Raw genomic sequence first — 288358 nt, 5'->3', positions numbered from 1 at the left:
CAGTCTTTTTTAAACCAACTTCGGTAAATGGAAGGAAGGAGTTAGTTACGAGACGGCGAGCTGGATGGCTGCGCCGGCCGCTGCCGCCCTGACGCTGACTAAACACGGACAAGGTAATGAACGCACGCGATGCCGCATTTTTGAGCGCATATGGCTTCACTCAGAACTGCATAAGTCTCATCTGTTACATCCACTTTTTGCGTAATACTAGTGTCGATCGTAAATTAAAGCTAGTGGTGTTCACATTTGCCACTTGAAGTAAAAATCTGAAACGCGATGATTTCTCTGTTATATAATTATTGAGAAGCCACATCAGCCACTGTAATTTACAAGTTAGATAAGTAATTAAAGATAACTGAGGGTCACTGTAGACCATTTTGATAGTTCTCCCTTTTGTGAAACTTAATTTAAACCTAGATTATACATCTGATATGGCATAGGTCATCCTTCGATCCATTGTAGAACTTGGAAACCCACTTAGGGAATATTCGTTCACATTTTTGTTGAACGCAGTTGGTTTTTACCATCCTGTATTAAAACACTTCTTTTTATCAATAGTGCAATTTATAAACGATGTTTTGTGAGTAGAATAAAATTTCCAATGGTAAACATAACTGCTTTTTCGGCGTTATTTTACCGGCTAACTAAAAATAGGAAAGCCTTAAACCCTTTCCACTAAATTTAGTTAGTATTAAGATTCTTTCACAGGGAGTGCTGTGGAGCTGACGCCGAAACCATTAAGTATTTGGTTACATCATCGCTAGTCTCACTGAACTCTTCTGAATTCTACATGTCATGTGTGGTCTGGCGTCTCCTTACCAGCAACAGGTCTCAGGTTCAAACTAGTCAATTCCCTAAAAAACACGCTCAGAGCGTCAATGCGCGAAAGTGGTAGGGAGACACGATATAGAACAATCAGAAACCACCATGAATGTTTAGATGTTAATCGCTAATTCCGTTTGTGCTGCTCCTCATCACTTCCGTGTTGCTTCAGTTGACTCTGGGTCCATCCAGCACACCCTGTTTATTTTCCTCAGTTTCTCTCAGGAAAGCAATGTCGCCATCGAATCCTTTAATTAATACCCTTCCATTGTAGGAGCTGAATAAAATACTGAACTTTTCTTTTGCTTACATCATAGCTTTTTCGGTATTCGGATTCAAAAGCAGAGCGGAAAAACTGCATCCTTGCCTTGCGCCCTTTTTAAACAAAGCACTCTCCCTCGTGGTCGTCTTATCGCTCCCTTCTGGTTTTTATTCATATTGTGTATCATCCGTCCGTCGTTGTACCTATACCTGTTCTTATGAAGATTTGAGTCGAGTTCGGTGGTTCAGTGGTAAAGTGTGAGCTTGAAGACCGTAAGATTGTGGAATCGAATCACGGTCAGACCCTGGAATTTTTCAGTCAGATTTTAGACTAGCTTCCAACACTGTGGTGTGAAGGTATGCCAGGATTTCGTGATTTGGATTCCACGTTAAGTTGTAGGTTCTGTTTCCCCGATAGTATTACTACCGCAGTTTAATTGTGCTCAAGACACCGAAGTGGGGTCCAGCAGCAAGAACTTCAAACAGGCATCTGAACATCCCTGTTGAGGCATCAAACATGCGATACAAATGTACTATTACTTGTGATGTTTTCAAAACAGTTTGTGCTGCTTTACATTGTCGAATGCTTTTTCTAGACCAACAGCTCCGCTTAAAGACTGCTGATTGATCTTGAATGTCTCTTTCGTTAAAACAGGAAGCATATGATCACGTGACGATACATCGTAGGTATATGACGGAATGTAAATTTACCACTTAGTTCTGGATAGGTATTTGGTTGTGAGGAACAAAAGTGCGTTGGATGCCGTGGAGACAAACCCAAGCACCAGCACACACGCCTTTACCTTTGGCTTAAGCATCTCGTAGAATATTCATGTTGTACACCATTTGTACTCTTTACGTCCAATAAATATTTCAAGTGACTTGCTCTCTTGTTTCCTTTCGGATATTCGATCCGTGTTACCATTTACCACTTACGTTTTTGGCCATGGGTTGCTATGCAATACCCAATCCATACGAAGTTCCCCATTTCTACAAAAAGTTTGTCTCAACGGTGTGTAGATGCGAGTGAGCTGTGAATTGATTTAACGTCTCTTCTAACAGTACAAAACACGGATCAACAAGACACATGGGATGCAGAACTGAAGGATAAAAAAATTGCTGTTATCTAAACTGTTAATGGATGTGACGAGACCGATCATACCCACAATATAGTTTATTCTGCAGTCCAAAGATAATTATTTAATGGCATATGCTGACGTAAATGTGAACTATATTAAGCAATTCGCCTTTCGTTCCCTTACGAATCGTTTAATGGTACTCCACGAAGATGATATATAATTGAGTACATATCAAAATAAGAACTCTCAGAAATCATTAAAGGCAAAATCTGGATACTAATGCTTTCTATCTTCACAAATATTTTCACTTTTCACTTTCATATTTTTCTTAAGCTATCAGTAGTTAATCAGCACCGAAACTACTCCTTGGGAACCACAGTCCGAGGAACCGCGGGTAGCACTCAAAGTTTGTCTGCCATGACCCCACGAGAAAACTGGCTCGGACGAAGTTTAATGACTGCAGAAGCCTGACTCGAGGAGAAAGGCGCAGTATCCAAGCCTCACCGCACTCACCAGAGAAGAGCGAATTCGCGGTGAGTGTCAGAGCTGTTACCAGGAGGTAACTTGAACCCGTACTCAGTGAAAAGAACGTGATGATGAATCCACGCAAACTGTTATCGCAAGAGTTGGTCTAAAGTGCTTCTTAAGTGTTACTTCGAAGGGCTTCATTCGACTTTGCTAATAGCAGTATTCTTGTCAGGAAATGAGCAGGTAGAAACAAAAAAAAAAAAGTTCGTCCGAGTAAGCGGTTCGAAAGCTAAGTAAGAGAAATACAGTGCTGAGATCAGTGTAAAGTATCATTTGTGAAAGCTGTATTTTCAGCTGCGATGAGAAAGAGATTATATCCAGTCACTGTGACAGTTCATTCGGTAGTCCGAAGATAACTTCCATTTGGCATCCACGTTACGAGTAACAGCGAAAACGTTTTAACAGCAGAGTTCTTACACATGCATATAATAAAAAAGAAAGCCGCATGTAACTGAATGAGTCATCAGGACAGTAAAACAGAGTGGCGGAACGAGATGCGAATCTGAAGCTAAATCTGTCGCTAGAATATTTGTTTGTTTTAATGCTTTCGTCAGGGTTTTTTTCTTCTTCAGTATTCCGACTGGTTTGATCCGGCCCGCCACGAATTCCTCTCCAGTGCTAACCTCTTCATCTCAGAGTAGCACTTGCAACCTACGTCCTCAATTATTTGCTGTATATATTGCAATCTCTGTCTTCCTTTACAGTTTTTGCCCTCTACAGCTCCCTCTAGAACCATAGAAGTCATTCCCTCATGCCGTAACAGGTGTCCTATCATCATGTCCGTTCTCCTTATCAGTGTTTTCCACAATTCCTTTCCTTGACGATTCTGCACAGAACCACCTCATTACTTACCTTATCAGTCCACCTGATGTTCAACATTCATTCGTCTGTAGCACCACATCACGTTTCGATTATCCAATGTTCCGGTTTTCCCACAGTCCATGTTTCACTACCATACAATGCTGTACTCCAGATTTACTATCATGCGCAAAAGTATCCAAACGACCCGAATTGTAATCCGCCTGATTTGCATGCAACCAACATAACGTAGCTGTCTAGCGGGTCCTCGAATCGCTTTGCGGTACAGTCATTCGACTATACAAAATGGATACCACGAGATACCATTAGACAACACTGTTTATTAAGGCAATGAGTGCGATACAACATCGTACCATGATACTGCAAAAACTAGAAAAACACGTAATTAGAGATGAGTTAGTCCCTAACGCTTGTACAGGTTAGAGTGATTTTCAAAAACGTTACCATTGCATTAAATCTGAAACAAAGAACTGCGGCACATAAACTATGTAGCAATTCTTAAACAATGAAAATGTTTGCTTGAACAAGATATTCTGAGACAATGTCTGAACTAAGAAACGTCTATGACAGTTGGAAGTATTTTTTTCTCTGTATAAGGTTTTCCTGCACCTACTAAATGTCCCAGTGACGACAGATTTTTGCATAAACTGGTCGTTAAAAGAACTAGTTATAGAAAACGCGATAAACAGCGGTAAATGCTCTATAGAAACCACATTATTAATGGAGTATAATAAGTAACGTCAATGCAGTAATTATGCAAGAAGAATTATTTGCCCACATGTTTGAACTATAAATGACATGACAAAATTTTTTGTTCTGGATCTGGACAGAAACCAGCAGTCGCAGCCACTACTAACTAAAATACGTTTTTGCATCTGCCAGGGACTTCATCAAGGCAACGATCACCAATGCTGACTAGCCGTAGAGAGGCGTGAAAGATAAAGATTTTCACCATTTTAGTTAACACGTCAGAACTTGGAATGACGAAATTATTTTTACTACATCAAAACGATTATCGCCCTGTTAACTAATCACGAAAGACGTTTAATATACTCTCATTCACAACTAACCAAGTATGCATGTGCTGAAAATTGGAATGTTATGACTCAAAATGTTATGACGGGATTTTCTACCCAACACGTTATCAGATTGTTAAGTAAGTAAAATCAGATGTTAGAAATCAAATTTGTTTACCACCAGCGACTGTATCAATATGAGATGAGGGTACAATTCATTTTGCTTGCCCGGGAATCGAACTCGGCGCGTACTGTCGCTGTTTCCCATCCATAAATGAACGTTTAGTATCAACTGCTTGCTCACCAGTGGTGACACACTCGCATGTTTCACTAGAAATAACAGTACCTATCTTTATTGTTTACTATTCATGAACAGACATTAAATATGCACATTTTTCGGTGGTAGGTCAGTGTGCACATGCTAGGGATATGTGCAATCATGAATATGTTTGTGCTGGACCAGGATTACAACCCTTGCAACCCAGATACGTTCCATTTCTAGAGATCCGAATTCGAATTCCAGTCAAGGACCAAAAATTGTACCGTCTCAATTTCAGATTAAACATGAACTCTGAACGAAATAACCATTCCTACATTAAATGAAATAAACTTTTTAGTGCTAGTTTACTGGCGACAACGTTAGTGCCTTCGGCTGCTGCAGCGTTTTTTATGGCGCCATTTAAACGGGCTCTGACGCTGTTGGACTTGGCGTTACCATAGATCTTTCCGTGAATGTTAAAAATGGACACCATGAGTGAGAATCGAACCTATACCAAGCAATTATCAAACTACGGTGAACCCAGCAGACGACTGCAACTCAACAGTTGGCAACGTCCTGATTGTGTTGTTGTTTTCCGACGATGCGCCTAGAATCTGTGAAAATATCCGGCTCTCTCGATTAACTGGTTAATTACCTGCTAGTTTCTAATGCGGGTATTATTCTAATCTCACGACTGCGTGAAGTAAGGACCATTCTAGTCTACATAGGTTCGATTTGATACCAATATGAAATTTTTCTCTATGACAACTAATGTTTTAGTTCGAGAAATAAAACTGCAGCGTGTGAGGTTACCAGATAATTCGATGATCACTGTCATGATTCCTATTATTATCTTCATTATGCTGCTACTACACATGTTATTTAAGGAAGGCATATGCTCGTTGATCTTTTTTAGAACCATCTGCCCAAGTATAGTAATTATGTAGTTCCCTCCATGTATAGGGAATACTTTTCGAGTTCATGTCAAAAATCTCCAATTCTTCATTAGTCACTTTAAAATTAAATTAATTGATGAAACTTTTGACAGCAAAAATCGTGTTGCTTTTCTTTATTTATTTGCGCTTAGCAACGATGCTTGCAAAATGCGGAATCTGGAGGTAAAACACTATTCAGAATGCAGGGATGTTAATGTCTGCCGTTAATGTCAAGTGTAGGATTTACAGATGATTTGGTGTGACTGTTATGATTCATATGGAAGCTACACTGCTGCTGATTAATATCTCTCCCATTTTTGTGTGTCGTGTTTAATAAACTACCGAAACGATCATATGCAATACAGTAATAAAACTTGATTACAACTTATGATAACGGTACAAAAAAGTCTGCCTTCTTAAGTTAAAACACTGCAAATCATTACGAATTTGCAAGAGAAAGTTAAAAAATCATTCAGTGCCACATTTAAATCAATATTATTGACAGAAGCAGAATAAAAGGGATTAACTTGTGTGCAATTCTGTAAATATTGTGTCTATACATCCACGGACTAGAGAATAGAGGTAGCGATATAATGGTTGAGAGGTTTTCATACGATGTCTCTATTGATTGTTGATCTGCCTTCGAGACTCTATTTTACAGAGGAGGAAAAAGCAATGCCGCCACCAATATTTGAACCGACAGCAAGCGCAGTAGACCATTTCATGTCCAAACACTTTACCCATACGCTAGCAGCCATCTGCAACAAACCTTGGCTCTTTGTCGCCTCAATCGGAGATCGGTCAGCTAAACAGCGCCGTAAATAGCCAAACAAGCTGCAGTTTCTGTTGAAACAAGCTTCCTGGAATCCTCACCGGATTTGACGTCATTTGGCATGAAAAAAAAATTGTTTCCCGTCTTGATCTTCTTGATCAACGATCACAAAACAATTTAAAGTTAATAGTCCTTTGAATTACTGGAAAAGAGTAATTGAGACTAATTGAGTTATGTGTATATTATGGTCTTCTTCTTTCAATTAAATGTCTTAGCTGGTGATAAGTCGTTTTCGATTTATTTATATTAGACCTTCATTTGAAAGAAGTTTAAGACAAACGCATTTTCTTTTTGTTCATAGTTACTTAAATGCTCAATAACAGTAATAAAACGGTAAACAAAACGTTCTTTTGTCATAAAGTTTCCTCCCTGATGACACAATGGATTCAAAATCGTGTCCTCTACAACAGTATTTAATCGCCGGGGAACAGAGGCAACAAGTTTCCGGATGAATCTGTTATTCTGCGACAGCTCTTCCCATGAATCACGAACTGCTTCGGACAGCGTTGCCTTTGTTGTTGGTGTAGGTCTTCTACACCTAATAATTTTATCCATCTCTGCCCATTTCTGCTCTACAGGATTGAGGTCAGCACCTTTTGGGACCAGTCCAGGAGATAGATGTCTCCATTCATTTGAAACCATTGTTTTACACTATTCGCTCTATGGACTGGGGAACGGTGATGTTGGAATATTGTACTGCCTCCCGAAAACCTCTGACGAACAGAAGGAAGCATTATGTTCTCCAGTATTTGGCAGTAGTAATGACTAGCAAGCGGACGGTCGAGTTCCCACAAAACGCCACAACCATCTGCTGATATCCATCCCCAAACTGTGACAGAAGCTCAGCCACACTTCTGCCTCTGATGAGCATAGGTTCTGTCAAATCCTGCTCCGCGTGGACGATATACAATGACAGAACTATTTGGCGCAGTAGAAAACACCTTATTGCTGTAACTACAACCGTATCTCGTCATTCCTTAGTATCCCACTTCTTTGCGTACTGATTCTTCCTGACTAATGTCTTGTACTTCAGCCTACTGTTAATCATTACTATATTGTGATCTGAGTCTATATCTTCTCCTGGGTACGCGCTGCAATCAAGTATCTGATTTCGAAATCACTGTCTGACGATGTAATCTAACTGAAATCCTCCCGTATCACCCATATGTTGATGAACAAATCATATTTTGACAGCAGGGGTGAAATTGAATAATTCCTGCACACATAAGATGCCATAGTATGCTGATCGATCTACGAAGTTCTCCACATGACAAGCGATCATGGTAACCTGTCAACTGATAAACCTTGGTCGGGAGTGGACTTTGATAATATGTCTGGAACGTAAATTTTCATCCATGAGAAGCAGCGCTGCACCTCACAAGGACCGAATGTAAGATTCTGCCAATAAATACTTTCGAGGAGATTACTCTCCTAGGTCTCAGATTTTTAACTTTAGGAAGCAAGCGGAGGAGAACTGTGTTAGCCACCACTAAGTTAAGTGTGTGTGTGTGTGTGTGTGTGTGTGTGTGTGTGTGTGTGTGTGTGTGTGAGAGAGAGGAGTCCATCCGCTAGGCTGAAGATATGGATCAAGTTAAAACTTTGCATAGGGTCGACACACTACATCGGAGCGCTTCCTTTGAGCAGCAATAGTCATTCACAGAAGTTCCAGATTAATTGGTGGATGGTTTTGAATAACTCAGTAGATCGTTTTCAGCGTAACACATCGCTGTAAAATTTCAGGATTACCGATTTACTGGGTTTGTGTCCAGCGGCAGCCGAACCGCCCTGGGTTCGGTGTGGGGCGGGTGAGTGGACTCTTGTAGCCTGTTGTGGGGTTTTAGACCACTGAGGGCTACGGCGGCAATGAAGCCTCTCCGTCGTTTATAGGTTCCCAGTTCAATAAAATACGATACAATACCGCATCTAGATTTTCGTTTGCTGTCATCCAGTAGTGGTGATCAGACCGCATATTTCACGTAGATGATCTCGAACATTTCTTTTGCACAGTGTTATTTGTCTTCGTCATGAAACCTTTCCAGCTGTCAGTCATGAGGGGAGAGGACGGTGACCATATAATGGATATTTATCGTAGGTAGATACCACACGCCGTTCCCTGCAGCCAGATATCCGTCATCTTGATTCGTGATTTTCTATCAGAACGGTCACAGTTCGTAGTAACTGACGGAAAGTCGTCAAGTAAAACAGAAGTAATTTTTGGCATTCCCTAACGTAGCGTCATAGGCACTCTGTCATTCCGTATCTACATAAACTATTTGGGAGACAATCTGAACAGCTGCCTTTGGCTGTTCGTAGATGACACTACCGATTATCGTCTGATAAAGTCGTCAGAAGATCAAAAGCATTTGCAAAACGATTTAGAAAAGATACCTGTATGGAGCGAAAATTGGCAGTTGACTCTAAATGAAGAAAAGTGTGAGATTATCCACATGAGTGCTAAAAGGAGTCCGTTAAATTTCGGTTACACGATAAAGCAGTCAAACCTAACGGCTGTAAATAAATTCAATACTTAGGAATTACAACAACGAAAAACTTAAATTGAAAAGAACGCTTAAAAAATGTTGAGGGGGGGAAAGCGAACCGAAGACTGGGTTTTGTTGGCAGAACACTTAGGAGACGCAACAAATCTAGTAGAGAGATTGCGTGCACTACATTTTTCGGTCCTCTTCTTTGAGTACTGCTGCGTGGTGTGGCATCTTTGAACTTTCACTATGTACTCGGTTAAGCCTATCTTGTAAAGAAAAGCAGCACGTTTTGTATTATCGAGAAATAGGGGAGACATTGTCACGGACATGTTACGAGATATGCGGTACACATAATTAAAACAAAGGCTTTCCTCGTTACGGTGGGATCTTCTCATAAAATTTCAATCACAACTTTGTCCTCCGAATGCGAAAATATTTTGTTGACGCCGACCTAGGTGGGAAGAAACGATCAGCATAATGAAATAGGCGAAATCGGAGCTCGCACGGAAGGATTTAAGAAGAGTTTTTTCCTTTTTTCCTTTTTTTCTTTTTTTTGCGAGCTGTGCGAGGCTGGGATAATAGAGAAGATGTTTAATTCGCAGAGTATCGACGTAAATGTCTGGAGCGGCAATTCCAGCTACATAGTAGAGTTTATCCCGCTGTGTAGGTCTCAAACACCCACTAATTTGTCAACACGATTCAGGGCAATGAGCATGTTTAGCATGGACAGATTTACACCAGGCAGGGCTGGTATAGTCACCTACAGCGTAACACAAACATGAAGCTGCTGTTTCTACTGCTGCACCCCAGGATGTTGCCGTAATTTTGCTCAATATGTTGCTTCTTGCAGAAACTTCCTAATTTACATTTAGGCAGTGCAGCTTAAAAGTGAATGTGCGGTCAAGAGTCACCCAAAGATGTTCGAGATGGAAACTGTTTCACCTGCAGTAATTTCAAAGCTACTCAAAGTTTCCCAAGGGCCTATCTGGTTCTTATATTCAAGACGCATTCTCGTGTTTTGCTCGGTTTTAGTTTTAACTGGTTCGTAGTATTCATCTAATTCCTTCAGAGCAGTTTTAGATTTAATTCCACCTGCTCAAAGGGCACACTCTGTAAACAGAAGGCGAGATCATTAGATATTATCATGGTTGAACTAATTTAGTATATTATTTCCCCTGTATATAAACCAGCACGTAACACATAATTGCGTAGGCTTCCGCGGCCAGAGTCAATCGACACAAAAGTTTTCTGGGTTTGGTACCGCGTCATAATGTATAAACTACTGCTGCTATAGAAAAGCCAACGTTTCGGCCACGATTGCAGCGGCCTTCTTCTGGGTCTAATGGTGCGTTCTAGCTATGCAGTGTCCTTTATATTTTGTTGTTAGTGTTCACTGCGCATGCCATTACGTCATAATTTTAAAAAGGTAGTTAGTTTATTGGTCACTTAAGGAAGAAGAAGAAGAAGAAGAAGAAGAAGAAGAAGAAGAAGAAGAAGGAACTTTATTTTAATAGGTTGTTAAGGTGGAGGGAGAACGTGACCTATGTTACCCATTGGCTCTTGTGTTATGTACCATGATTGGTGGCCACCGTCGTATGACAAGTTTGCTGCTGTCTACCAACTGCTGGACGTCGGCCGCGCGGCGGCTGTTACTCGCCGGTAGTGCTAGAGCCTCGTGTTGGCCGTGCGGTATGTTGGGCTCTGATTGCTGGCAGCCAAGATGGGGCAAGCCTGAATCCATCCTCCCTGTTCATGTTGTTAGGGTGTTTAAGTATTTCGGTGGCCTCCTTGATTTTGAGTTTCGTCATAATTGGCTGCTTGGCCAACGCACAGGCTTCGCTGAATTTTATTTCTTTTCCGCAGTAGTGGTGATGTTCTGCCACTGCGGATTTGTTGTGTTGCCGTAGACGAATATAACGCTCGTGCTCCCGAATGCGCATTTCTGTTGGCCTACCAGTCTAGCCGATTTATGTCTCTCCACATTCGCATTCCATCTTGTAAACGCCTGCAGTGTGTAATGCACCCACCTTGTCCTTGGTGGAACCTAACACGTCCTGGATCCTACGACCACTATAGAATACAGGCTGCACCCCAACGTGGCGAAGGTGTTTGCTATTCGGTCAGTAACGTTTTTCACATAGGGTAAGCGTACTGTTGGCTGCAGTTTGGATGTTTCCTGCTTGTGTTTCTTGCTTGTGTTCGTCGACAAGGCTGTGTTTATCGACTTATGGCTGTAGCCATTGGCTACAAATGTTGTGCGTGACCTTTTAAGCTCAGGTGTGAAGTTTTGAGCATCACTCAGGTGCTGATCACGGATTGCCAAAGAGCGGATGACAGAGTTGTTCTGCGCTGGGTGGTGGTAGGATTGGACGTGCAGATACCAGTCTGTATGTGTAGGCTTACGATATATTCTGTGCCCCAGTGTGCCCTCCGTTCTCCTGTACGCTTCGACGTCTAGAAATGGGTTAGTACCATTCTTTTCTACTTCCAGCGTGAACTGTATCTTCCCATGCATACTGTTCAAATATTCACCATGAGGCCATATAGCGAACGTGTCGTCCACGTATCTAAACCAGCAACGTGGTCGTAAAGGAGCGTTTGAAGCAACGGCCCTCGGTTCAGCTATTTTACGACCAGCTCCTTTACGCTATTGGTGGTTGTTAAAGCTTTGAGGGTCAGTTTCCTACCCTCAGGCCAAGAGGGTGCCCTCAACATCTGTCAGATAGTCCACAGTCGACGAGAAGGTCGGTGGCAGAATAGGATGACTCCTTCTATAGAAAGACTGAGCAAATGTTTTTACTTTAGTCCAGTATCCGCCATTGTTGTGATAAGTTATTTCTTTGTGGCAATTAATTTAGGACCATCAAGTCCACTTTCTAACCATAGCCTAGAAAAGATTTTATGGAGTTAACAAAGGTAAATATTACAATGTACTTCTACAGTTGAGCGTAAAAGCTGAACGTTACGTAAAGAATTATGACATACTTCATCCGTGCAATACATGTTTCTACATACCTTAAACGTAAGTGTAAACATATATAGTCCACCGATATACGTACGAGGTAAAAAAAATTAGAATCATGTTACATTGTTACATATTACATTATAAAACGTGATGTATAAAATTATGTATGTAAAGCTATGTAAATGACTGAAATTAATTCTAACAATTCTAACGAAGGTTTGTGGTGTTAAAGGCGGGTTGATGACGTTGACTAAAAAGGCTGTCGCATATGACTACTAGCGACCTTTACGATGGTTACGAGGAGACTACGACAGCGCAGTGTTTAAGTTCACTGAGTTCGATTGGAAGGAAACCATGTTATGTACTCTTACGAAGTCTAATATTTTGTATTCATGTAATGGTTTCTGATTCTCATTTCCCACTTGTACATTGGCGGACTGTATGATGACACGTTCGTTTAAGGAGTTGTAAGGTGGACACGTCATTCTGAGTTTTGTATGTTGTCAATGTGTACGTCACACACACACACACACACACACACACACACACACACACACCGATGCTCGAGGGAGGACTCGAACCTCCGACGGGAGGAGCCGCGCGACCCGTGGCAAGACGTCTAGACCGCGAGGCTACCCTGTGCAGCCACATCAGAGAGAGAGAGAGAGAGAGAGAGAGAGAGGGGGGGGGGAGAGGGGGAGACGCTCCTGTTAAACAATCTTGTCTTGTCGTGCCACAGTCATTGCCTATGCGCAATCTCATACCATTCTTAGTAGCAGAGTGGTAGGTGAAGGACGTATTCAGTAGTGCTGTGTTGACTTTTAATTGTATGTGTTAGATGAAGAAAGATTTACTTTAAAGGATAGCAAGGATGAATGTTGTTGTTGTTGTTGTTGTTGTTGTCTTCAGTCCTGAGACTGGTTTGATGCAGCTCTCCATGCTACTCAATCCTGTACAAGCTTCTTCATCTCCCAGTACCTACTGCAACCCACATCCTTCTGAATCTGCTTGGTGTATTCATCTCTTGGTCTCCCTCTACGATTTTTACCCTCCACACTGCCCTACAGTACCAAGTTGGTGATCCCTTGATGCCTCAGAACATGTCCTACCAACCGATACCTTCTTCTAGTCAAGTTGTGCCACAAACTCATCTTCTCCCCAATTCAATTCAATACCTCCTCATTAGTTATGTGATCTACCCATCTAATGTTCAGCATTCTTCTGTAGCATCACATTTCGAAAGCTTCTATTCTCTTCTTGTCCAAACTATTTATCGTCGACGTTTCACTTCCATACATGGCTACACTCCATACAAATACTTTCAGAAATGACTTCCTGAAACTTAAATCAATACTCGATGTTAACAAATTTCTCCTCTTCAGAAACGCTTTCTTTGCCATTGCCAGTCTACATTTTATATCCTCTCTACTTCGACCATCATGAATTATTTTGCTCCCCAAATAGCAAAACTCCATGATGTATATATTGAAAGGTGGAATGAATATAAATTTTGAGTAATTTTTTATTTATTTTTTTATTTTTAAAGGAGTTGGTTGAGTCGAGACTGCAAAACTACGCACCTAATTTGTAGAAATGATTATTGCCAGCCATTTAACTTCATTCACTTGCTCAGAGCCCAGAGAGAAACCACCCCACTTCTCTGAATCATGGATTAAAATGTCAGCTGATATATTTGTTCGGTTTTTACAGTAATTCTCTGTTAACACAGTACTTTGTTTAAATCAATGTTCACCTTATTAACCATAGTACTGTTCAGACCAATGTTACGTTTTTGAAGATCAAGCGAAGTTTTACTCTGCCTTTTTGAATGCGTACTTCATTCTAAAATCGTTGACTTGGAATATCATTTCATGGAACAGTTAATCTCCACACCCCCACTATTTATCATAACGCATTACCACATTGCACCATTGGTTTGCAACAGTTTGAATATTTATTTAGAAATAGATAACTAGTTTAACCGCTATCTGCTTGTTATTTGCTGTTGTGTTTTCGAGAAATCTGCAACAAAGTTTCAAGACGGAATGTAAGAGCAAATTTTGATTAGGGCCAGCTAATTGTTTTTTGTTATTTGCGCTTTTAATGTGAAGACAAGTTATATTGAGACCAGTTACAGTTCACTTCAAATTAGGTTCTGTTTAATCAAAGTTTAGCATACGAGTCTAAGTTGGATAACAGTTTGTGGGGACGGAGTTTGGCTAACGTGTAGACTTTTATGGATAGAGAGGTAAAGTGGGGCAAAATTTCACCGATGAATATTTTATTATGCTTTATGTAACTTTCAACACTTACGTACAATTATGGAAGTACATTGCAACTTTTACCTATGTTAACACCATAAAATCTTTCCTAGGCTATGGTTTGAAAATGGAAGTGTTGGTTCAAAACTAGTCGACACAAGGAGATGACTATTACCGCAACTGTGACTGATACTGGAAGAAAAATATCCAGTTATTTGTGTAATAAAACGGTCCCAACGGCATAACGATGTTTCTGAATTTTACTGGTAACCGGTTTCGACCATTGTTTTGGTTATAATCAGACCGCTTGCTCCATGGCAGTCTGCTGAAGATGGCGAGGAGCAGGCGCCACTCTAGGAAGCATATAACAATATAGGTAACGTTTACTGGTAGACGGGTATCAGTTATCGTCATACTACACTTGTAAAACCGTGCTCAAAGGGTCGCCATCTTTGCATTGACCTGAGACAAATGTAAACCATGTCAAATAGTTAATTATGTTATTTTACGTCCATAAAATACTTTTATCCTCACGAATTTCAGTATTTAAAACCATCGGAAATGAAACTGCAATAATTTGAAAGCCCGCTAAAAAGCCGAGTCACTCTGTCACGTCACTGTCTAGCACACTGCCTTCCTGTTGTAAAGCTCACTCATAGTGATATTCCGGAATTAACTTCTCGGAAGATGGCTTATAAGTGGTGTGCAGTGTCACATCGCTCAAAACTATCTATAAAAAGCTCTGGAAAAGCTTATTTTATTGTTCCAAAGAACGAGGAGATGAGTAAATGTGGTTGCAACTCACTAGAACAGATCCAGATGAGATAGTGGTCAGTACACGTACTTATTTCTGTGAGGATTAGCTTGATGTAGGCGAAGGCTCCATATGATCGCGCTGTCGCTTATGGCACAGCAGGTGGCGTGCTGGACGCTTTTCTTCCTATTCTCTTCGCTTAATACCAATGCCTTCTTAAGTTTACTTCATTCGTAATACAGTTATGTATGAGCTTTTAGTTCTACGTTATGTCACATTTTAATGGTCTATGTATTTTCATTTATTAGCTTCATTTTATATCCGATAAGTTTGAAATGTATCCCAAGGATGGTGTTCAGAAACTACATTTCATTTCTGGTGTAACACTTACTCTGAAAAATCAGAGAAACCATTTAACATTTCCCACCACATTACTCTTCCCAAACAAATCTGTGAAGGCAATAATTTGCCACTTTCAGCTGCCCCCATTGAGGCTGTCTAGAAGCTGTATAATTTTGACAAAGAGAAGAATTGAAGACTGCTGGGAACCTACGAGGAAATGTAAGTCCAGAGCATTACTATAAAATTAAACTTTGTCCTGCTTAAGCAGCTTTAAATCAGTGTTGTTCTAGCGCATAACTGCTGCTGAAACAGATACCTTAAGGGTCTGTTGCGTCAATTTAATGTTTTATGGACATACATTTCCGGTGGTTTAGCTTAATGAACTGAAAAAACAGAAAAATGGTTCAAATTGCTCTAAGCACTATGGGACTTAACTTCTCAGATCATCAGTCCCCTAGACCTTATAACTACTTAAACCTAACTAACCTAAGGACATTACACACATCCATGCCCGAGGCAGGATTTGAACCTGCGACCGTAGCGGTCGCGCGGTTCCAGACCGTAGCGCCTAAAACTGCTGGGCGACAGAAACCGGCTGTACAGTAAAATTGCCATGTATAAAGCTCTAGAAGACTAATCTGATGATACTCTGCAACCCTCCACAAATGTGTTACTAAGTTGTATGAGAATTTTAAAATTGTGAAAAGAGTTACCTGGAAAACAGTATTAATTCTGGCAACAACCATACCAAATAACAAACAGAATTACCCAAATTATACAGTAAATTCCGGAGTTAAAGTTCCAATACTAATTTCATTTAATTACTTGATGACTCGTTTCGGGCCTCAGCTAATCACAAAATCATCCTAAAAGCAGAAAACAAATAACAAGCACTTTGAACATTAAAAACAGTACCACAGTACAAAGATAACTGATAACAATTCGTACATGGAAATTAGCTGTAAAATAACGTAAGACGGCCAGATTAATTTTCATTGTAATTAAATATATCTTTAGCATAAAGCTGCACAAGGCTAAACTTTATTTACCGAACTGGGAAACCGAAATGTGGAAAATATTAGGAAGACTAGGGGGCGCTTGTCGGAACTTTCGCATCTAAGAACAACTGTATATTATACATTTTTCATTTTTCAGTTTTTTTATAAAGTGGTTGAGCGCACATGTGGTAAAAAGCATTACAAACTAAATATTTCAAATACAAGCAAAAGTTTTTATAGGAAGACACCTAAGTTTCAATTTGTGACAGAAGTAAAGAGGCATCTATACGTCGTAATGCATCATAATTGGTAAATCGATTAAATAAATCTTGTATGTCTCGACGAAGCTCGTAATAGAAAAAAAAGTTTGATATTACCAACAAACAGAATCATAGACGAATTTAAAAGAAAACTTAGTACGACATGAGAAGATATGAAAGTCTAAGATATAAAAATCGGACATTAAATAGCGGCGAAACCACACAGTCTGATATAAAATCAGTACAAAGAATCGGACATAAAATAGAGGTACGTTTGTCTTTAACATCATGGTAACTAAGACATAGTCACAGAAAAGAGCATACATTAATATACGTTGTGAATAATCGTACGTACTGTGAATGTCAGTTATTTTTCACAGCATAAAACTCCATTCTTTTATGTCTAAAAAAAATTAGTGTGGAGCAGAATCAATAATAAGAGATTTAATTTTTTAATGTAGCAGCATATTTCTAACAGAACGTTGAAACAGAATTTCACCCTTAAAAGATAGCTTCGTGGATATAAAAGCTGAGGACGTCAAATGTTGTAGAACTAAGTTTCTACCTGACCAGGAATCCAATGTACACTTCTCTCAAGTTGGTTACCTACCTTCAGAAGAAAAATTGACAATTTTTCTCTTGTGGGAAGCCTAGTATAGACAGGTAAATTAAGATAACCAAACAAATTAATGTACCACAGGAATGGGTATGTCTCATATTACGGAACCCATTGAAGATTAGTACTATTAAGTGCAACGGTAATCTGCTTTGTCATCATATACTCGACACCGGGACGTATGGAAAGTGCATGTGGGTTGCGGGGTGGGAAGGGAGGGAGGGAGGGAGGGAGGGAAGGTAGGTGGGATGTAGAGCAGGGGGGATAGAAAGGGGGCAGATGGGAGATGAGGGGGGGGGGGGGGGGGAAACGAGGTTATGAATGTATTAAGAGCTACACGGAAGTAACCAATCCATTGGCTCACAGAAGCACAGAGCGATAACATACGTGACCAGCCAATAAGATAGATGCCCTAAAGCAGTGGAAAATTTAAGAGCAACCAGCTCCATGAAACTTGCATCTAAACAACACAAAGCAAAGAACCTAATACATCGAAATTCAGCATGCTCGTTTAGTATTTGAAGAGGCACCTTCAGTTTTTTACAGTAGATCTCAATTCTTCCAATGTGTCAAGTGGCAACATTTTAGTTACAATACTTACAATTTCCATTGACTCCTTCATATCCCCTATCACATAACAAGCATCCCACACATGTTTATTTCCATGGCTTACGTGCTTTTTGAAACGCGTAAGGAACGTCTTCCTCATCTGACCCACATTAAAAGCGGCACATGAACAACACTTCAATTTATAAACTCTAAAAGAATTGTACTTAATATTATAAGTCCCCCCTCCCATGAACCATGGACCTTTCGGTTGGTGGGGAGGCTTGCATGCCTCAAAGATACAGATGGCCGTACCGTAGGTGCAACCACAACGGAGAGGTATCTGTTGAGAGGCCAGACAAACGTGTGGTTCCTGAAGAGGGGTTGCAGCGATTTCAGTAGTTGCAGGGGCAACAGTCTGGATGATTGACTGATCTGGCCTTGCAACATTAACCAAAATGGCCTTGCTGTGCTGGTACTGCGAACGGCTCAAAGCAAGGGGAAACTACGGCCGTAATTTTTCCCGAGGGCATGCAGCTTTACTGTATGGTTAAATGATGATGGCGTCCTCTTGGGTAAAATATTCCGGAGGTAAAATAGTCCCCCATTCGGATCTCCGGGCGGGGACTACTCAGGAGGACGTCGTTATCAGGAGAAAGAAAACTGGCATTCTACGGATCGGAGCGTGGAATGTCAGATCCCTTAATCGGGCAGGTAGGTTAGAAAATTTAAAAAGAGAAATGGATTGGTTAAAGTTAGATATAGTGGGAATTAGTGAAGTTCGGTGGCAGGAGGGACAAGACTTCTGGTCAGGTGAATACAGTGTTGTAAATACAAAGTCAAATAAGGGTAATGCATGAATAAAAAAAAATAGCAGTGCGGGTTAGCTACTACCAACAGCATAGTAAACGTTTTATAGTGGCCAAGATACACACGAAGCCCATGCCTACTACAGTAGTACAAGTTTGTGTGTCAACTAGCTCTGCAGATGATGAAGAAATTGATGAAATGTATGATGAGATGAAAGAAATTATTCAGGTAGTGAAGGGAGACGAAAATTTAATAGTCATGGGTGACTGGAATTTGGCAGTAGGAAAAGGGAGAGAAGGAAACATAGGCGAATATGGATTGGGGCTAAGAAATGAAAGAGGAAGGTGTGTGGTAGAATTTTGCACAGTGCATAACTTAATCATAGCTAACACTTGGTTCAAGAATCATAAAAGAAGGTTGTATACATAGAAGAATCCTGGAGATACTAAAAGGTATCAGATAGTTTCTATAATGGTAAGACAGAGATTTAGGAATCAGGTTTTAAATTGTAGGACATTTCCAGGGGCAGATGTGGACTCTGACCACAATCTATTGGTTATGACCTGTAGATTAAAACTGAAGAAACTGCAAAAAGGTGGGAATTTATGGACATGGGATCTGGATAAGCTGAAAGAACCAGAGGTTGTAGAGTTTCAAGGAGAGCATAAGGGAACAATTGACAGGAATGGGGGAAAGAAACACAGTAGAAAAAGAATGGGTAGCTCTGAGGGATGAAGTAGTGAAGGCAGCAGAGGATAAAGTAGGTAAAAAGACGAGGGCTGCTAGAAATCCTTTGGTAACAGAAGAAATATTGAATTTAATTGATGAAAGGAGAAAATATAAAAATGCAGTAAATGAAGCAGGCAAAAAGGAATACAAATGTCACAAAAATAAGATCGACAGGAAGTGCAAAATGGCTAAGCAGGAATGGCTAGAGGACAAATGTAAGTATGTAGAAGCTTATCACTACATACAGCCTACAGGAAAATGAAAGAGACCTTTGGAGATAAGAGAACAACTTGTATGAATATCAAGAGCTCAGATGGCAACCCAGTTCTAAGCAAAGAAGGGAAGGCAGAAAGGTGGAAGGAGTATATAGAGGGTTTATACAAGGGCGATGTACTTCAGGACAATATTATGGAAATGGAAGAGGATGTAGATGAAGACGAAATGGTAGATAAGATACTGCGTGAAGAGTTTGACAGAGCACTGAAAGACCTGAGTCGAAACAAGGCCCCGGGAGTAGACAACATTCCATTAGAACTACTGACCGCTTTGGGAGAGCCAATCATGACTAAACTCTACCAGCTGGTGAGCAAGATGTACGAGACAGGCGAAATACCGTCAGACTTCAAGAAGAATATAATAATTTCAATCCCAAAGAAAGCAGGTGTTGAAAGATGTGAAAATTACCGAACTATCAGTTTAATAAGTCACTGCTGCAAAATACTAACGCGAATTATTTACAGGCGAATGGAAAAACTGGTAGAAGCCGACCTCGGGGAAGATCAGTTTGGATTCCACAGAAATGTTGGAACACGAGAGGCAATAATGACATTACGACTTATCTTAGAAGCTAGATTAAGGAAAGGCAAACCTACGTTTCAAGCATTTGTAGACTTAAAGAAAGCTTTTGACAATGTTGACTGGAATACTCTCTTTCAAATTCTGAAGATGGCAGGGGTAAAATACAGGGAGCGAAACGCTATTTACAAATTGTACCGAAACCAGATGGCAGTTATAAGAGTCGAAGGACAAGAAAGGGAAGCAGTGGTTGGTAAGGGAGTGAGACAGGGTTGTAGTCTCTCCCCGATGTTACTCATTCTGTACATTGAGGAAGCAGTAAAAGAAACAAAAGAAAAATTTGGAATAGGTATTAAAATCCAGGGAGAAGAAATAAAAACTTTGAGGTTCGCCGACGACATTGTAATACTGTCACAGACAGCAAAGGACTTGGTAGAGCAGTTGAACGGAATGGATATGTCTTGAAGGGAGGATATAAGATAAACATCAACAAAAGCAAAACGAGAATAATGGAATGTAGTCGAATTATGTCGGGTGAGGCTGAGGGAATTAATTAGGAAATGAGACATTTAAAGTAGTAAAGGAGTTTTGCTATTTGGGGAGCAAAATAACTGATGATGGTCGAAGTAGAGAGGATATAAAATGTAGACTGGCAATGGCAAGGAAAGCGTTTCTCAAGAAGAGAAATTTGTTAACATCGGATATAGATTTATGTATCAGGAAGTCGTTTCTGAAAGTATTTGTATGGAGTGTAGCCATGTATGGAAGTGAAAAAATAGTTTGGACAAGAAGAGAATAGAAGCTTTTGAAATGTGGTGCTACAGAAGAATGTTGAAGATTAGGTGGGTAGATCACGTAACTAATGAGGAGGTATTGAATAGGATTGGGAAGAAGTGAAGTTTGTGCCACAACTTGACTAGAAGAAGGGACCGGTTGGTAGGACATGTTCTGAGGCATCAAGGAAGCACAAATTCAGCATTGGAGGGCAGCGTGGAGGGTAAAAATGGTAGAGGGAAACGAAGAGATGCCTACACTAAGCAGATTCTGAAGGATGTAAGCTGCAGTAGGTACTGGGAGATGAAGGAGCTTGCACAGGATAGAGTAGCATTGAGAGCTGCATCAAACCAGTCTCAGGACTGAAGACGACGAGAACAACAACAACAACATTATAAGTCCAGACAGTTTACCTTATAGACTATGTCTCGTCATATATCTAAGCTTGTTTTCTGCTCGGGAAGCAACGTTGAATCTTCCGGGGATGGAAGAAGTCAATCTAGAAGACATAGGACCTCGCTATTGTATGGTTGAAAACAATTGTCATCTCTGACAGCTTTTGGAGTCGACTACGTGAAATTTTGTTACACATTACAATGACAAGCGAAGCTTTGTACCCATTTCCAACAGCTACTTGTTCCAGTACCCTAATTCCCTGTCAACTACATTGTTACTAAGAGGCAAACTAATAAGTCAAGTAACCATTGAAAGAAAATTTGTGGTTGGAATATACTCCGTCGATGACATCGGACTGTGTTGGGGTCTGGAAAACAGAGAAATTTAAACAATCATCACGCCTCGTGACGAGTACATCAGTAAACTTAACTTTTTATCTTGTTCTGTGGCAAGACTACATTTAATGTTCAAATGCTTCATACTGAAAATATTAGAATTAGCATCAACTTTATCTACGCAACCTTTGACAATGAGAAAAATATATCAACACACAGACTATAAAATACGATTATATCGGTTATTCCAGGATTAATAGTTAACACTACGTTTCTTACGATATTTATGGAAATGTCGGCTAGCAAGCCGGACAGACAATTTCCCATCGCAAGAACATCAGATTGCTGATAACTTTACCATTAAATTCGAAAAAAATATAACCAGGACTGACTCCCAACAGATGAAGAAATTCATACAGCTCCTCTCTGTTAATAGTTACGAGACTTAGCAAGTTTTTTCTAAATTATCTCTAATGTCACTTCGAAAGGAATAAGCTTATATAAATTAGTTATGCCAAAGGAAGACATCCTCATCCCTCTCGTCTAAACAGTGTCTCTACATTCATTAGGAAATATAGTGCTATTTGCCGCACTATAACTTTTGCATGTCTATAAGCCCCTTTAAGTTTTTTGAACAACCATCTACATTGACGAATAAAGAACGCGCCATCAAGAATTCGTGCGACATAAACGGAAGTTGGTAGGCGTGTTTCTACATCTGAAAGATGTTGTCTACTTAGACTTCACGCCAGTCGCATAAGACTGGCGCCAGTAGTGCCACTGTGAGAATATAAATCAATTTTGCTGTAAATACGAGTTGTTACGGTCATGAACGTTACTTACGTTTGAGATTGGACGTGATGAGTCAATGTTAGTCAAGGTTGTAGCTAAGGCGACAAAGGTGCCGCTAGTAGCACCTCACCGAGTTTGAACGAGTCGTGCAATTGGGCTGTGGCTTCTGCGGCACTGCAGAAAGACTTGGCAAGAATGTAGCCAATGACATCGCTGGTGGCAGCAGTCGGTCACCAGAATGTATGGTCGCAAGAAGTACCGGCTCCAGATGGCACTTAGCACCGCCGAGAGGAAAGACCGTCGTGTTCGATGTATAGCTCTGGTGCATAACACTGCATCTGCAGCAGCAGTCTGAGCAGCAACTGAGCAACTGGTACCACAGTAACACAGCGAACTGTTACAAATCGGTTACTTCAAGTACCGCTCCGAGCCAGACGCCTTGTAGCGTGGATTCCTTGGACCCTAAACCACCGCCATTTACAACTCCACTGGTCTCAAGCAAAAGCTCGAGGGCTGGATGGAGGTTGCATGGGGGCTTAATTAAATATAATCCAAATATTTTTAATTTTAGTCGCTGTTTGTCCGGTTACGCAGTCTCGTAACCGGTTGGCCCTGAATAATATTAGTACGCAATCTGTCTGCATAGAATAACAACAAAGAATGAAAATTAATTAATTGTGTTAACGGAAATTTCCTAAGTCCCCAGCAACTACGAAAGCTACGAAACAACAAAGTACAAATGTAACTGTTCTGTGTGTGTGGAAGTGTGATTCAACGTACACATCTGGCACGGTTCTACCTCAATAAGACAAGATATTTTGAACACGATTTACACTGAAGTAATTAGAAAAACTAGGACTACTATAATTGCATATAGAAACCAGAATTACAGTCTAACACAAGAACACCAGCCAAATGCTTTGTTGACTGAACCTGTGACCAAGAGCCATAAGACATTTAAAATAAAAAATTTTCCATACCTTCATATATATTGACGAAAAATACACTCTGATCATTACAACATCCCCAGCCCAACATCATCTGGTGTCTTGCCCAACAGAACAACGGCACACGACATGGTCACAATTAGTACTCTAATTACGGCTACCTCAGAACTACTACTGCCCTCAGCAACTTCTCAGCGGCAACTGCCAGTGGAGGCGGCTGAATAATACTCTTTGGCGCAATCTCTGGCGCTGTGAATCAGTGTAGCCACCTTTCAAGGTCTGTTTTGTTCGGTGATAAAAGCTGGTTCTCCTGTGGTACCAGTGATGGCAGATGCTAGAAGGACGACAGTTGAGGGCCTGCAACTAGTCTGACTGCATGCTGGTTACACTGGGCCTGCACCTCGTGTTATGGTCCGAGGTGCGATTTCGTATGACAGCAGTAAAACACTCTCGAGGTCATTCCAAGCACCCTCATTGCAAATTTCAACGTCAGTCTGGTGATACGACCTATTCTGCTGTAATTCTTGATTACTGTCGCCCACATACCGCTGTTGTAAGCCAACATGCTCTACAGTGTGTCCACTTGTTGCCTTGGCGTGCTCGATCACCAGCTCTGTCTCGAGTTGAACACATACGGGACGTCATTGGATGGCAACTAGAGAGTCATCCATAGGCAGCATTACCCGTCCCCGTATTGACCGACCAAGTGCAACAGGCATGGAACAAACTAATATCCAGCACCTGTACAACACGACAGCCGCACGTTTGCATTCTTGTAAGCAACATCCTGTCGGGTACACTGGTTGACAATGTACCAGCATTTCACATTTGCAACTGTTCATGTTGCGCTTACAGTAACCTGTGATCTTGCAATATTAATTACTTAAATGTGTTACCTAGATAAATGTATTCCCGAAATTTCAATACTCTACATTAATTACTTACTAGTGTCGCGATTTTTTTTCCGTCATTGTATTTAGGTTAGCTAACAGCGCCTCTCTCGCGTTAAAAAGCACACACATGCTTTTACTCTCTTCATAATTTAATTTGCGCGTTCAAAATAGGTAATTTTGGGCTCATGCTTGTAAGTAGGCTTTTCAGGTTTTTATGTTGGTAACGCCACACAGCGCTCTGTATGAAAATTACTGTCTGTGCTGTGTGCAGTCTGTGGCTGGTTGGACTCACTGTTGGAATATTCGCTCGTTTAGTGTTGGGCAGTTGGATCTGAACAGCACGTTGCGATGGGCAGTTGGAGATGAGCCGTCACCAGTGGTGGATGTGGAGAGAGAGAGAGAGAGAGAGAGAGAGAGAGAGAGAGAGAGAGAGAGAGAGAGAGAGAGAGATAGAGATAGATGCCAGAGTTTTGAGAGGTTGCTATAAGTGGACGATCTTGATGTGTGTCCACCAGAAAAAGGAAGTTTGTAAAGATAGTTGTCTTTAATTGATAGATATATGACTTTTGTTCATTATTAAGGTAAATACATTAATTGTTCTCTATCAAAATCTTTCATTTGCTAACTGTGCCTATCAGTAGTTAGTGCCTTCAGTGGTTTGAATCTTTTATTTAGCTGGCAGTAGTGGCGCTCGCTGTATTGCAGTAGTTCGAGTAACGAAGATTTTTGTGAGGTAAGTGATTTGTGAAAGGTGTAGGTTATTGTTAGTCAGGCCCATTCTTTTGTAGGGATTACTGGAAGTCAGATGGCGTTGCGCTAAAAATATTGTGTGTCATTTTAGTGATGATCAGAATCAGTAAAGAGAAAACTGTTGGAGTACGTTGAATTTTGATCAGCTGTTTGAAAATCAAATAACGTAAGAGTTTTTCCAGCGCTGTCATTCACGATTTTTCTAAGGGGACGTTTCATGCTTACTATCACCCGCTTTTCATGAGGTTCCATTAAGAACTGCACGTTGTCTGTTTCTTTTTTTAATGCTACACTGTAAAATTTAGTCGAATGTTTGTCGACACTCGCCATATCGTTTTCAGGCAGGAATTGTACAACTTCACTTCCGTACGATAATCAGCGTCAGAGATAACAAAAAACGTATTTCCTCTATCACCTTTCATGAGCAACGCCTTCTCTCTACGTAATTCCATTTATAATGCCTTGCAAAATTTTGTTTACTCCGCAGACTTCTTGTGCGCGCTCTTTTATTAGTTGAAACTTCCTAAGTCGTAACTCCTACTCTAGTCTGTTTAATGTAGCTAAGTTAACCGTATGTACAGAGGGCCTTGACTTCGGAAATCCTTTGCGCACCACCAACGCCATCAACTGAAGCAAGAACTCTGTGCCTCCGTGAACCACTGCATTGGTTACTTCAGCTTATTCGCGCAGCTATCGGTACTTTCATAGCATCGGCTTTAAATTCCGGTCTCCTCCCTCACCCCGCCCCTTCCCATCACTTCCCCCGTTCAGGAAATTCCTGTTAATTATTACTTAAAAGTTGTAAATGCGTTTTCCATCGTTAAATGACTAAACTGGTAGCAAAAAAATTACGGAAAGACACTAGTAAGGTTCAAATGTCTCTGAGAACTATGGCACGTAACTTCTGAGGTCATCAGTCCACTAGAACTTAGAACTACTTAAACCTAAATAACCTAAGGACATCAAACCCATCCATGCCCAAGGTAGGATTCGAACGTGCGACCGTAGCGGTCGCGCGGTTCCAGACTGTAGCGCCTAGAACCGCTCGGCCACTCCGGCTGCCACTATTAAGTTCGGCTGACTTTTCTGTACTACACAAAGAGCTTCGTCTTAACTTCTAGACAGTAAGGTCACCAGTAAGTAACAGAGCGTTTTCAAACACTTGACCAAATCTTGAAATAAGTGATTTTTAAGCTTTTATTGTCTGAAAGTAATAGATAGTTTGTAATATTCAAGTAGCGTTTTCTGGTCGATATTCTTACAGTCATTCAGAATAACAACAATGCGAACGATATTTCTAGCATCGGGAAGTAGTCTATTATTACTGAACCGAGCGCCGAATTCGGTGGCTCGCGACCTGCGAGTTAAGATCCGTCTTTGCAGGTTACAGGATCTTTGGTTTTCTCTCTGGTAGAAGGGAGGAAGTGGGTTGTGCGATAAAGGAAAAGGCCGTTCGGAACGGTGGATGTTGTGTGCGGTGGAATGTGGGGGCCTCCTGGAGAACAATTTTTGTATCCCGCCTGGATAGGCGGCGCGTGGGTCTGCCCCTGTAAACTGAAAGGTAGGCCGAATGTAGGAAGTGAGCAGGAGCAGGTAAAGGTGAAATACTTCGGTACTGTGTAAAGGTTATAGCTCGTTTACTCTGTGTACAGATGAGCACGTAGGTGCGAAGCCGTTCATCAAATCTAACAGCAGCTAGAAGTTACAAAGGCAAAATCTGTAGTGGCTCGCCCACCATGAAATGCTCTGAATGAAATGGACTGTATCCGGAGCGGCGCTCGGAGAGCTGCACAGCGCCGGCTAGAGGGCGCTGACGTCGGTGTCGTAGTGCGAACCTAGAAGAGCGCACCTACGTTGTGGCATCGTATCGATCCACAGCAATTTGTCGGCATTGCCGGCGCACTGTTTTTCTCGTGTGAGCGTTGGCGGTCGGCGTTCTGCGTTCAGGACGGTACAATTGATGACGTGCTGTGCTGTGCTGTGCGAGTCTCGTTCTGCCCTGGCTGTACTTGTTCGCACAGTGCCCGGGTTCCTCCTGGAGAATTTTCCGCGATTTGGCGAAGCCCTCCGGCCGCGTTCTCTTCTGCGCCAGGCGAGAGGAACGCCTTCACCACAGGGTTTTGTCGGGCAACGAGTCAACGGTTTCTTCGTGTTCCCTCGTCGAGGAAAAAGTCCGGTTCGCTTCCTTATGTTTATGATGAGCGTCCCTTGTATTTTCTGTAGCGACTTGTATCCATCGGCCACTGTTGGTTGTGTCGGAAGCAGCTTGGCGCTAGCCTTCCGTTGGCTTTCAACTTTTTGTTATGCTTCCCTACCCCATTTTCATTCAATATGAGGTTGAAAACATTTGCGGCACGTGCTCCACTCTTTCCGGTGGGAAATCGGCTTATATTTAGAGTAAACGTTTTAAAAAAATTGTGATTTAAGTCCTAGGGGCCTGTGCTCGATTCAAAGTCACATTTTGTCACCATGTTGGTCTTACGAAAAGAGAACCGTTTCATTTAGTGGCACTCATTTGTTTTTTGCGGCCTGTAAGCTCTTTCTTTCCCTTGGATTCCACAACGACATTTAGGAAAAAGAAGTGAAATATTTTCCGTAATTCTTAAACCGTGCTTGCCTCTGTTTATATGTAAACTGCGCTCAAAACGATTCTATGGAGAACGCCCGATTTTATCATTAAGCTAATAATCGGCCATTGGTTTACCTCGGTTTGTGAATGCTGGTTCGAAGGCTGCTTCTGCGTTTATTAAGATAGTGGTACTACTGGTGCTACGTTTACGTTATTAATAAGCTTGATCAGAATTCTTCTTGAACCGGGCCAAAGGCTTTAGTTTTATTTAACCTGTTTGCTGCTTAAGAGAGCTTTGCTGAATATGCTGTAGTGCACTACCAATCTTCTCTTGGTTTACTACCCTCCGGAAGGAGGGGGTGAGGGGGTGAGGGAGGAAGGGAGGGGGGGGATGGCTGGGTCCCGCTGTGTACGTCTGAGGTCTATTGTGTCGTGTCCGGGTTTGTGCCCTGATCTGACATGGGGCCCCTCTGTTGCCTTATGAATAATAATTATTAACACCATAACCAGAAAATTACAATACGTAATGTTTGATGAATTTTCTAAAAAACTTAAATACTATCTACGTCGATTCACTTCATGTGTTTAACATTTACTGCATTTTTTAAAGGGTGAATGCTGAAGTTTAATGTGTTTTTGGTTGAGCCTTTTACTGTACGTTAAAAAATTGTTTTAAAGAGAACTCGGCAACATTTGATGGTCAATAGTCCCCCCACCCCCCTTCCTTCCTTTAAGATCCGTTGGTTGGTGTCGTCCTAAGATATCAGTTCTTGTTTCCTGTGTCGGCCACTAAGGAAAAATTTCCATGCAGCACCATCAATAATTTTGAATTAAGTAAAGGCATTCAACTACTAGACAGAAAACTTTCACTGTCAACAGTGCCATTAAAGTGATAGTTCGGTAATTTTCACATCTGTCAACGCCTGCTTTCTTTGGGATTGGAATTATTATATTCTTCTTGAAGTCTGACGGTATTTCGCCTGTCACATACATCTTGCACACCAGATGGTAGAGTTTTGTCAGGACTGGCTCTCCCAAGGCCGTCAGTAGTTCTAATGGAATGTCGTCTACTCCCGGGGCCTTGTTTCCACTCAGGTCTTTCACTGCTCTGTCAAACTCTTCACGCAGTATCGTATCTCCCATTTCATCTTCATCTACATCCTCTTCCATTTCCATTATATTGTCCTCAAGTACATCACCCTTGTATAGACCCTCTATATACTCCTTCCACCTTTCTGCTTTCCCCTCTTTGCTTAGAAATGGGTTTCCATCTGAGCTCTTGATATTCATACAAGTGGCTCTCTTTTCTCCAAAGGTCTCTTTAATTTTCCTGTAGGCAGTATCTATCTTACCCCTTAATGAGATAACCCTCTACATCCTTAAATTTGTCCTCTAGCCATGCCGGCTTAGCCATTTCGCACTTCCTGTCGATATCATTTTTGAGACGTTTCTATTTCTTTTTGCCTGCTTCATTTACTGCATTAAGTAAAGGGATTCAACTACTAGACTGAAAACTTTCACTGTCAACAGTCAGTCAATCGCCTCTAACTAGGCCCTTGAAACTTCTACAAAGAGAGGACCGGATAACAGCTCGTTGCCAATAGATGAAAATTTACGCATTAGCGGGAATGTGGAAGTAACACAGCAAATTAACACTTTTTGTTGCTGTAACTGCCTAAAATGGTGACTGGCAAAATGCAATTGTTCGCAGCGGCACATAAGTTGCATATCTGTGATGGGCCAAACAACACAGAACATATTTTATTTAACAAAGGAATTCGCCAAATCGGCGTGCAAATTGAGAAGTTATTTTATTTGATTTTAGTTGCCAGTTTCGGCAACTCAATATGTTATCTTCAGGCCCCATATGTACCTCAAACAAATTATCGATGCTGGCATGCTGAAGCCATCTGTTTCTGGATGTCCTAAATTCTCAAGTGATTCCTTCGAAGACTTGACACCTTGTTGCCCACAATTGATCAACAGACACACAGAACACTAGCAGAACGAAGGCGTGCCATCTCGTCCAATGAGTCGCGATTTCACCTCTCTCCAAATGATGAACGTAGTCGATTGCAACGACGGCTTAACGACGCGTCCAACCCGCAATGTGTGGAGGGTACAGTTTAGTGATCGTGAAACTTTTTTCTTCAGGAGCCAATACTGCCACTGCAAGGCGGCACCTCGGGCATACATACCGGTCTTACTATTAATTGCTAATCTACATAAATGAGTACGTTGCGGCCCCCAGTAGGGTGACTACAGCACGGGCGCGATAACTTCGCTCCCGGCCCCAGAGTACTGAAGTACTGATAGTTGAAAGTCGGCACCATTCGGAACATTTCGAGCCGAAAGTCCTGTTCCAGACTACTGCCGCTCGTAGCAACTACAAGTTGTGACTCTGTAATGCCCGGCGAATTGTTGCTGTGTTGAAATTACAAATGTTTGCCAAAGGTTTTGCATGTCATTTTTCTTCTACGCATAGCCTTGTTTCTAGGTAGCCTTAATTTAATTTCACATTCTATGCTACAAAAAATACCATATATTGAGACCGTCTGTGCGTTCACGAATCCATGTTACTTCCGTTGGAAATTTGGAAGTATGCTGAAGTAGCTGATTGCTATGACTCGGTTGTGTACTACAAAGCAGACAGTAAAGCATTTCCCCTCTCAAATCTTCTAACCTTCAGTGGCTACTTATCCGTCTGACCCTGGTGTAAGAGGCCAACTTCACTTCGAAACATACTAATATTTTAAGATTTGTTTAATTTTGATTGAAATTGGAGAGTTCGGCCCTGATCTAAGTGCCCGCGCTGCTAGACGCGCAGCCTAACGCGCTGCTTCCCTAGTGGGAAGACGTGCCGGTTTCGGGCACGAATCCGCCCGGCGGATTAGTGTCGAGGTCCAGTGTGCCGGCCAGCCTGGGAATGGTTTTTAAGACAGTTTTCCATCTGCCTCGGCGAATGGGAGCTGGTTCTGCTCATTTCTCCTCAGTTACTCTATGTCGGCGATTGCTGCGCAAACACGGTCTCCATGTACACGAACATCATAATTACTATATCACGCAAACATTTGGGAATACGCTAGTCTGGTACGAGGCGTTAACTGAGGGGGGGGGGGGGGAGGGAGGAGGCGGGGAGGCGGGGAGGCGGGAAGGCGGGAAGGCGGGAAGGGTGGTTCCACTGGGGGCCGAACGGCGCAATATCCCTGGGTTCGGTGTGGGGCGGCGGTGGGGTGAGTGGACTGCTGTAGCCTGTCGTGGGGTTGTGAACGACCCAGGGCTACGGCGGGAACGAAGCCTCTCCATAGTTTTTAGGTCCCCGCCACTTCAATTTTTAATACAATGCACGATGTCTCTAAGTATTTCTTTTTGTTATTGATTATGAAAACCATACACACTTCTGATGGAAACAACCGAACGAAAACAATAGATTCTGTCGGTTGTAGTTTTAATTATCTGTAGAATTATTCATTCATTCTTTTGGTTTAACCCAGTCTGTGGCAGCTATCGAATGAAAACAATCGATTCAGTCGGATATAATTTTGGCGTTGGCGTGGTAGTGGAAGAAATCATATGATTGAATAAAAAGTCATCCTCAAGATAAATTCAGTGCGCTACACAGCATATGATTGGATGGTTCATATCCTCAAGCTATGTTATTTAAATAAGTTCAAAGGAAATAAGAAAATTAGCGAGAGATGACAAATACTTCCCGCGGAAAAAATATCTCCGGCAAGTGGCAGAACATGCTTAAAAAGTAATTGAGCAAGTCAATAACCGTTGTATTTTGCATGCTTTGTGTTCAGGTCATCTCAGCATTCACACAAAGAGAATTATTGGTGATGTGTGCAAATAAGCAGGATGAGAGAGCAGAGTTTCAACAAATTAAAATAAAAATTAATTGTCCAGCTATTTAAAAATAAATAAAGTGGCGCTAGTTATTAACCTCAAAAAAGTTCATATTTATTGGCAGAAGTATAAAAAATTCGTATGTACGTAAATAGGTACAAAAATTTTGAAAACGTTTCGTTTTTATAAATACACTTCTATCCACGTCACCCGAAATTAAATACGTTATTTTTCTTTTAAATATTTGGCAATCCCAGCCAAGAATCACCTATAACCAAAAAGGCTGAAAAAGTGTGTAAGCGAAATCACTTAAGCCCAGTGATTGAGTGGAAACATTCAGAAACGGTCGTAGCTGTAATCACCGTCAGAGACTTGTCAGTCGGCTCTCTGATAGGATTGACGCCACTCCAATCTAGAGGGTGAATAAAAAAGATTAATACAGTTGGATGTCGCCGCAGAGACAGATTTCATTCGGCTGGACGACTGAATTAAAAAATAATCAACTGGCCGCGTTGTTGTTCAAAACAGACGTTTGCGCCTTCACTATCCAACCGCACAGTGGTTTCGCTACTTACGCGTCTGCCCCTGAGGTAAGCCGCCAACTTTACTTATTTCACGACCCAATTCAACGACGTCAGTAAGAATTTAGCAAATACTCAAGTATTACTGTATCGGTAAGTTCTTTGTTTCTGAATAGGGGAACTGCACTCTTGAGAAGCTCTTACCGTTATTTTACGTTTTCGGATTCCGCTGTCATTGCTAGACACACACATTATTAATTACGACTGATACAGGCCGCATACGGTCCGCGGGTCGCCGTTGGACGACCACTGGTATTCTTTTTAAAAAAAGTTGTATGGCATGAATGGTTGGGAGACCCCGAGGGTTCAAATGGTTCAAATGGCTCTGAGCACTATGGGACTTACCATCTGAGGTCATCAGTCTCCTAGAACTTAGAACTACTTAAAACTAAATAACCTAAGGACATCACACACATCCATACCCGAGGCAGGATTTGAGCCTGCGACCTTAGCGGTCGCTCGGCTCCAGACGGAAGCGCCTAGAATCGTTCGGCCACTTCGGCCGGCAGGCGTGGGAGGATAGGTTCAGCCGCCTAATTGGAAAGGTTGTCCCTATCCTTCACGGCCGCAGGCACCTTTCCTTCGCGAAATATGAGATCTGTGTGCGTACGTGTATCAGTTTGTGTATGTACACAGTCACCTTCGCTAGACAATACAGTGTGGGGGGGGGGGGGAGGAGGGGAGAGTGTTGTAGCGTAGTGTGTCAATGGCCTTGCTGCAGTGGTAACACCGGTTCCCGTCGGATCACCAAAGTTAAGCGCTGTTGGATGGGCTAGCACTTGGATGGGAGATCATCCGGTCTGCCAAGTGCTGTTGGCAAGCGAGGTGCACTCAGCCATTCTGAGGGAAACTGAGGAACCACTTGATAGAGAAGTAGCGGCTCCTGTCTTGTAAACTGACATACAACCAGGAGAGCAGTCTGCTGACCACATGCCCCTCCATATCCACATCCAGCGACACCTGTGGGCAGAGGATGACACGGCGGCCGGTCGGTGCCGTTGGGATTTACAAGGCTTGTTCGCAAGGAGTTTAGTCTAGTCTAGTTTAGTTTAGTCGTGTAGTGTAGTGTTCGTGTTCGAGATGATGAAAGAAAGAAGAGGGTGAAATCCAGTGATGGCACATAGTCGACTCCTCTCGAAGAGCAACGAGGAGGATGCCGAATTTATCGTCACAATCCGACAGACAAATCACCATCAGCAGTGTCACATGACCTCACTTCGTGAGACACTGTGGAGAGGTTTGTTATTTAAACTAAGACATTGGAGCAAAGTCTGGTGATCAGAAACTTTATACTCCACTTCTCCTCATCCTGCTGGCCAAATACTGGCAGTAAAAATTTCTTCCAGCACCAGGATTCAAACCTCTTACCTCTGGATCGTGCGCTAGCGACCTCGGCCACGGTGACGAACGTTGGTATAGTTAACGCCAAAGACGATTATTTGCTGTTTGGTGGTACTCTTCTTACCACGTCATTGGCCTATTCCTTCAGGTTAGAATCAACCTGACCCAGGATGTCACTTTCAGTATTCCCTTAGACCAACTGTTGCCCTTTCTTCTACGTGAAGATGAGTCGCCCATCTTCCAAAATAACAACAGCCGTCTTCGCACTGTTGCACATACCAGGTGTAGAAGTACGAAACTGAAATTTCGCTGTAGTTGGTGGTAGCTGTCAGTGTAGGGCCCGTGAGACCGCGTCTGCAGCGCCATCTGCTTCCTGTAACAGCTGTCGACGAATGTCAACGCACAGTAATCAAAGTTCGAAATATCTGTATCTAACCCGTAAACATGTCGAGTTTTCTGCTTACGAACTACAATTTGAGGACAGCATTGGCTTTCCGTCATCATTGAAGAAAACTGCTGCAGAATAGCAACGAATGCTTGTCGAAGCTTTCGGCGAACGTCCTCTTAGGAAAACAGTGTTTAGAGAGGTTCAAAAAAATTTAAAAGTGGTAATTTTGAAGTGAGAAACAACGAGCGAGGAAAACCACCAAAAAAGTTCGAAGACAACGAAATGCACGCCTTATTGGATGAAGATGATACTGAAACTCGGCAGGGACTCGCGGAGAAATTGAATAAGACGTAGAAAGCCGTTTCTCTTCGGTTGAAAACTATGAGAAACGTACAGAAAGTGGGAAAATGGGTTCCGCATGAACTGAATGAAAAATAGCAAGCAAATCGAAAGACCACATGTGAAAGGCTGCTCGCCACATACAAAAGAAAGTCATTTCTCCATAAAATAGTGACAGCTGATGGGAGATTGATATACACTCCTGGAAATGGAAAAAAGAACACATTGACACCGGTGTGTCAGACCCACCATACTTGCTCCGGACACTGCGAGAGGGCTGTACAAGCAATGATCACACGCACGGCACAGCGGACACACCAGGAACCGCGGTGTTGGCCGTCGAATGGCGCTAGCTGCGCAGCATTTGTGCACCGCCGCCGTCAGTGTCAGCCAGTTTGCCGTGGCATACGGAGCTCCATCGCAGTCTTTAACACTGGTAGCATGCCGCGACAGCGTGGACGTGAACCGTATGTGCAGTTGACGGACTTTGAGCGAGGGCGTATAGTGGGCATGCGGGAGGCCGGGTGGACGTACCACCGAATTGCTCAACACGTGGGGCGTGAGGTCTCCACAGTACATCGATGTTGTCGCCAGTGGTCGGCGGAAGGTGCACGTGCCCGTCGACCTGGGACCGGACCACAGCGACGCACGGATGCACGCCAAGACCGTAGGATCCTACGCAGTGCCGTAGGGGACAGCACCGCCAATTCCCAGCAAATTAGGGACACTGTTGCTCCTGGGGTATCGGCGAGGACCATTCGCAACCGTCTCCATGAAGCTGGGCTACAGTCCCGCACACCGTTAGGCCGTCTTCCGCTCACGCCCCAACATCGTGCAGCCCGCCTCCAGTGGTGTCGCGACAGGCGTGAATGGAGGGACGAATGGAGACGTGTCGTCTTCAGCGACGAGAGTCGCTTCTGCCTTGGTGCCAATGATGGTCGTATGCGTGTTTGGCGCCGTGCAGGTGAGCGCCACAATCAGGACTGCATACGACTGAGGCACACAGAGCCAACACCTGGCATCATGGTGTGGGGAGCGATCTCCTACACTGGTCGTACACCTCTGGTGATCGTCGAGGGGATACTGAATAGTGCACGGTACATCCAAACCGTCATCGAACCCATCGTTCTACCATTCCTAGACCGGCAAGGGAACTTGCTGTTCCAACAGGACAATGCACGTCCGCATGTATCCCGTGCCACCCAACGTGCTCTAGAAGGTGTAAGTCAACTACCCTGGCCAGCAAGATCTCCGGATGTGTCCCCCATTGAGCATGTTTGGGACTGGATGAAGCGTCATCCCACACGGTCTGCACGTCCAGCACGAACGCTGGTCCAACTGAGGCGCCAGGTGGAAATGGCATGGCAAGCCGTTCCACAGGACTACATCCAGAATCTCTACGATCGTCTCCATGGGAGAATAGCAGCCTGCATTGCTGCGAAAGGTGGATATACACTGTACTAGTGCCGACATTGCGCATGCTCTGTTGCCTGTGTCCATGTGCCTGTGGTTCTGTCAGTGTGATCATGTGATGTATCTGACCCCAGGAATGTGTCAATAGTTTCCCCTTCCTGGGACAATGAATTCAGGGTGTTCTTATTTCAGTTTCCAGGAGTGTATTTGGAGAAGCCTTCTTAAGTCATGGGTGAAACTAGGCAAACCGTCGACATCCAGTGAAAGACCAAATCGCTGTGGAAAGAAGACAATGCTCTGTGTTTGGGGGGATCAGAAGGGTGTCAAATATTATGCGCTGCTATGACCTGCTGGAACCGTTAACCCTGATCGCTACCAACGGCAAACGGTCGATTTAAATCGATCATTACGTGCAAAACGACCGGAATATGAAAAAAGGCAACACAGTTATATTGCTCCATGATAACGCCCCATCACAAACAGCAAAACGGGTCACAGAAACGATCGAGGCGTGCAGTTGAAAAATACCAGAGCATACGAGTTGTTCTCCAGACTTTGCTCTGTCCGGTTATCATCTATTTGCATCACTGGGACACGCTCTCGCTGGACAACGCTTCAATTCGTATGAAAATTTACGATAATGGCTCGCTTACAGGTTCGTTTCAAAAGGCCTACCGGAGAGGTGGTAGTAACGTATAAATAGTAATGGAGATTATTTTGAATAAAATGTTTATCAGTTTCAAACAACAGCCCTGTAATTACTGCAACCAAATTCCGGTTGCATACTTCTACACATGGTACCTGGTTAGAGGAATACACTCAGGCATACTATCGCTCCTCGATTGACTCTCCAAATCACCTGATCTTGTTTTCTTAGAAAATGTGTTTGGATTATTTGGACCTACTTCCAAGCAATCTGCTGGCATGTCTGAAAAGCAATAATAGACTGAATTTGTTACTGTACTGATTCATTGCGAAAGCCAGAGGGAGTGGTGCGCGAAATTAGTGATAGGCCTCCTTTTGTTTTGTGTTTATACAGAGGTTGGTTAAAAATATGGAGACACCACGAGAAATACACGCTTGAACATAAATGTAGATAACAGCCAAATTTGCAGGTTGCGCTGTTCTAAGAACCACGGACAGCATTTGTGCAATGTGCTCAATACGTTGCTAGTATCAGTCGCGATCACATAAGTGTTTTGTGATGCGGCGAGTGCGTTATGTCGAAGCTAAGGGCTTCGTAACCGACATTGCCGAAGTGTTTGGTGTTTCAAGAAGCAGAATAACATTCTCCGCTAAGTCACAGCGCAGAAAAAAACTTGTCCCAGTGATGGTAACGGACGGCTATTGAAGAGGATTGTGACGGAAAATAAGGGGACGACAGCTGCATAGGTGAGAACAGAGGAGAACTTCGCACTCGCGAACTCTGTCATCGTCCTGAATAAGACGAAGGGGGCTCGATAAGCTGGGAATTACGGGGTGATCTGGAATCCTCCAGTAATGCAGAGGCCGTAACAAGAAAACATGGTGTCAAAGCCATAAAACCTGGAAGAAAGTTCTCGGGTCAGATGAGTCTTGTCTCATACAGTTAGCAACTTTTGACCGAGCTTACATCCCAAGAGTGAAATATAGCGGGAGTTCGGTGATTTTTTTCGGCAGCCATATCGTGGTATTCCATAGGCCCCACAGTTGCTTTGCAAGGTCGCATTCCTGCCAAGTTATGTGACCATTTTCAATGATCAGCTCCCTCTTACGCTACAATGTTAGTTCGCCGTTGGTGATGCTTTGTTCCGACGCGACCTGCTCCCTGACCACACACCTCACATGGTCCAGGACTGGCCTTGTGAGCACGAGAATCAATTGTCGAATCTCCTCTGATCACCACAGTCAGCGGATCTTGGTATACTAATATTGGGCCTGTGTTATCTACTTTGGACAGAATGGTGCATAGTTCTGAACCTCCACCATCCTTACCTGAACTTCCACTATTTTACTGGAGGAATGGAATAAAAATTCCTTGAAAACGAGTCACGACCTGTATTTACCCATTCAGAGACAACTGGAAGCTGGTTCCATTCCCAACGGGTTCCCTGCACTGTTTGGCGTGGTAACACGTTGCATTTCTTGTGTTTCCATGTTTTAGTCCAACCCCTGTATGTTGTGTTGGCTGAGTGGTTCCTCAGCCGCACACGCTGAGACCTGAACACATTCTGTCCACTGAACGGATGTTTCACATCCAGATGGAGAACACCGTGCAAGCGGTGATTACAAGTATTTCTAGTACATAAAATTATACAGTTCTACAGCAGATACAAACACACACAAAGACAATTATGCTGGCATTAGCTGTCCTCCTTCCAGTTTAGGAAGATGATGGGAGGTTTTCGTGCTCGCTGTCGCGCACAGCTGGGCGAGCTGGAGCACTTTATCGACCTTCGGAAAGGTCGGATGCGGACTGCTGGCAACAATGGGTGCCGCAGGAAACCCATTAACCGGAAACGCGCTCGCGGCAGGCGACGCGCTTCGATGCTCGCGCTGGTCGCTCCAGCGCTGGTCTGTTGACATCAGGCACAAATCACAGCCGCTGTTGGTACCGGAAATACAGGGACGCCATACAACGGTGGCGAAAGTTTCTCACTCAGGACAACTCCAATGACATTCCAGGTAATTAAGCGTTAAAATGATCTAATGTGAACAATATATCAACGAGTTAGTGGGCAATGTTACGCGCTTTGCCCATCGCATCATTTTTTATTTATTAAAACTGCGTGAGTTTGAGAGAACTAAGTTTATTTCTCTTACACTGGATCCACGATTACTAAGCACTTTAATGTTGAAACCAAGATTACACTAGGGCTGTAAATTTTCTGTCACGATTAAAAATTCTTTGACGTACAGTGCAAGCGTTGCACCCACAAGACATGCTGGATGGATGCCGTTGGACTCAGTATAGTGGACGTATCTGAATAATCTAACAACCACTGTTGAAACAGTTTATAACGAGGATAGGGATGCTCGGCCCGAAAGATAGTGAGACAAAAGGACGAGAATGAATCACAGAGACGCTCAAACTAACGAAACCACAGACAAGGACACGAATGTCTGTAATACTGACATCTTAAATTCATTTTCGAGAGAGTAGCAGGTGACTGGCTTTTAGCCATCTTTAATCAAGTAAAACCTGTGATCAGAATAAAAACAGGCGCAGAACTGATACATTACATTTTAGAGTTCTGCATTATCTTATTACCTTTTACAGTAACAGCATAATATCATCAGCTTCAGATATACATCATAACATAAAAAGCTGCAGCCAAGCAGGAATGTAGGACTGGATGTTATTTCCAAAAATGTTAGCACATAGTGGATGTGTGTGTTGAGAATCCATTTCTGCATTAACAGTCTAAATCACTGGCAGTAGTAGGCATTATGAACGAGTTGATAGACGAACTATACGAAAGGGGAGAGAGTGCTTTACATGTCAGAATCTAAAATATACAATACAGTAAGGTATTGTAACGTACCTACAATAAATATGTAACATACCTACAACAAATAAAGATTATGTTCGTCTGTGAAAATGGACTCGATAAGTAACCTGAGCTATCAGAAACCGAAATCTAACCTGCATGAAACTGTGTGCGTGCTGTATGAGTGCCACTTTTACTGTCATTTAAGTCCTCAACAGATCGTTACATGAAAAACTTAAAACTAACATTTGTATAAGCTATCTGACTGCAGTCTTGAACAAGAATTTACAAGTGACACAGAATCTGACTTGTACTCTAATCCAGTAAATTCCGTTGCACATGACATATTGTGGTGTGTCAGTGTCTTTGTTTTGGCTCTAGGTTTTTCACTAACCTCTTTAGATGACTGCCTTTTTCCATGCGGTTTACAGCAATTTGCAGCAGCAGCAGCAGCTAAAATTTATTGTTGCTAAGAATGAACTTAATAAAAAGGGCTTTGCTTGAATCCTGTTAACTACTAAATAACCTGTAAGAAGGTGGTGGTAATTGGTTTGTGGGGTGTTAAACTGCGCGGTTATCAGCATCCGAATAAATTCCCAACTTTTGCTCAGTCCAAACTCGCCACTTCCATGAATTATGATGAAATGAAATGATGAGGACAACACAAACACAGAGTCATCGCGAGCCAGGTGAAAATCCCTGCCCCACTGCAAATCGAACACGGGGCCCGTGCTCGGGAATCGAGAACGTGACCGCGAGACTACAAGCTGCGGACCTGGATGAAGGGATTTCATACATGACCAATAATAGTTTGACAAATTTAATAACGACGAAATGCAATGCCTGACTATGACATAATTATCAATAATGGCTGAGTTCCAGATTAACAAATTATTTCAATTTGAAAGTTACATTAACATGTAATGACCACAGCATTTTTGTGAATTAGATAATAATCATTAATATTTGTAGGACAAGGATGCTTCTTTAACTGACAAGCAAAACATGGGATTATTAAAAACTAGGACTAACTATCTCGAGCATAACCCTGTAATTGCGCTTTACGCTGTGCTTGCGAATTTTACATTGAATTCCATCTTCAATCATAGTTAAGCCATCTCCATCTCTCCTGGTCATATGAATGAAATGAGGCCTTGAATGTGGTAAGATCTTCCAGCTGCATGACACGTTTTGTGTGTCCGAGCTCTCGACTGACCCGTCTCACAACAATGCCCAGAATCGTGTTCCCATGTTTCGCTCTCACATTGTCACTATCGCTGTCTGAGTGCTTATTTATTTCCAGCCTATCACGATGCAAAGAATAGTCCTACTTAACGTTTAATCAATGCAATGGAGAGTTATGACACTCTCCTTAAAGTATTAGCAGTTGTGATTATGGACAACCATCAGATGTAGAATGGAATGACAATGAAAATCTGTGCCGGACTGGGGAATCCGGACTCCGCGCTTATCGCAAGCTGTCGTCTTACCATTTGGCTATCTGTGCACGGCTCACGAACAGAGCCCAAGCTCCCGTATGTCGTCACCCATGCTTCTAGAACCTGTACTCGTGCATCAGTTATGTACTTTCCCACACAGGGGATGCAAAGTTCATGTATGCGTGCATGCATGTCCAAAGGAATTTTGCCTCGTAATTCAGAATAACACAGGCAGTGCAATATTGTATTTATCTGCCGACAGCGGGTAAGCGACTTTAAAGCAAAATGTCTCACCTGCACGGGAACATATGTAATGGATGAACGAGAAAAGATCGTAGACGCATGGTTGACGACATATGGCAGTTGGGGTCTTGGCGTGAGTCTTGCACAGGTAGCCCAATGGTAAGCGACCGCTTGGGATAAGAGCGAAATCTAGGTTCGAGTCTTGGTCCGGTCATTCCATTGTACAGCTGTTAGTTGTCCATATTCGCAATTGTGAATGAATGTCTAAAGGAACTTTTGCAGTATAATTCAGATCAACAGAGACACTGAAGTGTCGCATAAAATAGGTAAGTTGCTAACATTAATAAACATACGTAATATGGTTGCTTAAGATTTACTGTTCATATATGGCAGTTTCGAAGTAAACTATATTGCAGAATTAGTGCGTCCTACACAAATATCTGCAGTATTTTTGTGTTAAAGAAGGGAACAGGTAGTTGTAACTAAGCGGCCATCGTGTCTGATGGCTATGTGGAGTAGACACGGCAGAACCACAAGAAGCCAGTCATTGTGGCCGATAGACGATGAACCGACCACGATAAACCGTATCAGGAGGAAGAAGAGTCGAGCATAATGGAACTGCAGAGTTAAGACCGAAGCACAATAACATGGATTCCACAGACTCCAGAGCAACTGCACAGATGTTGCAAACAGCTGTTCCAGCGAGAGGCAACTAGCGGCGACACGATAGAGACCTCCGCCTCAGCTTGCAGATCGTGCTGACAGACGCAGACAGAGCAGAACTGGCAGCGAGCACGCACCAGGACTGTGTTGACAACGTCGAGAAATGGAAGTAGTTCTGATCCCAATCTAAGGTGCTCCGCGCTAGCTGCTAGACTACCGACCAGTCACGCTACTAAAACCGGATTAAAGAATAGCTGAACGATGCATCGCAGACAGACCGAAACCGGAGATGCACAAGATTACAAGCCCTCACCAAACGTGCGCCGTGGCCGCCGGAAACACATTAGCCGAACCTACAGCCGATTACGGATAAGCCATCAGCCTCGCAGCAGTGAAGAAAAGCGAAGCTGCAATCGTGCCAACAGACTTTTACCCAGCCGTTGACTGCGTGAACCACTTCTTCTTGTACATAGCTCTCGAGCAATTTGACCTCCGAAAATGGTTCCTGCGAATAATAAAAAGCATCCTAATTAGTGCCACGTATTGGATGTTGCTAAATGATCCAAACTCAAAGTTCGTACCAGTCCAGAGGTCGGCAAGACAGGCCAGCCTGCACTCTGTAGTTTTCTTTCCCAGCTTCTGGATCCAGTGCTGCGACACACACACACACACACACACACACACACACACACACAGTACCGCCAAGGGAATTCCGCTGAATGGAACAACGCGGAGCGTATGCAGATGAGGTTGGATTTTTCATAAAATAACATAAAAATCAGATTATCTGAGGATAGAGAAACCACTGCATACTTCGGAACAAGCGGCAGAAGCAAGAATCATCCAGAAAGACAACATTACTACCAACCGCCATGAAAAAATTAAAGACGATAGCATGTGGTACAAAGTAGAAGAGACGGACCAGTGCTTAGAGTTGCAGTTCTAATTGGTCCATTTAAAATGGCGGCGCAAAGCTGGAGATCAGTGTTAGACACGATAAGAGGACTCGCAAGATCAAACGCAGAGAGCTGAACTTGTTCCAAAAGGCGAGGCGCGTAAACGAGCAACGCTTATCGAAAGTTTGGTTCCAGGAGCAGATATCTAACCCGCCAGAAGAGAGAGAGCTACGGAAGGGGCAGTTGGCGTCGCGAAATCTTCAAAACATGCAGCGTACAACACATATACTAGGGGAGCACGGAAGAGGAGTGGGAATCATCGAATTGCAGAGAAAATGTGCAGTTCTGTTGATCCACCGACTGTACCAAGGCGGAAAACTATTCTGACAGTATGACAGCAGCCCGGTTTAACTCTTAACGGACAGAGCCCCAAAAAACTCTTGTCAACGTAGCAAAAATTCCTTTCAAGCTAAAAAATGCTAGGGTATTAAGATACAAAGGAGTTCAAGACACTGGCTGAGAGTGCGCATTGATTTAAATCAATGGGAAAAGATGAAAACCGGTTCCGGACGGGTCACTGAACCCAGGTTTCCCGCTTATTAGGCAGATGCGCTGACAACTACGCCATCCGGACACAGTCGTCATAGCTACGGCACGGAATACCCTAGCATCACACGCTACTGATGTAGTGCTCATTGCCCATTATCTTCATTACTCGCGGCATATCGCCCATTCCTGTAATATTCCGAGCCTGGTCTGCAACCAAGAGATCATTGGCCGTCCTCAGACGTATCTGACAGATCAGACACCAGATATACAGTACGTTAAAAAAGTGTCCAATACTTTAAGAGGTGGTAGTACTCAACGAAACAAGAAAAGTAAATCCAATAAACGTGAATCAGGAAATCCATACTTTCTGAGATGAATACGTGCTCACAGGAGGTATTTAACGTGGCGTCCATTCATCACCATTTGGAGTATAGCCAGTTGTTGTTGTACCTGCTGGCACACATTGAAGACACGACCCTCCCATCGTTGATTGGCGTAGCGTAGACCGTTCCCTTCAAATATACATATGTAGCCATAATCAGAAGTTAAGGAGATTGAAGTCTGGGGAACGAGCAGGTCACGGTGTCTACCTCTCACCCCCCACCCCCCTCCCTCATCATCCCGTCCCCGCCGTCCTCGACCATTCCAGTGGTCCTGAAATGTCTGCGCCTGACATTGGCCCATCTTGTGACAAAAGTGTGCTGGCGAGCCATCATGTATGAACCACATTTGTATTCCTTGCTACAATGGCGCAGCCTTGAGAAAGGTAGGCAATACATTAATGAGAAAGTCCAGATAATGCGTCCACTTAACCTTCGTGCTAGCACGTATGGCTCTACTAATCTATCGACAAGCACGCCTGCCCATACACTGATTGAGAATCGGTGTTAATGACCTCTTTCCTGAATTCTTGCAGATTTGCATCTGCCCGTATGTGCTGGTTATGGAAATTCACACCACCATCTCTTGTGAACCCTGCCTCGTCAGTAATTAAAATATTCGATGTGAATAGTGGATCTGTTGCACTCTTCTGCAGCAACCAATAACGAATCGCCGTCTGCCACGATGATCATGTGGCCTTAGGGCCTGGACACGCTGTAGATGGTATCGGTACAGCAGTTGTTTATGAAGTACCCCCCCCCCCCCTTAGATAAGAGTGAGAGACACGCCTTCTGCTGTTCCTAATCGTCGCACACTGGTTCCACGGGTTCCTTCCACCGAACGAAAGTAGCACGCGCTCTTCCATGTCAGGCGTGCGGACTGTGCAGGGCCTTCAACTGTCAGCCTTTCGAGGTGCGAGGTTACCTGTGTCCCTCAGACGCTGGAAAAGTCCACCGGACAGCTTATCAGAAGGCACTCTTTGCAGTGGATATTTTTCAGCGTAGCGAGCACGGGCTCGCAGACTACGTCCATTTGCTAAATCATAGCAGACTATCACATCCACAATTTCGCTTGTTGAGTGTTAGGCTTCCATTGCTAACAAGTGGTGGAAGTGAGAAAATGTAAATGTACTACACAATTTGTACACATAAACAGCTCAATGACAGTAACCAAATAAGTGAATCCGCGTTTGGAAGATGTTAAAACAACATGGTGCGTACTCAGGGTTGACAATACTGTACAATAGGGCACACAAATACGGCGAAAACGAACTAGCCAACAATACGACTCAAACCACACAACCGACTGCAGACTTATAATTGCAGGTACAGTAGTGTGTCTAAGACATCATCATACCCTACCGGCACGTTTGAAGGAGCACCAATGCAACGATTGTGCTAATACTTGTAACGATGCGTCACGCAGCGCATCCTATAAACACGTGTTATCTCGGTAAGTATGTGTTTCCGAACCCATGTTTATTGGACTTACTTTTCTTGTTTCGAAGAGTCCTACCACACCTCAAAGTATTTGCCACTTCTTTTCGTACACGCTCTACATGTAAACGAATATTTCATGCAGATGAGGGTACGTCCTGCACACAGCTGACAAGCCACGCAGGAGGATGGGTAAAAAACTTTTTTCATACCTACTAGAAGAAACGCGACGGAACACGACAGAAGCGAAAAAACCGAATCGCCAATGGAAGCAAGTTTGGCAGAACTTGTGCGAAGGCGCCTCCGCTTCCCAAGTAAGAACGACTTGGTGTAAAGTAATCAATGACACCGTGCCCACAAGTGCAAAGGTCACAGCAGGAAAAGCCGTGCCTGCTACGCAACCGACACCTTAGAACATGGTTTCCAATGTGGAGACCCCGCAACAATATGGAAAGCGTACAGAGACGTGCTGGCGCTGGTCAACAGAACCGCTCCAGAAAACATGAACATCCAGCTACTCATCCCCCTGATAAAATAGATTTCAACGACAAAGGAGCCAAACTACAACTTGAATTCTAGGGCAAACAGTGCACTCAGTAATAGAAATAAAGCATAAAGATAGCATATAATATACTCACATTTAGAAAAAAACCTTCAACGACTATAGATGGACGTTAATATTTACAGGGCATGTACGTTAATACGGTCTGCAGAAATGATAAGCATTTCAGCCACCTCGGTTCCGCACAGCCCTGGTTCTTGATAACTTGTTCCTTGCGTGATGGAATCAACGCGTATAAAATGCATGAATGCCATCCTGTCGTTTAGCCATCCATGTTGCATTCAACTAATTACAAAGTTCATTGTGTAGTTGCCTTTCCGTCGTTTCACCATACCCCACATATTTTCGATTGGCGGCAAGTCTGATGATCTGGTGGGCCACAGCAAACGGCTGACACCCTATGACACCAAGAAAGCATGTGTTCATGGAGCAAGATGTAGTCGTGCACTCTCTTGCTGAAAAATGTCGTGTGGAGTGTTGTGCAGAAACGGTATGGCTGCGGGTTGCCGGAAGTCATTCACGGTCACATTGATCGCAGTGCCCTGAACATGCACCAATTGTGATTTGTGGTTACTCAGTAACACCCCACGCCATAAGGCCTTGGTTGGTGCTGTATGTCTTGTGTGAATGTAGTCACTGTGTGTTAGGTGCTTCAGTCCGGAACCACACTGCTGCTGCTACGGTCGCAGGTTCGAATCCTGCCTCGGCCATGGATGTGTGGGATATCGTTAGGTTAGTTAGGTTTAGATAGTTCTACGTCATAGTGGGATAACACAAAAGGAAAGGACACGGTTTGTTTTCAGTGTAACATTTGGTACTGCAGTCCAACCCAAAACTTCATTCCATTGATCGCGCCCTCTTATTTCAACATTTGCTCCAGCCAAAAAAAAAATCCTATCCAAGCATGCTTTCTGTATTCTGTTCTCATCCTCTTTCAAAAATAGTTTTCCTCCACTGTACACTACTTTTTTTGGCCAAACCATTTTCTTATAGCTTCTCAATGCTTTTCTTCCAGTTCATCATAGTTAGTTTATTATATAGTCTACCCCTCTTAAGCTAACTTAAACCTACTGAGCTCAGATGCTAAACTAAGGGACAACGCAATGCAGCAGCACAAAACAGCTAACACAAACAGCAATGACAAAAAAATACAAATTGGCAAAAAAAGGCAGCAATATTACAACTAATATAAGGCAATGCGCAGCAAACAAGAAAAATAAATCAGTAATAAAATTGGCTTAACCTAGTAATACAAAGTGACATTCAGTAGCACTATGCATGACAAACAGCAGCAGCAAATGCTGTAACTTATACCTAAACATGACAAACCCACAAGCAGAAAAAATATTACGCTAAAGACAACAATGCAGATAAGGACAATGTCTATTCACATCTTAATATCTATGTAATTAAAATGGTGCACCACAAAAACTTATTGTAAAAAGATATTACCATGTACTTGAAAATAAAATTATGTATTCAGTTACTGTTATTAATCCCTTCTTATTGTTCTTTCTATTCAAAGTGCTCCTTTTTCGAAGAAAATGGATCATAAAATTATTATTTAATAGATCTGTTGGCAGAAAGTGTTCACATTAGCAAATGCATTTAATTTTATTTTATAAAATCAATGATGCAACACAGCTGGAAAACAGATATTGAATGAAATAAGCAACCATGAAAAGTAAAGCACAAAAATATCATTCAATAGTCATGTCACATTTCATTAGTTAGTAGAAATTCTCTTAACTCTCGTAGAAAGACGCTTGTCATAATCAAGTGTGCAGATGTAAGTATCTTTCCAAGTAATGAGCGTGTCGTATTTGCGATGCTTTCTACAATGGACTGTCAATAGCGAGGATAATGGCCTCTTTTTTTTTTTTACCTGTGCCTCTGAAAGGCACACACTAATGGCTTTCTTTTGTCAGGTGGTTGTCGCGCAGCTGGGTGCTCACGACGCATAACGTGCAGATGGTCACTTGACTGTCTTAACGAAATATTTACGACACCAGTTTCCGCTACAGTGGCAGTCTCATATAAAAATATTTTCACAGGTTGAGAATTAGCGTTACAAATCTGTAGAAATAAAATCATTTAAATATAATAGTGTTCAAAAAATTTTCGCCAGCATAGTGATACATTCACGCATATACACACATTTCATAACTCTTAAAGTACGATTCTTGGTTTCCAACCACCTTTTTCACAAACCAGAGTCCCTAACCACTACTCATTATTCCTTGCCTTATTCGTCGACACTTCTTCAATATTTCATCATAACAGATATGTAGCATAATCAAATAACTCATATAGCAACAGCTTATTGATCATAAACACACCGCAACAGCATAATACACATAGTCATCGTAATAATAACATCATAACACCTCAGTCAAATTCTCAAAATCGTCGTAGCTTCCTCCAATAATTTCAAAACCTAAAAAAATTCTCTGCTCATGTCAAAAGTGTCATCGACCTCAAACGTACTTTAAAAATCGTGATCCCATACCAAATACATCATTCAAAGCTCTCATAGTATCACAATGGTTCCGAAACAATATGAACTGTTCACAAAGTACAGACAAAATACAATTTCATAAGTGTGAAGTTATCCAACTGTGTAATTACGTGAACATCTGTCACTGATGTAGTATAATAAATATTTGCTTCTCTCAGTTAAATGATCAGATAGCTGTGTAATTTGTGTTAGAGAAATATGGTACCGATATGTAAAGTTGTATAAGCAAATACCACATTAGCCAGGGCTCCTTGTGCTTGCCAAACACATGGTACGCAAAGTAAGCGTGTACACCCCTGAGGATTAATGTAATTATATCCTCAGGTGTTACAGATTACAGCAATGGAATGAAATGTATCACGGAAAACCTTTGTATCATTGTACTTCAAATATCTTTAAAAATAAATGTTTTAAGTACAAAATTAATCACTCAAATACGTGTACTGTAGCGATAAACTGTGCGTCTTGTTGTAAGATAATTATGTGGAAGTGTCGTAGTTATCGTCCTCTGTAAGCAAAGTTCTGCTGAAGTCAATGTACTTACCTGGTAATAAACGAAGTGAATTGCTTTGCGTATAAATATCTTAGTTATTACGCTTATTGCTGTGATGAAGTAAGTACTGCACTGTAACGTATTGTTGCGCTACAGAAAAGACTGTCGCATTGTAGCTATACCACAAAGTTACTACTAAAACATGTTTTCCTTTCCACAAGAATTCAGAAAAACTGTGCAGATATAAAAAAGATACACCGCAAAAGCACAATGTAAATTGTGTCACACATTAGTAGCGTCGTGATATAATCGTGTAGCTATCAAAGAAACCAAATGCTAAGTCATCCTTAATCTCACAGAAAGAACTTCAAATCAAGAATTTATTTTCAAGTAAACCAAAATGTTGCATTAAAATCTCATTAGCATTAGCGGTAAATGTTCTAAGTATGTCATCCTTATAGTCATTACGTAATCGTGCAACTAACAAGCAAGAATGTACACGCACAATAACACTGTGACGTCTGTTCACTATAACAATGCATTCGTAATTTCTGTTTAAAAATGTTCCCCAGGTTCTAGACTGGATAGTGGACTTCAAAACATTGTTGCATGTTAACAGTTTCTAAGTCTGACAAAGCATACTAATAACGTGAAGTGAAAAATTTTATGGCAAAGACAAAGTTAAAAAGCAGATTATCTTTCAATAAACGGTTTTACATGTGAAATGTGGTGTAAACCTTTACTCTTCCTAGTACGCACAGTTTCAACTTGAAAGCAATTATTATGCGGCATACGTCGGTAAAGAGTACTGGAGTTTTTCTCAAGGTTAACGCCTATGTTATTTTTCTCTGAGCCAGCCAGCGCACTTGGCTGCCTGCGGTGCGAGTCATTGTCTGCTATCTCTTTGCTGGCGTGCGTCGTTATTGGGATTTGGAGACCTAACTTCTACAAATTTACCTTGCCGAGAGGGCCCAGCTCTGTTTGAATCCCGCCAGTTCTGACGAAATTCCGGTCTGTCGTTATGATAATATCGTCTGTCGTCATGTCGGTAGTTCCTATAGTTTCTTTCTTGTCGGTTAAGTGGTGGAGAATTTCTCCCTGAATTATCACTGCGCGGTGGACCGTTGCGTCTGAAGTTATTCCGTCTCCCGTGATGATAATAGTTCTGGTTGCCATATTGTCTGTTTCTATGATTGTCTCTTTCATATTCATTACTACGGAAATGCGATCTTTCTCTGCAATTATTACTAACCTGCCAACGGTTGTCATACGGGTGTTGTCTGTTTTGGTCACGATTTGCGTTGTAAGAATAGCCTTGTCGTGTCCAGTTATTATTTCGTTCATCGCGGAATTGCGACGGATGTGACCTGTAGTGATTGTTTTCCTGTTTTCGCATCCCACGACTGTCTGTGTCAATTTCTAATTCCTGTAAGAGTCCCTGAAAAGCTTCAATGTCGTCTTTGCAACGGCCTGCCAAAACAATATGCCGTAAATGTTCAGGCAATTTGATCAAGCAAATGCGGATGAGTTCTGACGGGCTGTATGGGTTTGAAAGATACTGATTCTTATGTAACATGTCTTCAAAATGTTTGACAAGACTGGAAAATTCAGATTGTTCGAAATGTTTCATCATTATGATGCTATGTTTTACTCGGTCTTGTGTGGCTTGGGACCAATATGCTGAGAGGAAGGCATGGTAATATTCTCCTTCACTGTGGCAATCGTGAATGACCGATCGCATTCTTACAGCTGGTTCATTCTCCAAGAAGCCATACGTAAAATCTAATGTGTGTTCTAATGACCAGTTGGGAGGAAAACAATGAGAGAATTGATGGAGCCACGCTTGTGGATGAATGTCGTTGCCAGAATTCTTAAATGTTTTGAATTTACGTGTAGTAATGAACAGCTTATAGTCAAAATCATCGTGTCGGCGGGTCGCATATCGGTCATTGTTACGTCGTTTCGGCGGTTCCATCTCAAAATTCGGTGTACTTTGCCAATTTCTTTCATAATCTCCAAAGTGCCCTGTTATTATTATTTTGTGTCAGTTCCGTATTTTTATGTCCCTCTTCCTGTATTGGTGTGCGAGAGTCCTCTGAAATACGTAATTCTTGTATTACCTGTGTAGCTGATCTTGTACTTCCCGGATTTCTCTTTGGTGTTGCGTATTAATTTGATTTTGTTTGAATTTCCTAATTTGTTCGAACTCTTCTGTGTCATTAAAGACTACCGGTTTTGTGTCATTCAGATTATCATCTACCTTCGTAGATAAATTATTTAGCTGATCCGAAAGTTCAACTACTTTCTCTGATAATGAACTAATGTCTTCCATGTGTCTTTCTGAACCAATTTTCAGAGTATCTACTGTGTCCTTTAAGTTAGCTTGAGTTTTTGCAAGTTTCGTAACCGAATCGGTAGACGCAACTGAGTCAATTTTAGCTTGCAAGGTCTCATGATTTTCATGAACAATAGTTTGCAGTTCTTTTATGGCTGCTTTGTGATTCTGTAATGCATTTTCATGCCGCAAAAAAATAGGTTGGAAATGCTCACAAATTTGTGTTTTTACGTCATTACAGACTTTTCGACATTTCGATTCGATTTTATGTAATTCAGTAGTTAAATCTCCACGTGTTTGTTCAAGCGTATGTTCCACTGAGTCTAACTTTTGAAGCTTTCGCTCCATTGCGTCTAACTTTTGCTGTGTTTGTCTCAGATTTTGTTCCATTTGTTGCATTAATTGCAATAATAGTGTATTAGTGTCTGGAATCTGTTTTTCTATGCTTTTTGGCAGTTCATTTTCACCGGCAACATTTACATTTTGACAGGCAGAAAATGTGTCTTGACTCATTTGAGAAAATGGTGAGGACCCATAACCTAAGTCTACAGTATTTGCAATATTGTGTTCTGTCATTTCGGATTCCTGAGGCGAGCTGTTGCCGACTGATCCATCGATAATTGTTCCCTGTTCACTACTTGTTTCATTGTCTACACCATTATTTGCCGCCCGCTCCATTTCCCTATGCACAATTACCAAATTACTACTTCGAATGTCTGTTAATTCACTACACAGTGGTGCTGATAAGCGATGCTCGTCATCACTATTATTTCTCAGTTTACTTTGGAGCCTAGTGTCACGTTTTTCACACGCTATTATTGTCACAATATTTCACACGATAACACATAAAAGCACAATTTGAAGAGCAAAAATAAGAGAACACATTAACATAGCACTGAAAATAATATCTAGTTAATTGCAGGCGAAGCTGCGAAATACTTGGTGCAAATCTACATGCATGCCACAACTGTTTTACTGTACAACAGTGAATGACTGCAACTACAAAGGAAATTCTCTCTATGATTACGCGCTAACAATAACCAAAGGCTACACTAACTACACAAACTACAAGAAAAAATCAGAAGATTCCAGTGAGGTATCCTTGGCTAAGGGTCGACATATGAAATGTCCCCTTAGAAAAATTATACAAGACTGGTCTATGTGAAACGTCCTCTTTGAACAATTATACACGAATGTGCTTAAACTGACACACACTATTTTTAGCGCAACGCAATCTGACTTCCAAAAATCCCTACAAAAGAATGGCCCTGACTAACATTAACCTATATGTTTCACAAATCATTTACCTCACAAAAATCTTCGTTACTCGAACTACTGCAATACAGCGAGCGCCACTACCGCCAGCTAAATAAAAGATTCAAACTACGGAAGGCACTAACTACTGAGGCAGAGTTAGCAAATGAAAGATTTTAATAGAGAACAAACAATGTATTTACCTTAATAGTCATAATATATATTATCAGTTCATGACACCAATTCTTACAAATTTCAAAACTCCGCCATCTCTCTCCCCACGTCCACCACTGCTGGCGGCTCACCTCCAACTGCCCAACGCTACGCGCTGATAGCATCCAGCTGCCGCTGCCCTGCACTACAATGGCGAGTATTACAACAATGCCAACCAGCCACAGACTGCACACGGCACAGCCAGTGATTTTCATACAGAGCGCTACGTGGCGGCGGCGTTACCAATAAAAAAACCTAAACAGCCTACTTACAATAGTGTGTAAGCCTAGGGACCGTTGACCTCAGCAGTTTGGTCCCATAGGGACTTACCAATGCAGCCTCTTTCAAACTCACTGATTTGGCGGTACGGTTCGCGCATACGTCTGCGAGGCATCCCACGCGTCTGCTCAAGTCACACTGATTCATTTCCTTCGGTTTATACGGACGATGAGAGCCGCAGGCTCATTTTACCTGTAGGTGGTGTTCCTCCGCGATATCGATGTTGACCTTGAAACCGAGGGCCGACATGGTCCAAATTGTAATCATTTCTGCAGAACATTCTAATGTGCATGTACTGTGAATATGAATGTTCTATCTCTAATCGTTCGAGAAATTCTATTTTTTCTGAATATGAATATACTTCTCATATCCATGGGAGGTGTATAAAAAAGTCCATTATTTCCAAGTAGCATCGATCATCATTCATGAGCTTCCTCCGAATAGTCTTAGGGGTGACTCTCAAGAAACCGATGCCGCCTGCTTCCCTTCCCCCTCCTTCCCACCCTCCAGCAGATGGAGGCCCAGCCCAGCGGACACCCTGCCTGCAGATACGAAACCCCTCTGCATTAAAACATCAAGTTAAGGACATCGTAGAGTGTATCATATTTTGTGTCTGTGTCAATGCACAGAGGGTCAAAAGACAAATTAAAGATTACCTCCCTCTCCATCGATTAAGTGTCTTCATTCCATATAAAGTTATTCTTCCTTCTGTTTAAATTTATTTTGCATGGTAAGAATGTATAAAATATCAGTATTGTAGCCTGTCGTATTCTCTCTTCATATGCAGATACATTCATTGTTCATCCAGTGAAATGGTATCAGATAGTTAAGTTTTAAGGGGTTTGTGTTTCCCCCTCATCATTTCGTCATCATTCATGAAAGTGGTGGGATTGGACTGAGCAAGGGTTGGGATTTTTCACGGCCACTGATAACCGCGCAGTTGAGCGCTCCACAAACCAGTCATCATCATCTTAAGGGGTAACACCACTGTAACGGCCTTAAACAAGGCGTTTTCTCGGCCTTTTTTGTGGAAGGAAAGGTGATAGAGAAATAATACTTCCGGTATTTATTGAACATATATTTAATTATATATTGCAAATGGCGACACTGTAGCAGCTCTCTCGAAGCGATATGCGGCATGCACAACAACTGACCTCAGTTTCAATCTGGAAAAAGAAAAAGACTACGTAAAGTACATGAGTCTACCTTGTGAACGACGTAGGGAATTTTAGAAACATTGAACTTCATTCAAAATCTTGTCAGTTACGCAGAAATCAATTTTCCCCAAAGATAGGACAGTCACTTGTTAATAAAGATTGTTTAAATTAACTAATCGAGAAACCCCTACGTCGTTCACGTTATTCCTAAGTTGTGGTTAAATATTGCTAGGACGATTCGAAGTTTGGTTTCCTATGCGTTCCGTATGAACTTACTACTTGATACAACTACTTTTGGGCAGTCTGGACAAGCAATAGTCACTGTGAAGCTTAACCCTCGAGGACTTCGTTCTTGCAACGTGGTGTCTGGATTAAGCATTTTATATTGAAAAATAATAGAGAAAACTGCAAGAAAATTTATAATTCTATATCACATTACTCAATCCGTAATCCACATTAAAATCTTCGTCACTGTCTTTCTATCTCGTAGCAAAGGCACTGACTTTTTCCTAACTGCCCTCAGCCTCATATCTATTCTTCGGATACTCTGATGATACACTGCTTCGACAGCGCGTTGGATACGATGTTTTCGTACCTTCTCTACCCGAGTACACTTTCTTACCAACCATTCTTACTTAAAAGACAAAACTGTATACCTTTTGTTTAGAAAGGATAGCCCGACACAGTTGGGAGTGGCGTGTTTGTTGCTGTTAGAAGTAGTTTATCATGTAACGAAATTGGAGCGTATAGTTCCTGTGAGTTAGTGTGGGCAGAGGTCATCTTGGCAACCGAAATAAAGGAATAATTGAAGCCTTTTACCGACTTCCCAACTCAAATCATACAGTTTCAAACAAAACTTCAGTTTAATTCCAAAAACAACTCGAGTCATACAATTATAGTTCGTGGTGCCTTCAATTTACCCTCGATATGTTGGCGAAAATACATGTTTAAATCCTAAGACATACACACAAAATCATCCGAAATTACATTCTCTGTAAATTATTTCGAGCAGTCAGTTCATGAGTCTACACGAACAGTAAACGGTTATGGAAACACACTTGACCTCCTAGCAACAAATAACGATGAGCTATAAACGAGCATCAAAGAAGATAAAGGGATAAGGGAATATAGAGTTGTCGTAGCGAGACTTCAAAAATAAATTACAAATATACCTACTCGAAAAATCAGATAAAAATTCACTTGCGGCCTTCCTGAGAGACGACTTCCACTCCTTCCCAGTCAACAATTTAAGTGGAAACAGATGTGGCTTAAATTCAAAGAAATACTATCGACAGCAACTGAGAGATTTATACCACGTAAAGTAACAAAACGATGGAGCTGATTCCCCCTGGTACACAAAACGGGTCAGAACACTGCTGCAGAAACAACGAAAACAGCGTGCCAAATTCAAACGAACGTAAAATCTCCAAGATTGGCGATCTTTTACAGAAGCTCGAAATTCTGCCCGGACTTCAATGCGAGATGCTTACTCGTAGTTTTCACAAGGAAACTTCGTGTCGAAGCCGGGCACAAAATCCAAAGAGATTCTGGTCCTGTGTAAAAATTGCTAGCGGCAAGACACAGTTAATGCCTTCGCTGGGGATAGCAATGGATATACTGTCGAAGACAGTGCTGCCAAAGCAGAGTTACTAAACACAGCCTTCAGAAAATCCTTCACTAAACAAGACGAAATAAATATTCCAGAATTCGAATCAAGAAAACTGCCAACAAGAGTACCATAGAAGTATGGGGATTAGTCAAGCAACGTAAGTCACGGTCCAAACTGTATACCGCTTAGGTTCCTTTCAGAGTATGCAGATGCAGTACCTCGATACTTAACAATCATATACAGCCGCTCGCTCGGCGAAAAATCCGTACCCAAGTACTGGAAAGTTGCACAGGTCACACCAGTATTCAAGAAAAGTAGTAGGAGTAATCCGCTAAATTACAGGGGGGTATCAAGTGTTGAGTGCTGTTGACTAGGGACCTCGAATTTATTCCATGTTACTGGACTTCGAAAAGACTTGATACTGTGCCAGACAAGCGGCTTGTAGTCAGATTGCGTGTTTATGCAGTAGCGTCTCAATTACGTGATTTACTGTCACGAGGGGTCATAGTTAGAAATAATTGACGGAAGGCCAACGAATAAAACTGAAGTGATTCCTGGCGATCCCCAAGTGAGTGTTATAGACCCTCTGCTGCTTTTTATCCATATTAATGATTTAGGAGACAATCAGAGCAACCGCCTTAGGCTGTTTGCAGATGATGCTGTGTTATCGTCTAGTAAAGTCATCAGAAGATCGAAACAAATTGCAAAACGATTTAGAAAAGATACCTGTATGGTGCGAAAATTGGAAATTCACCCTAACCAACCAAGAGTGAGAGTTAAAAGGAGTCCGTTAAACTTACATGATAAATCAACCAAATCTAAAGACCGTAAATTCAACTAAATATCTGGGAATTAACCTATGAGCAACTAAAACTGGAAGGAAGACATAGAAAACTTTATCTGGAAGTCGAACCAAAGGCTGCGATTTGTCGACAGAACACTTACAAGAAGCAACAGATCTACTAAACAGACTGTTTACTTCGCTTGTCCGTTCTCTGTTAGAGTATTGCTGCTGGTTGTAGGATCCTTACCAGACAGAGTTAACGGAATACATCGAGAAAGTTCAAAGAGGAGTAGCAAGTATTTTATTATGATCAATTTTTGGGGAGAGAGGGAGGGAAGGAGAGTATCATTGACATAATACAGGATTTGGGGTGGATCTCATTAAAACAAAGGCGTTCTTCGTTGCGGCAGGATATTCTCACAAAATTTCAGTAATGTCAGTCACCAACTTTGTACTCCGAATGCGAAAACATTTTTTGGCGCGAAAGATATAGGTGTTCGTTTTTTCCATACGCTGTTGGAGATCGGAATAATAGACAATTATTGTGAAAGTGGTTCGATGATGCCTCTTAGAGGCATTTAAGTGTGATTTGCAGCGTAGCCATGTAGATGTAGAAGATCACAAACTGTGACGAGTCAATACGGCACGTACAAATAAAGATTCGAAGCGACAGAACTGGCTTTTTTATATACGTATGGATTCTTGCTGACTCCAAGTTACCGTATTATTGTTTTGAAGTGCTTCTAACTGTGCTCATACACTACAGTCGGTAGCGCAGATAGGCCGTTTCGAGTCATCCGGGGCGCTGGAGGAGCAGCTCGGAATTCCATATAACATTTTTTCCCGAAATTAGACTTTTGCTTTACGTTTGAGAAGGTTCACAGCTTCTTTTAAGCCAATAAAAAATTATTTTTGGAAATTACCCGTTAATAGAGATTAAGTCTTACAGGCGAAACACGTTTCAAACCATAGTGTCTAAGGTGTAAGTAATGTTGCAATCACATGGGCTATGCTAGCTTTTTCGCAATGTAAGACGCTGTATGCAGGAGGCAATGTTGTAACAAATAATGACGTATACAAACTTCATAACGCGTATTTGCACGTACAGCTTCCTTCAGGTGACTCGAAATTACGCAATTCTCCTTGAAAACTGCTTGGGTAAGCTACATGCCTGATATTTATCTGTCCGTCCAGCCAACAGTCTGGATTCACTATCGAGTACTGAAAGTCTAATCGGCAGTTTTTTTAATGAATGCCCCACAGCTACATTGATAACGTTTTCTTCTGTAAGTTCCATTCTTTCTTCTAGTTTCGGTACGAATAAGACTTGGGCTATAACAAGTATCCTATAGTACACCTAGGAACGTGGGACACCAGGCAGACACGAAGTACGTCAATAATGATGATTAAAACCAACAGCCATATTGAAATCTAACGTCGTTTATTCTAAACATGCTACCAGTTACGATGCCAAAAAGCTACAACAGGTGTAAGTCTCCTGAGGATGATGGGGGAGAGAAGGGACACAAATGACGTAAAACTCTCGAACTCGTGCACAAATGTCAACCAGACCAATTGCTTCCTATCAAGGAGAAGAGCCGGCCGCTGTGACCGAGCGCTTGTAGGCGCTTCAATCCGTAACTGCGCTGCTGCTACGGTCGCAGGTTCGAATCCTGCCTCGGGCAAGGATGCGTGTGATGTCCTTAGGTTAGTTAAGTAGTTCTAAGTCGAGAGGACTGAAGACCTCAGATGTTAAGTCCCATAGTGCTTAGAGCCATTTGAACCAGGAAATGAGAGCGCTAGGACGGCTAAAAGGGGGGGGGGGGGGGGGCGCTCATGCTGAAATGTGAAGAACATAAAGTTGAATGAAGACGATCGACATTAGTTTCCAATTCATCGATTTTGGTATTGCTAGGTTGAGTGGCAACGGTTCTAAACCCATTTAAGCCGTGGATGTGCAAACAGTGGTAGAAAATAACGGAGAAAAAAAGAGTTGGAAAGATGAGACATAGGCGTCAAATACAATATTTTCGGAGCCACTGGGCAGTTTGGAGTTGCAATCACATTTTTCCCCTATGGCCATGATCGGATTGTTAGAGGCGTAGGTATCGTGTAAAGCATTGTGTGGAATGGGATGAGCGTTTCAAACCGAACTTGGCATATATTTATGATGGTCATTATAAAAGACAGAACATAGTTGTTAATGTGGAGAGCCCGATGCTAGTGCATGCTGTGCTAGGTGCCCCACCAGGTGGGCCACAGGGTAGGGAGTTCTCGTGGTAGGACTCCCCACTCTTACACCAGCGCGGCTGACAGCTGTTGGATGTATGTAGATATGCTGCAATACACCTACCACATGTCTTTCCCTGGAACTGATCTGTACAAATACTGTCGCACATTAATACCAGAGTGTGGAGGTGCACAATCATGTTGGAACCATATTCTCTGCCGAACACCTGGAAAATCTTGCAGCATATCAGGCAGATAGTTTGAGAGCAATGCGTGATACCTCCGTGCAGTCAACCAGTCAGGCAACATAGGGGGCCCAAACCCCTGTCGCCTAATATTCCGGCTCAAAGCGAACTACACATCCATGATCGCGGGTGACGTGCAGGTTAACATCCCATAAATGGTGGGCATTGTGCATATTGGAGACACCCTCACGAGTGAATGCTGCTTCATTCAACCATATTACGGAGCCATCGTTGGTTTCCTGTTGTTGTCAGAACCATTCACAGAACTTCATCCGCTGATGGGAATCTGCAGGATGCAGCTGTTGCATGAAAGCATAACGATAGGGGTGAAGCCCATGCTCGTGCAGCACATTAACGACCATGTGCTGCGAGACACGCAGCTGCCTTTCCAAGATACGTGTACTTCGCTAAGGTTCTTGGTGTAGGATCAGAATAGCTTCTTCAGTAGCTGGAGTACGGCGAGTCCGCTGAGGACCTCTGTCAGTCGATGGTAGAAGGAGAGAACCTGACTCCCGAAGGCGCTACTCCAGACGATGAAACACATTTTTATCTGGAGGCGTCGATGACGATATCTATCACCATATTCACGAGCAGCAACGCCAGCCCTGTTATCAGATGCACCACATGTTCATCGTTTGTGTATGCCATACGTCTGTCACACTGGTTTAGAGGTTTACAATGAGAAAATTCGATACGTATCCACATGCACATTGGAGTCTGTCACGGGCGCGTTACTCTGCTCACAACTAGTCCTTGTCTGGTGGACAGCGTACACAGTATATACACTCAGTCAGTCCTGCGCGCTGTACCACCTAACGCTCATCAACACTGAGAGATATTGCTCTCCATGATTCATCCCGACACTGCTAACTGTGAAATGTTCGATTTCGAATTACACTGTTTTCCCACGGTAATAGACGTCATGTTTCCACAATCTCATCGATAGAATAATAATAATAATAATAATAATAATAATAATAATAATAAATTGAGATACACACTAAATAGCATGCGGTTACCAGATTCAGTGTTGAAAGGCATAATTAGTGGGATCATGGTGATGGCACATACAAACAGTAACAGAGTTTGTACATTATTCACACAGCACGTTGCTAGTCCTACCCGTAACGTAAGGCCCTGGCTAAATGTAATAAACCTTAACGAGGCAAGAATAATAGTTGGTACTTACAAAATGGTTCAAATGGCTCTGAGCACTATGGGGCTTTACGTTGAGGTCATCAGTCCCGTAGAACTTGGAACTACTTAAACCTAACTAACGTAAGAGGATTCGAACCTGCGACCGTAGCAGTCTCGCGGCTCCGGACTGAAGCGCCTAGAACCGCACGGTCACCGTGGCCGGCAGTTGGTACTAATGTATGGGACCACTGGAGGAGGGTACAAAGAAAACAGGTTTCGCACCTAGTAGATGAAGTGATGCGAATAAATTCATGCCAACGACGTGTAAAGGGCTACTTTCAAAGCTGGCCAGTCTTCCATTCGTACCATTGAAGTGCATTTATTACATTTACCAAATAAAAACATTTGTCTCAACCCAGAATTCTTTAAGAATACATAAAGCTTTATTCAATTCAAAGGTATATAGTGGATATAAGCTAAATTTTAAAATTCATTACATTTCCTTTTCAGTTTTCCATTTTCATAGTTACTGTTTTTATTGCATTGCTGTATTGAGTTTGTTTATTTCTTTTCTAAAACCTTTTCCGTTTGTATTTAAATTTTTTGTGGAATTTGAGTCTTTCTGCGTCATGATGATGGACTTTACCGTTTTTCATTATAAGTTTTTGGCAGCGATAAATGTAGACAATATTTTTCTAATGTGTTAGAAAATACAAACACAAAGACATAGAATTGGCAATTTATTATTTGCTTATTATTGGTTTGGTGTAAGAAGGGTGATACTGCTTTTGCTTTCACTTTCACTTTACTGTTCCCTGCGAGGACATTGGTGTGGCACTGAGCACAAACAAACACTGCACTCGACACTGAAAGAGGACTTCACAGAAGCACTTCGACGGTTTTTCTGGGATGGCTGGTAGGCGTGGCGCGGGCTGCAGTGGAGGTGGGCGTTGTCGTGGGCCGCTGCCTCCCTCAGCTGGGCTCCGTCCGCGGCGGGCGGGCTGGCGGTGACGGCGACGGCAGGGGGGCTGGCACGGCTCTCTCGTAGCGTGCTTCTATGGCGATTCTGAGGATGTTCGAGAATTCTGTTTTGTACCCTTTGGATCTCGTGGCTTTATTGTTTTCCTCCCGTAAGTACGAGAGGTATTCCATGACATCTTCTTGGTTTTGTTCTATTACTGCATACACTGTTGGACCTAAAATCCAAGTGGAGGTTTGTTTTTTGGTCTTTCCATGTTTATCCTTTCAGGTTGCGACGGATTTTTGCGTGCGTGCGTGCGTGCGATGCCCCAGTTGCGAAGGATTATACGTTGCTGCTGCAATGAAATTTTTCAAATAATTTTTGTTCACCTACCTCTTTACAGCGGTAGACCTTCGCACCTAAACTCCTGAAAGCAGCTACTCACCAGATCACAGAAAAGCAGTGTTGACGAAACTGTAGCCTCATAGCTACACGCCGGAGGCCGCTATAAGTAAAATTTGCTGAAAATTTTCTATGTACTTTAAAGAAATGATTCGGAAAGGGGATGTCACTCGTACTTTAAACATGAAGTTCAAATTTAAACCATCAATAGATCGTTATTGCCGTTAAGCAATATCATCGGCCCATGTTTACGAAAATTACTAAAGTTTCTGCTCACAGTTATCACCATACCTAAAACAGCCAGAACTTTTACCTTCCCAGATTCAGAAACCAATTACTTGTAACACAGTGTATGATCGGACAATTACTTCTGCACACGATATTCAGTGGTTTTCTTTAGTAAAAGTTTATGCTCGCCATAAAATACTCAGTAAGAATATACTCAGTACCCCCCCCCCCCCTGCGGGTTCGGGGGTACGAATAGGCCCGCGGTATTCCTGCCTGTCGTAAGAGGCGACTAAAAGGAGTCTTCAAAGTTTCGGCCTTATGTGATGGTCCCCACTTGGGTTTGACCTGCCATTTTCAAAATTTCCGTTGTTAGTGCGTGCCATTTGGGGAAGGACGCCTTACGTGGTGTTTTTCTATTGGTCCATCGTGCACCTCCATCTTGCATGCTATCTATTGTCGTGTGGAGGGATTTACACCCCATGTCTTCTGGGTTGCCTCCTCGTCTTGTGCGCAATCCCCTTCTTAGCGCCCACGGCAACTGTGGACCCTTTCAAGACCTAAAATCCAGCACGGTAGCCAGTCCGTTGTGGTGGGGTCGTCATGTACCCTCTTGGTGGTAGCCCCCTGACCACGCAGGGATCGCACTACAGATGCCAGAGCTGTTTCCTCCCCATGCATGCCAAGGAGTATGTGCCCATCATGTCAGGGACACGGGGACTCCGGGCAACGGGATATCGGCCAGGTACCCGTTGCTTTGGCTGGGTGGCGCCCTTGGGGAGAGCCCTCGTTCGGAGTAGGTGGCATCTGGGCGGATGTGGCGCAATGAAGCGCAATAAATCTCACCAAGCTGGTGGTCGCACTGCCACCAGCGTCTCTCAGCGAGGCAAAATTGAATTCGATGCTGCACAATATGATCCTCAGTCGTTCCCCTCGTTGGCTGCGCCATGGGAGGGACGCAGATCTAGTGCCAAGCAGGAGCCTTATGTACCACAATACCTTGTCTGCAGCAGGACTGATGGTGACTCCTTTCTTTCGACAAAGCCTATGTTTTTTGTGGAACACCTGGAGGATAAGTTTGGGGAAGTGGCGGGGTTGTCTAAAATGAGGAATGGGTCCATCCTCCTCAAGACGTCCTCCGCAGCCCAGTCACGGGCGTTGCTCTTGTGTGATAAGCTGGGAGACGTCCCTGTTACCGTCACTCCCCACAGTAGCTTAAATATGGTCCAGGGGATTATTTACCATCGCGACCTCTTGTTACAGTCCGATGACGAGCTGAGAGCTGACTTGGAACGACGTGGTGTACATTTTGTCCGTCGTGTGCACAGAGGACCCAAGACCAACAGGGTGGCCACCGGTGCCTTTATCTTGGCCTTCGAGGGTGCTGTATTGCCTGAGAAGGTCAAGGTAATGGTTTACCGTTGTGACGTCAAGCCATACGTCCCTCCCCCGATGCGGTGCTTCCAGTGCTGGAAGTTTGGGCATATGTCCTCCCGTTGCCCATCCAGTGCCACATGTCGAGATTGCGGACGCCCCTCTCATCCCGATTCTCCATGTGCGCCTCCGCCTGTCTGTGTCAACTGTGGGGAACACCACTCTCCATGCTCGCCGGACTGCCCTGTTCTTCATAAGGAGCGGAAGATTATGGAATTTAAGACCCTGGACCGGCTTACTTATCGCGAGGCAAAACTGAAATTTGAAAGGTTGCATCCTGTCCCTCTTCAAACTTCTTATGCTGCAGCTACGTTATCGTCGCCCTCGCGGGCGGCAGTTGTCGCCTCCTCTGTGCCGCCTTCAGTTGGCCCTCGGGGCCGTCCATCTCTGTCTGCCTCCCTCGTGTCTGGGGGCAAGCCTTCCTCTGTTGCCCCCTTAGCAGTTGGGGGCAAACCCCCTTCTGTCACTCCCCCCGCACATGCTTCAGGAGTGACATCTGCTCCAAAACCAGGGGGCTCGATCCCTCCCCCTCCCCCTTCTCTGCCGGCGTCGTCTCCGCCGGCGTCGTCTCCGCCGGCTCCTCTCTCGCGGAAGGGGTCCCTCAGGGCCCTCCCTTCTTCCTTTCTTCTGCTACCCGGCCGGATATCAGCCAGTGGCTGAAGGTTCATCCACCTGCTGGTCGTAGGGCTTCTGCGTCGTCGTCAGCCTCCGACGCTCCTTCAGAGAAACTCTCCCAGCCAAAGGACAGACGCGAGAAGAAGGACCGGAACGTGTCCAAGAAGAAGGACGCTCCGACAGTTTCAGTACCGCCTGCTGTCAATAGCTCTGGCTCTGGGGATGCGGTGGAGATCCTCGCCTCTGCCGCGGATCTCGCCCTCACGGAACCCTCGGGGACCTCTCCTATGGACACAGCTGACTCTCGCTCAGTGGCGGCCGTTGACTGTGCGGCGCCGTCTGCCTCTTAGTCGCCTTCACGCCCTCCCAGTCCCTTCCTGCTTCCATTCTCCAGTGGAATTGCGGCGGTTATTTCCGCCACCTGCCTGAGCTCCGGATGCTTCTGAGTGTTTCCCCTGTTCTGTGCATTGCTCTTCAGGAAACTTGGTTTCCAGCAATGCGGACCCCTGCCCTTCGCGGTTATCGGGGATACTATAAGAACCGCGCTGACTGTCAACGAGCTTCAGGTGGAGTTGGCCTCTTTGTTCACCACTCTGTCTGTAGCTCACCAGTACCCCTTCTGACGCCTTTAGAGGCAGTCGCTGTCAGGATTGAGCTCTCGCCGGCTATTACTGTTTGCTCTGTTTACGTTCCTCCGTATGGGCAACTCCCCCGACATGTCTTGGCTGCGCTGCTGGCTCAACTCCCGCCGCCATTGCTGCTTCTGGGCGATTTCAATGCCCACAACCCTCTATGGGGTGGGACTGTCTCCGATGACCGCGGTCGCGCTGTGGAGCATGTGTTGGCTCAGCTCGACCTTAGCCTCTTGAACACCGGTGCTCCCACGCATTTCAGTGTGGCCCATGGCTCGTTCTCGGCCATCGATCTCTCTCTTTGCAGCCCCGGACTTGTCCCATCCCTTCACTGGAGAGTGCATCCTGATCTGTGTGGTAGTGACCATTTTCCCATCTATTTGTCACTGCCCCAGTGTCATTCTTCTGGGCGCCTGCTCCGCTGGGCTCTCAACAGGGCTGACTGGCCGGCTTTTACTTCCGCTGCCACCATTGCTTCTCTCCCACAGGGTGACATAGACGAGGTGGTCCGTGTCTTGACCTCGTCAATTATTTCTGCGGCCGAGACTGCCATCCCTCGCTCTTCTGGACTCCCTCGGAGGAAGTCTGTCCCCTGGTGGTCGCCGGAGATTGCTGAGGCTATTCGCGACCGTAGGCGGGCTCTCCAGCGTCATAAGCGGCACCCGTCTCTGGAGACCGTCATCGCCTTTAAGAAGCTCCGTGCCTTGGCCCGTCGTCTTATTGCACGGCGTAAGCAGGAATGCTGGGAGAGGTACATTTCATCCTTGGGCTCCCGTGTCTCCCCGTCGCTCGTGTGGTCCCGCATCCGGCGGATTTATGGATACCAGGCCCCTATGGGTGTCCCTGGAATCTCCCTGGACCGCGCTGTCTGCACTGACGCTGCCGCCATTGCTGACCACTTTGCCACGCACTTTGCTACGAGCTCTGCGACTGCAACTTACCCTCCTGCCTTTCGCTCTCTAAAGGAGCGCGCCGAGCGGACGCCGTTACCGTTCCACACACGTCATTCTGAAACATACAATGCTCCTTTCAGCGAGAGGGAATTCCTCGCTGCCCTCGCCAATTGCCCTGATACAGCGCCAGGACCGGACTGCATCCACGCGCAGATGCTGAAGCATCTCTCCAGGGACTGCCAGAGACACATCCTCACCATATTTAACCGCATTTGGAGCGAGGGCGTGTTCCCGTCGCAATGGCGAGAGGGTGTTATCGTTCCCATCTTGAAGCCCGGTGCGTTCCCTCTGGCGGTGGACGGCTATCGTCCCATTACACTAACCAACGTTTTGTGCAAATTGCTCGAACGTATGGTGGGGCGGCGTTTGTGTTGGGTCCTTGAGTCGCGCGGTCTCCTCGCTCCATCCCAGGGTGGCTTCCGTCAGGGCCGGTCTGCTGCGGACAATTTGGTGCGGCTGGAATCTGCTATCCGTACGGCCTTTTCCCGCCGTCAGCATCTCGTTGCTGCATTTTTTGATCTGCGGAAGGCATATGACACAACATGGAGGCATCACATCCTTGCTACGTTGCGCGAGTGGGGTCTTCGTGGTCAGCTCCCAGCTTTTCTTCAAAACTTTTTATTGCGCCGCTCTTTCCGGGTGCAAGTCGGTGCCGCCTCTAGTTCATCTTATATACAGGAAAATGGGGTCCCGCAGGGCTCGGTGTTGAGCGTTTCCTTATTTCTAGTGGCCATTAATGGTCTGGCTGCAGCCATGGGGTCGTCGGTGTCTCCTTCTTTGTATGCCGACGACTTCTGCATCTCATTTAGCTCAACGACTACGGGAGTCGCCGAACGCAGGCTGCAAGCAGCCGTTCGCAAGGCGGCATCATGGGCTCTGACTCATGGATTTCAATTCTCTGCGGCCAAGACTCGAGTTATGCACTTCTGCAGGCGTCGGACGGTCCACCCTCATCCGGAACTTTACCTCGACGGTCACCTACTTGAAGTGGTGGACACTAGCCGCTTCTTAGGACTCGTCTTTGATGCCCGGCTCACGTGGGTTCCTCATATTACTCAGCTGAAGCAAAAGTGCTGGTAGCACCTCAACGCCCTCTGCTGCCTGAGCCATGCGTCTTGGGGTGCAGATCGCAGCACGCTGTTGCGATTGTACAGAGCCCTTGTGCAGTCCAGGCTTGATTATGGGAGCCTGGCCTATGGGTCTGCATCGCCCTCAGTGTTGACGTTGTTGGACCCAATACACCACTGTGGGGTTCGGCTTGCTACTGGCGCTTTCCGTACGAGCCCCGTGGATAGTCTGCTGGTGGAGGCCGGGGTTCCCCCGCTGCGGATTCGCCGCCACCGACTGCTCGCCGACTATGCTGTCCACGTGCATTGCTCACCGGGCCATCCCAATCATCGCCTGCTTTTCCCTGCCAGGGTTCTCCCTCTGCCCGACCGGCGACCTAGGTCTGGGCTTTCCATTGCTGTCCGCGTCCAGTCCCTGCTGTCTGAACTGGGGTCGTTCCCTCTTCTGCCGCCCTTCCGGGCCTGTGCACCCACGCCTCCCTGGTGTATGACCCGTCCGTCCGTCCGCCTGGACTTGGCACGGGAACCCAAGGATTCGGTTCCGCATGTGGCCCTCCGTCACCGTTTTCTTGCGCTCGTCGCCTCATTTTCAGGCTGTGAGCCTGTCTACACTGATGGTTCCCTGGTGGATGGTCGTCCTGCCTACGCTTTTGCTCACGCTGCCCATGTTGAACAGCGCTCCTTTCCGGCTGGCTGCAGTATTTTTACTGCAGAGCTGGTGGCCATATTGCGCGCTCTTGAGCATATGCGTTTCTGCTCAGGTACGTCCATCGTCATCTGCAGTGACTCCCTGAGCAGCCTCCAGGCTATCGACCGCTGCTATACCTCTTCTCCTCTGGTATCCTTTATTCAGGAGTCTGTTTTTGCCATTACCCGCTCTGGTCGTTCGGTGGTCTTTGTTTGGACGCCAGGTCACGTTGGCATCCCGGGGAATGAACGTGTCGACAGGCTGGCCAAAGGGGCGGTCGACGCCCCCACTTTGGCGATCGGCCTCCCGGCTCGTGATTTGCAGCTGGCGTTGCGCCGTAAGGTGCTTCAGATGTGGCGTGACGAGTGGCGTAGCCTGACTTCTCCGAATAAACTGCGGGCTGTTAAGGAGACGACCGATGTGTGGCAGTCCTCCCTGTGGGCTTCTCGCAGGGACTCTGTCATCCTGTGTCGGCTCCGCATCGGCCATACCTACCTGACGCACGGACATCTTTTGCGTCAGGAGGATCCCCCCCTGTGTCAGTGTGGGTCCCGGTTGACGGTCGCCCATATTTTGTTGGAGTGTCCCCGCCTGCGCACCCTCCGGCAGACTTTTAATCTCCCGGGCACGTTGCCTTTGGTTTTATGCGACGATGCCTCCATGGCTGACGACGTTTTAAATTTTATCCGTGGTAGTCCTTTTTATGGTTCCATTTAGGGGGGACCTGTCCCTTTCCCTTTCTGTGTATCTTGTCCTCGAGTGTCCCATTGGTCGCAGATTTTAATGTGTGTATTCGGGTGGTTGACTCTTTCCCAATTTTTGTTCCCATGGTCAGTCAACCAGTCTCCGACCCTCTTATTTTCTTCCGTTTCTTTCTGTCAAGTGTTCGTCTGTACTCTTCTTGTCTCTAGTGTTCGCTGCCGCATTGGTGTTCTTTCAGTGACTGGGGGGAGGGGCGTCTCCTCCCCCCTTGGGGTTTTACCTGTTCCGTAAATTTTGTTTCGCCGGTTTTTTGGAATGGGGGACTGATGACCTTAGCTGTTTAGTCCCCCTTAAACATCCCAACAACAACAACAACAACAACATACTCAGTACCGCCACGCTATATAATTCAAAGTTCACTCGCGATTTTCGGCGGAACGAATTATCACAACACTCTCAAGTTTATAGTCACTACCAGATACCATTAACACTGGACCATAAAGCGGAAGTCATCCCAAGCCTTCATCTTACACATAATGCCAAAAGTCATATCCAGCATAAACGCCTCCAATCAAGCTAGCTCGCGACTCCCCTCTCACTCTCCCACACTCAAAGCTCTATCTCCTTGCTAGGCGGCCAACCGTCTCGCTTCTCATTGGCTGTCAGCACTTACGACCAATGAGAACTCACTTCTAGGGTGGGCCTCGCGCCAAAATCTAGCAAGCACCAACCACTTCTCTAGGCTCATTGACGTCATCAAATTAAGTAACACAAAACTCTCTAATTAAATAAACAAAACAAAATGAACTACAAGCTTTACTCTACATCTGGAAATTTATTATGTTGTCGCGAATGTTCTGGCTGTCTTATACATAAGCAAACACACCTGGACATCCGACATTCACTAGAAGGGGAACCACTAGTGGATTCGTTTCCACGTTACAGAGTTGGAACACTTGCCAGTTCCTGTAGAGAATTACATAAATGATTTTTTAATAATGCCGAACATCCCACATACTCCCACGCACGCATTCTCATTCACACGCACCCTAACACACAATACACATATTTACTTTGAGTTCTTGAAATTATTATTATAGAAAAATCAGAGGTTTTCTGAAACTAAAAACTTTCCAAATTTATATGTGAACACTGAAAGTGTTATCAGATCATCGTACATACTCACTGAAGGTGAACTATTACATCACTGTATTTATTTAAATTCTTGACTGTCGGAAAATTAAGCTTTTTATGGAACTTTACTAACTTCCAAAATACAACTATTTTTATCTCAGACTTTGACATATTGTTTCCACAACAGAAGGATGTACATCAAATATGACGTTCCTCAGGTTATTCCTTTATTAGTTATTAATATTTTTAGTTTCGTATAATGTAAGTGGCCTGCCAGCGCTACTCCACTGCTTTCACACGCGCAGCTGCAACAGATGGTCGTAACGTCAGTCTGCAAGATACAACTCGTCCGTTACGGACCGTATAATACTCCACCGGTTTACATTGCAGCCCACATACATTCTGAAGTAAAGCTTTTTAATAAACAAATGGGCGATCGCGCACTAGTTGCGACGCCACAAGGTGTATTTCTGTTTATCAGTGCTAGCGTAGTTTTGCATATCTCCCATATTTGTTTCGTTTCTCCCCATTGGAAACGATGTTCCAAGGTATCGTTTTCATTACAGGTCTGACATTTTCCTGATGGTCGGAGATGAATTGCTGCTATCCTTTCATTTGTGAATAGTGTGTTGTTTATTGCTTTGTATCACGTCACTTTGGCGTTCGTATTGAGTGTGCTTTCGTGCAGGTTGAGACACACTTGTCTTCAATTGTGCGCTGGTTTCTTTGATTCAGTCTTGTTCCGTTTCGCTTCTCCTCTCAGTTCCGCGACCTAGTTCTTGTGTCTTCTGCTGTGTCTAGTACATAACCTTTTTGGATGAAGTACTCTCTGAGGTATTTTAATTTGTAGGATACTGCCGATATGTTTACTGGTGCTTCTTCTGAGGCTGGTTGATACATGTGGTTGTAGTGTTGACAGGTTGCCATTCTTTAACGTCCTTTTTCTGCCGGAAGAAATTTTATGAGACATTTTTTCTTTATCGCTAATATGTGAGGAGTCGCGTGCCGAAGCCCAAGTGCGCGAATTTCGCTTCACTCTGTATATCTAAAATAGTCAAATATGAATAAATTTTAATGTACTGTCGCCATCACTGTAAAATCTCCCCTTCTGAAATGTTATTCTTTTAAATAATAATCTTATAGTAGACGATGTATCTGTACAGTAAACAACTACTATAACCTTTCTCTGATATAGTGTTTGTGACTAAACAAATAACGATAATTTTTCTTTTCATTTAGGTAAGTAAATTAATTTCCCAATATTTTAATTATAAGTGATGTTAATTGGAAATTTAATAACTAGACTTCATTATTGGTTATCAGCAGCTATTTGCAATGCGATCTGAGTTGTATAGTCAACAGTAACCATGAATGTTACTTAAAAATTAAGTGAACGCACTAGAACGCCTCCGGATGCAGATTCTGTAACGACTGACCATCAAAAATTGCTAAAATCAATTAAGAGGTGCTTCGATGTTTATAATAAAACTCGAAAAACCGAAGACTTACCCTGTATTGTCACACATCAATTATGAACTCTTTCGTTCCCCGTCGGACATTGAACAACGAACAATAGCGGAATAAATGCGTGATCAGGCAATGCAAGGGACTGTTTCACAATATAGTACAACTCTTCAAATAGCACGTAAAGATTTCAGATCCGTTCTTATCCACATTTACACTAACAAGCCAAAACGTTATGCAAACCTGCTTAATAGTTTGTTGGTCCATCTTTGTAAAGTAATAAATCACCGATTCTGCGTATCGTCAGTTATATAGTTCGTTGGTGGAATTGTGGAGTTATGTGACGCCTGGTGTTTACGCACAAGCCATGTAATTCCTGCAAATAATTGGCAGATGGTTTGCGTGATGGTGTTCGATAGCGTCCCAGATGGTAATCCTCGGCTTCGAATTAGGTGACCGAGACATTAACGTGATTTCTACGAAGCACTGTAGCGCGATTATGGCTTCGAGACAAGAACAGTTATACTGCTGAAAGATGAAATCGTTGTCAGGGTTCAAATGGTTCAAATGGCTCTGAGCACTATGGGACTTAACATCTATGGTCATCAGTCCCCTAGAACTGAGAACTACTTACTCCTAACTAACCTAAGGACAGCACACAACACCCAACCATCACGAGGCAGAGAAAATCCCTGACTCCGCCGGGAATCGAACCCGGGAACGCTACCGCACGACCACGAGATGCGGGCGTTGTCCAGATGTCCAGCCACTTGGCGCCTACTCGTAGTTTCACTGCCATTCCACCAGTTTCCGAAGACGCTCACAACAGTAGCACGTGTACGTTCGAGTACCTTCGCCGTTTTCGAGTTACTCGTCCACAGACTCTGCGTAATAATAATCTGCCCTTTGGCAAAGTTACACATCTCAGTGATTTTTTTTCATTTGCAGATGATATGTTCACTGGGGTAATCCGCTACCCGTCTTTGCTCGGCTTACATTCATTTCTTAATGCGTCATGTGCCTGTAACGCAACCAGAAGGCGTTCAAACTTGCAGTGGTCATAATGTTTTGGTTTGTAAGTGTATTTATCTACAATTTTGCAAATAAGTTGTTAACGCTGTAATTCACAAAATTCCTTTTATCTGTCTCAATTTAAGGACCTACATTAAACGTACAGTACTGTTCAGTTTAATGTAGCAGTAATAAGTGTGCACGTTTCCTTTCCCGAAATGTCGTTTCATCATCATCATCATCATCATCATCATCATCATTTAAGACTGATTATGTCTTTCAGCGTTCAGTCTGGAGCATAGCCCCCTTATAAAATTCCTCCATGATCCCCTATTCAGTGCTAACATTGGTGCCTCTTCTGATGTTAAACCTATTACTTCAAAATCTTTCTTAACTGAATCCAGGTACCTTCTCATTGGTCTGCCCCGACTCCTCCTACCCTCTACTGCTGAACCCATGAGCCTCTTGCGTAACCTTGATTCTCCCATGCGTGTAACATGACCCCACCATCTAAGCCTGTTCACCCTGACTGCTACATCTATAGAGTTCATTCCCAGTTTTTCTTTGATTTCCTCATTGTGGACACCCTCCTGCCATTGTTCCCATCTACTAGTACCTGCACTCATCGTAGCTACTTTCACATCTGTAACCTCAACCTTGTTGATAAGGTAACCTGAATCCACCCAGCTTTCGCTCCCATACAACAAAGTTGGTCGAACGATTGAACGGTGCACAGATAACTTAGTCTTGGTACTGACTTCCTTCTTGCAGAAGAGAGTAGATCATAGGTGAGCGCTCACTGCATTAGCTTTGCTACACCTCGCTTCCAGTTCTTTCACTATGTTGCCATCCTGTGAGAATATGCATCCTAACTACTTGAAACCGTCCACCTGTTCTAACTTTGTTCCTCCTATTTGGCACTCAATCCGTTTATTTTTCTTTCCCACTGACATTACTTTCGTTTTGGAGATGCTAATCTTCATACCATAGTCCTTACATTTCTGATCTAGCTCTAAAATATTACGCAAATTTTCAATCGAATCTGCCATCACAACTAAGTCATCCGCATATGCAAGACTGCTTATTTTGTGTTCACATATCTTAACCTCACCCAGCCAGTCTATTGTTTCCAACATATGATCCATAAATAATATGAACAGCAGTGGAGACAGGTTGCAGCCTTGTCTTACCCCTGAAACTACTGTGAACCATGAACTTAATTTACCGTCAACTCTGACTGCTGCCTGACTATCCATGTAAAGACCTTTAATTGCTTGCAAACGTTTGCCTCCTATTCCATAATCTTGTAGAACAGACAGTAACTTCCTCCTAGGAACCCGGTCATATGCCTTTTCTAGATCTGTAAAGCATAGATACAATTATCTGTTCCACTCGTAACACTTCTCCATTATTTACCGTAAGCTAAAGATCTGGTCCTGACAACCTCTGAGGCCTAAACACACACTGATTTTCTTCCAACTGGTCCTCAGCTAATACTCGCACTTTCCTTTCAACAATAACTGAGAAGATTTTACCCACAACGCTGATTAAAGAGATACCTCTGTAGTTGTTACAATCTTTCCTGTTTCAATGTTTAAAGATTAGAGTGATTACTGCTTTTGTCCAGTCTGATGGAACCTGTCCCGACTCCCAGGCCATTTCAATTATCCTGTGTAGCCATTTAATACCTGACATTGCACTGTATTTGATGAATTCCGACTTAATTTCATCCACACCAGCTGCTTTATTGCACTGCAATCTATTGACCATTTTCTCCACTTCCTCAAATGTGATCCTATTTCCATCACATTCCTATCCCATTCTACCTCGAAATCTGAAACATTACCGATCGTATTTTCACCTACATTGAGCAACTCTTCAAAAAATTCCCTCCATCTGCCCAAGGCATCAACAGGATTCACCAGCAGTTTTCCTGACCTGTCCAAAATACTTGTCATTTCCTTCTTAGCTCCCTTTCGAAGACTGCTAATTACACTCCAGAATGGTTTTCCAGCAGCTTGACCCATAGTCTCCAACCTGTTTCCGAAGTCTTCCCAAGATTTCTTCTTGCGTGCTACAATTATCTGTTTGGCTTTGTTTCTTTCTTCAACATAACTTTCTCTGTCTACCTGAGTTATAGAATGTAGCCATTTTTGATACGCCTTCTTTTTCCTTTTACAGGCTGCCTTGACTGTGTCATTCCACCAAGCTGTTTGATTCATCCTACTTTTACACACTACTGTTCCAAGACATTCTTTAGCCACTTCTAGTACTGTGTCCCTCTACCTCGTCCATTCCTTTTGCAATGACTGTAATTGACTACATTCAACTAACTGGTACCTTTCTGATATCGCTGTTATGCCCTTGTGCCTGATTTCCTTATCCTGAAGTTTCTCCACTCTTATCCTCCTACATATGGACCTGACCTCCTGCACTTTCGGCCTCACAATCCCAATTTCACTGCAGATTAAATAATGATCAGTGTCATCGAAGAATCCCCTGAATACACGTGTGTCCCTCACAGCCTTCCTGAATTCCTGATCTGTTATTATATAGTAATGACAGACCTGGTTCCCCTGCCTTCTCAAGTATACCGGTGTATGTTCTTATGTTTAAAAAAGTTTTGGATTTCTGTGCGAGTATGGGCTTAGTAATCACAGAGTTGTTTCCCGTTCTTGTTGGCCTCTATATCCTCTCCAAATTTACCCATAACCTTTTAATACCCTTCTGTTCGATTTCCAATCCTGGCGTTAAAATCACCCACGAGCAGAATACTGTCCTTATCCTTTACTCTAACAACTACATCACTGAGTGCCTCATAAAAACTATCCATCTTATCTTGATCTGTCCCTTCACAATGTCATTTCTTTGTTGTGTAAAATTGTATCATTGCACTCTTAACACTCTTGAACCTTCTAAACACTCTACATTTGATTTCATTCAGGTACGTTGTGTGTCCAAACGCATGATGCACTACGGAAATAGTTTTGAGACCAAAGGAAAAAGTTTAACAACGCATACCGACATGTGTGACGAATATGATTTGCTGGAGGAAAACTATGAAAACATGCTTGAGACGGATGCTTCACGTAAGTTGCCATTCTACCGCTAGTATTTGGGCAGTCATATTTATTACGCATTTGTAACTGTGAATTACTGATTGTCCTACGGCAGCTCGCCAGTAAAGCAACGCATCATGTGTTTTGACGAATGCGTGAATGCCGTCTTGCGTTGACTTGTGTAAATTCGAAACCGGTGATGATACTTACTCAATAATTTAAAATCTTGAGCTTGGCAGGAGGCAGCAACTGTAATGCAGTTTTCGTATAGCAAAAGGTGAAAAAACAGCCAAGTCAGCTGAGATAGTACTACGTTCGTTAAAAACCTCTTGACCTAGGTTTCGACGTCGTCCTTCGAAAGAGGTAGGCTTTATATATTTAACTTACCTCCACATCATCATATAACGAGTGTTAATTATTGATCCTTCCGAAGAAGACGTTTTTAAATTTGTCAAAATATAGGCCGAGGGATTTGTAATAAACTGCGTACTATTGCAAACTGATTTGGCTGTTTTCTCACTGTCCTGAATAAAGTAACCCAAGACCAATTTGTGACTGTTTCCTGTACACCACCATCAAATTTCACGAAACAGCTAGGTCTCCAGCCATGTCTTTCGATGACAAAACTGCATGTTCCAAAATTTCTGTGGTGTACTCACGTAAAGTTAACATAACGGTTATTTTCAAGTTGTAAAGATAATTTCGGACTCACCCAGTATATCGGGGTTTCTCTGAAACACCCCGTATCCACACAGACGCCCGATGCGGCTCGTCAGGCGCTGGGGTGGTGTAAAATTTAGATGTTGGTGGCGGCAAGGGAGGTGCTTGGTCGTCGCCAAGGGACGAGTTGTTAATCGCAGCCATGAGCCGCGGTAAACACGGGCAGCTTGCTCGCGTCACTTTGAGAGCCGCGCCACCGCTTCACCGGGCTGAGAGGGGGAGGGGGGCAGCCAGACATTTGCATATCGTACGCTGCCTGCGACACCCTGCGATTGCTTGCACACTCTATACTTCAAAGACAGACCGTTTCTCATTGTAAATTTCCTCACCTCTGCGTTTTGTCTCGTCATAATGCATATGTGATCGGGAGGACTTGTAAATTTATTTCAGCCCCCTGATCTCGCCAGTCGCACGACCTCGCATTCCGTCCTTATTATCTGTTACTACCACGCTTGTTCACTGCAGTCACCTGTAGTGATCACCGACACTGCTATGAAACTGGACATAGGTGACATTATCGTGTTGGAACAGCGTATCACCTTCCTGTTGCAAGAATGGATCTAACAACGTGCTGCATGTACCAAGCGGTGGTAAGTGTATCCTCCAGAAACAGCAAAGGTTAACGGAGTTGTAGCTTATCGCATCCTAGACTGTAAGACCTAGGATGAGATCAATAGGTCGTGGACGAATGCACTGCACGAGACAGTGTTCACCTGCTCTACGTCGTAAGCGCAAACGGCCATCACTTGCGTGTAGGCAGAATCTGCTTCAGTCACTGAAGACCACGGCTCACTATTCCATTTTCCATGTGATCCTCCGACGGCACCAGTCGGTCCGTGCACGTCTATCCTGTGAGGTGAGTGTAAGACGGATGAGAGGTTCGCAACAGCTGTCTTACCTGTGCTGTGGTAGCTGTACGATCTGCCACAGTTGCCCCTAGAACATATGACGATCCTGCTGAACGTCTGTGCTGCGTGAACGCCCACAGCTGTGAGAACGTCCAAGGGACCACTGTACGGCAAGAAAAAGTAATAAAAGTGAGATAGTGTTAATACTTACATCCTTCTTTACCTCCTCTGCATTACTGCAGATGACGTGTCACTGAGCACTTTTGTACTGTATATGCAGTACACGTGAGGTGCGTAGTTGCTTCCACTGCCGTGTGTGGAATACGTAAGTTCTTGTACACTTCACTAACCTGCTGTCTTCATGATGATGATGTCCCCAGCGCAGAAAACAGCACGCAGGTCGTAGATTCTTTTTCTTGAGGCAGAAATTATCTTCGCAAGGAACTGCTGCTACGAATAAACTATAACTCATTTGAGATGCCATTCTCGTTTTTATTGATATAGACACGAGAAACTATTCTTGATCACATTGTATTGAATATATCTTTCCACAGTCATTATATCTGGCTAAAATAGCATGAAATACATCCTGCCACACACAACATGTCTGTCTACTGGAACCGTCAGAACTGGAGAATAAACTTATACTAATCAAATACTACTATTACAGACAACATGTCTGTACATAGCGACGGTCGAAACTGTAGTAAATAAAACTGCATGATACAAATGCTCCTATAACAGACATGTCTGTCTACTGGAACGGTCAGAACTGGAAAGCCGGACTGCCAGACACACTTCGCGCGCCAAGCCAGCAAGGCGTGACCCGAACGCCACCGTAGTGCATCGGCAGTAATATCGTCAGTCTTTTGTTTTAGTAATACTTTGATTTTAATAATTTTGAAATGACTCATTGATAGCTGGCTGTTGAGAGATGTTTATTTAAAAAAATGAAGTAAATTGGTTGACAGGATTAATTAATAATAGCAACTACAGTCTAACGTTTTGGCGCCCTACCGTCGAACACAGCAGCCAATCACAGAGCAGTAGCATCATGCAGGCGGTCTTTCTCACGGGAATGGTACCGAATCTAACATCTGTCACCGGTACCTCATCCCACATTGCGTCATCTCTATGCTTCTTGCATCTCCACTGCCCTGGGAATAGCTTCCTGGAGCCTAGTATGATGGCTGAATAAGGCAGAAGTATTACAACTGCTGCACAACTGATGCAGCACATCCAACTCGTGTGGCAGTTATCTGAAAGGACGATTCCGCCACACAGAATGCCATAGTCTGACTCGTTCTGCGCGCTGTCGGCTAACTGATTCTTAGAATGGAATCCTCTCCAATATCACTGCGACCACGCGCCTACGTTGTTGAGGTGTAAGTGCTCAGAGGTGGGCTGTGCACTAATGGACCATGACGTCACGACGCCTCTGTCAGCACCTGCGCTCCCGTGCCTTTAGCCCACAATCAGTGTGTCATGTCACTTTTCCCTTATCAACAATATTATGTAAAAGAAAGTTGCTACTCACCATGTAGCGGAGATGATAAGTCGCAGATAGTCACAGCAAAAGACTCTCACAATTAAAGCTTTTGGCCGTTAAGGCCTTCGTCAACAATAGACGACACACACTGAAACTCACACAAAGGCAACTCGCACACACGATACTTACTGAATAATTTAATATCTTGAACATGGCAGGAGGCAGCAACTGTGGTGCAATCTTCGTATAGGTAAAGGTGAAAAAACAGCCAAATCTGTTGAGATAGTACTAGGTTTGTTAAAAACCTCTTGACCTAGGTTTCAAAGTCCTTGTGTGCGCGTCTGTCGTCTATGACTGACGAAGGCCTTAACGGCCAAAAGCTTTAATCGTGAGAAGCTTTTTGTTGTGCCTATCTACGACTCAGCATCTCCGCTATATGGTGAGAAGCAACTTTCCGTTTCATAATATTGTTACATTCTATCCTGGATTTGTTCGATTTTTCCCTTATAAAGCTTCACTTGTGTCTGCATAATTTGAGACTCCACACCTTCTGAAGGTGCACTCTACTGCTATTGAAGCTGTCAATTTCCAAGACTACGACTTCCGGAGATAGTGGATCGACAGGTCAAAAGTTCTTAAAATTGCATGATGGACGCTGTCTTAGAACTAGGTACTACTCTGCTATTGCAATAATATCTCTTTATAGACCAGTGTGTTTTGACTGGCTGTGTGACCTCTGACACAATCTATGATCTCTAAGGCTGTACGCAGCATATCCAACTAATGTTTCCGAAAAAAATTGTTGGCTTCACTTTCAGCTACCTTACTCTGTCGAAAAACGTAACGTTGATAACGTGATAGGAAGACATGCCTTGTTTCTATACATGAGCCTTCGCAAACACAGACATTTTTCATAAGTTTTTATGCATAATTTAATCACAAGATTTCAAATGTAATATAATCATGACGAAGGGAGCCTTGTGTAATACAATTTCTGTATAGCTCATTGGCCATAACTATGTTTATCTAATACACAATTAACTGACCCGCAAAGTGCAGTTAATTAACTACACCACTTTTTAATGTTTGTTTTCTGTCGTGTAAAACTGTGTTTTAATGTTTATGACCGTTAAAATGTCGATTTTACTTTTACTTATCCAACATTTTTAATTTTTGTATACTTTACCTGAATGCAGAAGAAAATACTAGTGAAACACTCTGCAATGTGCAATACTTTTACTGAAGCACTAACTCTCATAATTTCTATGTTTTATGTTAAAACGTTTCTCACGATCTGTCTCTTGCGGTTGAGTATATGGTCCTGCAGCATCCAAGGAATGTGCTCTGTTTACTTTCTAGACGGCAGCAAAGCCTGATTCATTCCGTCACTTATTGTGCAGCGAAGCTCCATGGGAACATAATTAAATGAAAGAAGCACCCATACTTCGTCGTTTTGAGTTGTAAATTATTATTTTTCACTTTTGTTTGTCGGCACCAACTGTTAATATACTAAACGAGTACCGACTGTACAACTTTGATTAATAATACCAGACGCTTTACAAACGCAATTGTTTCACAATCTTTAACAAGACTGTAAGCAGTGAATAAGTACACAATCGGTTGACAATTTTTATTTATTTTTAAACTTGACCCACGCTTCGTTACCACTAAATCTTTTTCGTTGTTTTTATTTTCTGTTTAGGAACTGAATCGCTATGTATTCACACCTGGGAGAAAGATCCTCCTCCTGCAGAGGATGCATTTAGCGGCATCGAAACTGGGTCAAGTCTAGAAACAAATAAAAATTGGCAACCAGTTGGTTGTGTACTTCATTAACTGGTAGTTACGTCTTCTTTCAGCTCCGAAATTCTACCCCAAATGTTGATTTTATGATCGTTTTTGCACATTTTCCAACGCCATCCTCCTCCGATTCGCTTACCACTACCTTCCGACTCACCAAGAGTTGACGTCACTCCCCTTGGATGCGTCCACCTGCGTCGCACGCCATAATCACGTGAACAGCCCTGGGGGACAGACAGCAACAAAGCATGCGACTACAGTTGATGATTGGAGAGCCGTTATACGCTTCTGGGCATATATGGGGTATGTATCGCGTAATCCGCCGGACGATTCGTGCCGCTCGGGAAGCAGCGCATTAGATCGCGTGCCTAGCTGGGCGGGCTTCCTTTACGCTACTCTTATACTCAAACAACTGCATCAACGGTTCACTGACTTCAGGGGAAAATTTAGGTATTAATTTACAGGTAAGTAATTAATCATCTGTGCAGTGATAAAATTGTGACACAACATCTGAGGTCTCCGGGGAGACCTTACAAGCTCACCCTTACCACACAGTTCGCCAGAACCTAAATTTTCATTGCACAGCCGCAGACGCCTTTTTATAACTAAAAAATTCATCCTTTCGGAAGTGAGGCGCAACTTTGCAAGAGTAAGAATTTATTTTCTTGCGTAACAACTTATCTCTGTCATCAAGTTTCTGTCCACCGGGATGAGCAAAGTTGCCCATTCACTTCTTCCCTCCCCACTTCATTCCTCAGTCTCAAGTGCAGACTCAACATTATGGTATGTCTCTGCGGCTGCTCTTATAATCCTATCTTTTTTTTTAACTACTTGCAGCAGTACCTTCTTCCACTTTATTTTGAGCGCGCTACGAATAACGCACAGATTCCGGTATTTCTTTAGCCTTGTATTTTTCCTCAGAATTAATTACCTGCAATATTCTTAGAGAAGTAATACTATTTTTTTTCCAAGATGTCTTTTTCTTCTATGGTTTGAAGACGTTCTCTGCGTCTTCTTGCGGAATTCTTTTCAGTACTGTGGTATCTGCGTTAGTACTATCTGAAGGAATCGGCAAAGAGTTTAATGTGCAAAACAATATATTTCTCTGTTCTGGGTTACCCTTCTTTCTTAGTCCCACTAGAACCGCTGTATTTATGACCATTACTTGTCCAGTGACACATTTATAATTAATTTAATTAACGCATTTGCTTGACGTATATTAGGTAATTAGATACGTAATTACACGTCTTCCTTCGCCTGATGTATATGATGTATTTCACACACAGAAATTTAAGTTTCTTCTTAATCCTCAGTCTTACACATAACCACGCTTCACTTTTCACTTAAGCTCCCGACAATTTCTGGCTGTTTGTATAGTGTTACTGCAAAAACTTGCAATGCAAATAGATTAGTTCATAAAAAGTAATCGCAAACAAGTTCTCACTGTGATAAGAAAAAATGAATGATTGTCACCTTGTTTGTCTTTCGTTAATTTGGATGTATGTACGTAGTTGCCAAATGCATGACATTCATCCATGGATACCGTTCTTAACATCCTTACCATGTTACAATACAACGGTGTTAAACATGCTTATTTGTTTTTTGAAGAAGCTGGATTCAAATATATTATTAACATTCTCTGTGAATCCCCTGCGTTACTCTAAACAGATACTGAGGTAGCCTCTTCGAAGAAGTTTTATTCGTTGACGCCACCTCCACCCCACGAAAAATTGGTAGATTTCTACCCTCATTATTGTGCCATCATTAACTAACAAAATATGATTATTCGTATCCATTTTTCCGTACAGATTTCAAAGTATATAATGTTCTTTACTGTTATGAGAACATCAGCGGTCTTGATTTTGTGCCTTGGGGATAGATAAAGGCAGTAATATTAAGTTCATTAACCTCCACAGAGCAAAAACTCTTCAAGAGAATGTTTAGATAATAGCGTACTGTGAATGTCGCCGACAGCAAACCGAAACTGTTACGCGACTTAAGTATAACGCTGTTTGTTTGGATTTTGAGCTAAGACTGAAATTCTAATACCGCACTTAACTGACTTGCTTCCACATATTTATTTATTACTAGCTTAGCATCCGTTGCTTCGCTCGCGTAGACTGTATGGTCCGCATAGATTTTTTTTTGTATGTAAATAAGTTATACAAAACTGCAACCAGTCACTTTTTCGAATAATTGTGCTTTATTCCATTAACAGGTTTTCGAACCTTTTCAAGTTCATCTTCACATGGTTTCAGGAAGTTACATCATTATTGCTATATTAATGCTGGGTGCTGGCTGGCTTGCGACAGTGTAAGATCAAGACACTCCGCAAATTCCAAGTTTCTATCCTTAGTGGTTTGGGATGAGCAGTGATGAACCAGTGAGTTTATCGGTAGGGACATTGCCCTTTGCATCCATAGTAGCATCAGTCGCTCAACATCGCCCCTAATATCTGTATACAAACTGAAATACATCAAACGGGTGAAAGTTAATTCTTGCAAGTAGACAGCTACCACGAAGGTCTAATTCAATTTGTCGTACCGTAAAGAGATGCTTTATGTGTTGATTAATGTCCATACATAAGGTGATGTTGATATTTGAGGGCTAATTTATGTGATGATATGTCCAATAATGTATACAGACAAGTGCTAGATGGATTCCATTGTGTGAAGATACACTGCCAGTCATTCGGTTGAATGTACACACATTTCGAGCAATTTTCGTTGGCAGATAAGATTAGGATACAACAACTATTACCTCCAGATCAATGTGTTCATATTAAAGTACTCACATCATGGACCTGTACTGCTATTACTTACGTCATGGAGAAATAATATGTACGATTAATTATTAAGTTACCAAAAAATGTACCTATGCCACCAGAAACGAAAAATAACTTCGTCCCTAAAATTACGCTGGTGTCCAAAACTAAAGCAATAACCGGAATTTTTGCAAGGTTGCGTTTATTTTGCCACAAAACAGTATAAACATGTTTCAGTACAGTAGAAATAATGTATAGAATACAGAACGTAAACAATTGCAACATTCATAACGGCAGACAAAAACGCACTTCGTTTTTTTTCCAACTGAGCAATTTTGCACATACGTTCCGACAACTCGTTAATGTGCTCAGTATGGGGTGTGATCCCCTCTGGCAGAAATACAGGCCTGACAACGACGCAGCATGCGGTGAATGAGGTCATCAATTTCATGTTCAGGCAACAACGCCCGTTCTTTCTGTAGAGCTGCTCACAAGTTTGGAGAGTGGTTGGTGCATGCTGACGTGATACAGCCCGTCTCCCTAGTGCATCCAAGACATTCTTAGTGTTATTCAAATCGAGAGAGTAGGCCACACTCTGCGTGCTATATCTTCCACTTTCAAGGAAACATCAACCGCACGTGTTCTGTGAGGTCTGGCATTACTGACCAGCACTACGAAGTCTGAACCCACAGCACCTTGCACCAACCGCGTATGCTTTCCCAGGATCTCATCATGATGCCTGACAGCAGTTAAACCTGCCGATTCACCCGTACAATTTTATGAGGATGTGTTGGAGTGGTCAACATAATCCCTGCCTATAACATAATGGATCGTCCTCGATATCGGTCTCTTTCTACCATGTTTGGGTCCGTAAATCGTGTTCCTCTTTCCCTCCAGATGCGAATCCGCCGAGAATCAGTCCCCAGAACAAATTGGGACTCATTTGTGAAAAGGTCATTGGCCCACTGTTCGATCGTCCAAGTGGCATGCTGACGACTCCACTCTAGACGTTTCTTCTGTGAAGGCAAAAGACCTTCGGCAATAAAGGCCACTCTGTCGAAGCCTTCTGTACACCATCTGCCTCGATAAAACATGTCCAGTGAATGCTGCGAAGTTAGATGCCAGCTGCCGTGCAGTGTTGAGGCGGCACCGTCGTGCACTTACAGCTAAATAATGGTCCTCTCTTTCTGATGTCTCAAGTGGTCGGCCCCGCCCTGGACTTCAGGATACAGTTACGGTCTCTACATCCGAGAAACAACAGAACAGTTCATATTAAGCCAACGGGCCACGTCAGTTTGCGACTGTCCTGCTTCACTCTTCCTATGGCCCTCCAACGCAGAGTGTCTGGTAGGCGTCTACTCTGTGCCATACTGCACCATCTGTGAGTTTGTCCACACCGATTGTGGATGTGGAAGTACCCGGCAACCACCAACCCGTTTGACAGGTGCCCTGACGTCATCGTTGGCTTAGTTGTCCGTTGACCGGAGTGCCACCGTCCGCGCAGAACACGATCGTAGAGACATCTGCTGACAATTTGTATCATTATATCGTGAATTAGACACAGGACGGGGAATTCAGTGTGTGGTAAATCAATCGTTTGTGAATGTCATAGCCACCGAGCGAGGTGGCGCAGTGGCTAGCACACTGGACTCGCATTCGGGAGGACGACGGTTCATTTTCCGTCATTTCCCTAAATCACTCCAGGCAAATGCCGGGATGGTTCCTCTGAAAGGCACGGCCGACTTCCTTCCCCATCCTTCCCTAATCCGATGAGACCGATGACCACGCTGTGTGGTCTCCTTCCCCAAACAAACCAACCAACCAACCAATCTTTGTATCTACGGGATGTACTAGGAAGCTACTTCGAAGTGCCGTCGCAGCATAATTGATTAAAACGCAGACGCGAGAATGTGATAGGATTAAGTACAAAACCTAAAATATGGCGATGTCTGCCCTTACTTTCCTACAGTAAAAACAAGTCAACTGAGCTTTCACACTTCAAGCAAGCGACCGCAATGCCCTTGCATTTCCCTTCAAACTTTGAAGACAAGTTCATTTCAGATATCGAAGAAATTGTTAAGGTGCATGTGAGACTTAGGTACAAAATTCATGTGCTTTACCAGCTATGTTAGAAGACTGAAAATACGGACAAACCTTACGCCGCATCATAGTCACGTGACTGTTGCAGTCGATGTGTGTTAGCGACAGAAACTCGGTTTTGCGTATCTGAATGCTCGTCTCATAGATACTCCTACTGTAAAGTTGATGCATTAAGTTGTTCTGAAAGCGGTGCTGATATTGAAGATAATAAAAGCGGGTTAAAAGCTGTGAGCTATCTGGGGGAAGTTACCCTTGCATTACTGAGCAATTGTTTCACCAGGTATCCAGTCTAGTTTACCAAATTGCTAACCAGACTAACATTAATTATAATCTTTTAATAGTCATTTTACGACAACTATATATATATATATATATAAAAAGAAATAAATCAGTTTATATTTGGACATTTAATTATTCCGTTAAAATTTCAGCATATTAAAATTGGTTCATAACTAAACTGGTGCCTTATTTACGCTTGTGAAAATGTGAGTTTGTAATCGTACAAAACACATCAAATATGGAGCCAAGACTGCGAGACTGCATACAAGAGTGCATTCATAAAACACCACACGAAGAACGTTGAAACATATGCAAGAGGAAATTAACCACAACCAACCGATTCAATTTTCACCCAAACAAGTGAGTTCGTAGAGCAATCCTGTCCGTCATGAAATTACCACACACTGGTATACTCAAAATTCATACTAACTATCTGTGAAATCTTCCCGAAAAGAATAGCTAAGGGCTACTTTGATGATTGCACCACATGCTTCACGTGGTCAGCTTGTTTTACACAAGGAGTGTAACACCACAATAATTTTGATAATTAAAGTAAATTACATCGAAATGCAGTTTCCAAAAGAAAAACCTCGAACTCGTTACTACCACATTATTAACCTGATGGGTCGAACAATTGTTTAAGCACGTCGTACTGGTCTCTCAAAGTACGCCGCACATGGGTTGAACATAAAGAAAATTTGCTATATTGAAAAATATTGTCAAGACGAGACCTTATAATCTCACTCACATTCGCATCGAAGATTGATGATCTTAGAGTTACAGATCATCAACAAGTGGTTCCACTTTACTAAAAAAGTAGTGACAAAGCAACTACTGGAAGATATTCTGAACTTCACACTCAAATTACACTGCATTGTAATTTAAGATGACGTAAGATATTTAAGATCTAAACCTGAAATAAAGGTGATTAAATTTTCAGTTAGGCTGAACTTAAGAAATCCATTGTCCTACAGACTTAGCACAGATGTGCGTAGAAAGAGATCTAACCACTTCAGACGCTCGCTGCGGACAGACTGCCCTGGGTCCCTACCGAGGGTACCTCACAGATACAAACGGAAGTGACCAGAGAGGCATCTACCTATACTAACATGACAACGGACGGACAGGACCATACCAAGAATAGAAACCTCTTTGCTTTTAGATAGCGCAGCTACCTGTCCCGACGTTGATCCTACTGTTCCCTAGCAGACAGGTTTGTCTGCTACCATCCTGCATGCAACTAGAAATACATTTGCTCATTCATCCTCTCACACAGAAGGGAAGGGGGATGATAGTATCTTATCATATACAGTACATAAAAGAAAGCGGATGTAGGTTCCGTATGAGACTGTGTGACATGAATTGCATATAAACTGTGTTTTAAACTGTGTAGTAGTGTGACAGATCGTTCTTGTTTAAGTGTAAAAGTAACACGTTCCACTGCTCAGTCTCCTCGCAGATAGTCAGAAACGCCGCAGTAAATTTAGAAGAGGAATTTATGCCGTAAATGACAACAGATTTAAGGAATTAACTTGAAAGGAATCCAACAGAGACCATTCACTACTTCATGTTAATGTCAAGTGATATCCGATAATTCTTTGACGCTGGCAAGCGTGTAATGGAAGACCCCGAGTGCTGTATTTGAAACTTGTTGCTGCGCGACTCCATCAAGGCAGCGCTGTCTGCAATGCTGCGCCCCTCCCACACCCACCCACCCACCCACCTCTCTCTCTCTCTCTCTCTCTCTCTCTCTCTCTCTCTCTCTCTCTCTCTCTCTCTCTCTCTCTCTCTCTGCCAATAGAGGCGGCTGTCACGTTTAGTCCCACGTGATGGCAGCCAGTGGTAATAGCAATGGCTGTCAGGTGTCACCCCACGTGATGCTAGCCAATGGTAATGGTTGTCAGGTGTCGTCTGTAGTCCCACGTGATACCAACCAATGGAGACGGCTGACACATGTAGTCGCATGTGATGCCAGTCGGTCGTATAAGGACGCTGCAGGACTGACTGTTGCTCATAAACTGGCATAAATAAAGCACATAACATTATTTCAAATGTGATAGTAATAACTAATCACTATGCTATTTAAGGGAGGAGGGACATACATAGAACAACTACATTAAAACAAAAAAAGAATAAGTAGAAAAGAGTCTGCTTACTATCAGATTGTTCGTCCGGCCCACAGATAGGAAGCAGTTCGTCTGGAATCCAGAAGGCACATGCTACTAGTCTATTACAATATGCAGCAAAGTGATAACAAGTTCTGTAATTTGTGATTCGGTACTACACTACACTACTCTACTCGGTATTAGAACCAAGCTGGATCTATCATTTGTCTGGATGGTTAGCCCTTGGCACTCTGAGTTGCAACTCAGGATACACAGGGGCTGCCCTGCTGTGCTACTCAAGATGCAGAGCTTTGGAGATGGCGAAGGGGGTCTCAGGAAGTTCTTCCTGGTCCTTCCCGAGGGTCGTCACCTCATTGTGTCGAGAAGGGTGTTGTATCTCTGAGTTCTGCCGTGACGCGCCTCATCATCGTGATGTATGGCTTTTTCTTGGTTGTCTGTCAGCCATGTGGGCTTGCAGTTCATACGCTGATGCCTTGGCTGTAAGCGAGTTCAGCTCATGCCACAGTTCCTCGTCCATTATTATATCACAGACAGCTGCACCTACAAATCAGTTCCTGTCATCGTCTAGTATAATTTCTTGTCCAATGGCAGACGATGTGATCTGAGGTACCGATTGCTAAACATTTAACAGTGTCGGTGGTGCACCGTCGTACTTCTAGTAAGTAGCTAGGACACAGACCATGTCCCGACAGATAATATATAGCGCCCTTGGTCGGAAGGAAGTACGTCATTATTGTTCTTTCTTTTATGTTAGGAAGGAACTGGTGCGTTCTCCTCCCTGTTTCTGTCCTGCTACCGATTTCTTCACATTCTCTATCAACGCATGCTTTTATTTCCTTATTTTTTACGGCTCTTGTGCCCAGTATCTTCTTTACCTTATCTTATTCGCACTTTTTTACCAATATTGCGCACCTGTCTTTCCTACTATTACGTCTAAAGGTAGCAAGCGTAATATTACCAGCAGCGCTTCAGACGATGTTCTATACGCGCCTGCCAGTCTCAGGAGTACACTTCTCTGTGCTTGCCGTAGAACCTGTGTTGTCCTCACATTTCTGGGATAATGAACCCGAACGCTCTAACTGTAGCCCACAATAGCGAGTAAGATAGTATTATGTTACGTTATTCCTGCACTTGGTGGAAGCTGAAAACTTCTTTGGCCAATTCTTGCTATTTTATTTAGGATTTTAATGTCTTTCTGGCAGTAGATTTCTAAATCTGCATATAATTTTTGCATTTCGTTCTTTAATGTCAAGGTACGTATATACTTAATTTTTGTCACTTGCTGGCATTTATTCTGATTGTGAGATTTGTCGTTCTTCATAATGTTCTTCTTTGTAACATACAGACTGTATTGTGCGTTGCTATTGTTAGTTCGTTGTCTACGCAACAGTTGCTTAGTCTTTCAAGAACTACCTTACTTTTTTCCTCTAATGTAGCCGTTGTATCAACAGATAATATAATTAGTAGGTCGTCTGCGTAGGCGATATAGCATTCAGTGACTGTTACACGCTAAAGCTGGTTCAGTAATTATTTTACCCGAACATCCGAGAATTGTGGACCACAAACGGAACCTTGTGGGCACCCTTTGGTGATGTCTTTAACAATTTTCTTTCCAGGACGTTATAACTGCACTTGCCTGTCTGTGCAATAATCTCGCAGACTGTTGCAGAGACACTTAGTGCAGTCCATCTGCTTCAGTCTCTTGAACAGGGCAGTCCAGCATGTATCATCAACTCCCCAGCAATATCGAACATTATACCTATAACATACTTGTCGTCTGAGGTTTTCACAATATTTATTGAGTTATTTATGACATCCTCTTGGATTTCCGTTTCCTGAAACCGGGTGCAGGGGGCTCATACCGACTAAGTGTCTGTGGGCCCTCAGGCGGCGGCACTGAAGCTTTTCATGTACTTTGGCTAGACCACTTACCAAGCAAATCGACCTAGAAGATTTCAGTTCTTTTGCGTCTTCCCTTTCTTTTAATATAACGATATTAGAGATTTTCCAGATTCTTTATGCCCAACCCTGCAAAAGACATTCGTTTAGTAACACTGTTATATGTGGCACAATTTGGTCGACGAGCTGATGCAACACTTTTTTTCAAAATTCCCTCAGGTCTTGGTGCTTACTTCTTCTTCTTCAGCTTTATTATTGCCTATCTCACTTCCCCCTCGGGCTAAGGAATCACGACAATGTTATTCACATGCTGCTCTAGTAATTCAGAGAGAGAGTAATCATAGGGAGTAATAAATTTGTGACCGGATTAAGGATTTCACGGTAGGTGGGACGCAGCCTACTACCACGGAAGGTGACTGCAGGACCACTGATTTGGAGATACCTCCATGGGTGCCACATGGAAGCGTGTAGGATCTAACTTTTACGGATGATGCAGTATTCTATAATAAAACACTATCTGAAAAAATAGCTCCACAAAAGCCTTTTAGATCTGGTTAACATTTCAGAGTGATATAAAGATCGTGTAGTTCGGTTTAAATGATGAGAAAAGTAATATAGGGCGCTTCACAAAATGCAGATAAGAAGTGTCCTATGACTGAAACATCGGTGAGTCAGATTTGGAATGAGTTGATACCGCACAGAGCGAGGTGGCGCAGTGGTTAGGAAAATAGGCCTCGTGCTTGGGACGACGAGGGCTCAAATCCGCGGCTTATCATCCCGATTTCGATTATTCGTGATTTCCCTTAATCGAATCAGGCAAATTGCGGCGTAGTATCTTTGAAAGGGCACGGCCGAATTCCATCCGCATCATTGCAGCAATCTGACCTTATGCATCGTTTCTAATGACGTCGGCTAAGATGGGACGTTAAACTCTAATCCTTCCTTCCGGATGACTTGTGTCGAAATTATATCGAATTTGGAACTAGGAGATACAATAAACATCTGGAAGTGACAATTCTGAAGGATATTTAAGTTTAATCACAGCACTGGTTGAGTCGTAGAAAAGGCAGGTGGTGGCAGATTTGGAGTCATAAGCAGGATACCAGGAATATCCAGTCCAGCCTGCAAAAGAGAGGCCTTAAAAATAACTTCTGCGTCGTCTCATCTCAGAATACCATGTAGGACCCATTCGAAATAGGATACACTATCTGATCCAAAGCATCCGGGCACCTCTACTAAGCCCGGAATTGACTGCTAGAAGTCGCGAGAGTCGGATCCGCCAGTGTCAAAGGAGTCAGTCAGGAAGCACAACACCAGAATGGGTTGGTCAGGAAACCCCAGTGACTTCGAAGGTCGTTCGCGAACTAACGGGTGAAAAGGAACAGTTCACGAAGATGAACAGAACGAGCGAGGAACGAATTCTAAGGAACGGTCTTTCATAGTTCACTTGGGTTGCGGCTTTCTTCTTACAGTTCCCGGGAACGGGAAACGTAGGTGTCGTTCCCGAACGGCACGTTAGCCAGTCTCGTTCCAGCCGGTCTCGGTCTCGCTCGGTCGGACTCGTCCTTCTTCGCGTGGCCACTCGTCACAGTTCCACCGCCGACTGCTCATACTTAGTTCAGTATCGAGTTGTTGTTCGTTTTGTTCGCTCCGCACGACCATTCTAGATCTGTTTCAAACCTTTTTTGAACTCTGAACTTCCGGTTCTTTTTGTAGTCTATTCAGCGTCCACGACCGGTAATTAAAATGTATTTTATAATTACGTAAATTGCATAAAAATTACGTGGTATGTAATACATATATCTTTTTAGGTAACAAACGGCGTACCAGCTTACTTCTCTACTTCGATTAACAGCAGAAGAAATACTTGTAAAAAGGCAAGATTTTTTGTTAATACACATGCAAAGGACGTCGGCACGGCACACGCGAGTAGCCATTTTCCGTCTTTTTTTGATCCAAGGTGAAACAGCATGTTCATCGTTCTGGAAGACAGATCGACTTACGAGTCAGTGAAGCCCGCGCTTCGTAATCGAGTGTATGGTGTCACATTTTGTGAAGAGCTTGTCATAACGCCTACAATATTATTTCAGTGGGATAGGGTGGCGCACGAAAAATCGGTCCCTAGTACTACACTGCTCATTGTCGCTTACCAGTCGTCACCTATTGTTTCGAAACTGTTTGCATTAGCTTATTTGTTACTTCTCCACAGTCTAATTATTACATGTATACATATTCTGCTCGTAGCGGGCAACAAATCGTGCGTAATTGGCGAGCAGTTTGTACTCGGGGCCGGTTTTTCGTGCGCCACCCTATATTATTTCACTGCGATCAGCCGTATAACGCTACAGTTGGCTAAACGAGATGTTTTGCAGAATCACGAAAATTACAACTGGGTGAGAATACTGTTATGAATAAAAACTCTGTACTCCAGGGGGGAGGCAAGTGCCCCCTCTTTGCGCCTTCCATCTTCAATCACCTATGCTACTAATTTTCAATATTTCATAAGAACCATATACTAAGCACAATGAATGGTGAATGAGTAAAAATGGGCGGTTCCCAAAAAAGAGCGATCACCAGTGAACTAGTTCCCAAGGATAACCGACTTTGCCCATCTCTAGAAGGTGGGCTAGACATTTGTTGTCACCTGAGTAACAGATCCATGAGGCACGTTTCAAGCCTTCTAAAGCTGCTGAGGTGGTCTGTTGGTGGTGCGATTGTGTATTGAAAGCAGAACCACGGCTAAACAAAGACGAGACAGACCTCACGTACTGTCGGTCAGAGACCGTCGAGCATAGGGACGGGTAGTTGTAAAAACTGTCGTGAAATCACCGGAAGAAATCATTCGTGAGTTTTGAAGTGCTTCCAGTAATGCAGCTGGCACGACTACTGTGGGTGGGGATCTCAAAAGAATACTAGTACAGCTCCTCATGAGCCACAGCTTTCTGTACTCACTGCTAAGCGACGCCACTAGACACTGGACGACTAGAAACGACTGATTTGGAGTGATCAATCACACTGTACCCTTCCGCAATCGGCTGGAAGACTTTGGTTCTGTCGACTGTCTGGAGGACGTTACCCGCCATCATGCGTAGTCCCAACAGTGAAGTACGGAGAAGGCGGTGTTTATTGTGTTTTCGTGCTTAGGAATCCGCTAAACACGGGATAATAAGGATTCGTTTTGCAGCATCTTAGAGGAAAAAATCGGAGATAACAATGTAACCTGTGATAAAGCATAACGTTCGAGGCAGTTAAAAAAAAAAAGTCCAAATGTGTGTGAAATTTCATGGGACTTAACTGCTAAAGGTCATCAGTCCCTAAGCTTACACACTATTTAACCTAAATCTACATCTACATCTACATCCATACTCCGCAAGCCACCTGACGGTGTGTCGCGGAGGGTATCCTGAGTACCTCTATCGGTTCTCCCTTCTATTCCAGTCTCCTATTGTACGTGGAAAGAAGGATTGTAGAAATGAGTTGCAGAGACAATTCCGAAATCGTTCTATTGGACGCGGAGATGTTTTGTCGTGGCCGGCTCATTCGCTAGATTTGACGAGTCTGGCTTTTTTCATGTGGGCATTCGTAAAAGACTTTGTTCATAAAGACGTTCCAACTACACCTGAACATATGCGAGAGAGAATTGTCAGAGCTTGTACTTCGATAATTGCGGATGTGATAAGGAATACCACTCAGTCCATGATAAGAGGATGGGAGCATTGCGTTGATACCCATGGTCATCACTTCGAACACCTTCTTTAATGGACGGGCTCAAATGGCTCTGAGCACTATGGGACTTAACTACTGAGGTAATCCGTCCCCTAGAACTTAGAACTACTTAAACCTAACTAAACAAAGGACATCACACACATCCATGCCCGAGGCAGGATTCGAACCTGCGACAGTAGCGGTCACGCGGTCCCAGACTATAGCGCCTGGAACCACTCGGCCACACTGGCCGGCTGTTAATGGACGTTCATGCCACCTTTGTGACCTTCGTTGACCTTCAAAGACCTTACTGTTACACATCATTGACAGGTCTCAATAGCCGCTGTCAGAAAATAAGTACCAAACAACAGCACCCATAAAAGATAAAGGTTGACCTTCATATCTCTGAAGCTACTCCACCTAGCAACAAAAATCCAACATATTATGGCCCCCGACGTCCCATCCCAATTTTGTCTCAAAAACTTTTAAGCTGCTATCATACCTTAGGAGTTAAACTTGGCGCCAATACTTAGCGACTCACCCTGTATATAAACCTGAATTGGCAGACGCTTACCTTCATGAAACATACGAGGATGAATATTGGATAAGCAGGGTCACTGCGATTGTTAAAATCATTTGCGTTAGTAGACGTTTATCTGTATTCAGCATAAATTTGGCAATGACAAGTAATGGGAAACAGCAACGATTAGGCTTCTGTCTACCTACAGTCAAGTCATACAAGAGATCCGTTTGAAAAGCTGGAAAAGCACAGTCGCCAACATTTCATAAAGGTATTTCAATTTTCCAACTCACAAACGTGCGAACATAAAATTCATAAATAGAAAGAGGAGACTAAGACCGTCTCGAAACCTAAAAGTGCCCGATAAAAAGGTGAAAAGCGGGAACGTAGTGGGCATCAAATTACTAGTTTATAAAGATATCCCGCAAAATAACCGCCTTAGAAATCGTGATTTAGACAGAACTGTTAGAATAATGTCACATTTCACCTGGGGCGGTGGGGGGGGGGGGGGGGAGGAGGAGGGAGTGTTGCTGTTCCCAGTATTAAACTAACCGAAAGCTGCAAACTGTCCTACGTGGAAAGCTGCACATGCGCATTGTAGCAAACAAGTGTAGTAGGTACCCAAACGGAAATGTTCGGGATTGACTGTACATTTTTTAAAATAAACTATAATAATAAGAAACAGTACCTTCTCCTTTTTGAGTCACTTACGTCTAGATCATAGTTGCACGAGTATCGAAACGTTTTCTGACAGTATCAACAGTCCCTGCAGCGTACTAGTACCAAACGCGATGCTCACACAATCAATAAATATTTCCAAGGATTAAAAAATAGCTTTTGCAATCGTGGCAAGAGTGGAGGAACATTATTCATGCAAGGAATCAAAATGGCTAAGACGTTTCTGTGATGCAAATCAGTCTGTGAGTCGAGGGTAATTTGAGTGGTCCTTTTCAGGCCGCGAAAACTTAAGCTGTTCTAGGAGATATTGGATATTATCCTTTCCTTTTCGATTAACTATTTGGTGATTAGTGACAATACCAGATAGTGTGTGTCCTGTCTCCTGTGAGGAGGCACCCAAAGCTGATTTTGTACTGGAATTACCAGTATGTTCTCTGAATCGTAGCCGGCCGAAGTGGCCGAGCGGTTCTTGGCGCTACAGTCTGGAACTGCGCGACAGCTACGGTTGCAGGTTCGGATCCTGCCTCGGGCATGGACGTGTGTGATGTCCTTAGGTTAGTTAGGTTTAAGTAGTTTTAAGTTCTAGGGGACTGATGACCGCAGAAGTTAATTCAGATAGTGCTCAGAGCCACTTGAACCAATCTGAATCGTATTTCGAAGCTTCTACCTGTTTGGACAACGTATTTTGTATATTTGTATTTCGTTTAGTTGGCGAAATCGTTCGTGTCTCTAAATAGAGATTTATAACAGTCCTTCTCATTCAACATGGATATTTCGAATGTGGACGCCCTACATACAAAGTGTAATGTTCAATCCCTGAATCTCCACTTTGCAGTAAACGGTATGATGTACTTCATTATTTTGAGCTCGGTAACTGACAGAAACAGCGGACTAGTTTTATCGTCTGTGAAGCATCGACTGTAAATGTGGGGCAACAAAACGATTCCACCGCGACCTGGATGACCGCTAGACAGGCTATGACCCAACCTGTCCGCGAAATTTAGTCGAACGGAGGGCGAACTGCGTACCGCAGAGTGAATACCAGGGCAGTAAAGCGAGCAAGTGGCGGGCGCAAACTGCTTCGTCTGCGGAAAAATGCAAAAGTCTGGACGCGCGCAATCCGTCAAGAATAGTTTTGGCATTCAGCGTGAAGCTGGTCGCTTGCCAATCAGTGGCTGCACCGAACGGCAGCCGACACCCTGCATCTGGCTCTCACAACTGTGAAATTACTTTCCTACTCCATGCGCCCCGGTTCTCATTCTCCATTCCCAAACTCCAGCTCTGTTTGCTGCTGCTGCTACAGCCATATTTCGTAGTCCATTTTTTTCTTGTTTTTAGTCAATGTCCAGCATAGTTTCATGTACTTTCACATACGTCACATTTATTTCTTTCGTATAGGCTTACAATTTCATGACATATTGCGTCTTACTTTGCGGTATTATTTGGTTAAACATATTCTGCGACCCGGCTCTTCTCGACTTTGCCATCGTCACAAAAATTTGCGGCATGCTTCTTAAAATTTATGTTAAAAACAGGTATCAAATATTTGTAACATGGTGCAGCTGCAATAAAGTGACGTTGAGACCGCAGTGTGGCACTTTGCTGGGGTGATCCTTCGCTGACGTGGCATGGCGCTACCCCTTAGACTCCAGTGTTGCGAAATTACCCATATGTGAACAAAAAGGGCTAGCAGTAAAAGTAGCGAAAATCATAAAAACAGGAAAAATCTACAACAATCTGACACATATTGAACGTAATTCTGGGAAAAACGTAAGTAATAAACGAGTGACACAAAACGCAGTTGCAGTGAAATCAGACAAAGGAAGTCGTATAGTAGTTATAAAACATAATGACTGTTTTGAAAAAGGCATAATTTTTTCGGAATAATATCATAGAAATATAGAGCAATCGAAAGAACAAATAGAAGTGGAACGCACGAATAAAAAAATGAATTAAAAGTTGTAACGCAAACTTCACTGAACAAGACAAGAAATCATACACTATCATGAGCCCACGTACACTTTACGTGTACAATCTAAGGTACATAAAAACCTGATTTCAATTTGTCCAGTAGTAAACTTCTACTGATACTTTGCTAAGTAATAAACTTAATAAATTAACAACCGCACCCCCCCCCCCCCCCCCGCACACACACACACACACACACACACACACACACACACACACACACACACACACACACACACACACAGGGTGGTCCATTGATACTGACCGGGCCAAATATCTCACGAAATAACCATCAAACGAAAAAACTACAAAGAACGAAACTCGTCTAGCTTGAAGGGGGAAACCAGATGGCGCTATGGTTGGCCGGGAAGATGGCGCTGCCATACGTCAAAAGGATATCAGCTGTGTTTTAAATAGGAACTCCCATTTTTTATTACATATTCGTGTAGTACATAAAGAAATATCAATACTTTACTTGCACCACGTTTTTCGCTTTTTGATAGATGGCGCTGTAATAGTCACAAACGTATAAGCACGTGGTATCACGTAACATTCCGCCAGTGCGGACGGTGATACATTAGCCATGTTAAAATGGACCGTTTACCAATTTCAGAAAAGTTCGATATCATGTTGATGTATGGCTATTGTAATCAAAATGCACAACATGGGTGTGCTACGTATGGTGCTCTCTATCCTGGACGACATCATCCAAGAGTCCGGACCGTTCGCCGGATAGTTACGCTATTTAACGAAACAGGAAGTGTTCAGCCACATGTGAAACGTCAACCACGACTGCAACAAATGATAATGCTCAAGTAGTTGTTTTAGCTGAGAATCGGGAATCTAGTCGGTGTTGAGAATGCTACATCAACATCGATTGCACCCATACCATATTTCTGTGCAGCAGGAATTGAATGGCAATGACTTTGAACGCTGTGTACAGTTCTGCCACTGGGCACAAGAGAAATTAAGGGACGATGACAGATTTTTTACACGCGTTCTATTTAGCGACGAAGTGTCACTCACCAACAGCGGTAACGTAAACCGGCATAATATGCACTGTTGAGCAACGGAATATCCACAGTGGCTGCGACAAGTGGATCATCAGCGACCTTGGCGGGTTAATGTATGGTGCGGCATTACGGGAGGAAGGATAATTGGACCCCGTTTTATCGATGGCAATCTAAATGGTGCAATGTATGCTGATTTACTGCGTAACGTTCTACCGATGTTACTACAAGATGTTTCACTGCATGACAGAATGGTGATGTACTCCCAACATGATGGATGTCCGGCTCATAGCTCGCGTGCGGTTGAAGCGGTATTGAATAGCATATTTCATGACAGGTGGATTGGTCGTCGAAGCATGGCCCGCACGTTCACCGGATCTGATGTCCCCCGATTTTTTTCTGTGGGGAAAGTCGAAGGATATTTGCTATCGTGATCCACCGACAACGCATGTGCGAACATTACGGAAGGGGAACTAGTCGCTGTTGAGAGGAGTGTCGTTACTCGTATTGCCAAATGCATTGAGGTTGACGGACATAATTTTGAGCATTTATTGCATTAATTTTGTATTTATAGGTATCAGGCTGTAACAGCATGTGTTATCAGAAATGATAAGTTCACAAAGGTACATGTATCACATTGGAACAACCGAAATGAATGTTCAAACGTACTCACGTTCTGTATTTTAATTTAAAAATCCTACCTGTTACCAACTGTTCGTCTAAAATTGTGAACCATATGTTTGTGACTAATACAGCGCCATTTATCACAATGCGAAAAAAGTGGTCCAACTAAAACATTCATATTTCTTTACGCACTACACGAATGTGTAAAAAAAGGGGGGGGCGGTTCCTATTTAAAAACGCAGTTGATATCCGTTTGACCTAAGGCAGCGCCATCTAGCGGGCCAACCATAGCGCCATCTGGTATCCCCCTTTAATCTAGACAAGTTTCGTTCTTTGTAGTTTTTTCGTTTGACGCTTATTTCGTGAGATACTTGGCCCGGTCACGATCAATGGACCATAATGCACGTTTTAGGTCAATGATAAATAGACTCATAAATAAACCTCTAGAAAAGAATGTTGTACAAAGTGAAATAACACTACAGTACATGTAACACAAAGAAAAGATTTTAACCCTGACATAGTGGTCAAATTATATGAGCAATATATACCGATGAGCCAAAACATTATGGCCACTGCTCACGGCGAGGTTGAATGCTTCGTGGTGGTGTTCGGGGCACGCGACGGAATAAGGAAAGATTGCAAGCGGAAGAGAGACGAATGGGCAGATATAAGCGACAAATGCAAAAATCTACTGATATAAGCGATGTTGGCACATGGAACATTGTTGTGGCGCTGCGGCTGGAAATGAGAATGTCCGAAACGGTGAGGCTGGTCGCCTGTTGGCGTTCTACTGTCGTGAACACCTGTCGATTGGTTGAAGGGCGGTGAAATAACGAGTAGGCCGTATCATAAGACTTAGAGGTCCAAGGATCCCCCACTGAGTAATCCAGGATAGGCAGCGATCTGTGGCAGATCTGACGGCAGAGTACAACACTGGTGCAGACGCAAGTGTCGCGGAGCACACCGTTAAAAGGCCAGTTTTCAACATGAATATCCACATCACACGAATACTTCGCGTTACTTTGTTGACCCAACGACATTCTCAGTTATGGTGCAGTGTGTGGAGCATCAGTGAGTCTTTACTGTTGGTCAGTACATCTGCCGGATGAATCGCGTTTCTTGTTACACCAGATCGATTCTTGGGTTCTTAAACGCCGCCCTCCAAGCGAATGGCTACGCGAGTCACGCACCGCGCCACAGATGCAATCCTGTGAGGGAAGAATTATGCTATGGGGTACACTGAGTTGGGCTTCCATGGGATCTGGAGTGGTAATTGAAGGCAACATGACAGCAGTGAACGTCTTTAACATTATTATGCTTCAGCTGTATCTCTTCGTGCTTAAAGTTTCCCTCAAGGGTGATGTCATCATTCGGCAGTATATCTGTCATAGTTGCAACGCCAGAATCGTGCTACAGTGGTGAGGGGCATTGCACCAAACTCCCATTGAAGCCGTGGCCAGCAAACGTGCCTGATCTGTACCTATTGGAACAAACATCGGGCGTCAGCTGAGTGACCGTAAACCATAGTCGCGCAATTTGCGGGAATTGCTTGATCTGTGGTTACACACCTGGTGCCACACACTTCTGGAATGCTGTCAATAACTTGTAGAATCCATGCCAAGCAGAATCTCTGTTGTACTGTGTTTGAAAAGTGGAACAACACGCTAGTAAACATATGGCCATAATGTTTCGGCTCGTCAGTGTGCAAAGCCTACAACAGATAACATACACAGGGATATAACACTGAAGAGAGTGGATAAAACTGAAATCAAACAAACTTACGTACCAGCAACATACATAGGTCACATATCGAATTGCCTAACAATAAAACTAGCATTTTGCACGAACAGTAACTGGAAACGGATAATAAAAAGGGTTCAAATGGCTCTCAGCACTATGGGACTTAAACATCTGTGGTCATCAGTCCTCTAGAACTTAGAATTACTTAAACCTAACTAACCTAAGGACATCACACACATCCATGCCCGAGGCAGGATTCTAACCTGCGACTGTAGCGGTCACGCGGTTCCAGACTGATGCGCGTAGGACCGCACCGGCCGGCAAAACGATAATAAGTTCGGGGAAAAATGAGACCCCTATTTCTTTTTTTTTCTAATCCAGGTATTGACAAACCTCCGCAGCGACGACTGCACTGAAGTCTACATCAGACAAACAGCAAGAAACTTTGGAATCCGACTCAAAGAACATACAAGAAACTATGTTCGTAACAAATCAAGTTTCTCCTCACACCTGAAAAGGCAAAATGATAAAGCAGAACAAATCGAAACCATTTTGAAAATCCTACGTAAAGTATCTAAAGGTTACACTATGAACATCATACTTGTTAGAAGAACTGGAAGTTGATACATATAAACAACATCGTTAACGAATAAAGATATCTGACCCCCCCCCCCCCCCCCCCCCTGCGGGTCCGGGGTTAGAATAGGCCCGAGGTATTCCTGCCTGTCGTAAGAGGCGACTAAAAGGAGTCCCTCCCCCTAAGGAGGTAGCGCCTGCGTCCGGAGACGGACGGTGCCAAGACCTATATTTGCGGTCATTTTGGTATTTCACTTCGTCTGGTTTCTTTCTTCCTTCCTTTGGTCGGTTCCTCTCGTTTGGTTTGGCTGCTCGAATCTCGACGCCTACTTACCAATGTACAATGTGGATTTCGTAGGCGCCCTCTGCTGTTGACCATCTGTTTACCTTGTCGACCTTCATTATGAATAACTTCTTGCGGAAGCACCCGACCACAGCTGTGTTCTTTGATTTGGAGGCGGCATACGACACCTGTTTGAGGGCGGGCAATCTCCGCACCATGCATACATGGGGCCTTCGCGGTCGCCTCCCTCTTTTTATTCGTTCCTTTTTAATGGATAGACAGTTCAGGGTACGTGTGGGTTCTGTCCTGTCAGACACCTTTCGCCAGGAGAATGAGGTGCCACAGGGCTCAGTTTTGAGCGTCGCTCTCTTTGCCATAGCGATGAATCCAATAATGGATTGCCTTCCAGCTGATGTATCAGGCTCCCCTTTCGTGGACGATTTTACCATCTATTGCAGCGCACAGCGTACATGTTTCCTGGAGCCCTGTCTTCAGCGTTCTCTTGACCGTCTTTACTCCTGGAGTGTCGCCAATGGCTTCCGTTTTTCTGCCAAGAAGACGGTCTGTATTAACTTCTGACGCTACAAAGAGTTTCTCCCACCGTCCTTACGACTCGGCCCCGTTGCTCTCCCATTCGTGGAGACAACAAAATTTTTAGGTCTTACCTTTGACAGGAAACTTAGTTGGTCTCCACATGTCATATTTGGCTGCCCGTTGTACCCGTGCTCTAAATGTCCTATGTGTTCTCAGTGGTATGTCGTGGGGAGCCGATCGAACCGTCCTACTTCGCCTATATCGGTCGATCGTCCGCTTCAAGCTGGATTGTGGGAGCTTCGTATACTCCTCTGCACGGCCGTCCACCTTACGCCGCCTCAACTCCATACAACATCGGGGTTTACGTCTTACGATCGGAGCGTTTTATACTAGTCCCGTAGAGAGTATTTATGCTGAAGCCGGTGAATTGCCACTTACCTACCGGCTCGATATACTGCTCTGTCGTTATGCCTGTCGGCTACTGCCAATGCCCGACCACCCATCGTATCGTTTTTTTTTTTTTTTGACAAGTCTCTCGACCGTCAGTATGGGTTGTATGTCTCTGCCCTGCTACCCCCTGGAGTTTGCTTTCGTCGCCTCCTTCAACACCTTGATTTTTCACTCCCTGCAACCTTTAGAGTGGGCGAGAGCCACACGCCACCTTGGCTCCAGGCTCAGGTTCGCGTTCACCTTGACATCAGCTCGCTCCCAAAGGAGGTTACCCCCGGTTCGGTATACCACTCTCGTTTTGTTGAACTTCGTTCGAAGTTCATTAATATGACCTTCATTTATACAGATGGCTCTAAGACCAATGACGGGGTCTGGTGTTCTTCTATTGTCGGGGCACAAAGTTTCAAATACCGGCTACATGGCCATTGTTCGGTCTTCACAGCTGAGCTCATTGCCCTCTACCAGGCTGTTCTTTACGTCTGCCGCCACCGACATTCTGCTTATGTCATCTGCTCCGATTCTCTGAGCGCCATCCAGAGCCTCAGTGATCCGTATCCGATTCACCCTTTCGTGCACCGGATCCAACGCTCTCTTCAGCAGCTGGTGGACGACGGTTCTCCGGTTAGCTTTATGTTCCTGAGAACGAAGCTGCAGATGCCGCGGCCAAGGCTGCGGTCCTCCAACCTCGGACGGCTTCTTGTTGTGCCCCTTCTTCAGTTTGTAGCAGGGTCATTTGTCGGCGCACTTTATCGCTGTGGCATGCCGATTGGGCTGCACTTACGGACAAGAAGCTTCGGGCCTTGAAACCTCTTCCCGCGCCTTGGACGTCCTCCTCACTCACTTCTCGGAGGGAGGAAGTCGTTTTGGCCCGGCTACGAATTGGACACTGCCGGTTCAGCCATCGCCATCTGCTGACGGCTGCGCCGGCGCCGTTCTGCCCATGTGGGCAATTGCTGACGGTCTGCCACATTTTAACGTCCTGTCCGGATTTTACCACACTGCGTCTTGATCTTGGCCTGCCATGTACTCTGGATGCCATTTTAGCGGATGACCCAGGAGCTGCTGCTCGCGTTCTTCGTTTTATCAACTTGACAAACCTGTTCAAGGACGTTTGATTATGATGTTTTTTAATCCTATGCCTGTTAATACGTCTTTTATAGTGTTGTCCCCTTTAGTTGCTGTTTTAACCTTGTGCCTCACGGTGCATTCCTAGCTTAGTCTGGGCGCTAATGACCATTGTAGTTGTGCGCTCTGAAACCACAAAAAAAGAAAGAAAAAAGATTTGAAACAGAAAACCTACTTCGAAAACTTCATTGAAGTAATAGAAAAAGAAAAGGGATAGATGAGACGACACTTAAAAAGCAATAGATACCCTGAAGCTTGCCATAACTACAGATTTACAGTCTCTGAAACTCATTCACCATCCCTAAACTTCCGAGATATAAGATAAAGCATCGCTGCAGCGAAAAATGTCAAACAACTTCCAAAAAATACTACATAAAACCACAAAAGGTCCAGTAAAAAAGAAACGACGTCATTCATAATAACGACATATTACTGGGCAGATTCCTTGTAGACGTCATTCCACCTAGATGACAGTGTAATATAACTTAATGTTACATAGAAAATACATAGACGTAACTTCACTATAACTGTTAATACATCTTAAATAGGAACAGCTGAAAACTGCGATTCCGCCGAAACGACCTAGTTGGGAGTGAACGTACTCAGCAGAAGTCAAATAAAAGTTTGCAGCACCTGAGAGAGAACGCCATATTTTCACCTTATGTACGCTGCAGGTTCAGTGGAGAAAAAAAATGGAACTTTTAAAATAATTACGAGTCACTTAGCAGATATAATTATGATAATAGTTCACAGACAAGAATTTTTCAGAATGAAGGAATGATGTAGTTCGTCAAATAAGTAACAAGGGCCTATTCTCGAAGAACATATGTACTTAGTGTAGTTATTAATTGTTTCAGTGAATACACAAATATTTATAAAATCTGTCAGACAGTGGCAAATGCGATTATTTGCTTGATTGTTTTTCTGCTTTAAATGATCGTAAATGCTAAATAAACGCGTTGTATCTTCATACTGCTAATCCGCTATCTATTTATCAGCTAGCGGTAAGTCGTTGCAAGTAGCTGTCGTGTTTAAAAATGATCACTCCGCACAGCCGTATAGGTGCTAGGTTTATCTCGAGTACAGCGTGCAGTCGCTTCTTTAGAAATGCTGGATGCGACTGAGGAAAGTTAAAATGATTTTCCATTTATTTGTCGCATCCTTTGTGTTTCCCGAACATTTTATCTCAGTTATATAGTGTATTAGTGTATATAACTAAATTCTGAGACTGAACATCGCTTTCTGTTGTCTATCGATTATTCCGACCTTAAGCTCCGCCCGCTATTCATCGTTTTGATTCGAAATATGAGCGAATCAATACTAACAACTGGAATATGCTCTCGCCAATGTCGTAGCTCCGTTGCCGTTTTCCCTGTAAACACCCCTTTCAGTATTCTCTCTGCTGTAAAACTCAAATCACAGGTAGTTTACAGCAAACCAGTAAACCCATGTAACTGGTAACTGTTACAAATTACTCACTTACGATTCTTTGCTTTCTCTTCTTTGTTTTGATCTAATGAACGTTGTATGTATTTTCTTTACATTTTTTTCAATACAAATGTTTCCGTAACTTGTGTAGAAGGCTTTACCGAAACGATGGGGGTGTTAATTAGTGAATCATTAGGTTATCAGGAATTGTTAGACAGGTGCGTTGCGCAGCGGCAAAGCTGTAAGCCAGTTGCAGTCTCTTGGTAGCAGAGAGAGGGCACGGGGGAAGAAACCTGCGTCATTTCACGCATTTTACCGTGAGCGGAAGTGTAAGTACGGCACAGCTGTGCTGAATGACATTATTTACCTGGTGAACAGTTTCTGTAGGAAGTTCATTTGTCGCCAAGCTACAGGCTGTGAAGGGATGCTCAGCTGTTTTTATCAATGAGTTCTTCATCCAATGCCGCCGACAGTTACTATTATGATTTGTCAGACACATAAAATAGAATTATCACCTATGTAAGAGTTCTTTCCATAGATCATCTATAGTATAAAAAATGCTAAATGTCAGCTAAATGTCAGAACCGTTTGGACCCTCATCTGTCCAGTGCTAACTGCCGTCCAATTACAGCTCGTTCAGTTCATTATCATAACGAGCTCTTGAAAGAGGTGAATTTAATAACGTCACAGAAAGGGCAAACGTTTAAGTATTTAACGAAGTTTCCGGGTACAGAAAAATATGGTCGGCGGAACACTAAGATGTAAAATGCCGGAAACCGTGCAGTAACAATTTTTCTCTCATTTGCTTTTCAAGCATATCTCGGACTGTGTACATGGAAAGGCTTCTTAAATGCATGGCAGTACTTGCAGTTTGCCGTATGAAAAAAGTGGCCATCAGTATTGTTAATTTTTTATCCGCTATCAGTTTCTCCTCTGTAGTGAGTAGTAGGTGTGAACTACCACGGTACAAAACACGTTTTAAGTAGAGTTTATGACTGAAAAAGGCACCATAAATTCTTGTTCTAGTAAGACACCGAACCTCTGATGCACGATACTCACACGTAGCCAGACACAGATCCAAGACATAAGTTTTAGATTACATATTGTTACACGCAATAGCGATATACGTATAGTCTTCAGTCGTACTTGTGCTCCTGTTATTGGAGAATATATTTTCCATAATTAGGTACATTTTCACGTACTGGGTTGGTAAAATTGGAAATGTATCTGTTAGCAAAATGTCCTGACAAACATACCAAACATCAGATTTCATTACCTGGGTGAAGTTGAGCCCAGACTTTCAGCTCAGTCACAACTGACGCAGTAAAGTTTTATAATATTAGGAACATAAACAGATTTATTGTGATCTTCAAAGGGGCATGTAAATAAATCACACCAATGAAACAACGTTTATAGCACTGTAATGGGTAGAAAAGAATTCAGATAACTGAACCTGAATAAAAGAATAAATCAAGCACACACTGCTTGAAAATTCAGTAATTGAAAATAACACATGAGAAGTATTAGAAAACACCGCGAACAAGATAGACATTAGCAAATTTTGATACAACAGTAGTAGAACATGTGGCCTTTGTGAAACAAGGATGGTGATACTCCGTGCCCGCATCTCGTGGTCGTGCGGTAGCGTTATCGCTTCCCACGTCCGGGTTCGATTCCCGGCGGGGTCAGGGATTTTCTCTGCCTCGTGATGGCTGGGTGTTGTGTGATGTCCTTAGGTTACTTAGGTTTAAGTAGTTCTAAGTTCTAGGGGACTGATGACCATAGAAGTGAAGTCCCATAGTGCTCAGAGCCATTTGAACCATTTTTGATACTCCGTGAGAGTTGTACATGCACGCTACAGTCGTTGAATTAGTTACAGCAAATAAGTCAGTAATTACACGATTGAAATGAAAATCTCACTGAACTGGTAGCCTTCGGTAGGCTTCTGAGTCTTCAATATTCCGCTGAACATCCACTGACCCGGCGCGTAAGCTGCTGGTGGGTGTGGCGTGCTGGTTAGCTGTACCGATCGCGGATGTGCGTATTGCCTCTTGCAAGTACAACTAAAAATTGAGAGCGGCTGTTCTCCCTGGGTCCTATTGAAATACTCATAAACAGACAAAAACGAACGACTATCAGTGTGCCATCACTTTTCATGAATAAAATGACTGGGTCTCTTCGCAGCAACCTCTGGGATGTTAAGTCCTCAGGCTCACATGAATTTTACTGCCTATATCACTTTGTATTTAAAAATCTGCCGTCATGTGGAAGTCCATGTTTTAATGGAAATCCCATCTTGGTGATAATTCGTTATTTAATAATTCCATTAATTTTCGACCACAAAAACTTCGGCATCACTTGAGGAACATATTTTTTTTTTTTTATCTGGCGGGAACTTCGGCAAAATAAATAAAATTAATATTCTGATTTTGATAGTTATAAAGTTGTCTAATTTTTAACTTTAATCAACCACCTTTCTTAATTTTAGCTATTTATTGATCGTTAACTCAACACTATTACCCTTCCAGTGTGTGGCGTGGGCTATCGTCTTTTATTTACTGTTGACTTCGGGTCCCTCTTACAAAATGTAAAATTAGTTTCCTTTCTTGCCCGTCGACTGTAGCTGCAGTAACGGCTGTATTTTTTAACTGTTTGTGTGGTTGTATAGTACTCATGCATGTACACTGATGAGCCGAAACATTATGATGGTCTGTCTGTCTGTAATACATAACTGATTTTGCGCACCGGGGATCCAACAGTTTGCTGGTAGGTTTGTGGGGATGTGTGGCTTTAAATGTCTACGCCCAGGTCAAATAATTCGCTTAAATAACGGGCGGCTGATTTGCACACGTGGTGATGGGAACCGATAGTGGCCCAGACGAGTTCCATAGGATTTAAATCAGGCGAATTTGGCCGCCGAGACATCGTGAGTTCACTATAACGCTCCTCAAACCACTGTAACGCGGTTGTGGGTCCGATAAATGCAAAGAAAGATAGATCCCTTATCGTTTAGCTACAAAATAGGTCGGCAACTGGAAGCAGTTAATTCCATAAATTATCTGGGAGTACGCATTAGGAGTGATTTAAAATGGAATAATCAAATAAATTTGATCGTCGGTAAAGCAGATGCCATACTAAGATTCATTGGAAGAATCCTACGAAAATGCAATCCTGAAACAAAGGAAGTAGGTTACAGTACGCTTGTTCGCCCACTGCTTGAATACTGCTAAGCAGCGTGGGATCCGTAACAGATAGGGTTGATAGAAGAGAGAGAGAAGATCCAACGGAGAGCAGCGCACTTCATCACAGGATCATTTAGTAATCGCGAAAGCGTTACGGAGATAATGGATAAACTCCAGTGGAAGACTCTGCAGGAGAGACGCTCAGTAGCTCGGTACAGGCTTTTGTTAAAGTTTCGAGAATATACCTTCACCGAAGAGTCAAGCAGTATATTGCTCCCTCCTACGTATATCTCGCGAAGAGACCATGAGGATAAAATCAGAGAGATGAGAGCCCACACAGAAGGATACCGACAATCCTTCTTTCCACGAACAATAGGAGACTGGAATAGAAGGGAGAACCGATAGAGGTACTCAGGGTACCCTCCGCCACGCACCGTCAGGTGGCTTGCGGAGTGTAGCTGTAGATGTAGACCTCGACATGCTTCATATACCCTCCAGCTCTAGGGCTCTACCACCTGTCATCTGTGAGTGGTTATTTCACATAGATGTCTAACACATGCAGTGGTCATTTATATGACGGGACCACTTACCGCATTTACCAAATTAGAATGAGGCTTGGTCCATATTCAGTGACATAAAAGTATGTTGGTGTAAGTAAGTTAGACCCAATTACTGGGTTCAAAATGTCTGTGGAACTTTCATTATTCTCTAGCTGATAGTGAGACGTGTCAAAGCTTTGTAGGTGACAAAAGATACCAGTGATGTAGACACCATTAGTGTGTATCTGTCATGGTGACATATAATTAAAGATGGACAACACCTGACAGCACTTAAGTAAAAAGTGTATAATTATTAATGAACTTTACAGTGTATCAACAAAATGTCTTTTACGTTCAAGAACGTCCCAACTGAAAACAATTTTAGTTTGATACTTCATTCACCATTGCTCTTACCACTACAGAAATATGTGGTGGGTCTTGTAAAATCTGGTGGTAATTGATAATGATTGTCAACTAAGACAATGTATTTCCATCACCAGGGATATAACGATAAAACTGTAATACGCCGTTATATGAGTGAATATCCCAGGGTCGCTTCGCCTGTATTTTAGTTATAGGTCTGAGAGAAACAGAACGTAAAGCTGTGGAATTTCATGACAGTGCTGCACTGCATTTCAGATACGAGTTAGTGTCTTGGCAAACAGTGACACCGGTGTCAGCTCGCAGCCGTCGGCAGCGTTCACAGGCGGCCACTCACTGATTGGTTCGGCCTTGCGGTTACCACACTGGTCTTCCAGGCAGTTGATTTGACTAGAAGTCATTTCTTGCTCTAACTCTTGTCCTACCACTTGGCAGACGTTGAAGCGATCTGGCTGTTGATCTTGTCAATCGAGTTACTTACTCAATTTTTTTTTAATAAAAAGAATTCTGTTGTGCCCTCATTTTCCCATACTAAAGGACACACACATTTTTGTAAAGAAAATGTTCCACTTAAAACATTCCAGCCATTACGTTTAGTTAATTCCTTTGATACCTCCAAGTTCCATGTTCTGCCGAACTGCACGTCTCAGTTCGCTTTGGCAAGTGCCTTTATTGTGAAGGTAGAGATTTCGCTGCATCCCATCAGCTCTGGAGATGCAATGCAGCTTTCAAGGCGCCTTCGGTGGAGACTTTCTCAGCCACTGTCTATGATTACAAGTCCCGACAGAAAGACTTCCCCCCCCCCCTCCCCCCGCTCCCCCCCCCCCTCACCCCCTCTGCGCCAATACCGTTTTGAATAAATACAGCTTTACGTCGTACGTGAGTCTATAGTTTGGAAGGGAAAGAAAACGCACATTCTGGGAAGTGACTTCTTCCACTCATTTCACAGTAGTTCTACGGGTGTCTCGAAAGTGTCGAACACAGGACGTTCACTAGCAGAAACGGGTTTCGAGGTGCACATCCCCAGGCTAATCTTGAGAAACGTGGTGTCTGGTTGAAATACTGCTGTTGACTTGTACAACCCTTGACGCCGATATCAACAGCGAAGAGATCCTCAAGAGCTGGTGGTGTTCGCACTTGGCTCCAAGAGTGTAGGATGTCGCAGGTACGTTTCCCAGACTGTCGCATCGCCGCTCACCTATTAGCCACACAACGTGACCCTTACAACTGGTTGTGCCCTGTCAGCGACTTCAGCACATTAGCGAAAGAGTGGCGGAATCTTCCAGCAGTAGCTGCAATGTATAGGGCTAAAGCTAGAATTCTTGCGATAATAGGGCCTCGACTGGAGACTTAGGACAAACTGAATATACCAAACAAATAATTCACTTGGATTTACTTAGTCGACTCATGACTAAGTTAAGAACTTGGACGTAGAGTGAATACAATCACCGTTGCAATAGTTTATTAAAGGCTGACGCTAAGTTACTCTTCGAACTAACTGTTACTTATTCTCTGTGAAGTTCTAGATTACACGGATAAGACTTAGCAAGCAACGCATCTTTATAGCTTACCTCAGCAGATCCACGATCTCTTACATACTGTTTATCCTAACTAAACTCCGACTTAGCTCTCTAATTACTCCTTGACCGGCCATTCAGGGCTATGTATCATGCCTCCCAATATCAGATGCGCCTTTTGGAGTCCACATCCAATTAATATCTCGTAGCCCCCGTCAGTATTCTTTAGAAAGTTCCTGTCAATCGTCATATAGGCATGTGCTGCTACGGATCTGGTTACCTCATTAGAGGGGGGGGGGGGGGGTGTCATTCCCGAACACACTGGATAGTTGATGCCGGCCATATTATCACTTAGCTAAGGCTTGCTGTCATAAATTTTAGAGGTGTGATTACGCTGCGTGTATGTGACAAGACTCAATCTTCCGATTTGGTCATAATTAAGATTGCAAAGTCTCCACACGTCAAGGTGGAAGTAAAAGTGAAATAAGCCGAACCACATGATACTGCAAACTATTTTATGTTCCGGGCAACCGCAGCCGTTAAAAGGCATGATTTTATTAAAAACTCCGCTTACAGCTGGTAAAATTGTTGTTTATTAAAACACTATCGGTTTCGCCGCTTCAAAGCCGCGTCATCAGGTAAACAAAATTCAAAGATCATAGGCATACTCAACGCTCTCTAAATTGTAAATTTCGACTAGGAGCGATGGGCATGCCTATGATTTTTTAAAGTTATTCATCTGATGGTGCGGCTTGAAGCCTCGAAGCCAGTCGTGTTTTAATAAACAAAAATTTTACGAGCTCTAAGCGGAGTTCTTCCTAACGTCACTCCTGGTACTGTTTTTTTACTGAAGAGATGGTGGGACAGAAACTTCATTTAACCCTGTTATAAAAAATTATTCGGTACACTGTTGGATCACAGGAACTAGCAGACAACAGTTTTCCTCACAGCTAATTGCATGTAGAAGCAAACATTTTAGATTCGTGGGATTCCACTTCTGCCAATACAGGCGTGAAATATGAGCCAACATCGCAGTTTCAGGAATTCTGTCATCATTGAGCGTTACGCTGTTTTATCCTATTTCGCAGCTTTGACAGAATTATGACGCCAGGAATAAAGAATTCACCTGTAGTGCACACAGCACTTCATAAGGTGGTATACGGCATCTGTTCAAAAAATTCCGGAACATTTGTAACTTCGCGCCAGTGGTGTGTTGCAGCGAAATATGATTGCGACAGCTGCATACGCCTGTGTTTAATGTGTAACTGCCGGAAATTATTGTTCAGTGCTGTATTGAGTAGCCGGCAGAGATAGAGGAACAATGCGTCTGCATTAAATTTTGCGTAAAACTCAAGAAAACCTTTACAGTGACCCATCAAATTATGCACGAAGTCACGGCGACGAAGGCTTAAGCCGTATTGTATTGTATTGTATTGTATGTTAACCGGGGCCGTAGAAACGACGGAGAGGCTCCGTCCCAGCGGCAGCCGCAGTGGTCCACAACCCCACGACGACTACCGCAGTCCACTTCACCCCTTCGCCGCCCCACACCGAACCACTCTTTCTGGGTTATTGTGCTGTTCGGCCCCCGGTGGACCCTCCATTGTTTAACCCCTATGTTTGCGTGACAGAGTAATGATTGTGTACCCGTACGTGGAGAACTTGTTTCCGCAGCAATCGCCGACATAATGTAGCTGAAGCGGAGCAATGGGAAACAGCCCAAATTCGCCGGGGCAGATGGAATACCGCCTAAAAACCATCCACAGACTAGCCGCCTTACCAGACCTCGACACCGGGCGGATTCGTGCAGCAGACCAGGCGTTCCTTCCCGCCCGGAAAGCCTTGCGTTAGAGCCGTACTCGGTGTTACGCATGGTTCACATGGTTTATAAATGGCCGGACGGAAGTTAAAGATGACCATCGTTCAGGACATCCTTCAGCGTCTACTGACGGTGCTCAGCCAGGAACGTCAATGATATTGTGCGTGGTAATCGAAGACTTACTGTCTGAAAGATAGCAGAAGAATGTAACATTTCAGTCGGATTATGCCATGAGATCCTGACACAGCATCTTGGAATGCATCGTGTTGTCAGCAAGTTCGTCCCACGGCTCATGAGTCAAGACCAGAAAGACTTTCGCCTCGCAATCTGTGAAGAGCTTTCCAGTCGCACAAGAAAGAACGGGATGTTCCTTAAGAGAATCGTAACTGATTGTGAGACTTGAATCTACGGTTATGATGGTAAGACCAAGGTTCAGTCTTCACAGTGGACCGGGAAAGGTTCTCTAAGACCAAAAAAAGCTCGTCAGGTGAAATGTCAAAACCATGCTGATAGTTTTGTTGTTGCCACAGTGACAAACTGTTAATCGATGGTACTATCGGTATATGTTGCGACACCTGAGGGAAAATATGAGAAGGAAGCAGCCTGAAATGTGGCGAGCCAATTCATGGCTGCTACATCACGATAAAGCACACGCACATTCATCCCTGTTGGTGCGTGGCTGTTCCACAAAAACACAATCACTGTGCTGTCTCGCCTTCCGTGCTCTGCAGATCTGGCCCCTGCGGACATTGCTTTCTTCCGAAGTTGAAACGCCGTTGTAAGGACGATGATTTGCAACGGTAGACGAGATAAAAGAAATTCTCAGGCGGCGCTTCACGCGATCCAGCAAGAGACGTGCCGAAACTGCTTCCGGAAGTGGAAACGGCGTTGGGAGCCGTGTATCAATTGTGGACGAGAGTATTTCGAAGGAGACCATGCACAATAAGTAAAAGCTAAAAGTAGAAAAATTTTGAGGACAAAGTTCGGGAATTTTTTTTAGACATATCTCTTATTCAGACGGTGAACCATACCTTACGTCCGGTTCTATAAACTTCTATACTATCGTGTAAAGTCTCTCTTGCAGGCAATGTACGCCTCGCGATGCAAACTACACGATATATTTCTCAAAAAAATAATAATAATAATAACTAGAAGCTTCTTATTGGCAGATCTCTATCAGTTTACTGCGCTGTCTCCAAAATGATCTTAATGAGGATAGCCAGCCTTCCTTTTGTCCCTCAAACTTTTGTATATCTCAAAAACAATGGTAAATGCCCGTTACCTATCTAATAAGAAAAGTTCTGAGATGCGACACTTCTGAGGTGCGGCAAATGGATTGAAAAAAATTCACTACTAACAATCACTATGCCCTTCCAAACTTACACTGAAAATACCGAAAGACAATAAATTCAACAGAGAAAAAATGTGTACAAAAGCACCACATTGCAAATATGTGTGGAAAAAAATTTAGTTTATTGACTACAGTTAGACTTCGCCAATGCCATGGCTTTTATTGAACACAACTTCCTGTCAGGTAAAAGCTACATTCTGTGCTACGATGACCTGTAAATCTGAGCAAGAATAGACACTAATATTGCAGTACTTGCCTAGAAGACAAAATTATTTAATCAGAATCTACATCTGGCACTGGAACACACTCGTACTGAAAAATATTTTGGATCGAAAAACGGTAACTCAGTCTTAAGTTGATGTACGACGCACATTTGACACTACATCACCCCCACCCCAGATTGCCTCCTCCACCTGTAATTAGAGGCGACTCCTCAATTTAGCTAGCTCCAAGCAGATGCACGAAAACATCTTTGACGTTCTGGCCTCGCTACTAATCAGCTTCAGGAGAGGGAAGCAGCCTCGCTGGTTGGCTGTTTCCTGCTCCCAAAAACAGCACAACGCTGCGAAGTGCTACACCCTGCTGGGACTTCCTGCAAGTTCATTTTCAAAAGGAAAGCGCCAGTCTTCCGTAGCAAGTGATAGAACCCTTAGGACAGCACAGTAGATTCCAATCACAAATCACTTCGACAGATTACGCCTCCAGGCTCGACAGAGCGTCCTCCCGCAGAACTCTGGCAACCAACTCTCGAGAAGGCAGCCGCGAAGTAGATGACCCGACAGCGAGGCTAGCAATGATGTTACAACACCACTTAAGTGGAGTGCAAACAATAAGGCAGATGCCTGATGTGTTCCATAGCAAAGAAAGGTGTCGTCATTGTTGTTGCACGCTCTAGCTACTATCTATCCTGGCAACCGGCACCACTGTGGTAAGAGTGAAATTCACTCACCCTTAAGCTGCTGACTCTCGCTAGTAAAATAATATGGCCGGAAAACTATTGCTGTCACAAACTAAAATAATACTTACGTTTTTACTTTTGGACGCCCATAATGATCACTGTAGCGCCTAATTATATTCACAGTTACGGAACATAAGGTCTGCCTGTTATGCAAGACACTTTTTGTTGATTTTAGATTGATCCAAATACAGAGGGATCAAAAAAAATGTATCCACTGTTTAGAAGTCCATAACTTGCAAACTAATTAACGGAGTTGTCTCATTTATGGTGAAAGTGTAGCTTAAAGTCCAACTTAAAGATATCGCTGTAGGTGCTCGAAATGGTCACCATTAACATTCACCCACAAACGATGCCGACGAACTGCAGCACGAACTACTGACTGCAAAGCGTTCAGTTGGATATTTGCACATGAGTGTACGATGGATTCTTGAAGTTCATCCAATGCGCGTGGCATTTGTTGATAAACGACGTCACTTAGTGTTCCCCACAGGTAAAAGTCCAGAGGAGTTAGGTCTGGTTAACTTGGTGGATACTCCACAGCACCTCTACGGCCTGTCAATCTGCCTGGTAGATTTTCATCGAGATAGGTCATAACACGATTTTGGTTGTGGGTTGGGGATCCATCTTGTTGAAACTAAGCTCTTCCGTCTCCATACAAGTCTCACATGGCAGGTAAAATCGATGTCTGAAGCTTCTGAAGGTACACCTCACCGGTAACTGTGCCGTCAAAGAACAATGGCCCATTCAAGCCCCGGTAAGACAACCCACACCACACATTTACTCCTGCCAAATTCACGGCTTTGTCTACATGGACGTTTGGATTTTCGGCGGCCCAGTAGATGCAATTGTGGCGATTTACTGTACCATTGAGTTTGAAGTGTGCCTCATCACACCAATCAATCATCTCTGCAAACTCTTCATCGTTGCGCACCATGTTAGTAAACCACTCGCAGTACTCCATTCTACGATCTGGATCGTCCTCGTTCATTGCGTGTAGCAATCGTGGGATGTAGCACTTTCACTTCGCTGTCTTCAAAATTCGCCGAACACTTGAGCGACTCACTCCAGTTTCCCGGGCACATTGTCTCACAGACTTCTGTGGTGAGAGAGTGAATTGTTGTAACACACGACGGGAGTTAGGTGGACTTCTTACTGTTACTGGTCGTCCAGATTGTTGTCTGCGTACATCTTTAACACAGCCTTCGGCTTCAAATTTGTCTCGAATGCGACGTATCATTAAACGTGTCGGTGGCTCCGTTTGCCGTTGAACCTCATTAATGTTTTTGTACTTAAAATACCACTTCAAAACTGACTTCCTTTCATCGAATGTAAGCCTTGCGCCAGCAATGTTTACTCGAGTTACTAGGTTCAGGTAAGAACAAAACACTATCTGGCGACTGTCATCTGACAAAACAAAACAACGCAATACAACGCTTGTGTGGCGATTGCCGGAACTACAAACTATTACACTACCAAAGATGAGCAACTCCGTGAATTAGTTTGCCAGTTATGGACTTTTAAACAGAGGATACATTTTTTTGGACCCCTCTGTATGTTTCAGGACTTTCGTGTCGTCGTCAGTGGGCTTTCTTTATTCGAATCTTAATTTTACATTGTAGGCTTATGTAGGACACCCTATACATGATCAAGCGGTGATAGGTCGTCATCTTTAAATTTAGGCTTTGCATATCATTTTTCATCTGTATTCACGTGGATTGTTGAGATGCGCGCACAAACACTGCAAATATTTTCTAGAACTTAGTTTGCAAATAAAACTTCTCAACTTTCCGGAAACACAGTATAAATGTTGCTCTTGTGCGTCCGTTTCCAGTTGGCATTAAGGAATGAATGTACGCATATTAGTCGGAACTTATACCTAGAAATTTTGTCTGCAGAGATGGTCAATCCAAGAACAGCAAAACCAAATGTGTAGGCTAGAGTCATAACTCACATGCTCCAAAGTAACCAAAATTGAGATGCCGACATATTCTCATATAGCTTTATGCATAGAACATAATTCACGAAACAGTTATTCACATTTGGCTCAAAATCCTTGAGAAAACCGTTTTTAAACTTCATGGTTAGTTTCAAAAGTCTCATGATCCGCGGGATCTTGTGAATGTCGTCCCGTACCTCATCTTGACCAATCATCGATTAGCTCACTCGGTGCCATTTTCTTGTGTAGTAGTAAATATTGATGCCAGTGGAGTGTGTTTTCTGTTTTGTTCAGTTATTTTGGGGAATATAATTCAATATAGCGGTTGAAATAGAACTGATTTGAGACACAAGTCATGGAAGAAAGAATGTTGCATATCGAGTCGCAACACGATAGTTCCCGCGAAACCAACATCGTCCAAACAGCTCAGTAACAAAACTCACAAGATTCAAAATGGGGATTGTCAAAACTTCCATGTTCCATAGCTCATTAACAAAACTCAAATGATGCATAATATAACCTTAAATTGTTGTAATTTCTCAATAATCAAACATAATTTGAAATATACATAATGATTTATAGCCATTGTTCTTGCACATACTGATGTCAATATATGGGACATGCGCACGACGCATGTAAAACACGTTTTTAGTCATTTGTGAAAATTTATGTTTTTGGAGCATGTGAGTTACGCTTCTAACCTACTCAAATGATGAATGCCGTCACTGCACTATAAACCAACATAAAACTGAATCTGAATCTGAATGTCCTACACGCATCCCGAAGCGCATACTGCGGAGAGACCCAATAGAATGGCGCTATTTGCCAGAGCGTCAGATAGTCCACTGATGCACACTGCTACTTGTTTGCCACTGTGTATGGCCACACCAGCTGCCTGCTAACGTGCACGCTACTACAGCACCGGACAGGAAGGCGAATCACCAGTAACACGCATCAGGCACGGTCCTACGATGCACCAGCTGCGCGACGGTGGGAAGTGCACCTTGCGCTCAGAAGTCGTGAAGGAAGCTGGCGCGGAGAGAGTCGGCCGGCAGTGAATGGCTGCGCTGGCGAGTTGGGTGCTTTCCTCTTTCCCGCGGCCGCGGCCGCATTGTCTGGAGCGTGGGAGCAGCGGGTTCAAGGGAAAGCGGCCGCTGTTTGCCTTAGCCGCGCCCCGCCCCGCTCTTCCAGAGCTTTTTGTCTGCCTGCTTACCGCAGCTACGGCGCTGTTTGCTTAGGTAGGCTGCCGCCCCGCCCGCCGCCGCCGCGACGCGATGACGTCTGACGTTGACTTCCCAGTCCCGTCCTCCACCGGCTCCGTGCCAGAGAAACTCCGGCGCGAATTCTGTGCGGAAGGAAGGGGCAAAAATTCTTAACGGCGTCTCGTCTAGTGAGCATCAGAAGTACTGGGTCGATCGCAGACCTCTGGTGAGCATCGCGTTCCCTGACTCTGAGCCACTGAAGCCGTGGAACAGATGCAATATCCAGAGAAAGCATCTTAAAACCGCCAACAGCAGTTCCACACTGCCGGTCGGGGTTGCCGAGCGGTTCTAGGCGCTACAGTCTGGAACCGCGCTCCGCTACGGTCTCAGGTTCGAATCCTGCCTCGGGCATGGTTGTGTGTGATGTCCTTACATTAGTTAGGTTTAAGTAGTTCTAAGTTCTAGGGGACTGATGACCTCAGAAGTTAAGTTCCATAGTGCTCAGAGCCATGTGAGCCATTTGAACCTGTTGTGAAAGTATACGTGATCGCATCTCGTCACGTCCCCCACATTGCTACGGGTGACAAATCAGGGGAGGGTACGGGCTATTTAACAATCCGAGCATTCCTCAAGGCGTTTGTGGTGTGGTCTATAGTATGGAGTATCGCATTATGTTGTTGGATTCTGACATTCTATACAGTAGGCGTGAAGGATATGACAAGAGAGTTTGAGAGTCTGGCTATATAGTGGCGAGTATTCAGCCTTCCGTCAACAATTTGCTCTCCGCACCACCATCATGGCGTTTCGCCCAGGCATAGTTGGTACGAATCCTGGTCAAAGAAGTCACCACCGCTGGAGCCCACAGTCAACAGGTGCAGAAACTGAAGGAAGGAAGGAAACGAGAAGGAAACCAACTGAATTATTCGTCCGTACTTGGCTGAACATGATTAAAATATTCAAAAGAAAAACACTCCCTAATGTTCTGTAAAACTAGACGCTGAGGTGACAAAAATCCTCCTAATTAAATTATAATTATATCAAGACACTAAGCTGTCGAGGGGTCGGGTCGTGTCGGGTCGGGTCGCCAGACAGCGAGGTCATCGGTCTCATCGGATTAGGTAATGACGGGGAAGGAATTCGGCCGTGCCCTTTCAAAGGAACCATTTGCCTGGAGCGATTTAGGGAAATCACGGAAAACCTAAATCAGGATGGCCGGACGAGGGATTGAACCGTCGTCGTTCCGAATGCGAGTCCAGTGTGCTAAACCACTGCGCCACCTCGCTCGGTGAAGCTGTCGACAGGCGTTGATATACCTGGTCATCAAAAAGTCAGTATAAATTTGAAAACTTGATAAACCATCGAATAATATAGATAGAGAGGTAAAAATTGACACACAGGCTTGGAATGACATGGGGTGTTATTAGAACAAAAAAAAAGCATTGCTAGACGCGTGAAAGATCTCTTGCGCGCGTCTTTTGGTGATGATCGTGTGCTCAGCCGCCACTTTCGCCATGCTTGGCCTCCCAGGTCCCCAGACCTCAGTCCGTGTGGTTATTGGCTTTGGGGTTACCTGAAGTCGCAAGTGTATCGTGATCGACCGACATCTCTAGGGATGCTGAAAGACAACATCCGACGCCAGTGCCTCACCATAACTCCGGACATGCTTTACAGTGCTATTCACCACATTATTCCTCGACTGCAGCTATTGTTGAGGAATTATGGTGGACATATTTAACATTTCCTGTAAAGAACATCATCTTTGCTTTGTCTTACTTTGTTATGCTAATTATTGCTATTCTCATCAGATGAAGCGCCATCTGTCGAACATTTTTTGAACGTTTGTATTTTTTTTCCTTCTGATAAAACCCCACGTCATTGCAAGCATGTGTGTTAATTTGTACCTCTCTATCTACATTATTTAGTGAATTATTCACTTTTCAAATTTATACTGACTTTTTGATCACCCGGTACGTCAATGGGGACAGTTGAAAATGTGTGTGCTGGATGCACACACATTGCCCGAATTCTTACGGTACTCTGCCGCGGGTAATAAGAGTAATGGGCAGGGGCACTACGAATTTAGTGTGTGGACATTAAGTTGGGAATGTGGGTCTCACGGAGAGCAAGCAAGTGATAAATCCGTGCATAGCGTAGGGTCTTGATATAATTATTATTTCATTATAAGCGAGCTGCATGGTCACCGATGGTATCTGTTCTTTCGGACATGTCCGAAGAACAGATACCATCTTCATACCACCTAATTACGTTTTGGACCTCCTTTTGCCCGGCGTAGTGCAGCAGCTTGGTATACAATGGACTCAACAAGTCGTTACAAGTCCCCTGCACTGCAGGAATACTGAGCTATGATGCCTCTATAACTGTCCATAATTGCGAAAGTGTTGCCAGTGCAGAATGTTGTGCACAAAGTGATCTCTCGAGTATAACCCATGCCGGGCGATTCGGATGGCGAAATCATTTGCTGGAATTTTTCCAGAATTTTTTTTCACATCAATTGCGAACAATTCTCGCCTTGTGACATGCCATCGCCGCCAGAGAACATGGAGTCCATGAATGGGTACCAATACTCTCAAGGTAGCCAAACACAAACATTTCCAGTCAATAATCGGTTCAGTTGGATCATAGAACCCATTCCATCCACGTCATTACCTAATCCGATGAGACCGATGAGCTCGCTGTCTGGTAACCCACACCAATATGGAACCACCACCAGCTTGCACAGTGCCTTGTTGACGTCTTGGGTCCGTGGCTTCGTTGGGTGTGTCCAACATTCGAACCCTACCATCAGCTCTTACCAACTGAAATTGAGACTCGTTTGACCGTCCCACGGTGGTCACGAGCCCAGGAGAGGCTCAACAGACCGTGTCGTGCCGTTAGCAAACGCACTCGCATCGGTCGTCTGCTGCCATAGCTCATTAACGCCAAATTTCGCCGCGCTGTCCTAACGGATGCGTTCGTCGTGCGCCCCACATTGATTTTTCCGGTTATTTCACACAGTGTTGCTTGTCTGTTAGCACTGACAACTCTACGCAAACGACGCTGCTCTCGGTTCGTTACGAGAAGGCCATCGCCCATTGCATTGCCCCTGGTGAGAGGTAACGCCTGAAATTATTCTCGGCACCTTGTTGACATTGTGGATCTCGGAATATTGAATTCCCTAACGGGTTTCGAAATGGAATGTCCGAAGCGTCTTGCTCCAATTACCATTCCGCTTTCAAAGTCTGTTAATTACCGTCATGCGGCCATTATCATGTCGGGAAACTTTTTCGGTAAGATTTTCACGTGAATCACCTGAGTACAAATGACAGCTCCGCCAATTTACTGCCCTTTTGTACAGTGTGTGCGAGATACTACGGCAATCTGTATATATACCATGACTTCCGTCACCTTGATGTATTTATTTGTTCACGAACCGGATTTCGTCTTACCAGGCAATCTTCAAGTGACAAATGGGTCTGAGCACTATTGGACTTAACTTCTGAGGTCAACAGTCCCCTAGAACTTAGAACTACTTAAACCTAACTAACCTAAGGACATCACACTGAAAGGCACCCACATGCCTTGCTCATACTGCGGCATCAAGCAGTCAGGCTGCAAGATGAGTGGGCTGCCAAGCGAGTGGACTCATTCTTATTTATCGAGTAACATGAACTCTAGTACTCACAATTAAGTTACAAGTTAGTCAGATGTGCGTTTCCGTACCCGTTGAGAAATATTCAAACAGGAGAATATTAGTAATTTACACAACCCTGACTGTTCACTGCGCACTGACAATACCACATTTTCTTCCTTATTTAACGGCTTCGATCAACACGTGGCCATCGCACTGAATATGAATGGCGCACACATTATAAATTCTGGATATCATGACAACATACAATTCGAAGGAAAAGGCCACCAATCTGTTTCTTTTCACTATCTTATTTATTACGGTAAATTCTATAACCTAAACACACAAATTCTATAACCTAAGACATAACACATGAGAAATTCCGCCCAGTGGGCATGGCTTTACATTGGTGATTCTCTATCTTATGCTCTCGTAATTATTTAACGCTACAGTGCACTTTCTGGATAGGATGGTGGATCTTTTGCTATATCTCACACTTCGACTCTCTCACCCTTCCTCACGAAAATTTCCTCCAGACCGAGCGGTACAAAAAGGAACATGCGTAACCCACTGCCTCTGAACCTATCTTGCTACTCTCTTATGCAAACCACACATACTTAAATTACATGAAATACATCACACTAGCAACATACATCACAAAGAATAGTCACAGCGTTAGAATCATGTCACTTTCAGCTTTTCCACTTCAATTAGTATTCATCCCAGTTTCACACGAAACTGTCCCACTTAGTAACTTTTCTTTCCTACTACGAACTCTGGAGGGTATATGCACGTGTTTCTGTGCAATGCAAGCCAAGTGGCGTTGCTCGATAGACGGCTGACGCAACTTGCTTCACTCTCAGAGTTTTATAGTTTGAATCAAGCGTCACACGGAAACATAACACCCAAAGTAATATTAATATTAAGAACATATTCAATATACACGCGAGTCCTCAACTGATACCATGGACGAGTACTTCTCCTTGTCCTTTGTCTCGTACACAGATTGAGACTCACACAGTACTCACCACGTGGAAGTACTCATCTCTAATTTCAAGTCCTGCACCCACCATTTCTTAAATATTTCCAACTTACAGTACACGCGCTAGTAATTCAGCTTAACTTAAGCACTCGGAAGTATTTCATTGTGACCATTGGTCACTTCCGAAGATTGCTACGATCCCCTTAGTATTACCTGCCTGACATTTAATTCTCCCCACAAAAGTTTCTGAAATAGAGAAATTATTATTCCAATCTACTCTTAAGTATTCCACATGCATACCATGTCTCCACTCTTTTGTCTTTACGGAGCACACCTAAGACAGGTCTTACCAACACTAGATTCAGCGGCAGAGAGCTGAAACAGGGCCGTTCTTCAGGTCCTCTCGCACCTCTGCCGAAGTGGGGGAGCACCTTGCTACCGTATTGGTCAGCAACATTTCAGGCGCTCAAAGCTCCGGTAAATTTCATCTCTTTGGTTCCACCAAAGGTGGCCAAAGGATCGCCTCAAAGATGATCATATATTCACATTCACTATCTGCGGTTAGCAGAACACCATACATCCATTCATTTCACAGATCTCACCAAACTGGATGTAGGGATTTATTTTGTGGGAGTGCACATGTGATCAATTAAATAAATAAATTGCCATTCTTTCCCTCACTGGTATCCGGCTTTGCTGTATTACATAAAATATGTTGTTCTGACAAGAATAATGAAGTATGTTGTACCTATTTTCAATGTCGGGCGGTACTGTACTTTCAACACACATCCAGGCCAGACGCAGGATTCGAACCTGCGGCCGTAGCGGTCGCGCGGTTCAAGACTGTAGCGTCTAGAACTACTCGACCACTCCGGCCGGCTTCAAGTGACAACTGAACGTCGCAAACACGGATGATGTGCGACTTACACAAAAGGTGCACAAATGACGAAGTGTTTATACAGGACAACAATACAATGATCACCTAAGCTAAAGAAGGGGACACAAAGTTTTTTACGTAGATACATTTAACAGTTGATCAGAACTACGATGTATTTGCGGATTGAATCTGGTATTTGTAACGAAAGCTTAATTTAACAAGAGGAAAATGGAAGAGAAATAGAAATATTGAGGTTTAACCTCCCGCCAACGACGACATAATTTGAGATGAAAATCGAGGCCGGATTTGAGGAGGACGGGGAAGGATATTACCTCTGTTATGTTTTAAAGGAATCATCCTGGAATTTATCTTAAACAATTCTGGGAAACCTTGGAAAACCTAAACCTCGATGGTTTTGAATTCTAGCATTCCCCGATTCGAGTCCAGTGACTTACCACAGCGTTTACAGGCAATGTAGGAGAAATCACCAGACACTGCACTAAGTTTCACGGATCGATCCATAATCTCTTCGCACTATTGCATGGAATGAAATCATGGGATAGTGATCATTCTGATTTGTCCGATGACATGGGAAACTAAGCTTTGCAGGCCCCTTGGTGCTCTTCGAAAGCAACTGGTTTTATGTCCTCCTTTCCATTTCCAAAATTAAGCATAACACCTTTCTCTTCACAGTAATTCACAGAGTACAGATAAATTTGTGCCTACATACAACGTGTTACAACATATCTCTCCCAGGACAGCAATCCGAAATTCCCCCACTGTGCCCCAGCGGCTCATTGACGAGCATGTGACTTCATTGGAGACTTATGGAACAGTATCATCGGCATGTCCACCTCCCTGATCAAAGTCTGTAAATGGGCGCATGACATTAGAATCAGATGTATCTGGTTCGAATGCCGCTGGTAGCCAAATAATCATCTTACTCTGAATTATGACTTAGAATGAAGAACAACAACAACAACAACAACAAAAACAAATTAGGATGAAACGAATATTTCTCATACCACCCGCCAGGGTAGCCGAAAGCGCTAACGCACTGCTTCCTGGACTCGGGTAGGCGCCCCAGCCCCGGATCGAATCCGCCCGACGGATTAACGACGAGGACTGGTGTGCCGGCCAGCCTGGATGTGGTTTTTAGGCGGTTTTCCACATCCCATTAGGTGAATACCGGGCTGGTCCCTACGTTCCGCCTCAGTTACACGCGTCGCAGACATTTGAAACACGGCCGCACAACTTCACGATCTACATTAAACACAGACAGTTGGGATACAGTGATTCCGTCCTGGGTAGGGGAGGCGGGGTACGGGGTGGTGGCAGGAAGGGCATCCAGTCATCCCTAAAACTAAAATTGTCAAATCCGTTGTAACCACACCGATCCTGCGTTCGCTGCAGGACTATGGCGTAAGTGGAAGAAGAAGAAGATGATGATTTCTCATACCGGTAAGTAGGAGTAGTAATTCGAAGAATAATTCTATGTACTTAAGCTGCGATGGGGGCAGAGAACTGCTGTTAAAACGGGTGCGAGCATCAGCGGAGTTTTGGGGAGACATTACAAACTGTAGTGGCGCGGTGATACACCGTTGGCGTCGTTTCTGGGACTTACCTCTAATTCTAACACAGTGAAACATTCGAATGCATTCGCCACAAGCAATATTCAGTTTCCCGTGACAACATGGAAAGCACTTTGCTCGTTAATTGGATAAATACTGTTTCGAATGAGGTGGCGTTACTAGCTGTAGAGAGGGCTGAGCCAGCGATGAACAAGCTAAGCTCCTTCCACCAAAAACGGTAATTGACTAAAACACGAGTTCAACAGATTACGGAAATTTCCCTTAAGCCGTGATCAGTGTCGATCGTAGACGCTCATGAAGAAAAGAAGGCAAGTTATAATGAGATTCTCCAAATCGAATTTATAAACTTCAAAGCTGTTGGTTCATTAGTGTCATACAGTTAAATTTTGTCAAGACATACAGAGAAATAGAAACCTCTGTTATTTTCGAAGCAGTCTTGGTACAAAACCATTCCTGATAACTAAGAAAGAGAAATTATTATTTATTTATTTATTTATTGCTTATTTACGCTGACCAGACTAGTGCTTTAAGACACTCCTTTATGTATGACGAATCCCACATACAAAACAAAAAATATTACATAAAAATCACAATAATTTACATTATTAACAAAAATAAAAATTTGTGGTAAAAATGGTAACAATAATAATAATAGTACAATGCTAATAAATTAGTAGGGACATTAAAAATGATATTGATTAGTTAAACACTTTTGAAGCCTTGTTTGATAGTAGATGTAGTGGAAGGGATAATGAAAGAGAAAAGAATTGAAATAAAGTGACAAGAGCTGTTCGGAAAGAACAGAACTTTAATTGAGAACTCTGTAGACAACGGGAGGGAAAAGTAGTGGGGGAGGGAGGTTTGGTGAGAGTGAGCAGCAACAAAAGAAAGCTGTAGTGATTACCTGTTTTTTGGAATTTGAAAGGATTTTCATTTCTGTAATATTTGGGGAAGATTGTTCCAAAGTCGGGTTTCTGATAGATAAAATGATTTAGAGAACTTGGCAGAGTTGTGTATTGGTACAGAGAAGATTTTAATTTGTTGAGAGCTAGCATTTGCGCCCTGTTGTTCAGATGGTTGTGTAGGGGTTAAAAGTATATAGGAAGGATCCAGCGGTTGAAAAGGCGATATGGTAAACACAAGGTATGATGATCTCTACCCTTCTCGGCACGTACCCTAGATAATTGTTCTTAGGCAGGGGTGATATGGTAGGAATAGCGTTCTTCATGCAAATGTATCGCAAACAAGCGTTCAGCCGGGCGTTGTGGCCGAGTGGTTCAAGGCGCTTCAGTCTGGTACCGCGCGACCGCTACGGTCGTAGGTTCGAATCCTGCATGGATGTGTGTGATGTCCTTAGGTTAGTTAGGTTTAAGTAGTTCTAAGTTCTAGTGGACTCAGATGTTAAGTCCCATAGCGCTCAGAGCCATTTGAGTCACAAGCGTTCATAGATTGTTCCTGCCGTCGTGACGTCTCATACGAAAGTTCTTGGAGCACAGGAGCATCATAAGGAAGGATGGGGAGTATTTGTGACTCTAAGAGTTTCTTTTCAAGTTCAAGAGCAAAAATTTTTGTATGTTTCTGTAATGAATAAGGTGATGCTGAGACTTCTCACAGACTGCAGTTGTATTTTCAGCCCTGGGGTGATTTCTGTGTTATTTGAGCTTAAAGGTGGGAAATACTGCTTGAAATAAGGAGTAATGTTTCTATTTGTGAGCGACTAAGATTGCTTGCGTTTCCGATCGGTTAAGTTGCAATACTATGTTCTGCGGCCATCCGATAAATCATTTATGTTCTGAATGGCTGTGCGCAGATTTGATGGACTTGCATTTAGGTGTAACTTTGCGTCATCATCTTACACACTGATCAGCTAGAACATTATAACCATCTGCAAAATAGCCCATATGCCTTCCTTTGGCACGGTTAACAATGGCGACGCGTCATGAAATGGAAGCAGTGATGCCCTGGTATGTCGCTGAAGGGAGCTAGCACCACATCTGCAGACATAAGTCACTTAATTTCCTTAAATTCCAGGGAAGGGGGAGATAAGTCCTGACGCCACGTTCAATCACATTCCCAGATATGTTCTATCGGATTCAGATGTGGTGAGACAGGGAGCCAGCACTTCAATTGGAACCCGCCACTATGTTCCCCAACCTACTCCATCACACACCTGGCCTTGTGACATGACGCATTATCTTGCTGAAAAATTGTAATGCTTCGAGAAACAAGTTCATCAGGAATGTGTGTAGGTGGTCTGCAGGCAGTGTACAACAAGCCTTGGCCATCATGGTACCTTGTACGAGCAATGTCAGCTAATAGTCGACTCATCAGTAACTGTAACAGAACCAGTGATAGAAAGGGATAGGTGGAAGTGGGTGTGACATTCTTTTGAACAATTTCCATGTATTACAATTTTAAACACAGGAAACGTTTTAAAATATTAAGATCACCAGTAAGAGAAACAGTTACTATAATCCGTAACGCCATAAATGATTATAGTAATAATGATACAAAATTTCAAACAGTTGATTCCAATGACTCAGGACAGTTGGGCGTTCAGCTCATTCAATTTTACGTTCAACTAGTACACAGATAAATATTTCGTGTTTTTAGGTGGAGCATTCTCAAAACCATTTAACTCTATATTTGTGAACAAGGCTGCCACGAAAGTTCTATACCGAAGGCAGCTCACACTACGTTTCTGTTTACCAAAAGAAAAATTTACTTGCATTAATTAGCACAGGCACAATAACCAGACCCAGCTCCCGGTAAAATACATCGGCCAAGTCTTTCAGCAGTGTTCGACAGGTTCCAATATCAGCAGAAATTCTTTCTTAACCACTTAAAACAAAACAAAAAACAAAAAAGTTCAATGGGTGCAGCATTGACACAGATATCGACCAAAAGGTTAAAGGGGCGGTACGGCGAGCCGATCATCGTCCCTCGCAGACGACCCGCTGGATCACAAGAGAGGTCGCGTTGTGGTCGGCAAGGATCAGCTGCAAGAAGACGGCGCCACACGCCGCAGGAGGTCCCGACGAGGCGCAGCGGGAAGTAAAGTCGCCGCGATTCGTGACGGCTTAATGTCGGCACACCAACGTATAATGAGGGAACTAATGGCACCAGTACTGATCCTTGTAAGTCCCATGGTACAACGTTCTTCCACTGTCACCTCTTTCAGATGTGTGTGAATTCCTAAGGGACCAAACTGCTGAGGTCATCGGTCCCTAGACTTAGACACTACTAAAACTAACTTATGCTAAGAACGACACAGACGCACCCATGCCCGAGGGAGGACTCGAACTCCCGGCGGGAGGGGCTGCACAATCCGTGACATGGCGCCTCAAACCACGCGGCGTGACTTCTTTGTTCCGATCGTTACACACGGTTGGCGGTATGAGTGGAACCACTGTAGAGCACTAGCAGAAAAGTTTTGACTTCTGAGTTACCTAATATCAAGAAGAAATTTTGTTACTAATGGTGTTTGTAAATCGATTGCACATTGGTGGTTTAATTCATATCATGAATTTCTAGTTCGTGATTTTTTCTTTCACATGATTTATATAAAAGTAATTTCGTCCGTCCTTTCTGGTGCCCTTTATCCAGTCAATGCAGAGTGGGGCGTGATTTCGCGGAGAACCAACAATAGCTATGCGCATCTGTAAGTGGGCTGCTTCTGTGTTGGCAGCGCTGTGTAGCACTTTGCATTCGACCTATGACTGCGCTTTCTTTGTAAGACGGACGCTGATAACCTCGTTGTTTTGTGCCTTGAAACATTAATAATCATCTTTTTCTTCTTCTTTTTCTTCCTCTTCTTCTTCTTTTTCTTCCTCTTCTTCTTTTTCTTCCCCTTCTTCTTTTTCTTCCTCTTCTTCTTTTTCTTCCTCTTCTTCTTCTTCTTTTTCTTCCTCTTCTTCTTCTTCTTTTTCTTCCTCTTCTTCTTCTTCTTTTTCTTCCTCTTCTTCTTCTTCTTTTTCTTCCTCTTCTTCTTCTTCTTTTTCTTCCTCTTCTTCTTCTTCTTTTTCTTCCTCTTCTTCTTCTTCTTCTTTTTCTTCCTCTTCTTCTTCTTCTTCTTTTTCTTCCTCTTCTTTTTCTTCCTCTTTTTCTTCCTCTTCTTTTTCTTCCTCTTCTTCTTCTTCCTCTTCTTCTTCTTCCTCTTCTTCTTCTTCCTCTTCTTCTTCTTCTTTGCAAGAGACTCTGTGGCTGGATGGACTCGTTGTTGGAAGTTAAGCACCAGTACTGTTGGGCAGTTGGAGGTGAACAGCCAGCAGTGATGGATGTTAGATGTGACAAGTTAGCATTGATGGAGGGTACAGGTCTGAATCGTTAGCGCAGGCTAACGATCTGTACATGTTGGACTTGGAGATTGAATATTATTCATGATTAAATACCTTTATACTATTTATAGTCGTGTCTGAACTGGATGTCACATTTTTAAGGTAAAAAAAAATACATTATTTGGTTTGCAAAAAAAATCTTTCCTTCGCTAACCACATGCCTATTAGTAGTCAGTGGCTTTAGTAGTTAGAATCTTTTATTTAGCTGGCAGTATTGACGCTCGTTGTATTGCAGTAGTTCTCGTAATGAAGATTTTTCTGAGGGAAGAGCTCAATGAAATGAAATGTATAGGTTATTGTTAAGATTTATTTTTTAGTCAGGGCTACTCTTTTGAATTAATTATTTGAAGTCAGGTTTTAATTTTTTTGAGCAGTCAGGTTGCGTTGCGCTAGTATATTGTGGGTCAGTGTTGACATGATAAGAAACTGTAAACAGAAAGTAGGCTCAATAGTTTGAGTTTTACTCAGCTGTTTCAGGATCATATAACGTAGTTTCACATGCTATTATTACCATGGAGTCGCCACTCCCAAAGGCATTTTTAAGTCCCTCTCCCCGCGGGGCGGACCCCTTCAGTCTGCGTCTAGTGTAGATAGCATGATCAACAGTGACAGTGGTCACTCATCGTCCACATGGGAGGGGACGTTGGAACCACTCGGTATTTACCTGGAACCACTTTAATAACGACAACCAGGCTGGCCGGCACATCGGCCCCAATCGCGAATCCGCGAGGGACATTTGATATGTAGGACGTTCCCAGCATCTATTGTGAGAAACTATATATTGTTGTGTGTACATTACAAACATATCAATCGAGATTTGAATTTCTTGTATGTAGGGCTGCTTAATTTCTGGCTCACCCTGTACTATATACGCACAGTAAGTAAAATTTTGTTATTTGCTTACCTTCGTGGTCTCGCAGTTTTAATCATCACCCGTGTAGAAAGCCATAATGAAAATAGTAATTTTCTTATTTGGAATAGAACACATTGAAGTAGTTCGTTGTGTGGTATGGTTTAGTTCCATTCTGTCCTCTTTCACACTCTTCGTATCTGCGACTTTCTCATTTGCCATGAATTGTGTCGTACTGGACGAATCCATTTACGTCCGCTGTAAAGCTACACTCACTCTCCTGTTAAATTAAAATCTCCTGGTCTATTTTCATGGAAGTATATGCGGTGTGATGAGGTGCGCTCCACACAGTACGGCGTCGTGCTAGTTTATTACAGTTTAGAACGACGAAGCTCTCGACGAATAAATTTCCGCCTTCCTCACACTAACAGAAAAATGGAACTGTGGCTTACACCCTCTCTGACACTAATCAGATAACAGTATATAATGTTTCTGAAAAATACTTCAACAAATGCCAAAAACCAAATTCTGTGCAGACAAATTGTCTGTCCCCTGGTATGTGATGTGTCAGATTCGACGACGAAGACACCCATCATATAAATCGATAGTAACGAAAACCTGCGACCAATATAGCGATTTCCTCGTTGCTAGAATTTTCTACGGCGGAAGTCAAAAATCTTGACATAGAGCTCGTGGAGTACACATCTCTCCTGCTTTTCAACCACAACGCTGTGCTTGTTCCGTGATGTCGGTAGCAGTGGTTCCCTCGCAGTCCTTTGGTAATGGCTATCCAGCAGTATGTTCATACATTCGAAACCGTTGGCGTTCAGTGGCCTTCATCTGGACCGCAGGACATATCGAAAGCCCAGGAAATTAACTTGCTGCTGAGCAAAGAGGCTACCGGTAAACCGACTCCGCATATCGGCACACCGGATACCGATCTCCGTCGGTCCTACACCGTAAATTTTTCGGGACGTGGAATGCTGAATGGCACACCCTAAGTACACCATATAAACTACGTGTTACCGAGGAGACAACTAATGTGTGGACGTCGCCTATGCGAGCCACTCGCAGGGATTCCGTTGTCTTTTGCCGCCTCCTCATCGGCCCTACTTAGCTGACTCACGATCGCCCCTCTATCGCGAGGACCTACCCCAGTGTCGCTGCGACTCTCTATTGATGGTGATTCACATTTTGTTGGACTGTCCCAATCTATCCGCCCTGAGGCCGTCTTTTAATTTTCCAGACACGCGACCTACGGTGTTAGGCGACATTGCCTCAACGGCTGAGCTGGTTTTATGTTTTATTCGAAAGGAAGACAGGAAGACGAGGAGGGAGGGGGGGGGGGGGAGGGGAGGGAGCGGTTTGTCACTCAATCTAACGGAGGGCGTGTGACCTTCTCTCTCAGGCCTTCACCACACCAAATTTTTAACTCTCTCTCTCTCTCTCTCTCTCTCTCTCTCTCTCTCTCTCTCTCTCTCTCTGCTGTCCTTTAGACTTCGTGTTCGTATCTTTATCACCTGTGCTTCTCTTGCTTTTTGCTTTTAGTCTGGAGATTTTAATTTTTTTGCAGTGTGGCTGGCTCATCCTTGTGATGACGGAAAACGGATGCAACTGTCAGCCTCCGCGCTGCAGGTGTCTATGAAACGACGCATCGTTGCGGCAAAGTGTACATAGGCGAAACGGGAAGGATGGTTAAAAAACGTATTAAGGGACATGAACGCCACACGCGCCTGAAACAAAATACGAGATCGGCGGAGCGGAACATCGCGAGAACTGTGGCCTTGACATCCATTTCAATAACATACGTGTGCTGGCTAAGTAAACCGATATTTATAGAAGAAAAGTCCGAGGAACGACTGAAATTCCTAAAAACCGCATGTAACTTCAATAGAGAAGACGGCTATAGGCTTCTGGAATCGTGGCTCTCCGCCAACGAGAAAGTGAATACAAGGCCGCGGCGTGCGAGTAATACAAACAACGGTCTGGAAGCCACTTCTGTCGGAAAAAATGTTTTGCATGAACATTCCCCCTCTCTTGCTCTGCCCATTTCGCTACTAGCCAATGACACTGACCCTTCAGTAGCAGCCACAGGGATTTTATTCAATAACCTCCTCCTTAGATATTAGCACCGGAAAACGTCTCTTACTATCTAATGAAGATGGTAGCCCAATAATCCCACTTCCCCAGCACAAACACGGGAAAACTTCCCTTTATAAGAGAGAGTGATATTTATCTCTGACACTGCTCAATCTAAAAGGGACCCAACAAGATCCTGAATATGATCCCAGCACAGTGGTCGAAACGTCGGCTGTTAAATACGACGCGGCCTCGCAACCCAGAAGATTATGTTCCGATGGTGGAGACATACCAATCCCAACACTCCTGCTTCTGTCTGTCTATCAGTTGACGGACCCGGGCATGGAGCCATTTGAAGGCTCGAGGGCTAGGTGCCGCTTATGACGTTGCACGACCTGCATATTATCTCTAATAGCCGCAGCGATTTCCGGATACCACCAAGGCACTGTCCACTGCTGGGGTAACCTAAGGAACGAAGGACTGCCGATTCACCTGAAGCCTGGGCGAGGGACAGGAAGAGCAGAATGTGGTCACTACCACATAAGTCGTTGTGAGCTCTCCGTTGGATAGAACTAAGAGATCAATGGCCGAGTATGTGCTATGTGCCACACTTCAATGACAACGGCCACGAAAGCCTGCTGTTTACCGTATAGTTCAGAGACCCATGCACGCAAATTCACGAAATAATTTTCGAAAAGAACAGTCACCACAGAAAGAGAGAACAATGGGCCACCCTAGTGTGTAGTTTGGCTTAGATACTTCGGCGAAGCTATGTCTGAGGGGGAACAACACAAACACTCCTGTTTCATGTTTCCAGTGCCTTAATTTAGTTGTAGTCCAAATAAATGCGGGCTGGAATTGATAGTCTAATCCTTTGTGGTGTCAAATAGTAATAAACAAAGTTTTCTGTAAAATTTAAAGTACTGTGACTGGATCCATGATTTTAAAGTTCACAGATCACAAATTAAATCAATATCCGAATGGGGGTTACATACAATGGAGACTATCATTAAATAGCGATAAAATCCGAGAAACCTTCCCCAGTAATGTTAGTGTCCAACCAGCGTCACTTCAAAATATATGTCCCACTCTGACTAATCGTAAAAAATATACTAAGTCCAACACGCTAGGTGAGTACAACTGCAGGAACAATTCAGATCTACATGAGTTAGTCCCTCATGAAAATTATTGTGTCCAACTCAAGCTGAATGCAACTGCAAAAGGCTCTTTGTTAACACAAGATAATTTGAAAGTTCACTCACGTATAAAAATATGTTAAGTTCTCGCCAATGACACTCCATGAATATTTAAAAAGAACTAAGTGAAAAAACTCAGTGATACTAAGCCACAAATGCGATAGTCTCGGTGCTCCTGTGCATCATACCACGTATTATACATCAGTAACAAATAAATTTCCTTAGCTTTCTGTATATGATCTTTGATTTTTTTCTATTTGCAATAGCTTATTCATAAATGATTCTGATCACGCTTTCCCAAGTTTTATAGAGTAAATAATTATAAATACAGACTGTTCAGCATGTTGATGTTCCCTACTTACGTCTAGAGTTGGACAGTGTCGCTATTTTTACCATCTTAATTATCATTTAGCTAACAAAAATTGTTCCACAGAAGGCACATTTGGCCTGTTGTTAAAAATTGTGTGCTGTTTTAATGTATCTGCTATGACCATCTGATAGAACTCAATGAATCTATCCGTTACCGGATCATTTGTTGAAGACACATAATGTGCTGCCAATGTGTAAATTTTTATACCTAGAACAATTACCAGACATTAATTGTGCAATAAGTTACAGAGCATTTCAGATATCGATAGTGCATCTTTCCTGGCACACTCTTCTTATTTTTGTCGTTGAAATGAGCCTACTTGTTCCTCAGTACCTCAACTTTCTAATGTTTATTAAATTAGCCTTATTTTTTCACAATGCATTGGTCGCACAGAGCGGCCATTTGGATGATCTCCTCTGTCTATGCAAAGTCTGGGTTTTTCCGCCTCTGAAAATGGCCCAGCCGTGGCTGAGAGCTTATTAGTCACACGTAGAGGTGTACACACTTATCTTTTAACCAGCCCATGCTTAAGGTTTAGGCAGGCAGGCAGACAGGCAGGCAAGCTGCTCCATGTTGTCAGCAGAACAGGGAGGTTGCTTTACTCCTATCCAAGCCAGGCTGTGCCAAACCCAAGCAGACTAAAGGAATCTTGCTTGCCAGACGCCCCTCTTCACGCTGTGCTGTGCTACATAGTAGTTTATTCTGTACACTTTCATTTGGAGTGTTACGAATAGGGTTCATGAATTGTTGAAAAATCGAGGTTCAAAGAAATATATATCCATTTTGGATGAGGTATAGTTCAGAAAGTGGTGGATGTTATTTGTCCTTTTTTTTCCTTTTCGACGTATTTCGGGCTTATTTATTATTTCGATATGAACGTTTTTCTCTGAAAATTCATCCTCTTGCGACAAATATTGGCTATTCTCAATTCGAATTATCATCAGGTCACCTCTAATACTTACTTTCCGTAGTAAGCAGAGCCGTCTCTGAAAGTCGAGATCCTTTACAGCTAAAAACCTGATGATGTGTATTAGACTGCAGCGCCAACTAAACTAAGGTTTTGCAAATCCATGTTGTGTAAGCTTAACGTGTTCCAGCCTCATATGACCCCAGTTCTACAAATTTTAATTACTTTTTCCAGGATGTGTGCTCCAAGTTCGCTGAATTCATTGTAAGAGCCCAGAATATTTCATTCTAAATTCCCCAAATGCATTTTGGGAAACAAGAAGTTCGCTTTCCATAGTGTGTTAATGTAAGTAGTACATCTGAAAGATAAAGCTTTCTTTGCACTTCGTTACGTACCACCAGAATGTGGTTTCCAAGACCCACTGAGCCATATTTTTTTCTCTATTACAATTAATTTTTGCCCTATATTTAGAAAGCCCATACATTGCTAAAAGGCCTGAAGTCATTAGCCCACATTTCCCCCACACATGTCAGCCACTAAGTCTTTGTCCTCTTCCAAAACATTTCTGGAGTGAGGAAACTGCTGGTCAAATTTACAGACATGTAACATACTCAAAGTTCCCGAATGAGTGTTAAGTAACTTTCTACACTGTTCGCACTACAAAGCACTTAACGATTTATTTGAAGCTGCCGCAGAAACACACGAGAACTTTTTCCCTGCTGCACTTCGGCTCTGTTTCCTGGCTGGTATATATTTACCAGTTCTTAGTTTCTCCTGAGTCTCCCTAAAGTTCGGTTTGTTCATTCTGCTGCTCTCATCGTTATGGTAAATGAACTGCAGTGAAAATACGTACGCAAACGTGTACCTCGCTAGTCATTTTGCGTTGCTAGTGCTATCTGTTGTCACATACAGCAGTCTCAACGGGCCCCGTGGAGGTTTTAGACCTGCGGAAATCCAAATTGGCCTGCTTTAACCATTGTGCTTCAGTACATATGTACTCTTTCAGCAGGTTGAACTGCTTTAGTGGCTGCGGCGGAGTTAGGGCACTCAGGCTGGAAGAATAATTAGTACACTTACTGCCACACCTCAGAGCCGCCGCCATCTGTGTGCAGAAGTGTGAACTCTTCGTCTTACTTGGCTCTCAAACGGCACCAGAGGACACACCCTCTTGCGTGGCTGTAGACACAAGAGCGACGGCTGATCGCGGCCGCGCCTTCACGCCTGACTTTAGAGCCGCTCGCCACTCTAGTGGGGCTGTAGGCTCACAATGTTCATAAATTTTTTAACTGTTAATGCGATTGAGCTACGAGATACTAAAAGCGGTAGATGAGTTTCGTTATCAGCAAAATAACTGGTAATGATCGAAGCAGAGATGGAGATATCAAGAACAGCATTTCTGAAAAAGAGAAATATGTTGACATGGAATACACATCTAAGTGTTAGCAAGTATTTCCTGAATTTACCAGTAATACCATAACTGATGATTCTTTAAAGAATTCCTCCCATGTATAAATCAGTTTAAAATTCGGATTACCTGACAAATGAGTTGGGGTGTTAAATATTTGATGTTAAGCATTTTGAAATGTTTGTTTCAAGTAGCAAAACCTTAACTGTGTTGGTTTTATTAGCTTCTGTTTACTTACCAGTAGATTTATGAAAATTTAACCTTTTAGTACGTTTTAAGAAGATTCCTTACCTTGTCAGTCCACCTAATTTTCAACATTCAATGTGGTGCTACAGACAAATGTTGAAAATTAGGTGGCCTGATAAGGTAACAAATTAGAAGGTCCTACGCAGAATCGGAGGAGAAAGTAATACGTGGAAGACACCGACAACAGAAGGGACAGGAGATAGGACATTTGTGAAAACATCAAGGAAATATTTCCATGATACTAGATGGAGCTGTAAAGGGCAAAACTGTAGAGGAAGACAGCAAATAATTGCGGACATAGGTTGCAAGTGCTACTCTGAGATGATGAGCTTGGCAGAACAGAATAATTCGTGACGGGGACGCATCAAAGCAGTCGGAAGACTACGACTCAAAAAAAGAGCTAGATTTTCACGCATCACAATGTTTATGACTTCGTATCTCTTGATGTGTTGTGGAATGGTCTAATTCTGCAGATATTAGTTCTACAACTCGGCTTCCGTCGTTTTTTTTACTTGAAGTTCGAGGCTTTATTGTGGAAAGCTTACAAAAAAGTTAAGATTCAAATTATTGAGTACCGCTGGCCACTATTTTTTCCATCTTTCGATCAACATACAAATACCGATGTGGAAGAACTGTGTGTCTTTTGAAGAGGTCGACGAATCGATCCAATTTTGCAGTTGTTCATATGAACGTAACAGCTAGTCAGTCAGGCCGTGTGCCACTAATCGGGAAAGGTGGTAATCAGAGACAGCCATTCAAAGTGTTTTTTTTTCATAGTGCGAGGCTATAGTCATAATATTTTTCTTTAAATTCAGTACTGCCATTAGACTGTTGTTTATTTACAGTGTTACATTTACTTACACAATCATGATTTTGGCTTCAAAGGGCCATTATCAAGTGTTTTAAGTGTTGCAAATTGATGGTGTACTCAGTAATGAAACAAAGCAGTAGGCTCTGCCAGAAATATCAACTCTTAGACAATGTGTCTAGTAGTGTATTTTAATACGACAGTATGCCGTCTTCGGCAATTTATAACACTTAAAACGCTTGATAATGGCACTTTGAAGCTGAAATCACGATTATGTAAGTGTAAATGTAACACTGGAAATAAACAAGTCCGATGGCGGTATTGACTTTAAAGATAGAGAGGCATGTCTGGAGAATACAAGCGGGTGGGATCACTTCCCACTTCTACGTTTCCAGGTTGGACGGGTTTTGTGACATGGAGTCGAGCATTGTCATGTTGCAAAACCACTTTTTCATGTCTCTCGCAGTTTTTTGGCCGTTTAACTTTCAGTATTCGGCTCAGACGCAGCAATTAGATAACGATAACTATAACTATCTACCGTGATTGATTCCGTCGATTTCAGAGCTTCGAAACCCTTATTATCTTTCATCGCCATGCCGGCCTTATACACCAAAATCATTGCTCTTGAAGCATTGAAACAATTCTTTGCACATTCTTTCACTAACAGGTGCCTCACAATAAGTCTTACACAATATTTTGTGCGCCTCAGCCACATATTTCTTCATGTTAATGCAGAAAATTAAAACGTTCGGCAAAATGACGAGAATTGGGCTCTTAAGTTGACATACTCAGTCGGGAATAACTTAATGATGCAATCACAAATCAACTAATATTTTAATAGCGTTATTTTTACAAATTCCGGAGCTTACTGTATAAGACTCACGACCCACGAGATGCACTACCACTTGCCGCCACTGCCATCTGCTACAAAACGGCGGAAGCGTAGTTGTAGACTTAATACATTTAGTGTTGTGTGTGGATACTGTATAAAAATTGTGCTGCGAATAGACTTAGTGGCAAAGAAGTAGAAGATTAAAGCTTCTACCTGGTGCTGTGGTTTCTTAAGTGAACAGCGAAAATGCAGTAGGGAATACTTGCTTTTCCTTTCATTGTTTCGTGGGGCCGGGCCGGGGGGGGGGGGGGGGGGGGGGCAGGTGTCGGCGACAAATGTCTACAAGGGTTGAAATCATATAAAACATGTTGGAAATCGCTAAGTACTCCCATTCTCAAATACTGGATCAATACCATCTGTGGAACTTCAGCGACATGAATTACGCTGACTCAAGAGATAAATAAATTTTCTAACTGTAACGCTTGACTCACTGTGTTAATGCTTTCACGTAATATTGTAGTTCTTTTAGAGTAGATGATGACAGCATTTGAAATTTTAAAATACGTTGAATAATTATATGAAATGCTGAAAATAAAGTTTTCGTTGCCCTCGGAAGATGCTAGATACACGAACTGGAACTTAGTGACCGTTTTAGCCGTTTAGTAAGACAGGTCCGTCTGGAGGACAGTTCAAAATGGTTCAAATTGCTCTGAGCACTTTGGGACTAAACATCTGAGGTCATCGGTCCCCAAGAACTTAGAACTACTTAAACCTAACTAACTTAAAGACATCACACACATCCACGCCCGAGGCAGGATTCGAACCTGCGACCGTAGCGGTCGCACGGTTCCAGACTGAAGCGTGGAGGACAGTCTTGTACGGAAGTAAAAGATGAACGATAGGCAGTTGAGGCCAGAAGAGACAAGGAACTTTTAAAACGAGACTCTCTAGAAGAACGCTAAAGATTACATGGGTTGATCGACTAATTGGGAAGTGCTGAAGCGATTTGGGTAAAAATTACATTAAGCCACGACTGACAGAAGGGATCCGTGGGCAGCACACATCCGGATGCATCACGGATCAGTAAATTTGGTAATGTAGGTGAAACGTCCCCTTAGAACAATTTATACACGACTGTGCTTAATCTGACACACAATATTTTTTAGCGCAACGCAATCTGACTTTCAAAAATCCCTACAAAAGAATGGCCCTGACCAACATTAACCTATACCTTTCACAAATCACTTACCTCACAAAAATCTTCGTTACTCGAACTACTGCAACACAGCGAGCGCCACTACTGCCAGCTAAATAAAAGATTCAAACTACGGAAGGCACTAACTACTGATAGGTATAGTTAGCAAATGAAAGATTTTAATAGAGAACAAACTGTATTTACCTTAACAGTCAAAATATATATGGTAGTTCATAACATCCAGTCTTACAAATTACAAAACTCCGCCATCTGTCTCCCCACGTCCACCACTGCTGGCGGCTCACCTCCAACTGTGCAACGCTATGCGCTGTTAGCATCCAGCTGCCGCTGCTCAACACTACAATGGCAGACAACAATGCAAACTAAACACGGACTGCGCACAGCACAGCCAGTGATTTTCATACAGAGCGCTACGTGGCGGCGGCGTTACCAATAAAAAAACTAAACATCCTACTTACATAGCCCCCATGCTCCCCACAAAAAATTTTTACAAATTGTTTTGGGCAGTGGCCAATAATGATTTGATAAAATTTTTCATAATTACTATAACAAAGATATCAAATACACACACTTATTGATACAATGTTGGTCAGAAGCTAAAATTTTCTCACAGTCCATAAAGACAGTCCTGATCGTTCATCACAGTAAAATTTCAGTGTTTTTTTCAAAGTCTGAGCAATAAAAGAAATTGCACTTGGAAGTAGTGGATTTCTAAGCAGTCTTGAAGAAGTAGTGTTGTCCTTCCAACGAAAGACAGTGCTGACTCTTGACATGCAGACAGGTAATGGGCCACAACAGAGCAAACCCACAGCAGAGTCAGTCGAAGTTTTGAAGAATATCGGTAGGTAGGTCATCACAGAGTAGACCCCTTGTAGTCCTGGTAGAGATTACGGTATTGGTGGGCCACCAGAGGTGCAGACCCATTGCAGTCCTTGTAGAAATAATGGTACCGGTGGGTCGTCAAAGGTGTAGACCCACTGTAGTCCTTGTAGAGATGGCCAGCAGCCATCTGTTTGACTGTGCAGGCGCACAATCACCATTGAAGAGTCTTGCGGATAATATAGCAAGTCCATAACCACCACTTGTCCACTCACAAAGTTTTTGGAATTGTCCTTAGAACCAGCAATGCTGTTAACCAGTCCCTTGCTGAGTTATTAACACATGTGCAAACACTATCAGTCCCTACTTCTCACATATTGTCCATATACTATGACCAACAGAAACGTGTGCAGTGAAATGTAATTTACAAGTTACTTAATTTGATGAACTGGTGTCAATTACAATTTTATAACATAAGAATGCAATAACAAAGGTACAAAATACATCTTTAAAGAACATAACACTACAGATAACATTTGCAGTAGTACAGGCTTTACAAAAGAATCGAAATAGCAAATACATCAGTGTTAAAAAAATTATAAGTACATACATAAAAGATCAGAATAACTTTTGAAACATCAACTTCACACATGAGCATTAGAACAAAACAGAATAAATAATGTGTAAACATCTTTACTAAGTAAATAACATGTTAATAATGCAAATTATATTTGAGGATAACAGTATTCCTCATCATAGTGAATGTAGCTAAATATTAGAAAATTCTACAACATAAGTCTTATCAGATGAACATATAAAAACAGGAAGAACATAAATACACATGGGTACACAAACACATAGTGGGATAACACAAGGAAAGGACAGGGTTTGTCTTACTGCAGTATTTTGCAAACAAAACTTTCTTTACCTCTCGGAGATCTCCCTTCGTTCTTCATTATTTCCAAAAAGTCCTATCTATACCTGATTTCTGTACTTCTTTCGTATAACTTCTCAATGCATTTCTTCCAATCCATCGCAAATCATTCTCTTATATAGGCTACCCCCTCTTAAGCTAACTTAAATCTACTGAGCTCAGATGCTTAACTAAGGGTTGAGGCAATGCAGCAGCACAAAACAATTAATACAAATAGCAATGATAAAAAAAAATGCAAGTAAGCAAAGCAAGCAGCAATAAATGTAATAACTTATACCTAAACAAGACAAAGCTCAATCAGAAAAAATGTTACACTAAAGACAACAATGCAGATAAGGACAATGTCTATTCACATCTTAATGTCTATGCAATTAAAGTGATGCACCACAAAAACTAATGCTACAACAAATTACCAAGTACTTGAAAAGAAAATTATATATACAGTTACTGTTATTTGTCGCTTCTTATTGCTCTTTCTATTCCAAGAGCTCCTTTTTCGAAGAATGTGGATCATGAAATAAATTATTTAATAGATCTGTTGACAGAAAGTGTTCACATTAGCAAATTCATTTAATTTTATTTTATAAAACCAATGCTGCAACACAGCTGGAAACCAGATATCAAATGAAATTAGCAACTATGGACAAAGCATAAAAATATCATTCAATAGTCATGTGACATTTCATAAGTTAGTAGAATTCTCTCAACTCTCATAGAAAGACGTTTGTTATAATCAAGTGTCAGATGTAAGTATCTTTCTCAGTAATGAGCGTGTCGTATTTGCGGTGCTTTCTACAAAGGAATGTCAATAGCGAGGATAATGGCCTCCCTTTTTTTTTCTTGTGCCTCTGAAAGGCACACACTAATGGCTTGTTTCCTGGTGGCTGTCACCCAGCTGGGTGCCCACGACGCATTACGCGCAGGTGGTCTCTTAACTGTCTTACCAAAATATTTACGACACCAGTTTCCGCTACAGTGGCAGTCTCATATAAAAAATTTCACAGGTCAAGAACTTGCGTTACAAATCTGTAGAAACAAAATCCTATTGATATAACAGTGTCCAAAAAAATTTCGTCGGCATAGTAATACATTCACGCATTTACATACATTTCATAACTCTTAAAGTACGATTCTTGGTTTCCAACAACCTTTTTCACAAACCAAGAGTCCCTAACCTCTACTCATTATTTCTTACCTTATTCGTCGACACTTCTTCAATATTCCATCATAACAGATAAGTAGCATAATCAAATTCCTCATATAGCATCAGCTTATTGATCATAAACATGCCACAACAGCATAATACACATCGTCATCGTAATAATATCATAACACCTCAGTCAAATTCTCAAAATCGTCGTAGCTTCCTCCAATAATTTCAAAACCTAAAAAAATTCTCTGCTCATGTCAAAAGTGTCATCTACCTCAAACGTACTTTAAAAATCATGATCTCATACCCAATTATGTCATTCAAAGCTCTCATAGTATCACAATGGTTCCGAAAATGTATGAACAGTTCACAAAGTACAGACAAAATACAATTTCGTAAGTGTGAAGTTATCCAACTGTGTAATTACGTAAACATTTGTCACTGATGTAGTATAATAAATGTTTGTTTCTCTCAGTTAACAGTTAAATGATCAGATAGCTGTGTAATTCTGTGTTAGAGAAATATGGTACCGATGTGTAAAGTTGTATAAGCAAATACCATGTTAGCTAGGGCTCCTTGTGCTTGCCAAACACATGGTACACAAAGTAAGCGTGTACCCCCTGAGGATTAATGTAATTATATCCTCAGGTGTTACAGATTACAGCAATGGAATGAAATGTATCACGGAAAACTTTCTTTGTAATTCAAATATGTTGAAAAATAAATAGTTTAATGCGTGTCCTGTAGCGCTAAATGTGCGTCTTGCTGTAAGACAATCGTAGTTATTGTCCTCCGAAAGCTACGTTCTGCAGAAGTCAATGTACTTACCTCATGATAAATAAAAGTGAAATGCTTTGCGTATAGATATCGTATTACTACGCTTATTGCTGTGATGAAGTAAGAACTGTACTGTAACGTATTGTTGTACTACAGAAAAGGCTGTCTCATTGTAGCTATACCACAAACGTTACTACTAAAACATGTTTTACTTTCCAGAATAATACAGAGAAACTGTGCAGATATAAAACAGATACACCGCAAAAGCAACAATGTAAATCATGTCACATATTAGTAGCGTCGTGATATAATCGTGTAGCTATCAAAGAAACCAAATGCTAAGTCATCTTTAATCTCACAGAAAGAACTTTAAATCCAGAATTTATTTTCAAGTAAACCAAAATGTTGCATTAAAATCTCATTAGCAGTACTGGTAACTGTTCTAAGTATGTCAGCCTTATAGTCGTTACGTAATCGTGCAACTAACAAGCAAGAATGTACACGCACAATAACACTGTGACGTCTGTTCACTATAACAATGCATTCGTAATTTCTGTTTAAAAATGTTCCCCAGGTTCTAGACTGGATAGTGGACTTCAAAACATTGTTGCATGTTAACAGTTTCTAAGTGTGACAAAGCATACTAATACAGTGAAGTGAAAAATTTTATGGCAAAGACAAAGTTAAAAAGCAGATTATCTTTCAATAAACGGTTTTACATGTGAAATGTGGTGTAAACCTTTACTCTTCCTAGTACGCAGAGTTTCAACTTCAACGCAATTATCATGTGGTATAAGTCGGATTCTGTAAGGTCCATTGTAAACTAGAAAGAATTTGTGACTCAAGTGTTTCTTCTTATGTGACAATGGATGAGCTTTAAAGAGAACTTTCTGACCAATATATAATTTCTTTGCATTTGCTTTACCGTGTAATTTTTTTCCTTCTGTCTGCAGCAGAACTTATATTTTTAATAGCCAAATCAATTATGTCTTTGTGTCGAAGTTTACGTGTATTCGGAAAAGGTACAAGCTCTCTGATTCTGTTTGGTGGTTCTTTATTCTTCAGTACAAGAACAGGTGGTAAAGCAGTGGAGTCATGAGGCATTTCATTCAGCACGTTTTGAAATAAGTGTAAATATCTGACCCAATGCTGATGCTTTCTGTGACAATAAATTCTGCAAAGCTTATTGATTTCTTTCATAATCCGTTCAGACGGGTTACAATGTGGTGAGTACAATGAAATAAAAACAGATTTGATTTTATGGTTACGAAGCATGCGTGACCAAACAGCAGATCTGAATTGCGGTCCGTTATCTGAAATTACTTTACTAACGTGTCCAACTTCACGTAAGAAATTTCTAACAAAGGCGTTGGATACAGACCGTCCAGTGGCTTTACGTAACGGAGTGAAAGAAACAAATTTTGAAGTAAGTTCAACAGCGACTAGAACGTACGAAAATCCATTAGATGTTCTGACAAGCGGTCCCAAGAGATCAACAGCAGCAAATTCTTTTAATTTAGAAGGAATGATAGGAAACAATGGAGCACGATGAGAGACAGTAGATGGTTTCGCCTTTTGACAAAGTTTACAAATAGACAAGACTCTTTGAATTCTCTTTTCCATATTGTTAAAATAACAAGTCGTTCGAAGAATATGATAACATTTTCGTGGACCAAAATGTGCATAGCTGAAATGAATGTACCAAATGAGCTTAATAACAAAATCGTCTGGAATGCAAAGTACCCATAGCTTGTCATCAACAGTGCATCGTTTGAACAGTATGTTGTTTCTAACCAGATAATAATGCCGAATCTGTGTGTGTGTGTCTTTTCATGCCATTTACTTTTGATGTCTTTCCAAATCGGATCTTTATCTTGTTCATGAGCAATGTCCTTTAAAGATGTGGTGATGAAGTTTTCAAAGGCGACTTTCTGGATGTAAAGAATACTGAAATTTCTCTCGAGGTTGCTTTCTGTGTTACTTTTCTCAAGCCCAGCCGGTGCGCGTGACAGTGCGTCCGCAACAATGTTCTCCTTGCCGGGAACGTAGACTATTGTGAAGTGGAATTCTTGCAGAAACAATGCCCAACGTTTTAACCTGTCATGATTTAATTGTGAAGACATAAGAAATTGTAATGCACGATGATCACTGTATACTTTTACGTACTTACCATAAAGAAAGAAACGGAATTTGTTAAATGCCCAAACGATAGCTAAAGCTTCTAATTAAGTAAGGGAATAATTTTTTTCAGATTTTGTTAGCACTCGGCTAGCAAAAGCATTGGTTTTATTTTCTATGGCTTCTTGAAATAAATGGGCACCAAGACCGACTTTAGAAGAATCTGTGCTAAGGCAAAAATCTTGTGAGAGATCTGGATGAGCTAGTATTGGCGCGTTAAGTAGCGATTCTTTCAAAGAATTGAATTCCAACTGGGGTTGTTCGTCCTAGTTCCAAATAGTATTTTTTCCAGTGAGAGAACAAAGTTTTGGTGTAACTAGAATTTGCATATTCAGAAAACGACGGTAAAAATTTACGAGACCTGGAAAACTGCGGACTTGTTTTTTTTTTTTTTTTGTGTGGATGGAACTGGAATGGCTCTGATTGCTTCTAACTTTTCAGGATCCGGCTGAATGCCTTCAGACGAAATAATATTTCCCAAAAACTTCACCTTTGTCCTACCGAATTCAGACTTTTCCGAGTTAACTGTAATTTCAGATTCTGCAAAAATATGTAACAAACTGTTGAGGATGCGATTATGTTGTTCTCATGAGGCTTCTGCTATCAGAATATGGTCCACATATAAGGTGATGTGACGTTTTAAGAGCTCAGGTAATATGGAATTTAGCCCGCGAATGAATGCTGCCGAAGAAATGTTCAAACCAAAAGGAAGTTTCCGAAACTGATAACAAACGCCGAAACAAAGGAAAGAAGTGTATTTTCTACATTCTGGATGAAGTTCGATTTGATAAAAGCTGGATCTGAGATCAATGGAAGACAACACTTTTACACCATTAAAATTTTGAAGAAGTTCTTCCAACGTTTGCGGCCTGTCTGTTTCAGGAATAATGATAGTATTGATTTGTCTCGAATCTAAGACAAGCCTGATCGATCCATTTTTCTTCTCAACAACATGTAATGGATTGTTGTATGAGCTTACTGCAGGCTCAATAATGCCGTCGTCAAGCATGGATTGTATTTCTGTTCTAACACGGTCCCTATAATGTGCTGGAATTACGTATGGTCTAACACAAAATTTAGTATGCTCACGAACACGAAATTGGTATTGAAATCCCTTGATTGTTTCTGTTTTGTAAGTAAAAACTGTGGAATGTGCTTGTAAAATCTGAAAAAGGTCCTGCCTATCAGTGTCATTACAATTCTCAATTGTTTGAATTTTATTCTGAATTAACTCATTAGTTTCAATTGTGCCGTCGATATCATCCCTGTCAGTACTTGCAGAGCGACTGTTAGTGTCTAGTTCCGTAGAAAATTCCGAACTGTTGTCTAACAGAAGGTAAAGTCGATTAATTTCCTCGTCATGGTTTGAGAGCCAATCTTCAAATTTCAAAGCTATTCACTTACCTTCTTTCTCTAAACTTATTTCAGCAACGTGAAAGTTTAAGATTGCTTTGTTTTCATTCAAAAAGTCTACTCCCAGTATAATTTCCGTCGACAATAATGGAACAATAAGAAAATTCATAGAGAAGCTGTGGCTTTGACAAAAGAATTCTAAGTTGGTTTGTTGGCGTACATCTACACTTTTTCCAATGACTGCACCTTGTAATTTAATCTTGCGTAACGGAAGTGTTTGGCAATCTTTCGATTTGCTGCATTTACTAAAAGCTGTTTCACTAATTACTGAAATGGGACTGCCTGAGTCAAGTACTGCCGTAAATTTTACGTCATTTACTGTAATGTGAATCACAGGATATACAATGTTATGTTTTACGTCCTGTTCCTGGAGTAAGATGTCCCTAATGTCTTCCATTTTTACGTAATTACTAGCTACGGCAGCTGCGTCGTCAGTTTCATGCGTACGTTTTGTGGCTGCCAGCGGTATGAGTCATTGCCTATTGTGTCTTTGTTGGAGCGAGTCGTTAATGGGATTAGGAGACCTAACTTCTACAAATTCACCTTGCTGAGAGGGCCCTGCTCTGTTTGAATCCCGCCAGTTCTGCTGCAATTCAGGTCTGTCGTTACGATAATATCGTGTGTCGTCATGTCGGTAGATTCGATAGTTTCTTTCTTGTAGGTCACGTGGTGAAGAATTTCTCCCTGAATCGTAACTGCGCGCTGGACCATTGCGTCTTAAGTTATTCCGTCTCCCTTGATAATAATTATTTTGGTTTCCATATTGTCTGTTTCTCTGATTGTCTCTGTGATAGTCATTACCGCGGAGAGGTGATCTTTCCCTGTAATAATTACTACTCTGCCAACGGTTGTCAGACGGGTGGTGTCCGTTTTGGTCACGATTTACGTTGTACGAATAGCCTTGTCGTGTATTATTTCTGTCATCGCGGAATTGTGACAGGTGTGACCTGTAATTGTTGTGTTCCTGTTTTCGCGTTCGATTGTCAGTGTCAATTTCCAGTTCTTGTAACAGTCCCTGAAAAGCTTCAATGTCGTCTTTGCATCGTCCTGCTAAAATAATCTGTCGTAAATGTTCAGGTAATTTGATTAAGCAAATGCGGATGAGTTCTGAGGGGCTGTATGGGTTTGAAAGATACTGATTCTTATGTAACATGTCTTCAAAATATTTGACAAGACTGGAAAATTCAGATTGTTCGAAATGTTTCATCATTATGATGCTATGTTTTACTCGGTCTTCTGTGGCTTGGGACCAATATGCTGAGAGGAAGGCATGGTAAAATTCTCCTTCACTGTGGCAATCGTGAATGACCGATCGCATTCTTACAGCTGGTTAATTCTCTAAATAGCCACACATAAATTCTAATCTGTGCTCTAGTGACCAGTTGGGAGGAAAACAATGAGAGAATTGATGGAGCCAATCTTGTGGATGAATGTCGTTGCCAGAATTCTTAAATGTTTCGAATTTACGTGTAGTAATGAACAGCTTATAGTCAAAATCATCATGTCGGCGGGTCGCATATCGGTCATTGTTACGTCGTTTCGGCAGTTCCATCTCAAAATTCGGTGTGCTTTGCCAATTAGTTTCATGATTTCCGAAATGCCCTGTGTTATTATTTTGTGGTTGTTCTGTGTTGCTATGTCCCTCTTCCCATACTGGGGCGCAAGTGTCCTCTGAAATATGTAATTCTTGTATTACTTGAGCCAACTGATCTTGTACTTCCCGCATTTCTCTTTTGTACTGTGTGTTGATTTGATTTTGATTCTGTTTGAATTTCCTAATTTGTTCATACTCTTCAGTGTCAGTGAAGGCTACACGTTTTGTGTCATTCAGATCATCATCTACCTTTGTAGATAAGTTAGTGAACTGATCTGAAAATTCGGCTACTTTATCCGACAGTGAAATTATTTCCTTTGTGTGTCTTTCTGAACCCATTTTCAGAGTATCTACTGTGTCCTTTAAGTTCGCTTGAGTTTTTGCAAGTTTCGTAACCGAATCGGTAGATGCATCTGAGTCAATTTTAGCTTGCAAGGTCTCATGATTTTCATGAACAATAGTTTGCAGTTCTTTTATGGCTGCTTCGTGATTCTGTAATGCATTTTCATGCCGCGAAAAAATAGGTTGGAAATGCTCACAAATTTGTGTTTTTACGTCATTACAGATTTTTTGGCATTTCGATTCAATGTTATGTAACTCAGTAGTTAAATCTTCACGTGTTTGTTCAAGCGTGGTGTCTAACTTTTGAAGCTTTTGTTCCATTGTGTCTAACTTTTTAAGCTTTTGTTCCATTGTGTCTAACTTTTGAAGCTTTTGTCCCATTTGTTGCATTAATTGTAATAACAATGCACTGGTGTCTGAAACATGTTCCTTAGTCCTATTCGGCAATACATTTGCACCGGCAATATTCGCAGTTTGAAAAACAGAAAATGTGTCTTGACTTATTTGAGAAAACGGTGAGGACGCAAAACCTGAATGTACAGTATTTGCAATATTGTGTCCTGTCATTTCGGAATCCTGAGGCGAACTGTTGCCGACCGATCGATCGATAACGCTTTCCTGTTCACTAATTGTTTCACTGCCTACACCATTATTTGCAACCCGCTCCATTTCCCTATGCACAATTACCAAATTACTACTTTGAACATTAGTGAATTCATTACATGGTGGCGCTAACACACTGCTTTCGTCTTCACTGTCATTTCTCAGTTTACTTTGGAGCCTAGTATTAAATTTTTTCACACGCCATTATTGACACAATATTTCACACGACAACACAAAAAAAGCACAATTTGAAAAGCAAAAATAAGAGAACACATTAACATATCACTGAAAATAATATCTAGTTAATTGCAAGCGCAGCTGCTAAATACTTTGTGCAAAACTACATGCATGCCACAACTGTTTTACTGTACAACAATGAAAGACTGCAACTACAAAGAAAATTCTCTCTATAATTACGCGCTAGCAATAAACAAAAGCTACACTAATTACACAAACTACAAGAAAAAAATCAGAAGATTCCAGTGAGGTATCCTTGGCTAAGGGTCGACATATGAAACGTCCCCTTAGAAAAATTATACAAGACTGTGCTTTTGTGAAACGTCCTCTTTGAACAGTTATACACGACTGTGCTTAATCTGACACACAATATTTTTTAGCGCAACGCAATCTGACTTCCAAAAGTCCCTACAAAAGAATGGCCCTGACCAACATTAACCTATACCTTTCACAAATCACTTACCTCACAAAAATCTTCGATACTCAAGCTACTGCAATACAGCGAGCGCCACTACTGCCAGCTAAATAAAAGATTCAAACTACGGAAGGCACTAACTACTGATAGGTATAGTTAGCAAATGAAAGATTTTAATAGAGAACAAACAGTGTATTTACCTTAATAGTCAAAATATATATGGTAGTTCATGACATCCAGTCTTACAAATTACAAAACTCCATCTCTCTCCCCACGTCCACCACTGCTGGCGGCTCACCTCCAACTACGCAACGCTACGCGCTGTTAGCATCCAGCTGCCGCTGCTCAACACTACAATGGCAGACAACAATGCAAACTAAACACAGACTGCGCACAGCACAGCCAGTGATTTTCATACAGAGCGCTACGTGGCGGCGGCGTTACCAATAAAAAAACTAAACATCCTACTTACATAGGGAAGCACGAGCGGCAAAAATTGTAGAGTGAGACGTAACCTTGAATACAGAAAGCAGGTTCAAATGAATATAGGTTGCAGTAATTATGCAGTGACGAAGATGCTTGCACAGGGCAGACTAATGAGAAGATTTGCACCCAATCAGTCTGCGGACTTAAGACAACATCATTTGCCTAAGCCAAATTAATAACAAAATGTTTTCACTGTTGTAACGTGTACAGCAGTGAAACGGGCGATTTGGCAACTCTGGACTGCAATACCGCAGGTTAAAAATTCAGATAGTGCAAAAACTAAACGCGGACGACCTGCCAAAGAGACGACGCTTTTGCCGGGAATTGTTGCAACTCACGAACAGCAACACACGCCCTTGTGATGATTATGAGCGATGAAGTCCATTTATATGTTAGCAGGCTTTCTTAACAAGCAAAACTTTAGATACTGGTTTTGTCATAATATTTAAATGCTTCATAAAACGCCACTTCAGTCAGATTGTGGTAGAGTTGTGCGGCATATCATCGTTTGGAATCAAATCACTGCTTTAATATTTTTTATTTTTTTATTTAATTTTTTTCCGGATGGTAGCAGAATTGCCGTTCTTGTGGGTACAGGACGTTGTGTTCACATCTTGAACCTTGTTCCACCAAGACGTGGCCACTTATCACACCTCGCCACATTTCATTAACACACTACAGAACATATTTTCTGGTCATTCATGTCGAAGAAGGTGGATATTTTGTAGCCTCGAGGATCCTCTGACATTTCAGCATATGGCTTCTTCCTTTGCGATATTTTAAATTTCAGTTATACCCGCAGTGACTCACCACAAACCATCCAGAAACTGAAAGATCAAATTTGAGAGGAAGTGGGTAGAATTCCAGTGCCAGACTTGCAAGATTTGATGTCTGACTTCCGTAACAGACTTGAAATTTTATGGAAAATGGCAGTCACTTACATCGCGTGATTTTCATGTGGTGCGCATTTTAAATTGAAAGCATTGTTAATTCATGTGGATTTCTGTTATATCGCTGTAAATAAATTGCAATTTAAATCTTATTATGATGAATTGAGTTAAAAGTAGGAGTAATTAGAATAGTCTATGGATAGATATTGTTCTAGAATCCACGTTAAGGCTGTGCCCATCATTGTTAAGTAGTTACATAAATGAACACATCATTTTAAACATAAAAATACGATTTTAATATAAAGTAAGCAAGGAAAAGTCAAAGAGTGTAAATACACAATTGAAACAATTCTTGCATATCACGCAGTTACACCAACTTAATGGATCCACTACTCAAAAATATTAGTTTTTTTGTACAAAAATGTGTTTACAAGATTAATAATAGTTTAGTGGTGGCTTGTTATATCTCCTACAGCTGTGTTGGAACAGAACATAATTAGATTATATTGAGGGAGGATATTGTTGCAAAGCTGTGCAGAATTTGGCTTACTTACTAACTACGTGTTGTCCAACGCAACAAACATCGATTCACACACCACTCTAACAAATAACTCCCACGTAGTTTAGATCCTCATGAACTGAACAAATAGAGTTTTCCCGAAGAGGAATGTTCATGCAGGTAATAATAAAACAGGTAGCACCCCATGTGGATGCTGGCCTTAAAGTTCAATACTTAGTGCTCTTTTCCAAGTTTTGGTGTTGGTAAAGGGATATCTATTCTTTCATGTCTTATTTAATCCTCTTCTCAAATTATACCATAAATTTATAGTTTCCTACTTCAAAATTCCTGTATTTTTGTGTAAAAAATAAGTGTAATTATTTTACGTAAGTAAAACATACCACTGAAGTGCAGGCAAAAGAACTCCACCCAGCCCCACTTCCACATGGTGCTGCACGGGCAACGGTGCCCGTGGCCTCAACTGCGTACTGCCTACGAGGTGTGTGTGGAGCACTGCGGTCTGCGTAAAGTAATAACATGACAGACCCTAGTAGTCTAAATGCAGCTGGAAAATAAAATGCCACTTGTAAATAAATTTAAGTCTCTCATTGCCACACCTGTTACAATAAATTGATAAGGATAGAAGCCGAACTAATCAGTTAATATTTGCGCTAAGCCAGGACTTGAACCTGGCTCTCCTGTTTGCTAGGACGACGTCATGTTCACTACATCGCCCTGGCATAGTGGCTGACAGAGCTGCACGAACTCCGCTAGTCTAATACCCTGCCTAACACAGACTTCAGTTCATAAAGTCAGTCAGTCTTGATTTTCGTCTTCTTATATCGTCACTAATGCTAAGGCCCCCAAATATTGGAACACAACGCCAGCTTCGTATTTAATGGTGAAATCTTGCCTATACGTCAAGCATATCTGAGCTATTGATCCGACGTAGCTACATTTTCCTGGAGACATACTATGTCTCAGTTTTATCCTCGATTAGGATAGAAGCTGTAGTAATTAATTAAAACTTGTGATACGGCCAGGACTTGACCCCACGTCTCCCGCTCACTAGGCAGATGTGCTGCTCACTGCATCATCCTGGCATTGTGCTGACACAGTTGCGCAGACTGCCCTAGACGAGTGTCGTCACATACACACGCTTCAGTTCACACCTCAGCTTAATCATTACACAAAACTCTGGTGCTATTCCGGTATCGGAGAGACTTTAGTTAAATACTTAAGCTTCTATCTGTATCGAAGGCGAAGATGAGACTCAGTATGTCTGGACGAAAGCGTAGTTACATCAGAACGATAAACTTAACTGGATGTACTTGCAGTTGTTAGACACTATACGCATAATTGTCATAAAGAATAAAATAAGTCCTGTTAAATTGATTAAGATGATGAGGAAGAAAACTCTTCTAGAAAGCTCTCGCTGTTTGTTTAATATTGTTGTGTACATAGTTCAGCGTAGTCAGCGTGTACACAACTTTCCCACTAGAGCGCACCCCACTAAGCACAACAGTGCAGGCGCAGCGCTCGTCCGTCTCCGCACTACGAGATGGCGCTGCCTTAGAGATGGACCAAATTCTGCTTCTGCCGATCCGCGTATTAATATGTAACGCAGCCAATGAGATTGCTCCTAACGTACAACCTTTTCTCCTCGCAGATCACACTCGCTCAGTGATACCTGAACACGCGAGGTATTATAATGAGTGTACAGACCTCCAATTAGTCAGTCTGCATTAGTCTACATGAGACTTCATTTGTCTGTACCAGTCTATAGTCAAGCTCCAGTCTGCGCCTAATAATATTATCGTATTCCCGTACATAGCCATGAAGATAAATGTATAGACACCTTTGTCAAGTATCAGAGATATGTGAGAATAAGATTAACATACCAAAACCAAAGGCACTTCAGATTGTCAATTGTAAACAGCATTCAGAATCAAGTTACGTAATATATATGATTTTTATTATTTTAATAAATGTGTGTGAACATTAATCAAGTTCTGTTTAAAGTTGGTCACCGTCAATCTTGCTACAGAAGAATACTGAAGATAAGGTGGATAGATCACGTAACTAATGAGGAGGTATTGAATAGGATTGGGGAGAAGAGAAGTTTGTGGCACAACTTGACTAGAAGAAGGGATCGGTTAGTAGGACATGTTTTGAGGCATCAAGGGATCACAAATTTAGCATTGGAGGGCAGCGTGGAGGGTAAAAATCGTAGAGGGAGACCGAGAGATCAGTACAGTAAGCAGATTCAGAAGGATGTAGGTTGCAGTAGGTACTGGGAGATGAAGCAGCTTGCACAGGATAGAGTAGCATGGAGAGCTGCATCAAACCAGTCTCAGGACTGAAGACAACAACAACAACAACCGTCAATCTGCTACTCTAAGCGTGCAAGTGGCATTTCTATCGTCTGACCTAACGGCAGAAGATAAACACGCCACAATAAGACCACGAGACATATTCCTGACACTCGCCTACTTCATAACAGAGACAAGTCAAATAATCTGATGGTGTGTGTACGGAAGTTCTTAGAGTACGCACACCACAAATGTATAGTGGTTGAAATTTCGATGAAATTTTGGATGCAGCTGCGAAAGACATGTATTACTCTAGGCTCCTCTTTCCTCGTAATCCGAAGAGGCTGTGCGGGCGCTGTGATTCATTGTGCTGATAGGACGACAATGGAAGCACTTAGGTAGTGTGTGTGTGTGTGTGTGTGTGTGTGTGAGCGCGCGTGCTATGAATAAACGGCGCAGATAAGGCGAGGCTGCTGATACCTCGCCGCCGCCTTCCTGCGGCCTGCGCTGCTGCCGCTGCCAAGTAATTACCGCAACGCCTCGGCTTGCGGCCGGCCGCTTGCGTCGCAGCGACACTTTGAAGTGTCCGGCAGAAATAGGCTCCCTACCGCGCTATCTTCAGCCCTTTGAGCTCCTCCGCTTTCATCTTTGACTTATGTAGGCACACTGGCTGCAGATCCTTTTTCCGGGAACACTGGTTCGACACTTTGTTTCGCTCCTGAGGAAAGTGGCTCGAACAAACCGCCTCTACGATCGGGCCTACGTCAGCGCCAAACACTTACCACAGCTGCCGTCCTGATGCTACTGAAACTTCCTAAAATGGTGAAATTCACTTCTACAGATCCTTTCTCTTCAAACGTAAATGCGAACATATTACGTTAGTGAATTTAATTTATAACTGTATTGCACCATATAGTATTATCCAACTTTCGGCCTCTGCCTGAGATCAGTTACTCACTCCAGCCACCTCGCTGAAAAATTTGAACAAAGTATGGTCGACAGAGTAATTGAACTCATAGTCCAATGAAAGAATAACTGCACACGTCAATCAAAATAGAAAAGTGGTTCGATATCGTCGTAACATCTTTTATTAGCCTCCCTTGTTGGCCGATGTTGTCTCCTGGGCTAAAATCCGGCTACAGGAGGAAAGGGGTTATTTTTCATCTGGGAGCTGATGGGCCGGTCTACATCTACAACTACAACTACATCCATACTCCGCAAGCCACCTGACGGTGTGTGGCGGAGGGTACCCTGAGTACCTCTATCGGTTCTTCCTTCTATTCCAGGCTCGTATTGTACGTGGAAAGAAGGATTGTCGGTATGCCTCTGTGTGGGCTCTAATCTCTCTGATTTTATCCTCATGGGCTCTTTGCGAGATATTACGTAGGAGGGAGCAATATACTGCTTGACTCTTCGGTGAAGGTATGTTCTCGAAACTTTAACAAAAGCCCGTACCGAGCTACTGAGCGTCTCTCCTGCAGAGTACTCCACTGGAGTTTATCTATCATCTCCGTAACGCTTGCACGATTACTAAATGATCCTGTAACGAAGCGCGCTGCTCTCCGTTGGATCTTCTCTATCTCTTCTATCAAACCTATCTGGTACGGATCCCACACTGCTGAGCAGTATTCAAGCAGTGGGCGAACAAGCGTACTGTAACCTACTTCCTTTGATTTCGGATTGCATTTCCTTAGTATTCTTCCAATGAATCTCAGTCTAGCATCTTTCACTTGCATCTTAAGGCACCAATGTGGAAAACGAATGGAGGCCTCTAAACACTGGCCCTGACAGTTTATGTAATGCGTTTGGAGTGCACATGTCGAATAGAGAGAATCCATGGTATCCAGTTCGATATATGGTACCCATTCTATGTGCGACGATGTTTGGGTGTCTCCATTTTTATTCGCCAAGGGGCCTGAATATGACGCCAATGAAATATCGAAACTATTTGCTTAAATGAAAAAAAAATCTGGAAGAATTACGGCTGTTGATGTCTTCTTTCTACTAATTTCTCACCCGCCCCCCCCCCCCCCCTTCTCAACCATGGCTTCTCTTTCTTGCCCTTCGATATTGTAATTGCAGTGTTATTTCTGTACAAGGTGTAAATAATCTTTCGCTTTCGAAACCGGTTAATATTGTGAAACTTGCATGTCATTGCGTCGAAGAAAACAAGTGTACAATATAATATTTTACCTAAAAGAAAGCCGTGTTTCAGAGGTGTGCAATGTTGTTGCAGAGTGCTCATAACAATAGGCCGCCATCTTTACGTTTATGTCCCACGGTTGCCGTAGCCATACTGTGCTAGGCGCGATTAAACTCCGGCCAGGAGCATTTATTGCCCACGTTTATTCCAGTACATCTATTGTGTCCTTTGAAAGCGAGGCCGTATCATGTACTTTGTGACTCTACCACATGCAAAGCGATATTGAGCGGTGGAGGAACGTAAAGAGCTTTATGTCTTCCTTTCGTTCAATTTGCCTTTAGCGGGGGCCACCAGACAAAACGTTACCGTTTTGTTTAGTCATTAATACGTAACGTGTGGTCGTAATTTTGAAAAACAAAAAAATATATTATGTCTCCATCCTTGGCGTCGTCGTAAAGAATACGGCTCTGTTTATGTCACCAAGCGAACCGGCACAGTGATCGAGTCACTAGGTCCGCATTCGGGTAGAGCAAAATTCATACACCTATTAGAACATACAGATTTGTGTTCCCCATGGTTTCCCCAGTGGGAATGCTGGGATTATTAATACGGAAAGGGTATAGAGTACTCCTTACCTGTTTCATCCTCAATCAGGGCATGTCCCACTTCTCAGATAACCTCATCGCTGACGGCATATTAAATCCTAATACGCCTTCGTTTTCTATCGATTATGTTTCAATATGCCATTTATCAAGTACGTTTCTTGTTTCATTCACGGATAGACTGTTGCAAAAATAAGATGTTGACTGTATGAAGCAGACTGCACACAAAAATAAATTACCTACCCAGTTAAAGATACCGAAAAAGACGTTCTGGCGATTCTCTTAGTAGTGAAAGACAACTGCAGTTGTAATCAGCTGATCCGTCCTCTACGGTACCAGGAGCATGCTCGGAACGCAAAAATTGTAGGATTATCAGACGAACACTTTTATTGACCCATAACACCATAATACTGTACAGCACAACTTCAATGTTCAACTAGAAATATTGGCTGAAATATTGTTCCATGTTAAAACAGTAACAAAACGATAAGAGAACGTACACATTAAAAAATCTTACACGCGAGTATAATCTACTGTAAAACAGCATCGTACGGTCAGATGATGTTACTCTGAGTGAAAGTTTAATATCTGTACATACCTTATTACAACACTGCATTGGCAAGCAACTGATTTGGTAAAAAATATTCTGTTCTTAAGTAGGACGAAAAAAGTCTGTAGTGTTATTTTGCTTAGCAGACTACAACCCTGATTTTGCCGCGATATTCTGCCTGTTCCTAATCCACAAAAATATCTATTGGGATAGACGCAGAGCTTTGTTCGATGTGCTGAAGAGCTGTATCTAATTCATTTTTAACATCTGTATGTGGTACCCCATCCGTAGGTTTACCGTCTTTGTCGTCGTCCTCATCTTTCTCCTTCTCAGAGATTGTTCGAGTTACAGCGTCAATGATAAGGTAGTTATTATATTATGCCTCCGATGTCGAGTCGTCAGTTACACTGATACCACACACATCAATGGACTGTCACGTTGTCAAGACGTTAAGTTGGTGCCATAATTTAGTTTTACACACTGTAATAACTAAGAGCAACACTGTCACTAATTTTGTAAACCAAATGCGTGTACAGTAATACTTATTGATCGAGTTAGAAACAAAGTATTTCAAGCTAAAACTCATCGAACTATGGCACATAGCAACGGCCGACTGCCAACTGGTCCACATCGTCAAAGATGAGTCGTCGAGAAGTCGAGACCTGATTGTAGTGGCGGTCCGTGTACGTAAGGAAACACCGGAAATGGGACAGTCGAACTTAGCGGAGAATCGAAACATCTCCCGTCGAATTAGCGAGGCTCTACTCAAAAATAAAAATTTTTAAACCGTCCGTCAGTGTAAAGTGGAACTTTGTTAGAAACTATGAAGAGAATGGAAGTATAGACATCAACATCCGGGAAGAAAAAGGAAGTCCAATAAAAGCAGAAAACCAAAAAGCGCCTAGTCCATGAAAGGAAGGCTTCAGTTCAAAGTCTTTGTTAGTTCAACGACTGTGTCAAATAACCAGTAAGAAAGTGAGAGATAAAATGTTAAAAGGGAAATTGCAAAAGACGACATAGACGCTCTCATACAAAGAAAGCAATACTGTAAGGTCGAAGTACAGCGATTAAGCAATCATGAAAATTGGTAAAGGCACAGTAGAAGCAAAGAAAATTCTGATACCGAGGAAAAAGGATGACAAGAAACAGCTTGAAGGAAAGAAAATAAGACTATTAAAGTGAGCAAAGACAAATTTCTTCGTTAAAAGATAATTATACCGTAGTGACGAAAAATTTCCTGAAACGCGTCTTGATGAGAATGTCGACAGTTCGAAGAAAACATTCAAATATTTTAGAAAGTATATTAAACACACAAGGCACAAAATGCAAGTCCACCTCAAAAAATTAGTACGGAAAGAAGTATTTGGAAAACCATTAGCGTGATGTATGTTAAGATAGGCAGGAACACCCAACTGAGTCCTGGAATGAAATGTATTACTATTACAAAGGCGTGTAAAAAGAACCAAAAGTTCGATTACCGTTACATATAATCGGACACTAAAGCTCTACGGCTGAATTAGGTAATTATCGTAGTTTTTAAATATGGTGGAGGATAGATGGTAGAAACGCTTCAAAGGAGGAGGGGTTGTACGGGGTCGAGCGAGAGGAGAAGTGCTAAGCGAGCGCCGACTAACAACCCCCCCCACCCACACACACACACACACACACACACACACACACACACACACACACACACACACACACACACACGAGAGAGAGAGAGAGAGAGCGCGAGAGAGAGAGAGAGAGCGCGAGAGAGAGAGAGAGCGCGCGAGAGAGAGAGAGAGAGCGCGAGAGAGAGAGAGAGAGAGCGCGAGAGAGAGAGAGAGAGAGCGCGCGAGAGAGAGAGAGAGAGAGCGCGCGAGAGAGAGAGAGAGAGAGCGCGCGAGAGAGAGAGAGCGCGCGAGAGAGGGGGAGAGAGCGCGCGAGAGAGGGGGAGAGAGCGCGCGAGAGAGGGGGAGAGAGCGCGCGAGAGAGGGGGAGAGAGCGCGCGAGAGAGGGGGAGAGAGAGAGGGGGGGAGAGAGAGAGGGGGGGGAGAGAGAGAGGGGGGGGAGAGAGAGAGAATGTGTTCCGCTCCTAAATACGCATGCATTTAGCCCATTATCATTTCGTACTCTCACTTGTCACCACAAACGTCAGCCTTTTACACCAAATACGTTTCTAATTTTTAGTTATAATTCGATTGTGAAATCGCAAGATTTAGACACTACAAGCAGCTTTGCTAACAAAAGAAGTTTCATCAGAAGAACTCGTTTTAAGAAATGCCTGCGGGAGGACAATACTTCAGAACATGCTAAAGAATCGAAACATGTTGAATATGTTAAATTAATTTATTTGTTGAATGAATGGTACGTTTTCAGAAGTGACGAGACACGAAGTACAAACGATACTGTTAGGTTTTTTGAGAAGCTACGCAGTCGTGACTCGTAAGAAGAATTATTTTACAGTGTACAGATTTCATAAATACGCGAATTTACGGTTGAGACTAAATTAGATATTAAGTGTTAAAAGAGGGAGAGTGATAGAAACAGAAGCGTAATTCTCGGACACTGTGTAATGCTTACATTTAGTGTAGTACACGAGCTGTCGAGAACCAAAGGCATCACTGATCCGTCGAAGGACAGTCGTTTCAAATTCTGGAGCAGAACTTCAGTGCAATCTCTGATGCGGTTTCCACGAAACTGACATGCAGTTCATGTACGAACCGTAGGAGTGAGACTATGGAGGACAGTGCGGTAGTACACAAGATTCTGTTATTTATATATTTATTTATATCCATCAAGAAGTAATGACACTGTTCTCGTTATTTATTTATGCAGCAACTATTCCTACCAAGTCGAACACAGTATCCTGCTCCTGTTCGTCCAAGGGCAACGTCGGAAGCTCTATGCAGCTGTAAGGGTTTGATGTCTTTGTATGCTAGAAAATCTGGCGAAATTCAGAATGTCATGCAGAGGGTCGAAGCTTGAACCTTGATGCAAGGGTTGGCAGTTTATCCTCAGCTCATAGAAGCGTAACACATTGCGCTCAATACCTATTATTACATGGTTACAACCTTCGACACTTTTAATTGTAGTTTGGTGTCCGCACAATTTCTAGATAAACTTTCGCTCCCAGTATTTTATCCCCGTTACCTTCAGAATTTCATAGTGTACTGCACACAAAAATGTCAAAAGCTTTCTGTAAATGTACTAATTCTGTACACGTAGGTTTGCCATTTCTGAAACTATCTTCGAAGGTAAGGCGTAATGTCAGTATTTTCCTGTGTGTTTGTTCACTTCTCGGGAGCCCTGGCTGACGTTATACGAATTCAACTTCTACCAATTGTTCCATTCCACCGTAAGTAATTCGTGTCGGTATTTCGAAACCATCACTTATTGAGCTATGTGTTTCGGTAATAGTCACGCCTGTCAGTACATGTCCTGTTTGGAATTGGAATTACAACAGTCTTCTTGAGTTCCTGTGTTGCAAAACTGTGATGTTGCACCGTGTCTTACTCCTGTTTCCCCGTCTAGCTGGTTTCATTAGTCTCTTGGATTCTGAACTGCTGTATTACTTGAAATTTTCCGTGTCTGCATTCACAATGTGTGTTTTCTACGATACGCTCACAATTTTGGCAATTTTGTGGAATTTTGTTTACGTTATTAACTTAATCCTCCTGTAACATGGGTGTTAGAAAGCAGATATTAGCTTCTTTAAATTTTCTGTTTTCCAAGAAGTATGCGAAGCTTTCGAACCGAAAATAGTATGAATACGAAAGACACTGGATTTATGTGCTCTTAAAATAAAAGGGGCTGTAAAATCATCGGAATCTGAAAGAAGCTTTATTCCCAATCGCAGTGGCTGATTTAACAGGACGATAGCATGTAGAACATCTCAGTGACGAAGAACGTCGACGAATGTTGTAATTCTTGAATCTGCTTCCTAGTCCCTTCTCTCCAGGATTCGTTATTAATTAGGTTCGACAGACTTTGACAGCTATGAGTGCGAAGTGTGGGACATTTAAAAAATAAAGAGAATCGGCTGAAATCAGAAATAGAGTAGATTCTCTTTGTACATTCCAGTACGTACATTCGGCTTCCTCTAAATGACAACTATCATGTCTAAGGAACCACGTGGATATTCTCCATTCAGTCCTTTATACAGGGTGGTTCAGCTGTCCCTACCGACGTCGTTTTACGAAACGCGCAATTTTATATCTAGGCTTCAGAGACAACGCGCGAGATTTTCATGTTCTCTCGCTCGCTACTCGCTGATATTAGCTTTTTTAAATGTCATGGACACTCCTACAGAAAAAATGAACAAAACTTTTTTGTGGAAACATTTTGTACTGTTATACGTTTTCGGTAGAGGCTGTAGTCGGAGATATTAAAGAACAATGTAAGGCTCTGAGCACTATGCGACTTAACTTCTGAGGTCATCAGTCGCCTAGAACTTAGAACTAATTAAACCTAACTAACCAAAGGATATCACAAACATCCATGCCCGAGGCAGAATTCGAACCTGCAACCGTAGCGGTCGCTCGGCTCCAGACTGTAGCACCTAGAACCGCACGGCCACTCCGGCCGGCGCAACAATGTACGAAAGTGACCTTCAGACGCACCGCAACTACTACACTCACTCCCCACCGGACAGGATTTCTGGTATGTTGTTCATGGCACTTGCTTCTATGACTGTACAAAAGTTACGTTGACAATTCGATCCAAACTTAAACCTCGCAAGCAAAGCAGGCTCGTACTCAGAAGGCCTGGCGAATACAGCGGTCTAATTGTTTACTTTATGCTGTTAAAATTCACAAAATCGTTAGGTAAGAGTTATGCAATTGTCAATTTTACGATTTTGAGTCTCGACTAAGCCGGTGACGTAATAAGGCAACACATTGAGGACCAAAGAATTATATCCCATATTTGACCTTCTACCGCGGCAATTCCTTGACATGCATACTGCTACTCTATTTAAAATCAAGCAAGTTAAGACGGATGCACTATAATTAGTGTTCGTAAATAACTTAATTGCTGCGCTCCTTACTTCTGAACTGGCAGAAATTGGACTACTTCACGCTGTTAATGCTTTGTGTCTAACGACTCATAATAATAATAATAATAATAATAAAACTGTGTACGCACTATAGTAGCCCTTACGTAGTTACTGCTGTGCCGTGCTGTTAATTCAGACATTTGTCTGTTTCGAAGCAAGTAATAAAGCAATTTATGGACTACTGCAGATATTATGTACAACTTGGAGGAGGCATTTACTTGGGGTATTTAGCATTTGTTACGTATATGTCTCACTTTCATCATCAGTGATGTACGCGACAATGTACAACATACGTTTGTAGTGAATGGATTATGTGAGGAACCTCTAACCTCCACCGCATTAATGCTACTAATTGAGAAAAAGTAATTACTGATAACTTATATAATTACTATTAGAGTCTTCCAAAATTGTGACAGTAGCAATGATCTTTTAGAAATAATTTGGTTTCCTGACAGACAAAACAGATTCATTTAGTTTTCACCCTCAGAAAATTTCATGTAATCCTTCACGGGTTTAGGGGCGCTGCTGTACTGATATACAAATTCGTTCCCGAAGTCGGCGACACCGTTTCTGCCACATTGTTATTCCGCGACGTACGCCAGCTTAACATCACATAGATTAAATTGACGAAAACACTGACGGAAGAGTAACTGAGCTTTGAAATCTCTTTGTTCAAAGTAAGCAAAGCACATTAGATAGACTACTTCATCTGTATTTACTTCCAAACAGTGCGGTGTGCAGTGGAGGGTACTTAGTATCAAAATTAGCTTCTTCCTACCCTGTACCATACACGAAAAGAACAATAGAAATATTACTGTTAGAATGTCTCCCAGGCACAAAAATTTTCTTCCAATAACTTTAACCCACAGGGTTGAGTAACGTGGAACCAGAAAGTAAGAAACGTGTTAGACAGTCAGAAGTTCCAACAATTTACACTTCAGATTCCGCAATCGTCCCACTTCCAAACGAGATTTACGAGGGTTGGAACTTCAGTAGTGACAACTATTTATTTACAGCTCGCACAAAATAAATACGTACTTCAAAGTTTCACTGACCTTCAAAGTAGTCACCAGCATTGTGTATCAACCGTTGCCAGCTATGTGGAAGTCGTAGGATACTATTAGAAGTGCCAATTGTGTTGACAGTTCAAGCGGCGTGGTCTACTGGCCGAAGAATTTGTAGCAGTTCTGAAGCGAATGCCGTGAAGTGTTTCCTTCAGTTTAGAAATCGAGTTTAACCTAGGTAGGCTTAAGTCAGGGGAGTGCAGTAGGTGGTGTAGCACTTAGTAGCCCCATCAGTCAAACAAATCAGTTAACAGCTTGCACTGTACGCGCTTGAGCATTGTCCTGCAAAATGATGGTCAGGTCCTGCAGAAAGTGTTGTCACTTCTGTCTCTATACTGTTCGTTTTTGGATGACACTTTCTGCAGGACCTGACCATCATTTTGCAGGACAATGCTCAAGCACGTACAGTGCAACCTGTTAACTGATTTGTTTGACTGATGGGGTTGCTAAGTGCTGCACCACCTACTTAACTCCCCTGACTTAAGTCCTCGTGAGTTCAACTCGATTTCTAAACTGAAGGAAACACTTCTTGGCATTCGCTTCAGAACTGCTACAAATTCGTCAAGCAATAGATCGCGCCTGTCGAACTGTCAACTCAACTGGCACTGCTAAGAGTATCCTACGACTTCCACATCGCTGGCAACGTGTTATACACAATGCTGGTGACTACTTTGAAGGTCAGTAAAACTTTGAAACACGTATCTATTTTGTACGAGCTGTAAATAAATAGTTGCCATTATTGAAGTTCCAACCCTCGTATTTATCCCAATAATAATAATAGAACTCTCATTTCTCTTCGCCAATTCTCGAGTGCTTGTTCAAAGAGTTCTTCTTAGTACTGGTCGGTTACCTTAAACGGCGTTAGTCTAGTCTAGTCTAATCTAATCACTGGCAGTAGTCTACTCCTAGTCCCAATCTATTCTTAGTCTACTCCATAGTCCTAGCCTAGTCTATAGTTCTACATTTTATTTATTTACAACTTGCACCATTACAATATTTGTACCACCACTTATGTGTACTCTGTGTGTGGAATGTAGTGTAATGCTTGTTCTGGATGATGATAATGGTGATTATAATAGAAGGGAGCGGGTGAAACATGGTGGCGGCATATAGCCTACTCCTCCCAAATAGCACCAAGAAGGCCGCTAAGCTTGAAGTTTGCATCCGACGAAGGATCAATATCAACAGTGTCACATGCCCTCACTTCATAAGAAACTGTGGAGAGTTTTGGTTATTAAATAGGGACATAGGCGCAAAATCTGGTGATAACGAACTTCACGCCACCACCTCTCCACCCTTGCCGGCCAAATACTGCCACTGAACGTTTTATCCACCACCAGGATTCGAACCGACTTACCCTGGGTAGAGTTCCTCCGTAAAAGCGTACGTTATGGACTACGGCCACGGAGGCGGGTTCTGATCTATGGTCTTAGTCTAGTCTATAGTACGAGTCGAGGCACGCGATGGCTGCAGTCAGGTGAAACACACTACGTCCTCTTTCGTACTGAGCTTCTCGTTTCCACCCACTGAATTGATTGCCGTTTCGTTTCTGGTTGGCCCACGTGTCACGCTAGTAACATATCCAAGTCACTACTGTTATTAAAAAATTTCAGACATAGCCTCTGTGGAGATAGAGAGAGGACCAATAACAAACATTAGAAAGGTCTTGGTCTCTTTCTGATTATTCCTAGAGACCGATTTTGGTTCACTCATCTACAGACCAACTATGAAAGAGAAGAACGAAATGATTCATCCAAATACGAATGGTAGATACCCTGTATAAGGTACTAACTCAATGCTGTCGACGCATACACGTCACCATGTCTATTGGAAGGCTTATCTATTTAAGCAGCTTTATTTATCCATGAACAGTTTTTAACGATCTATTCATTGTTGAAGAAACAGATTAAGGTTTTTGATAAGTATTTTTAAAAAAAAAGCTATATGCGTGTTACATAAATATTTCTCGTAGTTAATGCTTCGTATGAAATATGCCATCATTTTCTACCGGTAAGCCTTTGGGATCAGCTACTCCATCGATCTGTAATCGCTGACTTCCAGTGTCACATTGTACACTTCCTGGATGTTTTCATCTAGATCTGTCATTTTTTGCGTTGATCGTCTCCAAGAGAAGTAGGACCACGTCTGATTTCAACCAACCATTTAATCACTGCTGGAAAATATCCATTACAGTGCAATACACACAACACTTCACGTAACGTTATAAACAAAACTATCCCACTGCCCAAGTTCACATGTACCTGAATTTATTGTGCAACAAGTACCAATCTATTTACATCAACATTTAATCCATACTTGCGAACCCAGTTACGCTTCGTAGCGGTGGGGACTTCTGAAGGCACTACTTTTTTTCTACATTACCGAGCGAGGTGGCGCATTGGTTAGCACACTAGAATCACAATCGCTAGGACAATGGTTCAGACCCGCGTCCGGCCTTCCTGATTTAGGTGTTCCGTGACTTCCCTATATCGCTTAAGGCAAATGACGGGTTAGTTCCTTCGAAAGGGTACGGCCTATTTCCTTCAATGTCCTTCCCTAATCCGAGCTTGTGCTCCGTCTCCAATGGCATCGATGTCAACGGGTCGTGAAACACCAACACCCCCTCCCTCCCCAACTCCTTTTTGCTATCTTCCCTTTTCCACTCGTAATTGGCGCCGCGAGAAGAACAGATTCGGTAGACATATTTATAAACTCTGACTTCTGATTTTACCTTCCTTGGATTTCGTGAATCGTATGTGGGAGAAAGTAATATGTTGCCGCACTCTTGGTGGAGCTTTGGCTCTCAGCATTTCTCCTTGATACGCAACGCCACCTCTCTTGTACCTTACCGTGCAGGCCGTTGTGACTGAGCGGTTCTAGGCGCTTCAGTCCCCGCTCGACAGCTACGGCCGCTTGTTCGAATTCTGCCTCGGGCATGGATACGTGTGATATACTTAGGTTAGTTAGGTTTAAGAGATGCCCTGCCTCCGCCACTTTTTAATTTAGTCCTAGAATATATTGTATGAATGGCAGCAGATAATTCAGAGGGTGTGGAGTTAAATGGAAATATTAAGATACTACGGTATGCACATGATCTAAACATCATTAGCGATAGGAAACAATCTGTAACAGCAAATGCGAATGCGTTAATCAAGGCTAGTGAAGATGTTGGTCTAAGGACAAGTGAAGACAAAACTAAATACCTGGTTACTATTAGAATGCGAACAGCAGTAGATCAGGAAATGTTAAGAGTTGAAGATATGCAGTTTGAAACATTGAACCCATTTAAGAATCTAGGCTTGGACATCACTTCGAGAAATGAGATTGAATCTGGACACAAGAAGAGAGTACGGGCGGGAAATGCGTGCTACTTCTCACTGAATAGATTAAATTCCTAGATAATATCCGTTACGAAAGTAAAGATTAGACTACACAAAACTATTATTCTACCAGTTATGCCGTATTGGTGTGAGACTTGGTGTCTCATTGTGCAAAATGAAAAGCCGTTTCGAGTATTTTAATACAAAATTTTGAGGAAAATTTTCGGAGCAAAAAGTGGTGATATTAGCGGAGAGTGGCGAAAACTGCATAACGAAGAGGTTCACGAACTCTATTCAATATCAGTATTATTAAATCACGTAGGCTGCGATGGGCGGGTCACGTAGCTCGAATGGATGAGGGCAGGGCATTGCGCAGAGGGAAAACGTCCTGTGGGGAGACGGAGGCGTAGATGGGAGGACAATCAGAAGGCTGATTTGAGGAGCCTAGGTATTAAAGGCGAATGGAAAGAAATAGCCCAAGACAGGGACAGATGGCGAAAATACGTTGCTGCGGTAATTGTCTCTCGAATCCGGTATGACCAGTGAGAAAGTAAGTAAGTAAGTAAGTAAGTCTAGGGGACTGATGACCCCAGATGTTAAGTTCCATAGTGCTTAGAGCCAATCGAACCATCTTGTACCGTTTGCCATTGGAATTTGTCGAGCTTCACCTAACGCTCTCTCGCTCATTAATCGATTCCGTGACGAAACGTGCCGCTCTTCGTTAGTTCTCTTCAGTCTCTTCTGCTATTACTGGTTGGTGAGGTTCCCAGTCTGACGTACAATATTGAGAATACCATAACATTTAGTTAAAAGGACATCCGCAACTGAGGGTGGCAGAATCAGATTATCAGCTGCTTCACTTGTAAATAGTTTTATTGGTTTTTGTGGGGCTATTGTAAGGCCACCTTCAGGTGTACAAGAACGTGAGGGGCACGGCCGCTGCACACCGAACACCGGCTGCGCGCAGGTGACAGCCGCACGTGACGCCCAGATACGGAGTACCTCAGCTTCACGTGCGGCTGTCACCTGCGCGCAGCCGGTGTTCGGTGTGCAGCGGCCATGCCCCTCACGTTCTTGTACACCTGAAGGTGGCCTTACAATAGCCCGAAACCTGTCGTGACCGAACCAATAAAACCACACCGACGAAAAAAAGATGGCAATACCAAAAGATAATTAATCTAGAGTAATGAAATTTCGGGAATACATTTGTGTAGGTAACATTTTTAAGTAATTAACATTGCAAGACCACAATTTACCGAAAACGTGAGATAAGCCATCGCAAAAATCAAATGCTGGTACATCAATAACCGGTGTAACCGCCAGAATATTGAACTGTGTCCTACATGTGCCAGACGTCAGTTTGTGGGATGGAGTTCCAAAGCTGTTGCCCGTGGTCTGTCAAAACAGGGACGATTAATGCTTCTTGTCGACGACGCTACAGTTGTCGACAGATGACGTCTCATATGTGCTCGACTGGAGAGAGATATGGTGATCCAGCATAAAGGGCAAAGTATCGACACACTGTACAGCATGTTGGGTACAACAGCGGTACGTGGGCGAGCTTTGGGAAACAACCTCTGGAATGATGTTCATGGAATGGCAGCACAACAGGTCGAATCACCAGACTTTTGCAGTCGGGCTGCTTGGGATAACCACGAGAGCGGTCCTGCCGTCATACGAAGTAGCACTGCAGACCATAACCCCAGGTGTAGGTCCCGTGTGTCCAGCACGCAGACAGGTTGGTTGCAGGCCCTCAACGGGCCGCCTCCTAACCAACAAGCGGCCATCGCTGGCAACGTGGCGGAGCTGGCTTTCATCAGAAAACACAACAGACCACCGTGCTCTCCAATAAGCTCTCACTTGACACCACTGAAGTCGCAAATGGCGATCGTTTGACGTCAGCGGAATGCACGCTACGGGGTATCTGGCTCAGATCTGTCCTTAGAGTGACCGAAATATAATAGTCCGTTGTGTCTGCTGCTCAGATTGCTGCTGCAGATGAATTACGATGCGCCGGAGCCATACGCCTAACAAGACGATCTCTTGATATTGCTACTAGTCCATCCAGAGCGCGGTCTTCCAGCAACTGTACATTCCCGTGACCACCGCTGCCAACTATCATGAAGAGCGCTACATTCCTGCCAAGTCTTTCTGCAGCATTGCAGAAGCAACATCAAAGCTTCTCGTAGCCCAATTACACTACCTCGTTCAAGCTCAGTGAAGTGTTGATAATGTTATCTTTGTCGCCTTAAACACATTTTTGTCTAACTCAGTTCACAATGCTCAACCTCAAAGGTAACTAACGCTCACGGTCGTTACATCTATATCTACATCTATACTCTGCAAACCACTGTGAGTATCTCTGCGACACTCTACCACGTATTAAACAAACCTATGACGGTTCGTGCTGCCCTTCTCTGTATACACTCAATATTCCCTGTTAGTCCCACCTAGTACTGCTCCCAAACACAGAGCAATATTCTATAACCGGTCGCACGAATGATTTGTCAGCAATCTCCTTTGTAGTCTTGTTTGACTTCCCCAAGAAGTCTACCACTTGCTTCACCAATGACTGAACCTATTGATAATTCCATTTTATATCCCTACAAATTGTTACTGCCAAGTGTTTGTATGAGTTGGCCGATTTCAACAGTGATTCACTGATATTACAGTCATAGAATACTAAGGTTTCTGAACATTTACAGCAAATTGTCAATATCTGCACCACGTTGAAACCTTACCGAGATCTCACTGAATATTTATACACCTTCTTTCAGATCGTACTTCATTATACACTCCTGGAAATTGAAATAAGAACACCGTGAATTCATTGTCCCAGGACGGGGAAACTTTATTGACACATTCCTGGGGTCAGATACATCACATGATCACACTGACAGAACCACAGGCACATAGACACAGGCAACAGTGCATGCACAATGTCGGCACTAGTACAGTGTATATCCACCTTTCGCAGCAATGCAGGCTGCTATTCTCCCATGGAGATGATCGTAGAGATGCTGGATGTAGTCCTGTGGAACTGCTTGCCATGCCATTTCCACCTGGCGCCTCAGTTGGACCAGCGTTCGTGCTGGACGTGCAGACCGCGTGAGACGACGCTTCATCCAGTCCCAAACATGCTCAATGAGGGACAGATCCGGAGATCTTGCTGGCCAGGGTAGTTGACTTACACCTTCTAGAGCACGTTGGGTGGCACGGGATACATGCGGACGTGCATTGTCCTGTTGGAACAGCAAGTCCCCTTGCCGGTCTAGGAATGGTAGAACGATGGGTTCGATGACGGTTTGGATGTACCGTGCACTATTCAGTGTCCCCTCGACGATCACCAGAGGTGTACGGCCAGTGTAGGAGATCGCTCCCCACACCATGATGCCGGGTGTTGGCCCTGTGTGCCTCGGTCGTATGCAGTCCTGATTGTGGCGCTCACCTGCACGGCGCCAAACACGCATACGACCATCATTGGCGCCAAGGCAGAAGCGACTCTCATCGCTGAAGACGACACGTCTCCATTCGTCCCTCCATTCACGCCTGTCGCGACACCACTGGAGGCGGGCTGCACGATGTTGGGGCGTGAGCGGAAGACGGCCTAACGGTGTGCGGGACCGTAGCCCAGCTTCATGGAGACGGTTGCGAATGGTCCTCGCCGATACCCCAGGAGCAACAGTGTCCCTAATTTGCTGGGAAGTGGAGGTGCGGTCCCCTACGGCACTGCGTAGGATCCTACGGTCTTGGCGTGCATCCGTGCGTCGCTGCGGTCCGGTCCCAGGTCGACGGGCACGTGCACCTTCCGCCGACCACTGGCGACAACATCGATGTACTGTGGAGACGTCACGCCCCACGTGTTGAGCAATTCGGCGGTACGTCCACCCGGCCTCCCGCATGCCACTATACGCCCTCGCTCAAAGTCCGTCAACTGCACATACGGTTCACGTCCACGCTGTCGCGGCATGCTACCAGTGTTAAAGACTGCGATGGAGCTCCGTATGCCACGGCAAACTGGCTGACACTGACGGCGGCGGTGCACAAATGCTGCACAGCTAGCGCCATTCGAGGGCCAACACCGCGGTTCCTGGTGTGTCCGCTGTGCCGTGCGTGTGATCATTGCTTGTACAGCCCTCTCGCAGTGTCCGGAGCAAGTATGGTGGGTCTGACACACCGGTGTCAATGTTTTCTTTTTTCCATTTCCAGGAGTGTAGATAACTACAACATCTGCAACAAGCTTCATTTTTACTATTAATACTACCTGCAATGTCATTAATGTACTACGTGTACACACGTCCCTGGGGTGCACCCGAAGTTACTTCTACATCTCACAATGACTCTCCATCCAAGGTAACATGGTGTGTCCTCCCTACAAAAGGTACTCAATCCAGTCACAAATTTTCCTTGATGCCCTCTATGAACGTACTTTTGACAGTAAGCTCAAGTGCGGTACTGTGTCAAATGCTTTTCGTAAATCAACAAATACTGCTTCTACCTGGTTGCCTTGATCTAAAGCTTTCACCATACCATGTGAGAAAAGCGCGAATTCTGTTTCAAACTAACGATATTTTTGAAATCCTTCAAAAAATTCAAATGGCTCTGAGCACTATGGGACTCAACATCTATGGACATCAGTCCCCTAGAACTTACAAGGAAGATAGTTTTGTGGATCACTATTACTACCTTTCTTGTAGACATGTGTTTTCCCAGATATGGGCGCCGTTTTTGTTCCAGGGATTTCCGGAAGACCACAGTCAGAAGAGGAGCTAGTTCAGCCGCAAATTCAATAGAGAATCTAACAGGGATTCCATCGGGGCCTGAAGCTAAGTTCAGTTTTAACTACTTCATCTGCTTTCCAATACCACTGACACTAATACTTGCTTCATTCACATTTTAAGTGGTACTAGAAATAACTGGAGCAATTCCCCTGGGTTTTCCTTTGTAACGGACCATTTGAAAGTACACTTAAACATTTCACCATTTGCTTCGCTACCATCAATTGCACTTCTTATTGCATTCGCTAGAGACTGAATACTGGTGCCATTAACAGACTTTATATCTACAGTTACATGATTACTCTGCTATTCACAATAAAGTGCCTGGCAGAGGGTTTAATGAACCCCCTTCTAGCTGTCTCTCTACCGTTCCACTGTCGAACGGCGAGCGGGAAAAACGAGTAGTTAAATTTTTCTTTGTGAGCCCTCATTCCTCTTACTTTATCGTGATGATAATTTCTCCCTATTTAGGTAGGTGCCCACGAAACGTTCTCGCAATCGGAGGAGAAAAATGGTGATTGAAATTTCATGAGAAGATCCCGTCGCAACGAAAAACGACTTTGTATTAATGATCGCGACTCCTATTAACGTATCAAGTCTGTGGCACTGTCTCCCCTATTTCGCGATGATACAAAATGAGCCACCCTTCTTTGTACTTTTTCGATGTCATCCGTCAGCCCCACCTGATGCGGATCACACACCGCACAATACTACTCCAGAATAGGGCTGACAGGCGTGGTGTAAGCAGTCTCTTTAGTAGACCTGTTGCACCTTCTAAGTGTTCTGCCAATGAATCGCAGTATTTGGTTTGCTCTACCCACAACATTATGTATGTGATCGTTCCAATTAAGGTTATTTGTAATTGTAATCCCTAAATATTTAGTTGAATTTACAGCTTTCAGTTTTGTGTGACTTACCGCGTAATCCAGATTTAGCCGATTTCTTTAATACTCCTGTGAATGACATCTCACTTTCCTTTATTCAGGGTCAATTGCCACTTTTCGCACCATGCAGATATCTTACCTAAATCATTTTGCAATTCGTTTTGGTCATCTGATGACTTTCCAAAACGTAAATGACAGCATCATTTGCAAACAATCTAAGACGGATACTAAGATTGCCTACCATATAGTTAATATACATCAGGAACAATAGACAGCCTATAACACTTCCTTCCTCCCCCCATGAACCATGGACCTTGCCGTTGGTGGGGAGGCTTGCGTGCCTCAGCGATACAGATGGCCGTACCGTAGGTGCAACCACAACGGAGGGGTATCTGTTGAGCGGCCAGACAAACATGTGGTTCCTGAAGAGGGGCAGCAGCATTTTCAGTAGTTGTAGGGGCAACAGTCTGGATGATAGACTGTTCTGGCCTTGTAACAATAACCAAAACGGCCTTGCTGTGCTGGCACTGCGAACGGCTGAAAGCAAGGGGAAACTACGGCCGTAATTTTTCCCGAGGGCAAGCAGCTTTACCGTATGATTAAATGATGATGGCGTCCTCTTGGGTGAAATATTCCAAAGGTAAAATAGTCACCCATTCGAATCTCCGGGCGGGAACTACTCAAGAAAATGTCGTTATCAGGAGAAAAAAAACTGGCGTTCTACTGATCGGAGCGTGGAATCTCAGATCGGGCAGGTAGGTTAGAAAATTTAAAAAGGAAAATGGATAGGGTAATGTTAGATAGAATGGGAATTAGTGAAGTCCGGTGGCAGGAGGAACAAGACTTCTGGTCAGGTGAATACAGGGTTATAAACGCAAAATCAAATAGGGGTAATGCAGGAGTAGGTTTAATAATGAATAGGAAAATAGGAATGCGGGTAAGCTACTACAAACAGCATAGTGAACGCATTATTGTGATAAAAATAGATACGAAGCCCACACATACTACAGCAATACAAGTTTATATGCCAACTAGCTCTGCAGATGACGAAGAAATTGAAGAAATGTATGATCAAATAAAGGAAATTATTCGGATAGTGAAGGGTGACGAAAATTTAAAAGTCATGGGTGACTGGAATTCGGTAGTAGGAAAAGGGAGAGAAGGAAACGTAGTAGGTGAATATGGACTGGGGCAAAGAAATGAAACAGGAAGCCGCCTGGTAGAATTTTGCTCAGAGCACAACTTAATCATAGCTAACACTTGGTTCAAGAATCATGAAAGAAGGTTGTATACATGGAAGAAGCCTGGAGATACTTACAGGTTTCAGATAGATTATATAATGGTACGACAGAGATTTAGGAACCAGGTTTTAAATTGTAAGACATTTCCAGGGGCAGATGTGGACTCTGACCACAATCTATTGGTTATGACCTGTCGATTAAAACTGAAGAAACTGCAAAACGGTGGGAATTTAAGGAGATGGGACCTGGATAACTAAAAGAAGCAGAGGTTGTACAGAGTTTCAGGGAGAGCATAAGGGAGCAATTGACAGGAATGGGGGAAAGAAATACAGTAGAAGAAGAATGGGTAGCTTTGAGGTATGAAGTAGTGAAGGCATCAGAGGATCAAGTAGGTTAAAAGACAAGGGCTAGTAGAAATCCTTGGGTGACAGAAGAAATATTGAATTTAATTGATGAAAGGAGAAAATATAAAAATGCAGTAAATGAAAGAGGCAAAAAGGAATACAGGCGTCTCAAAAATAAGATCGACAGGAAGTGCAAAATGGCTAAGCAGGGATGGCCAGAGGACAAATGTAAGGATGTAGAGGCTTATCTCACTAGGGGTTAGATAGATACTGCCTACAGGAAAATGAAAGAGACCTTTCGAGATAAGAGAACCACTTGTATGAACATCACGAGCTCAGATGGAAATCCTGTTCTAAGCAAAGAAGGGAAAGAAGACAGGTGGAGGGAGTACATATAGGGTCTATACAAGAGCGATGTACTTGAGGACAATATAATGGAAATGGAAGAGGATGTAGATGAAGATAAAAATGGGAGATACGATACTGCGTGAAGAGTTTGACAGAGCACTGAAAGACCTGAGTCGAAACAAGGCCCCCGGAGTAGACAACATTCCATTGGAACTACTGACGGCCTTGGGAGAGCCAGTCCTGACAAAACTCTACCATCTGGTGAGCAAGATGTATGAGACAGGCGAAATACCCTCAGACTTCAAGAAGAATATAATAATTCCAATCCCAAAGAAAGCAGGTGCTGACAGATGTGAAAATTACCGAACTATCAGTTTAATAAGTCACGGCTGCAAAATACTAACGCAAATTCTTCTCAGACGAATGGAAAAACTAGTAGATGCCGACCTCGGGGAAGATGAGTTTGGATTCCATAGAAATGTTGGAACACTTGAGGCAATACTGACCCTACGACTTAAGTTAGAAGCTAGGTTAAGGAAGGGAAAACCTACGTTTCTAGCATTTGTAGCCTTAGAGAAAGCTTTTGACAATGTTGACTGGAATACTCTCTTTCAACTTCCAAAGGTGGCAGGGGTAAAATACAGGGAGCGAAAGGCTATTTACAATTTGTACAGAAACCAGATGGCAGTCATAAGAATCGAGGGGCATGAAAAGGAAGCAGTGGTTGGGAAGGGAGTGAGACAGGGTTGTAGTCTCTCCCCGATGTTATTCAACCCGTATATTGAGCAAGCAGTAAAGGAAGCAAAAGAAAAATTCGGAGTAGGTATTAAAATTCATGGAGAAGAAGTAAAAACTTTGAGGTTTGCCAATGACATTGTAATTCTGTCAGAGACAGCAAAGGACTTGGAAGAGCAGGTGAACGGAATGGATAGTGTCTTGAAAGGAGGATATCAGATGAACATCAACAAAAGCAAAACGAGGATAATAAAATGTAGTCGAATAAAGTCGGGTGATGCTGAGGGAATTTGATTAGGAAATGAGACGCTTAAAGTAGTAATGGGGTTTTGCTATTTGGGGAGCAAAATAACTGATGATGGTCGAAGTAGAGAGGATATAAAATGTAGACTGGCAATGGCAAGGAAAGCGTTTCTCAAGAAGAGAAATTTGTTTACATCGAGTATAGATTTGTCAGGAAGACGTTTCGGAAAGTATTTGTCTGGGGTGTAGCCATGTATGGAAGTGAAACGTGAAAGATAAATAGTTTGGACAAGAAGAGAACTGAAGCTTTCGAAATGTGGTGCTACAGAAAAATGCTGAAGATTAGATGGGTAGATCACATAACTAATGAGGAACTTTGAATAGGATTGGTAAGAAGACGAGCTTGTGGCACAACTTGACCAGAAGAAGGGATCGGTTGGTAGGACATGTTCTGAGGCATCAAGGGATCACTAATTTAGTTTGGAGGGAAGAGTGGAGGGTAAAAACCGTAGAGGGAGACCAATAGATGACTACACTAAGCAGATTCAGAAGGATGTAGGTTGCAGTAGGTACTGGGGATGAAGAAGCTTGCACAGGATAGAGTAGCATGGAGAGCTGCATCAAACCAGTCTCAGGACTGAAGACAACAACAAAAACAACAACAACAACAACAACAATTCTTTGTGGAAAGCCGGATACTACTTCCGTTTTACTCGATGATTTTTCCGTCTTACTACGAACTGTGACCTTTCTGATAGGAAATGACGAATCCAGTCACACATCTGAGGAGATATTTCATGGGCAGGCAGTTTGGTTAGGAGACGCTTGTGAGGAAGCCTTCTGGGAATCTAAGAATATAGAATCAATTTGACGTCCCCTGTCGATAGCACTCATTACTCCATGAGGATAAAGAGCTAGAACATACGACCGATTATCTTCGGGTTCTGTGAAAGGTAATCGGATAACATTCTGCTGTGGTAGTTACTGAAGGCACCATGCATTGGCCCCCCAGGGAGCTCGCCACTATTTGGCAGGATCGTGCTTGGCTATCACGGGGCCCCAGCCTTTGCGACATCTTTCCCTTCCGTGCTGCATGTCTATCCTCTTGGTATTCTTATTCCCTTTCCTTGGGGAAGGGAATGTTCCACATCGTCGCTGGCATAAGAAGTCTCACCACTGTTTTTCGAGCCCTTTTCCTTTCTTTGTTTCCTTTCTCCTCTTGGGCGTTCGAGGTTCCTCTTCTTATTCTTCATCCCTGTGCGCTCCTAACTACCGGCTAAGGCGTCTGACGCGTAATAAGTGACTGGCTAACCCGTAATTCTCAGTCCCAGGTCGACAGTTAGGGTTGACATGTAGCCGCTGGTACGGGCCTGGTCCAGCGAGAAGTGATTGCCCAAGCTGCTGCTACCTTCCCAAATTGCCCTCTATCAGGTGTTCGGGACGTGGGACCTGAGGTGTGAACAATCACCGCAGGTGGGTGCGCCCACTTTTGAAGGGGAGCCCGCAGTGGAAAAGAGTGCACAACTGAAGACGTTGACAATTATGAGGGATTTTCTCACAATGAGCCAATCATGCGCACAATCAAAGTCTACAAAACGTAAACGGAATGGGCTAAGGATTCAAAGACTCTTCCAGCTGCACCAGGGTTCCTCGTGGTTTTTCATACTGAAGACGGTCAGTCCTTCGTAACAGTAAATCTGTTTATTATTCAGAAAGGTGTTGATGCCATTGCTGGTCCTGTTAAATCCTGCTCTCGTTTATGGGATGCCACTTCCCTTTTGGAGACTACTTCTGTTTATCAAGCACAACAACTGCTTGCTGCCTCACTTCTCCAGAGCTATCCTGTTCGTGTTGAGGCCGATATGACTCTGAATTCTTCACATAGTGTTATTTACACTAGGCTTCTCGACAGTCTCACCTTGACCGAAATCCATTCTTAGCTCTCTGATCAGGATGTCATTACCATCCATCGAGGGTGCCCACCCGCACTCTTTCTCACCTTTGATAGAGTGGTGCTTCCATCCAAGATCAAAGCAGGCTATGAAATTATCCAGTCCAGCCCTACATTCTAAACTGGATGCACTGCTACCAGCGTCATTGTTTCAAACACACTAGAACGTCTCGTCGACACCCATCCAAGCGTGTAACCTGTGGTAGGGATGCACATGAGAGCGATTCTCTGCCTCCTCCTCCCAGCTGTATCAACTGCAATGGCGGCCATGCCGCCTCCTCTCGGAATTGTCCTGTGTATCTCGACGAGCGTGCTGTTCAGAAGACCTGCGTAAAGGAAAAATTGCTTTACCCAGTCGCTCTTAAGTTATTAGCTAGTCGCAAACCCTGTGTTCTCCTGTCTGGCACTTACAGATCTGTTCTTGTTCCTCTCGCTCCATGAAGGACATGGCCTCGCAGACATGCTATCTCAAATTCAGCTCTGATGTTGTACAATCGCCCAGTGTCAAGGTAAAATCGCCATCCACGGTCTAGCAGCACAAGAAGCTATCAAACTCTCGCCTCAAGGGATGAAGCCACCAGCTACATAATCTGTAGGCTGGAAAGAACAGGAGCAGTCCTGTGAAAACTTCCCACATCCCTCTGGCCAAACAACACCTGAGTCTTCATCTGCTAACCAGAAAGGCTCAGAGAAGTCCAAGAAAGGTAAACGGTCTTCTCTTCGCCGACTCAAAGATCCTCTTCGATGGTGTTGCCAAGTCATACCTTAACCCAGCCGGCCTCTGTGCCGCCGGTGCGCACCACCAACCGTTTCTCTGCATTTGACTCCACAGATCGACAGCACAAGCAAGTCGATGCTTATGTGGATCTCATGGAGCAGGATCCACCTGCCTTGGGGATATACAGCTGCTTTTAGTGTCGCAGTGTGCCCTTGTACTCTGCCTTCAGGAAACAAAATTGACTCCTCACGACCACTTTGAGATTTCACATTGCTTCCAGGTTCATATTGACCTTCCCCCCTGAGGTCGGCATTCCATTTCATGGGGGCGTCATGTTGAATATACGGGGTGACTTTCATAGTCAGCCCATCTCCTTGACCACCCATCTTCAAGCTGTTGCCGTTGGCCTTTTCCTTCTTCACCTGACTTTTTCCTTCTTCACCTGACTTTTTCCTTCTTCACCTGACTTTTTCCTTCTTCACCTGACTTTTTCCTTCTTCACCTGACTTTTTCCTTCTTCACCTGACTTTTTCCTTCTTCACCTGACTTTTTCCTTCTTCACCTGACTTTTTCCTTCTTCACCTGACTTTTTCCTTCTTCACCTGACTTTTTCCTTCTTCACCTGACTTTTTCCTTCTTCACCTGACTTTTTCCTTCTTCACCTGACTTTTTCCTTCTTCACCTGACTTTTTCCTTCTTCACCTGACTTTTTCCTTCTTCACCTGACTTTTTCCTTCTTCACCTGACTTTTTCCTTCTTCACCTGACTTTTTCCTTCTTCACCTGACTTTTTCCTTCTTCACCTGACTTTTTCCTTCTTCACCTGACTTTTTCCTTCTTCACCTGACTTTTTCCTTCTTCACCTGACTTTTTCCTTCTTCACCTGACTTTTTCCTTCTTCACCTGACTTTTTCCTTCTTCACCTGACTTTTTCCTTCTTCACCTGACTTTTTCCTTCTTCACCTGACTTTTTCCTTCTTCACCTGACTTTTTCCTTCTTCACCTGACTTTTTCCTTCTTCACCTGACTTTTTCCTTCTTCACCTGACTTTTTCCTTCTTCACCTGACTTTTTCCTTCTTCACCTGACTTTTTCCTTCTTCACCTGACTTTTTCCTTCTTCACCTGACTTTTTCCTTCTTCACCTGACTTTTTCCTACTTCACCTGACTTTTTCCTTCTTCACCTGACTTTTTCCTTCTTCACCTGACTTTTTCCTTCTTCACCTGACTTTTTCCTTCTTCACCTGACTTTTTCCTTCTTCACCTGACTTTTTCCTTCTTCACCTGACTTTTTCCTTCTTCACCTGACTTTTTCCTTCTTCACCTGACTTTTTCCTTCTTCACCTGACTTTTTCCTTCTTCACCTGACTTTTTCCTTCTTCACCTGACTTTTTCCTTCTTCACCTGACTTTTTCCTTCTTCACCTGACTTTTTCCTTCTTCACCTGACTTTTTCCTTCTTCACCTGACTTTTTCCCTCTACACCATTTATGATCCCTGGTCATTTGATGACACCATGGTAGACTTCCTCCAGATTAATAGTTAGCTGTCTCCCCAATTCTGCTACTCGATGACTTTAATAAGCATCATCCCCTTTGGGGTTCGCCCAGAACCTGTTACAGAAGTACCCTCTTGGCTGATCTTCTTAAGCAACTCAACTTCTTCTGTTAACACTGAAACACCCGCATTCCTTTCCGACTCCTTGCACACACATGGCTCACATGGCTCTGAGCACTATGGGACTTAACATCTGTGGTCATCAGTCCCCTAGAACGTAGAACTACCTAAACCTAACTAACCTAAGGACATCACACACCTCCATGCCTGAGGCAGGATTCGAACCTGCGACTGTAGCAGTCGCGCGGTTCCGGACTGAGCGCCTAGAACCTATAGGCCACCATGGCCGGCCCCTGCAAACCTATTCCCATTTAGACCTATTCTTCTGCAATGCCCTGCTTGCCCATCGTCTTAAATGGCCAGTTCTTTCTGACAACACCTCAAACGACCATTTCCCATGTGCTAGCGGTTTGCTGACTCCTACGCTACCTGCGTGCATACCCAAATGGCAGCTTGAGAGGTGGCATGAGCCCCCTCTCATATTCCTATCTTACTTTGAGTAATTCGATTTCCCTCTCTAATTGCATGCGGTGAAAAGTTGCTATTCCTTCACATACGCATTGGGGAGGACGACGGTTCAATCCCGTCTCGAGCCATCCTGATTTAGGTTTTCCGTGATTTCCCTAAATCGTTTAAGGCAAATTCTGGGGTGTTTCCTTTGAAAGGGCACGGCCGACTTCCTTCCCAGTCCTTCCCTAACACGAGCTTGCGCTCCGTCTCTAATGACCTCGTTGTCGACGGGACGTTAAACACTAACCACCACCACCACCTTCACATGCGGACTTCCCGCACAGCGTCTCTGGTCACCTAGGTGGTCCAGTGACAGGCGGGTTCTGCTGATCTTGATAGGGTTAAGCCGACGGGTGTGACGCAGTCGTGTGGATGCTTTCCGGACGCCAACATTGTCATAAGAGTGGGGGCGACACGCCCACAGGGGCCTGATGGAGCAGCTGGGCTAGAGATTCCGTTATTTCGCAGAAACTTTGTGAAAACACTTTCTAGCGGGCTTCTAACGAGGCGTTGGAATGACTTGGGTTCCCAGGCAGTCTTGGCGGGCAAATTCCCGCGTTTTCTGCAAAATCATAACTGTGATTGGCTTACTCAGGGGATAGCTCCGTGACGTAGCAAAATCGGCGCAGAAATTGGCGCCAAGTACCTCCATTGGTGGAATAGTAGTGCGTCGGCAATAGAGTGGAATTTTCCGTCAGTTTTCGAGTTGCTGATTTGAACATTTAACCTCAGCCACTGTCGTGGGGGCGGGAATGTTATTTGTTCGGCTTGTACAGGTGCTCTTGAGGGCGTCGGCTCTCACCTTTCGGCCGGAGTAGATTACAAGACTGAGCTCTCGCTGCTCTGGACAGCCTGCCTTCCGTTGGCTGTCTAATATACTTTCATTTAATTGTAACTGTTTGACGAAGTTGCTGAAGTTTCGACTTCAACGTAACTTTCTGAGTGCAGTTGGCAATTGAGCGTTCTGTGCACAGACGGCCTTTGTTGTCTGTCTTGAGCAGTTTTGGCTAAAGTTGACTGCAACGGAGTTACTGTGTGACTTCGTTTGTTAAAATCAATCACTGTACCGTCAGTGATTGTGTGGTGAGCCTCCTCGTCTCCCTCAGACGCGCATTTGTATTGATAGGAAGTCTTTAGTCTGGAACAACCAGACCAGGATAATTTGTTTCGGGCTATACTCGCCACATTATCATCACCACGACTGGACGTCGAATCAACCAACCATCGCCTCCGGTACGCCAGATCGTGTCCTTGCAGTTAAGAAGACAGCTTGGTAATTTATGTCCGCAGCACCGGCAGATTAGGGAATTTTGCTAGGTGATAATCAGAGCTCAGCAGAGCACGCCTGTTCGTCTTTTCTAACTTTGTTCTGTCTTGGGTGTTCATTGTCTGAGTTCTCACTACTGTAACAGCCATTAATGCATTAATGTTGAGTTGGCTGGGTGTTTCTCTTAAGATTTGAGTTGCAAGGAATTGGCTCCACATACCATTTGGTCATAAATATCACTATGTAGTTTATCGACAACTTCACCTTCATAGCATTTATTTGAGTATGCAATTTGACGTATTGTAAATGTTTCATGTGTTGTGTTTATTATTTTGAGTTTAGTCATAATAAATCAAATTGTTATTTTGGACAGAACGTTCATTCTGTACATCGGTAGAGCAACCCTTTCATTTCTCACCACGTTAATGAAACTTATTTATCAAATTAATTTCAATCTAATTACATTATTGCAGGTGCCAAACTCTTTTCTACTCCACTTGCAGGGTCGATTAGAGTCAGTTCGTGTTTCTTCTTAATCCATGTGCAACAGCAAAAGTCGGAGTTAGAAAAGGGGGGGGGGGGGGGGGGGAGGGCTTAGAGCATCATTTCCATATGAAGAATCTAGAAGAATTTAATGTTAAATACACTGCTAGCCCCGGCACCTCGCAAGCTTACTAAGGCTGACTGGCAGCTTTACTCCTCCCTGACGACCTTCGCAGAACAGGATTTCCCCAGTTGTGATGACCAGGTGGTATACCTTACAAACGTTATCCTCACTGCTGCAGAACGTTCCGTTCCTCGCACTTCCTCATTACCACGCAGCGTCCGAGTCATTTGATGGACCGAGGCAAACCGCGACGCAATTCGCGCACAGAGACGTGCTCTCCGCGTTTCTGACCGTCATCCTACTATGGAAAACTGCATTCATTATAAAAAGATGCATGCAAAATGTCGTCGTGTTCTTTGGGACAGCAAAAAAGCTAGCTGGGTTTCATTCATTAGTTCTTTTGACAATTCCACCCCTTCCTTCCTCTGTCGTGTGGGCCAACCTCCAAAGGCTCTCTGGGACTAAGATCCATTAACCAGTTTCCGGCCTGACAGCAGTAGACGATGTTATTGTGGGCCCTATTGCTACCTCCAACACCTTGGGCCGCCATTTTGCAGACATTTTGAGCTCTTCCCACCATGGCGCTGCTTTCCTCCATCGGAAACGAGCGGAGCACACTCGGGCGGTACCCTCCTATTCCCATAATAGTGAGCGCTACAACGCTGCCTTTACTGTGAGGAAGCTAGATCATGCTCTCAAATCATCTCGATCCTCCGCCCCACGGCCACACTCTCTCCAGACGTTGCAGCACCTTCCTCTTGTGGGCAAGCACTTTCTACTTTATATGTACAACCGCATATGGCCAGAGGGCACATTTCCTGGACTTAGGCGTGAAGCCACAATCATATCCATACCCAAGACCGATAAGGACAAAAACTTCCCTTCTAACTACAGCTCCATCTCTCTCGCCAGCTGTGTTTGCAAGGTGATGAAAAGATTCATGCCTAGCTGGTATGGTGGCTCGCGTCTCGCAATTTATCAACGACTGTCCAGTGTGGCTTTCGAGTGCGCCTGTGTGCAGTTGACCATCTCATTACTTTTTCAATCGATGTAGTGAACGGTTTTCTGCGGAAATGCCAGACTGTGCCCATGTTTTTCGATTTGGATAAGGTCTACAGTAACTGCTGGAGAACTGGTATCCCCCCACTCTCTCTACACGTGGGGATTCCGTGGCCGCCTGCCCTGTTCCCTTGGTGCATTTTTAAAAGAGTTTTCAAGGAGAGTGTTAGTTCTGCCTTGTCGTACACCTCTATCCAGCAAAACTCTGCACCTCGGGGTTCCGTCCTGAGCGTCGTGCTCTTAGCTATCGCCATTAACTCTGTAATGGCCAGTCTCCCGCCGGGCATCTTCGGTTCCCTTTTCGTTGGCGAGTGTGTCGTCTATTGCAGTTATCCACGGACCTGTCACACTGAGTGGCCGCTTCGGCGATGTCTTGATTGTCTTAACTCCTGGAGCATCAACAATGACTTTCGTTTTTCCACTGACAAAACCGTATGTACGAATTTCTGGCGCCGCAATTGGTTTCTCTCACCATCTTTCCATCTTGTGCTTCTTGCTCTTCCGTTAGTTGAAACTACAAAATTCCTGAGGCTCGTATTCGATAGGAAACTCTCTTGGTCCTCCCATGTGTCTTTCCTGGCAGTCCACTGTACACAGTTCCTGTGGTGCAGATCGAACCACTCTCCTCCATTTGTACTTGTCTCTTGTCCGTTCTAAACTAGACAATGAGTGCTTTGTTTACGTGTCTGCACATCTGCCCTCGCTAAGCAGTCTCAACACTGTCCATCATCGTGGCATCCATTTGGCTACTGGCGCCTTCTACACTAGCGCATTTGAGAGTCAATATGCTGAAGCTGCTGAACTACCACTGTCCTACCGCTGTGACTTTCTCCTCATCAGTTATGCCATGTATGGCCACCTCTTCTATGCCTCCTTCTTCGATGATTCTTTTGATCGCCAGTATGTGGCACGTCCCTCTTCTCCGTTACCTCCTGGAGTCCGCGTTTGGCACTTGCTCCGGTGGCTTAACGTCACACTACCTACATGTTTCCCAGTGGGTATGAAAGCTTCACCAGCTTGGCCTCATGTGGCGGCCCATGTTAACCTCGGTCTTCATTCACTTCCTAAGGACACTACTCTAGCCTTGCTCAATCGCATGGAACTTCACGACAGTTTGTGTACACTGATGGCTTTCGGACGAACTGTGGTGTCGGGTGCGCCTTCGTTATTGGCGCCCACATCTTTTGATATCGGCTTTCGGCACACTGCCCAGTAATTACAGCCGAGTTCTTTGCCCCGTATCAGGCCACGCAGTACATCTGGCGACACAGACTTTTTAATTGTGTCCTCTGCCCGGCCTCTCTCAGCGACCTTCAAAGTCTATGTGAGCTGTACACCGCCCATCCCTTAGTGCAACAGGTCCAGGAAAACCCACTTGCTCACTCTTGGTGGAACCATTGTGACGTTTCTGTGGGTCCCTGGTCATGTCGGTCTGCCAGGAAACGACGCCTCTGACGCTGCTGCCAAGGCTGCAGGCCTCACAAATCAGTCCACTAGTTCCTATATTCTCTGTAATGATTTCCGTGTTACCAACTGTCAGGAGGTGGTGTCCCTTTGGCATCGCCATTGGACCTCCCTTCATGGGAATATGCTCCAGATTATTAATCCTCTCGCAGCGGTTTAGCCGACCTTTCTCGGCCCTCCCGCTGGTAGGAGGTCATTTTAAGTAGGTTTCGTACTGGGCACTGCCTTTCTAGCCATCGTCATTGATAAGTGGCGCTCCCTCACCACTTTGTACACATTGCGCCCACGTTTTAACTGTCCGCCACTTCCTGATGGAATGTCCATTTTTTAACCATTTATGTTCCCGCTTGGTTTTGACATCTGAGTTATCGGCAGTTACAGGAAATGGGCGCTGGCTGTTGACCACGTTTTACTTTTTATCCATCAAAGCAATATAGCGACGGCCATTTAATTTTTAGTTTCGGACTTCCGTCTCTGTATGGCGTCTTTTGTAGCCCTTTCTCCACGTCCATGATTTTAGCGATCTTCTATTATGTCAATTGTGACTTATGTACAGTCGCTTTTTAACTCATCTGTCTTCATGTTCTGTAGTTCTGACTTGAGCGCATATGACCGCTTTTGTTTTTGCGCCATAAAAGAAAACACACACACACATTGGTTGCTTGACAACCAAGCACGTTTCATTCAGTGTCTCTCTGTCTGTAGACCTACGCTTTTATACCCACTATGCAGTAACCTTTCTTTCTTTAGAAGTTTCTTTACAGTGACAATATACCATAAAGGTTCCCTCCCATTATGAACTGTTCTACTGGGTACATATTTATCCATTGCTTGGTCAACTATTCCTTTAAACTTTAGCCACAATTCTACATGCTCCTTCCCTGTGCTGAACGTTTGAGGTTCCTCACTGAGATATGACGCTACTGATGTTATATCTAGTTCGCTGAAGATATATATTTTTTGCTGCTTGTTTTACTTGTTCTTCGTACTTTGTAATCATTGTTCCCTTAAACTCGCCCTGGTCACTGATACCAGTTTCGATGTGCAAACCCTAATAAACTACCCCTTGTTGTAAAAGAAGTAGGAAAATTAGTCATCCTGACACTGACAGCAGCTACTGACGACAAATTTTACACTTGTGATAATTTGATCAACAGGAATGTAATTTGAATAATAATATTTATCGTGAAGTAGAGACTGAATGAAAGAATAGCTAGGATACGCAACAAAAACATCAAAGAAAGAACTGCAAAATAATTAATATCGAAGGTTAAAACCTAGATGGTAAATTGGCCAAAAATAACGTTTACCATAGAGGAGAGTTGTAGCCGCATCGAAAAGGAAGTTCGATGTGACTACAATGTAACTCGAAAATGTAAATGTTAGCTTCAGTTGCTTTCTAGTCACTCTCTAGTACTATTACAATTGTAGCATGCATGTAAGCGCTACTAGATTGTTTTAAGTTAATCGGAAGTTTGAAAGTTTTGTGATATAGACAGAAGCATTATTCAGAAGTCATACTAAAGCGAAGTCATCTTTACCGTTAGCAAAATAACGGGATAAGGAGACTTGTGACGAAGTTAAATCGTGTGAGATTTGTGATAGGACTTAGCCTTCGTGATACTGAATATGCATGAACATTCAGGGACATTAAAAAAGAAAGATCGCCGACAGACAAACAATTACTGGTCTCGAGTAGGTAACAAAAAAACGCAAACACGAAGAACTTACAATAGCGCCGAGTTGTCAGAAGTTGCCGTCAACGGCAGGATTACTGATGCAAACCGAAGCAATGCCCTGAGTGAGAAATCGGTGTGCGTGCTCAGCGTAGGGACAATTAATTACAAGGAACAAGAAAATTGAATTCAAACTTTAATTCTTCGAGTCACCTACATAATTGAGTAGACATTATCATGTGTGTTAGTGAAAATTAACTGACTATTAGAATATTATGAAGTGAAAAGTGAAATGCCGGCCCTGGTGACCGAGCGGTTCTAGGCGCTACAGTCCGGAACCACGCGACTGCTACGGATGCAGTTTCGAATCCTGCCTCGGGCGTGGATGTGTGTGATGTCCTTAGGTTAGTTAGGTTTAAGTAGTTCTAAGTTGTAGGCGACTTATGACCTCAGAAGTTAAGTCGCATAGTGCTCAGAGCCATTTGAACCATTTTTTTGAAAAGTGAAATCACGGTTATTTAACAGTGAACAGTCATCGTTTTATTCCAAAATACGACGCATTCTGAACTTCGCTTAAGTATATGTTATGTCTGGAATTAAGTCGTGTAGTTATTGAACACGTGACGTACCGACATCTTGACGACGAAATAACAATTTATGAAATTAACATCCTCGCAATTCCACAATGTGGCCACGACTTAGGGGATGGATTGAAGATTCACGACGTTATATTATTAATATTCAATATCCATTATCTAACCGGTCATAATAAAAAGAACTACAGTTAGCCAGTTCGTGCAAGGTGAAAAATCTGTCGCGGACTCACAAAAAAAGAGAACGGGTGGTCATCATTTCAGGTCGAAGGAGTCATCGCGTCATCAAGTGGTGCAATTGCGCGTTTATCAGTGAAGAAATAAGAGAGGTTGACACATTCTGATGCGCTGCTCTATCGAAATATTGACATTAATCACGAAAGACGGTATCTGAAATATGACCAAACCATGCGAGGAGTTTGTGTTTTTCTACTAGTTAAATGGTGACGGGGACAACCATCACCAGCGAGTCGTGTCAACTCTAAGGAGACCCTGACGCCACAGTTTCCAACTATCTATCCTAGGTAGTTTTCAGAGAAGCTGTTTAGTAGTGTTTCACAGGATGTCGCACCATGCCCACCACTAACAAACCTGTAATTTTCCCAATTGATTGTTGGATGATTACTCTCCACCGATAATTACAGTATGATTGGGGAACTTACAAGTGAACTAAGGTTTTCTCTCAAGCTTTTGGTTAGGTGAGGAGATGAGTCTGGTGGACGATAGGAGTATCCAATCATCATTTTACGCCTATCGCTGATATTGAGTCTTGCGCAAACAATCTTGTATGCAGCTTCCATTTCTGTCTCCATGTATTTGAGTTCCTTGTCTGTTGTGACAAATACACCATCTCCATTTCCCATTCGCCTATCCTTTAGAGATAAATTTAAATTTGCCACAAAAGTCTCATTGCTATCAATTTGTCGTTTCAAACAGCTTTCTGTACATCTTATTATGTGAGCTTCACTGCTTTCATGAGCGCTTCACACTCTGGCTTTTTGTTGCGAATGCTTCGACAGTTTACCTTGAGGATTTTAATAGTGTCACCTGTGGGAGGCATTTCTTTCGATCTTATGCTGATACTTCTGGATTTCCTACAGCTATCGTTATATGGATTGAATGGAGAGTCGCCTAATCTAAAAAACCATTATGTGCACCCCACACACAGTCAGCTACCTTAGTAGCAGCCTCTGTCGTGTAGTACAGACTTGACCTACTTAGGGGATAGTAGAGTTCTTAATCCTACGGCGCAAGTCCGGGAAGTCGCACCCTAGCTTGTCACAGAACCTTCGAGGTCTCTGGTTCAGTCCTTTCACCAAAACTCCACGATCGTTTCTCTGGTCTTCTCAACCTTCTCTGCCAGTGGCTGGAATGACCCAAGAATGACCTTAGAGCCCATACGACGGGAATCATGTGTTCCAGCATCCGCCACACTCTGCAGCTGGTTGCTGGAATAGCCTCTTCTACATGTTTAATGAGGCCCCCAGACATGCACACTGTGTACACCTGGTGTCATTTGCTGTCCCTTACTGCCATTTCTCTAAGGGGTCCCATAACCACCATACGTTCGAACTGCCAACGATTAATAGCCCTCCACCCCTTTGAGTTTGCCTCCTCCTGACATCCGACAAAACGGGTTTCCCCCAAAACAAGTGAAGTGAGTCCCACTGGCTCAGTTTACGTTTCATTGAAAGACAGCGCCTCAAACTTGTTACAGCGTGTATATAAAGCAAACCTGATTTGCACCCTCATAGGGGCGGAACTAGAGCCTCTTTTATGTGACTGGCGCGAAATTTGAGTACATATAATCTTTCAAATGTAGAAACATGCCTATCAACTTTTGTTTACGCCGCACAACTTCTTCTTAGTGTTGTGTAATGGTTAATTATGTGATGCTACTCGAGAATAGGCCGAATGTTTCGTAAGTCACTTCCATCGCGCACGAATTACATTTCCTTAACATTTTTCCCCAGTGATTCTCAACCTGTTATTTGTTTTCCCTACAATTAGTTTTCTGTGGTCAACGCACTACATGTCGCATCGGACGGCTGCTCCCAACCCTCAGGGGCTCAGCATTTGTTTGCTGAGTATGGGCTTGGCGACCCCCGGGCTTCCTGAGCTGGGTACTGGTAAGCGCCGCCAGTCTCCTGTTACTATAAGCTCTGGGCATGCTTCAGCGACAACTGTTTGGCGCGGCAGTGGAATGCTGACCGCCGCAGGGAATGGGGATCTCGTCTTGAACGCGCGGATCGCCAGGATGGTAAAAACCTCTATAAAAACCCCTCAGTCTAAAGGTGTGCTGTGTGCTGATGAGATGCATGGCTTTTGAGGCGGAATAGTCGTCAGCAGGCAATCTCTGGAGAACCTACCGCACCTCAGTTGTATAAGGCTTACTCAGGCACGCGGGGCTCTTTCTGAGTGGACCCTTGCTTCCCTAGCAGGTCGTGGGACTGAGATGGAACGCTCTAAATCATCATCATCTCCTCCTCCCAGTGGGAAGGGTGTACCACCTGGGAGTGTTCACACCCAATCCTACCAACGAATGAGGGAGGCTAGCCCTCCCAGTAATTTCAACCAGTTGAACTATAGTAACAGGGCTGAGGGAGTCATAAATCAAAATGTGTTTTTGGTCATAAAGAGGAAGGAGGGTACGAGGAGACGTTTGAAAAAGTATCACCTTTCTATATACTTAAAGGGCTGGAAGTACTTGCTGGAAGCCTGAAATGTATTAAGCGACTGCAGAGTGGTTCTCTACTGGTCGAGATTAATAAGGCAAATAGGTGGAACAACTTATGAAGACCGAAAAATTGGTGAATATGATGTAACTATTGAAGTGCGTAACTCCTTTATGTCTAGCAAGAGTGTGATTGCATGCCGTGACATTATGGATATTAACATAGCCAAACTTAAACAGGAATCGGCATTAAATAGGATAGTGGACATAGTGCAAAGGACGGCTAGGAATACTGGTATTATGCAGTGCTACAACTGCCAGCTCTTTTATCACACAGTGCTGAGTTGCGGGGGTGAGGCAACGTGTGGGAAATGTGGAAAGGCAGCCCAAGAAGCTGGGATTGGCCAGCAATCTGCATTAACTGCTCTGGGAGCCACCCAGTCTGGAGCCTAGACGGCCCTGCATAGGGACGAAAAATTCAGAAACCAAGTCACCAAGCGGATCCCTTACGCTGAAGCCATAAAAGAATATAAGGCGACGAAACCTCCCGTCTTTACCATTTCAGATGCTTCCACGGTGCAGAAACCTGTTCCTAATGTCGACGCCTCGACGCAGACGTGTTCCAGTGTACAACGACCAGCACCTGCACCTGTATTCGCATGTCTACATGTCGAGGAAAAACGAATAAGAATAAAGCATTCCAACCGGCCGCCACAAAGGAGACCAGCAACAGTTCCGTAGTAAGTGTCAAGAAGGCACACGACAAACAGAGTGCCTCTCAATGCCCCCTTCCCCTAATCCTCGGAGGAACAGGGTACAGGGAAATGTTCATAACGTTAAGGTCAAAAAGTGTCCTGAGCGCAGTCAGAGGTCTTTCTTTCACGTCTGACTGATCAGGAGGACATCATGGATGCCTTGGATCCAGGCAGCCCCTCCATTCCCCCTCGCTCTAAAAGTGCTTCATCTCCGCGGTGCAAACACAGGGGTAAATTAAAACCACATCGATGAAATGGCCCACATCCTACAGTGGAATTTGCAGGGGTTCATGGCGCATGTGGAGGGACTATGTCTCTCATGTCAGGGTAGACCACTGTGTCTCCAGGAGACTCATTTCTATCAGTGGTACACGCCTGAGCTACGAGTTTATGTGCTCCACAAAAAGTACGTCCTGAGTAGAAAGAGAGCTAGAGGAGGCGTAGGTATTTTCGTCAGTTCCGACTACCACTCCTCGCCTCTCTCACTTACGACTTCACAAGCAGTTGCTGTATGAGTGCACACGCGTAATCCATTGACAAAATGTTGCCTGTACTTGCCCCCAAATGATACAGTTGATGAAGAGGCCATAACAGACCTTATTACGGATCTCCCCTCCCCCCTCTCTTCATCTTGTGGTGATTTTGAAGCACCCAATGTGCTCCGGGGCTTTGCACCTAACTGCCACAGGGGTAGAGAAATTCAGAGGCTTCTCGTGTCATCATAATCATTCTTGCTAAATGCGGGACGGAGCACTCACCTCTGCACAGCAACTGAATCGTTCTCTGTCATTGATCTCTCGCTTTACTCTGTAATGGTCGGTCACACTGCTCAATGGGAAGTGGTCGATGCTTGAACGGAAGTGATCACTTCCTGATCTGGATTCACCTGTCAGATGAACTGCCACAATGAGTGCCCAGTTCGAACATTGTGCTAATGTCGAGGCATGGATGGATCATATTACGAAAATGATCCAGCCTGGCGCTGCAGTATGCATTCGACAGTCTATGGGACAACAGAAGAGGCAGCCTGTCTATTGGTGGAGTGTCGAATGCCACTATATAATTAGGACGACGCATGCGGCTCTGCATAGGTTCAAGTGTCGGCCAACTGCTGAGAATCTTGCAGCCTTTCAGAAGGCGAGGGAAAAGTGTCGCCGAATTATTCGAGAGAGCAGGATGAGGTCATGGCAATAGTTCCTGAACACCATTAATAATTTCACCAGAAGTTCCGTTGTGTGGGAGACCATCAGGAGAATTTCTGAGAGAGGAGGCAGGTGCCCCATCGCTGCTGTAATGGAGAACGGCACTTTCCAAACCAATCCGCGGGATGTTGTCGGGACTATGACGGCGTATTTTGCCACAGTTACAGCACCAGTCAGTCAGTATTCACGTTTCCAGAGCCATCGGAGAGCTCATCTGCAGACTCACGTGGCGACGCACTTGATGGAAACTCGAAGTCTGTTACAGTTCTACACATTCATCTAACTTCCACTCTACCATGCGGGGATCTGCAACAGGGAGTTGACCTGTTTACAGAGCTGATTTCTGCTGTTGCTCTGGTATTTCTTTTTCCCGTAAGAATATGCTCTTATTGCTCACCAGATGAGCTTCACTGCTTTTCTTTACACATTCCACTCCAGATGTCAGGACATCAGCAAACTGTAGTTTTCGGGTGTTTTTTATCCTAGTAATAAGTTATTCGTTAGTTGACATTATGTCGACTGCACTTTGCACCCTGGCTTGAGTGTTTAAGTGTCCTCCCCACCCCACCCCAACCCCCCACCCCACCCCACCCCATCCAATACGCACAGAGTGCATACTCCCGGCAGTTATCAAGTTAAGCATTAGAGCTGCAACCGTCCACGCTGAGGGCTCTGCACACATACAGATAGAGACTATGCATGCTTATTACCAATCGCAAAGTGCCACAGCCCCGAAAATAGCGAAAAGCTCTTCGCGAAGTGATTCTGTATGGGACGTAGGAACATTTAAATTCATCATGCTAAAGCGCGTAACATTTTCGAAGCAAGTTGTATTATAGGTATTTCGTAACAATAATGTCTAGATTCTCCAGTAACAACAAAAAACCATGGCATTGTGCTGCGCCTATCACACCTTTTATACTCTTAAAGATACACTCACGGTAATGGCATATAATAATCCCAGTTCCACTATTTTGTGTACTAAATTACTGTCGGAATGATGGAGGCAGTCCTTCATGAATGTTACTCTTATCTATAGTACGGAATAACACACTAGTCAGATGGTATAGCACTATACTCGACTGCACAGTCACTCACAACCATATATCCTACAGATGCAGTGCAATTGCTCTTTTTTTGTATGTCTGTGTCTATGCAAATGTCTTGCATGGCTACCATAAACCTCACACAGACCTTTCGCTGGTGGATCCACGTTCGAACTTTATTCCGGATGGGACGCAGTGCATTGCGGAACATCTGTAGACACTGTTCTGGGCATAGTGAGTGAAGTATCCACCAACGGGAAGACTAGGTGAGGCTTGTAGCAGCCACCCATCACATCCGCATAGACATGGACATGCAGAGAAATGGAGCAAATGCACTGCATCTGTAAGATATTTGGTTCTGAGTGTTTGGATGAATTCGAGTACAGTATTACACCATTGCAACTAATGTGCTTTTTTCTACCATACATAAGAATAATGGTCACGGACTGTCCCCTTTCATCATATAGGCATCTAGCACAAAAATAGCGGAATTCGGACGATTTTGAGTCACCGCTGTGGACGTTTAGGAGTGCAAAAGGAGGCGTGATAGGCACAGCAAGATACCATGGTTTGTTGTTATTAATGGAGAACCTAGACAGTTTTATTATGAAATATCGGTAATACAACTTGCATCATAGATGTTACGCTTGTCAGCAGGATGAATTAAAATCTGCTTAGATCCCCTACTGAATCGCGTTGCGAAGTTTTTCGCTGTTTTTGGAGCTGTAGCACTGTCCAAAATAACGTACAAGCGGTTGAAATTGAGATTTCACGATTGGTAATATGCATGCGTAGTCTCTATGTGTACGTGTAGAGCTGTCCTTGATGGATGATTTCGATTCGAATGCATAACTTGCTTGCTGTTGGTCTGTATATTATGTTGCCAGGGGTGCGCGCTCTGTAGGTAATTGGAGGAGAAACTCTCACGGTCCAGGATGCTAAGTGCAGTCGACACTGTGTCAACTAACGAATAACTTACTACTAGGATAAAAAATACCTGAAACCTACTGTTAGTAGATGTCCTGACATGGTTGTGGGGAAGTATGAGAGTTAGAACGTGTGGCGAAGCTCATCTGGTAAGCAATAAGAACATATACTTACAGGAAAGAAAAAAAAACAGAGGAACAGCAGAAATCAACTGTGTACACATGTCAACTCCCTGTTGCAGATCCCTACACGGTAGAGTGGAAGTCAAATGAATGTGCAGAATTGTGTCAGTCTTTAAGCTTACATCAAGTGTGTCACTACATGAGTCGGCAGATGAGCTCTGTAATGTACCATAGCAGTATACGGATTTCTTTCCGGACTAAGAGTTTTCCATTGCACCACTTGTTGAGTCTCATCCAGGTACGAGCCAAGTATTACTATACTTTTCACAATCTTCCTATCCAAGATGCATGCATGTATATCAACGAGAAGTAGGGAAGTCTTAGGATTTTTTAGTATCCTTGTATAAAATCAGACATCGCGTAAGTGTCCCAGCAGTACGACCATACACATACGAAAAACATCAAAAAATATGAAAAATTACATAAATGCGTAAAAATCGAGGAAAGCCTGATATAATTGCGAATAATTGATGGCAGACACGTAAAATTAAGGGAAATACCACGAAATATACATAACCGTGAAAATACTTGCAACATTACTTAGACTAAAAATACGTAAGATTAGAGATAGGGCACCACGAAACGAGCGGAATTGAGAATACCCAGACGCTCAAGACCGAGAAAAGCTCAAATTATGCCCTTGCTGCATTTACTTTACTGATTTGAATGCGAGAGATGGTCTCAGGTCGCATAATTTGTCCAGCAATCTGAAAGAAATTGCTTAATACAGCATTTTTCATTTTTATTGGAGTTTAAATTCTCGCTTTTTCTTTGCTCCGATGACAGTTTAGAAATAACAAGGACATTCTGCGGTGATTGGCAGTTTTCAAAGCAAAATAGTGGAAGTTTTCTTTACAAATTTTACGTAGAGTGAACATGTCACTGCAGTCTGATCATTTGTAGTCAGTGGTGGCGCAACTTGTTGGATGTCGCTAAAATAATGAAATGCGAATTGTGATCTGCAGTCGGATGGGTTGCTCTAGGCATGTGTGCTCTGGTCAGGGCACGATGATTAGGGTGGGGTGGACCCCATTTATCTTCTATTGATTAGTTGTGTTTACACACTTCTGTGGTGCCTAAGGACCATCGCCACAAGACATGCCAGTGCCTCTCATCTGATGGCAGAATGGCAGTGGGCCGGAGCAAAACCGCAAGGCACTGGCAGTAGCAGCTGACCGTTTCAAAAAGCCAGTGACCCACCTTAAACGGAGGAAGGGAGGAGGAGGGGGAGGGATAAGGAGAGGTAAAGGGGCCATAATTTTCGGCATTTTGTGATCATACATTTACAAGAACGCACTTCCAACTACCGCCCCCTCAACAATCTTTTGGGATGACGATTTTCCCCAGTACATTTGTTGCACTATGAAATGTTCATTACGAGTGTTGGTTTTTTCGTGACAATTTAGATATATAATTAGAATGGTGATGCATTTTCTTTCAATTCTGGTAGCGTGTATTAGCCTCAACTGCATGGACAGCAGGGTGATTATTGAGCAGGCGTCTGTACAGAATTCTGACGTCAAACAGCGAAAGATACAGTCTTCAGCTGTATGCTTACAGGTAACACTCTTATTAAACTCCTCTCTGTCCAACACCAGCATCTCATCTGTTGAACATATTCCCTGCCAAAAGCAATAAGGATAGTACCTCACACCGCAAGCTTTTTCCTATCAGCTTGTACGTCAAGGCTGAAGTTTGAGTGCATCTGCCACTAGTTTCGAGTGGTGTTGTGAAACTTTCTCCAGCAGGATAACAGCAGTTGTCTGGCATCGCTAATTTTTGAGCTGTGTTGTGATTTTCGGCAGTCATTGTATAGCGCTCTGCATATAGTTGTGTAATTAGGCTTTTGCAAACAGTCAGTTGCTACTGCCAAGCACCTTGTGGTTTTGCAGCGGCCCATTGCCATTCCGCCAGCACTGGCACGCCTTGAGGCGACAGTCCTTCGCCAATGCAAACGCATGTAAACCCACCTAATCAATAGGAGATAAATGAATGCCACCCCATCTTACACATCGTGCCCTGATCGAGGACAGCTGCCTAGAGCAGTGTCGGTGCTAGCAATTTTGTGCAAGGTTGTAGCAGCCTTTGGACAGACGACATCTACATGAGCTGAAAAGACCCCTTTTTCGCGAAGGAAAACGTGCAATTACCTGCAAATCGTACCTCGCCTAATTAGACTGTAATCCATCCTAACGCTGAGTCCCTGATTAGGGAAAATGTACTGTTAAGCAGTGTAGTCTGGAAGACCACCACCAACAAATTACAAGTGTAAGCCATAAGTCCATTGACTTCATCAGTCCCATCCAGCAGTTCTACCGGCGGCTCCATTATCATATCACAAAATATTGGTCCACATACCGAGCGTTGTGCACGTTCAGTAGTAATATTGTTTATTACACATTCGGAATGAGTGATAAACAAAAAGTTCCATCGATAGTCAGGCGTCTTTGTACAGATTGAACAAGTTTTGACGATGCGCTCGCAGACGTATTGCCATTTGTCTGGCAGCGGCCGCGTGTTGTGGTGGGCGTGGCGCTGTGGCGAGAGATGGGCGCGGCGAAGCACGGCGAGACAAAACGAGGCAAAACGCAGGGCGCTGACTCACCGGCCGCGCCTCCTCCTGCACCTCTCCGCAGTCCAGCGACTCACCGCCATATACTGGCGCTCCTTCTCTCTCTCTCTCTCTCTCTCTCTCTCTTTCTTCTGTCTTTTTGCAGAAATACTTAAGAATATTACATAGTCAGTCGAACATTTTAAAATTCTCTACTTGCAGGGGGTCCAAAATCGATTAATTAATAAACTGAGGATGGCATAAATTCACTGCAGATAATCATAGGCAAAACACTGACACTCAAAGGGAAACTAGCATTGTAATACCTTACTGCACAAGTAGTTGTTACAACGCACCGTTATTCTGGAAGCTGAATTTAGCCTCTGCACTGTCCGATACTCTTGGGTAAAAGCTTCCGATAAACACGCCAGAGAAACTGCGCCACAGAAACTGGTATAGCCAGTGAATTCAAATACAGAGATACGTAAACAGCCAGAACACGGTGCTGCGGTCGATAACACCTATATAAGACAAGTGTCTGGTGCAGTTCTTCCGGTTACTACTGCTACAATGCGACATTATCAAGATTTAAGTGAGTTTTAACGAGGTATTGTAGTCAGAGCACTAGCGATGGCAACAGCATCTCCGAAGTAGCGATGAATGGGGGTTTTCCCGTACGACCATTTCACGAGTTAAGCCTACCGTCATATCAGGAATCAGGTAAAACATCATATCTGCGACATCGCTGTTGCCTGAAACAGACCCTGCAAGAACGGAACCGACGACTGAAGAAAACCATTCAACGTGAGATAAGTGCAACCCTTCCGCAAATTGTTGCAGATTTCAGTGCAGGCTCATCAACAAGTGTCAGCTTGCGAACCATTCAACGAAATATCATCGATATGCGCTTTCGGAGCCGAAGGGCCACTCTTGTACCGTTGATGACTGCACGACACAAAGCTTTACGCCTCGCCTGTGACAGTCAACACCGACATTGGACTGTTGATGACTGGAAAGATGTTGCCTGGTTTGACGAGTCTCGTTTCAAATTGTATCGAGCGGATGGAAGTGTACGGGTATGAGACAACCTCATGAATACATGGACTAAGCACGTCAGCAGGGGCTGGTCAAGGTGGTGGAGACTCTGTAATGGTGCGGGGAGTGTGCGGTTCTAGAGATGTGGAATCCCTGATACGACTATATACGACTCGCCCTACTGTAACGAGTCTGTAGGCGGAAAGCGCCTGGAACCAAACGGGATAAGCGTTGGCCTCTTCCGAATCTGCAGCTGCTGATGTCCGCACACGGACAACTGGCAGAGACGACCATGTCCCGGAGTTACATGACGTCAGATCGACCGCTGTTCAGTTGTCGACCGACATAAAGAAATGTCAAGGCAGCTGCTGTAGATGGTAGTGGCCCCTTTCTAGTACTGGTACACAGAAAGTAGACATTTCCTTCGTTCTTCAGAGATCCCATCGTGCATAGACGCCGATCAACCCGAAGGAAGACGTTTTCTATATCAAGACGACTCTTTCAAGTTGAAGGAGCCGTTCAAATTTTCAGCGGATTGTACCGTTTATCGCCATTTAGGACAAATTATCAGGTTTTCTTGTGATCGTATCATATATGAAATTCTGAGGTAGTGTTCAGCAATATTTAAAGAATTTGCTTGTGATAGCATCTTTACATTCTATTTTTCTTTGAAGAGGAAATACTACACATACATCGAATTAAAATTAATATTTAAAAAATTCAATACACCAATGTTAATTGCAACGAGGGGATCAATATCCCGTAGGAATATAAATCTTTCTTTATTATTTAACCTCGCACCAGCTCTCACGTACACTTGTCGGCACGTAGCGCTACTGACTTGGGTAGTAGTGTCACAGGAATAATTCACAAGAAAAAGTATTATTGCGATGTTAGTCATGAAAATCTCTTTCAAGTTCCATATTCAGGATCATTCTCCACTGGTGGTATTTGCATCTGGAGGTTCGTGGTGGTTGAGTGTTTTTTGGGAAGTCTACTACATATCGCATGCTTCGATCACACGGCGGGCTCACCTTTTTTCAAATTCTCCATTCGCTATGTTGCTGCGTCTTGATGCTTATTAGGGCCCGACAGTTTGGTGGCTGTTTTACTAGCTGGTAGCCACCACGGTTCCTGACATGCTTCACAGTTCTTTTAAATGCTCCGTCTTACTCTTTGATTAGGAAATACAAGAGGATTTCTTTATATCCTGGTTTTTTATTATTTTATTATTTTTTTATGTTCGCCCATATGCATGATAGAAATTCTAATTTCTTGGTGTATCGCCAGTAGAAATCACATGTACTGTGTGGGGGACTACCCATAAGGCGTCTTACCTCTTGCGGTCGGAGAATAGCTTAATGTACGGAGCCGCATTTGTTTTTGAGTCAAAAAGGTTCGGCGTAGTTCGGTTGATCAAGCTACGCATTTCTTCGCATGTCTAGCAATAAAACTACTGCAACTATTCAACACAAAAGCCTCTGCTCCAGGGTGTTCAATTCGTTGCATTTCTCGAGTACGTCAGTCTAGATCACGTGTATGACTGCTAGTTTCTCATTGGTCGCGATCGTTTGGCTAACAACCTTGTAGAGTGCGCTTTTAGTAACTTGACCCATACCTGCGGAGATGGTGCACTAGCCGTGAGGGTAGTATTGGTAAGGCTCCACTCTCAACGACACTACGCAGTAGGGAAGGTGCAACTAGACAGCTGAAGCCTAGGCATAAACGCACATCTAGCATAACTTGTAAGCTGCAGCTAGCGAATTTGCAAATTATCGTATTAAGACGTTATGTCAGTACTGCAAATAATTCAGCAGTAGAGGCGTTCTAACTGAAAAGGATATAATAACATAAACAAAAGACAAAAGCAATGCAAAACCAGTCTGATTGCACACTTCCAGAAGGAAATCTCATTGAACGAGAAAGGGTTAAAAATGGGAAATGTCACTTAATACGATACTGGCAATGCAAAATGAAAGACGTGGATCACATGGGAATGATGTGTCACTCTCCGGACACGCTGTTAACAAATTTGACTTAATTTTTTTCTCCTCCTCCTGTCGTTTTCCTGAAGCACTGAGGCCTTTGGAAGTACAAGTATCTATGTTTCCCCCTCCTTTTTAATTCTTCACTGTACTACACAATCTAGCGATGCCTGCAATCCTCTCAAGCACGCATTTTATTGAGATTTTGTTTCCTCGTTTGCCACTTCTGTCATAAACGAAATGGCATTGCTTGTAACCGCAGTTGTCTATGAAAAACATTCCTTGAAGCTAAGGCGGTCAAGCGTGTTGCGCCATTTTATTCAGTGAAGAGATAGCAACAAGAACGCTCAAAGTGCGCAGGTCAGCACCAGGTACGCGAGTCAGCAGAGCCGGCCACCCCTTCGGAAAAACTGCGCTTTGGATGGGAACACGTTTCAGCGCAAACACTACGGTAATTTAAGGTAGCTCTACCGCGTGCTGGGAAATTCCGACGCTGGGAAACGGGCAAAGACGTTTTCTCATACGATGGTTCACCGCCACTGCAAAATTTTGGCTCGACAGTAGAGTGGTTTGCCTCTCACATAATGATATAGTTGCTTTGTAGTTGGTCATATTTCAGATACAGTCTTTCGTGATTAATGTCAATATTTCCATAGAGCAGCGCGTCAGAATGTGTAAGCCATTCTCGCTTCTTCACTCGATGACGCGATGACTCCCTTGACCCGAAATGATGACTACCAGTTTTCTTTTTTTCTTTTTTTCTTTTTTTTTGTGAGTCCGCGACAGACTTTCAGGTTGCACAAACTGGCTAATTGTACTTCATTTTATTATGGCAGGTTAGATAATGGATGTTGAATATTAATATAAAGTCTTGAATCTTCAGTTTGTCACCCAAATTGTGCCCACATTATGGAATTGCCAGGATGTTAAGAAATTGTTATTCCGTCCTCAAGACGTCACTACGTCGCGTGTTCAATAACTACACGACGTAATTCCAGAGATAACATATGCTTAAGCAATGTTCAGAATGCGTCTTATCTTGGAGCAAATCGACGACTGTTCACTGTTAAATAATCATGAATTCACTTTTCACTTCATAATATTCTAATAGTCAATTGATTGTCACTAATACACGTGATAATGTCTATTTAATTATGTAGGCGACACGAAGAATTAAAGTTTGAATTCAATCTTCTTGTTCCTTGTAATTAATTGTCCCTACGTTGAGCACGCACGCAGATTTCTCACTCATGGAATTGCTTCCGTTTGCACCAGTAATACTGCCGTTGACGGCAACTTCTGACAACTCGGCGCTTTTGTACGTTCTTCGTGTTTGCGTTTTTTTGTTACCTACTCGAGACCAGTAATTGTTTCTCTGTCGGCGGTCTTTCTTTTTCAATGTGCTTGAATGTTCGTGCTCATTCAGTATCACGAAGGCTAAGTCCTATCACAAATCTCACACGATTTAATTTCGTTGCGAACCTCCGTATCCCGTTATCTTGCTAACGGTAAAGATGACTTCGCTTTAGTATGACTTCTGAATAATGCTTCTGTCTATGTCGCAAAACTTTCAAACTTCCGATTAGCTTAAAACAATATAGTAGCACTTACATGCATGATACTATCGCAATTGTACTAGAGAGCGACTAAATAGTACCTGAAGCTAACATTTACATTTCCGAGTTACATTGTAGTCACATCGAACTTCCTTTCCGATGCGGCTACAACTCTCTTCTATGGTACATGTTATCTTTGGCCATCTGAGCTTTAACCTTCGTTATTAATTATTTTGCAATCCTTTTTTGATGTTTTTGTTGTGTATCCTATCACATTTTTCCATTCAGCCTCTATTTCGTGATAAATATTATTATTAACATGACGTTCCTGTTGATCAAATTATCACAAGTGTAAATTTTGTCGTCAGTAGCTGCCGTCACTGTCATGATGACTAATTTTCCTACTTCTTTTAAAGCAAAGGGTTGTTTATTAGGGTTTCTGTAATTGGGGTTTTATAAGACCCTAGTTAGTGTTTCTCAAAAAAGGGCTCCTGTTGAGCTAGCTGCGTTGTTTCTATAAATCTGGATGTTGTTTGTATCAATAGAGCAGGGCACTTTGACATAAAGTCGATCAGGCCGAGGTCTCTCCTTCAAGTTTTAAAGTTCGTATATTGTAACGGATCTTAAATATCTATCCGCACAAACTAGCCAGTAGACCGCTTGTAGCTGTACTATATTTCGTTCCAGTTGCTTAGATAGGTTTAGAATTTCACTTTTCCTACAAGTGTCAAGGACTCATTTACAGTATATGTAGCGCCATGGTGCTGAAATCAACTCAGAATATTCCACATGGCGCTTTAAAGAAAATGGAAAATTTTTACCGCCTCCCGAGCGATAGTTAAAATTATGGCGTGAAGTAGAATACGTTTTGCTCGTTCAGTCTTCAGATTTCAATTGACTTAATTTTCTGCATGTTACTGTAAAACCTCACTCCACTACTTCCATTGTCTTCTTTTCCGGTTTCGCCACACACCATGATTTATTTCCGCACAATGCCGTGCTCCAGACGTATGTTATCGCAAATTTCTCCCTGAATTGAGGTCCTTCTGGTATACAGCGGTGTTCAAAACAAATTTAGCGATTACATACACCTATCGCTAAATTCGTTTAATTTAGCGATTACAAATGCCTATTGAAGTGCCACGAGAGGAGCTGGGAGTTACAAAGGGTATTGTAGACACAACTGAAAATAAATGGCGAACAGTGTATGGACATCTTGGAACAAAAGCTAGAGGAAAGATGGCCTTCTAAAATAGGGCACTAGAGGCCTCCATGACACAAAGAGGAAAAGCCCGACTACGTTGGAACGACAGAGTGAGGATGCTGGAAAAGGATTTGCACGAAAAAGACTGCCAAGATGGAAGGGGATGGAAAGTTGTATGCGAGAGACACCGCATTTCGTAGAAGACTCGCGGGATGATGATGATGAAGAAGTTATATGCCTATAACTATTTCATACATAGTGGTGCATAAACAAGAACTATACAGATGTAAAATAAAGAGCAAAACTTCAAATCGTTGGCGCCAGTGCAGTGAATTGAAAGTTAGTGCTTGCGCAGTGATACGTGAAAAGCTGTGTGTCATAAGTGAAAATGGCAGTCCCGTACAGAACTCCTTCGTCGGTAAATGAACATCAGCGTGGCTCACCTGAAGGCAATGTGATTGGTGCGATGTCATCAGACCAGTTGTATGCTCCATTTTTCTTCATTGAGCTGTTTCAACCAACATTTACCTCGACATGATTGAGTAAGGTTGTGCAGGTACGTCGCATCCAGCTTAAACCACTCACTGAGGATTTGATCGCGCAAGTCAACCAAACTTAAAGGATGCTGATTTCGGCGTTTAGCGCGCTGTTGGGGTTCCAACAGATACCAGAAATTTTCCATGGAGTTCACGTCAGGTGATTTTACACGTCAGTCGAGATGTAATACGTTGAGGGAATGTTCAGAAAACCAGTCGTATGTTCTTCCAGCCCAATGAACATTGCTGTTATCTTCTTTATGTGCCTGTGTGAGCAATGGCGTCAAACGAGGTGATCGACTCCAAATGTACATTGTCCTGTCGCAATGTTCTCTTGCTAATAGGTTGGGGCAGGCCCTAATTCACTGCCTGCAGCAATTCCTATTATATTTGGAAGCAACTTTGATTCTCAAGCCATGAGACGCGTCTCCGTTGCCTCTCAGTCAAGATCTTTTTCCGGCCACAGTTCTGACGTCGTCTCTCGTGTCCACGTGTGTCACACCACAGCTTGTAGACACGACGAACAGTCTACAGAGAAACTACACAAAATCCAGCAACCTCAGTCACAGTACGGTCAGGGATACGGCCAGACGCGACTGGCCCTGTTTGCCAGCCTGTTACGTCCTCACATTAGCTCATGTTTGTGTACAATGTGCGCTTGAAACATAAATGTCTAACTGATCGCCTCTGCCTTGTATTCACGCAGAGACGGTGCGTGCGCACTGGAGTGTCCGGTGAGCATATATTCCCTCCTTTCATGCACCTAATTAAAACCTTGTCTTGGTGTCAGACAATGTAATCAGGAGATCTACATATACATAAATACTCCGCGAGCCACTGTACAGTGCATGGCGGAGAGTACATTGTATCAATACTAACAGTTTTCCATTTCATTCGAGTACTGAGCGGCGGAAGAACGGGCCGTTTACATGCCTCTGTATGTAACATAATGTCTTCTCTCATTCCTCATGATCGCTGTGCGAGGTAGGTTATGGTCGCAGCAGGAGATCGTCTTCGAAGACAGGTTCTCTAAATTTAACCAGATCAGTTTTCTGAGAACTGGGTTGTCTTTCTGCCAAGGATTCCCATTTAAGCTGTCAGAGTGTTTCTGTTACACTTTCGTATGAGCTACACTCATCCTGTTACGATTCTAGCAGCTCCTCTTAGGAGTCCTTTTCAAGTAGGCACGAAGGCGAAATCGAACATATTCAAACACTGGAACACTACTCCAGAATTAGAAGTGGTCGCCCTAGCGTCTTGTAGAATATTTTCTTTACAGATGCTCCGAACTTTCCCAAAATTATTCCAACAAATTAATATTTTCCATTCGTCTTCCCTAATACTGATGTGGTATGCTAGTGAGACACTGACTTTGGGATAACAGAAACGCAAGATAATCGAAGCATTACAGAGATATGATGCTACAAAAGAATGTTGAAAATTGTGTGGACGGATAAGAAATGAGGTGGTCCTCCGCATAATTGGCGAAGAAAGGAATATACGGAAAATACTGACAGTAAGGAGGAACACGATGATAGGACATGTGTTATGACATCAGGCAATAACTTCGATGGTACTAGAGGAAACTGGAGTGTAAGGAAGACACAGGTTTGAATAAATCGAGCAAATAATTGAGGACATCGGTAGCAAGTGCTACTCTGAGATGAAAAGGTTGGCACTGGAGAGGAGTTAGAGACGGGCCATATCAGATTTGAAGACTGATGTCCCTCTCCTTCCCCCCCCCCCCCCCCCCCAAAAAAAACCTGATTTCACTTCATCATTCCATTTCATATAGCTTCTTTGACTTGCCCCTTAGTATACATTTTCAGCACGTCTGTTCATAGACTGTTTTGTTTTGTTTGTTATAGACATTACTTCATTTATCCACATTTAAAGTGTCTGCTTTTCATTGTAGCAGATGGAATTTTTATCCAAGCCATTCTACAATTCCTTACAATGGTCCAAAGACGATGCTTCCTTGTATACAACAGAGTTGTCATAGAAGAATCTTATACCAGATGATGTTACTAAATGGGGAGAAACTGCAGGGAACCATCCCTGAGAGGATAACAACATATGGACATAGGGCTGGAAATGAGTGTGGTCTGTGCTACAGAGTAATTATTAATTCACTTTGCCTCTATAGAACAATGCAGTGCAGACAAGGTGTTCGAAGTGACTCCTTGATACTCCAAGCATGCATACATGACGCAGCAGCGACTGACGCACAAGTTCAGATATGCCAAATGACGTCACACGCAGCACGAATATGTTGTTGCTGACTTGCATTTCCTGTTTGGGCTCTACATATAGGACTTCTTTCAAGTGCCTCCACAGGTAGATATCAAAAAGGTTGAGGTCCACACTACTTTCTTCCAGTGCCTACGCAGGTGTGCATCTAAAAGGTTAAGGTCCAGCGACCGGGTAGTTCGTCACCGGAATGGGCCACCATGTCCGTTCTGTCGGCCAGAGTCGAGCACCATCACGTCTTTCAGCAGGGGAAGCAGGGTCACCTGCTTCAGTTGCAGACACACCTCGCCCGTGAAGCGCTGTGGAAGGATGACTGGTCTCATGAAGTGGTTCCCATAATCCCCGCCCAAACACTGAGACTGAACCGGTGTTGATAGTTCACTGCCACCATACCACAGGGATTCTCCTTGGCCAGCTTGACGACACCGCCGCTCGTATAGGCAGCCTCTTCTGTGAATAAGACAGATAACAGAAATTCCAGCTCCGTGGTAGCCTGGGTGATGGAACGGTGACAAAACCATCACCATGGAGTCAAGTCCGTAGATAATACGGCCTGCACGTATTGTAAGTGATAGGATAGTAACGATTATCGTCGAGAATATTCTACCCTGATGGGCCAACTGCCCGGTGCTGATACTGGAGTCACACTCTGTAGTGTCTGTACCTCCAAAGCCAGTGCACATATCCGGCGCAGTCGCCTTTCATGGTTGCCCATTCCGTTAAACGAGCCTGTTTAATACAAATAATGAAACGATATTGCAAACGATTTATGGTTTAGCTGCTGTGGACGGGGATACTTTTCTCGGCACTGTAGACTGCCACCCACACACTGCCAGTTGCCTGTCCGTGGCTCAAGACAATGTCCTCCGTTCCTCGATGGCATACCGGGCCATCATCACTCAGCGCCGCGCTGCGCGATACACATCATCAGTGTGCATCGGTAACAGCAGCGAAGAAGATACCCCCTTGTATCAATGTATGAGGATGCCGCCGTTAGGGATAACATTACTGCCGTCTCGAGTGTGGAGCTTAAGCCCTAGTACTGGCAGGACATTCCCACATGTCTGGTGTTCTGCCTTGTGTGCTTTTAATCACTGAAACCATCACTGCCAGATAATTTTTATCTTCACCTCAACATGGGTGTACTTCCATTTGAATTAATTTCCATATGACATATTTCACTCGTTATTCTCGCAGGGATCGGTCCTGCAGTTTGTCCCTGTTTAGCAAAATCACACTGTAGTGATGTACCGAAAGCGTTAGAAGTTACTAAGCAGGGTGTCCAGAACAAGGGAGGATGTAGCATGCATCACAGTAAGAAAAAGTGTTCCTATAAACTTGGTCGTAAATCTCATATCTTGAGAGTTACTTCCTGCGTTTGTTCGAGGAGCATATCTTGCACACCGAGCTCATTGGCACGAGACAAATGAGGAGACAGTGTACGTTCGAGACGGTCATGCAGCGCGGTGTGTTTGCATTGGTATCAAGCATGCATCCAACACAAGAGCACGTACAGTATTCTACACCATACTATACTATGTAGTGTATCGGTGAGCTATGCTATTTTCATCTGGTGTGCCTCTAGTGTACAATTGTTTGTTGTGACACAGCAATACATTACTGTAATTTGTTGCTGTGACTATCACTGGACGTACAGCCTCAGTGCAGGCCTACTATTTAACATAGGAGATGCCAAATATCCACGTACCCTATTCCAGCGACATTAGGAAACGGGATCGTGGCGCACCTCGAACAACTCACACACGTGATATGGAGCAATGCGTATTAGAACACATGAAGGACAACGTTGGAACAAGTGTCAGAAGAGTAGCTGCAGTGGAAGGTGTTGCTAAGTCTGTCGTCTACACAGTCTTCCATGAACAGTTGCTCCATCCCTACCATGTGCAGCGAGTCCAACTTGTGCTGCCACACAGACAGCCCACCAGATTGCAATTCCGTCAGTGGCTTCTCCAGACGTTTGCTTATGATCTACAGTCCATAGCCACGGTGTTGTTTACTGATGGCACAGGCTTCGAGAGAGACGGTACCGTAAATTATTATAATACACACACACATGGGATGATGCCAACGCGCATGCACTTGGAGAGACAGCACCAGCATACATTTAGCATCAACGATTGGGCAGGCGTCCGTGGGGACAGAGTGCTAGGCTCCTATTTCCTGCAAAACACACTGAACGGTGCTAGGTATCATCACTTCGTTCGGAAGTGCTAGAGAATGTGCCATTACCCCAAGACCGCGAATGTGCTACATGCATCGTGGAACATCGGTCCATTTTCAACTTTGGATGACGCGACCCCTAACACAAGTCTTTCAGGAGTGATAACTTGGTCTACCCGTTCTCTTGATCTTAACCCTGTTGGTTTCTGGCTTTGAGGAGACGTAAAGGCCTTAGTGTACGCAGTCTCCACAGATGACGTGGATATACCACGAGAACACTCGTTCAAGCCTGTGACGCTATCTGGCAACAACCGGGGGTGTTCCAACGAATGTGTGATTCCGTAAGACCTAGGGTGGAAAGCAGCATTGCAATGGTTGATGGTCACAGAGAGCAGCACAGTTCAAAATGGCTCTGAGCACTATGGTACTTAACATCTGTGGTTATCAGTCCCCTATAACTTAGAACTACTCAAACCTAACTAACCTAAGGACATCACACACATCCAGGCCCGAGGCAGGATTCGAACCTGCGACCGTAGCGGTCACGCGGTTCCAGAATGAAGCGCCTAGCAGCACACTGATCATTGGCAAAAGTGGTTGTAGGCCATAACTCCAACGACATGAGGTCTACAAGGAATGTTCAGAGGAATTTTTTTCTTCCTTTGTTGCGTACTACATCCTCTGTAAATAGAGGAACCTTTTTCCGGAAACACCCCTTGTTATTTCTATTAATGTGTAACATTCGCCACACAGTTGTATTAGTAGGATATCCTTCGAGCTAACAACGTATCCGCAAAGGTACTGCATATGATCGTCGGAATACGCTCATCTGCCTCTATTGTTCACAAGGTGTCCGTGAGACACAAACAGCGATGAATAATTCAGTAACGGAAAATACTGTTACACTGAAAGTTATTATACGAAATTAGAGGTTTCGGCAGTTATTGGCCACTTTTAGAGGAAAGATACAGTGCTTCACTCCAGCCACTGAGGGAACCACATTGTCAAAGTCAGTTTCCTTGACAATGTAGTTTCCTCAGTGGTTGGCATGTGCCTTATGATTTGGAAATCGTCTGTGACAACCGAAACCGGTAATGTGTTACTGAAATTGTTGTGATCGCGCCGGCAAATAAATTACTTTCAAAACAAGCAATCACTAGCGTCTGCATTACGACTGAAATTTCGTTATTTCCAAAACTGCTGAAACAGTTTTCACATGTATAACTGACATAGGACTCGCGCGTGCCCAGTGCGATATGGAGACTACACTCTGTTCATCGTAAGAATAAACCTGGTGCAAACAAACACAAACGTAACGATTATTCAGAAGCCCATGGGAGTAGTATTAGATATGTTATTAGTAAGTTACGTTAAGTGAAATTTTAAGATTTTCTAATCCATTAATTTCTTAATCACGCTTTAGTTACGTAGTTTTTATTAAAAAAATCGTATACAGTCATAGTATGTTCTGTTGTGCTCTGATGGTCGCGCTGTTATCACGCCGTATAAAAATTGATGAAGCTGCTCTCTGCTCCGTAATGTAATACGCATGTGGAACGCGGTTAAAAACTGCTCAGAAATAAGTTGTTGTTATTGTTTTCCATAAATCTACAGAAAAAGTCGGCTTTGAAGTTTTCCGAGGGACTATATTTAATACTACTGAGCTAAAACTACACAGTGGATGTATAGTGGGATAGGTAGAGTGGGAGATGGAAAATCTGGTGAATTTCATGGTTTGCTGGTTCAAGTCTCGCTTTGGTTTATCCTTTTTTTGTTTGAAATACCTATATCTCGTAATTGTAAAATTCATCACCATTTTTTATGGCTAATGTACGTCTTCGTAAATCTGATTACATATTGCAGACAAAATTCCTGTTATCATTTCAAATATAAATTCTCAATATCGATATTTTATAAAACTTTGTTAATAAAGATTGCTTAAAGTAAGGAAACATAACAATTAAATTTTTAGGACATAAATGGAAAACCTTACACTCTTTCTTTGGATTACGTGCGTTGTTTTATACCACAGGTGTAGCCTCATACGAAGCAGTGCGATAAGTGTCATAGAAACATGAAAAAAATCTTTGTCACAGCATCGAGCACACTTTACAAATGCATTTTTACATTTGCCACGGTACCATTACAATATGAACCCAACACAACTAATCTGGAGCCAAGTTAAGAGATCTGTCACGAGTGATAACAAAACTGTTAGGCCGCCATACGTACGGAGCTTCTCACATGTCGTTGCCGAACGTTGGCGGCATATAGAACGGCACGTCATGAAAGAAGAGGAGAAAATGCGGCGCCTGCTTGGCTTCGTGTATTCCGTTCTTGATCCACTCTTTATCAGCGTAGCTGATCAAGGTTCCGAAACTGAAATATATTTCTCGAATTCGGATAAGGAAGGAGCTAAGAGAATAGCAGAGCACTGCTTGTAATTAATAACTTCACTGTCTTCGGGCTTCAACATTGCGGTGAAATCCTGCAGTATGCTTCTGCACCACATATGGCTCTCTCTGAAAAAAATTACCCTTCCGTTAAGCAGGAACCGAGCGAGGTGGCGCAGTGGCTAGCACACTGGACTCGCGACCGGGAGGACGACGGTTAAATCCCGCGTCCGACCATCCTGATTTAAGTTTTCCATGATTTCCTTAAATCGCTCCAGGCAAATGCCGGGATGGTTCCTTTGAAAGGGCACGGCCGACTTCCTTCCCTAGTCCGACGAGACCGATGACCTCGCTGTCTGGTCTCCTCCTCCAAACAACCCAACCTTTAAGCATGAATTTTCATCACTGTTGGTTGTAATTAGAATACTGTGTTAGGTGGAACGAGAGCATTGTACGCTTTCCGTCTGGTCACCTAAGAAGCGTGATGTAGTTCTGGAGTTTTTCCGAATATGATTTCATTCTCTTTAAAAATTAAATGGCATTAGAACCTATATTGTTTCTCTGCTCGTCAGTTTTACGTCTGAACTGCAGCTGCTCACATCATTGCGGGTTAACAGGACCAGGCCGCTGGTCAGTGCCGCTAAGTTTAATGCACCGGTAAAGCTGTTGTCCCACATTATCGCGCACTCTACGTGCGTGTAACACAGCATAAAACGTATCCTCATTATCTTATATGACTGTACCGGCACCGCTTGGCTTCCGCTCCACGTGAAACAAGCACACTGGACTTGCATTTGGGAGGATGACGGTTAAAACCCGCGCCCGACCATCCTGATTTAGGTTTTCTGTAATTTCCCTACACCGCTTCAGGTAAATGTCGAGATGGTTCCTTTGAAAGGGCACGGCAGACTTCGTTCCCCATCCTTACCTAATCCGATGGGACCGATGACCTCGCTGTTTGGCCCCTTCCCCCGAATCAACCAGCCAGCCACCTGAAACGAAATCCAATGAGATTCAAGTTCACGTGGAAGAATACACGGTGTAATGTGTATATCATGTTTATTCTTATGATGAACCCAGTGTAGGCGGCAAGTCCTGCAGGCGACACACGGCACGTGCTGCCCGCCCGCCACTTCGCAGCTCTGCCCGATGCCAGAGCGTCGCGACGCGGCGCGTCGGTTCGTTGCGACCCAGTTCCGTCGGACGCGACTGAGGCGGCTGGCGCCGGAGAAATACGGCCGAGCAGCACTCGCCGTGCCCTTCGCCTGCAGGCGCCCTGCTCACTCCATCACTCCCATAATTGTCGCCGGCGGCAAGCTCCGCGACCGAGTATAATTCTGCGAAACTCTACGTCTAATACTTGGAAAGTAGTGGTTTGTTTACTTCGTGTATTCTGGACTAATTACTCTCTTAGGGGAAAATTGTGCAAGTAGAGTATTATATGTCTAAGCCCTTGTAAGCAACTACTTACAGGCAACGCCGTGGCTCTTGCTAACATCTGATTAGTTTTGAATGTGAACTTTTTAGGTTAGGCTTCACCGTGACTGTTATTGACATTACATGTAACAACTACTTTACTGTTACCAGTCACTGTTTATTTATCTTCACGATGCGTTTCAAAAGTTTTCACCTCCACCATCAGGTGGATTTACATTTGTTAGTATGACGTGTGCTTGGTGCTTGCTGCTTGCGTTTGTGTGTTGTGATACGATTTTTTGGAGGAACTGGTGGCACTGTCTAGTCGAGAAACAAAATACTATTTCAGAACATGGTTTTTGGTTTCTTTTGACAAAAGCTAAACGTATATCTAACAGCAAAAATAAAATAAGTAGAGTAGAGTACCTCCAATGGTCACAAGTTCCTATCACTGTAGTAATACATCATATGTATACTGTCGTATTTTGTAAACAAGTACGGCGTTTGGAAACAATTTGATACAAGGATCATATATCGGAAGAGAAACGTTATCCCAAAGAACAAAGAATATAGATCGTTACAACATTATTACAGAATAAACTTTAAAGGAGTTTGGAGGTGTTTGTTTTGAGGTGTCCAGTACATCCGTTGGAATAAATATTTGTGGTGGTATAATTCCGATTTTGATAAGTTAATACAATGAGGTGACATTTTATAAACTTTAAGTACAATAATCATATTGGCTACAATGGTAAAATTGTACACAAATAATTTTAACTTGGATTTCACAGACACACATGAAAGGCTGGAAGCAGGAGGAGAGAAAGAGGAGGAGAAAGTGGAACAGAGAGAGGGTGGAAGGAGTGATTGGATGAGAGCAAACTTCACAGAGCAGGGGGTTCTCAAGGTTATATTTGTTGCGTGTAATAATTGCCTGAAGGTTGGAGTAACGCGTTGGTTAATGTTTCAAAATATGCAGATGGATGTACAATTTGTGCCAGTAGTTGATGTACATACAGTTTCAAGCTGACAGGGGATACAAGCTGTTGGAATGATGATATATGTGTAAATGAGGTCAACCCCTTCTGCATTTGAGGGCTTTCATGGTAACATAACCAAATGTTTATGGTAAATATTGTGTGTGTGTGTGTGTGTGTGTGTGTGTGTGTGTGTGTGTGTGTGTGTGTGTGTGTGTGTGTGTGTGTTTTCAAGAATGTCTACCTTTTGCCTTTGGATTGGATATGTAGGGTTCTGATACTTGTGTCGGTAACATGATGTTTTGTTTCATGAATCTGGGTGGCTATTGCTGAATGTGGTATTTCTTTTTCTTTTTTTAATGCTGACGTGTGTTCTTTTAATCTAATCTGAAATGATGTGCCTCTCTGGCATATGTAGAAGCAGTCACAGTCCAACCATTCAATTTTGTACACAACTGTATGATGAAGTGAGTTTCGTGTGCTGATGCTATGAGGTAACTTCTGTCCAGTGTTAGAAGACATTAGCAATCTGATATGAAATGTTACCTACAAAGGGGATTGTATGCAAGGTGGTGATTTATTTTTGCTTTTTGTGATGTGATTGCTTTGGCAGTATTGAGTGTCTGCTATTCAATCACTCTTTCCACCCTCTCTCTCTCTCGGACTTTCCCTTTCTCTGCCTCTCCCTGTGCTTCCAGCCTTTCATATGTATGTGTGAATCCCAAGCAAAATTGTTACTTGTGTATAATTTTACCACTGTAGCCAATATGATTATTGTACTTAATGTTTGTAACATGTCACCTGATTGCATTAACTTCTCAAAATCGGATTTATATATCATTTGAAATATTTATTCCAACGCGTGTATTCGAGATATGAAAAAAATCTCCAAAATCCTTTAAAATTTATTCTGTAATAATGTTGGAACGATGCATATTCTTTGTTTTTTGAGATAGCGTTTCTCTTTTGCTGCATAATCCTTGCACCAAACAGTTCCCAGACGCCATATTTCTTTACAAAATATGAGAGTATACATATGATGTGTTAAGACGCTGAAAGGAACCTGTGACCACTGGAGCTACTCTTATATTATTTTTACCGTTTGATTAGTTTTTTGCCAAAAGAAACCTAAAACCATGTTCTGAAATAGTGTTTTGTTTCTCCACTAGACAGTGGCACAACTTCCTCCAAAAAATCGTCACACACACACACACACACACACTTCATACTAACAAATGTAAATCCATTTGATGATCGAGGTTTAAACGTTCGAAACGCGTAGTGGAATTAAATAAACATTGACAGGTAACAGTAAACTAGTTGTTTCATTTCATCTCACTGGTTTGTTTCGATCCACAACAAATCCTTCGGATGTGCCGACCTCTTCATCTCAGAATAGCACTTGAAAGCTACGTCCTCAATTATTTGTTGGTTATATTTCTGTCTCTGTCTAATCCTGTAGTTTTTACCTTCTACAGCTAGCTCCCTTCAGTATCATGGAAGTTATTCCCTGGCATCTTAACAGATACCCTATCATCCTGTCCCTTCTTCTTGCACCCGTTTCCCATATATTCCTTTCCCCGAGATTCTGTGGAGAACGTCCTCGCTTCTTGCCTGACCAGTGCACCTAATTTCCAACATTCTTCTATAGCACCACGTCTGAAATAGGTCGATGCTAGTCTACTTTTTATGCGTCGCTTCTTGGTCCTTCGTACATTATTTCCGAGATACGGGAATTTCTCAGCTTCGTTTACTTTGTGGTCCCAAATTTTGATGTTTATTTCATGTAATATTTCTACAAATTCTCATTACTTTCATCTTTCTCCAGTTTACTCTCAATCCATATTCTGAACTCATTAAGACTGTCCATTCTATTCGACAGGTCTTGCAAAGCTTCATCACTTCTGTTGAGGATACCAGTACAGCGCAATATAAATACTATTGACCGTTCGTGTTTTAATAACAGTAGCTACAATCTGAAACATACTACAGACGTAATGCTGAATATGTCACCTACCCTGTTAAGAGTATTATTACTTCAGCACAAAGGGCAGCAAGCTAAACAACAATCAGAACGAGTCAATTTAAGTACTGTGAACATTGAGAACATTCCTATTACATATTTATTCTGTTGTGCAGTTATTTACCACCATTTTTCTGTAATTTGAAACGAATATAAATTTATAATAGCGCTTCTAAGAGATGTTCGTATATGCTACCTTCATGCCAACTTCGAAGAAACATTCCATAGTTCTTCTTAACAACAGAGGCACTGCAGTATCCTATTTATCCGCCGCCACCGAGCAGTGAATTTCGATTAAAAATCCGCTCCAGTACGGGGTTTACTTAATGCGTGTACGAGTACAGGTTGTGACGGAGGTACGACGATACATGGAAGTGTGGGCCTGGTCGAGATCAGCGCTCGGGTAGCCAAGGCAGTTCTGGCGACGGCCGAGCGTAAAGCGGAAAATGTTGGTTTGAGTCAGGGCCGAGCACAAATGTTCACTGTCCTAACTCACTTACATCGTTTATGGCTCCAACTATTCTACCTGATACAAAGACGTGAACAAAAAAAGTTGTGTAGAGTGTAATGGTGTTTCTTATTATTCAAGAAACAATAGGAAGCAGTAAATTACCAGTCCGGCTAAAACTCAAGTATGCGCTTTTCATCTACGAAACACAGAGGCCAACAGAAAATTAAAAGTTGTATGGGATGGCATGGAGCTGGTGCACTGCCATAAACCAAAATATCTGGTGATCACGGTGGACCGTGCGCTGACGTTAGGAAGCACTGCCTAAACGTGCAACAAAAAGTATATGCCCGTAATAGCAGCATCACAAAACTCACAAGTAGCTGATGGGGCGCCCAGCCGACAGTACCCAGAACTCGGCACTTGGTTTATGTTTACTCTGCCACTGTATATGCCTGCCCGTTTGGTACAGTTTTGATGATGCTGATGACGATGTTTGGTTTCTGAGGCGCTCAACTGCGCGGTTATCAGCGCTCGTACAAATTCCCAACCTTTTCTCAGCCCAGTCTCGCCACTTTCATGATTGTGTTATCCTCATCATTTCATCATCATCATCATCATCATCATCATCATTTCGTCACCAAACACCCAGTCATCTCGAGGCAGGTGAAAATCCCTGACCCCGCCGGGAATCGAACCCGTGACCTCGTGCTCGGGAAGCGAGAACGCGACCGCGCGACCACGAGCTGCGGACTGGTACAGTTCTGTTCGTGTGTGGTCATGCCAGGCATGTGGATGTTGCCCTCAACTAGACATGTAGAATAATTTCAAGATGCTGGAGAGTAACGCCTACCTACAAACTCAACAACCTGGTGGGGATTGCCCCACCAGATATAAGACGGGAAGTTGCCACGAACACGAAAAGAAGCAAAGTGAAACTAAACGCTGCTAACCCGTTGCATGGACGCCAGCTTCCGTAAGCAGGCTGAAATCCAGGTAGAGCTTTATAAAATCTTTCGTCAATGACCGTACGTCACCATCAGTTGCACGACAAAACCCGTAGACAAGCAGAAACGCTGATATCGCATCATGGGCATCACCTTCGGAGACCCTCTCCCAGGAGAGAACCTGCAATGGAAGACGTGGAAGTCCCTAAGAGGAGGGTGGGAAGAACAAAAGATAATGTGGCGAAATGGAACTATCTTGGGGACTCACCAACTTATGCGAGTGTGGAGTCGAACAAACCAGCAAGCACTTCTGCAACTGACCTCAGTGCCCAGTTTCCTACACACTGGAGGACCTATTGTGGGCCAGGGATAATATCGACGAGATCACTAATTTTTGGTGTCATTGTATTTGAAGTTTTTAATCTGTTTTATGTATAACAGTTATCATATATTTCTAATTGCCTTGCAGTCTATTTATGTTTCTTCTGTATGTATCAATTTTATATATTTAGTTTTTTGTCTATTTTGTGTGCAACGCGTTAGACACGAAAAAATAAATAAATAAAATACAATATTTTGGTTCTTTCATTCAAAGACCGAATTATTGTCCAACTTTAACGGAATTTCTTAGGGTTCAGATGAAGTCTAGGAAGGTTTTAAATGAATGATAAGGTCGTTAAAGATTTTATGCATTGCCTGTAACCTGAACTGACAGCAATGTATCTGATAACGTAATACCTGCTAATCCATTCAGTAATAGTGGGGAACAAATACGCGAAAAGTTGTAAGAAGCCAGTGGATGTAATGTTGTTCGTTGGCTATTAAGCCTGTACGGCGTATCTGTATCCACATAGTAACGGCACAAATATGCTACTGATAAGCCATATTCAAATTGAGGGCTTTCTGGCTCAAAGTAGACTGCTGATCGGCGGAGGCGAGGTACGTCTGCTATGCAAATATTGTGGTCGTCCTGTGTGGCTGTTGGTCTTTGTGAGAAGACCCCGGCGATAATGCACATACACGATAAACACTGTTGATCTCGGATATAAGAATTCTTGTGTAATCTAAAATTTTTTTGGTTCAAATGGCTCTGATCACTATGGCACTTAACATCTGAGGTCATCAGTCCAATAGAACTTAGAAGTAATTAAACCTAGCTAACCTAAGGACATCAAACACATCCATTCCCGAGGCAGGATATGAACCTGCGACCGTAGCGGTAGCGCGATTCCAGACTGAAGCGCCTAGAACCGCTTGGCCACAACAGCCGGCTTGCGTACTGTGCGATATGCGTTTGCCTATGATTATAATCCCACCCCAAAGGTCAAATAACTAGCGAAGCCCTGCTGTGTTTGTGGTAGTACAACACGTCGGCTTCTGGCAGAGATCAGTTACTTACGCTTGTCATCGACTGCGCGTGTATGACTACCTGAAATAATTAAGTAAAGAATGACACCCGGATTAACGTATCTCAACGATTCCTCCGGAAGAGTAACGGTGAAAATTAGTCGAAATATAAATGCTGTGGATGAAAGAGAATCGTTCGATCGTACTTGATGAATCGGACAATAACAGCGTAACCTTGTATGGACTCCGGTGTTGCTAGACGGCTGCGATGGCTGCTCACAGTTAGAGTTTTCCTGCGCACAGAGCGCGTACCTTCATGCTGAAATATCCGATTTCTTTTATTGGATTTTACAGCCCTGGATCACTCAAATATTTTCATCATCGGTTTCATCTTCTTAGCCTTAGATGATTTAATACCTCAGACAGTTTGCTTTGATCCATTATAAATGGTTTTGTGAAAGCCAGCGGCCGTGAAACCAGCTTATAAATAACTTTTCTGCCAGTCACGATCACCTTTTATTTATTCACTACTGATGACTAAAATTGCTACACCAAGAAGAAATGCAGATGATAAACGGGTATTCATTGGACAAATATACTAGAACTAACATGAGATTACATTTTCACTCAATTTGGGTGCATAGATCCTGAGAAATCAGTACCCAGGACAAACACCTCTGACCGTAATAACGGCCTTGAAACGCCGGGGCATTGAGTCAAACAGAGCTTGGATGGCGTGTTCAGGTACAGCTGCCCATGCAGCTTCAACACGATCATCAAGAGTAGTGACTGGCGTATTGTGACGAACCAGTTGCTCGGACCACTATTGACCAGCCGTTTAAATTGGTGAGAGATACGGAGAATATGCTGGCCAGGGTAGCAGTCGAACATTTTCTGTATCCAGAAAGCCCCGTACAGGACCTGCAACATGTGGTGGTGCATTATCCTGCTGAAATGTAGGGTTTCGCAGGAATCGAATGAAGGGTAGAGACACAGGTCGTAACACATCTGAAATGTAGCGCCCACTGTTCAAACTGCCGTCAATGCGATCAAGAGGTGACCGAGAAGTGTAACCAATGGCACCCCATACCATCACGCCGGGTGATACGCCGGTATGGCGATGACGAATACACGCTTCCAATGTGAGTTCACCGCGATGTCGCCAAACGCGGATGCGACCATTATGATGCTGTAAACAGAACCTGGCTTCATCCAAAAAAATGGCGTTTTGCCATTCGTGCACTCAGGTTCATCGTTGAGTACACCTTCGCAGGCGCTCCTGTCTGTGATGCAGCGTCAAGGGTAGCCGCAGCCACGGTCTCCAAGCTGATAGTCCATGCTGCTGCAAACGTCATCGAATCTGTTCGTGCAGATGGTTGTCGTCTTGCAAACGTCCCCCTCTGTTGACTCAGGGATCAAGACGTGGCTGCACGATCCGTTACAGCCATGAGAATAAGATGCCTGTCATCTCGACTGCTAGTGATAAGAGGCCGCAATCGCGATAGGCTACATTCCAACCTTTATCAAAGTCGGAAACGTGATGGTACGCATTTCTCCTCCTTACGCGAGGCATCACAACAACCACCACCAGGCAACGCCGGTCAACTGCTGTTTGTGTATAAGAAATCGGTTGGAAACTTTCCTCATGTCAGCACGTTGTAGGTGTCGCCACCGGCACCAACCTTGTACGATTGCTCTGAAAAGCTATAATCATTTGCCTATCACAGCATCTTCTTGCTGTCGGTTAAATTTGGCGTCTGTAACACGTCATCCTCGTGGTTTAGCAATTTTAATGGCCAGTAGTGTACATAAGAATTTTTATATGGTAAGTTTTCTAATAATTTGCTGTTGCATAAGGCTTGTGGCCGGCCTTCTTCGATGAGTTAGGATTTCACGGCCTGGTCCTCATTTCCTGTACCAATAAGCAGCCATTGTACATGCTGTTCCAGAAAAAAAAACTTTATTATCACAGATCTACATGATTTACAAATGCAGACCTGCTACTAGGTCTTTGGAGTTCCATGCGGGATGCAGAACTCAGTTGTTATAGATGCCATCACCCAAATGAGCACGGCCTTTATGGGAGCACAGATGTAGACGAGCTATAAGCTGCTAGGTACAGCCACAGAAATAACGGCGACTTCTCTGCAGATACTAGCCTCCAACGCCAACAGGTTTGCAGTGGGATTTTCGAACACTATGGGCTTAAGATCCTTCTAGGGGAAGTATTTGGGTGCCTCAGATCGGGTGAACTGATGTCCGTACAAGGTCGATGCTTCCCTCGTCCTGAAATTCTGGGGTCGTCCAGGAGACTTGCTGTCAAGCGACGACCCATTCTTGCGCCACTTAGCTATCCAATGCCGTATGGTATGGCTATCCAGGACGTGTCTGCGATGGTTTAATCTGCGGGAACCTCGTTGGGTCGCTACTGTAGACTTAGTTTCAAGATAAAGCTCTACCACACGGACGCGCTTCTGCTCACTCCGTTTCTCCATTGTAACTGAACTACCCACACCCCTTCAGTGCTGCTTACGTGTCACCAACTACCTGCACGCACCAGCAGCTACGGTAGCCAACTGAAATGAGGCATTCTTTCTGACTCACCCTACATAACATTCGCTCCAAGACGCGACCAAGATCGATGTATCGTCTAATGTGCGTAACGGTGTCTCTCTGTCATCTCCTTCGCTCACCTCATTGACAGTTTAAAAACTTACGTCTATAAATAGCTAACATAGCATCATTGTCTCACGTTCAGCTTCGTGGTGACAGATCAAACTATTCGTATCAGTATCACTACATGTTTACTGACCATTTATCTGTAGTGGGTTGCTCAGACAACTGTCTGCAAAACGCCGCCTCTAGCAGCAACATTCCGATGTCACACTCAGCACGTCTTAAAGAGAATCCATCCCGTCACTTCTCGCCAGACACTTCAGTTGCAGTTGCAGGCAAAATTTTGAAATTGTGAAACATAACTAAGATGTCTAACTACGATACATACGTGGAAACTGTGAGTTGTAACCGCTACCATGCCTGCTTCACAAGATGGAAGGAAGATAGAGAATGTTAAGAGCACAGGCGTAATCACCTACCACTTCCCAGCGGGATGTGAACTCAGATTAGCCGAGTATTGCTTGTTGGTTCATTTTATGTTATTCTGTTATTCCTGCCTGGCGTTGGAGAGCAAAAAAAGAAATTTGTGGTTAGGTCTTACGGGACCAAACTGCGGAGGTCATCGGTCTCTGAGCTTACGCACTACATAACCTAACTTAAACTAACTTATGCTAAGGACAACACACACAGCCATGCCCAAGGGAGGACTCGAACCTCCGACGGGGGGAGCTGCGCGGACTGTGACACGGCATGTTGAAGAGAAACGCGAAGTTACAAACGTGGCCCATTTTTGAAAAGTCGAGCGCATAATGCAATCGGTTAATCGCATTTTGCTGTATGGTTAATTGAGTATCGGACTTCGTTTCTCGGATACTGCAGGTTTACTGCTGCGCTGTAAAAGATCTGATAATTTTCTAATAAGTATTTGGCTCTTGCCAACGGCTGACATGTTCTAAGTCAGCAGTTTTACATTTCTTTCACGAAGAGCTGCAAACAGATCTGATAATTCCAACAAATAAATAGAGAGGGATATGTTTGGGTTGTTAAATAAATAAGTCTAAAAGGTATTAATTTAAATATAACTAAATGTATTCATGGGTCTTTAAGAGCTAGTAAGATAGATGTCATGGCGAAAACTAAACGAAAAAAGACGATGCGAAACAGCAAGGCACCTCTTTGCAGGCCGCAAGAGAAATGTGAAAGCTGCGCCCTCCTATATCATTCAAAAAAGTCTTAAGTCCTTAATAACATTTGTGAACTCTATGGTCCATGCATAACATATTTTATAAACGTAAACAAACAAAAATTTCTTGGTGGTCATACTATATCAAAAGATTAGTAGAAGACGTGGAGATGGAGAGAACCACGGAGAGAACCACGGAAAGAACCAATAAATTTGATTTTTAAAAAAGATAAGTGTCGTCCTACGGTACTGTAATTCGCGTCAGGCGGTATCAGTGAGTGAGTGCACCAAATAAACTGCGCGCTTTTGCAGGAAACGACCGAAAGCGGACGCTGGGCAGGCGGTAGCGTAACCGCCTGGTGGCTAGCGGCTGTGCATGTGTGTGTGAGAGCGAGCTATGGCAGTCGCCATAAAAATAAACGCTGCCGGCGCTGACGCTCGGTTAGCTCCGCCCCTAGAGCTGCCATTGCGAGAGCGCGGCGCGGCCTAGCCACCGCCTAGTTCTCCTAGACAACCATGCTTGTCGTATCCTGGAATGTGGAGCTGCAGACGTTGTAAGCTCCCTGTCTAGTTTTGAATACAGATTACCTACAACGCAAATTTTTAATTATGTCTTGCATTGAAATGCCTTCATATCCCTCTCATATAAAAAATTAAGACCCATGAATTTATAAAGTAACGCAATCTAAGAAGTATATATGAAACTATCAGCCTCTATTTCGGTAATGAAACCAACCTTTACCCAGGTTTCAGCCCAAGTAATTGAGCCTTCTTCAGAAGATAAGCCCGATTCTATAATATGTCTAAGAAGGCATTGTCTAGAAATACAACAGACTGAATAGGCGTAGCCTGAATGGGCGTAGAATATGGTTTTTTCGCCAGTAACGTAGACATCATGGATAATATAACCTTTTAGGCAAGATACGTGGACGATATACTTATTATTATTGACGGTAACCAAAACGACATAGATAAAAGTTTCCTAACATTTAACGAGCTCCATGAGAAGATTAATTTTACACTTGAAAATGAATCCTCTAACAGATTTTCAAATTATTTAGATTTAACCCTCACGATAGTAGATCGCCAAATTGCGTTCAGCATTTTTCATGAAAGTACATACTCTGATAATATCATACCGGCCGATTCCGCCGATCTGCAAACTCACAAGTTAGCTTTTCTTCATTCTAGTATACATCGTTCCCTGACAATTCCTCCGTCTCCAGACGCTTTAGAATCTGAACCAGTAACGCTTGAGGAAATTGCTAGAAATAATGCTTACAAGGCTGACTTGGTGAGGCAAATGTACAACAAGAAAATAAGTAAAAGAAGTGATACGTCATCCACGTAAAATGATGGTGGAGAAAGTGAAACTGCTGCCATTTTATCTATTCCCTTCAAAGGCAGGGTTTCTTACAGATTAGACCGAATGCTTAAGAATCATGGGTTTAAGGTAGCATTTTCAACCAGTAATAATCTGAAAAAAACTTTGGTCCATACACTGCAAGCATCACATGACGAACTATTTCGCTCTGGGGTTTATAAAATCACCTGTGGGGACTGTCCGAACGATTATATAGGTCAAACAGGCAGAGCTCTAGCTACTAGATATAAGGAGCACATTCCAACCAAAAGTGGTGACGGCACACTAGGTTCCTCCTTCGCCGAACACCTAATCCAAATGGCACATGCGCCTAATCCCCTAACCAGCACAGAGCTACTTCATCATGAGATTAAGGGTACTAGATTAGACATCCTGGAGGAGAAGGAGATTTTTAAACTTCTGCAATTTGATAAATATAACCTCCTTAATGATCAACTTCACTTGAAAAATAGGAATTTTTTTGAATGTTTCATGCAGTTATTTAGAATATCATGACCAGATAATGGTTGATTCGTATGAGCCGAGCAGTATTTCGGTGGCGGTGTGACACAGATGGTCGAGGCTTGATGTACTTTACTTTATACATCCTTTAAGGTAGCAGCTAGCATGCGTGCGTTTGACCACGTAACATTTTGGTATAAGATCCCATCAGGTGGTCTTTCCGCATACGGTGCTTACATAATGTAGCACACATGGTTTCAATAATTAAGATGCCCGTATCTATCCCATACAAAATAATCATATTTATGTAAGTGGTTACTAGCCCACGAACAGTGAAATGGACTCTCAGGTGACTAGATTACGTTTAGCTTGTCCGTCTCGACCTTTTAGGGTGATTCCCTTTACATTTATTTATAGCTGCAATCCAGAGACGACTTCATCCTTGTTCATTTATGGTATGCACATGGGCATATTACTACCTATCTGTTATTTCTTTTTAATTCTTTCTTGTGAAGAACATGCTGTTTCCCCATGTCAAGAGCCCATAAATGAAAAATTTAAAAAAAAATTCCAGGGATTATTCTCGGGTCAAGCACGGTTTATCTCATTTAACAATAGCCTTTAATATAAGAGGCGATAATTCTCTTCTGTAGCGCGTAGTGAAATATACCCCCTCGACAGACAGAGGTCAAAGGGCGATGAAAGGACGTTGCACGTACGTTCACGCAATTAACATATATTTTACACGTAAAACACAATTTGACCTATACTGGTTGACTGCTATTGCATGATGATGAAGTGGCGTTGTTCGTTCACTCAAGCGTTAATTTTAGTAATAAGATAAAGATTAATCTTGATAATAGTCTTCATTGAGTGCGTGTCAGCATCACCTGATAAAAACACCTACTCGACCATCTATGTACACGTTATCCGAAATTATTGCATTTTGGCGTTTACATGCAACAAAGATGGTTCAAATGGCTCCGAGCAGTATGGGACTTAACATCTGAGGTCATCAGTCCCCTAGACTTAGAGCTGCTTAAACCTAACTAACCTAAGGACATCACACACATCCATGCCCGAAGCAGGATTCGAACCTGCGGCCTTAGCGGTCGCGCGGTTCCAGACTGAAGCGCCTAGAACCACTCGTCCACACTGGCCGGCGCTTAAGTCAAGTCTTGGTGGTGACTTAGTACCTATGTACCGCATTTTTACAATGTGACGACGCCTATTCCAGCTGTATAAGTTTTATTTCTAGACCATGACTTCGTAGACATAATATAGAATCAGGTTTATCTTCTGAAGAAGGCTCAATTACTTGGGCTGAAACCTAGGAAGAGGTTGGTTTCATTACCGCAATCGAGGCTGATAGTTGCTTAGATATTAGATTATCACAATTGCTGACTGGGCTGCAGTGTTGAAAATACTAAAATCTAAGAATGATATTAAGATATAATGACCTAGGGTGACAGATACTACGTGATACGTAGCATAATCGGCAAAGCAAATGGTCAACTGATTTACTCGAACCTGATTAGTAAAAGCAAGCACCTCAATTTACCTGAAAAATGTTTTAACAGCGGTGCTTTCAGCGCCATTCAGTGCAATGGGCATGATACACACACTGCTGTCATACCACACAAATCATGCAGTAAAATAGCCACAGTCGATGTGTCGAAGAGCAGCAACACTACTAGCTGCGTCAAACTCCGTCACTCGCCTTCAGTTTTGTAAATATAACGGTGCGTAATGTTCACCGTGATTGGTGCAAGGTTCGACATGAATCATAAACAAATTTTACAAAATACTATCTTTGCTGAATGCAAAGTAATGCTACCCTTTTTCTAACGGTACAGTGCTAATTGCGAAGTAGGTTTGGTACGCGTTTTGCTGCCCAAGGCGAGAAATGAAAACTGACACCCCGTCTTTTTTACTATCACCGGTCTTAGAAATATACCCGTCCCATACCACCCTGCCGGCCGCTGTGGGCGGGCGGTTGTAGGCGCTTCAGTCCGGAAATGCGCTGCTGCTACGGTCGCAGGTTCGAATCCTGCCTCGGGCATGGATGTGTGTGATGTCCTTCGGTTAGTTAGGTTTAATTAGTTCTAAATTCTAGGCGACTGATGACCTCAGAAGTTAAGTCGCATAGTGCTCAGAGCCATTTGAACCATTTTTTCAAGCAAGAGAAAATCTATATACAGTGGGAAACATTGAATGACGCTCATTAGCTTGGAGTGTGACAAACATAAATGTTGTACCTTCCAGATGAACTAATAGCAAATAGATTCTCTAACATGCGTAGAATTGCATTCCACAAATGCACAAAAACGGCATCTCCATGTATGACACAAACTTTATAGTGATGGAATGTACTCCACTTCTACTGTCGCAATGGATACGAAAAAATTAAGTATGCAGAATGAGATTTTCACTCTGCAGCGGAGTGTGCGCTGATATGAAACTTCCTGGCAGATTAAAACTGTGTGCCCGACCGAGACTCGAACTCGGGAACTTTGCCTTTCGCGGGCAAGTGCTCTACCATCTGAGCCACCAAAGCACGACTCACGCCCGGTCCTCACAGCTTTACTTCTGCCAGTATCTCGTCTCCTACCTTCCAAACTTTACAGAAGCTCTCCTGTGACCCTTGCAGAACTAGCACTCCTTTCTTTCACGCTGTGTGAGGACCGGGAGTGAGTCGTGCTTCGGTAGCTCAGATGGTAGAGCACTTGCCTGCGGAAGGCAAAGGTCCCGAGTTCGAGTCTCGGTCGGGCACACAGTTTTAATCGGCAGGAAGTTTCAAAATAAGTATGCGTAAACCACATAATAACCATGAATGACCGACGAACTCGGATTGCGAAAGCCCTCAACAAATGCTCAACCATGTACCTCCTTAAGAAAATCTCACAGCCCCCATGCACCGACCGCCAAAAGCAACAGACGCCACCAGGTTAGGGTAGAATCGATAAGCGACTGTGTCTTTCAATTCCGCCACGCCACAGTTCGCACGAGCCGGGCTGAATTCTGATCGGTTCGTGGAGTACGAACTCGGAGAGCACTTACCACCTTCTAGATGTACCACACACAACTGCGTTTGCAACAATCGACAGCATGTTACGTAATGTATCGTTGTAGTGAAGACAACTTCCAAAGTTTTATTTATCTCTCGGGCATTTTTAGTTGTTGTAAATCTGTGTTTTCTTAGAATCGTAGTCAACAAGTTGCGATCGTGACGTGAAATACCGTGGTTTTATCAGTCATTGCGTAACTTGGGCTACTTTCGTTGTCCCGCTTTTCACGGATCATAGTACCGGTGCCTTGAGCAGCGGTTGTTTCGGATCTGTCCTGCAGTCAAGACGGATGTGAAATTTTACAGACCAGTGCCGAAATGGATTCCCCAAATTTTCCTTCGTCGCTTCCTGCAGAAAATGACCGGTCCATCCCTCCGGAGTCTCTACTGGTAAAATTTCAGAGCTCTACATACAGGGTCCAGTCACATTAATGTGACCACTGCTTGTGTTCGACATAAACGAGCAACAGCCACTCACAGACAGCAGTTGGCAGCCCTACCAGATGACAGTACGCAAAGCGTGTAGGGGAAACGCGTAAAACGGCGCAGTCTTTGACGTAATGCGGAAACAGAACTACTTAACTGTTCATCTGTCCGATCTGATCATTGGCTTTCGATCCAAATGTGAAAGTATTTCCGAAACGGTTAAGTTTGTAAACTGATCGCTTTCCGCCGCCATGAAAGTATATGTGGGTGACACAACGGCGCTATCGAAAATCGACGTCGAGACAACCGTGGTGCACCACAGTCCATAGACGACAAGTGTGAACGGCGACTTCGGTGATGAGTACAGGCGAATAGACGTGCAACTGTTGAGCAACTGACCGTCCAGATGAACCAAGGTGCTGCCAACACGTCTCCTCGACGACCGTTCAGCGAAAGTCGCTGCTTATGGGCCTCCGCAGCAGGCGTCTTCTTCATGCACCGACGACACTGGCTGGAATTTTCACGCCAATATCGCAGCTGGACATCCACTGAGTGGCGTAAGGTTGCCTTTTCAGATGAATCACATTTTAGTCCCCACTGCACAGATGGCCGTTGGCGTGCAAGGCGTGAAATGTCTCTAAGCTGAAGATCCAGTCGGAGGAGGGAGCGTTATTCTACATCTACATTCATACTCCGCAAGCCACGCAACGGTGTGTGGTGGAGGGCACTTAACGTGCCACTGCCATTACCTCCCTTTCCTGTTCCAGTCGCGTATGGTTCGCGGGAAGAACGATTGCCGGAAAGCCTCCGTGCGCGCTCGAATCTCTCTAATTTTAAATTCGTGATCTCCTCGGGAGGTATAAGTAGGAAGAAGTAATATATTCGATACCTCATCCAGAAACGGATCCACTCGAAATCTGGACAGCAAGCTACACTGCGATGCAGAGCGCCTCTCTTGCAGAGTTTGCCACTTGAGTTTGTTAAACATCTCCTTAACGCTATCACGCTTACCAAATAACCCTGTAACTAAACGCGCCGCTCTTCTTTGTATCTTCTCTGTCACCTCTGTCATCCCGACCTGGTACAGATCCCACACTGATGAGCAATACTCAAGTATAGGTCGAACGAGTGTTTGTAAGCCACCTCCTTTGTTGATGGACTACATTTTCTAAGGAATCTCCCAATGAATCTCAACCTGGCACCCACCTTACCAACAATTAATTTTATATGATCGTTCCACTTCAAATGGTTCCGCACGCATACTCCCAGAAATTTTACAGAAGTAGCTGCTACCAGTGTTTGTTCCGCTGTCATATGACCATACAATGGAGGATCCTTCTTTCTATGTATTCGCAATACATTACATTTGTCTATGTTAAGGGTCAGTTGCCCTCCCTGACCAAGTGCCTATCCGTTGCAAAGCTTCCTGCATTTCGCTACAATTTTCTAATGCTGCGACTTCTCTGTATACTACAGCCCCATCCGCGAAAAGCCGCATGGAACTTCCGACACTATCTACTAGGACATTTATATACATTGTGAAAAGCAATGGTCCCATAACACTCCCCTGTGTCACGCCAGAGGTTACTTTAATGTCTGTAGACGTCTCTCCATTGATAACAACATGCTGTGTTCTGTTTGCTAAAAACTCTTCAATCGATCCACACAGCTCGTCTGATATTCTGTAGGCTCTTAGTTTGTTTATCAGACGACAGTGCGGAACTGTATCGAACGCCTTCGGAAGTCAAGGAAAATGAGATCTACCTGGGAGCCTGTAGCTACCATTTTCTCGGACTCTTGAACAAATAAAGCGAATTGGGTCTCGCACGATTGCTGTTTCCGGAATCCATGTTGATTCCTACAGAGTAGATTCTGGGTTTCCAGAAATGACATGACAGGCGAGTAAAAAAACATGTTCTAAAATTCTACAACAGATCGATGTCAGAGATATAGGTCTATAGTTCTGCACATCTGCTCGACGACCCTTCTTGAAGACTAGAACTACCTGTGCTCTTTTCCAATCATTTGGAACCTTCCGTTCCTCTAGAGACTTGCGGTACGCAGCTGTTAGAACGGATGGCAAGTTCTTTCGCGTACTCTGGGGAATGTTGTCATGGAATATTCCCTTGGTCATCTCGACATTCTGGTGAGCGCAATGGATCGACACAAGTGTGTATCTATACTTGGCGAATATGTCAGCGCTTACATGTGGTGTGTTGTCCCTCGGCATGATGGCGTCTACCAACAGCACAATGCAACGTGTCACAAGGCTCGCAGTGTATATGTGTAATTCGATGAGCACCAGGATGAGTGTAAAGTACTCCACTGGCCACCAGACTCCTCGTATTTAAACCCAGACGAGAATCTGCACGATCACCTGGATCAGATTGTTCCGTCTTTGGTCCTCAACTGAGAAACCTAGAGCACACCACGACACTGGATTCGACATGGAGCCAAACACTGTAGGTACACTACGTGATAGAAAGTATCCGGACACCCCCAAAAACATACTTTCTCATGTTAGGTGCTTTGTGCTGCCACCTACTGCCAGGTACTCCATATCAGCGTGCTCAGTAGTACCTATACGTCATGAGAGAGCAGAACGGGGCGCTCCGTGGAACTCACGGACTTCGAACGTGGTAAGGCGATTAGGTGTCACTTGTGTCACACGCCCTACCCAGCGAGGTGGCGCAGCGGTTAACACACTAGACTCGCATTCAGACGGACGACGGTTGAATCCCGCGTCCTGCCATCATGATTTAGGTTCTCCGTGATTTCCCTAAATCGCTTCAGGCAAATGACGGGATGATTCCTTTGACAGGGCACTGCCAACTTCCTACACCATGCTTCTCTTATCGGATGAGACCGTTGACCTCGCTGTTTGGTCTCTTCCCGCAAAACAGACCAACGCACACTCCTAAAATGAAGTGGACACGTGAAGGAACACGTACAGCACAAAAGCGTACAGGCCTACTTCGTCTGTTGACTGACAGAGACCGCAACAGTTGAGGAGGGTCGTAATGTGTAATAGGCAGACATCTATCCTGACCATCACACAGGAATTCCAAACTGCATCACCATCCACTGCAAGTACTATGACAGTCGGGAGGTCGATTTCATTGTCGAGCATCAGTTCGTGAGCCACACATCACGCCGGTAAATCCCAAACGACGCCTCGCTTGGTGTAAGGAGCGTAAACATTGAACGATTGAACAGTGAAAAAACGCTGTGTGGAGCGACGAATCCCGGTACACGATGTGGCAATCCGATGGCTTGGAGTGGGTATGGCGAATGCCCGGTGAATCTCATCTGCCAGCATGTATAGTGCCAGTAGTAAAATTCGGAGGAGGTAGTGTAAAGGTGTGGTTTTCCTTTTCGTGGAGGGAGCTTGCAACCCTTGTCGTTTGGGTGGCAATATCACAGCACAGGCTTACACTCTCTTAAGCACCTTCTGCTTCCCACTGTTGAAGAGCAATTCGGGGATGGCGATTGCATCTTTCAGTACGATCGAGCACCTGTTAATAAATCACGGCCTTTGGCGGAGTGGTTACACGACAATAGCATCTCTGTAATGGACTGGCCTGTACACACTCCGGACCTGAATCCTATAGAACACCTTTGGGATGTTCGGAACGCCGATATCGTGCCAGGCCTCACCAACCGACATCGATGCCTCTCCTCAGTGCAGCAGTCCGTGAAGAGTGGGCTGCCATTCCCCAAGAAACCTTCAAGCACCTGACTGAACGTATACCTGCGAGAGTGGAAGCTGTCATCAAGGCTCAGGGTGGGCCAACACCGTAGTGAATTCCAGCATTACCGACGGAGGCCGCCACCAACTTGTAAGTCTTTTTCAGCCATGTGTCCGGATACTTTTGATCACACAGTGTACCTTGCAGAACTTCGCTCTCTTTCTTCCTGCACATCTCGCAGCTTCCCACGCTGCAAAAGTTGGTTATTCAGGCTTTTTACTGGTGGTCACATTAATGTCACTGACCACCGTAAATACGACGGTCATACGCTTGGCCGACATCCGGCCGTAATTCCTACTACATGTCTCCTCCTTCCCCTGCTCTCCTCCCCCAACGCCTCATCGCTCCTTTCACCGAAATGCACAATGTTATCACATCAGGTAGCCGGCCGAGATGGCCGAGCGGTTCTAGGCGCTAGTCTGTAACCGTGCGACAGCAACGGTCGCAGGTTCGAATCCTGCCTAGGTCATGCATGTGTGTGAAGTCCTTAGGTTAGTTAAGTGTAAGTAGTTCTTAGTTCTAGGGGACTGATGACCTCAGAAGTTAAGTCCCGTAGTGCTCAGTGCCATTTGAACCTTTTTTTTTTTTCATGAAATCAGTTCTGTGCTGTTTATTTGTTACGGAGAAATCAGATTCGGCGCACCTTTTCCCACCGATTAAATATACAGCTATTAAGTAGCACGTGGCTATAGAATCAGTGTGCTACTCCATATTCTGTGTTACCACAGATAGAACGTTACCGTCTCCATTTGTATTGGAGTGGCGTGGCGTCTAAGAGCTCTAGTTTTATCTTGCCACTTCAGAACAACACATTTAAGTTCTAATAGTTCTGACTGTAAGCATCAGTTCAGTTTCAGTTGTGTTTATTTAACGTTAATTGGCTATCGGTAGACAACATTTAAGACAATGGTGATTTGGGCTTCAAAGTAATACCGAATACTGTCCAGCACGTGACTAAAACTACTCGATATCACCTTCAAGTCTACGTCGCCAATGCTTTAAATGTTGTCTGATACGGCCACTGACAGAAAGCACTAAAACACTAACATTAAATAAACGTGATTGAAACTTCTAACTGAAAATACATAGTCTACTATTAACATTTCATAAGACATACTATAACCTGCTTCGCTCGCAGATGATCGAACTTAACCTAAGGATACCTAGCGCCATGCAATCACACTTAGCACTGACTCGTTGGCAACAACAATGTCAGCGAGAACTCACAGTGTCTGCTGATGTAATTTCCCCATCATAGCTGCATCAAGATAGCAGCCTCTATCGTGGTTGCCTCATTCCACCTTGTGACGTCATATGTAGCTATTATTCTCGATCAGCTTAGGTGTAATTTGAAGGCGTAAAGTAATGGCTCAAAGAGCCAGGATGCTACGCTGTGCTGTGGACAATTGAGATCCATGACGGCTTCCTCAGCCTTCATTCACATGTATGCTGCAGTGCGACTATAGTAGACTCGGAGCATTATGGCCATGCTAGGCAGTAAACGTGTGTGTCTGTTCCACTTGTGAATTTGAGCTCCGAGTTGTATAGTGAGGAAAAGGTGTGCATCTTCAAGGCTGAAAAGACGTTCTCTGCAGGAAGTGGGATCTTCTCAACTGTATGCAGTGCAAAAAAGTCCAACCATTCAGTCACAGCAGTATGAATTCTGCAAGTCCACTTAACATAATGTGTCAAACTGGGTAAACGAAGCTGCTCTACAACAAATCGCACGCTGTTACAATCTATTCTATTGGGCAATGTGAAAATTGTTTCGCACAGGCATCCTGTCGAATGCTAGCTCTAGGTTATACTTTATCAAAAGAAATTGGCTTTTACCACACTTTTTGTTCAGATTTAATTATTCCAGTCAACAGTAACGAACTGCATGAAAATAATCCGATATATGCATTAATGTGGTCAAATGTGAACTTCAGTATGCGTTGTACGTCATTAGCGTCAAAGTTGAATAAACATGTTTTTAAAATTTAGGTTGCCTCCTTTAAGGTGTATTAATGTGACCTTCTTTATGCTGCATTTTATCACTCATTCAAATAGTTCTTCTACTGCAGGATTTGAACTTCCACTGGTAACATAACATTACTGGTATATGAACAAAAATATATCTTTGAATAACTAATGGGATACCCTGAATTTAATCACAAGAAGGATGTAACTTCAGAGCGTTAAATCAGAAAATTGCTATATATATATTAATAATGTGAAAAAGGTGTTCCTACCTTACACTAATAACACATGCTTGGCATGCTTTTAAAACTGTTAGTGGATACCTATCAATCGTTCACGATACAGTAACATCTGTGTACTTCCTGTGGAATTAGTTTTTGGAACACAGTGCGTTATTAAACCGTTTATATCTGACCTACTCAAACTATCACGTTCAGCTGCTTTCACTCCTCGCATCATCGGAAACAAAGGGATCGATCTCCTAATATACTTTGCATATAATAATTTCTTATGAAATAATTTTAAGGGGTTAACATAAATTAGAAAGTCTGAACCGCACAATAGCGGAAACTAGAATAATAGGTTTTGTTCATCCTCAGTCACCTTGTATGTACCTTTTCGAAGATTTAACTGCAGCTCCACAATATCTGCTTATTCACTGCTGAACGTCGTCGAACATAAGTTATCGCAATCGAAAGGAATAGCGATGTCCATGCCTACAGCAGCAGCCAGTGGGCCGCAAAGGACATAAATTCACGTATAAAATTATAGTTTCCCACTAACATGAACTGTCGGATAGGCAATATAACGCCGTTATATGCGATCTGAGCAAAGAAGAAAATTATAAAAAATCTTTCTGACAAAACAATGTCCAAAGTCGGACTGATTCATTAACGAATCGTGGTTTCAGATCACAAAAAAATCGTCACATCGGTAAGAGGGAAGACTACGTTGAAATTGTTCATTACAGAAGTCTTACGACAAAATAGCTTCTGTCACGTTTAAGTTAGTAACCTGAACACTAAATGTTTTCTTTTGAGTTAGCAGACTTGGTTAAGCAAAATTGAGAAACCGTGAAATTAAGAATTGCATGTGCGGCAATTTCCGTTCGCACTAGAAAATCAGACTTGGTTAATACAGAACAACTACGTCCTACGTTAAGTGTGTAAGTAATAATTATCTTAATGAAATGGCCACAATGGCGGCTGAACACATCGCCAGTTAATTCTGATTACAAATACTTACCGGTTGATCCATGAGATGATCTATTAAAACGTATTACTGTGATTAAAATCATAGACGAAAATGCAACAGACTTTTTTTCTTCTTAACTTACTATTCGATAAGTAGACTTACGTGGTTCATATGAGCGTATAGATAGAATCAGAAGAAGAGCGTAAAAACAAGTAACATAAAAGCGACTTTTTTATATTACTCTCGAAGATAGATCTACAATCAGAGTTGTTGTTGTTGTTGTTGTTGTTTTTGTTGTTGTTTTTGTTGTGGTGGTGGTGGTGGTGGTGATCTTCAGTCCTAAGACTGTTTTGATGCAGCTCTCCACGCTAATCTATCCTGTGCAAGATTCTTCATCTCCCAGTACCTAGTGTAACCTACATTCTTCTGAATCTGCTTAGAGTATTCATCTCTCGGTCTCCCTCTACGATTTTTACGCTAATCGCTTCCCTCCGGTACTAAATCGGTGATCCCTTGATGCCTCAGAATGTGTCCTGCCAACCGATCCCTTCTTTTAGTCAAGTTGTGCCACAAAATCCTGTTCTCCCAAATACAGTTCAGCACTTCCTCATTAGTTACATGATCTACCCATCTAATCTTCTTCATTCTACTGCAGCGCCACATTAAAAAAACTTCCATTCTCTTGTTATCTAAACTGCTTATCCTTCATCTCCAACTTGCGTTCATACAAATACTTTCATGCCCCTCGACTCTTGCAACTGCCATCTGGTTTATGTAAAAATTGTAAATAGCCTTTAGCTTCCTGTATTTTGCCTCTCTCATCTTCAGTATTTGAAAGAGAGTATTTCAGTCAACACTGTCAAAACCTTTCTCTAAGTGTACAAATACTAGAAACGTAGGTTTGCCTTTCCTTAACCTATCTCCTATGAGAAGTCGTAGGTTTATTATTGCCTCGCGTACTCCTACATTTCTCCTGAATCCAAACTGATCTTCCCTGAGATCGGCTTCTACCAGTTTCCAATCGTTCGTATAGAATTCGTGTTAGTATTTTGCAGCCGTGACTTATTAAACTGATAGTTTGGTAATTTTCACGCCTGACAGCGCCTGCTTTGTTTGCAATTGGTATTATTATATTCTTCTTGAAGTCTGACGGTGTGGCACCTGTCTCACACATCTCGCTCATCATATGGAAGAATTTTGTCGTAACTGGCTCTCCCAAGGCTATCAGTAGTTCTAATGGAATGTTGTCTGTTCCCGGGGCCTTGTTTCGACTTAGCTCTTTCAGCGTTATCATATGTCAGACTAGTAGGAAAGCCTTTTCTCGCAATAGCAATATTTCCACTTCAGAAAAACAGCAATGCCTTTTCGAATTAACTTGCAATACTAAGAAACAAAAAATATCATTGAGTCCTTTCAGCAGTAAAGCAAGTTTTAACTGTAAACTACAATCATTTATTGTGGAAAAATTTTGATAAAACAATTCTTTTGCAATCAGATTATTAAGTGTAGTTGCACGAGTTGTGTTGGAAAAAAAATACGTTCATTGACGTTTAAATGTAAGACAGTCGGCCAATTCGGAGTTACAAATGGCCAGAATTTAGCAATCAACTGAAAGGTTAGGTTAGTGTTGTTTAACGTCCCGTTGACAACGAGGTCATTAGAGACGGAGCACAAGCTCAGGTTAGGGACGAATTGGGAAGGAAATCGGCCGTGCCCTTTTAAAGGAACCATCTCGGAATTTGCCTGAAGCGATTTAGGGAAATCATGGAAAACCTAAATCAAGATGGCTGGAGACGGGATTGAACCGTCGTCCTCCCGAATGCGAGTCCAGTGTAATCAACTGAAACTAATAATGTGTATATATCCTGTAAACTGACACCTTCCACATTATTTCGATAAAAAAATCGTTACGAAATGATGTGTGGAACATTAACTGCAAAAATTTACAATTTCGGAATCTTATGTGAATTTCTGCGGGCGCTCATGTAGAACACTCCGACGGCAGCTCCTCCGTTGTATATACCGCAGCGTTGTGGCCCGAGCCACGCGAGGCTTGTTACAACAGGTAATAAACGTGAGGTCTAAAACCTACTGGCTCGGGCTTTACCTTAAGGAAGCGACCGGTGAGGTGTCGAGGTATTCCCCCACACAAGAGTATTTCTCGCGCATTGCGTCATCACGCGGACTGCTCAAGGCTGTAGGAGCGGCTGCAGGCTACTGCAGGGCACACGAGCCGGGCCTCCCTACAATGCTACAATGTTGGCAGGTGGCGACACGCACACTGAGGGAATGAATTGTGTTCTCGACTCGCTGCAAGGATACTGCACGTTTCAAAGTGTTTATGAATGTTATGGAATCATCGCGGCACGTTGCTCGTTGTATCTGCGGTTCTGCAAGTGTGTTGTTACTAATTGCAAATCCGAGAAGATATAAGAATTAATTATTCTTGAAATGACGTATGGGCTGCGGTTGTGGTAATTCGAAGTCAGGAGATGATCGCATGGGAATGGGGATGGGGGACGGGGGGGGGGGGGGGGAGTGGTTGGGGTATTGAGAGAGGGAGGAGGAAGATCTTTCGCGGAGATTTCCCTGTGTGTGTAAAATTAATTCACACGAATCGAGGATTATTGAATAATTTATCACTTGCGCAACCAATTCGGACTTCTCTACTTACTTACAGGAGAAGTGCTTGTCTTGTATTTACGTCCATTGAGCGAAGGGGGAAAAAGTTTATGTACTCGAAAATTTTTGTGCAGTGGTAGAGCTGTGGTAAACAACATACTAAAAATGCTGACCGATGGGATGTGAGCGTGGGGCTGACGTTAGCCATGTAAAGGTCGGTGTTTTTTCTCGTATAATTCGAAAACCTAGGCATCTAGCGATAATGTTTGACAGTATGAAATTAAACTACATAACTTTTCTGCAAGAAATTTTCTGCAGGAGATTCCCCATTGTCTCTAGCCCACTTTGCCACAAGCAGCAACCCGAAGTTACACCGACCCTGCTCAACGAGTGCCTTATGACTCACTGGCGATGCCTCACTGTCGATGCAGTGCACAAACATGTCCTGGAGGGTGTTTATTTTCCACAAAGCACCTTAACGCTACATGGAACACAGATACGATTTACTAATAGTACTAATACAAGAAACGCATATCGACACAACCTGCGTAAATCTCTGCAGACTGGTAGAGGGAAAATTGATTCTGCCATGCTGTACGGCAGTTGTAGACGGAAAGGGTACTTCCTCCACCACGAACGTTGCTCGCTTTTCATTTCACAACAGGCTACACCTCCGCAAAATTTCGTGTCAAGTCTCGTATGTGAGTAGACAAAATAACTTCACTGAGCTCATGTTTATATAGTGGAGTCACACGCGTGCCTTGTATTACGGTTATCAACTCCTATCTGTACTCGGGGTGCATGACTGTACACTATGTCGCCTGTGATTCAGAAAGCGCTCTGCGGAGGGTCAGTATATCTATATGAAAATCTCTACAGCTGCTACTTGTGTCATAGTGAGATAAATAGATTGCAGAATCTCCCGATCGCTCTTCAGTTTGCAGACACATGAAGGAGACGTCCTCCCTTCCTTCACCGAGTGTGGTGGCACAGTGGTTATTAGCATACTGGACTCGATATCGGCAGGACGACAGTTCAAATCCGAGTCCGGCCCTCTTGATTTAGATTTTGCGTGATTTCCCTAAATCGCATAAAGGCAAGGATGGTTGCTGCGAAAGGGAACAGCTGATTTCCTTCTTCGCCCTTCCCTAATCCGAGGTTGTGGTCCGCCTCTTATGCGCTCGTTGTCGACAGGACGTTAAACAATTATCTGGTCCTCCTCCTCCATTTCCTCGCTCTTCTGCTCTCCACCCCGGACCCCTACACCCTGTTACACCCCCAGAACATCCCTTAATGCGACTCTACTTCACTTACATATGGTGCACAATTCTATATTTTTTCTTGGCCCACTTAATTTAACAGTGAACTATAATTAGATACCATTAAAACACTATTTCTAATAATCTGCAACTCATTTAGCACCTGCAACTTGGAAACTATTACAGAAAAAATTAAAGGACCTTCTTGTAGGAACTCTGATGTAGTTTCATGTACCGGAAAACATTTTCACTGGAAGCCATAATTTTCGAATTATTAAAGGGACACAAAAAAGTGACATTTAAACTCCCCCGGTCTCGATTTTTAGTATACTCTTCATGATGCTCACCCCCTACCTCTGTTCAAAAATTTGCGCCTACGTAATTTTTTCCCTTTTCGACCTTCTTTGGTGTTCCCTGACTCTGTTTACCGTGTTTGTATCTCTTTCCTGCCGCCTTTACTCAGCACACTATAAAGTTACATTTATCAGAGAAAAGAAGTGAAAGGAGTTCATTAAGGCTTGGCAATGAGAAAACTGTTGATATTGGCCTACCAGAACGGTATCCAATGTGATGAAGCTAGCATCCAGCTGCGGGCCAAGGTTCCATTGAAATTAAATGGAACAATACAGTGGAGTACGCGCACACCCAATACACACAAAACCTAGAAACAGCTCATTGTTGCACAGCAGCTAGTCACCTCACGGAGCACTTCATCACTTCCGCTCTGGCTATGCCCGCGATGGAGTATACAGCGAAGGAAAGTAATGACAAGACGGGCTCACCTCGTGCAAAGTTGTTCACGTGTTGGCACGGCGGCGGATAAAGAACAAATGCATAGCTGAACTGAAAGACTCGGAATGCTGGAGTATTTATCGTTCCGCCGTTTCATTTTTTCCACTGAGCAGGTCCCCCAACCACCTAGCTTTGGACACAAACTCGCGGGGTGGTAATCTTGTAAGTAAGCTGTTTAGGTTTTTTTATATTGGTAACGCCACGAGCGCTCAATATGAAAATCACTGGCTGTGCTGTGTGCAGTCTGTGGCTAGTTTGCATTGTTGTCTGCCATTGTAGTGTTGGGCAGCTGGATGTGAACAGCACGTAGCGTTGCGCATTTGGAGGTGAGCCGCCAGCGGTGGTGGATGTGTGGAGAGAGATGGCGGAGTTTTGAAATTTGTAAGACTGGATGTCATGAACTGCTATATACATTGACTTTTGAACACTATTGAGGTAAATACATTGTTTGTTCTCTATCAAAATCTTTTATTTTCTAACTATGCCTATCTGTAGTTAGTGCCTTCCGTAGTTTTAATCTTACATTTTGCTGGCAGTAGTGGTGCTCGCTGTATGTCAGAAGTTTGAGTAACGAATATTTTTGTGAGGTAAGTGATTTTTGAAACGTATAGGTTAATTCAGTCAGGGCTATTCTCTTGTAGAGATTACTGAAAGTCAGACTGCGTTGCGCTAAAAAAAATATTGTGTGTCAGTTTAAGCACAGACATGTATAATTTTTTCTAAGGGCAACCTGAAAGGATACACCGCCGACTCTTCCCAAGCCAAGGGCGGGGACGTCACGCAGTTCGCAAGACCTGTCTTTATCGTGTCGGAAATAAAGGACGTGTATTGTGTGTTGGTTAACCTCGGTGCCAGGGTGTCGGGGCTTGGGTATCACTCCGCCTAACAAAAAAAACTTGCGCCCTTTTGCACCGCACCTTGACTTTCGGGACACCTCTCCCGCCTTCGTTGTGTAAATAGGCTATTTAGGTTTTTTTTTATTGGTAACGCCACATAGCGCTCTGTATGGAAAATCACTGGCTTTGCTGTGTGCAGTCATTGGCTGGTTGGCATTGTTGTAATACTCGCCATTGTAGTGTTGGGCAGCGGCAGCTGGATGCTAACAGCGCGTAGCGTTGCACAGTTGGAGGTGAGCCGCCAGCAGTAGTGGATGTGGGGAGAGAGATGGCGGAGTTTTGAAATTTGTAAGACTGGATGTCATGAACTGCTATATACATTATGACGTTTGATGATATTAAGGTAAATACATTGTTGGTTCTCTATTGAAATCTTTCATTTGCTAACTATGCCTATCAGTAGTTAATGGCTTCAGTAGTTTGAATCTTTTATTTAGCTGGCAGTAGTGGCACTCGCTGTATTGCAGTATCTTGAGTAACGAGGATTTTTGTGAGGTAAGTGATTTGTGAAACGTATAGGTTAATGTTAGTCAGGGCCATTCTTTTGTAGGGATTTTTGGAAGTCAGATTGCGTTGCGGTAAAAATATTGTGTGTCAGTTTAAGCACAGTCTTGTATAATTTTTCCAAGGGGATGTTTCAGTTGCAACCTTTCTATTACTTTAAATCAATGCGCTATCGATGTAGCACTTGATAGGAAGAAGGTAGAGTAGAGGACAGTTTAGTGAGGTGACTAGCTGCTCTGGAAATTTACAGTTACTCATTTTAATTGGCTGATGAAAGATTTGTGCCACAAGGATAAGCCATTTGTAACTTTTTTTCATCAATGAATTCAATATATACTGTCCATCCCTTCCACCAATTTGCAATACCCTCTCCATTTTTACATTTACGCCACGTTTTAAAGAGAGGGCGGCAGCTGCAGTGTTTCACACACATTCTGGAATCGAAGTGTTACACTCTGAGGCCATAAGTGGAGAACAGGGTAGTCTTGAATTAGAAAATTTAGATTTGTGGAGTGTCACGTAGTGCTCAAAGAAGCCGTAGATCAGAAACTACCAAGAGTCGAAAAGTTATGTAGTATAGGAATAGAGGGGATGAGCTGTTAACCACTATATCGAATTAAAATGCTTGTGTTTAAGTACAGCGGTACATATCGTATTTCAGGGCCTCCGTGACAGATTTTGAGGGACGATAGGTATCGGAGAAAGTGGGGATGAATGAAGTGCGCACTGAATGGAATGAAAAGTCTACTAAACACAAAACAGTATGACTGGCAGTAAACCTAAGAACATAAAAGAGCTGCACGTATTTCTCAAAGTAATAAAATAGCAGAGGATAAATACTACAGTTAATTATAGTCAGTATTTTAGTTAAAATGTACGAAAAACCAACACCCTGATTCTTCTGATTACATGTATTGTTTTGAAACTTCAATTTTGCTTATCTTCTCACATGAACATTCTATATAGACTTTAATTGCGGATGTTCACGCTGTGAAAAATTTTGCAAAATTTGTTACTTATTTAAGCAAACTGACTTGGTGCAAGATCGTTGCCACGTAGCAACTCCGTATGGTGGAAAACATGGTACGGGTTCGAGTCTCGGTCGGGCACACAGTTTTAATCTGCCAGGAAGTTCCATATCAGCGCACACTCCGCTGCAGAGTGAAAATCTCATTATGGTACAAGTAGTTCGACTGGTATCTGCCAGATGTCATTCAGGGCAACGTACCTCCCTCTACAAATGCAATATTGAAAAGGGAAAGAAAGATGTTAGCATAGTCGTATTAGTTTAAATAAGTTGTAAATTACTAGCGTCGTTATTAAATTAAGTAATAAAGATGTTGACGCTATACTGCCCTCCGAATGTATTCGTCAGCGCGCGCACACACACACACACACACACACACACACACACACACACACACACACACACACACACACACACTCAGTGGAAATGAATATAATCGACACGATGTCATTCAATTGCTAGGTAACGTTTCCTCGTACTAAATCTTTCTCGCATACTGGTTCATTACAAACTGTCCCCGTACATTTTGGCTGTAATCGTCATTTATAATTCACACCAGTAGTTGTTCTAGCCCGCTTAACGAGAGGGAGCTTATCATCAGATACCACGATTAAAGTATATCTGGACACAGCGACGCTTACCCATACACCAGCAGTTCCAGCGTGACAGAGCCGCAGTACATAAGCAGAGATGATACGCGAGCACATACTTTGTGGACGGGTAGAACCTGTTGTTTAGCCTGTTCATTGGCTATACTGAATAACCTCTTTTATTAATATAAGTGTGGTTTGCCAAGAAACATGTACGATATCTAGTGGCCACTAGAGTCGAGATGATTTTTCGACTCATTTATGCCTTTCACGATACGAAACAGACACTTGCCATTCACAACAGATTTTGGCGATCACTGAAGCTAAAATATAGAGGACATAATGGCGCTCAGGACAGACTGAACATGTGTTGTAAACTGTGTACGACTGTTAGTTACTCAGAGAACCTTATGGATGCCGAATACGTAAATCCAAAAAAATTCCGATGGGTTAAAAAAATTGCTACATAGCGCAAAGTGTCACTGTGTGTGTGGCATATCATTCCGCGAAGTTGGTGGATGAGGTCCTGACACACTTTATGCCTTGAGAGAATGGGGTGTGGGTGGAAATAGGGGGCCCGGAATAGCAAAACGCTGCAGTGGCAAATGTGTGTATATGACTACTTGAGGCGGACCTAGAAGCTGTTCTAGTACCTCTAGTGGAGAGCCAACGACTCGTAACTTGACAATTATACGTAAAGCTCTTACAGAACACTTAACAACCAAGGCGCTAAAAGCATCATAATTGTTTTAACACCTTACAAAGTTCATTATCAAAGGCTCATAATTTGGGAACAGAGGCAACACTCACAAATTTATTACTGGAAGTAAATGTCATCTAAGCTTTTCACAGATTAACCGTACCGCAGCACAAAAAAGGAGCGTATTATGTAGCTGTAAAATGCGGCACTATAAGCAATAAGCTCAATAAAAAGAAACGAGTAAATGTACAACCAGAATTTCAAGTTTGACGTTAATAACTGCGACAGCTCTTTTACGCTTTATTAGTCTCTGCAGCTAAATAAAAATACCTTTAAGTATTAGTGACTTTCTTTGTGACTTTTAACATACACCAGGAAAACATAACTACTCTAAGACATAGTACGCCTGAAATTTGGAGTTGAGCTTTGTCTTTCGGTCTTTAAATCTTATAACGCTAATGAGTTCCATCATCTGTCTCGCCGTAGCTGTAGTAGACTTGTATAAATAAGTGCGTAACATCTTGAGCGTGACTAATAAGATCAAAAGCCGGGAAACAACTGCGCAAGCAACTTTTTCCAGTACGTAAACAGAGACTAACGCAACAATCCGTCCGCAAAAGACTGTTGTCCTCTTCCACATTTTGCCCTGCCCGTCTTCGTATTAACACTTTGCTGCTACTTTCTGTCTGGCCCGTCATCCGCACCCTACTGGTGAAACCTCGTGTGGCTGCCTCAACAGTCTGTGCCTCACATCTGCCTACAGAACCCGCAAGGCCCTGGTCACTAGAAAGTGGCTAGTATGGGCACATTAGCCATATTGTCTTACTCTATTCTGATCTGAAGCGAGAACAGATTGACTGTATAGGTCAATAAAGCAATTTAAACACTCCTATATGATGTCACTCTCTCCACGTGCGATTTGTGACTGTGAGTCAGTCGCAGCAACAGTGGTTAAAGTACAAATAGCGACTAGAAGAAGTAGAATGGTTTCGATTTTCAGCAAACCAATGAAGAGGCAGTAGTATTCTGCCTCACTAAGGAACTCGAAACATTTAGCTCCGGAGAGGAGAAAGTGTAGATGAACTCTGCTTTAGGTTTAAATGGATAATTACCATGCACTTGATATTCATGCAGATGGTAGAATAATTCACGATGGGAGATACAGTCTCTGGTACGCAGGCAATGTAGAAAAATCCTAAAGAAACAGAATACTGCGTAATAGGTGAAAAAAATCCTAGGGCTAGAGATAGGGAGATAAGAATTAAACCTGTAAGACTATAAAGAGGGCAATGCGTGAAGCTTCAACGATTACTGTAGGAGAACATCATCGAAGGATCTCAAAGAAATTCTGATCATACGTAGAGACTGTTAGTGGTACCAAAGTAAGTGTCCAGGTAACGTGAAAGAGTCTGTAACTGCAATTGCGGGTAGCTAAGCAAAAGTAGATGGGCTTAATTCTGCTTTCAAATGTTTCTTCAAAAGGAAATCACAGGAGAATTGCCAAACATTAATTCTCGTACCACTGAAAATATGAGTCAAATATATGTTACTGCAAGTAGCGTTCAGGATCAGCTGAAATCGTTAAAATTGAACAGAGCCCAAGGACCCGATGGAATCCCTGGCATATGCAGTGTCCAGTTCGCAGATGAGTTAGCCCCTTGTTAGCTGTAATCTATTGTAGATTCCTCAAACAGAAAACTGTTCCTATTAGTTGAAAGAAAGCACACGCCACACCTGTCTACTACAAGGGTAGCTGAGGTGATCCACAAAACTACCGCCCGATATCCTTGACATCCATTTATTGTACAATCTTAATGAGGTATCTGGAACAAAATGACCTCCCCCATGCCAGCCAGCATGGATTTCAAAAACTTTGATCATGTGAAACTCTTCTCTAATGACGTCCTGAAAGCCACGGTTCAAGCCAGTCAGGTAGATGCAGTATTTCTCGATTTCCAAAAAGCATTTGACATAGTGCCAACGCTCTTGTCGCAGTGGTAACACCGGTTCCTGCCGAGCGCTTTGACAAGCAGGGTGCATTCGGCCCTTGTGAGGCAAACTGAGGAGCTACTTGGCTGAGAAGTAGCGGTGTGCTGACCACATGCCCTCAACATCAGCATCCAGTGACGCATATGGCTAAGGATAACACGGCAATCGGTCGATTTCGTTGGGCCTTCATGGCCTGTTCGGAGAGACAGGATGCTTGTGCAAAGGTATGAGCCCAGGTCGATCTCGCATTTCTGATGACATCTTGGAAAGTATCCGGCAAATGCTTGAGCGGATTCCTGGAAAGTCTACTCGCCACGCAAGCAGAGAACTGTCAATGCCTTATACGACTGTCTGGGACTGTTACGGCGTCGTTTGGTCTATAGCCATATAGACTGCAACTAGTGCAAGCTCTACGGGTTGGCGGTGAAAGGAAACGGGATGACGTCAGCAGTGCTTACGAGAGGGCATGGAAAACTGTTTTTACGACGAGTAGTTTTCAGTGATTAAGCAACATTTCATGTTAGCGATGAAGTAAACAGACGTAACGTGCGCATATACAGACTCCAGAACCTCCACAACGTAAAGAGCACGGAAGAGACACCTAAAGTGAAAGCTATTTGTTCCATTTCTCGTGAAAATGTGTGCGGTCCCTCCTTTTTTGAGGAAAACAAAGTGAGTGAAAAGAGCTATGTTCAAATGCCGTAGAACCGGCTTTTTCCAGAACTTCAGAACGACGCCGATGACTTCATTTTCCACCACAGTGGCACAACAACATACGTCAGTTTCTCAAGGACACTCTGCCTCAGTGCCGGATATGACGCACGGCACAAGAGACACTGCCCTGCATTCTTGGCTTCCGAGATCGTCAGACATGACTGTGTGCAATTTTTCCTATTGGGTTTATGTGAAGGTAAGTACACTACTGGCCATTAAAATTGCTATACCAAGAATAAATGCAGATGATAACACGGTTATTCACTGTACAAATATATTATACTAGAACTGACATGTGATTACATTTTCACGAAATTTGGGTGCATAGGTCCTGAGAAATTAGTACCCAGAACAACCACCTCTGGCAGTAATAACGGCCTTGATACGCGTAGGCATTGAGTCAAACAGAGCTTGGCTGGCGTGTACAGGTACAGCTGCCCATGCAGCTTCAACACGATAGCACAGTTCATCAAGAGTACTGACTGGCGTATTGTGACGAGTCAGTTGCTCGGCCACCATTGACCAGACATTTTCAATTGTGAGGGATCTGGAGAATGTGCTGGCCAGGGCAGCAGTCGAACATTTTCTGTGTCAAGAAAGGCCCGTACAGGACCTGCAACATACGGTCGTGCATTATCCTGCTGTAATGTACGGTTTCGCAGGTATCTAATGAAGGGTAGACCCACAGGTCGTAACACATCTGAAATGTAACGTCCACTGTTCAAAGTGCTGTCAATGTGAACAAGAGGTTACCGACACGTGTAACCAATGGCACCCCATACCATCACGACTGGTGATACGCCAGTCTGGCGATGACAAATACACGCTTCCAATGTGCGTGTCGGAAACGTGATGGTACGCATTTCTCCTCCTTACACGAGGCATCACAACACCGTTTCACTAGGCAACGCCGGTCAACTGCTGTTTGTGTATGAGAAATCGGTTGGAAACTTTCCTCATGTCAGCACGTTGTAGGTGTCGCTACCGGCGTCTACCTTGTGTTAATGCTCTGAAACGCTTATCGTTTGCATATCACAGTATCTTCTTCCTGTCGGTTAAATTTCGCGTATGTAGCACGTCATCTTCGTGGTGTAGCAATTTTAATGGCCAGTAGTGTATGTTCATGAACCCTTTACCTCGTGACATAAAAAAAGTGAAGAACAGAATTACAGACGCCATAACTTCTGTAACAACAGGTACTTTGTGTAAAGTCTAGATGTTCTTCGTGCTGCAGCTGCTGCTGGAGGGCGCATGGAGCACTTGAAACACCATAGCTAAAACTTAAAGGTTTTATATTTTGCAGACTATCCCACGTTTTGCTGTGCACATAGTTCCGCGTAGTGAGCGCGTACACAACTTTCCCACTAGAGCGCGCCCCGCTAAGCACAACAGCGCAGGCGCAGCGCTCGTGCGTCTCCGCACTACGAGATGGCGCTGCCATAGAGACGGACCAAATTCTGCTTCCGCCGATCCGCGTATTAATATGTAACGCAGCCAATGAGATTGCTGCTAACGTAGAACCTTTTCTCCTCGCGGATCACACTCGTTCAGTGATACCTGAAGGCGTGAGGTATTATAACGAGTGAATAGACCTCCGATTAGTCAGTCTGCATTTGTCTGCATTTGTCTGCACCAGTCTGTAGTTAAGTTTCAGTCTGCGCCTAGTAAGATTACCATATTCCTGTACACAGCCATGAAGAGAAATGTATAGACACTTTGTCAAGTATCAGAGATATGTGAGAATAAGATAAACGTACCAAGACCAAAGGAACTTAAGATTGTCAATTGTAAACAGCATCTAGAATCGAGTTACATAATATCTATGATTTTTATTATTTTAATAAATGTGTGTGAACATTAATCAAGTTCTGTTTAAAGTTGGTCACCGTCAATGTGCTTCTCTAAGCGTGCAAGTGGCATTTCTATCGTCTGACTTAACGGAAGAAGGTAAACACGCCACGATTAGACCACGAGACATATTGCTGACACTTGCCTACTGCGTTAGAGCGACAAGTCAAATAATCTGATGGTGTGTGTACCGAAGGTCTTAAAGTACGCACACCACACGTTTGTAGTAAGTTCTACCAACAAATATGGAGTTTTGAATGGAGGTCATTCTTTTTTGAAGCACCTCGAATGCCAGCTGGCCTTAGCGCCGATGGGGCGTCGTGAGACAATAGCTCGTACCGCCGCCTCCGGAGGCAGGGGCGGGCAGGAATAGCAGCGCCGTGTAACCACACGGCGGTGGGTGTGAACGCGAGGCCGGAGGTGGCGCCGAACGTTGCAGGATGTTTATTCTGGGCGGCCGCACCGCAGTTTAGCCGGTCGGGCGCTTCCCCGTAACGAACGCGCCGGCTCTCGAGGTGGAGTGGCCGCCTCTCAGACGCTCCCAATGGCTGACCGAGGCGGAGGCTGAGGCTGAGGCTGAGGCGGCGTCTCCCGCACTGGGCCGCTCGCAGACCCGATAGCGAGCCGTAAATTACGCGCGCACTGCCCCGGCGCGTAATGGAAAAAGGATATTTAATAACGTGTTTTTATCGCGGCATTCACGGGTTCATAAGAGGCGGCGTTTAAGCACCGCCCCCGCTACCGGCTCGGATTAGCGGCCGCCTTTCAGAGCCGACGTGATATATTTGTGCCTCCTCAAAGCGCCACGCACGGTAACGAGCCCATAAAGCGGGTCGCATTCGCTGCCATTCGAGGGCGCGTCCGCGCCGACGGTCCACCTGGAAAGAGGGATTGTTTCGCCTCGCTCACTGAGAGATAACGCTGTTGCCTGAGCCGGACAAGAAACGTGATGTTCCCCGCAGTGAATATTAATTGAGAGAGCGAAATGTCGACTTCAGAATACGCTAGTTTTGCACAGTACCCATTTTATTATGCTTCTCTATTTAAATTTCTGTTGCAATTTCGTTTCTTCCTTGCTTCACACGAAACAAGCTTATAATTTCGTGAAAGTTTATTTCGTTTTGCGTTGGGAACGAAATTCACTGATATATAACTGTGCGTGTGTGTTCCTGTTCCATAACGAAATGTTACGCTGACGGTCCAGATCTAGAGTTAAAAAATAAAAACACAAACACACAGTCTCCAGAGGAGAAAATCCCGACCCAGCCAAGAATCGAACACGGAGCCCGCTGATGGACAATCACCAACACTAACCACGCAAAACGACGAGCAAAATATTGTGGTAATGGACAATTGTCTTTGTACTCTCCCCTTGTATTTCTGGTCAGGTATTCGCTCAGCCTTGGATGCATCTTTTCTTTTTTAACAACTTTATGCTTTCGGTGGTTGCTCATTGAAGGCGACGCAAGCTAGGGATCGGTAATAAACACAGTCCAAAACGTCAGTTGCGAACAGGTTATGTATACTGACTTGAATCTCTGCGAGAGATGAGCCACTCTGACTGAAAACGGATGCAACGCATGCACTGTGGCCGAGCGGTTCTAGGCTGGTGTGGCCGAGCGGTTCAAGGCGCTTCAGTCGGGAACCGAGCGTCCACTGCGGTCGCAGGTTCGAATACTGCCTCGGGCATGAATATATGTGATGTCTTTAGGTCAGTTAGGTTTACGTAGTTCTAAGTTCTAGGGGACTGATGACCTTAGATGTTAAGTCCCATAGTGCTCAGAGCCATTTGAGCATGCTGCCCACATCTTTCGATATCTCAGCCTCTGTTAACACCTGCGCAACTGCGTGCACGTCACGCATCGCTCCAATTGCCCAACTCTTACCTACAGTTGGCTGGCACGCGTGTAACCCGTGCTCCTATTCCGTGCGGTCCCGCGATCGACTTTCTACTTAGGAGAGCACGACCTCCGACCTCTTAACTCGCGGCTCCACCCTCGACTCTCTCGGGAAACACATGAGCCGTAACGGTTATCCCCTGCACGTTGTTACCTCTCTCCAGAGTAAACGCCCCTCTTTCTTGGTACCAGGCGCACTCCACTAAAGCGCTTTCCAAGGGAGCTGATCAACACACCGCTGGCGTTAAAACGGGCTCATTACCGGGACGTTCTCTGTATCGGGTTGCCTATCTTGCCGGAAGAGTTGCAAAGACTACTGACTCGAGTGATGCGAGATATTCGCAGCGAAGTGCGTGAATATCCAACCCTTACCTTTCAGGAACACTCCTCTTTCTCCAGACCTCAGTGGTCTAAGATGCTTGAAGGAACGTCTCCACATTACTCCAGTCAACTATAAGCTAATTAGACACTATAGCATAGCGACTTCAGTGCATCACAACAAGTACCATCACCGCTGTGTCTGCTTCGAGGATGGCCTGTAATGCAGGAGGAGGCATCGCCGTGGACGAACGTCGCGTTGGTACCTCCTTGTAGCAAGTGGCTGTGTCTCAGAAAGTAGGCGCTTTCGGACCCACGTTCACTGGATTTCCCGCTCTTTTCTTTTTTTTTATAGTACTAACAACTTTCAAAATATTCGATAATCTTTTTATCACACTATATGTTATTACAATATTACAAGTAGTAGGAGAAACAACAGTAGTATCTCAGCGTCTTACGGAGATGAAGCTAATAGCAATTCATAATCACAGGGTGACTCAGACGTACCTGGAGGACAGAGATTCAAACCGCTCTTCTGGCCACCCCTATTTAGGTTTGAAGTGATTCGTTACATCATGCATGGTGAATACCGGAAAGTTACTTCAAAACAATGTCACCAATTTCCTTGCCGGCCGGGGTGGCCGAGTGGTTCTAGGCGCTACAGTCCGGAACCGCGCGACCGCTACGGTCGCAGGCTCGAATCCTGCATCGGGAATGGCTGTGTGTGATAGGCTTTAGGTTAGTTAGGTTTAACTAGCTCTAAGTTCTAGGGGATTGATTACCTCAGAAGTTACGTCCCAAAAGTGCTCAGAGCCATTAGAACCATGCGTACAGCGCTGGAAGAATTACCACTTAAATACTTTCGAGCGTACTCTGGTTAGTCTAATCCTGTCTTCACAGTCACTACGGGGATGTACGTAGGGGGCTGTAGCATAACTGATTTCTCACTTAATACTGGTTGTCGGATTTCTGACAAGAGGTTTTCACGGAATATCTTCCAGCGTCTGCCTGTTCAGGTGTTTCCAGATTTTCCATGACGCTATCCCGCGCGTTAACAAATATGTTACCGGCTGTGCTGTCTTGGATTGTTTCCCCTGTTACTCCTGTTTCATACAGGTCCTACGCAGTCGAGCAGTATTCTAGGAAGTGATCGTACGTTTCTTTAAACAATATCCTTCGAAGGATATTGGGAAAATATAATAAGTCGACAATTAACCTAGGTTTTTTTTAATCAAAGCCACAACTATTTATAATAGACACCATAAAACTAACCGAATATGTGGTCAAAGATTTATAAAACTTGCTTTCCAAAGGATCTTCCACGACGTTCTTTTAGAATGTAATACACTCCTTAGTGAGTCAGTGTTTACTGTTTTTGGAAATAAAAAGTATGAGCATATATCAATGCTTCTTAAATTATACAATAAAACTTTTACCTTGATCACAATACTTTATTATTGTTCATTGTGGTCAAGACAGAAGTGTTATTATAAGTTCAGAACATAAACGCCATCTCTCACAAAGCTTTTATGTAATATGTATCTTAAATCATATACCGGTAATTCTAGTATAGAGTATTTCGTCCTTGCAGAACCTTTACATTTCTCTTCCGGGTGTTTAATTTCATAATTGTTCAAGGAGATACGAGTTGCATGCTTCTTGGAATCTTGCTGCTGATTATGATCAGCGAAATCAGCTCCGGTAAGCAGTTTGTTGAGAGACGATGACAGGTTGCTGATCGGTAGCAGTGAATTTCACAACTCTGCGGAGATGAAAAGTCACATGAAACAAACGTAAATCACAAACCACTGAATTCTTATTGTGAAACCAATTTTGTAACGTATCCTTTCGGTGCGACAGTAGTACGTCGTCGAAGGTCGAGTCTGGAGAGTAATTCTACGTCCTTGAACTAAGACGCGCCAGGTCGCTGGATTCGTTGAGGTGACTTTGAGCCTGGAGTGCTTTTGGGACAGGGTTCAGAAGTAATGGGAGGCGGGGAGGAGGGGGGGGGGGGGGTTGTGGCACAATCCCTATCGTCAGCGTCAAGGGGTTGGGAAGATTTCCTCAGAACTGAGCAGTATCTGCTTTAGCGCTCACAGTATTCATTGTGTTTCCGCGTCATCACACTTGCTATTCTGACCATTAGTTTTCTAAGCGTAGTTACGAATATGATGGTATCGAAAATTTGGTGAAGTTTTTCCCGGAAGTCGAAACGATAAAAAAATGTAGCGTAGTGCAAGAAGACCTACAGAGACTGTTGATGCAGGGAGTGGTTGTTGACTCTCGAAAATGTAACGTACTGCGCATTAATAGGCAGAAAGACCCGCTATTGTATGGTTACCTGACTACCGAACAATCACTAAAACCAGACACATACATTAAATAGGTCTGGGAATACGAGAACGAGGCAATATAAAATTGGGAGTGTCCTCAGGAACTGTAGTCTAACCACGAATAAGGTAACTTTCAAAACCCTCATTCGACCGGTACTTTAATGTTGTTCATAAGACTGGGACCCTTACTATGTAGGACTGATAAAGGAAGTAGAATAGATCCAAAGAAGAGCAGCGCGTTTCGTCACAGGTTCGTTTAATAGGCGTCACAGAGACAATCATTCAACTCCAGCGGCAGACGCTGCAGGTGTGACATTGTCCAGAAAAATAGGTATCAACTTCGCTTTTTCTAATGGATTTGTAATAATTTCTGCTGTTAGTGTCGTATTTATAAAAGAAACCAATTCAACAGCATTTCATTTTCCAAAATCCGGTTAGTAATTACGAAGAATTTACAATATTTTGAATTTAGTATTTATGCTTTTTGGACTTGAAGCTAATGACAGTTTGTGTAGAAGTTCGTATTGTTTCTTGTTACACGGAAATATCACATTAGGCTGATGGGGTGCTCCAGCTTCTCGCAGCGAGAGTGTACACTTACAAAAGTTGAATAGTGGCGAAAAGTTTCGAATTAAACTTGTAATAGTCACACTTAGCTACGTGTGGTTGTACCGACACACCAACTGGAAGACAAATGGCGTGGTATCTAAGGACGATACAGCGATTAACTACGGTAACAATTCTGCTGTTCTTTCTGCCAGAGCTGTGAAACAAAGATGGACGTCAAAAATTGAATGGATTTGTAAAACAGGGAACTCAAGTATAATTACTGTTAAATAAAAATTTCGGGTCATGAGTTTACTGTCAAAATACACACCTACATAGCAAACTCATACTTAACAGCAGCAACTAAAAGGAAATTACAGAAGTGGTCACAAACACTTCGTTCAATTTCCGTTAGTGTCAACTGTTTTTCAAAATGCTCACCGTCAGTTGAAATTTACATTTGCACTTACTGGTGCGATTACTCTGGACGGATAGAAGACGTTCCTTCGACGTCATTGCACGTACTGCAAACAAAGCGATGTTATAAATCCTCGTGAATCGTCAGAACTTGTGCGTAGATTTCATATTTGAGTATACGTCAAGGAAAACGTCTACTAAAATCAGGTAAATCAGGTAAAATCAGGTAAATCAGGTAAACGAGCAGGCCAAACGATAGCGCCCTGACATCGTATCCAGTCACCAGAAAAGAGCTGGGTGAGCACTTTCCTATACACGCGCGAGCAGTGAGCTGGGCACTCATCGCGCTGGTACCGCGGACATCTGTGTATTTCAAGTGGTACAACCTCTAGGAGAGGCGGTAGAACTTGGGTAAGAAATTGTCTTCTACTCCCGAAAGCTTCTTCCATGAAGTCGTGACCAGTCATGTAGTACCCAGCAAGCACGCCCCAAACGATCTCACTCCACTGCCCCTGACGTTAAACCTGCCCCGCCCAGTGTGGATTCTCAGTGGCACAGTAATTCAAATTACTTACATTCCATGATTTTTAATGGTGACTCCACCGATAAAAATAAGTCTTGGATGAACGAACCTATTGTACGGAATTCCACGTTCAGGTCTAATGCGACAACAGGACGTCTTCTGCAATCTGATGGAAGATATTTACGCGCATAATGTGAACGAGGCTGAGCTGTCCTGTACCATACGCGCTTGCACTTCCTCTGGAGCTAATATGAGCATTACTAGCAATAGCCGACTGAACATCTATTTCGTCCGTTCCGCTCGTTGCAAGCTTACTTTTTACCTCCTGGATATTATTCCAGTGACCTTTATACAAAAGGCATGGGATCTGATGTCGTGTGGGACCTACTTTTGCCCCGCGTACTGCAGGAACTCAACGTGGGATGGATCAATAGGTCGCTGGATGTTACCTGCAGAAATACTGAGCCGTGCTGCCTGTATAGCTGTCCATAATTGCAAAGTGTTGTCGGTGCAGAATGTTGTGCGAACTGACCTCTCGATTATGCCCCATAAACGCGATCTGGGTGGCCAGTCGCTCGAATTAAGCGAAGGTGTTGTCGCTGCAGCATGTTGTGCACGAACTGACCTCTCGATTATGTCCCATACGAGGTGCATTCAAGTTCTAAGGCCTCCGATTTGTTTTCTCCGGACTGGAAAGAGATAGAAACATGCGCATTGTTCTAAAATGAGGCTTCGTTCATTGTCAATACGTCCCAGAGATGGCAGCAGATGGAATTTTACCGCCAGCGGCGAGAATGAGAACTGTTTTAAATACTTAAAATGGCGACGTTTTCCTTACTTGAACAGCGTGCAATCATTCGTTTTCTGAATTTGTGTGGTGTGAAACCATATGAAATTCATCGACAGTTGAAGGAGACATGTGTTGATGGAGTTATGGATGTGTCGAAAGTGCGTTCGTGGGTGCGACAGTTTAATGAAGGCAGAACTCGTGTGACAACAAACCGAAACAACTTCGGGCTCGCACAAGCCGGCCTGACGACATGATCGAGAAAGTGGAGAGAATTGTTTTGGGGGAACGCCGAATGACTGTTGAACAAATCTCTTCCAGAGTTGGCATTTCTGTGGGTTCTGTGCACACAATCCTGCATGACGACCTGAAAATGCGAAAAGTGTCATCCAGGTGGGTGCCACGAATGCTGACGGACGGCCACATGGCTGCCCGTGTGGCATGTTGCCAAGCAATGTTGACGCGCAACGACAGCATGAATTCGTCGGTTGTGACAGTGGATGAGGCCTGGATGCCATTTTTCAATCCAGAAACAAAGCGCCAGTGAGCTCAATGGAAGGACACAGATTCACCGCCACCAAAAAAATTTCGGGTAACCGCAAGTGCTGAAAAAATGATGGTGTCCATGTTCTGGGACAGCGAGCTCGTAATCCTTACCAATTGCGTTCCAAAGGGCACTACTGTAACAGGTGCATCCTACGAAAATGTTTTGAAGAACAAATTCCTTCATGCACTGCAACAAAAACTTCGGGGAAGGACTGTGCGTGTGCTGTTTCACCAAGACAACACACCCGCACATCAAGCTAACGTTACCCAAAATTTTTTTCAAGATAACAACTTTGAAGTGATTCCTCATGCTCCTTACTCACCTGACCTGGCTCCTAGTGACTTTTGGCTTTCTCCAACAATGAAAGACACTCTCCGAGGCCGCACATTCACCAGCCGTGCTGCTATTGCCTCAGCGATTTTCCAGTGGTCAAAACAGACTCCTAAAGAAGCCTTCGCCGCTGCCATGGAATCATGGCGTGAGCGTTGTGAAAAATGTGTACGTCTGCAGGGCGATTACGTCGAGAAGTAACGCCAGTTTCATCGATTTCGGGTGAGCAGTTAATTAGAAAAAAAATCGGAGGCCTTAGAACTTGAATGCACCTCGTATAAGTCGCAGGGATTATCCAGAATGTTCTTCGAACCTATCGCTAATTATTGTCGCCTAGTGATGTGACAATTTAGTTAGGAAACATCAAGTCAATGAATGGCTACAAATGGTCTCCAAGTAGCCGAAGGTAACCATTTCCAGTCAGTGATCGTTTGTTGGATCAGTGGACCCTGTCCTACTATGTAAGCACAGGCACCACCAGCGTGCACAATCCCTTGTTGACAACTTAGGGTCTGCGCCGCACTCGGACACTTCCATCAGCTCTTGCCACTAGAAATCGCGAGTCATGGTACCAAGCCACGGTTTCCCAGTCGTCTTGGCTCCAAGCGATATGGTCACGAGTCCAAGAGATGCGCTGCAGGCGACGTCGCGTTGTTGACAAAGGCACTCAAGACGAACGTACCCGTTAGGACAGCAGACGACCGACGCATGTCCCACATTGATTTATGCGGTTATTTCACCCAGTGTTGTTTGTCTGTTAGCACTGACAACTCTACGCAAACGCCGCTGCTCTAGGTCGTTAGGTGAAGACCGTCGGTCACTGCATTGTCCGTGGTGAGAGGTAACGCCTGACATTTGGTATACTTGGCACACTGTTGACACTGTGGATCTCAGAATATTGGATTCCCTAACGATTAACGAAATGGATTGTCCCATGCGTCTAGATCCAACTATCAATCCGCCTTCAACGTCTATTAATTCGCATCGTGCGGCCATAATCACGTCAGAAACATTTTCACAGGAATCACCTGAGCATATATGATAGCTCCGCCAATGCACTGCCCTTTTATACCTCGTGTATGCGATATCATCGCATCTGTTTATGTTCATATCGATGTCCTACGACTTTTGTTACCTCAGTATATAACAGTTCTTTGTACATATGTTGAACTGTCATTCTTGCTGGACGCCGTCTTTTCGGATACCTGCGTGCGTGTAGCTAAACTATACTTTTCGCGTGCCTTCTGAACCTCCCGTAGAGAAGTATCTCATCTACTTTCTCTGGGTTTGTGAAATACATTTGTTTTCAAACTAAACAGCACGTGACACACGTGAACGACATTGAATGAAAGCTCCATTCCCTCTGTGGTCCTTTTACACCGGTATCGCTTGGTCATAATACCGTTCCCTTTTTATCCCTCTTTGCGATTTCATATTCAAAGAAGGAAACAGGCAAATTTCCGTCAAAAACAGTTATAATTATAAATATTCTAATTACTTCGAAGCCAGACACCGGATTTTGAAACATCAAACGCCGTTGGACAAAAAGACTTTAATATGATTTAGTTAAAAAAGTATCTCAAAATTTATTCATTTTATCCAAGAATGTATAACCCGCCACAAATACAAAAATTCCCACCTCGGAGCTTATAACTTCCTCTCGACTGATTTGACGCTTCGGTCTAGACCAATGGTCAGCAAACCGCGGCTCGCGACCCACACGCGGCTCTTACGGTCCTTTCCACAAAATACCGCGTGGTGGCGACTGAAACTTCGTAGCCTATACGAAGAAGACGGTTTTCGGCCTATTTTTAAGAAGTGGCATCAGACTGGCTGGTAGGTGAAACAGGCAAACTGCCTCGGAACTCGGACCACGCACACTAGCTGCCACTGCTCCACTTCTGCTGCTTGTGACAATGTCTTAGGCCGGTATTACACGTCGCGCCTATCGTGTACAAGTTCGCGTCAGAGCCCCAAGCGACAGGTCTGGAACTGCCAACTTCTTCGTTAGCCCTATTACATGATACACCCAATGTGAGTCTGAACCAGAGTCCCAAGGGTGAAATTTGGAAACTGTTTACGTCGCTGACTGTGAAAGTTGATATTTTTTATTTAAATCTGCTACTTATTAACATACAAACATCTGAGGTTACTAGGTTCGTATTTCGTAAGCATCTATTGTAATATTGTGCAAATACAATGAAATTACGTTACGATTATATAGAATTATGGACTGCAGCAGCAGTGCAGTAGCGAGTCGCATACTTAGCTTTCATATTTGTTTTGTAGTTTGATTCTTAATTTCTTTCCGAGTGTTTCTCCGCTTGCATATTTAACCACATAAAATCCTTGCGTATTCTCGTATTTGAGAGGAGTAATGTTGCTTGTTGATATGCGTAGAGTATAAATTCGCGGAGTCGTTAGATATTAGCAGTAGGATGGATAGGGTGTGTGCATGCTGTGAGCGGGTGCAGGAGGAGCTGGCCGCGGTTCGCAAGCAGCTGAGCGTGCTGTTGGCCACGGTCAGTCGCCTTCAGGCTGCTGCCTCGAGGTGCAGCGACGGCGGAGGGTCTGGCGCGTCGTTTGAGACACCCCAGGTGTCGCTTGCTGCGTCCGCTGACTCAGCCGCCGAGGCACCTTCTAGTGTACCCGGCGCCTTGGGGCCGCCCTCAACTCAGGTTGAGTGACGGACTGCAACGCGTTCGCGTCGCTCGAGGCGGAGGGTCAATGTGGAGGCGGCCCGGCTGGCTTCGCCCGTTCATCCTGTCAGTGGGCAGGTGGCCGCTCCTTCAGCAGAGCCCGAGCAGGCACAGGGGGGAAAGGCTTGCTGGTTATTGGGAGTTCCAACGTTAGGCGGAGCCCCTTAGGGAAACAGCGTACAGGGCTGGAAAGAAACCCAACGTGCATTCGGTTTATCTGCCGGGGAGCCTCATCCAAGATGTGGAGGCGGCCTTGCCAGCGGCTATCGAGTTTACGGGGTACAGTCTTCTGCAAGTAGTTGCTCACTTCAGCACCAATGATACCTGTCGCTTGAGTTCTGAGGCGATCCTCAGTTCGTACAGGCGGCTGGCGGATTTGGTCAAGATGGTTGGCCTCGCACGTGGGGTGCAAGCAGAGTTATCTATTTGCAGTATAGTTCCCAGAGTGGATCAGGGTCCTTTGGTTTGGAGCCGAGTGGAGGGTCTCAACCAGAGGCTTCGTCGTGTCTGTGACGGTCTTGGCTGCAGATTTCTAGACTTACGCTATTGGGTGGGGAATTGTAGGACGCCCCTTGATAGATCAGTGGTGCACTACACAAAGGAAGCAGCTACTTGTGGCGTGCACATGAGGGCTTTTTAGGCTAGGCAGTAGTGCGAGGTGTACTGATGAACACTCACCAGTCGAAGTGCAGGCAGGAAAATCAGGACACGCTCAGTGTAAAGACACTCTAGCTATCAAGATATTAGCAGTAAATTTTCAGAGTGTTCGGAATAAAGTTCCTGAAGTTCCTGCCCTCCAGGAAGCGGTAGCGCGCGAATTTTTCTCGGGACTGAGACCTGGCTGAACCCTGAGATAGGAAGTTCTGAAATATTTAGTGAGGGTTGGAACATGTATCGGAAAGACAGATTAGACACCATAGGAGGTGGTGTCTTCATTGCAGTTGACAAAAATATTGTCTACTGCGGTCGAAGTAGAGTGTGCTTGTGAAGTTATCTCGACACGTTTAACAGAACTAGGGGAAATAAAGTTAATTTGGGGGTGTTATTACCGGCCACCAGGTTTCACCGTGACAGTTCTAGAATCATTCAAAGGGAGTCTACATTCTGTATCGCACAAGTACTCGGATCATGCTATATTAGTCGGAGGCGACTTCAACCCACCTAGTATAAACTGGGATGTCTATGGATTCATTACAGGTGGTACAGACAAGCCGTCGTGTGAATCACTTTTGAACACATTATCCGCAAACTGTCTTGAGCAGCCAAGTCGACAGCCAACGCGTAATGGAAATATCTTAGATATGGTAGCCACGAACAGACCAGACCTCATCGATGGTGTCAGTGTTGAGGCAGGGATTAGAGATCATGATGTTGTCATTACGACTATGTTTACAAAAGTTAACAAGTTGGTCAAGAAGGCTAGGAGAGTATTCTTACTAGAAAGAGCAGAGAAGCAGTTGTTAGCATCCCACTTAGTAAATGAATAGACTTAATTTACTTCTGGTACGATGGACGTGGAAGAATTATGGGCAAATTTTAAACACATTGTAAATCACGCATTGGACAAGTATGTGCCGAAAAAGTGGGTTACGGACGGAAAAAAGCCACCGTGGTTTAACAACCCAATTCGGAGAATGCTCAGGAAGCAAAGACAGTTGCACTCGCGGTACAAGAAAGGTCGGGAGAATGACAGGCAAAAGTTAGTAGAGATTCGTGCTGCTGTAAAAAGAGCGATGCGCGAACCATTCAACCACTACCACCGTCATACCTTAGCAAAAGATCTTGCTGAAAACCCAAGGAAATTCTGGTCTTAGGTAAAATCAGTAAGCTGGTCCAAGGCGTCCATCCAGTCACTCACTGATCAGTCTGGCCTGGCAACGGAAGACAGCAAAACGAAATCTGAAATTTTAAATTTAGCATTTCAGAAATCTGTCACGCAGGAGGATAGTACAAACGTACCGCTGTTTGTGTCTAGTACATATTCCTGTATGGAGGGCATAGTGATAGACATCCCTGGAGTTGTGAAGCAGCTGAATGTGTTGAAAATAAATAAATCGCCAGGTGCTGATGGGATTCCAATTCGGTTTTACAGAGAGTATTCTACTGCAATGGCTCCTTACTTAGCTTCCATTTATCGCGAATCCCTTGCCCAACGTAAAGTCCCGAGTGACGGGAAAAAAGCGCAGGTGACCTCTGTATATAAGACGGGCAGAAGGATGGATCCTCAAAATTACAGACCAATATCCTTAACATCGGTTTGTTGCAGGATTCTCGAACATATTCTCAGTTAGAATATAATGAATTTCCTAGACACAGAGAAGTTGCTGTCCATGCATCAGCTCGGCTTTAGAAAGCATCGCTCCTGCGAAACGCAACTCGCCCCTTTTTTTTTTTCCACATGATATCTTGCGAACCATGGATGAAGGCTATCAGACGGATGCCATATTCCTTGACTTGCGGAAAGCGTTTGACTCGGTGCCCCACTGCAGGCTCCTAACTAAGGTAGGAGGATATGGGATTGGTTCCCAAGTATGTGAGTGGCTCGAAGACTTCTTGAGTAATAGATCCCAGTACATTGTCCTCGATGGTGAGTGTTCATCGGAGGTGAGGGTATCATCTGGAGTGCCCCAGGGAAGTGTGGTAGGTCCGCTGTTCTTTTCTATCTACATAAATGATCTTCTGGACAGGGTGGATAGCAATGTGCGGCTGTTTGCTGATGATGCTGTTGTGTACGGGAAGGTGTCGTGACTGTAGGACAATACATGATGACTTGGACAGGATTTGTGATTGGTTCACAGAATGGCAGCTGACTCTAAATATAAATGTAAATTAATGCAGATGAATAGGAAAAAGAATCCTGTGATGTTTGTGTCAGAGGCTACACAACTAATGGAGTATTCAGTCACTTTGATTAAATATTTGGGCGTAACATTACAGAGCGATATGAAGTGGGACAAGCATGTAATGGCAGTTGTGGAGAAGGCGGATAGTCGTCTTCGATTCATTGGTAGAATTTTCGGAAGACGTGGTTTATCTGTAAAGGAGACAGCTTATAAAACACTAATACGACCTATTCTTGAGTACTGCTCGAGCGTTTGGGATCCCTATGAGGTCGGATTGATAGAGGACATAGAAGCAATTCAGAGGCGGGCTGCTAGATTTGTTACTGGTAGGTTTGATGATCACGCGAGTGTTACGGAAATGCTTCAGAAACTCGGGTGGAAGTCTCTGGAGGAAAGGAGGCGTTCTTTTCGTGAATCGCTACTGAGAAAATTTAGGGAACCAGCATTTGAGGCTGACTGCAATACAATTTTACTGCCACCAAATTACATTTCGCGGAAAGACCACGAAGATACGATAAGAGGGATTACGGCTCGTACTGAGGCATATAGGCAGTCATTTTTCCCTTGTTCTGTTTGAGAGTGGAACAGGGAGAGGAGATGCTAGTTGTGGTACGGGGTACCCTCCGCCACGCACCATATGGTGGATTGCGGAGTATGTATGTAGATGTAGATGTAAAGTGCTGGTCTGATGTCACGTTGGAGCAAGAAAATTCTTGCTTATGTTCACGTTTCACAGCATTTTAGACGTGGAGAACTCAATTACCTACGTTGCACTGACCGTCAAAGTGCCCCCCTTAGTCGTTAAGAGATGCGCAGAATGACGACGTAATGTAAACAGGAAGATCAGGGCTCGACCCTGGCTAGGAAGAATGGTTGGCGGCATAGAAGCTGCCTGTTAATGAAGGAGTTGAGACCCAAAGGTCCACAGGAATTTAGGAACTTCATCGGAATGGATGTGCCTTGTTTTGAGAGACTGCTGTCGATCGTACATGAAGGGATTCGCGCAGCTGACACAGTAATCAGGGAATCTGTTTCACAGTAAGTGCGACGGCAGAGAAGCAAATCGGCTTTTAGTGTCCCCACTGGTCGCGCCTGGCACGCTTGCTCTCACTCCTTTTGCTACCCTCTCAACATTACCGTTCTTGGCATGCTTAAGTCATAAAAAAGGCCCAGTCAAAAGACACACGTGCGGTACTTTCACCAGTCGAAGTGATAAATACAAATATCGTTATTAAAACGTACAAACTCAGAATTAAACATATCTAATAATACCTTATTATGGTACATCATATCTAGAGGATCGTGTGGACACCTTTCCTTGCTGCATGCCTCAGTAAGCCTGCTTACACTTTCTTTGTTTCATTCCACTTTTACAATAAGAAGCTATCATCAGATACACACGTTTTCTCGACGGCAATTCAAACACACGAAAATTTTCATTTGTTTTATTGCTGTAGTTACAAAAAATTAGTCACTGAGACATGTGCAGAGTATCTCTCAAAATAATTAAAAAACGGTAGGTACAAGGAATGTAAAGTAAACGCAAATAAACCGTGAATAACACAAATACCTTAGTTGATCGACGGAACTCAGGAATACAGCAATACAAAGCACTTAGGAACGAAATAAATAGGAAGTGTAAGGAAGCTAAGATGGAATGGCTGCATGAAAAATATGAAGGAATTGAAAAAGAAATGATGTTTGGAACGACTGACTCAGTATACAGGAAAGTCAAAACAACCTTTGGTGAAATTAAAAGCAAGGGTGGTAATATTAAGAGTGCAACGGGAATTCCACTGTTAAATGCAGAGGAGATAGCAGATAAGTGAAAAGAATACATTGAAGGCCTCTGTGAGGGGGAAGAATTGTCTGATGTGATAGAAGAAGAAACAAGAGTCGGTTTAGAAGAGATGGGGGATCCAGTATTAGAATCAGAATTTAAAAGAGCTTTAGAGGACCTAAGATCAAATAAGGCAGAAAGGATGGATAACATTTCGTCAGACTTCCTACAATCATTGGGAGAAGTGACAACAAAGTATGAGTCTGACAACTTCTGACTTAGCGAAAAATATCATCCTCTCAATTCCGAAGACTGCGAGAGCTGGCAAGAGAGAGAATTATCGCACAATCAGCTAAACAACTCATGCATCCAAGTTGCTGACAAGAATAATATACACAAAAATGGAAAAGAAAATTGAGGATTAGGTGACGATCAGTTTGGCTTTAGGAAAGGTAAAGGCACGAGAGGTAGTTCTGACCTTAAGTTGTCACGATTTTCCGTTAGTGTTGCTTCCATCATACATGTTAATACGATTTGTTGATTTGGAAAGAGCGTTCCACAATGTTAAATGGTGCAAAATGTTCTAAGTTCTGAGGAAGATAGGCGTAAGCAGTAGGAAAAGACGGGCAATACACAATATGAATGTACAAGAACCAAAAGGGAACAATAAGACTAGAACACCAAGAACAAATTTCTTGGATTAAAAATGGTGTAAGACAGGGATGTAGTCTGTCCCCCTGCTGTTCAATCTACACATCGAAGAAGCTCTGACAGAAATAAACGAAAGATTCAAGAGTGGGATTAAAAATCCAGGTAAAGGGATATCAATGATAAGATTCTCTGATTATATTGCTAGCCTCATTGAAAACGAAGATGAATTTCAGAATGTGTAGAATGGAATGAACAGTCAAATGAATACAGAATATCTATTCATAAGTAAACCAAACAGAGACGAAGGTAATGAGAAGTAGCAGAAATGAGAACAGCAAGAAACTTAACATTAAGATTGATGGTCACGAAGTATATGAAGTTAAGGAATTCTGCTACCCAGGCTGTAAAATAACCAATGACGGACGGGGGGAAGAGGACATCAAAAGCAGACTAGCAGCAGCAAAAACGGCATTTCTACATCTGCATCTACATTTATACTCCGCAAGCCACCCAACCGTGTGTGGCGGAGGGCACTTTACGTGCCACTGTCATTACCTCCCTTTTCTGTTCCAATTGCGTATGGTTCGCGGAAAGAACGGCTGTCTGAAAGCCTCCGTGCGCGCTCGAATCTCTCTAATTTTACATTCGTTATCTCCTCGGGAGGTATAAGTAGGGGGAAGCAATATATTCGATACCTCATCCAGAAACGCATCCTTTCGAAACCTGGACAGCAAGCTACACCGCGATGCAGAGCGCCTCTCTTGCAGAGTCTGCCACTTTAGTTTGTTAAACATCTCCGTAACGCTATCACGGTTACCAAATAACCCTGTGACGAAACGCGCCGCTCTTATTTCGATCTTCTCTATCTCCTCCGTCAAGCCGATCTGGTATGGATCCCACACTGATGAGCGATACTCAGGTATAGGTTGGACGTGTGTTTTGCAAGCCACCTCCTTTGTTGATGGACTACATTTTCTAAGGACTCTCCCAATGAATCTCAACCTGGCACCCGCCTTACCAACAACTAATTTTATATGATCATTCCACTTCAAATCATTCCGCACGCATACTCCCAAATATTTTACAGAAGTAACTGCTACCAGTGCTTTTTTCGCTATCATATAATCATACAATAAAGGATCCTTCTTCCTATGTATTCGCAATACATTACATTTGTCTATATTAAGGGTCAGTTGCCACTCCCTGCACCAAGTGCCTATCCGCTGCCGACCTTCCTGCATTTCGCTACAATTTTCTAGTGCTGCAACTTCTCTGTATACTACAGCACCATCCGCGAAAAGCCGCATGGGACTTCCGACACTATCTACTAGGTCATTTATATATATTGTGAAAAGCAATGGTCCTGTGGCACGCCATAGGTTATTTTAACGTCTGTAGACTTCTCTCCATTGATAACAACATGCTGTGTTCTGTTTGCTAAAAACTCTTCAATCAGCCACACAGCTGGTCTGATATTCCGTAGGCTCTTACTTTGTTTATCAGACGACAGTGCGGAACTGTATCGAACGCCTTCCGGAAGTCAAGGAAAATAGCATCTACCTGGGAGCCTGTATCTAATATTTTCTGGGTCTCATGAACAAATAAAGCGAGTTGGGTCTCACACGATCGCTGTTACCGAAATCCATGTTGATTCCTACAGAGTAGATTCTGGGTACCCAAAAACGACATGATACGCGAGCAAAAAATATGTTCTAAAATTCTACAACAGATCGACGTCAGAGATATAGGTCTATAGTTTTGCGCATGTGCTCGACGACCCTTCTTGAAGACTGGGACTACCTGTGCTCTTTTCCAATCATTTGGAACCTTCCGTTCCTCTAGAGACTTGCGGTACACCGCTGTTAAAAGGATAGCAAGTTCTTTCGCGTCCTCTGTGTAGAATCGAATTGATATCCCTTCAGGTCCAGTGGACTCTCCTCTGTTGAGTGATTTCAGTTGCTTTTCTATTCCTTGGACACTTATTTCGATGCCAGCCATTTTTTCGCTCGTGCGAGTGTTTAGAGAAGGAACTGCAGTGCGGTCTTCCTCTGCGAAACTGCTTTGGAAAAAAGGTGTTTAGTATTTCAGCTTTACGCGTGTCATCCTCTGTTTCAATGCCATCATCATCCCGAAGTGTCTGAATATGCTGTTTCGAGCCACTTACTGATTTGACGTAAGACAAGTACTTCCTAGGATTTTCTGTCAAGTCGGTAAGACTTGGCCAAGAGAAGTATACTGGTATCAACCATAGGTCTTAATTTAAGGAAGACATTTCTGAGGATGTGCGTTTGGAAAACATCATTGTTTTGAAGTGGGACACGGACTAAGGGAAAACCGGAAGAGAAGAGAATCGAAGCCTTTGATGAGATGCGGTATTACAGAAGAATGCTGAAAATCAGGTGGCCTGATAAGATAACGAATGAGAAGGATCTCCTCATAATCTGGGAAGAAAGAAACATACGGAAAACACAGACTAGATGGGAGAGGATGGTAGGACATCTGTTAAGGTATCAGAGAATACTTCCATGGAGCTGTAGAGGGTAAAAAATGTAAAGGAAGACAAAGGTCGAAATATATCCAGCAAATAATAGTGGGAGTAGGTTGCAGTTCCTACTCTGAGATGGAAAGGTTGTCATTGGGGAGTGTTTCGTAGCGGGCCGCATCAAACTAGCCACATGACTGATGACAAGAAAAGAAAATGAGAGAAAAGACTCCTCCAAAGCTCACATATTTCTAGTGTGCTGACCACAAATCAAAGCAACAACAAGCAGGAAGACCGCTCGAGATGTTACTTTCTGCCCCTGCAAGCGCCCACCTCTTCTGCTGCGCATGGGCGGATCCACGGCAGGTTCGCATTTCTCCCTGGCGGATTAACCGTCAGCTAAAATAGCAGCTTCACCCGTTCTGCCGCTGCTTAAAGCAGGCCACCTATACGTGACATGTACTAGTTACGGGTATCGTGTAATAGTGACCTTAGAAAGTGCACGCTGGATAATGCTTCGAAGTCAGGTGCGTGAGTTAACTTTAAACGTGAATAATTTCTTGCAAAACAAAGTACTGGATTGAACATCTGTACCGTAGAAGAGTGAGAGACTAATCCTGGTTTAGCGTGGAAAAAGGTGTGCGATCGGGCAAAAGAAGAAGAACATAATTATGTTAATAATGAACTAACAAGGGATCATTTGGAAAGCAATTTATTAAATAACTGAATTCCGACTCGACAGTACGTGAAAGAGAGCATGATAGTGACAAAGAAATATAAGCTTGCACAATAAAAAAAGTGTTTAAGGTACGCCCAATTGAAAAGGATACATTCGCCGTAGCGGCGTTGTAAGTAATACCAGTGAGTGAATGTGTTTGCCGAGAGATGGCGTGGTAGTATTCGCGGTTGCACAAGCTGAATTATTCCGGTTTGGCAGCAATTTCCTCATTTCTGGAGAGCAGTTTCCGCAGCTCGTTGTGTGGTGGTTTCCTCCTCGGCAGCGCAAAGACCTGTTATCCAGTTTCTTCGCGCAGAAGGGAAGCATGCTTCACAGATTTATCGCAGGGTGAACGAGGTGTGTGGAGAGCAGTGTCCGTCTATGTCTGCGTTAAGAGGCAAAACGCGAGAACATCAAGGTCATCAGTGCCACAGTTTCGGCTGCCAGGTCACCACAGGTGACATTGCCTTTACACTGTTGGTATGGAAAGGAACTGTGCATCACCTAATCCACGAGAAGCTGCTTTGTGGCGAAATTTGCGCATAGTGGGTGCCCAAGCATCTTTCGGAGAATCAGAAGACGGCAACGGGAATTCGCCTGAACCATCTGTTTATGCATTTATCACGTAATGAATTTCATTACTCAGATTGTGCCCTGTAATGGAATGTGGTGTCGCATTTCACTCCTACCTCCAAACGGATGAGCATGGAGTGGTGGCATCCCTGCTCCCTTCGTTGACAATCAGCCCAGTCTTCCTAGAAGGCCATAAAAATGATGCTCAGTTTCTTTTTCGATGAAGGGGCACCTTTACTCATTGCCTGGCTACAACAGGATGCAACAACCAATGCTGAGCAGTACTGTAACACTTAATTGAGGCTAAAGCAGCCGTAAAGAAAAAGTGCAGGAGCAAGTCCTATAATGGGCAATATTAGACTTTGTGGCGAAGAAGGCCCGCCAGGTCCTTCAAAAATTCAGGTGGAGGTCCTGGACATCCTCCCCCGATCTCTCATTTGACTCGTGTAATTTCTTTTTATCCTCGTCTGTGTTCTGACTGGTTTGATGAGGCCCGCCACGAATTCCTCTCCTGTGCCAACCTATTCATCTCAGAGCAGCACTTGCAACTTAAGTCCTCAATTATTTACTTCATGTGTTCAAATCTGTCTTCTTCTACAAGTTTTGCCCTCTAAAGCTCCCTTGAGTACCATGTAAGTCATTCCCTGATGTCTTAACCTATGTCCTACCATCCTGTCCCTGCTCCTCGTCAGTGTTTCCCACATATTGCTTTCATCTCTGATTCTGCACACAACCTCCTCATTCCTTACCTTATCAGTTCACCTAATTTTCAACATTCGACTGTACCACCACATCTCAAATGCTTCGATTCTCTTTTGTTCCGGTTTTCCCACAGTCATGTTTCTTTACCTTACAATGCTGTGCTCCTAACGTGCATTTTCAGAGATTACTTCCTCATATTAATGCTTACGTGTGATATCAGTAGACTTATTTTGGCCAGGAATGCCCTGTTTGCTACTGCTAGTCTGCTTTTGATGTCCTCCTTACTCCGTCTGTCATTGGTTATTTTACTGCCTAGGCAGCAGAATTCCTTAACTTCACTGACTTCGTAACCATCAATCCTGATGTTAAGTTTCTCGGTGTTCTCATTTCTGCTACTTCTCATTACTTTCGTCTTTCTTAGATTTACTGTCAATCCATATTCTGTACTCATTAAACTGTTCATTCCATTCAGCACGCCATGTAATTCGTCTTCGCTTTCATTCAGGATAGCAATGATAACCTTTCACCTTGTACCTTTCTTTTATTTCCATAGTTACTTCTTGGATGTACAGCTTGAACAGCAGGGGGGCGAAATACTAAATCCCTGTGTTACACACTTTTTAATCCGAGCGCTTCGTTCTGTGGCCCCTTAAAACAATGTATGGAAGGTTAGAGGTTTACTTGTGATAAGGAAGGACAGGACACCGTAAAAAACCGGACACGTCAGGAACCCAAGAGCTTCTACACTGAAGGCATCCACTCCTTTGATTCGCAAACGGATCAGTATATTAATGTATAGTTGAGCTGTTCCACATGAGTAATTATAATATTGTTATAAAAATTTCTTTACAAATAACTGTTGCCTCCTTTTCATTTCGGCGCACTTTATAGATAAGCCTGTTTTTCTTATTTCGATTATTGCATATTTGGTTGGTGTTTATGCGTCTTTATCTGACTCATTCAGAAAACACTTCCAGAAAGACAAATGTCAAAGTTCTATCGTAAAATAATATCCTTGCAGAGATCCTTCATTATGCCGATCGCTTAGATACAGTTAGACTCACTGTGGTGACAGACTTGCAACAAGCATTGCTGCTCATGAGGAATCATACGGTCAGTCATACCAGCAGCTACTTGGTGTACCAGTTTAACTGGACTGCTGAACTACAGAGCCATAACAAGAGAGGGTAAAGCAAACCATGGTATCAGAAGCAATGAAACTGTCGACGCTTCCGCTAACAGTGCTATCCACCATGGGACAAAAAAATTATGAAATGTTCCTTACATGGAACTCCTGTGAGATGAGCCCATCGTATCAACTGAGGACGAGACGTTACGAAGCCATTCTAGCAAGCATCCCTACACGGCCGTGATACACCCTTGGCTCACCGACCAGCCAAAATTTATGACCACTGCCCACCGCGACGTCGAATGCAGCCCGGTAGCGTTGCGAGCACGTGACGCGGTAACGAAAGTATGTAAGCGTAGCAGACACGGAAGGAGGGGTTATTCATTTGTTTGTTTTGTGTTTTCTTTTACTCTGTAATCTGTATAAAAGAACAGACAGAATGTTGCACATGAATTGGCATGAATAAAGCATATAAGCTTTTAACGTAATTACAGTTCTATTAGTAATAACTAAGCATCATGATATAAAAGAGGGGGGGGAGGGATCTACATAGAAGAACTACATTTAAAAAAATAAGAAAAAGTCTGCACCTACAATTTGATCATAGGCATACAGATATCTGTTCATCCGGAATCCAGAAGGCACACAGAACTGGTCTGTTACACTATGTGGCATTGATAGATCACAAATTTTGTAATTCTGGACTACACTACTACAGCACTACACTACTACAACAAAAATGGTTCAAATGGCTCTGAGCACTATGGGTCTTAACTGCTGAGGTAATCAGTCCCCTAGAACTTAGAACTACTTAAACCTAACTAACCTAAGGACGTCACACACACCCATGCCCGAGGCAGGATTCGAACCTGCGACCGTAGCCGCCGCTCGGTTCCAGACTGTAGCGCCTAGAACCGCACGGCCACCCCGGCTGGCACTACGGCAACGCTGCACTACGGCAACACTGCACAACTGTACTTGGTTTAGAACCAAACCGTATCTCTCATCATCTGGATGGTTAGCCCTCAGCGAGCTGAGGTGCAGCTAAGGATTCACAGGGTCTGGGCAGCTGCGCCACCCAAGGTGTAGAGATTGGGTAATGGCTGTCAGGGTCTCAGGAAGTCCTTTCTGATCCTCCCTGAGGTTCATCTCCTCATTGCTCCCAGAAGATTTTTGGTGTGCCGCGTCTCGTTATTACGATTTTTCGGCCTCCTCTTGGTTGTCCCTCAGCCATGTAGGCCTCCAGTTCATAACCTAATATCTTAGCTGTAATTGAGTTGATCATATGCCACAGTTCGTCATCCCTCATTTTGTTCCTGACTGTTGCATTTCCAATTACGTTCCTATCCTGGTGTGCAAAATCATTTTTAACGGTGCATTCCCAGGCGATGTGGTCTGGGGTAGCGATTGCTCCACATTCACAACTGTTGGTGGTGCACTGTCGTAATTTTAGTAAGTAGATGGGTACAGATGAAATAGTTTCTGCAACAGTCACTTGTTTATTTTGCCACTACGCGTATTGATGGTTCACTCCATCATCGCCAAATGGAGCGTTGTTTATCTACATGGTTGACGTTGGTGAAGAGTACAAACGCCTTTCCACAGTCTCAGAGCAAGAGCAGTGTGGGTTATTTTGCGTCTTTTTGAGAGACGGTAGTGTTGTAAAATGTCTGCATACTGTTCCTTGATATGTGTCTTCCCCCACTGCACATTACACTTACTTTGTCCTAAATTGGGACTATCTAGATGTAATGTACAATGGAGAGGACACACATTAGTAGGCAGAATAAATGATGTAGTTCGTTCCAAAGACTGACAAACATGCTATTAAGAAGGTGGTCATAATGTTTTGGCCCATGAGCGTATATACCACAGAAAAATTCCGGTCACCACATTCCACCTTCTCTTTAACCATGGACGGTATAGACAGCACGCGTATTGGCTACAACTGATTGACTGTCGTGTGGAGGAGGAGACGCACCACTTCGTCTTCAGCTGCCTACTCCAACACCACACGATGATCAGTTTCCTACAGTGTTTCGTGCTTCGTAGACAGCTCCCCAAGAACGAAGACGCTACTTACAAGCCGTGATGTCACTATACAAACATATACAGGACGCTGCAGGAGGGAAGGCCAATATTTAGGGATGTGATAAAACTGTCAGTTGAGACTTTTATCCATTGTGGATGTGGAACACTGCGACTGTGGTGTGAAAAGGTTTTCAGAAATTACTGCAACCAGTCACCTTTTATGTAGATGTATTTTATTTAACCATGACCGGTTTCGAGCTGCCTAGCAACTCATCATCAGATGGTATATACATTCAGTGCTTTTTTGTACCCATTGTGTGGGTGGTTGAGTATCTGTGGAGATAAATCTTTCTGCAGGTATATATATCTCTTTTAGGAGGTATTCTTGAAACCATTGTTGTTCTTGTTTTTCACAATTTCACAAGTTAAAACTTTCTCTAGATGTATATTACTTTTATGAGGCACTGTTGGAAACATATATCTTGTTTTTCGTAATCATCGCTGAACACACTTAGCCACAGATACGAATACGGGATTTACACATTATAAACAAGCCATGTCATTCGAAGCAAAAAAGTCATATGGTTGCGTGTCCTATTCGGAATGGTTTCCGAAAAAGTGCGGGTTTAATGTATGTTGCCATTTATTTCCTGCATTGTTCACTACATTGTCCTTGTCTACAACAAACAACAGTAGTCTATTCAATGGTGCGAAAAGTGGCAATTGTCTCACAATAATGAAAAGTGTGAGGTCATCCACATGAGTACAAAAAAAAAGCCTTTAAATTTGTATTACATGATAAATCACTCAGGTTTAAAGGCTGTCAATTCGACTAAATACCTAGGAATTACAGTTACGAAAAAGCTAAATTAGATCTATCACATAAATAACCAAAGACTACGTTTTGTTGACAGAACACTTAGAGGATGGAACACATCTAATGAAAGGATTGGCTACACGCTACACTACGCTTGCTCGTTCTCCCCTAGAATACTGCTCTGCTGTATGGAACCCTTACCTGAAGTTCAAAAAAGGGAAGCTCCTTTTATATTATCGCGAAATATGGGAGAGAGTGTCGCGGACATGATAAGCGAATTACGATGGCGATCATTAAAACAAAGGCGTTTTACGTTGCGGCGAGGTCTTTTCATGAAATTTCAATCACAAACGTTGTCCTCTGAGTGTGAAAATACTTCATTGACGCCATCCTATATACGGAGAAATTTCGTCATAACAAAATGTGTTACTACAGTTCGTACAGAACGATGTCAGTGTGGTTTTTTTATTTTTTATTTATTTATTTATTTATTTTTTTTTCACGCGCTGTTGGAGAGTGTTAACAGTTCAGAAACTGTGTCAAGCTGGTTCGCAGAATCCTCTGCCAGGCACTTCAGAGTGAACTGCAGAGTGGTAATGTAGATGTAGAGGAAAGAGGACGTCGAGACGAACAATTTGACATGAAATATTTCTGTTCTAACACGTCGCGAAACTACCTCAAACTGACCTACAGAAAGTCCATTAGCTACAGCGAATGTGCGTTGCGCGAGATTTTCAATATTTTTTCTCACTCTTCGCGAAAATATCAGACTTAGATAAAAAGGAGTAGGAGCTCCTTGTGGGATATATAATATTAGTTTACCTCTGTACTGCGACACGTTTTTGCTAGAGGCCACGCTTTCGAGTTACTCAATAAAAACGCACAAAAGTGACGTTTAAAGTATTCCACCTCGGAAAGCATTCGGAACAGAGAATAAGTCCATATGAAGTTTCTTGCATCAAGTGAGGTTCCAGTCACATCGCTGAATATTCACCATTCCTCCTGAGAAGCCCTGATTTCATTTCATTTATTCAGCATGTTCCAGTACGGTATTCGTAATAGCAGATATTTAAATACCAAGATACATAAAGACGTAGTCTACTTATAACGAGCAGAATTGATGAAAAGTATTCACAATAGAAAATTTATACATGGTTTACAAGTAGAACACGATAAAAATACACTAATAATTATATTCACAACAGTAAACTTCTGTACTATCAGTATAGGGTTTCCAGATAAAACATTTTTTCAACAACTTTTAGTAACATAAATATTAATATGCTGGGAAACGTTATTAAATCGCAGAATTTTTGAAATTCATTCATGTATAGGTTTAATGGAACTGGTTTATCGACGGGCCAGCTGACTTCCTTTTCTGTAATACTCTGTATTAAGCTCGCGACACACCCATAGTAGGTGATCCACTGTTTGATCACATTCTCCACACGTACAAGCAGTAATCGGAGCTAGTCTGAACCGACTGTAGTTAGACATTAATTTTCCATGCCCGGTTAACATTGCTGTAGGATTGGATGGCTGCGTTAACTGTATGGAAAGATGATGGTGAACAGTGGGGGGAAAATTCTTTTGTGATCGCACATTTTGCAATTTCAGCCCACTCCATTTCCCATTTTTCTATCAATGCATCTTAACTTACTTCTGGCCACAGGCGAAGGGAATCTGTTGTAACTTTCCGTTGCGTTTTCTCGAGCGGCTTGTCTTCTGGTTGGTTCATCCCCAGGAATTCTTACATGTGCTTTCGTCCATTCAAAGTTAATATGCCGTTTCCTCTACACAGTTATGTAAATTTATTTCTGATCTCTTCTATCAAATATTTATGATTCCTGGAATCATTTACTGAATCCAGCGTAGTTCCACCGTGCATTTTTACAGCTGCCATTTTAACATTTTTTTTCTCGTAAGTTCTCTAGTTTATCTAAGACTTGTAAGATTACTAATTTCTCTGCATGGTTGCTGGTGCCTTTAAAATCAATAAATACACTGAAGTCTTTTAATTGTTCAGTTTGTTGCAAAATATTATTGTTTAGAACGATACTAACTCTTGCTTTGTATTTACGCCTTCTTATCAGCACTGCATTCGATTTTTGCTCATTAAAAAGGATTTTGTTGTTTCGGGCCCAAGCTGTGATTTTCTTCCATTTCTCTGTTGCAGAGCTTCTCAGCAATAATGACAGTGTCAACACGATTAAGTCATCTGCGAATGCTATCGTTTTTTGTCTACTGTGTAATCCAAATTAAACAGCACGGCTCCTCCCGTCGGAGGGTCGAGTCATCCCTCGGGCATGGGTGTGTGGGTGTGTGTGTTTGTGTGTTTGTGTTTGTGTTTGTGTGTGGGTGGGTGGGTGGGTGTGTTGTCCTTAGCGTAAGTAAGTTTGTCAGATTAAGTAGTGTGTAAGCTTGGGGACCAATGACCTCAGTGGTTTGGTCCCATAAGACCTTACCACAAATTTACATTTTTTACAAAGCAAGCAGAAAATTATACAGATTATCTCAAAAACACAGCAATGTCCATGTGGCAGCCTTTTCTCACCTTATTTTATAATTTGATGCTGTTAAACGCCAACACTGCTGTTCCATCACTGAAATACTTTTTTGCGAGATTCCTAGGACATTCAAAATGTAGTAGCGCTTTAATGATGCTGGGTCACCAAGCTGCTTCAAAAGTTCCCTCAACTTCAAGACACATCATTATTGCATACTGTCCTTCTGATATGCTTTCCTCTACGAAATTCTTAACAGCCAGCAATGCATCGACTGTCCCTCTCTGTAGAGTAAATCCATACTGATCGTTGTTTAGGAAATCTTTAGACAAAACATGGTGCATTATTCTGTTAATTAATAGCTTTTCCAATATTTTACCTTCGTATACAGTCTGTTTAATACAGATGGCTGATGGCACGAAATTTGGACCCTTTCTATTCTCTTCACCAGGTTTGAGAATGGGTACTATTTGAGCTCTTTTCCACATTCCCAGAAAGCAACCGTTCTTTAGGCAAGGTGGTTAGGAAAAACGTTATACAGTCGACAAAGGATCTTACTACTGACACCATTTTCACTAGCAGGCTTGTTTCCAGACAACTTCTTTATTATTTCCTCTATATCTGTCTGTGTAAAAGCTAAATGTTTACCGGTCCGTTGGATCGTAGAGTTAAAGATCTTAGTAGCTTATGGTATCCCGTGGCGTGAGTGTGATCGTCCTCAGACACAAAATATTCGAGCATATAGGTGGCTTTTGTTGTGTTGTCACTTCTCACTTCTCCCTGGCATTGTCATGGGGATATTAGTTCTGATTTTCCGTGATGCGATTCGATAGACTGCAATACAAAGATATTTGTTGGAGTCAAGCTGCAGTGTTGCTTGCAGGACTGGACTGTTTTTCTGTAGAGTTGTGCTATATTCCCTCTACTCTTTACAATACTGTTACCTTCATACTTCCCCCCAACTCTTCACTGCCCTTTGCCCTTTAATAAATTTGACTTATCGCGTTGGTTTTTTGCGGTTATTCAGATGTCCACCATGGGCACGCTTTCTCAGAATTCTGTGCTTGAGCTGGTTCTGTATACTGAACTACTTCAAATTCTGTGATAATAGTTTCAGTATATGTTTCCATTTGAATTTTTGCTGCCCAATTCTGGTTCAAATGGTTCAAATGGCTCTGAGCACTATGGGACTCAACTGCTGTGGTCATCAGTCCCCTAGAACTTAGAACTACTTAAACCTAACTAACCTAAGGACATCACACACATCCATGCCCGAGGCAGGATTCGAACCTGCGAACGTAGCAGTCGCGTAGTTCCGGACTGAGCGCCTAGAACCGCTCGGTCACTCCGGTCGGCCCTCTGGAGTTTGTTACTGTATCAAGCCACATGGTATATCTTGCATAGCTATCCATAGCAGTTACTAAACCAACTCCTTTATTGTAGATTATCATGTCAATTTTTTTCGCATCATATTTCATGGGTTTTATGATATCTAATTACACGCCAAAGGCAAAAAATCGCAATTTTTTTTACTATTTCTACAAATACTGTATCTTCGTCAGATGGGTGGCTGATCATAACGGAATCATTGTATTTGTTAGTTGTCCTTTCTTGGTGTCTCCTGCACTAAATATCTTGTAGCTTCTAGTCTAGTGATTACACCTACGTTTTGTCGTTAACAATATGGTTCTTGTATGAAAGAAACGTAAATTCGATATTGCGCACGAAACTGCATTAGGATAGATGTTGCAGCTCTGGAGCGCTGTAAATTTATTTGTATGCACTTGATTAGTTTTGAAGAAACAAAATCGTTTGGCTTATATTCGGTGTTGCCATCAGTGATAATCAATAAAACTGCATTAGGATAGATATTGCAGCTCTGGAGCGCTATAAATTTATTTGTATGTTCTTGATTTGTTTTTGAAGAGACAAAATCGTTTGGCTGATATTCGGTGTTGCCATCAGTGATAATCAATATTACGTTTGCGTTGCATACTGTTCACTTCTGGCATATCTACGCTACTACATTGTTCTTACTCGAACACGGAAGTGACGAAATCGTATCTCATTTAGTGGCCGTTTCTTTTTAACCGCACTTAAAAATCGCTGTGGATGAAGACGGTTGTCAATTACTGCGGTTTTTGTAAGTTGTTATCAATTAATTGCTGCAAGGCTAAAACTTCTTTAGTGTACTGTTCTTCGACCGGAAGTACTATTTTCCGATATCCTGTCGCTTTTAAACATGCTTTGAATTCTGTTGAAGACATCAGGTAATTTTTATGGATATCTTCGCCAGTGGCGCACCTCTTATTGATGAATCTGATACTGACGAACCACATTCGGATTCCGTATCTATCATCGGTTTGCTCTGTAGCACCAGATACAGGTAGTGTGTCAGTAGCAGCTGCTGCGCCTGACGCAGATTCGTCAGTCTCCCTAAATTAATGTAAATCGCTAGTTTTCATAGGACATTGACGGTTTCATTTGACCGGTTTTAATAAGAATACTATCAACACTTCAGCAGTCACTAATAACGGTATTTCTACCGGATTAAAACCTAAGTCATATTGACGTATTTTAGTACTTTTAGATGATAGTTCTAAAACGATAGGGCCAGAATCAGAGGTATATTGCTCTTTTCCAGACCGTGAGCGAGGAAGAGGAATTTTATCAATTACTTCTTGTACCGCTAATGATTTTTTATTACTGTAGTACAAGAGTGAGATATAGTTTGCTCTTTCCCAGACGGTGTTGGAGGCTGAGGAATTTTTGGACTTGCTTCTTATACCAGTGGTACGGACTTCCGTGTAGCAGCATTGTGTAAGAGAGCAGGAAATTCGCTTTCACCATCTGGAATAGTCCGTAACTGCGAGCAGTCTTTTTTAACATGACAAACACTTTTTGAGTGATGTCATACAAGTCATCCATGATAATACACACTCAAACAATTTCCTTCATAGATGATCTGTATAGCTTAAGTCGTCAAATATGTGTTGAGCAATGCGACGAAGTGATTTTATATGAGAGCATCCCTGAATACTGGAGCCCGTTGAAACTTCTGACATTTCCTAGTGCACGTCCCCATTTAGATATTTCGTTAACTGTTACAGCGTTACATTAGGGGAAAAAAACAGGTGTACTGGAACTTTTAAAACGCCTTACTGGCGTCGTTGTGTCTTTAACTCACAAATGACATTCTTGCACTAGTCTATCTACATTTTCAACAGTTCTTGTAAAAATATAAATATTTCCTCCAGATACGCGAGGGCAATGCGTAATCTTGAGGCCAGAAATAACATTACTTATAGATTTTTACATAGTCATTTGTAACGATATTGGGAACATTGTCGATGATGACAGTTTTTTCAGATGACATGACCTTATCAGTAGAAACCGAAGACTGCTGTTTTGCTGAAGTAACCGGTGTTTGTTGAGACGATTCAGTAGCGGAAGTTTCAATAGCGCGCCCATTTACGCACACGTTCGTAGCTTGGATGTTGGCAACAGCTAACTGTAGCACCGCGCTTAACAGTGAAGCAGCTCGCCATGCCGACGAAGTTGCCCTTTTCAACTCAAATACACAGGAGCCGTGTAATCTATGCTACAACTAACTAGACTACAATAACTCTTGTGACTTAGATTACAACCCAACAGATTTCGCGAACTGTAACAGTTGCTTTAAACCAGTTTGAAAGATTTTTGCAATAGCAGACAGACACGTGTGTTTACGTCCGTTGTTAATCAAAGATATGAGACACCGTACATATAAGTTACTAGGAGCTTGGCATATCAGGATATAATTACTATGTTTACAATCAGTGTAGCTATTCTCTGTGGTTCATGGGCCTATATGTGTGTGTCTAATTATACATTTATTTTGTAACATCCCATGTATTAAAAACTGGCTGAGCGGAATTTATGCTAAGGCCACAAACAAAAAAAGACGCATCTTGCTTCATGTCATACTGTGTACACTGAGGAGACAAAAGTCACGGGATAACGATAGGCACTGATACAGACGGCGGCAGTCTCCCTTACACATGGTATAAAAGTCAGGTCATTTATACTCGGGTGATTCATGTGAACAGCTTTCCAACTTGATTATACCCGCACGAGGGGAATTAACACTTTTTTTAACGCGGAATGCTATTATTTCTTGTTTCCAACATCAGCTTATTCCCCAGAATAAGCAGCTTTCACTCGGTTAATACTGGGCAGAAATCAAACCTGCATTTCGATCAGACTTCCTTAACTCCTGTGCAAAAAGGTGTGCAGTATACTACTGCATCCATTTCAATAAGCTACCATCCGAATTCAAAAATCTTACCAGTAACCCACGCGCTTTCAAATTGAAACAGAAGACTTTCCTCGTGGGTCACTCCTTCTATTCTGTCGAGGAGTTTCTTGAAAAATTAAGCTGATTCTTATTGTATTGTTGATTGCGTTTACTTAAACTTATGAACACTTTTCTCGGGTTCATAAACATTTATTTTAATTTGTTATTACTTTTATGTTGTAATTTCATGTACTTATACGTTCCATGACCTTGGAAATTTTCTCCTCAATTTGGTCCTAAGGAACTTGACGAGTAAATAAACAAATTCCGAAATTCACAGTGTCTAAAATGTGCCGAGAATGTCAAATCCCGGGTATTACCTTTCACCATGGACAGAGCAGTGGCCAACGGCCTTCACTTAGCAGCAGAGCAGCGGCGTTTCCGTAGAATCGTCAGTGCTAACAGACAAGCGGCACTGCGTGAAATAACAGGAGAAATCAATGTGAGATGAATGTACGCGTTAGGGCAGAGCGGCGAAATTTGGCGTTAGCGGGCTATGGCAGCAGACAATCGATGGGAGTTGTTTTGCTAACAGCACGATATTGTCTGCAGCGGTTCTCCTAGACTCGTGGTCATATCGGTAGAACCATAGTCTGCGCAAGTTGATGGTGGTTCCATAATGGTGTGGGTTGTGTTTACATGGAATGGACTGGATCCTCTGCTTCAACTGGATGGCTCATTGACTGGAAATGGTTACGTTCGGCTACTTGGGCCTATTCGCAGCCGTTCATGGACTTAATGTTCCCAAACAACGATGAAATTTTTATGGATGAGAATGCGCCACTTCACTGGTTCGTGAATATTCTGGACAGTTCGAGCGAATGATTTGGCCACCAAAGTCGTCCGATATGAATCTGGTCGAACATGACTGGGACATAATCGAGAGGTCAGTTCGTGCACCAAATCCTTCACTGGCAGCACTTTGGCAATTATGGACTGCTATAGAGGCAGCACGCCTCAATGTTTTTGCATGGGACTTCCAACGACTTACTGAGTCTATGCCACTTCTATTTGCTGCACTTTGCAGGGCGAACGGTGGTCCGACACTGTATTAGCAGGTATCCCATGACTTTTGTCACAACAGGTACGAGTCCCTGCAGGGAGACTAGAATTACAGCTAAAATCCGCCACCCTACGGTTGGACACTCGGCGTGCCTCTGTCCGAAAGGCTTTGGCCCCCTCCAAGGTTCATCCGCAGCTGACGCTTTACAATACACTCGATGCAGCCCCCCTACCCCCCAGGCGCCACGAAGTTTCAGTCAGCCTGTACGAGTGACGACGGCGCGTGCGATTCACGTACGAGCTGAGTCAGCACGTCAGCCAGCGCAAGGCGACCAGAATAAGTACTCGAAGCTTAGTGTTACCCGTATTTTTCCAACGAGCTGCACACAAATAATATCGTCGTTACCTACTATGTCGAATTTCATTCAGCTTACGTGTACCTTAACTAAGACTTCACACTTTAGATAAAGTTCATTACGAGTATTTTATGGAGTCCTATTGAGTGAAAGATGATGTGGTATCGATATTGCGAAAGGCATGTTCAATGTTTTGGAGATATCGAGAAGGTGAACGAAAGAAAACAGGCGAAACAAGTATACAAAACGTGTATGGATGCCAGTTGGAATGGGTCGTCTTCAGCCATAGCACCTCAGTGACAATTATGACGTTATTAACAAAGATGAGATTATGAGCCCCTAATGAAGTTAACCTTAACCTACCGACACGGTCCAGTCACATTAATGTAACCACTTGTAAAAGCTTGAACAAACACCTTTTGCAGGTGGATAGTGAGGTTCTGGGTGTTAACGACAGGGATATGGAGCCATGCCAAATCCACTTGCGTAATCAGCTGCTCTATGTTTCTAGGTTGATGGTTCATGACGTGAACAGCCTGATCAAGGTGTTCCCAAAGATGCTCCATTAAGTTTAAATCATGAGAGTTTGGTGGCCAGGTGAGTACGATAGACTCACATTTTGTAATGTACGGGTCCCTTTAGCTACGGTGGTATATGAACATTTTAAAAACTTAGCCGTTTCGGAAATGTTTTCAGCCTTGGTCCGAAATCGAGTGATTGTGCCCTTTTCGGGCGCCAGATAAATCGCTCCGTTTCCGTGCTACGACGAGGACAACAGTGTATTCCTCTTTCCCCTTCCCTCTCCCCCCCCCCCTCTCCCCCCCCCCAAACGGTTTATAAATCCTCACTGCTAGTTCTGCCATTTTCCGTCTTTGAGTGATTGTTGCACGTTGATGTCAAACATAGGCGGTGGGCAGGTTAACGTAGCTGGACTGTTTATATAGTCTAAGTTGAAAAAATCTGGCTCTCAGAAGAAATTTCAATCGTTGTACTAGTGATATTTGGCTGTGTTGATTGATGAGTTCGCCGACCGCTGGTCTACAGTTACTGATGCAGCCGCTTCTAAATCACTTCCGTTCACTCTGTTCCATCACAAAACTGATACTGATAATGAAGATAACACTAAGCCAAGCGCACCGCACAAAATATTAGTCAGACCCTGAAAGAGGATACCGTTATTGACTTGCCCGATTTGTTGCTGTATCAACGCATTCCGTCCAACGCGTGTACAAGGAATGGTGTACCGTTCGCAGCCAAGTAACAAAGCGTAAGAACAGTGGTCTTAAAAAGACACTAAACGAAAGGGACCCGAGGCGGTCAAGAGGTGTCGGTGACAATCGGTTTCAGACTCTACAGGAACTGCTGCTGTTAGTGAATGAAGGTCCAGCTCAGCCAGTTTCGCAGAGGACATTGCGTAGGGAACTGCATCCAATGGACATTTGGATTCGGGTACAATGTCACTCCTCACATGGGCAGATAAGACTGCACATCGTAAACGGACCAAACAACACAAGACGTGGACAGTACGTATCTGTATGGAGTGTGGTCCGAAAGGTCTCGAATTTGTACTTTTTTCTTTTTTTTTTTAATGACGCATAGGTGTCCAGAACACCAACAGCCCAGTGAAGCATTTAAGCCGGAGTGTGTGAAGAATATACAGTAGTTCGAGCCAGAGATAGTAATACTTAACGGAAAGTAGTCGAGTAAAATCTTCCGTTTCCCAAGGAAGTGTCATAGGTCTTGTATTGTTCCTGATCTACATAAACAATTTAGGAGACAATTTGAGCAGCCCTCTTCGAATGTTTCCGGATGATGCTGTCAGTTACCGTCATGTAAAGTCATCAGATGATAAAAACGAATTGCAATTAAACTTTAAATCACGTAAAGTGTGAAGTCATCCACACGAGCACTAAAAATTTCAGTTACACATTGCATCACACAAGTCTAAACGCAGTAAAATCAGTTGAACACTTAGTTACGACAAATAAGAATCACTTAAACTGAAACGATCACATAGATAATGTTGTGCGCAAAGCAAGCCAAAGACTGAGATTTATTGTCAGAACTTTAGAAAAGGGAACAGATTTTCTAAAGAGGCTTCCTAGACTAAGCTTGTCCGCCCTCTTCTAGAGTAGTGCTGTGCTGTGTGGAATCCGCATCAGATAGGATTGACGGAGGACATGGAAAAAGTTCAAAAAAGGGCAGCTCGTTTTGTATTATCGCGAAATAGGGAAGAGGATGCCACGGATATGATAGACGAATTGAGGTGGCAGCCTTTAAAACAAAGCAGTTTTCCGCTGCGGCAGGCCCTTCTCATGAACTTTGTCACCAAATTTCGCCTCAGAGTGTGAATTTTTTTTCTGCTTTCGCTACACATAAGGAAAAATGATCATCATAATAAAATAAGAGATATAAGAGCTCACACGGAAAGATTTAAGCGTTCGTTTTTCCCGCGCACTGTTAGAGAGTGGAATGGCAGAAAGGTAGCTTAAAGGTGGTTCCATAGACCCTCTGCCAAGCACTTAACTGCGGATTTCAGGGTACTCTCATAGATGCAGTTCAGTGATGTTTTGGGGATTGTTTTTCGTCCCATATTTGGAACCACGCATTCAGGTTACCATGAAAATGGACCAGAACGTTCATTTCAACATTATCAATGACCGAGTGTTGTCCTGTTCTCTACAGGTTCGTGACGAGTTGTGGAAGTTTGCTTCCTCCGAGCTCCCAACAGACCAGCATGAAGTCACATGTTTCCGGTAAGACGAACTCCGGGCAATCTACTGCACATAGAGTGGTCTGCAGAATCACTGGATCTCAGTATCGCATAGAAAATGTCTAGGGCTTTCTGAAACAGAAATCTGCAGCAGTTTGGTAGTACTAAGTGGTTCACCTCTGTAGCTGAGTAGTCAGCGCGGCTGACGACCGTGCGGAGGACCTGGGTTCGATTTCCGGTATTGCCAGGGATTTTCCCTTGGTGGGAGAACTGGTACGAGATGCCCTCAGTCTCGCCATGTTTCACCGAGCAGTAGCGCAGCGGCCCCAGGCCGCGGAAACTGACAGTGGCAGAGAGAATGCTGTGCTGATCAGTGTTCCCGTACTGTCTCCAGTGACACCGTTGACAGAGGAAGACACGGCGGTCGGTCGCTACCGCTGGGCCCGCCAAGTTCTGTGGGAAAAACTTTCAGTTCTAGGTTCTTATGTTGCAGTAAGTGGTCTGATCATCAATGACTGGTTCAAGCTGGGCACACTATACCTCAAGAAATTTGCATATCATCAACCTCACTGAACTAAAACCTGTTTAAAAGGTAGAGACGGTACTAGGGTGATGTCTCCTGTGTGGTGACTAATTCTTCTGTCCGGTGTGCTTGCCAACCGTAAATTAGGTGGGGAGAACCTGTCCCAACACGAAAGCGATGGTACACAGAGCTGTAGTTTACTGTCCTCCAGCGCGATCTTCCCCGCCACGGACGCGACTGCAGCGTGGCTCGCTGTTTCAAAAAGCGCCCTTGTTTCGCCACAGCGGCCCGGCGCCGCCAGAGGCTGTGATCGGCCTCGGCCAAGTAACGATCGTCGGCTGTCACGGCCTCCATTAATTTCCTGCGCCCGTGTCGCCACCCGGCCAAAAACAAACAGCCCTGCACCGCGCCGCGCCGTGATGTCGTGTACAGCCAAAAGCCCTGCGTCGGCGCCGCCGTCGGCTGCAGCCGCATTTGCATCGCAAATACTTCCCGCCATCAGCCAGGCCGGGCACCGTTATGCCACCGGCCAAGCTCTCCCATTACGCCCTATATCGAGTTTCTTCTTCCTTGAAAGACCGCCATCCGAGGCACTCTAAAAACCTGAACGTCTCCTCTCCTGTCTTCTTTCCCCACAGCTCCTCACTCCCTCATCACCCAAACAAATACGGAATTCTACGCCTGAGCAGACTGACTTCTCCTCAACCAGGCAAAGAATGTGCAGCCAATAACGAAATATTGTGTATGTAGTCTCCGTAAGCTACTATACACTCGCTGAACACAACTATCCGGACACCTATCATCGGACATTAATGCACTGAGGTGACAAAAGTCATGGGATAAGCAAATGTACAGATGACAGTAGCATCGCGTACACAAGCTTTACAAGGGCAGTGTATTGGCAGAGCTCTCATTTTCACTCCGGTGATTCATGTGAAAATCTGAATGACGTTATTATGGCCGCACGATACGTATTAAGATTTTGAATGTGGAATGGCAGTCCAAGTTGGACGCATGAGACGTTCCATTTCAGAAATCTGTGGAGAATTCAGTATTCCAAGATCCACTGTGTCAAGAATGTGCCGAGAATACCAAATGTCAGGCATTACATTTCACGACCGACAACACGGTGGCTGGCGCAGTCACTTTACAACGCCGCTGCTCTCGTTTGTTAAGTTCTCATTGCTAACAGACAAGCAACACTGCGTGCAATAACCTCAGAAATCCATTAGAACACTGTAGCGAAATTTGACGTTAATGGGCTACGTCAGCAGACGAGTGACGAGATTGTCTTTACTAATAGTATATCATCCACAGCGCCTCTCCTGGGCTCATAACAATACTGGTTGGAGCCTAGACGATTGAAAAAAGGTGGCCTGTCGGATGAGTCCAGATTTCAGTCGGTGAGAGCTGATGGTAGGGTTCGGGTGTGGAGCAAACACAAGTTGTCAACAAGGCACTGTGCGAGCTTGCAAGCTGTTGGTGGCTCCGTAATGGTGTGGGCTGTGTGTACATGGAATGGATAGGGTCTTGTGGTAAAACTGAACCGACCACTCACAGGAAAGGTTATCCTCGACTACTTGGAGACCATTTGCAGCAATTCATGGACAAAAATGGAATTTTTATGGATAATGCGCCATGTCACCTGGCTACAGTTCTTCGCTATTGGTTTTATTAATATTCTGAAAATTCCGAGCGAGATCGCCAGGCATGAATCGCATCGAACATTTATAGGACATACGAGAGGGGTCAGTTCGTGCACAAAATCCTGCACCGGTAGCACTTTCGCAATAATAGTCGGTTATAGAGGCAGCAGGTCCAATACTTCTGCAGGACACTGCCAACGACTTGGTGTGTCCATGTCACGCGAGCTGCTTCACTGCACCGGTCTAGACGAGATCCGATACGGTATTAGATGATATCCTGTTACTTCTGTCACCTCAGTGTACACGTCGTGCGTCCATCCTTTGCCTATTTTTAGTACCTTGTACTGTGATACATACCCCTGAAATCAGGTGCCTACATGTCTGTCTAGGAATGGTAGCCAATTTTTCAAGGGCCCAAACCGGAGAAGGGAGTGATGTTGGACGCTGGACTCATCTTAGATTCTGGATAATCTTTCGGCTTGCATGACCAGTCTCCATGAAACTTCTTGTTCTTGACTTTTCATCCAGAGCTGCGTTGAACATCTCCAGAGGCGGTTTTGGTCGTCGAGACCAGAACTAGGAGCACAACTGAACCATTATACCCTAGACACGAAAGCCAACCTATACTGCAAAAGCACATCTTCCGTAACTTCACTCCTGGAATACTTCATATATACACACTTTAAAAAACAGTTTGCATTACCTTGGTTTCGAGAGTTCCGGAACCTGTACAGAAAATTGGAATGCAGACCAACACAAAAATTATTTCCGCCCTTTTTATTGCTCTTGAAAATCACACATTGCATGTTGTACCACCATACAGCGAGACCTCCAGAGCTGTTGGTTCAGATTGCTGTACACACCGCTATCAGTAGCGCGTCCTCTTGCATTGATGCATGCCTGTATTCGTCGTGGCGTACTGTCCACAAGTTCATCAAGGCACTGTTGATCCAGATTGTCCCACTCCTCAACGGCGATTCGGTAGATCACTCAGAGTGGTTGGTGGGTCACGTATTCCATGAACATCCCTTCTCAATATATCCCAGGCATGTTCGATAGGGTTCATGTCCAGAGGACATGCTGGCCACTCTAGTCGAACGATGTAGTTTTCCTGAAGGACGTCATTCACAAGATGTGCACGATGGGAGCGTAAATTGTCGTCCATGAAGACGAATGCCTCGCCGAGATGCTGCCTATATGGTTGCACTATCGGTCGGAGGATGGCATTCACTTAACTTACAGCCGTTACGGCGCTTTCCATGACCACCAGCGGCGTACGTCGGCCCCACATAATGCCACCTCAAAACCTCCACCTTGTTGCGCGTGCTAGACTGTGTGTCTAAGGTGTTCAGCCTGACCGGTTTGCCTCCAAAAACGTCTACGACGAGTGTCTAGTTGAAGGCTATGTAACACCCATCGCTAAAGCGAACGTGATGCCAACCCTGAGCGGCCTATTCGGCATGTTGTTGGGACCATCTGTATCCAGCTGCAGGGTGTCGTAGTTGCAAAGATGGACCTGGCCATGGACGTCGAGAGTGAAGTTGCGCGTCATGCACACAATTTGAGTCTTAACAGAACGTCCTGTGGTTGCACGAAAAGCATTATTCAACATGGTGGCGTTGCTGTCAGGATTCCTCCGAGCCATAATCCGCAGGTAGCGGTCATCCACAGCAGTAGTAGCCCTCGAGCGGCCTGAGCGAGGCATGTCATCGACAGTTCCTGTCTCTCTGTATCTCCTCCATGTCGGTTCACTCCGAGACGCATGTGTACTTCCCTTGTTGAGAGCCCTTCCTTGCACAAAGTAACAATGCCGACGCGATCGATCAGCGGTATTGACCATCTAGGCGTGGTTGCACTACAGACAATACGAGCCGTGTACTTCCTTCCTTGTGGAATGACTGGAACTGATCGGTTGTCGGACCCCCTTCGGCTAATAGGCGCTTCTCATGCGTGGTTGTTTACATCTTTGGGCGGGTTTAGTGACATCTCTGAACGGTCAAAGGGGCCGTGTCTGTGATACAACATCTGCAGTCAACGTCTATCTTCAGGAGTTCGGGTAACTGGGATGATGTGTGTATTGCCACCAAACACAAACCCTTCCATCGGGTTGCCACAGGGTGTGCAGTTTACAGTCATCCACCGTCCTGTGGCGTCGCTTATGACAATCGCCAATGCTGAAACGTGTGACTTGTGAGGAGCTGCTCGACCATTGTACCTCATTGTTTTTAACTTCCTGTGCACATTTATTGTACCACCTGGATTCTCATAGCAATTTGGACTCACGATGATTGTTTCCCCTGATTTCGTGCATTTTTTACAACCATCCTCTGCAATGTTAGGCGGTCCTTGCCCGTCAAGGCATGAGGTCTGCCAGGTCTTCTCTTAGCTGCGGTGGTTCCTTCGCGTTTCCACCTCACTATCAGATCACCGTCGACTTGGACAGCTCTAGGAGGCTGAAACGTGCCGGATGGATTTGTTACTCAGGTGACGTCCGAAGGCTAGTCCACGTTCGAAGTTACTGTGCTCTCCTGACCGATCCATAAGCTTTACTGATAAAGCAGTATTCCACACCTTACGTGTTCGGTTCTCGTAATATCTAACAGTCAATTCTGTATTATGTAGGCTGTCTGCAAAATTTTGATCAGCTAGTTTAGGGTACTCCTTAACTCCACTGATATTTTGCTGCAAGCTTCAGTGGCTCGTTACACAGTAATAATGTAATTATGATTCAATCGGTTTGTTATCCCCAGATACCTTTCAACCCGTAAAAACACTAACAGCGAAAAACCCTGAGATCTACAATCGCCAAAACGCACTCTCAGAGAGAAGGCTTTAAGGACCGGTTGTCTTAGTTTCTGGTGGATCTTCCGGTTTGTGTGGCCACTCTCTATGAACTTTCTGTTCTTGATTTTCCTCCAGAACTGCGTTCAACATCTTCAGAGGTGCTCCTGGTCGTTAAGAGTAGAAATAGGATCACCACTGAAGGTCCCAATAAGGTATGTAAATCCTGTGAATAAGTATGAAACTAAGTCTACCTAAGTACTGTGTATGGTTGCGTGTACAACTGATGATGTACATTATGGGAATGGATTTTCTGTAGATACCACGATGCGCTGTAATATAAGTATCCAAAACGTAACAACAATCCACTTTCATAAACGTTTCGTTTCCGGTTACTATGTTTTCATGACTTTCACCAGCCGCATCACAACAGCGGCTAGCTTCACGTGGTTCGCGGTATAATGTTCCTGTAACATCACCATTTGATGATGAGCCTGCTGTGGCTCGAAAACTAGTTAACGGGATAACAAATCGTATCCAAAAACGCAACTGGCTGCATATTTATTCTCAGAAAAATCGCCAATTCTGCGTCATGCAAGATGGAGGAAGGAAGGAGATTGGGTTTAACGCCCCGTCGGCATCGAGGACATTAGAGACGCAGCACGAGCTCGGATTGTGGCAAGAATGGGGAAGGAAACCGGCCTTGACCTTTCAAAGGAACCTTTCTCGGCATTTCCCTGGAGCGATTTCGGGAAATCAGGGAAAACCTAAATGTGGATGGCCGGACGATGATTGCAATGATCGTCCTACCGAATATGGAGTCGAGAGTGCTTAACCACTGCGTCATCTCGCTCGATAACATCATGCGAGGTGGGATCTTTTACATATTGCCCTCCCCGCACACCAACCAATAACTAATTCACTACGCATAGCCAAACATATACATATACATGTACATAAACCACCATCTTTTACTGGAACGATTGGCAACATTATCCCGAAAAAATACACTACTGGCCATTAAAATTGCTACACCACGAAGATCACGTGCTACAGACGCGAAATTTAACCGACAGGAAGAACATGCTGTGATACGTAAATGATCACCTTTTCAGAGCATTCACACAAGGTTGGCATCGGTGGCGACACCTACAACGTGCTGACATAAGGAAAGTTTCCAACCGATTTCTAATACACAAACAGCAGTTGACCGGCGTTGCCTGGTGAAACGTTGTCGTGACGCCTCGTGTAAGGAGGAGAAATGCGTACCATCAAGTTTCCGACTTTGATAAAGGTCGGATTGTAGCCTACATCGATTACGGTTCATCGCATCGCGACATTGCTGCTCGCGTTGGTCGAGATCCAATGACTGTTAGCAGAATATGGAATCGGTTGGTTCAGCAGGAACGCCGTGCTGGATCCCAACGACCTCGTATCACTAGCAGTCGAGATGACAGGCATCTTATCCGCATGGCTATAACAGATCGTGCAGCCACGTCTCGAACCCGACTCAACATATGGGCACGTTTGCGAGACAACAACCATCTGCAAGTAAAGTTCGACGACGTTTGCAGCAGCATGGACTGTCACCTCGGATACTATGGCAGCGGTTTCCCTCGACGCTGCATCAGAGACAGGAGCGCCTGCGATGGTGTACTCAACGACGAGCCTGGTTGCACGAATGGCAAAACGTCATTTCTTCTAATGAATCCAGGTTCTGTTTACAGCATCATGATGGTCCATCGGTGTTTGGCGACATCGCGGTGAACGCACATTGGAAGCGTGTATTTGTCGTCGCCAGACTGGCGTATCACCAGTCGTGATGGTATGGGGTGCCATTGGTTACACGTGTCGGTAACCTCTTGTTCACAGCACTTTGAACAGTGGACGTTACATTTCAGATGCGTTACGACCGGTGCGTCTACCCTTCATTAGATACCTGCGAAACCGTACATTTCAGCAGGATAATGCACGACCGCGTGTTGAAGGTACTGTACGGGTCTTTCTGAATACAGAAAATGATCGACTGCTGCCCTGGCCAGCAAGTTCTCCAGATGTCTCACCAATTGAAAACGTCTGGTCAATGGTGGCCGCGCAACTGGCTCGGCACAATACGCCAGTCACTGCTCCTGATGAACTGTGGTATCGTGTTGAAGCTGCATGGGCAGCTGTACCTGTACACGCCATCCAAGCTCTGTTTGACGCAATGCCCAGGCTTATCTAGGCCGTTATTACTGCCAGAGGTGGTTGTTCTGGGTACTGATTTCTCAGCATCTATGCAACCAAATTGCGTCAAAATGTAATAACAGTTCTAGTATAATCTGTTTGTCCAATGAATACCCGTTTATCATCTGCAGTTCTTCTTGGTGTAGCAATTTTAATGGCCAGTAGTGTGTTAATATGGATCCTGTCCCTAGAGAGAGACAAAGATTTTCGGGAGGTTTCCATTAGTCATCAGGCGAATGATGATACTCCCAGAATGACAGCCAGTCGAGGAATATTTTAGGGAATTTGTTTAAAAAATTTATTTCAGAGGCCCAGTCAGATCTTTACAAGTTTTCTCCCAGAGCAACTTCAGCTGTGCCAACGTTACAAAAGTTGGCTGCCTTTCAGAACCGAGGCAGTTCTGTCCAGTTAAAGCTGCTGACAAGAGACGCGTTGAGCCATCTCCTGAAACCGGTAGCTAGTTCACGCCATTGGCTTCAGCCAATAACGAGCGTGGGATACACGTCACGTGTATGGACACCGGGGCGTTCTACGGTGCAGAACACAGTTGCTTCTCTCTCTCGTGATCCAGACCTCGAGCGGAAGAGTCATCTTTTTGGAAGGCAGAGCCTCTGGCCACCGACATCAATTAACATTTACCGTCTCACCATCCGTTTCCCAATTCAATTAGTTGTTCGATCTCCTAGACAGGCCTTAACCTGGTAATTCCGACTCTAGGCGCGCTCCTCGTACACCACACATTGAAGTCTATTCTCTGAGCACTATGGGACTCAACTGCTGTGGTCATCAGTCCCCTAGAACTTAGAACTACTTAAACCTAACTAACCTAAGGACATCACACACATCCACGCCCGAGGCAGGATTCGAACCTGCGAGCGTAGCGGTCGCGCGGTTCCAGACTGAAGCGCCTAGAACCGCTGGGACATAACAGTCTGCTGTTTGACCTCCTATGCATTTTCGTCGCAAGCAAAATCCAACAACTTTGTTACCCCGTTTCTTGCCAATGTACATACCCGTTGGGATTACCGAAACAAAAACAAAAGAACGAAAAATCATATAAATGGTTTGAGGTTCTCAGAAAAACCAAATCGTGCTGAAGCAATGAGGAACTGAGACAGACAGAAAAAAACTACTGCTGTATTATTTCGAGAGACAGTTACTTCTCTACAGGTATTTGAATTATTCGGATATCTCACGACCTTCCGTACCAATAGGAGAAACGTGTTCATCATTTCTACGGCTTAGCGAATGGGCAGTTTCGCTTCTGTATGCCTGCGATAAACTGCGTCCTCCGCGCGTCTATGTCGTGCTTGGGCTCGGGCTATCGCGTCTTACTTCATTCTGCAGACATGGCTGGCATGCCGGAACGGCGCCCGTGTGCCGCAACATCCCGCTGTCTCGCCGCCAACCTCGGAATGTAGTCTGTGCTTCCAGACTTTATTAGGTTCCTGTCGACAGCGTGTCTCCCTTGTCACGAAGCATCTAGATTGCTCCCGCGGTGAAGCGGTGCCTTCCTCGCATCTTATCCTAAGGGCTCTCTTTCTTTTTACTTACACTGCTGCAAGCCAGATATATGTTCATTCAACTATATCTTCACTGAATCAACACCGTCTTCAAGAGACAGGAAACAAAATAATTGCATCAGTGTTTTGTAGTGTCGCTTCATAGCTCCTTTATCTCTCTCAAAAGGTAAAGCTAGTTATCGTAAGCACCGATTTGTCCGCCCCCGGTAGCTGAATGGCGCCGGCACGGTAGCTCAGCGTGTTCGGTCAGAGGGTTAGCTGCCCTCTGTAATAAAAAAAAACTGAGTTAATCGATCAACAACGAACTTAAACGGATGTCTTAAGACGTCCGCTCCGAGCAGATGCAACGAACAAAAAAAAGTCAGCGTGATAGAATGTCAATCCTAAGGGCCCGGGTTCGATTCCCGGTTGGGTCGGATATTTTCTCCGCTCAGGTACTTGGTGTTACGTTGTCCCAATCATCATCATTTCATCCCCATCGACGCGCAAGTCGCCGAAGTGGCGTCATATCGAAAGACTTGCACCCAGCGAACGGTCTACCCGATGGGAGGCCCTAGTCACAGGAAGAAAAAAAAAGAACCGATTTATCGATCGAATCAAACCACTGCAGTGTTTCGCTGAGAGCAGGAATAACTCTGACGACTTTGTATATGTATCACTGAAGAGCGAAGCCGCCATTCATTTTCTATTTATTTATTTATTTATTACGTAAAAACGAAAATGAACCTGTATAGTAATCAAAACATAGCTCACTTAACAATACGATATACCAAAACATGTTTTCGTGGATACTAATTATTCTGTGTAAACATTTAATTCTTGTCAGCTCAAATAAAGTTCGCTTTTTCCCCTGCCAACCAAACGGATGGTTTATTCAGTGTCACTCGCTTACCAGCAACCCTTCTGACACTCCACTCCTTTTCGCATCCGTCAGACACCAGAAAAAAATACCCTGTGAGTGCGTTAGCGTCGCTAGAATCTTAAGTTAGGAGTCGACCCTTATTCTAGGACAGAGGACATGGGAATTTAGCTGTACACAATTTGTTTGATTTCAGAATTATTGTCAAAGAAATACACGAATTTACGTAAATTGTGACATGACACTTACAGGACATTTACCAATATATCAATATTTGCATTACGTCCTGTTCAGTAGAAATAACCCTAAACACGACAGTAAAAACATTTAAATACAACGTCCTCTACAAGATTACTACTACTACTATTACTAAAAATGGCACTGAGCACTATGGGATTCAACATCTCAGGTCATCAGTCCCCTAGAACTTAGAACTACTTAAACCTAACCAACCTAAGGACATCACACACATCCATGCCCGAGGCAGGATTCGAACCTGCGACCGTAGCGGTCGCGCGTTTCCAGACTGTAGCGCGTAGAACCGATCGGCCACCACGGCCGGCCTCCTTCTGTTACTATTACTATTACACCGGGAAGTTGGCCAATATTACGACAAATCATCCGATTCCAGTACTAAGTTCGGTACTATTTAGGATGACAATCAATCTGTGGAGGATGGTTAGTTTTTGTGACAAGATGAGCAAAAGATTACTCAAGGTTGCTCGAGTTCACAGAGGACGCAGGCTGGTGAACCAACAAATTTATGCCTCTGCCAGCGGCAATTACCTTTTAGCTGCGCTGTGCTATTGGCTGCATGGATGCTCTCACACTCTGAAAATTCTATAAAAAGCTAGCCAAAATCCTTACTGATATTATCTCTCCTACGTTTCTCGTTGGGCGAGAAAACAAGCACTCATCGCTAGTCTGGAAAATATGGCGATATACAAGTGAATGCCCTCTCCGTTTTCACAAGAATAATTAACTACGTGGCTGTTTCGTTTCTCTACCATCGGACCTCAACGATTCTTCAGCTAATTTCTAGCTGAATGCCAGCCAAAATGAACTTCGTGTTCACACAGAATTGCTCTTTTGGCGTCGTACAGAGCGTGATGCCCCCTGTTCTACACTCCGTACTGGTTCAGAGGAGAGTCCCCGAATTTTTCGGTCTTGCGTCTTT

At 43.4% G+C, this 288358-nt stretch overlaps 1 protein-coding gene across 1 annotated transcript; it reads right to left on the bottom strand.

The window, feature by feature from the left end:
- Positions 1-126122: 126122 nt before the first annotated feature.
- Positions 126123-278645, bottom strand: LOC126351873 (cilia- and flagella-associated protein 251-like). The gene is made up of 2 exons (XM_050002644.1): positions 278284-278645; positions 126123-126543 (listed from the first exon to the last, which is right to left on the bottom strand). The coding sequence occupies exons 1-2, from the start codon at positions 278643-278645 to the stop codon at positions 126123-126125; spliced, it is 783 nt and encodes a 260-aa protein (XP_049858601.1).
- Positions 278646-288358: the final 9713 nt, after the last annotated feature.

The sequence above is a fragment of the Schistocerca gregaria genome, chromosome 1 (assembly GCF_023897955.1).
Source record: "Schistocerca gregaria isolate iqSchGreg1 chromosome 1, iqSchGreg1.2, whole genome shotgun sequence".
NCBI lineage: Eukaryota > Metazoa > Arthropoda > Insecta > Orthoptera > Acrididae > Schistocerca > Schistocerca gregaria.
The sequence above is the reverse complement of the archived record's forward strand: the minus strand, read 5'-3'. Positions and strand labels throughout refer to the sequence as shown.

Coding starts and splice junctions, on each gene's coding strand:
- LOC126351873 (XM_050002644.1), bottom strand. CDS start 278,645: ATGGCGGGAAGTATTTGCGATGCAAATGCGGCTGCAGCCGACGGCGGC. Junction 126,544..278,283: donor TTCTCCCCACCTAATTTACG/GTTGGCAAGCAC, acceptor ATCCAGCCACAG/AGTCTCTTGCAAAGAAGAAG.